Source organism: Pseudophryne corroboree, chromosome 2, assembly GCF_028390025.1.
Source record: "Pseudophryne corroboree isolate aPseCor3 chromosome 2, aPseCor3.hap2, whole genome shotgun sequence".
Taxonomy (NCBI): Eukaryota; Metazoa; Chordata; class Amphibia; order Anura; family Myobatrachidae; genus Pseudophryne; species Pseudophryne corroboree.
The window spans coordinates 13,724,779-14,013,136 of NC_086445.1; the positions used below are offsets into that span (position 1 = coordinate 13,724,779).

A 288,358-nucleotide genomic window follows, 5' to 3' on the forward strand; every position below is an offset into this window, starting at 1 on the left:
ACCGACCCTGTAAGGAGTGCTGCTCCAGCGCCCCAACCTCTTAGACTGGCATCTGTCGTCAACGGGACCCAGTTGGATATCCAGAAGGGACGGCCCCTGCACAATTGTTGGTCCTGGAGCCACCAGAGCAGCGACAGACGGACCTCGGGAGTCAATGAGATCATGTGAGACCTGATCCAGTGAGGCAGGCCATCCCACTTGGCTAGAATCAGCTTCTGGAGGGGGCGAGAATGGAATTGAGCATACTCCACCATGTCGAATGCTGACACCATGAGGCCCAGCACCTGCATAGCTGAATGTATCGACACTTGCGGACGAGAAAGGAAGCAACGAATCCTGTCCTGAAGCTTCAGGACTTTCTCCTGAGACAAGAACAACCTCTGGTTGTGAGTGTCTAACAGCGCTCCCAGGTGCACCATGCTCTGAGCAGGGACCAGGGAGGATTTCTTCCAGTTGATGAGCCACCCGTGGGCTTTTAGAAACCAGACCGTCATATCCAGATGACACAGGAGAAGATCTGGGGAGTTTGCCAGGATTAACAAGTCGTCCAGATACGGCAGTATCCTGATCCCTTGACGGCGGAGTACCACCGTCATCACCGCCATAACTTTGGTGAATACTCGTGGAGCCGTTGTTAAACCAAAAAGGTAACGCCCGAAACTGGTAATGGATGTTGCCAATAGCAAACCTCAGGTATTGTTGACTGCTATAGGAATATGCAGGTAAGCATCCTGTATGTCCAAGGAGACCATGTAGTCCCCAGGTTCCAAGGCCAGAACTATAGAGCGAAGGGTTTCCATACCGAACTTGGAAATCTTCACAAACCTGTTCAATGCCTTGAGGTTGAGAATGGGCCGGGAGGACCCATTCGGTTTCGGGACTAAAAACAGCGGAGAATAGTACCCCCGGCCCCTCTGAGCAAGAGGCACCTGTACTACGACTCCTGTATCCAGGAGGGTCTGTACCACCGAGTGTAGAGTTTTTGCCTTTGTCCGGTCCAAAGGGACGTCTGTCTGGCAAAATCGATGAGGGGGTCGGTTTTTGAAGGCAATGGCGTGACCTCGAGTGACGACTTCCCGTACCCAGGCATCTGAAGTGGTCTTCAACCATTCCTGGGTATACCCTAGAAGCCGGTCTCCCACCCTGGGATCCCCCAGGGGGAGGCCCGCCCCGTCATGCGGCAGGCTTATCGTCTTGGCAGCTGGCTGACGGGCAGCCCAGGCTCTTTTGGGCTTTGGCTTACCAGGTTTGGAAGTGCGGGCCTGCTTATGGTATGCCTGACCTTTTTGCTTTACCTGAAGGACGAAAGGGTCGAAAGGACGTACCTTTAGCCTTCGACACAGAAGGAGCGGTATTAGGTAGACAGGCAGCTTTGGCAGTAGCCAAGTCAGCCACTATCTTATTTAAGTCCTCCCCAAACAGAATATCTCCCTTAAAAGGGAGTACCTCCAGGGTTTTTCTAGAGTCCAGATCCACAGACCAGGATCTCAGCCACAATATCCGGCGAGCCAGGACTGACGTAGTAGAGGCCTTGGCTGCTAGGATACCGGCATCAGAAGCCGCCTCTTTAATATATCGAGAAGCTGTGACAATATCTGACAAGCATTGTCTAGCATGGTCAGAGGAGATTTCAGCTTCTAACTCCAAGGCCCATGCTTCTATAGCCTCAGCAGCCCATAAAGCTGCAATAGTAGGCCTTTGTGCAGCACCCGTGAAGGTGTAAATCGCTTTTAGACAACCCTCCACATGTTTATCCGTAGGCTCTTTCAGAGACGTGACGGTAGTGACAGGTAGAGCTGAGGCAACCACCATCCTAGCCACATGTGAGTCCACTGGAGGAGGCGTTTCCCAATTCTTAGACAGCTCTGGCGTGAGGGGATAGCGAGCCAGCATCTTCTTTTGAGGCACAAACTTCGTACCCGGGTTTTCCCAGGGTTCCTGACGTATATCCACTAGGTGATCAGAGTGAGGTAAAACTTGTTTAACCACCTTCTGACACTTGAACCTATCTGGTTTCTTAGGAGGGACGGATGGCTCGGGATCATCCGTAATCTGTAGAATCAACTTAATAGCCTCCAAAAGATCAGGAACATCCACATGTGAACCACCCTCCCCATCAGCCGTATCTGAGTCAGAACCTGTGGGGTCAGTGTAAGTGCCGTCTTCATCAGACGAGGTGTCAGTGACAGCAGTGGATTGTGAGGAGACAAGCGCTCGCTTAGAGGACCCCTTGGACTTAGGCGAGCGATGGTCAGACTTTTTAGTAGTCAAGGACTGGTTAAACTTCTTTAATTGAGCAGATAAATAATCCGCCCATGGCGGGTTAGCTGCAGGGACCACATACGGTTGTACCGGCATTGGGGTTCCCATAGGGGGTGTTAGTTTATGAACTAGCTTATACAGAAGCGTGGAAAAAACGGCCCACGGTGGTCAGTATGTGCCTCCATTGCCAGAGTCCCACTGGGGGGTAAGGAGCCCCCAGAACCAAAACCCACAGCTGCTATATTCTCCTCATAGGTATCTGCGGCTTCAGCAACACCAGCAGTGTGTTCCGCCCCAGAACTGTTACCCGTAGAAGCAGACATGATATAACTTGCAGTATGAGGTAACACAGTACAATTATCAGCAGCACTATACCTCTAAACCCAAACCCCTGCGCAGTGTAGTCAGCACCAGCAGAGATAAAAGAGAGATATGGTGACTAAGTCACAGAGAAAAAATAAGAATTTACTTACCGATAATTCTATTTCTCATAGTCCGTAGTGGATGCTGGGGACTCCGTAAGGACCATGGGGAATAGCGGCTCCGCAGGAGACTGGGCACAAAAGTAAAAGCTTTAGGACTACCTGGTGTGCACTGGCTCCTCCCCCTATGACCCTCCTCCAAGCCTCAGTTAGGATACTGTGCCCGGACGAGCGTACACAATAAGGAAGGATATTGAATCCCGGGTAAGACTCATACCAGCCACACCAATCACACCGTACAACCTGTGATCTGAACCCAGTTAACAGCATGATAACAGAGGAGCCTCTGAAAAGATGGCTCACAACAATAATAATAACCCGATTTTTGTAACAATAACTATGTACAAGTATAGCAGACAATCCGCACTTGGGATGGGCGCCCAGCATCCACTACGGACTACGAGAAATAGATTTATCGGTAAGTAAAATCTTATTTTCTCTAACGTCCTAAGTGGATGCTGGGGACTCCGTAAGGACCATGGGGATTATACCAAAGCTCCCAAACGGGCGGGAGAGTGCGGATGACTCTGCAGCACCGAATGAGAGAACTCCAGGTCCTCCTCAGCCAGGGTATCAAATTTGTAGAATTTAGCAAACGTGTTTGCCCCTGACCAAGTAGCTGCTCGGCAAAGTTGTAAAGCCGAGACCCCTTGAGCAGCCGCCCAAGATGAGCCCACCTTCCTTGTGGAATGGGCATTTACAGATTTTGGCTGTGGCAGGCCTGCCACAGAATGTGCAAGCTGAATTGTACTACAAATCCAGCGAGCAATAGTCTGCTTAGAAGCAGGAGCACCCAGCTTGTTGGGTGCATACAGGATAAACAGCGAGTCAGATTTTCTGACTCCAGCCGTCCTGGAAACATATATTTTCAGGGTCCTGACAACGTCTAGCAACTTGGAGTCCTCCAAGTCCCTAGTAGCCGCAGGCACCACCATAGGTTGGTTCAGGTGAAACGCTGAAACCACCTTAGGGAGAAACTGAGGACGAGTCCTCAATTCCGCCCTGTCCGAATGGAAAATCAGATAAGGGCTTTTACAGGATAAAGCCGCCAATTCTGACGCGCGCCTGGCACAGGCCAGGGCCAACAGCATGACCACTTTCCATGTGAGATATTTTAACTCCACAGATTTAAGTGGTTCAAACCAATGTGACTTTTGGAACCCAAAAAACTACATTGAGATCCCAAGGTGCCACTGGAGGCACAAAAGGAGGCTGTATATGCAGTACCCCTTTTACAAACGTCTGAACTTCAGGGACTGAAGCTAGTTCTTTTTGGAAGAAAATTGACAGGGCCGAAATTTGAACCTTAATGGACCCCAATTTCAGGCCCATAGACACTCCTGTTTGCAGGAAATGTAGTAATCGACCCATTTGAATTTCCTTCGTTGGGCCTTACTGGCCTTGCACCACGCAACATATTTTCGCCAAATGCGGTGATAATGTTTTTCGGTTACATCCTTCCTGGCTTTGATCAGGATAGGGATGACTTCATCCGGAATGCCTTTCCTTCAGGATCCGGCGTTCAACCGCCATGCCGTCAAACGCAGTCGCGGTAAGTCTTGGAACAGACAGGGTCCTTGCTGGAGCAGGTCCCTTCTTAGAGGTAGAGGCCACGGATCCTCCGTGAGCATCTCTTGAAGTTCCGGTTACCAAGTCCTTCTTGGCCAATCCGGAGCCACTAATACAGTGCTTACTCCTCTCCATCTTATAATTCTCAGTACCTTGGGTATGAGATGGCAGAGGAGGGAACACATACACTGACTGGTACACCCATGGTGTTACCAGAGCGTCTACAGCTATTGCCTGAGGGTCCCTTGACCTGGCGCAATACCTGTCGAGTTTTTCCCAACGGTTTATAATCATGTGGAAGACTTCTGGGTGAAGTCCCCACTCTCCCGGGTGGAGGTCGTATCTGCTGAGGAAGTCTGCTTCCCAGTTGTCCACTCCCGGAATGAATACTGCTGACAGTGCTATCACATGATTTTCCGCCCAGCGAAGAATCCTTGCAGCTTCTGCCATTGCCCTCCTGCTTCTTGTGCCACCCTGTCTGTTTACGTGGGTGACTGCCGTGATGTTGTCCGACTGGATCAACCCCGGCTGACCTTGAAGCAGAGGTCTTGCTAAGCTTAGAGCATTGTAAATGGCCCTTAGCTTCAGGATATTTATGTGAAGTGATGTCTCCAGGCTTGACCATAAGCCCTGGAAATTCCTTCCCTGTGTGACTGCCCCCCCAGCCTCGCAGGCTGGCATCCGTGGTCACCAGGACCCAGTCCTGAATGCCGAATCTGCGGCCCTCTAGAAGATGAGCACTCTGCAACCACCACAGGAGAGACACCCTTGTCCTTGGTGACAGGGTTATCCGCTGATGCATCTGAAGATGCGACCCGGACCATTTGTCCAGCAGGTCCCACTGGAAAGTTCTTGCGTGGAATCTGCCGAATGGGATTGCTTCGTAGGAAGCCACCATTTTTCCCAGAACCCTTTCATTGATGTACTGAGACTTGGCTCGGTTATAGGAGGTTCCCGACTAGCTCGGATAACTCCCTGACTTTCTCCTCCGGGAGAAACACCTTTTTCTGGACTGTGTCCAGGATCATCCCCTAGGAACAGAAGACGAGTCGTCGGAATCAGCTGCGATTTTGGAATATTGAGAATCCAATCGTGCTGCCGCAACACTACCTGAGATAGTGCTACACCGACCTCCAACTGTTCCCTGGATCTTACCCTTATCAGGGAATCGTCCAAGTAAGGGATAACTAAAATTCCCTTCCTTCGAAGGAGTATCATCATTTCGGCCATTACCTTGGTAAAGACCCTGGGTGCCGTGGACCATCCATACGGCAGCGTCTGAACTGATAGTGACAGTTCTGTACCACAAACCTGAGGTACCCTTGGTGAGAAAGGTAAATTGGGACATGAAGGTAAGCATCCTTGATGTCCCGAGACCCTTCTTCCAGGTTCGCAATCACTGCTCTGAGTGACTGAATCTTGAATTTGAACCTCCGTATGTAAGTGTTCAAGATTTTAGATTTAGAATCGGTCTCACCGAGCCGTCCGGCTTCGGTACCACCACAGTGTGAAATAATACCCCGTTCCCTGTTGCAGGAGGGGTACCTTGATTATCACCTGCTGGGAATACAGCTTGTGAATGGCTTCCAAAACTGCCTCCCTGTCAGAGGGAGACATCGGTAAAGCCGACTTTAGGAAACGGCGAGGGGGAGACGTCTCGAATTCCAATTTGTACCCCTGAGATATCCCTTGAAGGATCCAGGGGTCTACTTGCGAGTGAGCCCACTGCGCGCTGAAATTCATTGAGACGGGCCCCCACCGTGCCTGATTCTGCTTGTAAAGCCCCAGTGTCATACTGAGGGCTTGGCAGAGGCGGGAGAGGGCTTCTGTTCCTGGGAACTGGCTGATTTCTGCAGCCTTTTTCCTCTCCCTCTGTCACGGGGCAGAAATGAGGAACCTTTTGCCCGCTTGCCCACGAAAAGACTGCGCCTGATAATACGGCGTCTTCTTATGTTGAGAGGCGACCTGGGGTACAAACGTGGATTTCCCAGCTGTTGCCGTGGCCACCAGGTCTGAAAGACCGACCCCAAATAACTCCTCCCTTTAATAAGGCAATACTTCCAAATGCCGTTTGGAATCCGCATCACCTGACCACTGTCGTGTCCATAACCCTCTACTGGCAGAAATGGACAACGCACTTAGACTTGATGCCAGTCGGCAAATATTCCGCTGTGCATCACGCATATATAGAAATGCATCTTTTAAATGTTCTATAGGCAATAATTTCAGTCAGGGAATCCGACCACACCAACCCAGCACTGCACATCCAGGCTGAGGCGATTGCTGGTCGCAGTATAACACCAGTATGTGTGTAAATACATTTTAGGATACCCTCCTGCTTTCTATCAGCAGGATCCTTAAGGGCGGCCATCTCAGGAGGGTAGAGCCCTTGTTCTTACAAGCGTGTGAGCGCTTTATCCACCCTAGATGGTGTTTCCCAACGCACCCTAACCTCTGGCGGGAAAGGATATAATGACAATAACATTTTTGAAATTATCAGTTGTTATCGGGGGAAACCCACGCATCATCACACACCTCATTTAATTTCTCAGATTCAGGAAAACTACAGGTAGTTTTTCCTCACCGAAAATAATACCCCTTTTTGGTGGTACTCGTATTATCAGAAATGTGTAAAACATTTTTCATTGCCTCAATCATGTAACGTGTGGCCCTACTGGAAGTCACATTTGTCTCTTCACCGTCGACACTGGAGTCAGTATCCGTGTCGGCGTCTATATCTGCCATCTGAGGTAACGGGCGCTTTAGAGCCCCTGACGGCCTATGAGACGTCTGGACAGGCACAAGCTGAGTAGCCGGCTGTCTCATGTCAACCACTGTCTTTTATACAGAGCTGACACTGTCACGTAATTCCTTCCAACAGTTCCTCCACTCAGGTGTCGACCCCCTAGGGGGTGACATCACTATTACAGGCAATCTGCTCCGTCTCCACATCATTTTTCTCCTCATACATGTCGACACAAACGTACCGACACACAGCACACACACAGGGAATGCTCTGATAGAGGACAGGACCCCACTAGCCCTTTGGGGAGACAGAGGGAGAGTTTGCCAGCACACACCAGAGCGCTATATATATACAGGGATAACCTTATATAAGTGTTTTTCCCCTTATAGCTGCTGTATCTTTAATACTGCGCCTAATTAGTGCCCCCCTCTCTTTTTTAACCCTTTCTGTAGTGTAGTGACTGCAGGGGAGAGCCAGGGAGCTTCCCTCCAACGGAGCTGTGAGGGAAAATGGCGCCAGTGTGCTGAGGAGATAGGCTCCGCCCCCTTCTCGGCGGCCTTATCTCCCGTTTTTCTGTGAATTCTGGCAGGGGTTAAATGCATCCATATAGCCCAGGAGCTATATGTGATGTATTTTTAGCCATCTAAGGTGTTTTTATTGCGTCTCAGGGCGCCCCCCCCCCCAGCGCCCTGCACCCTCAGTGACCGGAGTGTGAAGTGTGCTGAGAGCAATGGCGCACAGCTGCGGTGCTGTGCGCTACCTTATTGAAGACAGGACGTCTTCTGCCGCCGATTTTCCGGACCTCTTCAGTCTTCTGGCTCTGTAAGGGGGCCGGGGGCGCGGCTCTGGGACCCATCCATGGCTGGGCCTGTGATCGTCCCTCTGGAGCTAATGTCCAGTAGCCTAAGAAGCCCAATCCACTCTGCACGCAGGTGAGTTCGCTTCTTCTCCCCTTAGTCCCTCGGTGCAGTGAGCCTGTTGCCAGCAGGTCTCACTGAAAATAAAAAACCTAAAACTAAACTTTTCACTAAGCAGCTCAGGAGAGCCACCTAGTGTGCACCCTTCTCGTTCGGGCACAAAAATCTAACTGAGGCTTGGAGGAGGGTCATTGGGGGAGGAGCCAGTGCACACCAGGTAGTCCTAAAGCTTTTACTTTTGTGCCCAGTCTCCTGCGGAGCCGCTATTCCCCATGGTCCTTACGGAGTCCCCAGCATCCACTTAGGACGTTAGAGAAATACGTAATACAGTATATCTTTGTGAAAATCCTATATTAGATAAAACCTGACGCACCAAGCCCCCTCAGGTTATAGAATATAGGGATAGCAGGTTGAGTGAAAGACACGAGATGGACACCACTCAGCTATGAAATGCACACACAAATAGTCACAGTCTGTACAATGCAGAGGTTATTACTAACAATAATACTGCACTGGACTAGCTTACACAGCTATATAACAATAGATATAACACTACACAGTAAGAACTGGATGTATATCACAGGGTAATTGTACTAGAAAACCCTGACTAAATGCACTCTTTCTTACTAACACTGACTAAAAAGGCAGGTAGAATACTTAAGTGTCATGTAAAGTCACAGCGCTGACAACCAGGCGGCTTTACATAGGAGGATTTGCCCAAGCATTCCCAGGAACAGTGAGCTGAGGGATAATGGCGCCGCAGACACTGCCAGGGAGTGAAGAAAAGACAGAAATGCAGCTCCAGGGCGGGAACACTTGCTGGAAATGGCGCCCTGGGGCTGGGGGAGGGGCTTCAGGTCTAAGCCTTATCCCTTCTGCTGGCAAAACCACCGGGTACTGTGGGCGATATAAAAAGCGGTTTAGAGAGAGAACCTGACCTGCGCCCATGCCCTGGTGATCTAGTGGGATCGCCTGTACTGCCACAGTGTCCACCGCCAGCGCACGCGGCCCGCCTCCCACTGACCGCGCCGGATCGCAATAAAGACCGGGTCCCGCAAGCGGGATCTACTTACCACCTCCCGAAGCGCGGCCACGCGATCCCGGAGAGCCCCAGCCATGTGTGACTAACTTGGAAGAAAACCGGAGCCTCCTGCTGTAGTTACCCGGCAACCAGGGCTCGGGAGTGTACAGCGCCGCTGGGGAGAGATGGAGCTGCAGCAGGCAATGTCTACTGACATCCAGCACAATCTGTACCGCTGCTGCAGCCCCTGTAGTCGTCTTTTTTCCTCAGAAAAAGCTTTTATAGAGCTGCTGTGAGCAGCTCTTCCTGTCACATGCTTGCACTGCAAGCACCAACTACAAACTGAGCTCCTGTGCACGGAGGCGGGGTGATATAGGAGGCGGCGCTATGCATCTTGGGAAGAAGGTCAAAGCTTTTGAGCCTGTTGGTGCTTCGGATCAAGATCCTACTCTACACCCCAATGTCTATCCTTGTGGAACCCAGTGTACCCCGCAGCAGAAATTGGGTCTATTCCTGGCGTTCATACTTTCACTCAGTGTTTTACGGATTCAGCCTCCCTATGTCCCTCCTGTGGCTCCATGGGATCTGTCTGTTGTTCTAAATGCCCTGCAAGAGTCTCCTTTTGAACCTCTTGAGTCTGTGGACCCTAAATGGCTCACGGTCAAGGTCCTGTTCCTACTGACTATTGCCTCTGCTAGAAGGGTGTCGACCTAAGCCTTTGTCCCGTCGTCCACCCTTCCTGATATTTCACCATGACCGGGCAGTTCTTAGAACTCGCCCTGGTTATTTACCTAAGGTGGTGTCATCTTTTCACCTTAACCAAGAGATTGTGGTTCCGGCTTTCATCTGTTCTGGTTTGTCATTCAAAGAGCGGTCTTTGGATGTGGTACGGGCTCTCCGTGTTTACGTAGAGAAGACTGCCTCTATTAGGAGTTCAGATTCCCTTTTTGTACGTTTTGGTTTTAGCAAACGTGGCTGGCCTGCGAACAAGCAAACCTTGGCCAGATGGATTAGAATGGTGATTGCACAAGCTTATGCGCAGGCTGGGCTCCCAGTTCCTGCTGCTATTAAGGCCCATTCTACTCTGTCTATTGGACCTTCTTGGGCGGCCCGCCGAGGTGCGTCCGCTGAACAATTGTGCAAGGCGGCTACATGGTCCTGAGTGAACACGTTCATTAGGTTCTATGCCTTTGATACTTCCACCTCCCAGGATGCTTCCTTTGGATGCCGGGTTCTTATACCCGCTACGGCACGTCCCCTCCCATGAGGAACTGCTTTAGGACATCCCCGATGTTTCCCTGTGGAAACCAATGTACCCCGCTGCAGAAAAAGAAGATTTATGGTAGACTTACCATTGTTAAATCTCTTTCTGCCCGCCCTGACGCTCCTAGCTTCTATGGGTTTGTATGGCATTAGCGCTAGTCCCTTCTCCTGTCGTGAGAACGTGGTTCTATGTGACTAACATCTGCCATCTCTCTCTCCTGCATTGGACTGGTTAATGAAACTGAGCTCACAGTGCCTGCAGGCGGGGTTATAGAGAAGGCTCCAATGCATCCTGGGACAATCTAAAGCTTTAGCCTGTTGGTGCCTGGATCAAGATCTATCTCTACACCCCGATGTTTCTCTGTGGAACCAATGTACCTCGCAGAAAGAGATTTAACAATGGTAAATCTACCATAAATCTCCTTTTTTGATTACTTACCGGTAAATCCTTTTCTCATAGTCCATAAGGGATATTGGGCGCCCGCCTCAGTGCGGTGACTTTTCTGCAGGTTCTCTTTTCTGTGGTTACCTGTTCAGCTGTTGCTGGTTGTTTTATGTTAGTGGTGTGCTGGTGTGTGAATCTCACCACTCTATGTTGTCATATTTCCTTCTCTCATGTCCTTTCTCCTTCGGGCACGTTTTTACCTATGACTACCTGTGGGAGGGGGCATAGAGGGGAGGAGCCAGCACACCCAGTGAAGAATATTTAAAGTGCACTGGCTCCTTTGAACCCTGTCTATACCCCATCGTACTAAGTCTCCCCAATATCCTTATGGACAACGAGAAAAGGATTTACCGGTAGGTAATTAAAATCCTATTTTTTATATGACGTGCAATTATATCAAGTTTTATGATCACCAATTCAATTGTGTTTTTATGTATTCTGTTATTGTGTATTATTTGCCCATTTGTGCAGTTTTCCCTTTTATGTATTTATCTTTGCCAGGTTCCCCCAACTGCTTGCTGTTAAGTGCCCGCCTGTACCAAACCACCCGTCTTTTCCTCAATGTGTGGTCTTTCATCTGCCTTACTGTCTTCTGGGAGATTCAGAGCCACTCTCTCACAGAGGTTTCCCCGAATCCCCCGGTCAGATGTTGTTGCTCGTGTGCAGCGTGGGAAATAATTTATGTCCATGAAACAAATGGTCTTATGAGCCCCACGCCACCTGCCTGCCGGGCAAATGTCCTTACAGTAACACTACTAGACTCCGGTGGAAGTGGTTTATTTATCTGAGGTGATTTGTCACATCAGTCCCTTCCTGTGGCGTACTCATACCGGCACTATACACGGTCCGCAGTAGGTTGTCAGCGAAGGCAGGAAAAGCTTCAGTAGTAAGTCCTGAATTATGTCCATGGTTTGTGTAGAGCAGACTCTGCGTATGACCCACCTCAGGAAGTCGGGGTTCTGCGCTTGGATGAATTGCATCAGATGGCAGAAGAAGAGGAGCAGGAAGCCAGAGAAGAAAAAGACCTTGCAGTAACACCACAACAGTCGCAGCAGCATATTACACAGCGACCTGAAAAACAATTCCTGTTACAGTGATGGACAGGAGGAATAGTATGGCAGGGAATGGCTGTTACAGTGATGTACAGGAGGAATAGTATGGCAGGGAATGGCTGTTACAGTGATAGACAGGAGGAATAGTATGGCAGGGAATGGCTGTTACAGTGATGTACAGGAGGAATAGTATGGCAGGTAATGGCTGTTACAGGGATGGACAGGGGAATAGTATGGCAGGGAATGGCTGTTACAGGGATGGACAGGGGGAATAGTATGGCAGGGAATGGCTGTTACAGGGATGGACAGGGGGAATAGTATGGCAGGGAATGGCTGTTACAGTGATTGACCTGGGGAATAGTATTGTAGGGAATGGCTGTTACAGGGATGGACAGGGGGAATAGTATGGCAGGGAATGGCTGTTACAGTGATGGACTGGGAGAATAGTATGGCAGGGAATGGCTGTTACAGGGATGGACAGGGGGAATAGTATGGCAGGGAATGGCTGTTACAGTGATGGACTGGGAGAATAGTATTACAGGGAATGGCTGTTACAGGGATGGACAGGGGAATAGTATGACAGGGAATGCTGTTACAGTGATGTACAGGAGGAATAGTATGGCAGGTAATGGCTGTTACAGGGATGGACAGGGGAATAGTATGGCAGGGAATGGCTGTTACAGGGATGGACAGGGGGAATAGTATGGCAGGGAATGGCTGTTACAGTGATTGACCTGGGGAATAGTATTGCAGGGAATGGCTGTTACAGGGATGGACAGGGGGAATAGTATGGCAGGGAATGGCTGTTACAGTGATGGACTGGGAGAATAGTATGGCAGGGAATGGCTGTTACAGTGATGGACAGAGGGAATAGTATGGTAGGGAATGGCTGTTACAGTGATGGACAGGAGGAATAGTATGGTAGGGAATGGCTGTTACAGTGATGGACAGGAGGAATAGTATGTCAGGGAATGGCTGTTACAGGGATGGACAGGGGGAATAGTATGACAGGGAATGTCTGTTACAGGGATGGACAGGGGGAATAGTATGGCAGGGAATGGCTGTTACAGTGATTGACCTGGGGAATAGTATTGCAGGGAATGGCTGTTACAGGGATGGACAGGGGGAATAGTATGGCAGGGAATGGCTGTTACAGTGATGGACTGGGAGAATAGTATGGCAGGGAATGGCTGTTACAGTGATGGACAGAGGGAATAGTATGGTAGGGAATGGCTGTTACAGTGATGGACAGGAGGAATAGTATGGTAGGGAATGGCTGTTACAGTGATGGACAGGAGGAATAGTATGTCAGGGAATGGCTGTTACAGGGATGGACAGGGGGAATAGTATGACAGGGAATGTCTGTTACAGGGATGGACAGAGGGAATAGTATGACAGGGAATGGCTGTTACAGGGATGGACAGGGGGAATAGTATGACAGGGAATGTCTGTTACAGGGATGGACAGAGGGAATAGTATGACAGGGAATGGCTGTTACAGGGATGGACAGGAGGAATAGTATGGCAGGGAATGGCTGTTACAGGGATGGACAGGAGGAATAGTATGGCAGGGAATGGCTGTTACAGCGCTGGACAGGAGGAATAGTATGGCAGGGAATGGCTGTTACAGGGATGGACAGGGGGAATAGTATGGCAGGGAATGTCTGTTACAGGGATGGACAGAGGGAATAGTATGACAGGGAATGGCTGTTACAGGGATGGACAGGAGGAATAGTATGGCAGGGAATGGCTGTTACAGGGATGGACAGGAGGAATAGTATGGCAGGGAATGGCTGTTACAGCGCTGGACAGGAGGAATAGTATGGCAGGGAATGGCTGTTACAGGGATGGACAGGGGGAATAGTATGGCAGGGAATGGCTGTTACAGGGATGGACAGGAGGAATAGTATGTCAGGGAATGGCTGTTACAGTGATGGACAGGAGGAACAGTATGGCAGGGAATGGCTGTTACAGGGATGGACAGGGGGAATAGTATGGCAGGGAATGGCTGTTACAGTGATGGACAGGGGGAATAGTATGGCAGGGAATGGCTGTTACAGTGATGGACAGGGGGAATAGTATGGCAGGGAATGGCTGTTACAGCGCTGGACAGGAGGAATAGTATGGCAGGGAATGGCTGTTACAGGGATGGACAGGGGGAATAGTATGGCAGGGAATGGCTGTTACAGCGCTGGACAGGAGGAATAGTATGGCAGGGAATGGCTGTTACAGGGATGGACAGGGGGAATAGTATGGCAGGGAATGGCTGTTACAGTGATGGACAGGAGGAACAGTATGGCAGGGAATGGCTGTTACAGGGATGGACAGGGGGAAAAGTATGGCAGGGAATGGCTGTTACAGTGATGGACAGGGGGAATAGTATGGCAGGGAATGGCTGTTACAGTGATGGACAGGGGGAATAGTATGGCAGGGAATGGCTGTTACAGCGCTGGACAGGAGGAATAGTATGGCAGGGAATGGCTGTTACAGGGATGGACAGGGGGAATAGTATGGCAGGGAATGGCTGTTACAGTGATGGACAGGGGGAATAGTATGGCAGGGAATGGCTGTTACAGTGATGGACAGGGGGAATAGTATGGCAGGGAATGGCTGTTACAGTGATGGACAGGAGGAATAGTATGGCAGGGAATGGCTGTTACAGGGATGGACAGGGGGAATAGTATGACAGGGAATGGCTGTTACAGTGATGGACAGGAGGAATAGTATGGCAGGGAATGGCTGTTACAGTGATGTAAGGGGGAATAGTATGGCAGGGAATGGCTGTTACAGTGATGGACAGAGGGAATAGTATGGTAGGGAATGGCTGTTACAGTGATGGACAGGGGGAATAGTATTGCAGGGAATGGCTGTTACAGTGATGGACGGAGGGAATAGTATGGCAGGGAATGGCTGTTACAGGGATGGACAGGGGAAATAGTATGGCAGGGAATGGCTGTTACAGGGATGGACAGCGGGAATAGTATGGCAGGGAATGGCTGTTACAGTGATGGACAGGGGGAATAGTATGGCAGGGAATGGCTGTTACAGTGATGGACGGAGGGAATAGTATGGCAGGGAATGGCTGTTACAGTGATGGACAGGGGAAATAGTATGGCAGGGAATGGCTGTTACAGTGATGGACAGGGGGAATAGTATGGTAGGAAATGGCTGTTACAGGGATGGACAGGGGGAATAGTATGGCAGGGAATGTCTGTTACAGTGATGGGCAGAGGGAATAGTATGGCAGGGAATGGCTGTTACAGTGATGGACAGGGGAAATAGTATGGCAGGGAATGGCTGTTACAGTGATGGATAGGGGGAATAGTATGGCAGGGAATGGCTGTTACAGAGATGGACAGGGTGAATAGTATGGCAGGGAATGTCTGTTACAGGGATGGACAGGGGGAATAGTATGGCAGGGAATGTCTGTTACAGGGATGGGCAGGGGGAATAGTATGGTAGGGAATGGCTGTTACAGGGATGGACAAGGGGAATAGTATGGCAGGGAATAGCTGTTACAGGGATGGACAGGGGGAAAAGTATGGCAGGGAATGGCTGTTACAGCGATGTACAGGAGGAATAGTATGGCAGGGAATGGCTGTTACAGGGATGGACAGGGGGAATAGTATTGCAGGGAATGGCTGTTACAGGGATGGACAGGGGGAATAGTATGGCAGGGAATAGCTGTTACAGGGATGGACAGGGGGAAAAGTATGGCAGGGAATGGCTGTTACAGCGATGTACAGGAGGAATAGTATTGCAGGGAATGGCTGTTACAGGGATGGACAGGGGGAATAGTATGGTAGGGAATGGCTGTTACAGGGATGGACAGGGAATAGTATGGCAGGAAATGGCTGTTACAGTGTTGGACAGGGGGAATAGTATGGCAGGGAATAGCTGTTACAGTGATAGACAGGGAGAATAGTATTTCAGGGAATGGCTGTTACAGGGATGGACAGGAGGAATAGTATGGCGTGGAATGGCTGTTACAGTGATGGGCAGGGGAAATAGTATGGCAGGGAATGGCTGTTACAGTTATGGACAGGGGGAATAATAAGATTTTAAACCTACCGGTAAATCTTTTTCTCGTAGTCCGTAGAGGATGCTGGGGACTCCGTAAGGACCATGGGGAATAGACGGGCTCCGCAGGAGACATGGGCACTAAAAAGAACTTTAGGTATGGGTGTGCACTGGCTCCTCCCTCTATGCCCCTCCTCCAGACCTCAGTTAGAGAAACTGTGCCCAGAGGAGACGGACAGTACGAGGAAAGGATTTTATAAATCCAAGGGCAAGATTCATACCAGCCACACCATTCACACCGTAAAACATGGGAGATACGAACCAGTCAACAGTATGAAACAAAACCAGTATCAGTCCAAAACTGATCCAACTGAAAAACATAACCCTTATGTAAGCAACAACTACATACAAGTCTTGCAGGATGTTGTCCGCACTGGGACGGGCGCCCAGCATCCTCTACAGACTACGAGAAAAAGATTTACCGGTAGGTTTAAAATCTTATTTTCTCTTACGTCCTAGAGGATGCTGGGGACTCTGTAAGGACCATGGGGATTATACCAAAGCTCCCAAACGGGCGGGAGAGTGCGGATGACTCTGCAGCACCGAATGAGCAAACATTAGGTCCTCATCAGCCAGGGTATCAAACTTGTAGAATTTTGCAAAAGTGTTTGAACCCGACCAAGTTGCTGCTCGGCAAAGTTGTAATGCTGAGACGCCCCGGGCAGCCACCCAAGAAGAGCCCACCTTCCTAGTGGAATGGGCCTTAACCGAATTCGGTAACGGCAATCCAGCCGTAGAATGAGCCTGCTGAATCGTGTTACAGATCCAGCGAGCAATAGTCTGCTTAGACGCAGGAGCGCCAACCTTGTTGGCTGCATACAGGATAAACAGAGCCTCTGTTTTCCTAACCCGAGCCGTTCTGGCCACATAAATTTTCAATGCCCTGACCACATCCAGGGACTCGGAATCCTCCACGTCCCTTGTAGCCACAGGCACCACAATAGGTTGGTTCATATGAAAAGAAGAAACCACCTTAGGCAAAAATTTAGGACGAGTCCGCAACTCAGCTCTATCCACATGGAAAATCAGATAAGGGCTTTTGTGAGACAAAGCCGCCAACTCCGACACTCGCCGCGCCGAAGCCAAGGCCAATAACATGACCACTTTCCAAGTGAGATACTTCAACTCAACTGTTTGAAGCGGTTCAAACCAGTGAGACTTAAGAAACCGCAACACCACGTTAAGGTCCCATGGTGCCACCGGAGGCACAAAAGGAGGCTGGATATGCAGCACCCCCTTCACGAAAGTCTGGACTTCCGGAAGAGAAGCCAATTCCTTTTGAAAGAAAATGGATAGGGCCGAAATCTGAACCTTAATGGAGCCTAACTTTAGGCCCAAATTCACTCCAGTTTGCAGGATATGGAGAAAACGGCCCAGATGGAATTCTTCCGGAGGAGCAGTCTTGGCTTCACACCAAGACACATACTTCCTCCAGATACGATGATAATGTTTCGATGTCACCTCCTTCCTAGCCTTAATCAGAGTAGGAATGACCTCCTCCGGAATGCCCTTCTCCGCTAGGATCCTGCGTTCAACCGGTATGCCGTCAAACGCAGTCGCGGTAAGTCCTGGAACAAACAGGGCCCTTGTTGTAACAGGTCTTCCCTGACAGGAAGAGGCCACGGATCTTCTGTGAGCATTTCCTGCAGATCCGGATACCAGGCCCTTCGAGGCCAATCTGGAACAATGAGAATTGCCCTCTTCGTCTTATGATTCTCAGTATTTTTGAGATGAGAGGAAGAGGAGGGAACACATAGACCGACTGAAACACCCACGGTGTCACCAGTGCGTCCATTGCAACCGCCTGAGGGTCCCTTGACCTGGCACAATATCTCGGTAGTTTCTTGTTGAGGCGTGAAGCCATCATGTCTATTTGAGGCAGTCCCCACTGACTTGCAATCTCTGCGAAGACTTCCCGATGAAGTCCCCACTCTCCTGGATGCAGATCGTGTCTGCTGAGGAAGTCTGCTTCCCAGTTGTCCACTCCCGGAATGAAGACTCCCGGAATGAAGCGCTTATAGACTCTCCACCCATCGAAGAATCTTTGAGGCTTCTGCCATTGCCACTCTGCTCCTTGTGCCGCCTTGGCGGTTTACATGAGCCACTGCTGTGATGTTGTCTGACTGAATCAGAACCGGTAGACCTTGAAGTAAGTTCTGTGCCTTACGAAGGCTGTTGTATATGGCCCTTAATTCCAGAATGTTGATGTGTAGACAAGCCTCCTGGCTTGACCACAGACCTTGGAAGTTTCTTCCCTGTGTGACTGCTCCCCATCCTCGGAGGCTCGCGTCCGTAATCACCAGAACCCAGTCCTGGATGCCGAACCTGCGACCCTCTAGAAGGTGAGCACTCTGCAGCCACCACAGGAGAGACACCCTGGCCCTGGGGGACAGGCGGTTCATCTGATGAATCTGTAGATGTGACCCGGACCACTTGTCCAGAAGGTCCCACTGAAAAGTCATGGCATGGAACCTGCCGAATGGAATGGCCTCGTAAGACGCCACCATTTTTCCCAGCACTCGAGTGCAGTGATGTACCGACACCCTGTCCGGCCTCAACAGGTGCCCTGACCAAGCTCTGAAGTTCCTGTGCCTTTTCCATCGGGAGAAAGACCCTCCTTTGTTCCGTGTCCAGAATCATGCCTAAGAAAGGCAATCGGGTCATTGGAACTAACTGTGACTTTGGTAGATTAAGAATCCAACCGTGTTGTTGTAACACCCTCAGGGAGAGTGATACGCTGTCTAGCAATCCTTCTCTCGATCTCGCTTTTATCAGGAGATCGTCCAAGTATGGGATAATTGTGACCCCCTGCTTGCGCAGGAGCACCATCATCTCTGCCATTAATTTGGTAAAAATCCTCGGGGCCGTGGAAAGCCCAAATGGCAATGTCTGAAATTGGTAATGACAATCCTGCACTACAAATCTCAGGAACGCCTGATGAGGTTGATAAATGGGGACATGAAGGTATGCATCCTTTATGTCTAGGGACACCATATAATCTCCCTCTTCCAGACTTGCGATGACCGCCCTGAGCGATTCCATCTTGAACTTGAACCTCTTTAAGTATAGGTTTAAAGATTTTCAATTCAGAATTGGTCTGACCGAACCGTCCGGTTTCGGGACCACAAACAGGGTTGAATAATAGCCCATCCCCTGCTGAAGCAGGGGAACTTTGACCACCACTTGTTGAAGGCACAACTTTTGAATTGCTGCCAAAACTACCTCCCTCTCTGGGGAAGAAGTCGGCAGTGCCGATTTGAAAAACCGGCGAGGAGGCACCTCTTTGAATTCCAGCTTGTACCCCTGGGAAACAATGTCTATTGCCCAGGGGTCCACCTGAGAATGAACCCAGACCTGGCTGAAAAGACGAAGATGTGCCCCCACAGGAGCGGACTCCACCCGCGGAGCCCCAGCGTCATGCGGTGGATTTAGTAGCAGCCGGGTAGGACTTTTGTTCCTGGGAACTGGCTGTAGCTGGCAGCTTTTTCCCCTTGCCCTTACCTCTGGCAAGAAAGGAAGATCCCCGAGCTCTCTTGGATTTATGCGTCCGAAAGGACTGCATCTGATAATGTGGCGCTTTCTTAGGCTGTGAGGAAACATAAGGTAAAAAAGTTGATTTACCAGCAGTAGCTGTGGAGACTAGGTCCGCGAGACCTTCCCCAAACAACTCCTCACCCTTGTAAGGTAAAACCTCCATATGCCGTTTCGAGTCGGCATCACCCATCCACTGTCGGGTCCACAGTGCTCGCCTGTCAGAAATCGCCATAGTGTTCGCTCTGGACCCCAGTATGCCTATATCCCTCTGAGCCTCTCTCATATAAAGGACCGCATCCTTAATATGGCCCAGGGTAAATAAAATAGTTTCTTTATCCATCGTATCCATATCAGCAGATAAGGTATCGGTCCACGCTAGTACAGCGCTACAAACCCAAGCCGACGCTATTGCCGGTCTGAGTAATGTACCAGTATGTGTGTAAAGTGACTTCAAGGTAGTTTCCTGCATGCGGTCAGCAGGATCCCTGAGGGCAGCGATATCCTGAGACGGCAGCGCCACCTTTTTGGAAAGGCGCGTCAACGCCTTGTCCACCCGTGGGGAGGATTCCCACCGTATCCTGTCCTTGATCGGGAAAGGATACGCCATAAGAATCCTTTTGGGAATCTGCAGTTTCTTATCTGGAGTTTTCCAAGCACTTTCAAATAACTCATTTAAGTAACCTCAGGCTTCTTTTCTTTAAACATGTGTATCTTTGGATTAGACACCGCGGGGTCATCTATAATATGCAGCACATCCTTTATAGCAGTAATTATATAATGAATACTCTTTACCAACTTTGGCTGCAACCTCGCATCATAACAATCGACACTAGAGTCAGAATCTGTGTCAGTATCTGTGTCAACTATCTGAGAAAGTGGGCGCTTTTGAGACCCCGAAAGCCCCTGTGACATAGGGAAAGGCAGGGTCTGACCCACCGTACCGTCCCTGGACTCTGCTTTGTCCAAACGTTTGTGCAATAAATTCACATTTGCATTTAATATATTCCACATATCCATCCAGTCATGTGTCGGCGTTGCCGACGGCGACACCACACTCATGCGCTCCACCTCATCCCTAGGAGAGCCTTCCGCTTCAGACATGCCGACACGCACGTACTGACACACCACACACTCAGGGAAAGCTCTATCTGGAGACAGTTTCCCCACGAGGCCCTTTGGAGAGACAGAGAGAGAGTATGCCACCACACACCCAGCGCCAATAACCCTGGAAAACAAAAATTTACCCAGCTATAGCGCTTTTATATATATATTCACTGCGCCAAATTATGTGCCCCTCCCCCTTCTTTAAAACCCTCTGTCATCGGTGATCAGCAGGGGAGAGTCCGGGGAGCCAGCTTCTCAGCGTGTGCTGTGGAGAAAATGGCGCTGGCGAGTGCTGAGGAAGAAGCCCCACCCCCTCAGTGGCGGGCTTCGGTCCCGCTTTTTTTTAAAAACAAACTGGTGGGGATACTCTGAAATACCACTAAATAGTGTAAATCAAATCATAGCCAGTCCTAGAGGTATACATTGCGGCCCAGGACACCCCCCCCCCCCCGCGCCCTGCACCTTAGTGTGCGCTGTGTGTGTGTTCTGTGTGGGAGCAATGGCGCGCAGCGTTACCTCATCGAAGATCTGAAGTCTTCTGCCGCCTCTGAAGTCTACTTACCCGGCTTCTATCTTCCGGCTCTGCGAGGAGGACGGCGGCACGGCTCCGGGACGAACCGCTAGGGAAGACCTGCGTTCTGACTCCCTCTGGAGCTAATGGTGTCCAGTAGCCTAAGAAGCAGAGCCTAGCATTTAAGTAGGTCTGCTTCTCTCTCCTCAGTCCCACGATGCAGGGAGCCTGTTGCCAGCAGAGCTCCCTGAAAATAAAAAACCTAACAAAATACTTTCTTTCAGGAAGCTCAGGAGAGCTCCCTGCAGTGCACCCATCTCCTCTGGGCACAGTATTAAACTGAGGTCTGGAGGAGGGGCATAGAGGGAGGAGCCAGTGCACACCCATACCTAAAGTTCTTTTTAGTGCCCATGTCTCCTGCGGAGCCAGTCTATTCCCCATGGTCCTTACGGAGTCCCCAGCATCCTCTAGGACGTAAGAGAAAGTATGGCAGGGAATGGCTGTTACAGGGATGGACAGGGGAAATGGTATGGCAGGGAATGGCTGTTACAGGGATGGACAGGGGGAATAGTATGGCACAGAATGGCTGTTACAGGGATGAAAAGGGGGAATAGTATGGCAAGGAATGGCTGTTACAGGGATGAACAGGGGGAATAGTATGGCAGGGAATGGCTGTTACAGCGATGTAAGGGGGAATAGTATGGCAGGGAATGGCTGTTATAGGGACGGACAGGGGGAATAGTATGGCAGGGAATGGCTGTTACAGGGATGTAAGGGGGAATAGTATGGCAGGGAATGGCTGTTACAGCGATAAACAGGGGGAATAGTATGTCAGGGAATAGCTGTTACAGTGATGGACAGGGGGAATAGTATGGCAGGGAATGGCTGTTACAGGGATGGACAGCGGGAATAGTATGGCAGGGAATGGCTGTTACAGGGATGGACAGGGGGAATAGTATGGCAGGGAATGGCTGTTACAGCGTTGGACAGGTGGAATAGTATGGCAGGAAATGGCTGTTCCAGGGTTGTACGGGGGAATAGTATGGCAGGGAATGGCTGTTACAGGGATGTACGGGGGAATAGTATGGCAGGGAATGGCTGTTACAGGGATGGACAGGGAGAATAGTATGGCAGGGGATGGCTGTTACAGGGATGTATGGGGGAATAGTATGGCAGGGAATGGCTGTTACAGGGATGGACAGGGGAAATGGTATGGCAGGGAATGGCTGTTACAGGGATGGACAGGGGGAATAGTATGGCAGGGAATGGCTGTTACAGTGATGGACAGGGGGAATAGTATGGCAGGGAATGGCTGTTACAGGGATAGACAGGGGTACTAGTATGGCAGGGAATGGCTGTTACAGTGATGGACAGCGGGAACAGTATGGCAGGGAATGGCTGTTACAGGGATGGACAGGGGGAATAGTATGGCACGGAATGGCTGTTACAGTGATGGACAGGGGGAATAGTATGGCAGAGAATGGCTGTTACAGGGATGGACAGGGGGAATAGTATGGCAGGGAATGGCTGTTACAGGGATGGACAGGGGGAATAGTATGGCACGGAATGGCTGTTACAGGGATGAAAAGGGGGAATAGTATGGCAAGGAATGACTGTTACAGGGATGAACAGGGGGAATAGTATGGCAGGGAATGGCTGTTACAGGGATGGACAGGAGGAATAGTATGGCAGGGAATGGCTGAAACAGGTATGGACAGGGGGAATAGTATGGTAGGGAATGGCTTTTACAGTGATGGACAGGGGGAATAGTATGGCAGGGAATGTCTGTTACAGGGATGGACAGGAGGAATAGTATGGCAGGGAATGGCTGTTACAGTGATGGACAGGGGGAATAGTATGGCAGGGAATGGCTGTTACAGGGATAGACAGGGAGAATAGTATGGCACGGAATGGCTGTTACAGTGATGGACAGGGGGAATAGTATGGCAGAGAATGGCTGTTACAGGGATGGACAGGGGGAATAGTATGGCAGGGAATGGCTGTTACAGGGATGTACGGGGGAATAGTATGGCAGGGAATGGCTGTTACAGGGATGGACAGGGGAAATGGTATGGCAGGGAATGGCTGTTACAGGGATGGACAGGGGGAATAGTATGGCACAGAATGGCTGTTACAGGGATGAAAAGGGGGAATAGTATGGCAAGGAATGGCTGTTACAGGGATGAACATCACTGTAACAGCTATTCCCTGACATACTATTCCCCCTGTTTATCGCTGTAACAGCCATTCCCTGCCATACTATTCCCCCTTACATCCCTGTAACAGCCATTCCCTGCCATACTATTCCCCCTGTCCGTCCCTATAACAGCCATTCCCTGCCATACTATTCCCCCTTACATCGCTGTAACAGCCATTCCCTGCCATACTATTCCCCCTGTTCATCCCTGTAACAGCCATTCCTTGCCATACTATTCCCCCTTTTCATCCCTGTATGGCAGGGAATGGCTGTTACAGGGATGGACAGGAGGAATAGTATGGCAGGGATTGGCTGAAACAGGTATGGACAGGGGGAATAGTATGGTAGGGAATGGCTTTTACAGTGATGGACAGGGGGAATAGTATGGCAGGGAATGTCTGTTACATTGATGGACAGCGGGAATAGTATGGCAGGGAATGGCAGTTACAGTGATGGACCTGGGGAATAGTGTGGCAGGGAATGGCTGTTACAGTGATGGACAGGGGGAATAGTATGGCACGGAATGGCTGTTACAGGGATGAAAAGGGGGAATAGTATGGCAAGGAATGGCTGTTACAGGGATGAACAGGGGGAATAGTATGGCAGGGAATGGCTGTTACAGGGATGGACAGGAGGAATAGTATGGCAGGGATTGGCTGAAACAGGTATGGACAGGGGGAATAGTATGGTAGGGAATGGCTTTTACAGTGATGGACAGGGGGAATAGTATGGCAGGGAATGTCTGTTACAGGCATGGACAGGAGGAATAGTATGGCAGGGAATGGCTGTTACAGTGATGGACGGGGGGAATAGTATGGCAGAGAATGGCTGTTACAAGGATGGACAGGGGGAATAGTATGGCAGGGAATGGCTGTTACAACAGGGATGGACAGGGGGAATAGTATTTCACGGAATGGCTGTTACAGGGATGAAAAGGGGGAATAGTATGGCAAGGAATGGCTGTTACAGGGATGAACAGGGGGAATAGTATGGCAGGGAATGGCTGTTACAGGGATGGACAGGAGGAATAGTATGGCAGGGAATGGCTGTAACAGGTATGGACAGGGGGAATAGTATGGTAGGGAATGGCTTTTACAGTGATGGACAGGGGGAATAGTATGGCAGGGAATGTCTGTTTCAGGGATGGACAGGAGGAAAAGTATGGCCGGGAATGGCTGTTACAGTGATGGACAGGGGGAATAGTATTACAGGGAATGGCTGTTACAGTGATGGACAGGGGAAATAGTATGGCAGGGAATGGCTGTTACAGTGATGGATAGGGGGAATAGTAAAGCAGGGAATGGCTGTAACAGTGATAGACAGGGGGAATAGTATTGCAGGGAATGGCTGTTACAGGGATGGACAGGGGGAATAGTATGGCAGGGAACGTCTGTTACAGTGATGGACATTGGGAATAGTATTACAGGGAATGGCTGTTACAGTGATGGACAGGGGGAATAGAATGGCAGGGAATGGCTGTTACAGGAATGGACAGGGGGAATAGAATGGCAGGGAATGTCTGTTACAGTGACGGATAAGGGGGAATAGTATGGCAGGGAATGGCTTTTACAGGGATGGACAGGGGGAATAGTATTGCAGGGAAAGGCTGTTAGAAAAATGGACAGGGGGAATGGCTGTTACAGGGATGGACGGGGGGATAGTATTGCAGGGAATGGCTGTTACAGCGATGGACAGGGGGAATGGCTGTTACAGGGATGAACAGGGGGAATAGTATTGCAGGGAATGGCTGTTACAGTGATGGTCAAGGGGAATAGTATGGCAGGGAATGGCTGTTACAGGGATGGACAGGGGGAATAGTATGGCAGGGAATGTCTGTTACAGTGATGGACAGCGGGAATAGTATGGCAGGGAATGGCTGTTACAGTGACGGACAGGGGAATAGTATGACAGGGAATGGCTGTTACATTGATGGACAGCGGGAATAGTATGGCAGGGAATGGCAGTTACAGTGATGGACCTGGGGAATAGTGTGGCAGGGAATGGCTGTTACAGTGATGGACAGGAGAAATAGTATGGCAGAGAATGGCTGTTACAGTGATGGACAGGAGGAACAGTATGGCAGGGAATGTCTGTTACAGTGATGGACAGGAGGAATAGTATGGCAGGGAATGGCTGTTACAGTGATGGACAGTGAATAGTATGGCAGGGAATGGCTGTTACAGTGATGGACAGGAGGAATAGTATGGCAGGGAATGGCTGTTACAGCGATGGACAGGGGGGACAGTATGGCAGGGAATGGCTGTTACAGTGATGGGCAGGAGGAATAGTATGGCAGGGAATGGCTGTTACAGCGGTGGACAGGAGGAATAGTATGGTAGGGAATGGCTGTTACAGGGATGGACAGGGGGAATAGTATGTCAGGAAATGTCTGTTACAGGGATGGACAGGAGGAATAGTATGGCAGGGAATGGCTGTTCCAGTGATGGACAGGGGGAATAGTATGGCAGGGAATGGCTGTTACAGTGATGGACAGCGGGAATAGTATGGCAGGGAATGGCTGTTACAGTGATGGACAGAGGGAATAGTATGGTAGGGAATGGCTGTTACAGTGATGGACAGGGGGAATAGTATGACAGGGAATGGCTGTTACAGTGATGGACAGGGGGAATAGTATGGCAGGGAATGGCTGTTACAGTGATGGACAGGGGGAATAGTATGGTAGGGAATGGCTGTTACAGAGATGGACAGGGGGAATAGTATGACGGAATGGCTGTTACAGTGATGGACAGCTGGAATAGTATGGCAGGGAATGGCTGTTACAGGGATGGACAGGTGGAATAGTATGGCAGGGAATGGCTGTTACAGAGATGGACAGGGGGAATAGTATGGCAGGGAATGGCTGTTACAGGGATGGACAGGTGGAATAGTATGGCAGGGAATGGCTGTTACAGAGATGGACAGGGGGAATAGTATGACAGGGAATGGCTGTTACAGTGATGGACAGCTGGAATAGTATGGCAGGGAATGGCTGTTACAGTGATTGACCTGGGGAATAGTATTGCAGGGAATGGCTGTTACAGGGATGGACAGGGGGAATAGTATGGCAGGGAATTGCTGTTACAGTGATGGACTGGGAGAATAGTATGGCAGGGAATGGCTGTTACAGTGATGGACAAGGGGAATAGTATGGTAGGGAATGGGTGTTATGGTTATTGACCTGGGGAATAGTATGGCAGGGAATGGCTGTTACAGGGATGGACAGGAGGAATAGTATGGCAGGGAATGGCTGTTACAGTGATGGACAGGGGGAATAGTATGGCACGGAATGGCTGTTACAGTGATGGACAGGGGGAAAAGTATGGCAGAGAATGGCTGTTACAGGGATGGACAGGGGGAATAGTATGGCAGGGAATGGCTGTTACAGGGATGTACGGGGGAATAGTATGGCAGGGAATGGCTGTTACAGGGATGGACAGGGGAAATGGTATGGCAGGGAATGGCTGTTACAGGGATGGACAGGGGGAATAGTATGGCAGGGAATGGCTGTTACAGTAATGGACAGGGGGAATAGTATGGCAGGGAATGGCTGTTACAGGTATAGACAGGGGGACTAGTATGGCAGGGAATGGCTGTTACAGTGATGGACAGCGGGAACAGTATGGTAGGGAATGGCTGTTACAGGGATGGACAGGGGGAATAGTATGGCACGGAATGGCTGTTACAGAGATGGACAGGGGGAATAGTATGGCAGAGAATGGCTGTTACAGGGATGGACAGGGGGAATAGTATGGCAGGGAATGGCTGTTACAGGGATGGACAGGGGGAATAGTATGGCACGGAATGGCTGTTACAGGGATGAAAAGGGGGAATAGTATGGCAAGGAATGGCTGTTACAGGGATGAACAGGGGGAATAGTATGGCACGGAATGGCTGTTACAGGGATGGACAGGAGGAATAGTATGGCAGGGAATGGCTGAAACAGGTATGGACAGGGGGAATAGTATGGTAAGGAATGGCTTTTACAGTGATGGACAGGGGGAATAGTATGGCAGGGAATGTCTGTTACAGGGATGGACAGGAGGAATAGTATGGCAGGGAATGGCTGTTACAGTGATGGACAGGGGGAATAGTATGGCAGGGAATGGCTGTTACAGGGATGGACAGGGAGAATAGTATGGCACGGAATGGCTGTTACAGTGATGGACAGGGGGAATAGTATGGCAGAGAATGGCTGTTACAAGGATGGACAGGGGGAATAGTATGGCAGGGAATGGCTGTTACAGGGATGGACAGGGGGAATAGTATGGCACGGAATGGCTGTTACAGGGATGAAAAGGGGGAATAGTATGGCAAGGAATGGCTGTTACAGGGATGAACAGGGGGAATAGTATGGCAAGGAATGGCTGTTACAGGGATGGACAGGAGGAATAGTATGGCCGGGAATGGCTGTTACAGTGATGGACAGGGGGAATAGTATTACAGGGAATGGCTGTTACAGTGATGGACAGGGGAAATAGTATGGCAGGGAATGGCTGTTACAGTGATGGATAGGGGGAATAGTAAAGCAGGGAATGGCTGTAACAGTGATAGACAGGGGGAATAGTATTGCAGGGAAAGGCTGTTACAGGGATGGATAGGGGGAATAGTATGGCAGGGTACGTCTCTTACAGTGATGGACATTGGGAATAGTATTACAGGGAATGGCTGTTACAGTGATGGACCGGGGGAATATTATGACAGGGAATGTCTGTCACAGAGATGGACAGGGGGAATAGAATGGCAAGGAATGGCTGTTACAGGAATGGACAGGGGGAATAGAATAGCAGGGAATGGCTGTTACAGTGACGGATAAGGGGGAATAGTATGGCAGGGAATGGCTTTTACAGGGATGGACAGGGGGAATAGTATTGCAGGGAAAGGCTGTTAGAGTAATGGACAGGGGGAATGGCTGTTACAGGGATAGACGGGGGGATAGTATTGCAGGGAATGGCTGTTACAGCAATGGACAGGGGGAATGGATGTTACAGGGATGGACAGGGGAATAGTATTGCAGGGAATGGCTGTTACAGTGATGGTCAGGGGGAATAGTATGGAAGGGAATAGCTGTTACAGGGATGGACAGGGGGAATAGTATGGCAGGGAATGTCTGTTACAGTGATGGACAGCGGGAATAGTATGACAGGGAATGGCTGTTACATTGATGGACAGCGGGAATAGTATGGCAGGGAATGGCTGTTACGTTGATGGACAGCGGGAATAGTATGGCAGGGAATGGCAGTTACAGTGATGGACCTGGGGAATAGTGTGACAGGGAATGGCTGTTACAGTGATGGACAGGAGAAATAGTATGGCAGGGAATGGCTGTTACAGTGATGGACAGGAGGAACAGTATGGCAGGGAATGTCTGTTACAGTGATGGACAGGAGGAATAGTATGGCAGGGAATGGCTGTTACAGTGATGGACAGTGAATAGTATGGCAGGGAATGGCTGTTACAGTGATGGACAGGAGGAATAGTATGGCAGGGAATGGCTGTTACAGCGATGGACAGTGGGGACAGTATGGCAAGGAATGGCTGTTACAGTGATGGGCAGGAGGAATAGTATGGCAGGGAATGGCTGTTACAGTGATGGACAGCGAATAGTATGGCAGAGAATGGCTGTTACAGTGATGGACATGGGGAACAGTATGGCAGGGAATGGCTGTTATAGTGGTGGACAGGGGGAATAGTGTGGCAGGGAATGGCTGTTACAGGGATGGACAGGGGGAATAGTATGGCAGGGAATGGCTGCTACAGTGGTGGACAGGAGGAATAGTATGGTAGGGAATGGCTGTTACAGTGATGGACAGGGGGAATAATATGGCAGGGAATGGCTGTTACAGTGATGGACAGCGGGAATAGTATGGCAGGGAATGGCTGTTACAGTGATGGACAGAGGGAATAGTATGGTAGGGAATGGCTGTTACGGTGATGGACAGGGGGAATAGTATGACAGGGAATGGCTGTTACAGTGATGGACAGGGGGAATAGTATGGCAGGGAATGGCTGTTACAGTGATTGACCTGGGGAATAGTATTTCAGGGAATAGCTGTTACAGGGATGGACAGGGGGAATAGTATGGCAGGGAATGGCTGTTACAGTGATGGACTGGGAGAATAGTATGGCAGGGAATGGCTGTTACAGTGATGGACAGGGGGAATAGTATGACAGGGAATGTCTGTTACAGTGATGGACAGCTGGAATAGTATGTCTGGGAATGGCTGTTACAGTGATTGACCTGGGGAATAGTATTGCAGGGAATGGCTGTTACAGAGATGGACAGGGGGAATAGTATGACAGGGAATGGCTGTTACAGTGATGGACAGCTGGAATAGTATGGCAGGGAATGGCTGTTACAGTGATTGACCTGGGGAATAGTATTGCAGGGAATGGCTGTTACAGGGATGGACAGGGTAAATGGTATGGCAGGGAATGGCTGTTACAGGGATGGACAGGGGGAATAGTATGGCAGGGAATGGGTGTTACAGTGATGGACAGGGGGAATAGCATGGCAGGGAATGGCTGTTACAGGGATAGACAGGGGGACTAGTATGGCAGGGAATGGCTGTTACAGTGATGGACAGCGGGAACAGTATGGTAGGGAATGGCTGTTACAGGGATGGACAGGGGGAATAGTATGGCACGGAATGGCTGTTACAGTGATGGACAGGGGGAATAGTATGGCAGAGAATGGCTGTTACAGGGATGGACAGGGGGAATAGTATGGTAGGGAATGGCTGTTACAGGGATGGACAGGGGGAATAGTATGACAGGGAATGGCTGTTACAGTGATGGACAGCTGGAATAGTATGGCAGGGAATGGCTGTTACAGTGATTGACCTGGGGAATAGTATTGCAGGGAATGGCGGTTACAGGGATGGACAGAGGGAATAGTATGGTAGGGAATGGGTGTTACGGTTATTGACCTTGGGAATAGTATGGCAGGGAATGGCTGTTACAGGGATGGACAGGGGGAATAGTATGACAGGGAATGGCTGTTACAGTGATGGACAGCTGGAATAGTATGTCAGGGAATGGCTGTTACAGTGATTGACCTGGGGAATAGTATTGCAGGGAATGGCTGTTACAGAGATGGACAGGGGGAATAGTATGACAGGGAATGGCTGTTACAGTGATGGACAACTGGAATAGTATGGCAGGGAATGGCTGTTACAGTGATTGACCTGGGGAATAGTATTGCAGGGAATGGCTGTTACAGGGATGGACAGGGTAAATGGTATGGCAGGGAATGGCTGTTACAGGGATGGACAGGGGGAATAGTATGGCAGGGAATGGCTGTTACAGTGATGGACAGGGGGAATAGCATGGCAGGGAATGGCTGTTACAGGGATAGACAGGGGGACTAGTATGGCAGGGAATGGCTGTTACAGTGATGGACAGCGGGAACAGTATGGTAGGGAATGGCTGTTACAGGGATGGACAGGGGGAATAGTATGGCACGGAATGGCTGTTACAGTGATGGACAGGGGGAATAGTATGGCAGAGAATGGCTGTTACAGGGATGGACAGGGGGAATAGTATGGCACAGAATGGCTGTTACAGGGATGAAAAGGGGGAATAGTATGGCAAGGAATGGCTGTTACAGGGATGAACAGGGGGAATAGTATGGCAGGGAATGGCTGTTACAGCGATGTAAGGGGGAATAGTATGGCAGGGAATGGCTGTTATAGGGACGGACAGGGGGAATAGTATGGCAGGGAATGGCTGTTACAGGGATGTAAGGGGGAATAGTATGGCAGGGAATGGCTGTTACAGCGATAAACAGGGGGAATAGTATGTCAGGGAATAGCTGTTACAGTGATGGACAGGGGGAATAGTATGGCAGGGAATGGCTGTTACAGGGATGGACAGCGGGAATAGTATGGCAGGGAATGGCTGTTACAGGGATGGACAGGGGGAATAGTATGGCAGGGAATGGCTGTTACAGCGTTGGACAGGTGGAATAGTATGGCAGGAAATGGCTGTTCCAGGGTTGTACGGGGGAATAGTATGGCAGGGAATGGCTGTTACAGGGATGTACGGGGGAATAGTATGGCAGGGAATGGCTGTTACAGGGATGGACAGGGAGAATAGTATGGCAGGGGATGGCTGTTACAGGGATGTATGGGGGAATAGTATGGCAGGGAATGGCTGTTACAGGGATGGACAGGGGAAATGGTATGGCAGGGAATGGCTGTTACAGGGATGGACAGGGGGAATAGTATGGCAGGGAATGGCTGTTACAGTGATGGACAGGGGGAATAGTATGGCAGGGAATGGCTGTTACAGGGATAGACAGGGGTACTAGTATGGCAGGGAATGGCTGTTACAGTGATGGACAGCGGGAACAGTATGGCAGGGAATGGCTGTTACAGGGATGGACAGGGGGAATAGTATGGCACGGAATGGCTGTTACAGTGATGGACAGGGGGAATAGTATCGCAGAGAATGGCTGTTACAGGGATGGACAGGGGGAATAGTATGGCAGGGAATGGCTGTTACAGGGATGGACAGGGGGAATAGTATGGCACGGAATGGCTGTTACAGGGATGAAAAGGGGGAATAGTATGGCAAGGAATGACTGTTACAGGGATGAACAGGGGGAATAGTATGGCAGGGAATGGCTGTTACAGGGATGGACAGGAGGAATAGTATGGCAGGGAATGGCTGAAACAGGTATGGACAGGGGGAATAGTATGGTAGGGAATGGCTTTTACAGTGATGGACAGGGGGAATAGTATGGCAGGGAATGTCTGTTACAGGGATGGACAGGAGGAATAGTATGGCAGGGAATGGCTGTTACAGTGATGGACAGGGGGAATAGTATGGCAGGGAATGGCTGTTACAGGGATAGACAGGGAGAATAGTATGGCACGGAATGGCTGTTACAGTGATGGACAGGGGGAATAGTATGGCAGAGAATGGCTGTTACAGGGATGGACAGGGGGAATAGTATGGCAGGGAATGGCTGTTACAGGGATGTACGGGGGAATAGTATGGCAGGGAATGGCTGTTACAGGGATGGACAGGGGAAATGGTATGGCAGGGAATGGCTGTTACAGGGATGGACAGGGGGAATAGTATGGCACAGAATGGCTGTTACAGGGATGAAAAGGGGGAATAGTATGGCAAGGAATGGCTGTTACAGGGATGAACATCACTGTAACAGCTATTCCCTGACATACTATTCCCCCTGTTTATCGCTGTAACAGCCATTCCCTGCCATACTATTCCCCCTTACATCCCTGTAACAGCCATTCCCTGCCATACTATTCCCCCTGTCCGTCCCTATAACAGCCATTCCCTGCCATACTATTCCCCCTTACATCGCTGTAACAGCCATTCCCTGCCATACTATTCCCCCTGTTCATCCCTGTAACAGCCATTCCTTGCCATACTATTCCCCCTTTTCATCCCTGTATGGCAGGGAATGGCTGTTACAGGGATGGACAGGAGGAATAGTATGGCAGGGATTGGCTGAAACAGGTATGGACAGGGGGAATAGTATGGTAGGGAATGGCTTTTACAGTGATGGACAGGGGGAATAGTATGGCAGGGAATGTCTGTTACATTGATGGACAGCGGGAATAGTATGGCAGGGAATGGCAGTTACAGTGATGGACCTGGGGAATAGTGTGGCAGGGAATGGCTGTTACAGTGATGGACAGGGGGAATAGTATGGCACGGAATGGCTGTTACAGGGATGAAAAGGGGGAATAGTATGGCAAGGAATGGCTGTTACAGGGATGAACAGGGGGAATAGTATGGCAGGGAATGGCTGTTACAGGGATGGACAGGAGGAATAGTATGGCAGGGATTGGCTGAAACAGGTATGGACAGGGGGAATAGTATGGTAGGGAATGGCTTTTACAGTGATGGACAGGGGGAATAGTATGGCAGGGAATGTCTGTTACAGGCATGGACAGGAGGAATAGTATGGCAGGGAATGGCTGTTACAGTGATGGACGGGGGGAATAGTATGGCAGAGAATGGCTGTTACAAGGATGGACAGGGGGAATAGTATGGCAGGGAATGGCTGTTACAACAGGGATGGACAGGGGGAATAGTATTTCACGGAATGGCTGTTACAGGGATGAAAAGGGGGAATAGTATGGCAAGGAATGGCTGTTACAGGGATGAACAGGGGGAATAGTATGGCAGGGAATGGCTGTTACAGGGATGGACAGGAGGAATAGTATGGCAGGGAATGGCTGTAACAGGTATGGACAGGGGGAATAGTATGGTAGGGAATGGCTTTTACAGTGATGGACAGGGGGAATAGTATGGCAGGGAATGTCTGTTTCAGGGATGGACAGGAGGAAAAGTATGGCCGGGAATGGCTGTTACAGTGATGGACAGGGGGAATAGTATTACAGGGAATGGCTGTTACAGTGATGGACAGGGGAAATAGTATGGCAGGGAATGGCTGTTACAGTGATGGATAGGGGGAATAGTAAAGCAGGGAATGGCTGTAACAGTGATAGACAGGGGGAATAGTATTGCAGGGAATGGCTGTTACAGGGATGGACAGGGGGAATAGTATGGCAGGGAACGTCTGTTACAGTGATGGACATTGGGAATAGTATTACAGGGAATGGCTGTTACAGTGATGGACAGGGGGAATAGAATGGCAGGGAATGGCTGTTACAGGAATGGACAGGGGGAATAGAATGGCAGGGAATGTCTGTTACAGTGACGGATAAGGGGGAATAGTATGGCAGGGAATGGCTTTTACAGGGATGGACAGGGGGAATAGTATTGCAGGGAAAGGCTGTTAGAAAAATGGACAGGGGGAATGGCTGTTACAGGGATGGACGGGGGGATAGTATTGCAGGGAATGGCTGTTACAGCGATGGACAGGGGGAATGGCTGTTACAGGGATGAACAGGGGGAATAGTATTGCAGGGAATGGCTGTTACAGTGATGGTCAAGGGGAATAGTATGGCAGGGAATGGCTGTTACAGGGATGGACAGGGGGAATAGTATGGCAGGGAATGTCTGTTACAGTGATGGACAGCGGGAATAGTATGGCAGGGAATGGCTGTTACAGTGACGGACAGGGGAATAGTATGACAGGGAATGGCTGTTACATTGATGGACAGCGGGAATAGTATGGCAGGGAATGGCAGTTACAGTGATGGACCTGGGGAATAGTGTGGCAGGGAATGGCTGTTACAGTGATGGACAGGAGAAATAGTATGGCAGAGAATGGCTGTTACAGTGATGGACAGGAGGAACAGTATGGCAGGGAATGTCTGTTACAGTGATGGACAGGAGGAATAGTATGGCAGGGAATGGCTGTTACAGTGATGGACAGTGAATAGTATGGCAGGGAATGGCTGTTACAGTGATGGACAGGAGGAATAGTATGGCAGGGAATGGCTGTTACAGCGATGGACAGGGGGGACAGTATGGCAGGGAATGGCTGTTACAGTGATGGGCAGGAGGAATAGTATGGCAGGGAATGGCTGTTACAGCGGTGGACAGGAGGAATAGTATGGTAGGGAATGGCTGTTACAGGGATGGACAGGGGGAATAGTATGTCAGGAAATGTCTGTTACAGGGATGGACAGGAGGAATAGTATGGCAGGGAATGGCTGTTCCAGTGATGGACAGGGGGAATAGTATGGCAGGGAATGGCTGTTACAGTGATGGACAGCGGGAATAGTATGGCAGGGAATGGCTGTTACAGTGATGGACAGAGGGAATAGTATGGTAGGGAATGGCTGTTACAGTGATGGACAGGGGGAATAGTATGACAGGGAATGGCTGTTACAGTGATGGACAGGGGGAATAGTATGGCAGGGAATGGCTGTTACAGTGATGGACAGGGGGAATAGTATGGTAGGGAATGGCTGTTACAGAGATGGACAGGGGGAATAGTATGACGGAATGGCTGTTACAGTGATGGACAGCTGGAATAGTATGGCAGGGAATGGCTGTTACAGGGATGGACAGGTGGAATAGTATGGCAGGGAATGGCTGTTACAGAGATGGACAGGGGGAATAGTATGGCAGGGAATGGCTGTTACAGGGATGGACAGGTGGAATAGTATGGCAGGGAATGGCTGTTACAGAGATGGACAGGGGGAATAGTATGACAGGGAATGGCTGTTACAGTGATGGACAGCTGGAATAGTATGGCAGGGAATGGCTGTTACAGTGATTGACCTGGGGAATAGTATTGCAGGGAATGGCTGTTACAGGGATGGACAGGGGGAATAGTATGGCAGGGAATTGCTGTTACAGTGATGGACTGGGAGAATAGTATGGCAGGGAATGGCTGTTACAGTGATGGACAAGGGGAATAGTATGGTAGGGAATGGGTGTTATGGTTATTGACCTGGGGAATAGTATGGCAGGGAATGGCTGTTACAGGGATGGACAGGAGGAATAGTATGGCAGGGAATGGCTGTTACAGTGATGGACAGGGGGAATAGTATGGCACGGAATGGCTGTTACAGTGATGGACAGGGGGAAAAGTATGGCAGAGAATGGCTGTTACAGGGATGGACAGGGGGAATAGTATGGCAGGGAATGGCTGTTACAGGGATGTACGGGGGAATAGTATGGCAGGGAATGGCTGTTACAGGGATGGACAGGGGAAATGGTATGGCAGGGAATGGCTGTTACAGGGATGGACAGGGGGAATAGTATGGCAGGGAATGGCTGTTACAGTAATGGACAGGGGGAATAGTATGGCAGGGAATGGCTGTTACAGGTATAGACAGGGGGACTAGTATGGCAGGGAATGGCTGTTACAGTGATGGGCAGCGGGAACAGTATGGTAGGGAATGGCTGTTACAGGGATGGACAGGGGGAATAGTATGGCACGGAATGGCTGTTACAGAGATGGACAGGGGGAATAGTATGGCAGAGAATGGCTGTTACAGGGATGGACAGGGGGAATAGTATGGCAGGGAATGGCTGTTACAGGGATGGACAGGGGGAATAGTATGGCACGGAATGGCTGTTACAGGGATGAAAAGGGGGAATAGTATGGCAAGGAATGGCTGTTACAGGGATGAACAGGGGGAATAGTATGGCACGGAATGGCTGTTACAGGGATGGACAGGAGGAATAGTATGGCAGGGAATGGCTGAAACAGGTATGGACAGGGGGAATAGTATGGTAAGGAATGGCTTTTACAGTGATGGACAGGGGGAATAGTATGGCAGGGAATGTCTGTTACAGGGATGGACAGGAGGAATAGTATGGCAGGGAATGGCTGTTACAGTGATGGACAGGGGGAATAGTATGGCAGGGAATGGCTGTTACAGGGATGGACAGGGAGAATAGTATGGCACGGAATGGCTGTTACAGTGATGGACAGGGGGAATAGTATGGCAGAGAATGGCTGTTACAAGGATGGACAGGGGGAATAGTATGGCAGGGAATGGCTGTTACAGGGATGGACAGGGGGAATAGTATGGCACGGAATGGCTGTTACAGGGATGAAAAGGGGGAATAGTATGGCAAGGAATGGCTGTTACAGGGATGAACAGGGGGAATAGTATGGCAAGGAATGGCTGTTACAGGGATGGACAGGAGGAATAGTATGGCCGGGAATAGCTGTTACAGTGATGGACAGGGGGAATAGTATTACAGGGAATGGCTGTTACAGTGATGGACAGGGGAAATAGTATGGCAGGGAATGGCTGTTACAGTGATGGATAGGGGGAATAGTAAAGCAGGGAATGGCTGTAACAGTGATAGACAGGGGGAATAGTATTGCAGGGAAAGGCTGTTACAGGGATGGATAGGGGGAATAGTATGGCAGGGTACGTCTCTTACAGTGATGGACATTGGGAATAGTATTACAGGGAATGGCTGTTACAGTGATGGACCGGGGGAATATTATGACAGGGAATGTCTGTCACAGAGATGGACAGGGGGAATAGAATGGCAAGGAATGGCTGTTACAGGAATGGACAGGGGGAATAGAATAGCAGGGAATGGCTGTTACAGTGACGGATAAGGGGGAATAGTATGGCAGGGAATGGCTTTTACAGGGATGGACAGGGGGAATAGTATTGCAGGGAAAGGCTGTTAGAGTAATGGACAGGGGGAATGGCTGTTACAGGGATAGACGGGGGGATAGTATTGCAGGGAATGGCTGTTACAGCAATGGACAGGGGGAATGGATGTTACAGGGATGGACAGGGGAATAGTATTGCAGGGAATGGCTGTTACAGTGATGGTCAGGGGGAATAGTATGGAAGGGAATAGCTGTTACAGGGATGGACAGGGGGAATAGTATGGCAGGGAATGTCTGTTACAGTGATGGACAGCGGGAATAGTATGACAGGGAATGGCTGTTACATTGATGGACAGCGGGAATAGTATGGCAGGGAATGGCTGTTACGTTGATGGACAGCGGGAATAGTATGGCAGGGAATGGCAGTTACAGTGATGGACCTGGGGAATAGTGTGACAGGGAATGGCTGTTACAGTGATGGACAGGAGAAATAGTATGGCAGGGAATGGCTGTTACAGTGATGGACAGGAGGAACAGTATGGCAGGGAATGTCTGTTACAGTGATGGACAGGAGGAATAGTATGGCAGGGAATGGCTGTTACAGTGATGGACAGTGAATAGTATGGCAGGGAATGGCTGTTACAGTGATGGACAGGAGGAATAGTATGGCAGGGAATGGCTGTTACAGCGATGGACAGTGGGGACAGTATGGCAAGGAATGGCTGTTACAGTGATGGGCAGGAGGAATAGTATGGCAGGGAATGGCTGTTACAGTGATGGACAGCGAATAGTATGGCAGAGAATGGCTGTTACAGTGATGGACATGGGGAACAGTATGGCAGGGAATGGCTGTTATAGTGGTGGACAGGGGGAATAGTGTGGCAGGGAATGGCTGTTACAGGGATGGACAGGGGGAATAGTATGGCAGGGAATGGCTGCTACAGTGGTGGACAGGAGGAATAGTATGGTAGGGAATGGCTGTTACAGTGATGGACAGGGGGAATAATATGGCAGGGAATGGCTGTTACAGTGATGGACAGCGGGAATAGTATGGCAGGGAATGGCTGTTACAGTGATGGACAGAGGGAATAGTATGGTAGGGAATGGCTGTTACGGTGATGGACAGGGGGAATAGTATGACAGGGAATGGCTGTTACAGTGATGGACAGGGGGAATAGTATGGCAGGGAATGGCTGTTACAGTGATTGACCTGGGGAATAGTATTTCAGGGAATAGCTGTTACAGGGATGGACAGGGGGAATAGTATGGCAGGGAATGGCTGTTACAGTGATGGACTGGGAGAATAGTATGGCAGGGAATGGCTGTTACAGTGATGGACAGGGGGAATAGTATGACAGGGAATGTCTGTTACAGTGATGGACAGCTGGAATAGTATGTCTGGGAATGGCTGTTACAGTGATTGACCTGGGGAATAGTATTGCAGGGAATGGCTGTTACAGAGATGGACAGGGGGAATAGTATGACAGGGAATGGCTGTTACAGTGATGGACAGCTGGAATAGTATGGCAGGGAATGGCTGTTACAGTGATTGACCTGGGGAATAGTATTGCAGGGAATGGCTGTTACAGGGATGGACAGGGTAAATGGTATGGCAGGGAATGGCTGTTACAGGGATGGACAGGGGGAATAGTATGGCAGGGAATGGGTGTTACAGTGATGGACAGGGGGAATAGCATGGCAGGGAATGGCTGTTACAGGGATAGACAGGGGGACTAGTATGGCAGGGAATGGCTGTTACAGTGATGGACAGCGGGAACAGTATGGTAGGGAATGGCTGTTACAGGGATGGACAGGGGGAATAGTATGGCACGGAATGGCTGTTACAGTGATGGACAGGGGGAATAGTATGGCAGAGAATGGCTGTTACAGGGATGGACAGGGGGAATAGTATGGTAGGGAATGGCTGTTACAGGGATGGACAGGGGGAATAGTATGACAGGGAATGGCTGTTACAGTGATGGACAGCTGGAATAGTATGGCAGGGAATGGCTGTTACAGTGATTGACCTGGGGAATAGTATTGCAGGGAATGGCGGTTACAGGGATGGACAGAGGGAATAGTATGGTAGGGAATGGGTGTTACGGTTATTGACCTTGGGAATAGTATGGCAGGGAATGGCTGTTACAGGGATGGACAGGGGGAATAGTATGACAGGGAATGGCTGTTACAGTGATGGACAGCTGGAATAGTATGTCAGGGAATGGCTGTTACAGTGATTGACCTGGGGAATAGTATTGCAGGGAATGGCTGTTACAGAGATGGACAGGGGGAATAGTATGACAGGGAATGGCTGTTACAGTGATGGACAACTGGAATAGTATGGCAGGGAATGGCTGTTACAGTGATTGACCTGGGGAATAGTATTGCAGGGAATGGCTGTTACAGGGATGGACAGGGTAAATGGTATGGCAGGGAATGGCTGTTACAGGGATGGACAGGGGGAATAGTATGGCAGGGAATGGCTGTTACAGTGATGGACAGGGGGAATAGCATGGCAGGGAATGGCTGTTACAGGGATAGACAGGGGGACTAGTATGGCAGGGAATGGCTGTTACAGTGATGGACAGCGGGAACAGTATGGTAGGGAATGGCTGTTACAGGGATGGACAGGGGGAATAGTATGGCACGGAATGGCTGTTACAGTGATGGACAGGGGGAATAGTATGGCAGAGAATGGCTGTTACAGGGATGGACAGGGGGAATAGTATGGCAGGGAATGGCTGTTACAGGGATGGACAGGGGGAATAGTATGGCACAGAATGGCTGTTACAGGGATTAAAAGGGGGAATAGTATGGCAAGGAATGGCTGTTACAGGGATGAACAGGGGGAATAGTATGGCAGGGAATGGCTGTTACAGGGATGGACAGGAGGAATAGTATGGCAGGGAATGGCTGAAACAGGTATGGACAGGGGGAATAGTATGGTAAGGAATGGCTTTTACAGTGATGGACAGGGGGAATAGTATGGCAGGGAATGTCTGTTACAGGGATGGACAGGAGGAATAGTATGGCAGGGAATGGATGTTACAGTGATGGACAGGGGGAATAGTATGGCAGGGAATGGCTGTTACAGGGATGGACAGGGAGAATAGTATGGCACGGAATGGCTGTTACAGTGATGGACAGGGGGAATAGTATGGCAGAGAATGGCTGTTACAGGGATGAACAGGGGGAATAGTATGGCAGGGAATGGCTGTTACAGGGATGGACAGGAGGAATAGTATGGCAGGGAATGGCTGTTACAGGTATGGACAGGGGGAATAGTATGGTAGGGAATGGCTTTTACAGTGATGGACAGGGGGAATAGTATGGCAGGGAATGTCTGTTTCAGGGATGGACAGGAGGAATAGTATGGCCGGGAATGGCTGTTACAGTGATGGACAGGGGGAATAGTATTACAGGGAATGGCTGTTACAGTGATGGACAGGGGAAATAGTATGGCAGGGAATGGCTGTTACAGTGATGGATAGGGGGAATAGTAAAGCAGGGAATGGCTGTAACAGTGATAGACAGGGGGAATAGTATTGCAGGGAAAGGCTGTTACAGGGATGGACAGGGGGAATAGTATGGCAGGGTACGTCTGTTACAGTGATGGACATTGGGAATAGTATTACAGGGAATGGCTGTTACAGTGATGGACCGGGGGAATATTATGACAGGGAATGTCTGTCACAGAGATGGACAGGGGGAATAGAATGGCAGGGAATGTCTGTTACAGTGACGGATAAGGGGGAATAGTATGGCAGGGAATGGCTTTTACAGGGATTGACAGGGGGAATATTATTGCAGGGAAAGGCTGTTAGAGTAATGGACAGGGGGAATGGCTGTTACAGGGATAGACGGGATAGTATTGCAGGGAATGGCTGTTACAGCAATGGACAGGGGGAATGGCTGTTACAGGGATGGACAGGGGGAATAGTATTGCAGGGAATGGCTGTTACAGTGATGGTCAGGGGGAATAGTATGGAAGGGAATGGCTGTTACAGGGATGGACAGGGGGAATAGTATGGCAGGGAATGTCTGTTACAGTGATGGACAGCGGGAATAGTATGGCAGGGAATGGCTGTTACAGTGATGGACAGGGGAATAATATGACAGGGAATGGCTGTTACATTGATGGACAGCGGGAATAGTATGGCAGGGAATGGCTGTTACGTTGATAGACAGCGGGAATAGTATGGCAGGGAATGGCAGTTACAGTGATGGACCTGGGGAATAGTGTGGCAGGGAATGGCTGTTACAGTGATGGACAGGAGAAATAGTATGGCAGGGAATGGCTGTTACAGTGATGGACAGGAGGAACAGTATGGCAGGGAATTTCTGTTACAGTGATGGACAGGAGGAATAGTATGGCAGGGAATGGTTGTTACAGTGATGGACAGGAGGAATAGTATGGCAGGGAATGGCTGTTACAGCGATGCACAGTGGGGACAGTATGGCAGGGAATGGCTGTTACAGTGATGGGCAGGAGGAATAGTATGGCAGGGAATGGCTGTTACAGTGATGGACAGGGGGAACAGTATGGCAGGGAATGGCTGTTATAGTGGTGGACAGGGGGAATAGTGTGGCAGGGAATGGCTGTTACAGGGATGGACAGGGGGAATAGTATGGCAGGGAATGGCTGTTACAGCGGTGGACAGGAGGAATAGTATGGTAGGGAATGGCTGTTACAGGGATGGACAGGGGGAATAGTATGACAGGGAATGGCTGTTACAGTGATGGACAGGGGGAATAGTATGGCAGGGAATGGCTGTTACAGTGATGGACAGGGGGAATAGTATGGTAGGGAATGGCTGTTACAGGGATGGACAGGGAGAATAGTATGGCACGGAATGGCTGTTACAGTGATGGACAGGGGGAATAGTATGGCAGAGAATGGCTGTTACAGGGATGAACAGGGGGAATAGTATGGCAGGGAATGGCTGTTACAGGGATGGACAGGAGGAATAGTATGGCAGGGAATGGCTGTTACAGGTATGGACAGGGGGAATAGTATGGTAGGGAATGGCTGTTACAGTGATGGACAGGGGGAATAGTATGGTAGGGAATGGCTGTTACAGGGATGGACAGGGAGAATAGTATGGTAGGGAATGGCTGTTACAGTGATGGACAGGGGGAATAGTATGACAGGGAATGGCTGTTACAGTGATGGACAGGGGGAATAGTATGGCAGGGAATGGCTGATACAGTGATGGACAGCTGGAATAGTATGGCAGGGAATGGCTGTTACAGTGATTGACCTGGGGAATAGTATTGCAGGGAATGGCTGTTACAGGGATGGACAGGGGGAATAGTATGGCAGGGAATGGCTGTTACAGTGATGGACTGGGAGAATAGTATGGCAGGGAATGGCTGTTACAGTAATGGACAAGGGGAATAGTATGGTAGGGGATGGGTGTTACGGTTATTGACCTGGGGAATAGTATGGCAGGGAATGGCTGTTACAGTGATGGACAGGGAGAATAGTATGGCACGGAATGGCTGTTACAGTGATGGACAGGGGGAATAGTATGGCAGAGAATGGCTGTTACAGGGATGAACAGGGGGAATAGTATGGCAGGGAATGGCTGTTACAGGGATGGACAGGAGGAATAGTATGGCAGGGAATGGCTGTTACAGGTATGGACAGGGGGAATAGTATGGTAGGGAATGGCTTTTACAGTGATGGACAGGGGGAATAGTATGGCAGGGAATGTCTGTTTCAGGGATGGACAGGAGGAATAGTATGGCCGGGAATGGCTGTTACAGTGATGGACAGGGGGAATAGTATTACAGGGAATGGCTGTTACAGTGATGGACAGGGGAAATAGTATGGCAGGGAATGGCTGTTACAGTGATGGATAGGGGGAATAGTAAAGCAGGGAATGGCTGTAACAGTGATAGACAGGGGGAATAGTATTGCAGGGAAAGGCTGTTACAGGGATGGACAGGGGGAATAGTATGGCAGGGTACGTCTGTTACAGTGATGGACATTGGGAATAGTATTACAGGGAATGGCTGTTACAGTGATGGACCGGGGGAATATTATGACAGGGAATGTCTGTCACAGAGATGGACAGGGGGAATAGAATGGCAGGGAATGTCTGTTACAGTGACGGATAAGGGGGAATAGTATGGCAGGGAATGGCTTTTACAGGGATTGACAGGGGGAATAGTATTGCAGGGAAAGGCTGTTAGAGTAATGGACAGGGGGAATGGCTGTTACAGGGATAGACGGGGGGATAGTATTGCAGGGAATGGCTGTTACAGCAATGGACAGGGGGAATGGCTGTTACAGGGATGGACAGGGGGAATAGTATTGCAGGGAATGGCTGTTACAGTGATGGTCAGGGGGAATAGTATGGAAGGGAATGGCTGTTACAGGGATGGACAGGGGGAATAGTATGGCAGGGAATGTCTGTTACAGTGATGGACAGCGGGAATAGTATGGCAGGGAATGGCTGTTACAGTGATGGACAGGGGAATAATATGACAGGGAATGGCTGTTACATTGATGGACAGCGGGAATAGTATGGCAGGGAATGGCTGTTACGTTGATAGACAGCGGGAATAGTATGGCAGGGAATGGCAGTTACAGTGATGGACCTGGGGAATAGTGTGGCAGGGAATGGCTGTTACAGTGATGGACAGGAGAAATAGTATGGCAGGGAATGGCTGTTACAGTGATGGACAGGAGGAACAGTATGGCAGGGAATTTCTGTTACAGTGATGGACAGGAGGAATAGTATGGCAGGGAATGGTTGTTACAGTGATGGACAGGAGGAATAGTATGGCAGGGAATGGCTGAAACAGGTATGGACAGGGGGAATAGTATGGTAAGGAATGGCTTTTACAGTGATGGACAGGGGGAATAGTATGGCAGGGAATGTCTGTTACAGGGATGGACAGGAGGAATAGTATGGCAGGGAATGGCTGTTACAGTGATGGACTGGGAGAATAGTATGGCAGGGAATGGCTGTTACAGTGATGGACAGAGGGAATAGTATGGTAGGGAATGGGTGTTACGGTTATTGACCTGGGGAATAGTATGGCAGGGAATGGCTGTTACAGGGATGGACAGGGGGAATAGTATGACAGGGAATGGCTGTTACAGTGATGGACAGCTGGAATAGTATGTCAGGGAATGGCTGTTACAGTGATTGACCTGGGGAATAGTATTGCAGGGAATGGCTGTTACAGAGATGGACAGGGGGAATAGTATGACAGGGAATGGCTGTTACAGTGATGGACAGCTGGAATAGTATGGCAGGGAATGGCTGTTACAGTGATTGACCTGGGGAATAGTATTGCAGGGAATGGCTGTTACAGGGATGGACAGGGGAAATGGTATGGCAGGGAATGGCTGTTACAGGGATGGACAGGGGGAATAGTATGGCCGGGAATGGCTGTTACAGTGATGGACAGGGGGAATAGTATGGCAGGGAATGGCTGTTACAGGGATATACAGGGGGACTAGTATGGCAGGGAATGGCTGTTACAGTGATGGACAGCGGGAACAGTATGGTAGGGAATGGCTGTTACAGGGATGGACAGGGGGAATAGTATGGCACGGAATGGCTGTTACAGTGATGGACAGGGGGAATAGTATGGCAGAGAATGGCTGTTACAGGGATGGACAGGGGGAATAGTATGGCAGGGAATGGCTGTTACAGGGATGGACAGGGGGAATAGTATGACAGGGAATGGCTGTTACAGTGATGGACAGCTGGAATAGTATGTCAGGGAATGGCTGTTACAGTGATTGACCTGGGGAATAGTATTGCAGGGAATGGCTGTTACAGAGATGGACAGGGGGAATAGTATGACAGGGAATGGCTGTTACAGTGATTGACAGCTGGAATAGTATGGCAGGGAATGGCTGTTACAGTGATTGACCTGGGGAATAGTATTGCAGGGAATGGCTGTTACAGGGATGGACAGGGGAAATGGTATGGCAGGGAATGGCTGTTACAGGGATGGACAGGGGGAATAGTATGGCAGGGAATGGCTGTTACAGTGATGGACAGGGGGAATAGTATGGCAGGGAATGGCTGTTACAGGGATATACAGGGGGACTAGTATGGCAGGGAATGGCTGTTACAGTGATGGACAGCGGGAACAGTATGGTAGGGAATGGCTGTTACAGGGATGGACAGGGGGAATAGTATGGCACGGAATGGCTGTTACAGTGATGGACAGGGGGAATAGTATGGCAGAGAATGGCTGTTACAGGGATGGACAGGGGGAATAGTATGGCAGGGAAAGGCTGTTACAGGGATGGACAGGAGGAATAGTATGGCAGGGAATGGCTGAAACAGGTATGGACAGGGGGAATAGTATGGTAAGGAATGTCTTTTACAGTGATGGACAGGGGGAATAGTATGGCAGTGAATGTCTGTTACAGGGATGGACAGGCGGAATAGTATGGCAGGGAATGGCTGTTACAGTGATGGACAGGGGGACTAGTATGGCAGGGAATGGCTGTTACAGGGATGGACAGGGAGAATAGCATGGCACGGAATGGCTGTTACAGTGATGGACAGGGGGAATAGTATGGCAGAGAATGGCTGTTACAGGGATGAACAGGGGGAATAGTATGGCAGGGAATGGCTGTTACAGGGATGGACAGGAGGAATAGTATGGCAGGGAATGGCTGTTACAGGTATGGACAGGGGAAATAGTATGGTAGGGAATGGCTTTTACAGTGATGGACAGGGGGAATAGTATGGCAGGGAATGTCTGTTTCAGGGATGGACAGGAGGAATAGTATGGCCGGGAATGGCTGTTACAGTGATGGACAGGGGGAATAGTATTACAGGGAATGGCTGTTACAGTGATGGACAGGGGAAATAGTATGGCAGGGAATGGCTGTTACAGTGATGGATAGGGGGAATAGTAAAGCAGGGAATGGCTGTAACAGTGATAGACAGGGGGAATAGTATTGCAGGGAAAGGCTGTTACAGGGATGGACAGGGGGAATAGTATGGCAGGGTACGTCTGTTACAGTGATGGACATTGGGAATAGTATTACAGGGAATGGCTGTTACAGTGATGGACCATGGGAATATTATGACAGGGATTGTCTGTCACAGAGATGGACAGGGGGAATAGAATGGCAGGGAATGTCTGTTACAGTGACGGATAAGGGGGAATAGTATGGCAGGGAATGGCTTTTACAGGGATGGACAGGGGGAATAGTATTGCAGGGAATGGCTGTTACAGCAATGGACAGGGGGAATGGCTGTTACAGGGATGGACAGGGGGAATAGGATTGCAGGGAATGGCTGTTACAGTGATGGTCAGGGGGAATAGTATGGAAGGGAATGGCTGTTACAGGGATGGACAGGGGGAATAGTATGGCAGGGAATGGCTGTTACAGGGATATACAGGGGGACTAGTATGGCAGGGAATGGCTGTTACAGTGATGGACAGCGGGAACAGTATGGTAGGGAATGGCTGTTACAGGGATGGACAGGGGGAATAGTATGGCACGGAATGGCTGTTACAGTGATGGACAGGGGGAATAGTATGGCAGAGAATGGCTGTTACAGGGATGGACAGGGGGAATAGTATGGCAGGGAATGGCTGTTACAGGGATGGACAGGGGGAATAGTATGACAGGGAATGGCTGTTACAGTGATGGACAGCTGGAATAGTATGTCAGGGAATGGCTGTTACAGTGATTGACCTGGGGAATAGTATTGCAGGGAATGGCTGTTACAGAGATGGACAGGGGGAATAGTATGACAGGGAATGGCTGTTACAGTGATTGACAGCTGGAATAGTATGGCAGGGAATGGCTGTTACAGTGATTGACCTGGGGAATAGTATTGCAGGGAATGGCTGTTACAGGGATGGACAGGGGAAATGGTATGGCAGGGAATGGCTGTTACAGGGATGGACAGGGGGAATAGTATGGCAGGGAATGGCTGTTACAGTGATGGACAGGGGGAATAGTATGGCAGGGAATGGCTGTTACAGGGATATACAGGGGGACTAGTATGGCAGGGAATGGCTGTTACAGTGATGGACAGCGGGAACAGTATGGTAGGGAATGGCTGTTACAGGGATGGACAGGGGGAATAGTATGGCACGGAATGGCTGTTACAGTGATGGACAGGGGGAATAGTATGGCAGAGAATGGCTGTTACAGGGATGGACAGGGGGAATAGTATGGCAGGGAATGGCTGTTACAGGGATGGACAGGGGGAATAGTATGGCACGGAATGGCTGTTACAGGGATTAAAAGGGGGAATAGTATGGCAAGGAATGGCTGTTACAGGGATGAACAGGGGGAATAGTATGGCAGGGAATGGCTGTTACAGGGATGGACAGGAGGAATAGTATGGCAGGGAATGGCTGAAACAGGTATGGACAGGGGGAATAGTATGGTAAGGAATGGCTTTTACAGTGATGGACAGGGGGAATAGTATGGCAGTGAATGTCTGTTACAGGGATGGACAGGAGGAATAGTATGGCAGGGAATGGCTGTTACAGTGATGGACAGGGGGACTAGTATGGCAGGGAATGGCTGTTACAGGGATGGACAGGGAGAATAGCATGGCACGGAATGGCTGTTACAGTGATGGACAGGGGGAATAGTATGGCAGAGAATGGCTGTTACAGGGATGAACAGGGGGAATAGTATGGCAGGGAATGGCTGTTACAGGGATGGACAGGAGGAATAGTATGGCAGGGAATGGCTGTTACAGGTATGGACAGGGGGAATAGTATGGTAGGGAATGGCTTTTACAGTGATGGACAGGGGGAATAGTATGGCAGGGAATGTCTGTTTCAGGGATGGACAGGAGGAATAGTATGGCCGGGAATGGCTGTTACAGTGATGGACAGCGGGAATAGTATGGCAGGGAATGGCTGTTACATTGATGGACAGCGGGAATAGTATGGCAGGGAATGGCTGTTACAGGGATGGACAGGGGGAATATTATTGCACGGAATGGCTGTTACAGGGATGAAAAGGGGGAATAGTATGGCAAGGAATGGCTGTTACAGGGATGAACAGGGGGAATAGTATGGCAGGGAATGGCTGTTACAGGGATGGACAGGAGGAATAGTATGGCAGGGAATGGCTGTTACAGGTATGGACAGGGGGAATAGTATGGCAGGGAATGTCTGTTTCAGGGATGGACAGGAGGAATAGTATGGCCGGGAATGGCTGTTACAGTGATGGACAGGGGGAATAGTATTACAGGGAATGGCTGTTACAGTGATGGACAGGGGAAATAGTATGGCAGGGAATGGCTGTTACAATGATGGATAGGGGGAATAGTAAAGCAGGGAATGGCTGTAACAGTGATAGACAGGGGGAATAGTATTGCAGGGTACGTCTGTTACAGTGATGGACATTGGGAATAGTATTACAGGGAATGGCTGTTACAGTGATGGACCGGGGGAATATTATGACAGGGAATGTCTGTCACAGAGATGGACAGGGGGAATAGAATGGCAAGGAATGGCTGTTACAGGAATGGACAGGGGGAATAGAATGGCAGGGAATGTCTGTTACAGTGACGGATAAGGGGGAATAGTATGGCAGGGAATGGCTTTTACAGGGATGGACAGGGGGAATAGTATTGCAGGGAAAGGCTGTTAGAGTAATGGACAGGGGGAATGGCTGTTACAGGGATAGACGGGGGGATAGTATTGCAGGGAATGGCTGTTACAGCAATGGACAGGGGGAATGGCTGTTACAGGGATGGACAGGGGAATAGTATTGGAGGGAATGGCTGTTACAGTGATGGTCAGGGGGAATAGTATGGAAGGGAATAGCTGTTACAGGGATGGACAGGGGGAATAGTATGGCAGGGAATGTCTGTTACAGTGATAGACAGCGGGAATAGTATGGCAGGGAATGGCTGTTACAGTGACGGACAGGGGAATAGTATGACAGGGAATGGCTGTTACATTGACGGACAGCGGGAATAGTATGGCAGGGAATGGCTGTTACGTTGATGGACAGCGGGAATAGTATGGCAGGGAATGGCAGTTACAGTGATGGACCTGGGGAATAGTGTGGCAGGGAATGGCTGTTACAGTGATGGACAGGAGAAAAAGTATGGCAGGGAATGGCTGTTACAGTGATGGACAGAAGGAACAGTATGGCAGGGAATGTCTGTTAAAGTGATGGACAGGTGGAATAGTATGGCAGGGAATGGCTGTTACAGTGATGGACAGTGAATAGTATGGCAGGGAATGGCTGTTACAGTGATGGACAGGAGGAATAGTATGGCAGGGAATGTCTGTTACAGCGATGGACAGTGGGGACAGTATGGCAGGGAATGGCTGTTACAGTGATGGGCAGGAGGAATAGTATGGCAGGGAATGGCTGTTACAGTGATGGACAGCGAATAGTATGGCAGGGAATGGCTGTTACAGTGATGGACAGGGGGAACAGTATGGCAGGGAATGGCTGTTATTGTGGTGGACAGGGGGAATAGTGTGGCAGGGAATGGCTGTTACAGGGATGGACAGGGGGAATAGTATGGCAGGGAATGGCTGCTACAGTGGTGGACAGGAGGAATAGTATGGTAGGGAATGGCTGTTACAGTGATGGACAGGGGGAATAGTATGGCAGGGAATGGCTGTTACAGTGATGGACAGCGGGAATAGTATGGCAGGGAATGGCTGTTACAGTGATGGACAGAGGGAATAGTATGGTAGGGAATGGCTGTTACGGTGATGGACAGGGGGAATAGTATGACAGGGAATGGCTGCTACAGTGATGGACAGGGGGAATAGTATGGCAGGGAATGGCTGTTACAGTGATGGACAGGGGGAATAGTATGGTAGGGAATGGCTGTTACAGGGATGGACAGGGGGAATAGTATGACAGGGAATGGCTGTTACAGTGATGGACAGCTGGAATAGTATGGCAGGGAATGGCTGTTACAGTGATTGACCTGGGGAATAGTATTGCAGGGAATGGCTGTTACAGGGATGGACAGGGGGAATAGTATGGCAGGGAATGGCTGTTACAGTGATGGACTGGGAGAATAGTATGGCAGGGAATGGCTGTTACAGTGATGGACAGAGGGAATAGTATGGTAGGGAATGGGTGTTACGGTTATTGACCTGGGGAATAGTATGGCAGGGAATGGCTGTTACAGGGATGGACAGGGGGAATAGTATGACAGGGAATGGCTGTTACAGTGATGGACAGCTGGAATAGTATGTCAGGGAATGGCTGTTACAGTGATTGACCTGGGGAATAGTATGGCAGGGAATGGCTGTTACAGAGATGGACAGGGGGAATAGTATGACAGGGAATGGCTGTTACAGTGATGGACAGGAGGAATAGTATGGCAGGGAATGGCTGTTACAGTGATTGACCTGGGGAATAGTATTGCAGGGAATGGCTGTTACAGGGATGGACAGGGGAAATGGTATGGCAGGGAATGGCTGTTACAGGGATGGACAGGGGGAATAGTATGGCAGGGAATGGCTGTTACAGTGATGGACAGGGGGAATAGTATGGCAGGGAATGGCTGTTACAGGGATAGACAGGGGGACTAATATGGCAGGGAATGGCTGTTACAGTGATGGACAGCGGGAACAGTATGGTAGGGAATGGCTGTTACAGGGATGGACAGGGGGAATAGTATGGCACGGAATGGCTGTTACAGTGATGGACAGGGGGAATAGTATGGCAGAGAATGGCTGTTACAGGGATGGACAGGGGGAATAGTATGGCAGGGAATGGCTGTTACAGGGATGGACAGGGGGAATAGTATGGCACGGAATGGCTGTTACAGTGATGGACAGGGGGAATAGTATGGCAGAGAATGGCTGTTACAGGGATGGACAGGGGGAATAGTATGGCAGGGAATGGCTGTTACAGAGATGGACAGGGGGAATAGTATGACAGGGAATGGCTGTTACAGTGATGGACAGCTGGAATAGTATGGCAGGGAATGGCTGTTACAGTGATTGACCTGGGGAATAGTATTGCAGGGAATGGCTGTTACAGGGATGGACAGGGGAAATGGTATGGCAGGGAATGGCTGTTACAGGGATGGACAGGGGGAATAGTATGGCAGGGAATGGCTGTTACAGTGATGGACAGGGGGAATAGTATGGCAGGGAATGGCTGTTACAGTGATGGGCAGGAGGAATAGTATGGCAGGGAATGGCTGTTACAGTGATGGACAGGGGGAACAGTATGGCAGGGAATGGCTGTTATAGTGGTGGACAGGGGGAATAGTGTGGCAGGGAATGGCTGTTACAGGGATGGACAGGGGGAATAGTATGGCAGGGAATGGCTGTTACAGCGGTGGACAGGAGGAATAGTATGGTAGGGAATGGCTGTTACAGGGATGGACAGGGGGAATAGTATGACAGGGAATGGCTGTTACAGTGATGGACTGGGGGAATAGTATGGCAGGGAATGGCTGTTACAGTGATGGACAGGAGGAACAGTATGGCAGGGAATGTCTGTTACAGTGATGGACAGGAGGAATAGTATGGCAGGGAATGGTTGTTACAGCGATGAACAGTGAATAGTATGGCAGGGAATGGCTGTTACAGTGATGGACAGGAGGAATAGTATGGCAGGGAATGGCTGTTACAGCGATGCACAGTGGGGACAGTATGGCAGGGAATGGCTGTTACAGTGATGGGCAGGAGGAATAGTATGGCAGGGAATGGCTGTTACAGTGATGGACAGGGGGAACAGTATGGCAGGGAATGGCTGTTATAGTGGTGGACAGGGGGAATAGTGTGGCAGGGAATGGCTGTTACAGGGATGGACAGGGGGAATAGTATGGCAGGGAATGGCTGTTACAGCGGTGGACAGGAGGAATAGTATGGTAGGGAATGGCTGTTACAGGGATGGACAGGGGGAATAGTATGACAGGGAATGGCTGTTACAGTGATGGACTGGGGGAATAGTATGGCAGGGAATGGCTGTTACAGTGATGGACAGGGGGAATAGTATGGTAGGGAATGGCTGTTACAGGGATGGACAGGGGGAATAGTATGGTAGGGAATGGCTGTTACAGTGATGGACAGGGGGAATAGTATGGCAGGGAATGGCTGTTACAGTGATGGACAGGGGGAATAGTATGGTAGGGAATGGCTGTTACAGGGATGGACAGGTGGAATAGTATGGCAGGGAAAGGCTGTTACAGAGATGGACAGGGGGAATAGTATGACAGGGAATGGCTGATACAGTGATGGACAGCTGGAATAGTATGGCAGGGAATGGCTGTTACAGTGATTGACCTGGGGAATAGTATTGCAGGGAATGGCTGTTACAGGGATGGACAGGGGGAATAGTATGGTAGGGAATGGCTGTTACAGTGATGGACAGGGGGAATAGTATGGCAGGGAATGGCTGTTACAGTGATGGACAGGGGGAATAGTATGGTAGGGAATGGCTGTTACAGGGATGGACAGGTGGAATAGTATGGCAGGGAATGGCTGTTACAGAGATGGACTGGGAGAATAGTATGGCAGGGAATGGCTGTTACAGTGATGGACAAGGGGAATAGTATGGTAGGGAATGGGTGTTACGGTTATTGACCTGGGGAATAGTATGGCAGGGAATGGCTGTTACAGGGATGGACAGGGGGAATAGTATGACAGGGAATGGCAGTTACAGTGATGGACAGCTGGAATAGTATGTCAGGGAATGGCTGTTACAGTGATTGACCTGGGGAATAGTATTGCAGGGAATGGCTGTTACAGAGATGGACAGTGGGAATAGTATGACAGGGAATGGCTGTTACAGTGATGGACAGCTGGAATAGTATGGCAGGGAATGGCTGTTACAGTGATTGACCTGGGGAATAGTATTGCAGGGAATGGCTGTTACAGGGATGGACAGGGGAAATGGTATGGCATGGAATGGCTGTTACAGGGATGGACAGGGGGAATAGTATGGCAGGGAATGGCTGTTACAGTGATGGACAGGGGGAATAGTATGGTAAGGAATGGCTTTTACAGTGATGGACAGGGGGAATAGTATGGCAGGGAATGTCTGTTACAGGGATGGACAGGAGGAATAGTATGGCAGGGAATGGCTGTTACAGTGATGGACAGGGGGACTAGTATGGCAGGGAATGGCTGTTACAGGGATGAACAGGGGGAATAGTATGGCAGGGAATGGCTGTTACAGGGATGGACAGGAGGAATAGTATGGCAGGGAATGGCTGTTACAGGGATTAAAAGGGGGAATAGTATGGCAAGGAATGGCTGTTACAGGGATGAACAGGGGGAATAGTATGGCAGGGAATGGCTGTTACAGGGATGGACAGGAGGAATAGTATGGCAGGGAATGGCTGAAACAGGTATGGACAGGGGGAATAGTATGGTAAGGAATGGCTTTTACAGTGATGGACAGGGGGAATAGTATGGCAGGGAATGTCTGTTACAGGGATGGACAGGAGGAATAGTATGGCAGGGAATGGCTGTTACAGTGATGGACAGGGGGACTAGTATGGCAGGGAATGGCTGTTACAGGGATGGACAGGAGGAATAGTATGGCAGGGAATGGCTGTTACAGGTATGGACAGGGGGAATAGTATGGCAGGGAATGTCTGTTTCAGGGATGGACAGGAGGAATAGTATGGCCGGGAATGGCTTTTACAGGGATGGACAGGGGGAATAGTATTGCAGGGAATGGCTGTTACAGTGATGGACAGGGGAAATAGTATGGCAGGGAATGGCTGTTACAATGATGGATAGGGGGAATAGTAAATCAGGGAATGGCTGTAACAGTGATAGACAGGGGGAATAGTATTGCAGGGAAAGGCTGTTACAGGGATGGATAGGGGGAATAGTATGGCAGGGTACGTCTGTTACAGTGATGGACATTGGGAATAGTATAACAGGGAATGGCTGTTACAGTGATGGACCGGGGGAATATTATGACAGGGAATGTCTGTCACAGAGATGGACAGGGGGAATAGAATGGCAAGGAATGGCTGTTACAGGAATGGACAGGGGGAATAGAATGGCAGGGAATGTCTGTTACAGTGACGGATAAGGGGGAATAGTATGGCAGGGAATGGCTTTTACAGGGATGGACAGGGGGAATAGTATTGCAGGGAAAGGCTGTTAGAGTAATGGACAGGGGGAATGGCTGTTACAGGGATAGACGGGGGGATAGTATTGCAGGGAATGGCTGTTACAGCAATGGACAGGGGGAATGGCTGTTACAGGGATGGACAGGGGAATAGTATTGGAGGGAATGGCTGTTACAGTGATGGTCAGGGGGAATAGTATGGAAGGGAATAGCTGTTACAGGGATGGACAGGGGGAATAGTATGGCAGGGAATGTCTGTTACAGTGATGGACAGGAGGAACAGTATGGCAGGGAATGTCTGTTAAAGTGATGGACAGGTGGAATAGTATGGCAGGGAATGGCTGTTACAGTGATGGACAGTGAATAGTATGGCAGGGAATGGCTGTTACAGTGATGGACAGGAGGAATAGTATGGCAGGGAATGTCTGTTACAGCGATGGACAGCGAATAGTATGGCAGGGAATGGCTGTTACAGTGATGGACAGGGGGAACAGTATGGCAGGGAATGGCTGTTATTGTGGTGGACAGGGGGAATAGTGTGGCAGGGAATGGCTGTTACAGGGATGGACAGGGGGAATAGTATGGCAGGGAATGGCTGCTACAGTGGTGGACAGGAGGAATAGTATGGTAGGGAATGGCTGTTACAGTGATGGACAGGGGGAATAGTATGGCAGGGAATGGCTGTTACAGTGATGGACAGCGGGAATAGTATGGCAGGGAATGGCTGTTACAGTGATGGACAGAGGGAATAGTATGGTAGGGAATGGCTGTTACGGTGATGGACAGGGGGAATAGTATGACAGGGAATGGCTGCTACAGTGATGGACAGGGGGAATAGTATGGCAGGGAATGGCTGTTACAGTGATGGACAGGGGGAATAGTATGGTAGGGAATGGCTGTTACAGGGATGGACAGGGGGAATAGTATGACAGGGAATGGCTGTTACAGTGATGGACAGCTGGAATAGTATGGCAGGGAATGGCTGTTACAGTGATTGACCTGGGGAATAGTATTGCAGTGAATGGCTGTTACAGGGATGGACAGGGGGAATAGTATGGCAGGGAATGGCTGTTACAGTGATGGCCTGGGAGAATAGTATGGCAGGGAATGGCTGTTACAGTGATGGACAGAGGGAATAGTATGGTAGGGAATGGGTGTTACGGTTATTGACCTGGGGAATAGTATGGCAGGGAATGGCTGTTACAGGGATGGACAGGGGGAATAGTATGACAGGGAATGGCTGTTACAGTGATGGACAGCTGGAGTAGTATGTCAGGGAATGGCTGTTACAGTGATTGACCTGGGGAATAGTATGGCAGGGAATGGCTGTTACAGAGATGGACAGGGGGAATAGTATGACAGGGAATGTCTGTTACAGTGACGGATAAGGGGGAATAGTATGGCAGGGAATGGCTTTTACAGGGATGGACAGGGGGAATAGTATTGCAGGGAAAGGCTGTTAGAGTAATGGACAGGGGGAATGGCTGTTACAGGGATAGACGGGGGGATAGTATTGCAGGGAATGGCTGTTACAGCAATGGACAGGGGGAATGGCTGTTACAGGGATGGACAGGGGAATAGTATTGGAGGGAATGGCTGTTACAGTGATGGTCAGGGGGAATAGTATGGAAGGGAATAGCTGTTACAGGGATGGACAGGGGGAATAGTATGGCAGGGAATGTCTGTTACAGTGATGGACAGGAGGAACAGTATGGCAGGGAATGTCTGTTAAAGTGATGGACAGGTGGAATAGTATGGCAGGGAATGGCTGTTACAGTGATGGACAGTGAATAGTATGGCAGGGAATGGCTGTTACAGTGATGGACAGGAGGAATAGTATGGCAGGGAATGTCTGTTACAGCGATGGACAGCGAATAGTATGGCAGGGAATGGCTGTTACAGTGATGGACAGGGGGAACAGTATGGCAGGGAATGGCTGTTATTGTGGTGGACAGGGGGAATAGTGTGGCAGGGAATGGCTGTTACAGGGATGGACAGGGGGAATAGTATGGCAGGGAATGGCTGCTACAGTGGTGGACAGGAGGAATAGTATGGTAGGGAATGGCTGTTACAGTGATGGACAGGGGGAATAGTATGGCAGGGAATGGCTGTTACAGTGATGGACAGCGGGAATAGTATGGCAGGGAATGGCTGTTACAGTGATGGACAGAGGGAATAGTATGGTAGGGAATGGCTGTTATGGTGATGGACAGGGGGAATAGTATGACAGGGAATGGCTGCTACAGTGATGGACAGGGGGAATAGTATGGCAGGGAATGGCTGTTACAGTGATGGACAGGGGGAATAGTATGGTAGGGAATGGCTGTTACAGGGATGGACAGGGGGAATAGTATGACAGGGAATGGCTGTTACAGTGATGGACAGCTGGAATAGTATGGCAGGGAATGGCTGTTACAGTGATTGACCTGGGGAATAGTATTGCAGGGAATGGCTGTTACAGGGATGGACAGGGGGAATAGTATGGCAGGGAATGGCTGTTACAGTGATGGCCTGGGAGAATAGTATGGCAGGGAATGGCTGTTACAGTGATGGACAGAGGGAATAGTATGGTAGGGAATGGGTGTTACGGTTATTGACCTGGGGAATAGTATGGCAGGGAATGGCTGTTACAGGGATGGACAGGGGGAATAGTATGACAGGGAATGGCTGTTACAGTGATGGACAGCTGGAGTAGTATGTCAGGGAATGGCTGTTACAGTGATTGACCTGGGGAATAGTATGGCAGGGAATGGCTGTTACAGAGATGGACAGGGGGAATAGTATGACAGGGAATGGCTGTTACAGTGATGGACAGCTGGAATAGTATGGCAGGGAATGGCTGTTACAGTGATTGACCTGGGGAATAGTATTGCAGGGAATGGCTGTTACAGGGATGGACAGGGGAAATGGTATGGCAGGGAATGGCTGTTACAGGGATGGACAGGGGGAATAGTATGGCAGGGAATGGCTGTTACAGTGATGGACAGGGGGAATAGTATGGCAGGGAATGGCTGTTACAGGGATAGACAGGGGGACTAATATGGCAGGGAATGGCTGTTACAGTGATGGACAGCGGGAACAGTATGGTAGGGAATGGCTGTTACAGGGATGGACAGGGGGAATAGTATGGCACGGAATGGCTGTTACAGTGATGGACAGGGGGAATAGTATGGCAGAGAATGGCTGTTACAGGGATGGACAGGGGGAATAGTATGGCAGGGAATGGCTGTTACAGGGATAGACGGGGGGATAGTATTGCAGGGAATGGCTGTTACAGCAATGGACAGGGGGAATGGCTGTTACAGGGATGGACAGGGGGAATAGTATTGCAGGGAATGGCTGTTACAGTGATGGCCAGGGGGAATAGTATGGAAGGGAATGGCTGTTACAGGGATGGACAGGGGGAATAGTATGGCAGGGAATGTCTGTTACAGTGATGGACAGCGGGAATAGTATGGCAGGGAATGGCTATTACAGTGATGGACAGGGGAATAGTATGACAGGGAATGGCTGTTACATTGATGGACAGCGGGAATAGTATGGCAGGGAATGGCTGTTACAGGGATGGACAGGGGGAATAGTATTGCACGGAATGGCTGTTACAGGGATGAAAAGGGGGAATAGTATGGCAAGGAATGGCTGTTACAGGGATGAACAGGGGGAATAGTATGGCAGGGAATGGCTGTTACAGGGATGGACAGGAGGAATAGTATGGCAGGGAATGGCTGTTACAGGTATGGACAGGGGGAATAGTATGGCAGGGAATGTCTGTTTCAGGGATGGACAGGAGGAATAGTATGGCCGGGAATGGCTGTTACAGTGATGGACAGGGGTAATAGTATTACAGGGAATGGCTGTTACAGTGATGGACAGGGGAAATAGTATGGCAGGGAATGGCTGTTACAGTGATGGATAGGGGGAATAGTAAAGCAGGGAATGGCTGTAACAGTGATAGACAGGGGGAATAGTATTGCAGGGAAAGGCTGTTACAGGGATGGATAGGGGGAATAGTATGGCAGGGTACGTCTGTTACAGTGATGGACATTGGGAATAGTATTACAGGGAATGGCTGTTACAGTGATGGACCGGGGGAATATTATGACAGGGAATGTCTGTCACAGAGATGGACAGGGGGAATAGAATGGCAAGGAATGGCTGTTACAGGAATGGACAGGGGGAATAGAATGGCAGGGAATGTCTGTTACAGTGACGGATAAGGGGGAATAGTATGGCAGGGAATGGCTTTTACAGGGATGGACAGGGGGAATAGTATTGCAGGGAAAGGCTGTTAGAGTAATGGACAGGGGGAATGGCTGTTACAGGGATAGACGGGGGGATAGTATTGCAGGGAATGGCTGTTACAGCAATGGACAGGGGTAATGGCTGTTACAGGGATGGACAGGGGAATAGTATTGGAGGGAATGGCTGTTACAGTGATGGTCAGGGGGAATAGTATGGAAGGGAATAGCTGTTACAGGGATGGACAGGGGGAATAGTATGGCAGGGAATGTCTGTTACAGTGATGGACAGCGGGAATAGTATGGCAGGGAATGGCTGTTACAGTGACGGACAGGGGAATAGTATGACAGGGAATGGCTGTTACATTGATGGACAGCGGGAATAGTATGGCAGGGAATGGCTGTTACGTTGATGGACAGCGGGAATAGTATGGCAGGGAATGGCAGTTACAGTGATGGACCTGGGGAATAGTGTGGCAGGGAATGGCTGTTACAGTGATGGACAGGAGAAATAGTATGGCAGGGAATGGCTGTTACAGTGATGGACAGGAGGAACAGTATGGCAGGGAATGTCTGTTAAAGTGATGGACAGGTGGAATAGTATGGCAGGGAATGGCTGTTACAGTGATGGACAGTGAATAGTATGGCAGGGAATGGCTGTTACAGTGATGGACAGGTGGAATAGTATGGCAGGGAATGGCTGTTACAGCGATGGACAGTGGGGACAGTATGGCAGGGAATGGCTGTTACAGTGATGGGCAGTAGGAATAGTATGGCAGGGAATGGCTGTTACAGTGATGGACAGCTAATAGTATGGCAGGGAATGGCTGTTACAGTGATGGAAAGGGGGAACAGTATGGCAGGGAATGGCTGTTATTGTGGTGGACAGGGGGAATAGTGTGGCAGGGAATGGCTGTTACAGGGATGGACAGGGGGAATAGTATGGCAGGGAATGGCTGCTACAGTGGTGGACAGGAGGAATAGTATGGTAGGGAATGGCTGTTACAGTGATGGACAGGGGGAATAGTATGGCAGGGAATGGCTGTTACAGTGATGGACAGCGGGAATAGTATGGCAGGGAATGGCTGTTACAGTGATGGACAGAGGGAATAGTATGGTAGGGAATGGCTGTTACGGTGATGGACAGGGGGAATAGTATGACAGGGAATGGCTGCTACAGTGATGGACAGGGGGAATAGTATGGCAGGGAATGGCTGTTACAGTGATGGACAGGGGGAATAGTATGGTAGGGAATGGCTGTTACAGGGATGGACAGGGGGAATAGTATGACAGGGAATGGCTGTTACAGTGATGGACAGCTGGAATAGTATGGCAGGGAATGGCTGTTACAGTGATTGACCTGGGGAATAGTATTGCAGGGAATGGCTGTTACAGGGATGGACAGGGGGAATAGTATGGCATGGAATGGCTGTTACAGTGATGGACTGGGAGAATAGTATGGCAGGGAATGGCTGTTACAGTGATGGACAGAGGGAATAGTATGGTAGGGAATGGGTGTTACGGTTATTGACCTGGGGAATAGTATGGCAGGGAATGGCTGTTACAGGGATGGACAGGGGGAATAATATGACAGGGAATGGCTGTTACAGTGATGGACAGCTGGAATAGTATCTCAGGGAATGGCTGTTACAGTGATTGACCTGGGGAATAGTATGGCAGGGAATGGCTGTTACAGAGATGGACAGGGGGAATAGTATGACAGGGAATGGCTGTTACAGTGATGGACAGCTGGAATAGTATGGCAGGGAATGGCTGTTACAGTGATTGACCTGGGGAATAGTATTGCAGGGAATGGCTGTTACAGGGATGGACAGGGGAAATGGTATGGCAGGGAATGGCTGTTACAGGGATGGACAGGGGGAATAGTATGGCAGGGAATGGCTGTTACAGTGATGGACAGGGGGAATAGTATGGCAGGGAATGGCTGTTACAGGGATAGACAGGGGGACTAATATGGCAGGGAATGGCTGTTACAGTGATGGACAGCGGGAACAGTATGGTAGGGAATGGCTGTTACAGGGATGGACAGGGGGAATAGTATGGCACGGAATGGCTGTTACAGTGATGGACAGGGGGAATAGTATGGCAGAGAATGGCTGTTACAGGGATGGACAGGGGGAATAGTATGGCACGGAATGGCTGTTACAGGGATTAAAAGGGGGAATAGTATGGCAAGGAATGGCTGTTACAGGGATGAACAGGGGGAATAGTATGGCAGGGAATGGCTGTTACAGGGATGGACAGGAGGAATAGTATGGCAGGGAATGGCTGAAACAGGTATGGACAGGGGGAATAGTATGGTAAGGAATGGCTTTTACAGTGATGGACAGGGGGAATAGTATGGCAGGCAATGTCTGTTACAGGGATGGACAGGAGGAATAGTATGGCAGGGAATGGCAGTTACAGTGATGTACAGGGGGAATAGTATGGCAGGGAATGGCTGTTACAGGGATGGACAGGGAGAATAGCATGGCACGGAATGGCTGTTACAGGGATAGACAGGGGGACTAATATGGCAGGGAATGGCTGTTACAGTGATGGACAGCGGGAACAGTATGGTAGGGAATGGCTGTTACAGGGATGGACAGGGGGAATAGTATGGCACGGAATGGCTGTTACAGTGATGGACAGGGGGAATAGTATGGCAGGCAATGTCTGTTACAGGGATGGACAGGAGGAATAGTATGGCAGGGAATGGCAGTTACAGTGATGTACAGGGGGAATAGTATGGCAGGGAATGGCTGTTACAGTGATGGACAGGGGGAATAGTATGGCAGGGAATGGCTGTTACAGGGATAGACAGGGGGACTAATATGGCAGGGAATGGCTGTTACAGTGATGGACAGCGGGAACAGTATGGTAGGGAATGGCTGTTACAGGGATGGACAGGGGGAATAGTATGGCACGGAATGGCTGTTACAGTGATGGACAGGGGGAATAGTATGGCAGAGAATGGCTGTTACAGGGATGGACAGGGGGAATAGTATGGCACGGAATGGCTGTTACAGGGATTAAAAGGGGGAATAGTATGGCAAGGAATGGCTGTTACAGGGATGAACAGGGGGAATAGTATGGCAGGGAATGGCTGTTACAGGGATGGACAGGAGGAATAGTATGGCAGGGAATTGCTGAAACAGGTATGGACAGGGGGAATAGTATGGTAAGGAATGGCTTTTACAGTGATGGACAGGGGGAATAGTATGGCAGGCAATGTCTGTTACAGGGATGGACAGGAGGAATAGTATGGCAGGGAATGGCAGTTACAGTGATGTACAGGGGGAATAGTATGGCAGGGAATGGCTGTTACAGGGATGGACAGGGAGAATAGCATGGCACGGAATGGCTGTTACAGTGATGGACAGGGGGAATAGTATGGCAGAGAATGGCTGTTACAGGGATGAACAGGGGGAATAGTATGGCAGGGAATGGCTGTTACAGGGATGGACAGGAGGAATAGTATGGCAGGGAATGGCTGTTACAGGTATGGACAGGGGGAATAGTATGGTAGGGAATGGCTTTTACAGTGATGGACAGGGGGAATAGTATGGCAGGGAATGTCTGTTTCAGGGATGGACAGGAGGAATAGTATGGCCGGGAATGGCTGTTACAGTGATGGACAGGGGGAATAGTATTACAGGGAATGGCTGTTACAGTGATGGACAGGGGGAATAGTAAAGCAGGGAATGGCTGTAACAGTGATAGACAGGGGGAATAGTATTGCAGGGAAAGGCTGTTACAGGGATGGACAGGGGGAATAGTATGGCAGGGTACGTCTGTTACAGTGATGGACATTGGGAATAGTATTACAGGGAATGGCTGTTACAGTGATGGACCGGGGGAATAGTATGGCAGAGAATGGCTGTTACAGGGATGGACAGGGGGAATAGTATGGCAGAGAATGGCTGTTACAGGGATGGACAGGGGGAATAGTATGGCAGGGAATGGCTGTTACAGGGATGGACAGGGGGAATAGTATGACAGGGAATGGCTGTTACAGTGATGGACAGCTGGAATAGTATGTCAGGGAATGGCTGTTACAGTGATTGACCTGGGGAATAGTATTGCAGGGAATGGCTGTTACAGAGATGGACAGGGGGATAGTATGACAGGGAATGGCTGTTACAGTGATGGACAGCTGGAATAGTATGGCAGGGAATGGCTGTTACAGTGATTGACCTGGGGAATAGTATTGCAGGGAATGGCTGTTACAGGGATGGACAGGGGAAATGGTATGGCAGGGAATGGCTGTTACAGGGATGGACAGGGGGAATAGTATGGCAGGGAATGGCTGTTACAGTGACGGACAGGGGGAATAGTATGGCAGGGAATGGCTGTTACAGGGATATACAGGGGGACTAGTATGGCAGGGAATGGCTGTTACAGTGATGGACAGCGGGAACAGTATGGTAGGGAATGGCTGTTACAGGGATGGACAGGGGGAATAGTATGGCACGGAATGGCTGTTACAGTGATGGACAGGGGGAATAGTATGGCAGAGAATGGCTGTTACAGGGATGGACAGGGGGAATAGTATGGCAGGGAATGGCTGTTACAGGGATGGACAGGGGGAATAGTATGGCACGGAATGGCTGTTACAGGGATTAAAAGGGGGAATAGTATGGCAAGGAATGGCTGTTACAGGGATGAACAGGGGGAATAGTATGGCAGGGAATGGCTGTTACAGGGATGGACAGGAGGAATAGTATGGCAGGGAATGGCTGAAACAGGTATGGACAGGGGGAATAGTATGGTAAGGAATGGCTTTTACAGTGATGGACAGGGGGAATAGTATGGCAGGGAATGTCTGTTTCAGGGATGGACAGGAGGAATAGTATGGCCGGGAATGGCTGTTACAGTGATGGACAGGGGGAATAGTATTACAGGGAATGGCTGTTACAGTGATGGACAGGGGAAATAGTATGGCAGGGAATGGCTGTTACAGTGATGGATAGGGGGAATAGTAAAGCAGGGAATGGCTGTAACAGTGATAGACAGGGGAAATAGTATTGCAGGGAAAGGCTGTTACAGGGATGGACAGGGGGAATAGTATGGCAGGGTACGTCTGTTACAGTGATGGACATTGGGAATAGTATTACAGGGAATGGCTGTTACAGTGATGGACCGGGGGAATATTATGACAGGGATTGTCTGTCACAGAGATGGACAGGGGGAATAGAATGGCAGGGAATGTCTGTTACAGTAACGGATAAGGGGGAATAGTATGGCAGGGAATGGCTTTTACAGGGATGGACAGGGGGAATAGTATTGCAGGGAAAGGCTGTTAGAGTAATGGACAGGGGGAATGGCTGTTACAGGGATAGACGGGGGGATAGTATTGCAGGGAATGGCTGTTACAGCAATGGACAGGGGGAATGGCTGTTACAGGGATGGACAGGGGGAATAGTATTGCAGGGAATGGCTGTTACAGTGATGGTCAGGGGGAATAGTATGGAAGGGAATGGCTGTTACATGGATGGACAGGGGGAATAGTATGGCAGGGAATGTCTGTTACAGTGATGGACAGCGGGAATAGTATGGCAGGGAATGGCTGTTACAGTGATGGACAGGGGAATAGTATGACAGGGAATGGCTGTTACATTGATGGACAGCGGGAATAGTATGGCAGGGAATGGATGTTACAGGGATGGACAGGGGGAATAGTATTGCACGGAATGGCTGTTACAGGGATGAAAAGGGGAAATAGTATGGCAAGGAATGGCTGTTACAGGGATGAACAGGGGGAATAGTATGGCAGGGAATGGCTGTTACAGGGATGGACAGGAGGAATAGTATGGCAGGGAATGTCTGTTACAGGTATGGACAGGGGGAATAGTATGGCAGGGAATGTCTGTTTCAGGGATGGACAGGAGGAATAGTATGGCCGGGAATGGCTGTTACAGTGATGGACAGGGGGAATAGTATTACAGGGAATGGCTGTTACAGTGATGGACAGGGGAAATAGTATGGCAGGGAATGGCTGTTACAGTGATGGATAGGGGGAATAGTAAAGCAGGGAATGGCTGTAACAGTGATAGACAGGGGGAATAGTATTGCAGGGAAAGGCTGTTACAGGGATGGATAGGGGGAATAGTATGGCAGGGTACGTCTGTTACAGTGATGGACATTGGGAATAGTATTACAGGGAATGGCTGTTACAGTGATGGACCGGGGGAATATTATGACAGGGAATGTCTGTCACAGAGATGGACAGGGGGAATAGAATGGCAAGGAATGGCTGTTACAGGAATGGACAGGGGGAATAGAATGGCAGGGAATGTCTGTTACAGTGACGGATAAGGGGGAATAGTATGGCAGGGAATGGCTTTTACAGGGATGGACAGGGGGAATAGTATTGCAGGGAAAGGCTGTTAGAGTAATGGACAGGGGGAATGGCTGTTACAGGGATAGACGGGGGGATAGTATTGCAGGAAATGGCTGTTACAGCAATGGACAGGGGGAATGGCTGTTACAGGGATGGACAGGGGAATAGTATTGGAGGGAATGGCTGTTACAGTGATGGTCAGGGGGAATAGTATGGAAGGGAATAGCTGTTACAGGGATGGACAGGGGGAATAGTATGGCAGGGAATGTCTGTTACAGTGATGGACAGCGGGAATAGTATGGCAGGGAATGGCTGTTACAGTGACGGACATGGGAATAGTATGACAGGGAATGGCTGTTACATTGATGGACAGCGGGAATAGTATGGCAGGGAATGGCTGTTACGTTGATGGACAGCGGGAATAGTATGGCAGGGAATGGCAGTTACAGTGATGGACCTGGGGAATAGTGTGGCAGGGAATGGCTGTTACAGTGATGGACAGGAGAAATAGTATGGCAGGGAATGGCTGTTACAGTGATGGACAGGTGGAATAGTATGGCAGGGAATGGCTGTTACAGTGATGGACAGTGAATAGTATGGCAGGGAATGGCTGTTACAGTGATGGACAGGAGGAATAGTATGGCAGGGAATGGCTGTTACAGCGATGGACAGTGGGGACAGTATGGCAGGGAATGGCTGTTACAGTGATGGGCAGGAGGAATAGTATGGCAGGGAATGGCTGTTACAGTGATGGACAGCGAATAGTATGGCAGGGAATGGCTGTTACAGTGATGGAAAAGGGGAACAGTATGGCAGGGAATGGCTGTTATTGTGGTGGACAGGGGGAATAGTGTGGCAGGGAATGGCTGTTACAGGGATGGACAGGGGGAATAGTATGGCAGGGAATGGCTGCTACAGTGGTGGACAGGAGGAATAGTATGGTAGGGAATGGCTGTTACAGTGATGGACAGGGGGAATAGTATGGCAGGGAATGGCTGTTAGTGATGGACAGCGGGAATAGTATGGCAGGGAATGGCTGTTACAGTGATGGACAGAGGGAATAGTATGGTAGGGAATGGCTGTTACGGTGATGGACAGGGGGAATAGTATGACAGGGAATGGCTGCTACAGTGATGGACAGGGGGAATAGTATGGCAGGGAATGGCTGTTACAGTGATGGACAGGGGGAATAGTATGGTAGGGAATGGCTGTTACAGGGATGGACAGGGGGAATAGTATGACAGGGAATGGCTGTTACAGTGATGGACAGCTGGAATAGTATGGCAGGGAATGGCTGTTACAGTGATTGACCTGGGGAATAGTATTGCAGGGAATGGCTGTTACAGGGATGGACAGGGGGAATAGTATGGCAGGGAATGGCTGTTACAGTGATGGACTGGGAGAATAGTATGGCAGGGAATGGCTGTTACAGTGATGGACAGAGGGAATAGTATGGTAGGGAATGGGTGTTATGGTTATTGACCTGGGGAATAGTATGGCAGGGAATGGCTGTTACAGGGATGGACAGGGGGAATAGTATGACAGGGAATGGCTGTTACAGTGATGGACAGCTGGAATAGTATGTCAGGGAATGGCTGTTACAGTGATTGACCTGGGGAATAGTATGGCAGGGAATGGCTGTTACAGAGATGGACAGGGGGAATAGTATGACAGGGAATGGCTGTTACAGTGATGGACAGCTGAAATAGTATGGCAGGGAATGGCTGTTACAGTGATTGACCTGGGGAATAGTATTGCAGGGAATGGCTGTTACAGGGATGGACAGGGGAAATGGTATGGCAGGGAATGGCTGTTACAGGGATGGACAGGGGGAATAGTATGGCAGGGAATGGCTGTTACAGTGATGGACAGGGAGAATAGTATGGCAGGGAATGGCTGTTACAGGGATAGACAGGGGGACTAATATGGCAGGGAATGGCTGTTACAGTGATGGACAGCGGGAACAGTATGGTAGGGAATGGCTGTTACAGGGATGGACAGGGGGAATAGTATGGCACGGAATGGCTGTTACAGTGATGGACAGGGGGAATAGTATGGCAGAGAATGGCTGTTACAGGGATGGACAGGGGGAATAGTATGGCAGGGAATGGCTGTTACAGGGATGGACAGGGGGAATAGTATGGCACGGAATGGCTGTTACAGGGATTAAAAGGGAATAGTATGGCAAGGAATGGCTGTTACAGGGATGAACAGGGGGAATAGTATGGCAGGGAATGGCTGAAACAGGTATGGACAGGGGGAATAGTATGGTAAGGAATGGCTTTTACAGTGATGGACAGGGGGAATAGTATGGCAGGCAATGTCTGTTACAGGGATGGACAGGAGGAATAGTATGGCAGGGAATGGCTGTTACAGTGATGTACAGGGGGAATAGTATGGCAGGGAATGGCTGTTACAGGGATGGACAGGGAGAATAGCATGGCACGGAATGGCTGTTACAGTGATGGACAGGGGGAATAGTATGGCAGAGAATGGCTGTTACAGGGATGAACAGGGGGAATAGTATGGCAGGGAATGGCTGTTACAGGGATGGACAGGAGGAATAGTATGGCAGGGAATGGCTGTTACAGGTATGGACAGGGGGAATAGTATGGTAGGGAATGGCTTTTACAGTGATGGACAGGGGGAATAGTATTGCAGGGAATGTCTGTTTCAGGGATGGACAGGAGGAATAGTATGGCCGGGAATGGCTGTTACAGTGATGGACAGGGGGAATAGTATTACAGGGAATGGCTGTTACAGTGATGGACAGGGGAAATAGTATGGCAGGGAATGGCTGTTACAGTGATGGATAGGGGGAATAGTAAAGCAGGGAATGGCTGTAACAGTGATAGACAGGGGGAATAGTATTGCAGGGAAAGGCTGTTACAGGGATGGATAGGGGGAATAGTATGGCAGGGTACGTCTGTTACAGTGATGGACATTGGGAATAGTATTACAGGGAATGGCTGTTACAGTGATGGACCGGGGGAATATTATGACAGGGAATGTCTGTCACAGAGATGGACAGGGGGAATAGAATGGCAAGGAATGGCTGTTACAGGAATGGACAGGGGGAATAGAATGGCAGGAAAAGTCTGTTACAGTGACGGATAAGTGGGAATAGTATGGCAGGGAATGGCTTTTACAGGGATGGACAGGGGGAATAGTATTGCAGGGAAAGGCTGTTACAGCAATGGACAGGGGGAATGGCTGTTACAGGGATAGACGGGGGGATAGTATTGCAGGGAATGGCTGTTACAGCAATGGACAGGGGGAATGGCTGTTACAGGGATGGACAGGGGAATAGTATTGCAGGGAATGGCTGTTACAGTGATGGTCAGGGGGAATAGTATGGAAGGGAATAGCTGTTACAGGGATGGACAGGGGGAATAGTATGGCAGGGAATGTCTGTTACAGTGATGGGCAGCGGGAATAGTATGGCAGGGAATAGCTGTTACAGTGACGGACAGGGGAATAGTATGACAGGGAATGGCTGTTACATTGATGGACAGCGGGAATAGTATGGCAGGGAATGGCTGTTACGTTGATGGACAGCGGGAATAGTATGGCAGGGAATGGCAGTTACAGTGATGGACCTGGGGAATAGTGTGGCAGGGAATGGCTGTTACAGTGATGGACAGGGGAAATAGTATGGCAGGGAATGGCTGTTACAGTGATGGACAGGAGGAACAGTATGGCAGGGAATGTCTGTTAAAGTGATGGACAGGAGGAATAGTATGGCAGGGAATGGCTGTTACAGTGATGGACAGTGAATAGTATGGCAGGGAATGGCTGTTACAGTGATGGACAGGAGGAATAGTATGGCAGGGAATGGCTGTTACAGCGATGGACAGTGGGGACAGTATGGCAGGGAATGGTTGTTACAATGATGGGCAGGAGGAATAGTATGGCAGGGAATGGCTGTTACAGTGATGGACAGCGAATAGTATGGCAGGGAATGGCTGTTACAGTGATGGACAGGGGGAACAGTATGGCAGGGAATGGCTGTTATAGTGGTGGACAGGGGGAATAGTGTGGCAGGGAATGGCTGTTACAGGGATGGACAGGGGGAATAGTATGGCAGGGAATGGCTGCTACAGTGGTGGACAGGAAGAATAGTATGGTAGGGAATGGCTGTTACAGTGATGGACAGGGGGAATAGTATGGCAGGGAATGGCTGTTACAGTGATGGACAGCGGGAATAGTATGGCAGGGAATGGCTGTTACAGTGATGGACAGAGGGAATAGTATGGTAGGGAATGGCTGTTACGGTGATGGACAGGGGGAATAGTATGCCAGGGAATGGCTGTTACAATGATGGACAGGGGGAATAGTATGGCAGGGAATGGCTGTTACAGTGATGGACAGGGGGAATAGTATGGTAGGGAATGGCTGTAACAGGGATGGACAGGGGGAATAGTATGACAGGGAATGGCTGTTACAGTGATGGACAGCTGGAATAGTATGGCAGGGAATGGCTGTTACAGTGATTGACCTGGGGAATAGTATTGCAGGGAATGGCTGTTACAGGGATGGACAGGGGGAATAGTATGGCAGGGAATGGCTGTTACAGTGATGGACTGGGAGAATAGTATGGCAGGGAATGGCTGTTACAGTGATGGACAGAGGGAATAGTATGGTAGGGAATGGGTGTTACGGTTATTGACCTGGGGAATAGTATGGCAGGGAATGGCTGTTACAGGGATGGACAGGGGGAATAGTATGACAGGGAATGGCTGTTACAGTGATGGACAGCTGGAATAGTATGTCAGGGAATGGCTGTTACAGTGATTGACCTGGGGAATAGTATTGCAGGGAATGGCTGTTACAGAGATGGACAGGGGGAATAGTATGACAGGGAATGGCTGTTACAGTGATGGACAGCTGGAATAGTATGGCAGGGAATGGCTGTTACAGTGATTGACCTGGGGAATAGTATTGCAGGGAATGGCTGTTACAGGGATGGACAGGGGAAATGGTATGGCAGGGAATGGCTGTTACAGGGATGGACAGGGGGAATAGTATGGCAGGGAATGGCTGTTACAGTGATGGACAGGGGGAATAGTATGACAGGGAATGGCTGTTACAGGGATAGACAGGGGGACTAGTATGGCAGGGAATGGCTGTTACAGCGATGGACAGCGGGAACAGTATGGTAGGGAATGGCTGTTACAGGGATGGACAGGGGGAATAGTATGGCACGGAATGGCTGTTACAGTGATGGACAGGGGGAATAGTATGGCAGAGAATGGCTGTTACAGGGATGGACAGGGGGAATAGTATGGCAGGGAATGGCTGTTACAGGGATGGACAGGGGGAATAGTATGGCACGGAATGGCTGTTACAGGGATTAAAAGGGGGAATAGTATGGCAAGGAATGGCTGTTACTGGGATGAACAGGGGGAATAGTATGGCAGGGAATGGCTGTTACAGGGATGGACAGGAGGAATAGTATGGCAGGGAATGGCTGAAACAGGTATGGACAGGGGGAATAGTATGGTAAGGAATGGTTTTTACAGTGATGGACAGGGGGAATAGTATGGCAGGGAATTTCTGTTACAGGGATGGACAGGAGGAATAGTATGGCAGGGAATGGCTGTTACAGTGATGGACAGGGGGAATAGTATGGCAGGGAATGGCTGTTACAGGGATGGACAGGGAGAATAGCATGGCACGGAATGGCTGTTACAGTGATGGACAGGGGGAATAGTATGGCAGAGAATGGCTGTTACAGGGATGAACAGGGGGAATAGTATGGCAGGGAATGGCTGTTACAGGGATGGACAGGAGGAATAGTATGGCAGGGAATGGCTGTTACAGGTATGGACAGGGGGAATAGTATGGTAGGGAATGGCTTTTACAGTGATGGACAGGGGGAATAGTATGGCAGGGAATGTCTGTTTCAGGGATGGACAGGAGGAATAGTATGGACGGGAATGGCTGTTACAGTGATGGACAGGGGGAATAGTATTACAGGGAATGGCTGTTACAGTGATGGACAGGGGAAATAGTATGGCAGGGAATGGCTGTTACAGTGATGGATAGGGGGAATAGTAAAGCAGGGAATGGCTGTAACAGTGATAGACAGGGGGAATAGTATTGCAGGGAAAGGCTGTTACAGGGATGGACAGGGGGAATAGTATGGCAGGGTACGTCTGTTACAGTGATGGACATTGGGAATAGTATTACAGGGAATGGCTGTTACAGTGATGGACCGGGGGAATAGTATGGCAGAGAATGGCTGTTACAGGGATGGACAGGGGGAATAGTATGGCAGGGAATGGCTGTTACAGTGATGGACAGTGAATAGTATGGCAGGGAATAGCTGTTACAGTGATGGACAGGAGGAATAGTATGGCAGGGAATGGCTGTTACAGCGATGGACAGTGGGGACAGTATGGCAGGGAATGGCTGTTACAGTGATGGGCAGGAGGAATAGTATGGCAGGGAATGGCTGTTACAGTGATGGACAGCGAATAGTATGGCAGGGAATGGCTGTTACAGTGATGGACAGGGGGAACAGTATGGCAGGGAATGGCTGTTATAGTGGTGGACAGGGGGAATAGTGTGGCAGGGAATGGCTGTTACAGGGATGGACAGGGGGAATAGTATGGCAGGGAATGGCTGCTACAGTGGTGGACAGGAGGAATAGTATGGTAGGGAATGGCTGTTACAGTGATGGACAGGGGGAATAGTATGCCAGGGAATGGCTGTTACAATGATGGACAGGGGGAATAGTATGGCAGGGAATGGCTGTTACAGTGATGGACAGGGGGAATAGTATGGTAGGGAATGGCTGTTACAGGGATGGACAGGGGGAATAGTATGACAGGGAATGGCTGTTACAGTGATGGACAGCTGGAATAGTATGTCAGGGAATGGCTGTTACAGTGATTGACCTGGGGAATAGTATTGCAGGGAATGGCTGTTACAGAGATGGACAGGGGGAATAGTATGACAGGGAATGGCTGTTACAGTGATGGACAGCTGGAATAGTATGGCAGGGAATGGCTGTTACAGTGATTGACCTGGGGAATAGTATTGCAGGGAATGGCTGTTACAGAGATGGACAGGGGGAATAGTATGACAGGGAATGGCTGTTACAGTGATGGACAGCTGGAATAGTATGGCAGGGAATGGCTGTTACAGTGATTGACCTGGGGAATAGTATTGCAGGGAATGGCTGTTACAGGGATGGATAGGGGAAATGGTATGGCAGGGAATGGCTGTTACAGGGATGGACAGGGGGAATAGTATGGCAGGGAATGGCTGTTACAGTGATGGACAGGGGGAATAGTATGACAGGGAATGGCTGTTACAGTGATTGACCTGGGGAATAGTATTGCAGGGAATGGCTGTTACAGAGATGGACAGGGGGAATAGTATGACAGGGAATGGCTGTTACAGTGATGGACAGCTGGAATAGTATGGCAGGGAATGGCTGTTACAGTGATTGACCTGGGGAATAGTATTGCAGGGAATGGCTGTTACAGAGATGGACAGGGGGAATAGTATGACAGGGAATGGCTGTTACAGTGATGGACAGCTGGAATAGTATGGCAGGGAATGGCTGTTACAGTGATTGACCTGGGGAATAGTATTGCAGGGAATGGCTGTTACAGGGATGGATAGGGGAAATGGTATGGCAGGGAATGGCTGTTACAGGGATGGACAGGGGGAATAGTATGGCAGGGAATGGCTGTTACAGTGATGGACAGGGGGAATAGTATGACAGGGAATGGCTGTTACAGGGATAGACAGGGGGACTAGTATGGCAGGGAATGGCTGTTACAGCGATGGACAGCGGGAACAGTATGGTAGGGAATGGCTGTTACAGGGATGGACAGGGGGAATAGTATAGCACGGAATGGCTGTTACAGTGATGGACAGGGGGAATAGTATGGCAGAGAATGGCTGTTACAGGGATGGACAGGGGGAATAGTATGGCAGGGAATGGCTGTTACAGGGATGGACAGGGGGAATAGTATGGCACGGAATGGCTGTTACAGGGATTAAAAGGGGGAATAGTATGGCAAGGAATGGCTGTTACAGGGATGAACAGGGGGAATAGTATGGCAGGGAATGGCTGTTACAGGGATGGACAGGAGGAATAGTATGGCAGGGAATGGCTGAAACAGGTATGGACAGGGGGAATAGTATGGTAAGGAATGGCTTTTACAGTGATGGACAGGGGGAATAGTATGGCAGGGAATTTCTGTTACAGGGATGGACAGGAGGAATAGTATGGCAGGGAATGGCTGTTACAGTGATGGACAGGGGGAATAGTATGGCAGGGAATGGCTGTTACAGGGATGGACAGGGAGAATAGCATGGCACGGAATGGCTGTTACAGTGATGGACAGGGGGAATAGTATGGCAGAGAATGGCTGTTACAGGGATGAACAGGGGGAATAGTATGGCAGGGAATGGCTGTTACAGGGATGGACAGGAGGAATAGTATGGCAGGGAATGGCTGTTACAGGTATGGACAGGGGGAATAGTATGGTAGGGAATGGCTTTTACAGTGATGGACAGGGGGAATAGTATGGCAGGGAATGTCTGTTTCAGGGATGGACAGGAGGAATAGTATGGACGGGGATGGCTGTTACAGTGATGGACAGTGGGAATAGTATTACAGGGAATGGCTGTTACAGTGATGGACAGGGGAAATAGTATGGCAGGGAATGGCTGTTACAGTGATGGATAGGGGGAATAGTAAAGCAGGGAATGGCTGTAACAGTGATAGACAGGGGGAATAGTATTGCAGGGAAAGGCTGTTACAGGGATGGACAGGGGGAATAGTATGGCAGGGTACGTCTGTTACAGTGATGGACATTGGGAATAGTATTACAGGGAATGGCTGTTACAGTGATGGACCGGGGGAATATTATGACAGGGAATGTCTGTCACAGAGATGGACAGGGGGAATAGAATGGCAGGGAATGTCTGTTACAGTGACGGATAAGGGGGAATAGTATGGCAGGGAATGGCTTTTACCGGGATGGACAGGAGGAATAGTATTGCAGGGAAAGGCTGTTAGAGTAATGGACAGGGGGAATGGCTGTTACAGGGATAGACGGGGGGATAGTATTGCAGGGAATGGCTGTTACAGCAATGGACAGGGGGAATGGCTGTTACAGGGATGGACAGGGGGAATAGTATTGCAGGGAATGGCTGTTACAGTGATGGTCAGGGGGAATAGTATGGAAGGGAATGGCTGTTACAGTGATGGACAGGGGGAATAGTATAGCAGGGAATGTCTGTTACAGTGATGGACAGCGGGAATAGTATGGCAGGGAATGGCTGTTACAGTGATGGACAGGGGAATAGTATGACAGGGAATGGCTGTTACATTGATGGACAGCGGGAATAGTATGGCAGGGAATGGCTGTTACGTTGATGGACAGCGGGAATAGTATGGCAGGGAATGGCAGTTACAGTGATGGACCTGGGGAATAGTGTGGCAGGGAATGGCTGTTACAGTGATGGACAGGAGAAATAGTATGGCAGGGAATGGCTGTTACAGTGATGGACAGGAGGAACAGTATGGCAGGGAATGTCTGTTACAGTGATGGACAGGAGGAATAGTATGGCAGGGAATGGCTGAAACAGGTATGGACAGGGGGAATAGTATGGTAAGGAATGGCTTTTACAGTGATGGACAGGGGGAATAGTATGGCAGGCAATGTCTGTTACAGGGATGGACAGGAGGAATAGTATGGCAGGGAATGGCTGTTACAGTGATGTACAGGGGGAATAGTATGGCAGGGAATGGCTGTTACAGGGATGGACAGGGAGAATAGCATGGCACGGAATGGCTGTTACAGTGATGGACAGGGGGAATAGTATGGCAGAGAATGGCTGTTACAGGGATGAACAGGGGGAATAGTATGGCAGGGAATGGCTGTTACAGGGATGGACAGGAGGAATAGTATGGCAGGGAATGGCTGTTACAGGTATGGACAGGGGGAATAGTATGGTAGGGAATGGCTTTTACAGTGATGGACAGGGGGAATAGTATTGCAGGGAATGTCTGTTTCAGGGATGGACAGGAGGAATAGTATGGCCGGGAATGGCTGTTACAGTGATGGACAGGGGGAATAGTATTACAGGGAATGGCTGTTACAGTGATGGACAGGGGAAATAGTATGGCAGGGAATGGCTGTTACAGTGATGGATAGGGGGAATAGTAAAGCAGGGAATGGCTGTAACAGTGATAGACAGGGGGAATAGTATTGCAGGGAAAGGCTGTTACAGGGATGGATAGGGGGAATAGTATGGCAGGGTACGTCTGTTACAGTGATGGACATTGGGAATAGTATTACAGGGAATGGCTGTTACAGTGATGGACCGGGGGAATATTATGACAGGGAATGTCTGTCACAGAGATGGACAGGGGGAATAGAATGGCAAGGAATGGCTGTTACAGGAATGGACAGGGGGAATAGAATGGCAGGGAATGTCTGTTACAGTGACGGATAAGGGGGAATAGTATGGCAGGGAATGGCTTTTACAGGGATGGACAGGGGGAATAGTATTGCAGGGAAAGGCTGTTAGAGTAATGGACAGGGGGAATTGCTGTTACAGGGATAGACGGGGGGATAGTATTGCAGGGAATGGCTGTTACAGCAATGGACAGGGGGTATGGCTGTTACAGGGATGGACAGGGGAATAGTATTGCAGCGAATGGCTGTTACAGTGATGGTCAGGGGGAATAGTATGGAAGGGAATAGCTGTTACAGGGATGGACAGAAGGAATAGTATGGCAGGGAATGTCTGTTACAGTGATGGGCAGCGGGAATAGTATGGCAGGGAATAGCTGTTACAGTGACGGACAGGGGAATAGTATGACAGGGAATGGCTGTTACATTGATGGACAGCGGGAATAGTATGGCAGGGAATGGCTGTTACGTTGATGGACAGCGGGAATAGTATGGCAGGGAATGGCAGTTACAGTGATGGACCTGGGGAATAGTGTGGCAGGGAATGGCTGTTACAGTGATGGACAGGGGAAATAGTATGGCAGGGAATGGCTGTTACAGTGATGGACAGGAGGAACAGTATGGCAGGGAATGTCTGTTAAAGTGATGGACAGGAGGAATAGTATGGCAGGGAATGGCTGTTACAGTGATGGACAGTGAATAGTATGGCAGGGAATGGCTGTTACAGTGATGGACAGGAGGAATAGTATGGCAGGGAATGGCTGTTACAGCGATGGACAGTGGGGACAGTATGGCAGGGAATGGCTGTTACAGTGATGGGCAGGAGGAATAGTATGGCAGGGAATGGCTGTTACAGTGATGGACAGCGAATAGTATGGCAGGGAATGGCTGTTACAGTGATGGACAGGGGGAACAGTATGGCAGGGAATGGCTGTTATAGTGGTGGACAGGGGGAATAGTGTGGCAGGGAATGGCTGTTACAGGGATGGACAGGGGGAATAGTATGGCAGGGAATGGCTGCTACAGTGGTGGACAGGAGGAATAGTATGGTAGGGAATGGCTGTTAGAGTGATGGACAGGGGGAATAGTATGGCAGGGAATGGCTGTTACAGTGATGGACAGCGGGAATAGTATGGCAGGGAATGGCTGTTACAGTGATGGACAGAGGGAATAGTATGGTAGGGAATGGCTGTTACGGTGATGGACAGGGGGAATAGTATGCCAGGGAATGGCTGTTACAATGATGGACAGGGGGAATAGTATGGCAGGGAATGGCTGTTACAGTGATGGACAGGGGGAATAGTATGGTAGGGAATGGCTGTTACAGGGATGGACAGGGGGAATAGTATGGCAGGGAATGGCTGTTACAGTGATGGACAGCTGGAATAGTATGGCAGGGAATGGCTGTTACAGTGATTGACCTGGGGAATAGTATTGCAGGGAATGGCTGTTACAGGGATGGACAGGGGGAATAGTATGGCAGGGAATGGCTGTTACAGTGATGGACTGGGAGAATAGTATGGCAGGGAATGGCTGTTACAGTGATGGACAGAGGGAATAGTATGGTAGGGAATGGGTGTTACGGTTATTGACCTGGGGAATAGTATGGCAGGGAATGGCTGTTACAGGGATGGACAGGGGGAATAGTATGACAGGGAATGGCTGTTACAGTGATGGACAGCTGGAATAGTATGTCAGGGAATGGCTGTTACAGTGATTGACCTGGGGAATAGTATTGCAGGGAATGGCTGTTACAGAGATGGACAGGGGGAATAGTATGACAGGGAATGGCTGTTACAGTGATGGACAGCTGGAATAGTATGGCAGGGAATGGCTGTTACAGTGATTGACCTGGGGAATAGTATTGCAGGGAATGGCTGTTACAGGGATGGACAGGGGAAATGGTATGGCAGGGAATGGCTGTTACAGGGATGGACAGGGGGAATAGTATGGCAGGGAATGGCTGTTACAGTGATGGACAGGGGGAATAGTATGACAGGGAATGGCTGTTACAGGGATAGACAGGGGGACTAGTATGGCAGGGAATGGCTGTTACAGCGATGGACAGCGGGAACAGTATGGTAGGGAATGGCTGTTACAGGGATGGACAGGGGGAATAGTATGGCACGGAATGGCTGTTACAGTGATGGACAGGGGGAATAGTATGGCAGAGAATGGCTGTTACAGGGATGGACAGGGGGAATAGTATGGCAGGGAATGGCTGTTACAGGGATGGACAGGGGGAATAGTATGGCACGGAATGGCTGTTACAGGGATTAAAAGGGGGAATAGTATGGCAAGGAATGGCTGTTACAGGGATGAACAGGGGGAATAGTATGGCAGGGAATGGCTGTTACAGCGATGGACAGGAGGAATAGTATGGCAGGGAATGGCTGAAACAGGTATGGACAGGGGGAATAGTATGGTAAGGAATGGCTTTTACAGTGATGGACAGGGGGAATAGTATGGCAGGGAATTTCTGTTACAGGGATGGACAGGAGGAATAGTATGGCAGGGAATGGCTGTTACAGTGATGGACAGGGGGAATAGTATGGCAGGGAATGGCTGTTACAGGGATGGACAGGGAGAATAGCATGGCACGGAATGGCTGTTACAGTGATGGACAGGGGGAATAGTATGGCAGAGAATGGCTGTTACAGGGATGAACAGGGGGAATAGTATGGCAGGGAATGGCTGTTACAGGGATGGACAGGAGGAATAGTATGGCAGGGAATGGCTGTTACAGGTATGGACAGGGGGAATAGTATGGTAGGGAATGGCTTTTACAGTGATGGACAGGGGGAATAGTATGGCAGGGAATGTCTGTTTCAGGGATGGACAGGAGGAATAGTATGGACGGGAATGGCTGTTACAGTGATGGACAGGGGGAATAGTATTACAGGGAATGGCTGTTACAGTGATGGACAGGGGAAATAGTATGGCAGGGAATGGCTGTTACAGTGATGGATAGGGGGAATAGTAAAGCAGGGAATGGCTGTAATAGTGATAGACAGGGGGAATAGTATTGCAGGGAAAGGCTGTTACAGGGATGGACAGGGGGAATAGTATGGCAGGGTACGTCTGTTACAGTGATGGACATTGGGAATAGTATTACAGGGAATGGCTGTTACAGTGATGGACCGGGGGAATATTATGACAGGGAATGTCTGTCACAGAGATGGACAGGGGGAATAGAATGGCAGGGAATGTCTGTTACAGTGACGGATAAGGGGGAATAGTATGGCAGGGAATGGCTTTTACCGGGATGGACAGGGGGAATAGTATTGCAGGGAAAGGCTGTTAGAGTAATGGACAGGGGGAATGGCTGTTACAGGGATAGACGGGGGGATAGTATTGCAGGGAATGGCTGTTACAGCAATGGACAGGGGGAATGGCTGTTACAGGGATGGACAGGGGGAATAGTATTGCAGGGAATGGCTGTTACAGTGATGGTCAGGGGGAATAGTATGGAAGGGAATGGCTGTTACAGTGATGGACAGGGGGAATAGTATAGCAGGGAATGTCTGTTACAGTGATGGACAGCGGGAATAGTATGGCAGGGAATGGCTGTTACAGTGATGGACAGGGGAATAGTATGACAGGGAATGGCTGTTACATTGATGGACAGCGGGAATAGTATGGCAGGGAATGGCTGTTACGTTGATGGACAGCGGGAATAGTATGGCAGGGAATGGCAGTTACAGTGATGGACCTGGGGAATAGTGTGGCAGGGAATGGCTGTTACAGTGATGGACAGGAGAAATAGTATGGCAGGGAATGGCTGTTACAGTGATGGACAGGAGGAACAGTATGGCAGGGAATGTCTGTTACAGTGATGGACAGGAGGAATAGTATGGCAGGGAATGGTTGTTACAGTGATGGACAGTGAATAGTATGGCAGGGAATGGCTGTTACAGCGATGGACAGGAGGAATAGTATGGCAGGGAATGGCTGTTACAGCGAGGCACAGTGGGGACAGTATGGCAGGGAATGGCTGTTACAGTGATGGGCCAGAGGAATAGTATGGCAGGGAATGGCTGTTACAGTGATGAACAGGGGGAACAGTATGGCAGGGAATGGCTGTTATAGTGGTGGACAGGGGGAATAGTGTGGCAGGGAATGGCTGTTACAGGGATGGACAGGGGGAATAGTATGGCAGGGAATGGCTGTTACATCGGTGGACAGGAGGAATAGTATGGTAGGGAATGGCTGTTACAGGGATGGACAGGGGGAATAGAATGACAGGGAATGGCTGTTACAGTGATGGACAGGGGGAATAGTATGGCAGGGAATGGCTGTTACAGTGATGGACAGGGGGAATAGTATGGTAGGGAATGGCTGTTACAGGGATGGACAGGGGGAATAGTATGGCAGGGAATGGCTGTTACAGTGGTGGACAGGAGGAACAGTATGGCAGGGAATGTCTGTTACAGTGATCGACAGGAGGAATAGTATGGCAGGGAATGGTTGTTACAGTGATGGACAGTGAATAGTATGGCAGGGAATGGCTGTTACAGTGATGGACAGGAGGAATAGTATGGCAGGGAATGGCTGTTACAGCGATGGACAGTGGGGACAGTATGGCAGGGAATGGCTGTTACAGTGATGGACAGGAGGAATAGTATGTTAGGGAATGTCTGTTACAGGGATGGACAGGGGGAATAGTATGGCAGGGAATGGCTGTTACAGTGATGGACAGGGGGAATAGTATGGCAGGGAATGGCTGTTACAGTGATGGACAGCGGGAATAGTATGGCAGGGAATGGCTGTTACAGTGATGGACAGAGGGAATAGTATGGTAGGGAATGGCTGTTACGGTGATGGACAGGAGGAATAGTATGACAGGGAATGGCTGTTACAGTGATGGACAGGGGGAATAGTATGGCAAGGAATGGCTGTTACAGTGATGGACAGGGGGAATAGTATGGTAGGGAATGGCTGTTACAGGGATGGACAGGGGGAATAGTATGACAGGGAATGGCTGTTACAGTGATGGACAGCTGGAATAGTATGGCAGGGAATGGCTGTTAGTTATTGACCTGGGGAATAGTATTGCAGGGAATGGCTGTTACAGGGATGGACAGGGGGAATAGTATGGCAGGGAATGGCTGTTACAGTGATGGACAGAGGGAATAGTATGGTAGGGAATAGGTGTTACGGTTATTGACCTGGGGAATAGTATGGCAGGGAATGGCTGTTACAGGGATGGACAGGGGGAATAGTATGACAGGGAATGGCTGTTACAGTGATGGACAGCTGGAATAGTATGTCAGGGAATGGCTGTTACCATGATTGACCTGGGGAATAGTATTGCAGGGAATGGCTGTTACAGAGATGGACAGGGGGAATAGTATGACAGGGAATGGCTGTTACAGTGATGGACAGCTGGAATAGTATGGCAGGGAATGGCTGTTACAGTGATTGACCTGGGGAATAGTATTGCATGGAATGGCTGTTACAGGGATGGACAGGGGGAATAGTATGGCAGGGAATGGCTGCTACAGTGATGGACTGGGAGAATAGTATGGCAGGGAATGGCTGTTACAGTGATGGACAAGGGGAATAGTATGGTAGGGAATGGGTGTTACGGTTATTGACCTGGGGAATAGTATGGCAGGGAATGGCTGTTACAGGGATGGACAGGGGGAATAGTATGGCAGGGAATGGCTGTTACAGTGATGGACAGGGGGAATAGTATGGTAGGGAATGGCTGTTACAGTGATGGACAGGGGGAATAGTATGGCAGGGAATGGCTGTTACAGTGATAGACAGGGGGAATAGTATGGCAGGGAATGGCTGTTACAGGGATGGACAGGGGGAATAGTATGGCGGGGAATGGCTGTTACAGTGATTGAGAGGGGGAATAGTATGGCAGGGAATGTCTGTTACAGTGATGGACAGCTGGAATAGTATGGCAGGGAATGGCTGTTACAGTGATTGACTTGGGGAATAGTATTGTAGGGAATGGCTGTTACAGGGATGGACAGGTGGAATAGTATGGCAGGGAATGGCTGTTACAGGGATGGACAGGGGGAATAGTATGGCAGGGAATGGCTGTTACAGTGATAGACAGGGGGAATAGTATGGCAGGGAATGGCTGTTACAGTGATAGACAGGGGGAATAGTATGGCAGGGAATGGCTGTTACAGGGATGGACAGGGGGAATAGTATGGCAGGGAATGGCTGTTACAGCGCTGGACAGGAGGAATAGTATGGTAGGGAATGGCTGTTACAGGGATGGACAGCTGGAATAGTATGGCAGGGAATGGCTGTTACAGTGATTGACCTGTGGAATAGTATTGCAGGGAATGGCTGTTACAGGGATGGACAGGGGGAATAGTATGGCAGGGAAAGGCTGTTTCAGTGATGGACAGTGAATAGTATGGCAGGGAATGGCTGTTACAGTGATGGACAGGAGGAATAGTATGGCAGGGAATGGCTTTTACAGTGATGGACAGGGGGAATAGTATGGCAGGGAATGGCTGTTATAGTGGTGGACAGGGGGAATAGTGTGGCAGGGAATGGCTGTTACAGGGATGGACAGGGGGAATAGTATGGCAGGGAATGGCTGTTACAGCGCTGGACAGGAGGAATAGTATGGTAGGGAATGGCTGTTACAGGGATGGACAGGGGGAATAGTATGTCAGGGAATGGCTGTTACAGGGATGGACAGGGGGAATAGTATGGCAGGGAATGGCTGTTACAGTGATGGACAGGGGGAATAGTATGGCAGGGAATGGCTGTTACAGTGATGGACAGCGGGAATAGTATGGCAGGGAATGGCTGTTACAGTGATGGACAGAGGGAATAGTATGGAAGGGAATGGCTGTTACAGTGATGGACAGGGGGAATAGTATGACAGGGAATGTCTGTTACAATGATGGACAGGGGGAATAGTATGGCAGGGAATGGCTGTTACAGTGATGGACAGGGGGAATAGTATGGTAGGGAATGGCTGTTACAGGGATGGACAGGGGGAATAGTATGGTAGGGAATGGCTGTTACAGTGATTGAAAGGGGGAATAGTATGGCAGGGAATGGCTGTTACAGTGATGGACAGGGGGAATAGTATGGCGGGAAATGGCTGTTACAGTGATGGACAGGGGGAATAGTATGGCAGGGAAAGGATTATAAATCACCTTATAATGCTGCTTCTCTTCTGTTGTTCCTTTTTCCAGTGACCTAGCAGCAGCTGCTTCTCCTGAGGGGAAATCACACAGCATGTGGGTTAGCGGAATTCCGGGGGTGTTTACACATTTGGTTTGGAAGAGTTTGTATGAGTGGATTTGGTATGTTATTACGGTCGTGGGGATGTCGGCACTGGGATCCCGATGTTGGAGGGGGAAAGTTAGGGAAAGCTAAGGCTAAACCCCCTTGGGGTGGTGCTGACAAGATGGGGATGGATCAGAGGATAAGGGCAGATGCCCCCTCTTTTTTTTTTTTTTTAAGTGCCCCGGGCCCCACGATGGTCTTATCTGGCCCTGCTTTCAGCCCATGTATGGCAGACATAAATAGGACAGTGACACGTCCACCTTTGTTAAATGCAGGTTTGGGACAGCCTATAGCAGAGGAGCTTAGTCCTAGCGTACTCTGTGGCTCCAATCATGGCTCAGGGGCAGGGTTCCATCTCACCACCTGTGCACAAGCTAGGAGGGCCCTGGAGTGTGCCTCATGCCACCTTAGCGCAAGGCCTCAGGGTAATCGGCCCACAGCCCTATTACTACCAGAATAAGTGTCACGCCTGGGCAGATATGATACCAGGAAGTATAGACTACGTATAATCTGCTCATAGAACATTTCCCTGCATGACACAGAAAGGCAGCGACACAAGTATGGACTAAGACTGCCGGCTGATGGAGCTACTCCGGTACTGTGCAGGGAGAGCATGCCAGAGCTAGCGGCCTCGTGCCACCTTACCTGAGAGGGATGGATGTGGCGGCTTCCACCATTCCTATACTTCCTGACCTTACCTCTCTCTATTCTACCTCTCTCCAGGGCTTAGTAAACAGACCCCAAAGTCTTTGCGGCTGGACAGGAGATCGTCCAAGAGCTCCCAGTCATCTCACACTATGCCTCCCACCCGCTGAGCGCTGTTATACAGTACACCCGATTCTGGCTCCGTCCCGTGGGCACTTCCCTTTAGCCAGTTGGTGCCATCTTGGATTATCCCTGGAGCCTCCTCTTACCCAGTATGGGGAGCTGACCGGTACCCTTGCCCGGTATCCGTTTGGATGGTCGACCATGTTATGGTCGACAGTCATTAGGTCGACCACTATTGTTCGACATTGACATGGTTGACATGGACACATTGTCGACACATGAAAATGGTCAATGCATGAAATGTCGACACGTGAAAAGGTCGACACATGAAATAGCCGACATGAGTTTTTCAAAAATTTTCTCTTTTGTGGAACTTTTCCATACTTTAGGATCCATGTGGACTACGATTGGGAACGGTAATCTGTGCGGAGTGAGGCACCTTGCCTGAAGCATGGCGAGTGAGGCACCCATGCGAGGGGACGCGGTGCACTAATTGGGGTTCCCCGTCACTTTATGCAGAAAACGACACCAAAAAAGTAAAAAAACTCATGTCGACCTTTTCATGTGTCAACCTTTCATGTGACCATTTTCATGTGTCGACCATTTGTCCATGCCGACCATGCCAATGTCGACCAATAGTGGTCGACCTAATGACTGTCGACCATAACATGGTCGCTCATTCATACTGGAACCCCCCCCCCCCTTCCCGGCCCCATCTTGTAGGAGCTCCTGTCACGTTACAGGCCCTGATTCCTAGCCTTACATGGTGCTGTCCAATAAAAGGGAGGGGGTAGTGGGTGGCTGCACTACTGCTTCCAGCATGCCCTAGAACACACTACCTGTAAGCATTACAGAGGATTCACAGCACAGAGAGTCAGATATATCACAGCCTGTCAGGGGGTCGGAGGGCAGGAGGGGGTCATCTGATGGGAACAGACGGGAGGAGACTCACCAGATTGGCCTGGACCATCTCGTACATCAAAGTGCCGCCCGCCGCCGGATCAGATGACAGCGCCATTGTCTGCTCCATTGATTTCCTGCTGAGGGACAGGAGGATACATACGTGGTCACCGTGCCTCTCACGAGGCTTCTCCTATACATTTATATAAGTGTCGTATAGGGTTAATACCCAAATCATATAGATTATGGGGTTAAGTTGTGAAGACCAATGTTCCGTAAGGGGGTAACGCAGCAGATATCGGAGATATACTCCCCCCCCCCCCCCTCCCCTTCCCCCTCAAAAGTTCTCCCCATAATGTTATATGGATATTATGGAAATGCCCCATGTACCAGCTCTGAGTGGCTACACTGTTCCCTGTTGGCGAGGGGTAACGTTAGGTGGCGTTACTCTCTACAGTCTATAGGCCATATTGCTGCTGTCTGTGCATGGAGTGATGGCGTGTGACGGGCTGAGGAGAGGAGCTGCTGCAGGTAACAGGAGAGGGGGGTGGCAGAGCAGCCCCTGGCCACACTGCAGCACAGCACACAGCAGCATGTGACGGGCTGAGGAGAGGAGCTGCTGCTGCAGGTAACAGGAGAGGAGGGTGACGGAGCAGCCCCTGGCCACACTGCAGCACAGCACACAGCAGGGTGTGACGGGCTGAGGAGAGGAGCTGCTGCTGCAGGTAACAGGAGAGGAGGGTGGTGGAGCAGCCCCTGGCCACACTGCAGCACAGCACACAGCAGCATGTGACGGGCTGAGGAGAGGAGCTGCTGCTGCAGGTAACAGGAGAGGAGGGTGGTGGAGCAGCCCCTGGCCACACTGCAGCACAGCACACAGCAGCATGTGACGGGCTGAGGAGAGGAGCTGCTGCTGCAGGTAACAGGAGAGGAGGGTGACGGAGCAGCCCCTGGCCACACTACAGCACAGCACACAGCAGTGTGTGACGGGCTGAGGAGAGGAACTGCTGCTGCAGGTAACAGGAGAGGAGGGTGACGGAGCAGTCCTCTGGCCACACTGCAGCACAGCACACAGCAGCGTGTGACGGGCTGAGGAGAGGAGCTGCTGCTGCAGGTAACAGGAGAGGAGGGTGACGGAGCAGCCCCTGGCCACAATACAGCACAGCACACAGTAGTGTGTGACGGGCTGAGGAGAGGAGCTGCTGCTGCAGGTAACAGAAGAGGAGGGTGACGTAGCAGCCCCTGGCCACACTGCAGCACAGCACACAGCAGCATGTGACGGGCTGAGGAGAGGAGCTGCTGCTGTAGGTAACAGGAGAGGGGAGTGGTAGAGCAGCCCCTGGCCACACTGCAGCACAGCACACAGCAGCGTGACGGGCTGAGGAGAGGAGCTGCTGCTGCAGGTAACAGCAGAGGAGGGTGACGTAGCAGCCCCTGGCCACACTGCAGCACAGCACACAGCAGCATGTGACGGGCTGAGGAGAGGAGCTGCTACTGTAGGTAACAGGAGAGGAGGGTGGTGGAGCAGCCCCTGGCCACACTGCAGCACAGCACACAGCAGCATGTGACGGGCTGAGGAGAGGAGCTGCTACTGTAGGTAACAGGAGAGGAGGGTGGCGGAGCAGCCCCTGGCCACACTGCAGCGCAGCACACAGCAGGGTGTGACAGGCTGAGGAGAGGTGAGAAGGGAGGGGGGGCTGTCAGAACACTCCGCCAGGCCTCGGTAATTACTACCTGCTTACCCCCCCTCTCTTGGCACCACTGTGCACATTATATCATCCAGGTCTGAACCCATAAGTACAGGGATTGCGTAAGTGACGCCATTACTTTTCAGCATTCACCCCCACAGGCTCTTATAGGAGCCTCTGACTAACAATAGTATTCCCAGAAAAAAATCAATGTCTAAGTTAAGAGCAGAAGCCACTGGCGCCCATTCTGGTGGTCTGCGCACATTACCTATAGAGAGCAGATTGCACTCACAGCCTAGCATTGGGTAGGAAATGCCGGCGGTCAGAAGACTGACTGCGGCATCCTGATGATTAGAATCCCAACACAGGTAAGGTAAGTATAACTACCTTACCCCAATGCCCCCCTAACCCTCCCTCCCCGCAACCAAACCCTAACCCCCCTGCCTACAGCCTAACCCTCCCCAGGCGTGTCTAAACATACCCCACCCCTGCCTACAGCCTAACCCTAACCCTCCCTCCCTGCAACCAAACCCTAACCCCCTACCAGCAGCCTAACCCTAACCCTCCCCCCCAAAGTCTAAACCTATACTGCGGCTTAGCTACCTGACGTTCTGGTGCACACTTGTTTGGGTATTTCTGGAGATAATAGACTAGTATAGACAGAACCGGTTACAGTATAGATGGGGTATATCTGGAGATAATAGACTACTAGAGGCAGAACCGGTTACAGTATAGATGGGGTATATATGGAGGTATAGACTAGTATAGACAGAACTGGTTACATTATAGATGGGGGTATATCTGGAGGTAATAGACTAGTATAGACAGAACCGGTAACAGTATGGATGGGGTATATCTGGAGGTAATAGACTAGTATAGGAAGAACCGGTTACAGTATAGATGGGGTATATTTGGAGGTATAGACTAGTATAGGCAGAACCGGTTACAGTATAGATGGGGTATATATGGAGGTATAGACTAGTATAGACAGAAACGGTTACATTATAGATGGGGGTATATCTGGAGGTATAGACTAGTATAGACAGAACCGGTTACAGTGTAGATTGGGTATATCTGGAGGTAATAGACTAGTATAGACAGAACCGGTTACAGTATAGATGGGGTATATCTGGAGGTAACAGACTAGTATAGACAGAACCGGTTACAGTATAGATGGGGTATATTTGGAGGTATAGACTAGTATAGACAGAACCGGTTACAGTATAGCTGGGGTATATCTGGAGATAATAGACTAGTATAGGCAGAACTGGTTACAGTATAGATGGGGTATATCTGGAGGTAATAGACTAGTATAGACAGAACCGGTTACAGTATAGATGGGGTATATCTGGAGGTAATAGACTAGTATAGACAGAATCGATTACAGTATAGATGGGGTATATTTGGAGGTATAGACTAGTATAGACAGAACCGGTTACAGTATAGCTGGGGTATATCTGGAGATAATAGACTAGTATAGGCAGAACTGGTTACAGTATAGATGGGGTATATCTGGAGGTAATAGACTAGTATAGACAGAACCGGTTACAGTATAGATGGGGTATATCTGGAGGTAATAGAGCAGTACAGACAGAAAAGGTTACAGTATAGATGGGGTATATCTGGAGATAATAGACTAGTATAGGCAGAACCGGTTACAGTATAGATGGGGTATATATGGAGGTATAGACAAGTATAGACAGAACCGGTTACAGTATAGATGGGGTATATCTGGAGGTAATAGACTAGTATAGACAGAACTGGTTACAGTATAGATGGGGTATATCTGGAGATAATAGACTAGTATAGGCAGAACCGGTTACAGTATAGATGGGGTATATATGGAGGTATAGACTAGTATAGACAGAACCGATACAGTATAGATGGGATATATTTGGAGGTATAGATAGAACCGGTTACATTATAGATGGGGGTATACCTGGAGGTAACAGACTAGTATAGACACAACCGGTTACAGTATAGATGTGGTATATTTGGAGGTATAGACTAGTAAAGACAGAACTGGTTACAGTATAGATGGGGTATATCGGGAGGTAATAGACTAGTATAGACAGAACCAGTTACAGTATAGATGGGGTATATTTGGAGGTATAGACTAGTATAGACAGAACCGGTTACAGTGTAGATGGGGTATATTTGGAGGTATAGACTAGTATAGACAGAACCGGTTACAGTATAGATGGGGTATATCTGGAGGTAATAGACTAGTATAGACAGAACTGGTTACAGTATAGATGGGGTATATCTGGAGATAATAGACTAGTATAGGCAGAACCGGTTACAGTATAGATGGGGTATATATGGAGGTATAGACTAGTATAGACAGAACCGGTTAAAGTATAGATGGGGTATATTTGGAGGTATAGACTAGTATAGACAGAACCGGTTACAGTATAGATGGGGTATATCTGGAGGTAATAGACTAGTATAGACAGAACTGGTTACAGTATAGATGGGGTATATCTGGAGGTAACAGACTAGTATAGACAGAACTAGTTACAGTATAGATGGGGTATATCTGGAGATAATAGACTAGTATAGACAGAACCGGTTACAGTATAGATGGGGTATATCTGGAGGTAATAGACTAGTATAGACAGAACCGGTTACAGTATAGATGGGATATATTTGGAGGTATAGACTAGTATAGACAGATCCGGTTACAGTATAGATGGGGTATATCTGGAGGTAATAGTGCTTTATAGACAGAACCGGTTACAGTATAGATGGGGTATATCTGGAGGTAATAGACTAGTATAGACAGAATCGGTTACAGTATAGATGGGGTATATCTGGAGGTAATAGAGCAGTATAGACAGAACCGGTTACAGTATAGATGGGGTATATCTGGAGATAATAGACTAGTATAGGCAGAACCGGTTACAGTATAGATGGGGTATATATGAAGGTATAGACAAGTATAGACAGAACCGGTTACAGTATAGATGGGGTATATTTGGAGGTATAGACTAGTATAGACAGAACCGGTTACAGTATAGATGGGGTATATCTGGAGATAATAGACTAGTATAGGCAGAACCGGTTACAGTATAGATGGGGTATATCTGGAGGTAATAGACTAGTATAGACAGAACCGGTTACAGTATAGATGGGGTATATTTGGAGGTATAGACTAGTATAGACAGAACCGGTTACATTATAGATGGGGGTATATCTGGAGGTAATAGACTAGTATAGACAGAACCGGTTACAGTTTAGATGTGGTATATTTGGAGGTATAGACTAGTATAGACAGAACCGGTTACAGTATAGATGGGGTATATCTGGAGGTAATAGACTAGTATAGACAGAACCGGTTACAGTATAGATGGGGTATATTTGGAGGTATAGACTAGTATCGACAGAACCGGTTACAGTATAGATGGGGTATATCTGGAGGTAATAGACTAGTATAGACAGAACTGGTTACAGTATAGATGGGGTATACATGGAGGTAATAGACTAGTATAGACAGAACTGGTTACAGTATAGATGGGGTATATTTGGAGGTATAGACTAGTATCGACAGAACCGGTTACAGTATAGATGGGGTATATCTGGAGGTAATAGACTAGTATAGACAGAACTGGTTACAGTATAGATGGGGTATACATGGAGGTAATAGACTAGTATAGACAGAACTGGTTACAGTATAGATGGGGTATATTTGGAGGTATAGACTAGTATAGACAGAACCGGTTACATTATAGATGGGGGTATATCTGGAGGTAATAGACTAGTATAGACAGAACAGGTTACAGTATAGATGGGGTATACATGGAGGTAATAGACTAGTAAAGACAGAACTGGTTACAGTATAGATGGGGTATATCTGGAGATAATAGACTAATATAGGCAGAACCGGTTACAGTATAGATAGGGTATATATGGAGGTATAGACTAGTATAGACAGATCCGGTTACAGTATAGATGGGGTATATATGGATGTATAGACTAGTATAAACAGAACCGGTTACAGTATAGATGGGGTATATCTCAGTGACGTGCGGTGAGGTCACTGGTTGGGGAGGCCCTGGCAGCTAACAAGCCTTCCCCCCCCCCCCCCCCCCCGAAAAAAAATAAATAGTGTGGTCCCCCAACACATCAGTAAAACCAGCACTAGGCAGAACCAGCCAGGGGGAGTAATGCCATAGCAGGGGAGACACTCAGTGTGGGGTCCCCCTGCCATAACAATTATCTGCCCCCCAGCCAGTCAGCCCAGGGTTGGAATTCCTCGGAAAGTGGGAACCCCAAAAAATAAAAATGGGGTCCCCCCTGCCGAGCAATAACCAGCACTGGGCTGATAGCCCAGTGCTATGCCCCGCACCCCTGGTGGCGGTGGGTGCGGGGTTCATTGTGTGTTAATATTGTTCTTTACAGGTGGCCTACAGGTCCCAGCAAGCCTGCCCCAGCATGCTGGTACTTGGAGAACCACAAGTGCCAGCATGCCCGGACATAAAGAGCCCGCTGGCACCTGGAGTCCACCTGTAAAGAAAATATTATAATAAAACACCACACAAAAATAAGCTTAATTAAACTGGGTCTTCACCTGGGGGCGGCGGCCTTTAAGCTCTTTTGCGTGGCCGCCGCCTTCCCAGGGCTTCCGGCGTCTTCACCTGGGGGGCGCCACCCCCCCCCCCCCCCCAGGGCTTCCAGCGTCTTCACCTGGTGGGCGGCGGCTGCTAAGCTCTTTTGCATAGCCGCCGCCCAGCCAGGACTTCCGGCGTCTTCTTTCTTCAGGAGCTCTTCACTGCTCCTCCTCCGCCGTCGGACTGACTCTCCTCCGCCTCGCGCTGACTTATATAAGTCAGCCGGAGGGGGCGGGGCGATGACGCGGCGAGCCGTGATTGGCTCGCGGCGGCCATCTTGAATTTCAAAAATGACGCTGAGGCGCCATTTTTGAAACTGGAACCGCTCCGCTGCCAAACTCTGCAGATAAAGGTACATTTCCGCCGCCGCACCGCCGCCGCAACCCGCCACCCGCACCGCCGCCGCCCGCACCATCGCCGCATCCAGCCGCCCGCACCTCCTCCGCCAGCGTCGCCGACACAGTGATTGACAGCGGATCCAGTGACGGATCCGCTGGCCAATCACTGTGGCCTCACTGACAGGGACGTGCTTTCATAGGTTGAAAGCACGTCCCTGTAGGAAAGCGGCACCTCTAATGGTGCCGCTTTCCCATATATTTTCAATGGGCTTTTACAGCCCATGGCTAGTCCCCGCCCGTGCCCGCCCCCCGCTCCCCATACTTTCCCCAGTGACAACGGGAGGCACCACGATCGGTGCCTCCCAAACACATACAGAGGGGAGCAATGTAAAGAATAATATTAAGAAGATACATATGACACAGAATATGTGTCATATGCATCTTCTTTGTATTAACTTAATCATTAATGACAGGGGAGGCACTGCCTCCCCTGCCTGCACGTCCCTGGTATATCTGGAGGTAATAGACTAGTATAGACAGAACCGGTTACAGTATAGATGGGGTATATCTGGAGATAATAGACTAATATAGACAGAATCGGTTACAGTATAGATGGGGTATATCTGGAGATAATAGACTAATATAGACAGAATCGGTTACAGTATAGATGGGGTATATCTGGAGATAATAGACTAGTATAGACAGAACCGGTTACAGTATAGATGGGGTATATCTGGAGGTAATAGACTAGTATAGACAGAACCGGTTACAGTATAGATGGGTATATCTGGAGATAATAGACCAGTATAGACAGAACCGGTTACAGTATAGATGGGGTATATCTGGAGATAATAGACTAATATAGACAGAATCGGTTACAGTATAGATGGGGTATATCTGGAGATAATAGACTAGTATAGACAGAACCGGTTACAGTATAGATGGGGTATATCTGGAGGTAATAGACTAGTAAAGACAGAACCGGTTACAGTATAGATGGGGGTATATCTGGAGGTAATAGACCAGTATAGACAGAACTGGTTACAGTATAGATGGGGTATATCTGGAGATAATAGACTAGTATAGACAGAACCGGTTACAGTATAGATGGGGTATATATGGAGGTATACGCTAGTATAGACAGAACCGGTTACAGTATAGATGGGGTATATCTGGAGGTAATAGACTAGTATAGACAGAACCGGTTACAGTATAGATGGGGTATATCTTGAGGTAATAGACTAGTATAGACAGAACCGGTTACAGTATAGATGGGGTATATCTGGAGGTAATAGAGCAGTATAGACAGATCCGGTTACAGTATAGATGGGGTATATCTGGAGGTATAGACTAGTATAGACAGAACCGGTTACAGTATAGATGGGGTATATCTGGATGTAATAGAGCAGTATAGGCAGAACCGGTTACAGTATAGATGGGGTATATTTGGAGGTATAGACTAGTATAGACAGATCCGGTTACAGTATAGATGGGGTATATTTGAAGGTATAGACTAGTATAGACAGATTCGGTTACAGTATAGATGGGGTATATTTGGAGGTATAGACTAGTATAGACAGATACGGTTACAGTATAGATGGGGTATATCTGGAGGTAATAGAGCAGTATAGACAGAACCGGTTACAGTATAGATGGGGATATTTGGAGGTATAGACTAGTGTAGACAGATCCGGTTACAGTATACAGTAGATGGAGTATATCTGGAGGTAAAAGAGCAGTATTGACAGAACCGGTTACAGTATAGATGGGGTATATTTGGAGGTATAGACTAGTATAGACAGAACCGGTTGCAATATAGATAGGGTATATTTGAAGGTATAGACTAGTATAGACAGAACCGGTTACAGTATAGATGGGTATATCTGGAGGTAATAGAGCAGTATAGACAGAACCGGTTACAGTATAGATGGGGTATATTTGGAGGTATAGACTAGTATAGACAGAATCGGTTACAGTATAGATGGGGTATATCTGGAGGTAATAGACTAGTATAGACAGAACTGGTTACAGTATAGATGGGGTATATCTGGAGGTAATAGACTAGTATTGACAGAACCGGTTACAGTATAGATGGGGTATATTTGGAGGTATAGACAGAACCGGTTGCAATATAGATAGGGTATATTTGAAGGTATAGACTAGTATAGACAGAACCGGTTACAGTATAGATGGGTATATCTGGAGGTAATAGAGCAGTATAGACAGAACCGGTTACAGTATAGATGGGGTATATTTGGAGGTATAGACTAGCATAGACAGATCCGGTTACAGTATAGATGGGGTATATCTCGAGGTAATAGAGCAGTATAGACAGAACCGGTTACAGTATAGATGGGGTATATTTGGAGGTATAAACTAGTATAGACAGATTCGGTTACAGTATAGATGGGGTATATTTGGAGGTATAGACTAGTATAGACAGATCCGGTTACAGTATAGATGGGGTATATCTCGAGGTAACAGAGCCGTATAGACAGAACCGGTTACAGTATAGATGGGAATATTTGGAGGTATAGACTAGTATAGACAGATCCGGTTACAGTATACAGTAGATAGGGTATATCTGGAGGTAAAAGAGCAGTATAGACAGAACCGGTTACAGTATAGATGGGGTATATTTGGAGGTATAGACTAGTATAGACAGAACCGGTTACAGTTGAGATGGGGTATATCTGGAGGTAATAGACTAGTATAGACAGAAAAGGTTACAGTATAGATGGGTATATCTGGAGGTAATAGAGCAGTATAGACAGAACCATTTACAGTATAGATGGGAATATTTGGAGGTATAGACTAGTATAGACAGAACCGGTTACAGTATAGATGGGGTATATTTGGAGGTAATACAGCAGTATAGACAGAACCGGTTACAGTATAGATGGGGTATATTTGGAGGTAATACAGCAGTATAGACAGAACCAGTTACAGTATAGATGGGGTATATCTGGAGATAATAGACTAGTATAGACAGAACTGGTTACAGTATAGATGGGGTATATCTGGAGATAATAGACTAGTATAGGCAGAACCGGTTACAGTATAGATGGGGTATATATGGAGGTATAGGCTAGTATAGACAGAACCGGTTACAGTATAGATGTGGTATATTTGGAGGTATAGACTAGTATAGACAGAACCAGTTACAGTATAGATGGGGTATATCTGGAGGTAATAGAGCAGTATAGGCAGAACCGGTTACAGTATATATGGGGTATATTTGGAGGTATAGACTAGTATAGACAGAACCAGTTACAGTATAGATGGGGTATATCTGGAGGTAATAGAGCAGTATAGGCAGAACCGGTTACAGTATATATGGGGTATATTTGGAGGTATAGACTAGTATAGACAGAACCAGTTACAGTATAGATGGGGTATATCTGGAGGTAATAGAGCAGTATAGGCAGAACCGGTTACAGTATATATGGGGTATATTTGGAGGTATAGACTAGTATAGACAGCTGCTGTAGGAAGTTATTAGAATAGGACAGGTAAAAGCTGTCTGTAACATTTCCTGACTTAGCAGCGTAAAGTCACAGTATAGAAAGCACAGTATAGAAATATTCCTGGTTGTCCCATATAGAAATGTATATAACACTGGTTCCCAAAATTGTTTGAATCACGGCGCCCTAGAGTATCACAATTCTTTTCACTGCCCCCCAAAGTCAAAAAAATGTTATTGAGAAATTTAGGAAGTAATATTAAATGAAGTAAATTGTGTTTATATGTCATCCTTAGGGTCAGTTATGTGGTGAGGGACCAGATCTGCTTCTGTTTGGCCACATAGTTTATGATTGGCAGCCACCAGCACTGGCTTTGCTTATTACATTGACCATAAATTATTTTTAATGGTACTGGACCACCAATCTAAGGCACCCCTGCCAGTGTCCTGAGGCACCCCTGCCAGTGTCTTGAGGCACCCCTGCCAGTGTCCTGAGGCACTCCAGGGAGCCACGGCACACAAGAACCACTGGTATATGACATGAGTGTGGTATGTTAGGTAGATTAGACTTAGGTCGACAGTGTTTAGGTCGACCACTATTGGTCGACAGTAAGTAGGTCGACAGGGTTTCTAGGTCGACATGTTCTAGGTCGAAAAGATATCATAATAGTTTTCTGCGCTTGTAGTGAGCTGCTCAGTTTATGGATTGAGATATCAATATTTGAAAAAAGTGTAACTGAGCGCTATGTTCATGTGTGCAATATGGAGGAAAAAGGAGGAAATATAGTAGAAGTGAAGAGAGAAGCTGGAGAGTGCAGTAAAAGAAATGAGAGAAAGGGTTTAAGAATGGACACTAGGAATGGTTAAAAAAATTTTTGAAAACGTGAAACACATGTATGACATAAAAAGACAATGGTCTAGTGACCCAATGTTTACAGCCCCTTCTGGGTGTTTGGTGTGGAGCTGGTTGGAGAAACAAAACAAGTTTTATGGTAAGAACTTACCTTTGTTAAAACTCTTTCTGCGAGGTACACTGGGCTCCACAAGGATTGGGCAATGGGGGGTGTAGAGTAGGATCTTGATCCGAGGCACCAACAGGCTCAAAGCTTTGACTGTTCCCAGAATGCACAGCGCCGCCTCCTATATCACCCCGCACAGGAGCTCAGTTTTTAGTTAACCAGCCCAATGCAGTAGCCGGAAAAGAAACGACAACGGTTAGTAGCCACATACACCACACTCTCACGACAGGAGAAGTGTCAGCGGCTAATGCCATACCAACCCGAAGAAGCTAAGTGCGTCAGGGTGGGCGCCTTGTGGAGCCCAGTGTTCCTCGCAGAAAGAGTTTTAACAAAGGTAAGTCCTTACCATAAAACTTGTTTTCTGCTGCGGGGTACACTGGGCTCCACAAGGATTGGACAATGGGGATGTCCTAAAGCAGTTCCTTATGGGAGGGGACGCACTGTAGCGGGCACAAGAACCCGGCGTCCAAAGGAAAAGGAAGCATCATGGGAAGCGGCAGTATCGAAGGCATAGAACCTTATGAATGTGTTCCCTGAGGACCACGTAGCCGCCTTGCACAATTGATCAAGGGTCGCACCACGTTGGGCCGCCCAAGAAGGTCCAACAGACCGAGTAGAATGGGCCGTAATGTGAGCAGGAGCCGACAGACCAGCCCTCACATAAGCATGTGCAATCACCATTCTAATCCATCTGGCCAACGTCTGCTTGTGAGCAGGCCAGCCACGTTTGTGAAATCCAAACAAAACAAAGAGAGAATCAGATTTCCTAATAGAAGCAGTTCTCTTCACATAGATATGGAGAGCCCGTACCACATCCAAAGACCGCTCTTTGGGAGACAAATCAGGAGAGACAAAGGCCTGAACCACAATCTCCTGATTAAGGTGGAACGAAGAAACCACCTTAGGTAAATATCCGGGACGGGTCCTAAGAACCGCCCTGTCACAATGAAAAATCAGATATGGGGAACTACAAGACAAGGCACCCAGATCCGACACTCTTCTAGCAGAGGCAATAGCCAGCAAGAACACCACCTTAAGGGAAAGCCACTTAAGGTCAGCTGAACCAAGAGGTTCAAATGGAGGCTCCTGCAGCGCCCCCAAAACCACCGACAAGTCCCAAGGAGCCACAGGCGGGACATAGGGAGGTTGGATACGCAACACACCCTGAGTGAAAGTATGAACATCAGGTAAAGTCGCAATTTTTCTCTGAAACCACACCGACAAGGCAGAAATATGAACCTTGAGGGAGGCCAGACGCAGGCCTAAAGCTAGGCCCTGCTGCAGAAAAGCCAAAAGTTTGGCTGTACTAAACTTGTAAGCGTCATAAATGTTAGATGCGCAACAAAGTAGGAATGCCAGACCCTATGATAAATCAGAGCAGAAGCCGGTTTCCGGGCCCGCAACATAGTTTTAATGACCCCTACAGAAAACCCTTTAGCCCTCAAGACGGAAGCTTCAAGAGCCACGCCGTCAAAGATAGCCGGGCTTGGTCCTGGTAGACACAGGGGCCCTGAACGAGGAGGTCTGGGCGTTGTGGAAGTAGAATTGGACGCTCCGACGACAGGCCCTGCAGGTCTGAGAACCAGTGCCGTCTGGGCCACGCTTGAGCTATGAGAAGCAGATTTCCTTTTTCTTGCTTGAACTTCCGAATTACCCTGGGCAGGAGTGACACCGGAGGGAACACATACGGCAGCCGAAACCTCCACGGCACCGCCAGCGCATCCAAAAATGCTGCTTGATGATCCCTTGTCTTTGCTCCGAAGACCGGAACCTTGTGATTGTGTCGAGACGCCATCAGATCCACGTCTGGAAGACCCCACTTTTCCACGAGGAGTTGAAACACTTCTGGATGGAGGCCCCACTCGCGGGCATGCACGTCCTGACGACTGAGAAAGTCCGCTTGCCAATTCAGGACTCCCGGAATGAATATTGCCGATATGGCCGGTAGATGGCGTTCCGCCCAACGTAGAATCCGTGAGACTTCCTTCATTGCCAAACGGCTTTGAGTACCGCCTTGAGGATTTATGTAAGCCACTGTGGTGGCGTTGTCCGACTGTACTTGAACAGGATGGTTCTGAATTAAATGCTGGACATTGAAGACCGCCCTCAATTCCAGAATGTTGATCGAGAGGAGAGATTCCTCCTTGGTCCACCGACCCTGAAGGGAGTGTTGCTCCAGCACTGCGCTCCAACCTCTTAGACTGGCATCTGTCGTCAACAGGACCCAGTTGAATATACAGAAGGGACGACCCCTGCACAATTGTTGGTCCAGGAGCCACCAGTGTAGCGACAGACGGACCTCCAGAGTCAAGAAGATCATTTGAGACCTGATCCGGTGAGGCAGACCATCCCACTTGGCTAGAATCAGCCTCTGGAGGGGGCGAGAATGGAATTGAGCATACTCCACCATGTCGAATGCTGATACCATTAGGCCCAGCACCTGCATTGCCGAATGTATCGACACTTGCGGACGAGAAAGGAAGCAACGAATCCTGTCCTGAATCTTCAGGACTTTCTTCTGAGACAAGAACAACCTCTGGTTGTGAGTGTCCAACAACGCTACCAGGTGCACCGTGCTCTGAGCAGGGACCAGGGAGGATTTCTTCCAGTTGATGAGCCACCCGTGGGCTTGTAGAAACCGGACCGTCATATCCAGATGACGCAGGAGAAGATCTTGGGAATTTGCCAGGATTAGCAAGTCGTCCAGATACAGCAGTATCCTGACCCCTTGACGGCGGAGTACCACCGTCATCACCGCCATAACTTTGGTGAAGACTCGCGGAGCCGTTGTTAAACCAAAAGGTAATACCCGAAACTGGTAATGTAGGTTGCCAATAGCGAACCTCAGGTATTGTTGATGTGACACTGCTATAGGAATATGCAGGTAAGCATCCTGTATGTCCAGGGAGACCATGTAGTCCCCAGGTTCCAAGGCCAGAACTATAGAGCGAAGGGTTTCCATACAGAACTTAGAAACCTTCACAAACCTGTTCAATGCCTTGAGGTTGAGAATGGGCCGGGAGGACCCATTCGGTTTCGGGACTAGAAACAGCGGAGAATAGTACCCCCGACCCCTCTGAGCAAGAGGCACCTGTACTACGACTCCTGTATCCAGGAGGGTCTGTACCACCGAGTGTAGAGTTTTTGCCTTTGTCTGGTCCAAAGGGACGTCTGTCTGGCAAAATCGATGAGGGGGTCGGTTTTTGAAGGCTATGGCGTAACCTCGAGTGACGACTTCCCGTACCCAGGCATCTGAAGTGGTCTTCAACCATTCCTGGGTATACCCTAGAAGCCGGCCCCCCACCCTGGGATCCCCCAGGGGGAGGCCAGCCCCGTCATGCAGCAGGCTTATCGGTCTTGGCAGCTGGCTGACGGGCAGCCCAGGCTCTTTTGGGCTTCTAGTTCTATAGTTTTGCTGAGGTGCGCTCCCTGGGTCACTATGGGTAGTGTCTCTTTGTTCAGAAAGGGGAAATTCTCATCTACAGATGGCTTATCAGCAGTACTTCCTTGTTCCAATATTACACGATGTCCTCAAAAAGAGAATTTGTTTATAGTGAAGTACCGTAGGGATCAAATGGGTTTGCAGAAATTTCAATCACATATAAGATGTAGTATAAAGCAGAAAAACTTCAATCCACCTTAATGTGGCGGACCTACGTACCAGACTTAGTGGGGTGTCAGTAGTGCCCACCCAATCACGCTTGTAATATTCCTTCCTTTGTTCCTGCAGACTCCGATATCAGTTCTTTTCTAACACTCCTTCACCTCTCCGTCCAGATATAATATGTCCGTAAATAGGAGGAAATAGCAATATATAGTGAAGTACTGCTTGTTGTAAGGTGCAAAATAAGATGTAATATAAAGCAGAAAAACTTCAATCCACCTTAATGTGGCGGACCTACGTACCAGACTTAGTGGGGTGTCAGTAGTGCACACCCAATCACGCTTGTAATATCCCTTCCTTTGTTCCTGCAGACTCCGATATCAGTTCGTTTCTAATACTCCTTCACCTCTCCGTCCAGATATAATATGTCTCTGCCATCTGTCCTCAGGACACCCCACTAAGTCTGGTACGTAGGTCCGCCACATTAAGGTGGATTGAAGTTTTTCTGCTTTATATTACATCTTATATGTGATTGAAATTTCTGCAAACCCATTTGATCCATACGGTACTTCACTATATACAAATTCTCTTTTTGAGGACATCGTGTAATATTGGAACAAGGAAGTACTGCTGATAAGCCATCTGTAGATGAGAATTTCCCCTTTCTGAACAAAGAGACACTACCCATAGTGACCCAGGGAGCGCACCTCAGCAAAACTATAGAACTAGGACTGAACTTTTTGGGAAATTGATGACCTTCCCGGCTGGGGGATTGCAGCACCTTTGAACTGAAGCGCCATCTGTACATATTTTTTTCTCTTTTGGGCTTCGGCTTACCAGGTTTGGAAGTGCGGGCCTGCTTATGGTATGCCTGACCTTTTGCTTTACCTGAAGGACGAAAGGGGCGAAAGGACGTACCTTTAGCCTTCGACACAGAAAGAGCGGTACTTGGCAGACAGGCAGTTTTGGCAGTAGCCAAGTCAGCCACTATCTTGTTTAAGTCCTCCCCAAACAGAATATCTCCCTTGAAAGGGAGTACCTCCAGGGTTTTTCTAGAGTCCAGATCCACAGACCGGGATCTCAGCCACAATATCCGGCGAGCCAGGACTGACGTAGTAGAGGCCTTGGCTGCTAGGATACTGGCATCAGAAGCCGCCTCTTTAATATAGCGAGAAGCTGTGACAATATATGACAAGCATTGTCTAGCATGGTCAGAAGAGATTTCAGCTTCTAACTCCAAGGCCCATGTTTCAATGGCCTCAGCAGCCCATGTAGCTGCAATAGTGGGCCTTTGTGCAGCACCCGTGAGGGTGTAAATCGCTTTCAGACAACCCTCCACACGTTTATCCGTAGGCTCTTTTAGAGACGTGACAGTAGTGACAGGTAGAGCTGAGGAAACCACCATCCTAGCCACATGTGAGTCCACTGGAGGAGGCGTTTCCCAATTTTTAGACAGCTCTGGCGCGAGGGGATAGCGAGCCAGCATCTTCTTTTGAGGGACAAACTTCGTACCCGGTTTTTCCCAGGGTTCCTCCCTGATGTATATCCACTAGGTGGTCAGAGTGAGGTAAAACTTGCTTAACCACCTTCTGACGCTTGAACCTATCTGGTTTCTTAGGAGGGACGGATGGCTCGGGATCATCCGTAATCTGCAGAATTAACTTAAAAGCCTCCAAAAGATCAGGAACATCCACATGTGAACCACCCTCCCCATCAGCCGTATCTGAGTCAGAATGTACATAAAGTTTGTATAATCCCGCACCAGTTTTCTTACTATAATTTTCTTGTGTATACAGTTTAAATGTATTGTGGTAACTTCTGTGTTACTGAAAATATCTTGGGTTTTTTCAACCCTATATGACTCTGTACGCAGGTGCCCTCCAAATGCTTTTGAGTCCTAGACCCACATGAAACTACCAAGGAAAAGAGAAGAAAGAAGCATTTTCTTGGACGCACTCAACCACTATTTGTTTACTTAAAATGTCTATTCTTTATTAGATATTCATTAAAAATTCAAGGAATTGGTGAAATATTAAAATATAGTGTGAATAAGAAAAACAGAATGTGATAATAAAAACTACTAATTTCCGACTGGTGATCCCTCAAAGTATCAACTGAATAAAGGCTATATTGCCTATTACACAGTATCCGTGTCTTTTATTGATATTGGGGGTAATTCCAAGTTGATCGCAGCAGGAAATTTTTTAGCAGTTGGGCAAAACCATGTGCACTGCAGGAGAGGCAGATATAACATGTGCAGAGAGAGTTAAAGGCCCTACACACTGGCCGATTTTCTGAAAGATATGAACGATCTCGTTCATATCTTTCAGTGTGGAGACTCCAGCGATGAACGATGCGCGGCCCCGCGCTCGTTCATCGCTGGTCTCCCGTCGGCTGTGCATGCAGGCCAATATGGACGATCTCGTCCATATTTGCCTGCACTTCAATGCAGCCGCGTGACGGGGGGAGTGAAGAAACTTCACTCCCCCCGTCACTGCCCCCCCGCCGCCGGGTCGCTCGGGAAATGTGTAGGGCCCCTTAGATTTGGGTGTTGTGAGTTCAATCTGCAATCTAATTTGCAGTGTAAAATAAAGCAGCCAGTATTTACCCTGCACAGAAACAATATAACCCACCCAAATCTAACTCTTTCTGCACATGTTATATCTGCCTCCCCTGCAGTGCACATGGGCCCTCATTCCGAGTCGTTCGCTCGGTAATTTTCTTCGCATCGCAGCGTTTTTCTGCTTAGTACGCATGCGCAATGTTCGCACTGCGACTGCGCCAAGTAATTTTGCTATGAAGATAGTTTTTTTACTCACGGCTTTTTCTTCGCTCCGGCGATCGTAGTGTGATTGACAGGAAATGGGTGTTACTGGGCGGAAACACGGCGTTTTATGGGCGTGTGGATAAAAACGCTACCGTTTCCGGAAAAAACGCGGGAGTGGCTGGAGAAACGGGGGAGTGTCTGGGCGAACGCTGGGTGTGTTTATGATGTCAAACCAGGAACGACAAGCACTGAAATGATCGCAGATGCCGAGTAAGTCTGAAGCTACTCTGAAACTGCTAAGTAGTTTGTAATCGCAATATTGCGAATACATCGTTCGCAATTTTAAGAAGCTAAGATTCACTCCCAGTAGACGGCGGCTTAGCGTGTGTAACTCTGCTAAAATCGCCTTGCGAGCGAACAACTCGGAATGAGGGCAATGGTTTTGCCCAACTGCTAAAAAATTTCCTGCTGCGATCAACTTGGAATTACCCCCATTGGCCCTCATTCCGAGTTGTTCGCTCGCAAGCTGTTTTTAGCAGCTTTGCACACGCTAAGCCGCCGTCTACTGGGAGTGAATCTTAGCTTATCAAAATTGCGAACGAAAGATTCGCAATATTGCGAAAAGACTTCTCTGTGCAGTTTCTGAGTAGCTCAAGACTTACTCTTCCAGTGCGATCAGTTCAGTGCTTGTCGTTCCTGGTTTGACGTCACAAACACACCCAGCGTTCGCTCAGACACTCCTCCGTTTCTCCAGCCACTCCCGCGTTTTTCCCAGAAACGGTAGCGTTTTTTCACACACTCCCATAAAATGGCCAGTTTCCGCCCAGAAACACCCACTTCCTGTCAATCACATTACGATCACCAGAACGAAGAAAAAAACCTTGTAATGCCGTGAGTAAAATTCCTAACTGCATAGCAAATTTACTTGGCGCAGTCGCACTGCGGACATTGCGCATGCGTATTAGCGACTAATCGCTCCGTTGCGAGAAAAAAATAACGAGCGAACAACTCGGAATGACCCCCATTGTCCTATAAACTGCTTTTTAATGGGTATAACAGGCTAGCAGTGTTATTGCTTGTCCTTTTGCAAGTATGCTCGGAAATTAGTAGTTTTTATTATCACATTCTGTTTTTCTTATTCACACTATGGCCCTCATTCCGAGTTGATCGCTCGCAAGGCGAATTTAGCAGAGTTACACACGCTAAGCCGCCGCCTACTGGGAGTGAATCTTAGCTTCTTAAAATTGCGACCGATGTATTCGCAATATTGCGATTACTAACTACTTAGCAGTTTCAGAGTAGCTCCAGACTTACTCTGCCTGTGCGATCATTTCAGTGCTTGTCGTTCCTGGTTGACGTCACAAACACACCCAGCGTTCGCCCAGGCACTCCCACCGTTTCCCCGGCCACTCCTGCGTTTTTTCCGGAAACGGTAGCGTTTTCAGCCACACGCCCCTGAAACGCCGTGTTTCCGCCCAGTAACACCCATTTCCTGTCAATCACATTACGATCGCCGGAGCGATGAAAAAGCCGTGAGTAAAAATACTTTCTTCATAGTAAAGTTACTTGGCGCAGTCGCAGTGCGAACATTGCGCATGCGTACTAAGCGGATTTTCACTGCGATGCGATGAAAAATACCGAGCGAACAACTCGGAATGAGGGCCCATATTTTAATATTTCACCAATTCCTTGAAATTTTAATGTCTATCTAATAAAGAATAGACATTTTAAGTAAACAAATAGTGGTTGAGTGCGTCCAAGAAAATGCTTCTTTCTTCTCTTTTCCTTGGTAGTATCTGAGTCAGAACCTGAGGGGTCAGTATAAGTGCCGTCTTCACCAGACGAGGTGTCAGTGACAGCAGTGGATTGTGAGGAGACAAGCGCTCGCTTAGAGGACCTCTTGGACTTAGGCGAGCGTTGGTCAGACTGTTTAGTAGTCAAGGACTGGTTCAACTTCTTTAATTGAGCAGATAAATCGTCCGCCCATGGCGGGTTAGCTGCAGGGACCACATACGGTTGTACCGGCATTGGGGGTCCATAGGGGGAGTTAGCTTATGAACTAGCGTATGCAGAAGCGTGGAAAAAACGGCCCACGGTGGGTCATTATTTGCCTCCGTTGCCACAGTCCCACTGGGGGGGCAAGGAGCCCCCAGAACCAGAGCCCACAGCTGCTATATTCTCCTCATATGGCCCTGTGGCGTCAGCAACACCGGCAGTGTGTTCAGCCCCAGAACCGTTACCCTCAGAAGCAGACATGATATAACTTGCAGTATGAGGTTAACACAGTACAATTATCAGCAGCACTATACCTCTGAACCCAAACCCCTGCGCAGTGTAGTCAGCACCAGCAGAGATAAAGGAGAGATATGGTGACTAAATCACAGAGAAAAAATAAGATTTTACTCACCGGTAAATCTATTTCTCGTAGTCCGTAGTGGATGCTGGGAACTCCGTAAGGACCATGGGGAATAGCGGCTCCGCAGGAGACTGGGCACAACTAAAGAAAGCTTTAGGACTACCTGGTGTGCACTGGCTCCTCCCTCTATGACCCTCCTCCAGACCTCAGTTAGGATACTGTGCCCGGAAGAGCTGACACAATAAGGAAAGGATTTGGAATCCCGGGTAAGACTCATACCAGCCACACCAATCACACCGTATAACTCGTGATACTATACCCAGTTAACAGTATGAAATATAACTGAGCCTCTCAACAGATGGCTCAACAATAACCCTTTAGTTAACCAATAACTATATACAAGTATTGCAGACAATCCGCACTTGGGACGGGCGCCCAGCACCCACTACGGACTACGAGAAATAGATTTACCGGTGAGTAAAATCTTATTTTCTCTAACGTCCTAAGTGGATGCTGGGAACTCCGTAAGGACCATGGGGATTATACCAAAGCTCCCAAACGGGCGGGAGAGTGCGGATGACTCTGCAGCACCGAATGAGCGAACTCTAGGTCCTCCTCAGCCAGGGTATCAAACTTGTAGAATTTAGCAAATGTGTTTGACCCCGACCAAGTAGCTGCTCGGCAAAGTTGTAAAGCCGAGACCCCTCGGGCAGCCGCCCAAGAAGAGCCCACCTTCCTCGTGGAATGGGCTTTTACAGATTTAGGATGCGGCAGTCCAGCCGCAGAATGTGCAAGTTGAATCGTGCTACAGATCCAGCGAGCAATAGTCTGCTTTGAAGCAGGCGCACCCAACTTGTTGGGTGCATGCAGGATAAATAGCGAGTCAGTCTTTCTGACTCCAACTGTCCTGGAAACATAGATTTTTAGGGCCTGGACTACGTCCAGCAACTTGGAATCCTCCAAGTCACGAGTAGCCACAGGCACCACAATAGGCTGGTTCAAATGAAAAGCTGAAACCACCTTTGGGAGAAATTGTTAGGCGCCGAGGGTCCGTCCGTCAGTGCGGCCCGGCGCCTAGCAACTAGGGACGCCGCATGCGGACAGCCGCCGGCTCCCTAGCAACGCTAGACGCCGGGCGCACGGAGCCGCTCAGACCCTAGCAACGGGGACGCCACTGTCGGACCGCGTTCCCCGTTGCTGGGTCTAGATTAATCACCTCATTGGTATCCTGGCCGTGCAGCATGCAGCTGCACGGCATGATTGTTAATTACCCTGTCTGGCTCCTGATTGGAGAGCTCCCAGTTAAAAGCACTCTCTGGACTTCTCACAGACGCCGGTAATAGCTTCCTGTTTGCTGTGTCTGTTGCAGAGAGTTTTCCAGTCCTGTCTATCCGGTCGTTCCTGTCCTCAGTGGTCCAATACTCGGAAGTTGTCATCTTTTCCTGGAGTCCTGACCGAGCACCTTTAACATCCTGTGGTGTTCGTGAGTCGCGGCGTAGCCGTGTGTTGCGGCTTGACCGCTTACTATTTATTATTTGGTTATATTGTGTTTCGGAGCTTTTGCGGAGGATTCCGCTCCCACAAATCCACTCTGGTATCCAGCGGTGCTGGATAGGAGTAACGGATTCGTGGATTTTTGGTTGTCCTTTTCCCTGGCGGTTTGTCCGCACATACTTCTGGTTTAAGTTAGTTAGCTTGTAGCCCCTGGCCTGGTTGCTTAGTCAGAGGGCCCCTTGTTATCACCCTGTCTCGGATTTCCCTTTGTCTCCCATTAAGACCTGAGGGGGCATCGGAGTTGGGCAGACATAATCCGCCCTTCAAACGCGGCTGCCATGGGCTCAAGCAACCATAGTCTCGCAGGGGATTTCTGATAACACGGGCGAGACAACGGAGTTAGGGCGCCAGGGGTTACTAGGCTTTCCTGCTCCCGTAACCAGCATTCCATTCCAGTACTCTGACCTCCGTCATAAGATCACCTCTGGTCAGACGTACTGGTATCATAACATTATTACCGGCCCAACTAAAATTTAAAATTAAACAGGGTTTGATTTTTTCCCTTATTTCAGTTTGGAAGATTTGTCGGCCTCATGAATCCCACTGGTGTAGGGCCAAATCCTGGCCAGCTTCTAGTTAGTCAGATTCAAGAACTTACTCAGATGGTTCAGGATCTATCCCTTCGGGTGAGGTCACAGGAAGATCTGTTACGGACTTCCCCGAGGGTCGTTCCTGAACCAAAAATGCATTTGCCTGACCGTTTTTCTGGGGATAGAAAGCAGTTTTTTAATTTTAAAGAGTCTTGTAAACTTTATTTTCGTTTAAGACCAGTCTCCTCAGGTACGGAATCTCAGCGGGTCGGAATTATTATTTCTTTACTTCAGGGGGATCCCCAGACCTGGGCTTTTGGTTTAAGAACTGACGATCCGGCATTGTTGTCTGTAGACGCCTTTCTGGGGTCTTTAGGGCTATTGTATGATGACCCTGATAGAGAGGCATCCGCCGAGAGTCATTTGCGTGCTCTCAGACAGGGTAAGGATCCCGCAGAGATTTATTGTACGGAGTTTCGCCGTTGGTCGAACGACTGTGGATGGAATGACCCAGCCCTGCGCAGTCAGTTTCGCCTCGGCTTATCTGAGTCTATAAAAGACAGTCTCCTTCAGTATCCCGCTCCTGAGACTCTTGATAAACTCATGGAGCTTTCTATTAAGATTGATCGTCGTCTCAGAGAGCGGAGGGCTGAAAAAGGAGCATCTGTCGGGTCTACTCCTGGTGTTTTTTCCATTCCTGTGGACATAGAGGAGCCCATGCAGATAGGTCTCTCCAAGCTGTCTCCTGAAGAAAGAACCAGAAGGCAAAATTCTGGTCTTTGTTTGTACTGTGGGAGTAAGGGACATTTTGCCCGTAATTGTCCGAACAAGTCGGGAAACGCCTCGACCAAGTGAATTGTGAGGGGGTTCACTTTGGTCTGCAGCTTATCTCCTCAAATAATTCACTGTTAGTCCCAGCTAAAGTTTCCTTTGGCAGCCTCTGTTCCTCGGTGTCGGCTTTTGTTGACAGTGGAGCTGCAGGGAACTTTATGGACTTAACGTGGGCCAAGGCCTTAGGTATTCCTCAGTTAGCCTTGGGTAGGTGTATCACCATGCATGGTTTAGATGGGAGTCCCTTGTCCAATGGGGTTATTTCTCTCTGTACACCTCCTGTACTATTTTCGGTAGGAGCTCTTCATTCCGAAAAAATTGAATTTTTCCTTACCCATTGCCCAGCAGTTCCAGTGGTTCTGGGTCACCCTTGGCTGGCCTTTCATAATCCCATCATTGATTGGCAGTCGGGGGAGATCTCACAGTGGGGTACCATCTGTAATAAGGAATGTATTACGCTTCCCATCAGAATAGCTGCTGTCATTCCCGCACCCATTCCTGTGGAATACCAGGATTTTGTTGATGTATTTTCCAAGGGCAATGCAGACATTCTGCCTCCCCATCGGCCTTATGATTGTGCTATTGAGCTAATTCCTGGTGCCACTTTGCCTAAGGGAAGGTTATATGCATTGTCCGGACCAGAAACTGTGGCCATGAATGAATATGTTAAAGAAAGCCTAGGGAAAGGATTTATCAGGCCGTCTAAATCCCCTTTAAGTGCAGGCTTCTTCTTTGTGGAGAAGAAGGATGGATCACTCAGACCTTGCATTGACTTTAGAGCCTTGAATAAAATCTCAGTAAAAAATACTTACCCTTTGCCGCTGATTTCTGTCCTCTTTGATCAGCTACGTTCGGCTGTGATTTTTTCTAAGATTGACCTGAGAGGAGCATATAACCTCATCCGAATCAAGTCAGGGGATGAGTGGAAAACGGCATTCAGTACTCAGTCGGGTCACTATGAGTATCTGGTTATGCCATTCGGCCTGTCTAACGCTCCGGCAGTTTTCCAGGATCTCATTAACGATGTGCTCCGTGATTTTCTTGGAAGATTCGTAGTAGTCTATTTAGACGATATCTTGATATATTCTGACTCTATTGAACAACACGTTACCCAGGTGCGTCAGGTTCTAAAAAAATTACGTGAAAATCACCTATATGCCAAGCTGGAGAAGTGTGAATTTCATGTCACGGAGGTATCCTTTTTAGGGTACATTATTTCCCCTCAGGGATTCTGTATGGAACCGAAGAAGCTCCAAGCCATCCTTAGTTGGGCGCAACCCACCAACTTAAAAGCAATTCAGCGCTTTTTAGGGTTTGCGAATTATTATAGAAGATTTATTCACTCTTTCTCCGACCTAGTTGCTCCCATTGTGGCACTGACTAAGAAGGGAGCGGATCCAACCAACTGGTCACGTGAAGCTGAGTTATCTTTTCAGGCCTTGAAACAAGCCTTTGTCTCAGCCCCGGTCCTCAGACATCCCAACCCAGAATTGCCTTTCATTGTTGAGGTTGATGCCTCGGAGGTTGGAGTAGGGGCTATCCTATCTCAGAAGGATCCGGATTCTCTAGAATTACATCCTTGTGCCTTTATGTCCAGGAAATTCTCATCTGCTGAATCCAACTACGATGTTGGTAACCGGGAATTACTGGCTATTAAATGGGCTTTCGAGGAGTGGAGGCATTGGCTTGAGGGAGCAACACATACCATTTCAGTTTTGACTGATCACAAAAATCTTCAGTAAATTGAATCAGCTAAACGGCTGAATGCCCGGCAAGCTCGTTGGGCTTTATTTTTTACTCGTTTCAAGTTTATTATCACCTTCAGGCCAGGTTCCAAGAATGCCAAGGCGGATGCCCTGTCACGCAGTTTTCTTCCAGTTCATGATAACAGTCCTGTTACTCCCATACTTCCGTCTTCAGTCATTCGGGCAGGCCTCACACAAGATTTATTTACCCAGTTAAAGCAGCTTCAACATCAAGCTCCTGGAAATACTCCTGCTGGTCGTCTTTATGTCCCTGAGTTTTTGAGAGCAACTGTTTTGACGGAGTTTCATGATAGCAAAGTTGCCGGGCATCCGGGGATCGCTAAGACTTTGGAATTAGTCTCCCGCTCAGTATGGTGGCCTGGTCTTTCCAAAGACATTAAGGAGTTTGTTTTTTCGTGTCAGGTCTGTGCACAGCATAAAGTTCCCCGCTCCTTGCCTATCGGTCAACTTATGCCCTTGAATGTTCCTCTCAGGCCATGGTCTCATATTTCCATGGATTTTGTGGTGGACCTCCCTCTGTCAGCCGGATGCCGAGTCATATGGGTGGTAGTTGACCGTTTTAGCAAGATGGCCCATTTCATTGCTCTTCCCCGATTGCCATCTGCCCAGGGATTGGCAGTTTTGTTCCTCCGCCATGTTTTCAGACTCCATGGGTTACCCACTGATATTGTTTCTGATCGGGGTCCACAATTCATTGCACAATTTTGGAAGTCTTTTTGTGCCTCTTTAAAGATGAAATTGTCTTTAACGTCTGGCTACCATCCCCAATCCAACGGGCAGACTGAGCGAGTTAATCAATCATTAAAACAATATTTGCGTTTGTACTCGGCCAAACTCCAAAATGACTGGTCCGAGTTTCTTCCGTTGGCGGAGTTTGCTTACAACAATGCCTGTCATTCCTCCACCAATGTGTCTCCATTTTTTACAGTTTTTGGTTTTCACCCCAGAGCTAATTCCTTTTTTCAACATTCCTCTGTCTCCTCACTGACCTTGACCGCTCATCTCAGACTCATTTGGAGAAAAGTGCACCTTGCTCTCAGAAAAGCGGCATTTCGGGAGAAAAAAATTTCTGACAGGCTCCGGCGGCCGTGCACTTTTAAAGTTGGAGATAGGGTGTGGTTGTCGACTCGCAACATTAGACTTCGACAAACCTCAGCCAGATTGGGCCCTAAATTTATTGGACCATTTCATATTATAAAAAAAATCAATCCAGTTGCTTTCCGGTTACGTTTACCAAGAACTCTCCGGATCGGAAATACTTTCCATTGCTCCCTGTTGAAACCATACGTTTCTTCCAGTAGATTTCCTCGGAAGATCTCTCAGGGGAAATCACCAATAGATGTACAGGGTCAGCAGGAGTTCTTGGTGGAGAAGGTTCTCGATTCCAAGTTGTCCTGGGGTCGGCTTTATTTTTTGGTACATTGGAGAGGTTATGGTCCAGAAGAAAGGTCTTGGGTCCTGGATGAGGATCTCCATGCCCCGAGGCTCAAAAAGGCATTTTTTCGAGAATTTCCTCAGAAACCTGGCCTTAGGGGTTCCTTGACCCCTCCTCAAGGGGGGGGTACTGTTAGGCGCTGAGGGTCCGCCCGTCAGTGCGGCCCGGCGCCTAGCAACTAGGGACGCCGCATGCGGACAGCCGCCGGCTCCCTAGCAACGCTAGACGCCGGGCGCACGGAGCCGCTCAGACCCTAGCAACGGGGACGCCACTGTCGGACCGCGTTCCCCGTTGCTGGGTCTAGATTAATCACCTCATTGGTATCCTGGCCGTGCAGCATGCAGCTGCACGGCATGATTGTTAATTACCCTGTCTGGCTCCTGATTGGAGAGCTCCCAGTTAAAAGCACTCTCTGGACTTCTCACAGACGCCGGTAATAGCTTCCTGTTTGCTGTGTCTGTTGCAGAGAGTTTTCCAGTCCTGTCTATCCGGTCGTTCCTGTCCTCAGTGGTCCAATACTCGGAAGTTGTCATCTTTTCCTGGAGTCCTGACCGAGCACCTTTAACATCCTGTGGTGTTCGTGAGTCGCGGCGTAGCCGTGTGTTGCGGCTTGACCGCTTACTATTTATTATTTGGTTATATTGTGTTTCGGAGCTTTTGCGGAGGATTCCGCTCCCACAAATCCACTCTGGTATCCAGCGGTGCTGGATAGGAGTAACGGATTCGTGGATTTTTGGTTGTCCTTTTCCCTGGCGGTTTGTCCGCACATACTTCTGGTTTAAGTTAGTTAGCTTGTAGCCCCTGGCCTGGTTGCTTAGTCAGAGGGCCCCTTGTTATCACCCTGTCTCGGATTTCCCTTTGTCTCCCATTAAGACCTGAGGGGGCATCGGAGTTGGGCAGACATAATCCGCCCTTCAAACGCGGCTGCCATGGGCTCAAGCAACCATAGTCTCGCAGGGGATTTCTGATAACACGGGCGAGACAACGGAGTTAGGGCGCCAGGGGTTACTAGGCTTTCCTGCTCCCGTAACCAGCATTCCATTCCAGTACTCTGACCTCCGTCATAAGATCACCTCTGGTCAGACGTACTGGTATCATAACAGAAATTGGGGACGAGTCCTCAATTCCGCCCTATCCATATGGAAAATCAGATAAGGGCTTTTACATGATAAAGCCGCCAATTCTGACACACGCCTGGCCGAAGCCAAGGCCAACAGCATGACCACTTTCCACGTGAGATATTTTAAATCCACGGTTTTAAGTGGTTCAAACCAATGTGACTTTAGGAAATTCAACACCACGTTGAGATCCCAAGGTGCCACTGGGGGCACAAAAGGGGGCTGAATATGCAGCACTCCCTTAACAAATGTCTGAACTTCAGGTAGTGAAGCCAGTTCTTTCTGGAAGAAAATCGATAGAGCCGAAATCTGGACCTTAATGGAACCCAATTTTAGGCCCATAGTCACCCCTGACTGTAGGAAGTGCAGAAAACGGCCCAGCTGAAATTCCTCCGTTGGGGCCTTCCTGGCCTCACACCACGCAACATATTTTCGCCATATGCGGTGATAATGGTTTGCGGTCACTTCTTTCCTAGCTTTAATCAGCGTAGGGATGACTTCCTCCAGAATGCCCTTTTCCTTCAGGATCCGGCGTTCAACCGCCATGCCGTCAAACGCAGCCGCGGTAAGTCTTGGAACAGACAGGGCCCCTGCTGCAGCAGGTCCTGTCTGAGCGGCAGAGGCCATGGGTCCTCTGAGATCACCTCTTGAAGTTCTGGGTACCAAGCTCTTCTTGGCCAATCCGGAACAATGAGTATAGTTCTTACTCCTCTTCGTCTTATTATCCTCAGTACCTTGGGTATGAGAGGAAGAGGAGGGAACACATAAACCGACTGGTACACCCACGGTGTCACTAGAGCGTCCACAGCTATTGCCTGAGGGTCTCTCGACCTGGCGCAATATCTTTCTAGCTTTTTGTTGAGGCGGGACGCCATCATGTCCACCTGTGGCCGTTCTCAGCGATTTACAATCAGCTGAAAGACTTCTGGATGAAGTCCCCACTCTCCCGGGTGGAGGTCGTGCCTGCTGAGGAAGTCTGCTTCCCAGTTGTCCACTCCCGGAATGAACACTGCTGACAGTGCTAACACGTGATTTTCCGCCCATCGGAGAATCCTTGTGGCTTCTGCCATCGCCGTCCTGCTTCTCGTGCCGCCCTGTCGGTTTACATGGGCGACCGCCGTGATGTTGTCTGACTGGATCAGTCCCGGCTGGTTTTGAAGCAGGGGTCTTGCCTGACTTAGGGCATTGTAGATGGCCCTTAGTTCCAGAAAATTTATGTGTAGGGAAATCTCCTGGCTTGACCATAGCCCTTGGTGTCACAACTGAGGGCCTGAGCTGACGGGAGGCAGCCTCAGTTGTAGGGGCTGAGATGTACCGGAACCTGGGAGGTTGTATCAGACCCCTGGACATGTAAGTAACATGAATAATAACTGCCCGAAGGCGTGACCACGACAACTTGGATAAAAGTCAATGATGTTTATTATGACAACTCCGCAACACAGCAGCAGTAAAAGAAAACATAAAAGTCAGCAAAGAATAAATACAGTTCCTGGGTACTACAGGGTGGCAGGAGCCACAGGGCACTGGTAGTATGAGATAGTTCTTATAATCTTCTAGATGGAAAGTCCTTACCAGGCCCGACTGTAGCAATGGAGATAACCCAGGATTGTACCAGCTGGTGTTCCAGGAAAAGCTGGGTTGCTGAAGATAAAACGGCTGCTGTGGATACTGGCTGGAACCAGACTGTTGTTAGCACGGAGTGGATACTGGCTGGAACCAGTTAAATAATAAATGAAGCTTGAGAGCGATGCAATATGAATGAAATGTAGAACTTGAGAGCGGAGAAATAATAATACCGGTGGAGAGTGGTAAAGTGTAGAAAGGACACCGGCCCTTTAAGAGAAGCTGTACTCTGCTGGAAGCTGGGCTGGAAGCAGGTAATGTTGTAGCTGGAAACAGATGAATCCACAATGGATCGGAGAGTCAGGCTACACCGCAGATGGAATGCTGGTGCGGGTCTCTATGGTGGAAGTCTTGAGACAGGAGCTGGAACCTGGAAGACAATCACAGGAGAGAGACAAACAGGAACTAGGTTTGACAACCAAAGCACTGACGCTTTCCTTGCTCAGGCACAGTGTATTTATACCTGCAGCAAGGAAGGGATTGGCTAGGCAATTATGCAGATTAACAATACTGACAACAGATTGGAGGAAATGATCAGCTGACAGAATCCAAGATGGCTGCGCCCATGCAGACACTTGGAGGGAAGTTTGGTTTGTAATCCATGTGGTAATGAAAACAGTAATGGCGGCGCCGGCCACTGGAGATAGGAGACGCCCGGCTGACAAGTGCACATCCAACCACGCGGACACAGCGGAGGCCGCGGCTGACGTAATCGCCACTCTGACACTCTGCATGCAGAAGCTCAGGGACGGCCGCGGAGGCCGCTGGAGACGCCATGCCAGATGTAATAAGGCGTTACTGTGACAGCGTCTCAGAGAGACAGGAGAGGATGCAGGAATGTGAACATTAGGATAACAGATGGGATCCGGTCCTGGAGCGCTGAGCCAGCCTTAGGAGGCATCTGATGGGTAAGAAATGGCGTCCAGATACCCGGATCGTGACACTTGGAAGTTTCTTCCCTGTGTGACTGCCCCCCAGCCTCGAAGGCTGGCATCCGTGGTCACCAGGACCAAGTCCTGTATGCCGAATCTGCGGCCCTCTAGAAGATGAGCACTCTGCAGCCACCACAGCAGAGACACCCTGGTCCTTGGAGACAGGGTTATCAGCCGATGCATCTGAAGATGGGATCCGGACCACTTGTCCAACAGATCCCACTGAAAGATTCTTGCATGGAACCTGCCGAATGGAATTGCTTCGTAGGAAGCTACCATTTTTCCCAGGACTCGCGTGCAGTGATGCACCGAGACCTGTTTTGGTTTCAGGAGATCTCTGACTAGAGACGACAACTCCTTGGCTTTCTCCTCCGGGAGAAACACCCTTTTCTGGTCTGTGTCCAGAACCATCCCCAGAAACAGTAGACGTGTCGTAGGAACCAGCTGTGACTTTGGAATATTCAGAATCCAACCGTGCTGTTGTAGCACCTACCGAGATAGTGCTACCCCGACCAACAACTGCTCCCTGGACCTCGCCTTTATAAGGAGATCATCCAAGTATGGGATAATTAAAACTCCCTTTTTTCGAAGGAGTATCATCATTTCGGCCATTACCTTGGTAAATACCCTCGCTGCCGTGGACAGACCAAACGGCAACATCTGGAATTGGTAATGACAGTCCTGTACCACAAATCTGAGGTACTCCTGGTGAGGAAGGTAAATGGGGACATGTAGGTAAGCATCCTTGATGTCCAGTGATACCATGTAATCCCCTTCCTCCAGGCTTGAAATAACCACCCTGAGCGATTCCATCTTGAACTTGAACCTTTTTATATAGGTGTTCAAGGATTTAAAATTTAAAATGGGTCTCACCGAACCGTCCGGTTTCGGTACCACAAACATTGTGGAATAGTAACCCCTTCCTTGTTGAAGGAGGGGTACCTTGACTATCACCTGCTGCGAATACAGCTTGTGAATTGCCTCCAGCACTGCCTCCCTGTCCGGGGGAGCTGTTGGCAAGGCAGATTTGAGGAAACAGCGAGGGGGAGACGTCTCGAATTCCAGCTTGTACCCCTGAGATACTACTTGTAGAATCCAGGGATCCACCCGTGAGCGAGCCCACTGGTCGCTAAAGTTCTTGAGACGGGCCCCCACCGTACCTGGCTCCGCCTGTGGAGCCCCAGCGTCATGCGGTGGATTTAGAGGAAGCGGGGGAGGGCTTTTGTTCCTGGGAACTGGCTGCATGCTGCAGCTTTTTTCCTCTACCTCTGCCTCTGGGCAGAAAGGACACGCCTTTAACCCGCTTGCCTTTCTGGGGCCGAAAGGACTGTACCTGATAATACGGTGCTTTCTTTGGCTGTGAGGGAACATGGGGTAAAAATGCTGACTTCCCAGCTGTCGCTGTGGAAACGAGGTCCGAGAGACCATCCCCAAACAACTCCTCACCCTTGTAAGGCAAAACTTCCATGTGCCTTTTAGAATCTGCATCCCCTGTCCACTGCCGAGTCCATAAACCCCTCCTGGCAGAAATGGACATTGCACTTATTTTAGATGCCAGCCGGCAAATATCCCTCTGTGCATCTCTCATGTATAAGACTGCGTCTTTAATATGCTCTATGGTTAGCAATCTGATATGTCGTCAAACCTTTTATGTAAGGAGTTGACACTGTCGCGTAATTCCTTCCACATATCCATCCACTCAGGTGTCGACCCCGCAGGGGGTGACATCACATTTATCGGCACCGGCTCCGCCTCCACATAAGCCTCCTCATCAAACATGTCGACACAGCCATACCGACACACCGCACACACACAGGGAATGCTCTGACTGAGGACAGGACCCCACAAAGCCCTTTGGGGAGACAGAGAGAGAGAGTATGCCAGCACACACCAGAGCGCTATATAAAACAGGGATACACACTACACAGTGATTTTACCCCTTATAGCTGCTTATATATCACAGATTGCACCTAAATTTAGTGCCCCCCCCCCCTCTCTTTTTTACCCTATGTAGTCTGGAACTGCAGGGGAGAGCCTGGGGAGCGATCCTTCCAGCGGAGCTGTGAGGGAAAATGGCGCCAGTGTGCTGAGGGAGATAGCCCCGCCCCTTATCCGGCGGGCTTCTCCCGCTTTTTTTATACAGTTATGGCAGGGGATTTTACACATATATAGTCTTAAAGGCTATATTATGTGTTAATTTGCAAAGTAAGGTACTTATATTGCAGCCCAGGGCGCCCCCCCACCCAGCGCCCTGCACCCATCAGTGACCTGAGTATGTGGTGTGCCTGGGGAGCAATGGCGCACAGCTGCAGTGCTGTGCGCTACCTTAATGAAGACCGAAGTCTTCTGCCGCCGATTTCCAGGAACGTCTTCTTGCTTCTGGCTCTGCTAGGGGGACGGCGGCGCGGCTCCGGACGACCGAGGCTGGGCCTGTGTTCGATCCCTCTGGAGCTAATGGTGTCCAGTAGCCTAGAAGCCCAAGCTAGCTGCAAGCAGGTAGGTTCGCTTCTCTCCCCTAGGTCCCTCGTAGCAGTGAGTCTGTTGCCAGCAGATCTCACTGAAAATAAAAAACCTAAATATTACTTTCTTTCTAAGAGCTCAGGAGAGCCCCTAGTGTGCATCCAGCTCGGCCGGGCACAAAATTCTAACTGAGGTCTGGAGGAGGGTCATAGAGGTAGGAGCCAGTGCACACTAGGTAGTCCTAAAGCTTTCTTTAGTTGTGCCCAGTCTCCTGCGGAGCTGCTATTCCCCATGGTCCTTACGGAGTTCCCAGCCTCCACTTAGGACGTTAGAGAAATACGTAATACAGTATATCTTTGTGAAAATCCTATATTAGATAAAACCTGACGCACCAAGCCCCCTCAGGTTATAGAATATAGGGATAGCAAGTTGAGTGAAAGACACGAAATGGACACCACTCAGCTATGAAATGCACACACAGATAGTCACAGTCTGTACAATGCAGAGGTTATTACTAACAATAATACTGCACTGGACTAGCTTACACACTATATAGTCAATAGATATAACACTACACAGTAAGAACTGGATGTATATCACAGGGTAATTGTACTATAAAACCCTGACTAAGTGCACTCTTTCTTAACTAACACTGACTAATAGGCAGGTAGAATACTTAAGTGTCATGTAAAGTCACAGCGCTGACAACCAGGCGGCTTTACATAGGAGGATTTGACCAAGCATTCCCAGGAACAGTGAGCTGAGGAGTAATGGCGCCGCAGACACTGACAGGGAGTGAGGAAAAGACAGATATGCAGCTCCAGGGTGGGAACACTTGCTAGAAATGGCGCCCTGGGGCTGGGGGAGGGGCTTCAGGTCTAAGCCTTATCCCCTCTGCTGGCAAAACCACCGGGTACTGTGGGCGATATAAGAAATGGTTTATAGAGAAAACCTGACCTGCGCCCATGCCCTGGTGATCTAGTGGGATCGCCTGTACTGCCACAGTGTCCACCGCCAGCGCGCGCGGCCCGCCTCCCACTGACCGCGCCGGATCGCGATAAAGACCGGGTCCCGCAAGCGGAACCCACTTACCACCTCCCGAAGCGCGGCCACGTGATCCTGGAGAGCCCCAGCCGTGTGTGTTTAATGTGAAGAAAACCGGAGCCTCCGCTGTAGGTACCCAGCAACCAGGGCACGGGAGTGTACAGCGCCGCTGGGGGAGAGCTGGAGCTGCAGCAGTGATGTCACAAGACATTTACCACCGCTGCTGCCCTTGAAGTCTTCACTTTTTACCTCATAAAAAGCTTTTCTCAGGGCTGCTTGGAGCAGCCCCTCTGTTCAGTGCCTGCTTACTGCAGCACCAACTTACAAAACTGAGCTCCTGTGCTGGGAGGCGGGGTGATATAGGAGGCGGCGCTGTGCATTCTGGGAACAGTCAAAGCTTTGAGCCTGTTGGTGCCTCGGATCGAGATCCTACTTTACACCCCCCATTGTCCAATCCTTGTGGAGCCCAGTGTACCCCGCAGCAGAAATAGTTTCGCTTCAAGTGCTGTCCCTGGCTTACCCTAAGACAGGTCCTGCTGTGTGCGCTATGCGCTCTGGCCGGAAGTTCATGGCTTTGGCTTCCGGTGACGTCAGACGCTGGCGGCGGCGGTGGCAGTGAATCCGGGATACAGTGTGGGAGCAGACACAAGAGAAGGAGAAAGCGCTGCCACCGCCGCCGCCAGCGTCTGACGTCACCGAAAGCCAAAGACATGAACTTCCGGCCAGAGCGCATAGCGCACACAGCAGGACCTGTCTTAGGGTAAGCCAGGGACAGCACTTGAAGCGGGACTATTTGTTTCTCCAACCAGCTCCACACCAAACACCCAGAAGGGGCTGTAAACATTGGGTCACTAGACCATTGTCTTTTTATGTCATACATGTGTTTCACGTTTTCAAAAACATTTTTTAACCATTCCTAGTGTCCATTCTTAAACCCTTTCTCTCATTTCTTTTACTGCACCCACTGCACTCTCCAGCTTCTCTCTTCACTTCTACTATATTTCCTCCTTTTTCCTCCATATTGCACACATGAACATAGCGCTCAGTTACACTTTTTCCTGCATATTGCACACATGAACATAGCGCTCAGTTACACTTTTTCCTGCATATTGCACACATGAACATAGCGCTCAGTTACACTTTTTCCTCCATATTGCACACATGAACATAGCGCTCAGTTACACTTTTTCCTCCATATTGCACACATGAACATAGCGCTCAGTTACACTTTTTCCTGCATATTGCACACATGAACATAGCGCTCAGTTACACTTTTTCCTGCATATTGCACACATGAACATAGCGCTCAGTTACACTTTTCCTTCATATTGCACACATGAACATAGCGCTCAGTTACACTTTTTCCTGCATATTGCACACATGAACATAGCGCTCAGTTACACTTTTTCCTCCATATTGCACACATGAACATAGCGCTCAGTTACACTTTTTCCTCCATATTGCACACATGAACATAGCGCTCAGTAACACTTTTTCCTTCATATTGCACACATGAACATAGCGCTCAGTTACACTTTTTCCTGCATATTGCACACATGAACATAGCGCTCAGTTACACTTTTTCCTGCATATTGCACACATGAACATAGCGCTCAGTTACACTTTTTCCTGCATATTGCACACATGAACATAGCGCTCAGTTACACTTTTTCCTCCATATTGCACACATGAACATAGCGCTCAGTTACACTTTTTCCTGCATATTGCACACATGAACATAGCGCTCAGTTACACTTTTTCCTGCATATTGCACACATGAACATAGCGCTCAGTTACACTTTTTCCTCCATATTGCACACATGAACATAGCGCTCAGTTACACTTTTTCCTGCATATTGCACACATGAACATAGCGCTCAGTTACACTTTTTCCTCCATATTGCACACATGAACATAGTGCTCAGTTACACTTTTTCCTTCATATTGCACACATGAACATAGCGCTCAGTTACACTTTTTCCTGCATATTGCACACATGAACATAGCGCTCAGTTACACTTTTTCCTCCATATTGCACACATGAACATAGCGCTCAGTTACACTTTTTCCTCCATATTGCACACATGAACATAGCGCTCAGTTACACTTTTTCCTTCATATTGCACACATGAACATAGCGCTCAGTTACACTTTTCCCTGCATATTGCACACATGAACATAGCGCTCAGTTACACTTTTTCCTGCATATTGCACACATGAACATAGCGCTCAGTTACACTTTTTCCTGCATATTGCACACATGAACATAGCGCTCAGTTACACTTTTTCCTCCATATTGCACACATGAACATAGCGCTCAGTTACACTTTTTCCTCCATATTGCACACATGAACATAGCGCTCAGTTACACTTTTTCCTGCATATTGCACACATGAACATAGCGCTCAGTTACACTTTTTCCTGCATATTGCACACATGAACATAGCGCTCAGTTACACTTTTTCCTGCATATTGCACACATGAACATAGCGCTCAGTTACACTTTTTCCTCCATATTGCACACATGAACATAGCGCTCAGTTACACTTTTTCCTGCATATTGCACACATGAACATAGCGCTCAGTTACACTTTTTCCTGCATATTGCACACATGAACATAGCGCTCAGTTACACTTTTTCCTCCATATTGCACACATGAACATAGCGCTCAGTTACACTTTTTCCTGCATATTGCACACATGAACATAGCGCTCAGTTACACTTTTTCCTCCATATTGCACACATGAACATAGCGCTCAGTTACACTTTTTCCTGCATATTGCACACATGAGCATAGCGCTCAGTTACACTTTTTCCTGCATATTGCACACATGAACATAGCGCTCAGTTACACTTTTTCCTCCATATTGCACACATGAACATAGCGCTCAGTTACACTTTTTCCTTCATATTGCACACATGAACATAGCGCTCAGTTACACTTTTTCCTGCATATTGCACACATGAACATAGCGCTCAGTTACACTTTTTCCTCCATATTGCACACATGAACATAGCGCTCAGTTACACTTTTTCCTCCATATTGCACACATGAACATAGCGCTCAGTTACACTTTTTCCTTCATATTGCACACATGAACATAGCGCTCAGTTACACTTTTTCCTGCATATTGCACACATGAACATAGCGCTCAGTTACACTTTTTCCTTCATATTGCACACATGAACATAGCGCTCAGTTACACTTTTTCCTTCATATTGCACACATGAACATAGCGCTCAGTTACACTTTTTCCTGCATATTGCACACATGAACATAGCGCTCAGTTACACTTTTTCCTCCATATTGCACACATGAACATAGCGCTCAGTTACACTTTCCCCTTCATATTGCACACATGAACATAGCGCTCAGTTACACTTTTTCCTGCATATTGCACACATGAACATAGCGCTCAGTTACACTTTTTCCTGCATATTGCACACATGAACATAGCGCTCAGTTACACTTTTTCCTCCATATTGCACACATGAACATAGCGCTCAGTTACACTTTTTCCTGCATATTGCACACATGAACATAGCGCTCAGTTACACTTTTTCCTGCATATTGCACACATGAACATAGCGCTCAGTTACACTTTTTCCTGCATATTGCACACATGAACATAGCGCTCAGTTACACTTTTTCCTGCATATTGCACACATGAACATAGCGCTCAGTTACACTTTTTCCTGCATATTGCACACATGAACATAGCGCTCAGTTACACTTTTTCCTGCATATTGCACACATGAACATAGCGCTCAGTTACACTTTTTCCTTCATATTGCACACATGAACATAGCGCTCAGTTACACTTTTTCCTCCATATTGCACACATGAACATAGCGCTCAGTTACACTTTTTCCTGCATATTGCACACATGAACATAGCGCTCAGTTACACTTTTTCCTGCATATTGCACACATGAACATAGCGCTCAGTTACACTTTTTCCTCCATATTGCACACATGAACATAGCGCTCAGTTACACTTTTTCCTTCATATTGCACACATGAACATAGCGCTCAGTTACACTTTTTCCTTCATATTGCACACATGAACATAGCGCTCAGTTACACTTTTTCCTCCATATTGCACACATGAACATAGCGCTCAGTTACACTTTTTCCTCCATATTGCACACATGAACATAGCGCTCAGTTACACTTTTTCCTGCATATTGCACACATGAACATAGCGCTCAGTTACACTTTTTCCTCCATATTGCACACATGAACATAGCGCTCAGTTACACTTTTTCCTTCATATTGCACACATGAACATAGCGCTCAGTTACACTTTTTCCTCCATATTGCACACATGAACATAGCGCTCAGTTACACTTTTTCCTCCATATTGCACACATGAACATAGCGCTCAGTTACACTTTTTCCTCCATATTGCACACATGAACATAGCGCTCAGTTACACTTTTTCCTCCATATTGCACACATGAACATAGCGCTCAGTTACACTTTTTCCTCCATATTGCACACATGAACATAGCGCTCAGTTACACTTTTTCCTCCATATTGCACACATGAACATAGCGCTCAGTTACACTTTTTCCTTCATATTGCACACATGAACATAGCGCTCAGTTACACTTTTTCCTCCATATTGCACACATGAACATAGCGCTCAGTTACACTTTTTCCTCCATATTGCACACATGAACATAGCGCTCAGTTACACTTTTTCCTTCATATTGCACACATGAACATAGCGCTCAGTTACACTTTTTCCTTCATATTGCACACATGAACATAGCGCTCAGTTACACTTTTTCCTGCATATTGCACACATGAACATAGCGCTCAGTTACACTTTTTCCTTCATATTGCACACATGAACATAGCGCTCAGTTACACTTTTTCCTTCATATTGCACACATGAACATAGCGCTCAGTTACACTTTTTCCTGCATATTGCACACATGAACATAGCGCTCAGTTACACTTTTTCCTGCATATTGCACACATGAACATAGCGCTCAGTTACACTTTTTCCTGCATATTGCACACATGAACATAGCGCTCAGTTACACTTTTTCCTGCATATTGCACACATGAACATAGCGCTCAGTTACACTTTTTTCAAATATTGATCTCTCGATCCATCAACTGAGCAGCTCACTACAAGCGCAGAAAACTATTATTATATCTTTTTGACCTAGAACATCTCGATCTCGAGTCCCTGTCGACCTAGAAACCCTGTCGACCTACTTTCCGTCGGCCTAACGATCCCATATGACATAACCGCTATAGGTACTGACAGTGCGATCTCCTGGCTGGTCAGCTCCTGCTGAGACTGCAACGCTCGGATCCTGCCTTTCAGAACCTGGTGGAAGAGACACGGGGTGACACACATTATAACCACGGGACTCAGGTGAGCCGACCACACCTGTCCCCCCCCAGGTGTACAGTACCTCTATAATAGTGGAGTATTCATTCACTGTCAGTGTCATCTCCTCCATGGCTGAGTCTTTCTAAGAGAGATGAAGAAGTTCCTGTCAGATCCAGAGGTTTCCACTATGTTCCCCTTCCCGCACCGCTGGGACCCCATAACGCATCACATCGGGGTAACTGCCCCACGTCACCCTGTGATCCGCCCATTTCCTGGGCCACGTGCTACCCCCCGCTTCCTATATTCATATTGCCCCCACTTTTCCTTTGTGCTTTGTCCCCAATGTACATGTGGCCCTAACAACTGCGCTTCTGCCGCGCCGCTCACCTACCTTCAGCGACGTCTCCTCCGTCTCTTTCAGCTCCAGGGCTTTGCTGTGCAGATTTGTCTACAACAGGGAGAGCGTCATGTTATAGCAGGAAGAGAAAAATCATTTATGCAAATGTTTATATATATTGTGGCAGGAGAGGTACTTTGCCACCTGTAAGCTACACACAGGGTCCTGGGGGTGGATGGGAAGTGTGGATGGACCAGGTTCCCATCCATTTGGCCCAGACCAGGTCTTTTAGGCTTCTTAGCCCAAGAAGCTCCATCATCAGCCAGCACATGGCTGCTGGGTTTAAAGCAGAGTCTCTCCCATGAGTCAGGGCTCCTGAAGGCAGTTAGTGTCCAGGTGATAGGCCTGCTAGGGATAGTGGGATCCGGAGGGCTGGGCAAGTAGTGTCAGGATGCCGGGACCTGAACGGTTCCTTATTAAGTAAGAGGGAGTGAGGCAGGACCTAACCTCCCTGGTAGTTTATACTAAAGACAGTGATCTTTCTTTTATGTATATCTTTGTTTTTGAGCTACCTGAATAAAAGGTATTTGTTGTTTTTGCACAAGCCTGGAGTCGGTCGCTGGTGGAATTTTTGTAGCAGAGCACATTCTAGCAAGTCTCCTGTTACAATATATATATATGAAAATTGACCTTTAGTAAATAAACATCCAGTGGTGGGACGTCCCTACTGTGTACCCTGTCAACACCCTGGCAGAAGATCAGTAAGATATGGGTGCCACAGTGGTTAGCATTGGTGTTCAGGGAGCTGAGCTCATGGCTTTCATTCTGACTGATATCTCTGTGTGCAGTTTATATGTTCTCTCCATATTTCTGTGTGACCTCCAGCACCCTCAGTAAACAATCACACCGTGCAGATAATTTAGTTTGTGATCTCTAATGAGGTAAGAACTGATATGACCCATGGAAGATTCTCTGTAATAGCGCGCAGTAATATGTAGGCTCTATATCAATAACGCATAATAAACCATGTGTCCTGACCGCCCACAAACCACCTGTACCGCCTGGCCACCGGTAGGTACATAGACGAGGACCATTCATTTATATATTAACAGTTTCTTTCATATATAGCGCGGCATATTCCGTTGCGCTTTACAATTGGGGCATTTATTGCTCAGATATTGGGCCCCTTCGTATCCTGTTTGCATCTATGGCCTGAGAGCCGCCATCAATTCCCCCGCGCAGTCTGGTAACATAATCCAGGTGGCCACCTAAGCGCCACCTCTTTATAGTAACTGTTATACGGCACCTCCAGCTCTGTGATCAGCTGCCTCAGTCTGGTGACCTCATCGCGCAGTGACTTGTTCTCATGTCCGCAGTCGCTGATCTGTAATAGAGGGAGTACAGGGCTGTATACATGAATAGAGAGACTGCATCACTGTTTAAACTGCGAGGTACACTGGGCTCCACAGGGATTGACATTGGGGTGTAGAGTAGGATCTTGATCCGAGGCACCAACAGACTAAAAGCTTTGACTGTTCCCAGAATGCATAGCGCCACCTCCTCTATAACCCCGCCTCTGTGCACAGGAGCTCAGTTTTGTAGTTGGTGCCATGCAGTAAGCAGGCATACAACAGGCAGGGCTGCTCAGGTAGCCCTCAGAAGAGCTTTTCTAAGTGAAAAATGAAGACTTCAAGGGCTGCAGCAGAGACACTGTGAGTGTTGGTTGCTGGGTACTTACAGCGGAGGCTTCGGTTTACTCACCGTTAGTCACACACTCGCCGCAGTTCTCCTGGATCGCGTGGCCGCACTCAGGGAGGAGGTAAGTGGGTCCCCTAGGCAGGTCCCGCTGAAACCGCGTTCCGGCGCGGCCGGTTGGAGGCGGGCCGCCCACGCTGGCGTTGACACTGTGGCAGTACAGGGACCCCACTAGACCACCAGGGCAGGGGCACAGGTCGGATTCTCTCAAAAATCCATTTGCTAAGGCCCACAGTACCAGGTGGTGAAGTCCAGCAGGGGGATAAAACTGTGACCTGTAGCCCCTCCCCCAGCCCCAGGGCGCCATTTAAAGTAAATGTTCCTGCCCTGGAGCTGCATATCTCTTTCTCCATCACTCCCTGTCAGCGTTTGGGTGCCATTATAGCAAGCAGAGCTGATCCTGGGACTGCTTGGGCAAATCCTCCTCTGTAAAGCCGCCTGCATGTCAGCGCTGTGCATTTTACAGGTCACTTAAGTATTCTACATGTCTGCTGACAGTGTTAGTTAAGAAAAAGTGCATTTTGTCAGGGTTATATAGTAAAAGTACCCTGTGATATACATCCAGTCTTTACTGTGCATTGTTATATCTATTCAGTGTATAGTTATACTTAGTATTACTCTGTATTGCTAGTCCAGTGCAGTTTTATTGCATGTCATAATTTCTGCATTGTACAATGTGACTATGTGTGTGTGCATATAGCTGCTGTGTGACCTCCATTTCGTGTATCTCACTCAGATTGCTATCCCTATATTCTGTAACCTGAGGGGGCTAAGTGCATCAGGTTTATCATAATATAGGTAGTTCACAGGATATACTTATTGTGTATTTTTCTCTGTGATTTTTAGTCACCATATACCCCTTGAATTCTCTGTTTGTGCTAATACACCATACCCGCCAACATTTTAGAAGAAGAAGAAGTCAGAAGAAGAAGTAGTCTTGGACCCCTGCATTTACTATTGGTCATATACCTTGCCACTGCTGTTCGCAAATCACATCAGCTAATTAAAGATCGGAGTGGAGAGAGCTCGTGCTACGGTGCCTGCACGAGGCACACAGAGGTGAGGTCTCACAGAGCCTGGAGATCGGGTGTTTCCAAACAGGTGCCAGCATTGGTGCCGGGTCCCGCAGCCAGAGACCGCCTCATGGGATACCGGGACTCTCCGTGCCGTCATCGCTGATAAAAGCCGCATGTAAGGCTCCGCTGTGGAGCGCTGTCACTCATTACAAATAATATTAATAGTGGCAAGATAAACTGGAACTCTAGACACTTAGTAACTTTTCAGGAATCTTGAGTGTTACACAAGTTCTCACTACAGCTGGGATTGATTTTATCAGCAGACCTGTGTTTGTGGACTAAGTTACAACTATTGGGGGTCATTCCGAGTTGTTCGCTCGCAAGTGAATTTTAGCAGATTTGCTCATGCTAAGCCGCCGCCTACTGGGAGTGAATCTTAGCATCTTAAAATTGCGAACGATGTATTCGCAATATTGCGATTACACACCTCGTAGCAGTTTCTGAGTAGCTTCAGACTTACTCGGCATCTGCGATCATTTCACTGCTTGTCGTTCCTGGTTTGACGTCACAAACACACCCAGCGTTCGCCCAGACACTCCCCCGTTTCTCCAGCCACTCCTGCGTTTTTTCCGGAAACGGTAGCGTTTTTTTCCCACACGCCCATAAAACGGCCTGTTTCCGCCCAGTAACACCCATTTCCTGTCAATCACATTACGATCGCCAGAACGATGAAAATGCCGTGAGTAAAATTCCTAAGTGCATAGCAAATTTACTTGGCGCAGTCGCAGTGCGGACATTGCGCATGCGCATTAAGCGGAAAATCGCTGCGATGCGAAGATTTTTACCGAGCGAACAACTCGGAATGACCCCCATTATATCATTCTGTGCACAGAAACACTTTAGGATCCACCTCCTTTGAATGTTTAATATATTTCATTTGTTTTTATGTTGTTATATATAAGACCGGTTTAGTCATTTTTGTGAAATATTGATTTTCTATATATTAAATTATTATATATAAAAAATTAAGTTTGATTTGTTGAACATTCAGCCATATTATATTTTATTGTAGCGCAAGAGGGATTTGTTTAAGTGTGTTAGATTTTTACACTTGGTATTCCAGTGTAAAAAATTTTTTTGACTTGTTAACCCCAAGTGAATAGCTCTCCTGCAGCTTATATAATCATTATAGGTATATATCTAATACCCTGGATATTTGATGAATTGAATTTGTAGTTTTTATTAGCGCCTGGTGTGGAGGTTTTTTTCGCTTTTGGAAAGAAATTCACGCCTCACAAGGAGATGCTGGCTCGCTATCCCCTCGCGGCGGAGCTAAGTAAAAATTGGGAGACACCCCCGCCAGTGGATTCGCAAGTGGCGCGGCTGGTGGTATCCTGTTACTACCGTCACGTCTCTGAAAGAACCGTCAGATAAGCGTGTGGAGGGTTGTTTAAAGGCGATTTACACCCTAGCAGGTGCTGCGCATCGACCCACTATTGCAGCAACATGGGCTGCAGAGGCTGATGAAGCGTGGGCTCAGGAGCTGGAGGCGGAGTTGCCTTCCAACGCTTCTGATCATGCTAGACAATGTCTGTCTTATATTGTCACAGCTTCTCATTACATTAAGGAGGCGGCTTCTGATGCCGGTATTCTGGCGGCCAAGGCTTCTACTATTGTACGTCCATTTTGGCTCGCCGGATTCTCTGGTTTCGGTCCTGGTCTGTAGAGATGGACTTTAAGAAAACCCTGGAGGTGCTCCCTTTTAAGGGAGACATTCTTTTTGGAGAAGACCACAATAAGATAGTGGCTGACTTAGCCACTGCTAAAACACCATGTCTTCCTAGTACTGCTCCTTCGGCGCCGAAGGCTAAAAGTACTTCCTTTCGCTCCTTTGTCCTTCAGGGATAAGCAAAGGGTCAGGCGTACCCGAAACAGGCTCGCACTTCCAAAACCACTGAGACCAAACCTAAAAGGGCCTGCTGCATAGCAGGGTGGGCCTCCCTCTAGGGGATCCCAGGGTGGGAGGCCGACTTCTAGGGTTTACCCAGGAATGGTTGAAGACCACTTTTCCGATGCCTGGGTACGGGAAGTCATCACTCGAGGTTACGCCGTATCCTTCAAGAATCGTCCCTCTCATCGATTTTGCCTGACAGACGTCCCTTCGGATCAGGTGAAGGCAAAAACTCTTCGTTTGGTGGTACAGTCCCTCCTGGACACAGGAGTGGTAGTACAGGTGCCTCTGGCTCAGAGGGGCAGGGGGTACTATTCATCGCTGTTCTTAGTCCCGAAACCGAATGGGTCCTCTCGGCCCATTCTCAACCTCAAGTCCTTGAACAAATTTGTGAAGGTCTCCAAGTTTCGTATGGAAACTCTTCGCTCTATTGTTCTAGCCTAGGAACCTGGGGATTATATGGTCTCCCTGGACATACAGGATGCTTACCTGCATATTCCCATTGCAGTGTCGCATCAGCAGTACCTGAGGTTTGCGGTTGGAAACCTCCATTACCGATTTCGGGCGTTACCTTTTGGTTTGACCACGGCTCTGCGAGTCTTCACCAAGGTCATGGCGGTAATGACGGCTGTACTCCGCCGTCAAGGGGTCAGGATCCTGCCGTATCTGGACGACTTGTTGATCCTGGCGAATTCCCCAGAAATTCTCTTACGCCATCTGGATCTGGCACTCCAGTTTCTGCAAGCCCATGGGTGGCTCTTCAACTGGAAGAAATCTTCCCTGGTCCCTGCTCAGGGCATGGTGCACCTGGGGGCGTTGTTAGACACTCACAACTAGCGGTTGTTCTTGTCTCAGGAGAAGGTCTTGAAACTTCAGGACAGGATTCGATACTTCCTATCTCGTCCGCAAGTATCGATATATTCGGCGATGCAAGTGCTAGGTCTTATGGTGTCAGCTTTCAACATGATGGAGTACACTCAATTCCATTCCCGCCCTCTACAGAATTTGATTCTTGCCAAGTGGGACGGCCTGCCTCACCGGATCAGGTCTCACATGATCTCCTGGTCTCCGGAGGTCCGTCTGTCACTGAGCTGGTGGCTTCAGGACCAACAATTGAGCAGGGGTCGTCCCTTCTGGATCTCCAACTGGGTTCTTCTGAAGACGGATGCCAGTCTGAGAGGTTGGGGAGCGGTGTTGGAGCAACACTCCCTTCAGGGTCGGTGGACCAAGGAGGAGTCTCTACTCCCGATAACTATTCTGGAACTGTGGGCAATGTTCAATGCTCTGAACTTGGCCCAGCATTTAATACAGAACAGATCTGTTCAAGTACAATCGGACAATGCCACCACGGTGGCATACATAATTCATCAAGGCGGCACTCGCAGCCGCATGGCAATGAGGGAAGTATCAAGAATTCTTCAGTGGGCAGAACGCCATCTGCCAGCCATATCGGCAGTGTTCACTCCGGGGGTCCTAAACTGGGAAGCGGACTTCCTCAGTCGTCAGGACGTACACGCCGGAGAGTGGAGCCTCCATACAGAAGTATTTCAACTCCTAGTGGACAAGTGGGGCCTACCAGATGGGGACCTGATGGCGTCTCGACACAATCAAAAGGTTCCGATCTACGGAGCAAGGACAAGGGATCCTCAAGCAGCATTCGTGGATGCACTGGCAATTCCATGGAACTTTCAGCTGCCCTACGTGTTCCCTCCGGTGTCACTCCTGCCCAGAGTATTAAGGAAATTCAAGCAAGAAGGAGGAATCCTACTTCTGATCGCTCCAGCGTGGCCCAGATGGCACTGGTTCTCAGACCTTCAGGGTCTGTCGTTCGAGCGTCCTCTTCTGCTTCCACAATGACCAGAACTCCTCGTTCAGGGCCCTTGTGTCTACCAGGATCTGGCCCGACTGGCTTTGATGGCGTTGGCTTTTGAAGCTTCCGTCTTGAGGGCCAAAGGATTTTCTGAGCCGGTCATTCAAACTATGTTGAAGGCCCGGAAACCGGCTTCTGCTCGGATTTATCATAGGGTCTGGAATTCTTACTTTGCTTGGTGCGTCACTAATAATCATGACGCTTACAAGTTTAGTATGGCCAAACTTTTGGTTTTCTTCGTCTGGCCTCCCTCAAGGTTCATATTTCTGCCTCGTCGGTTTGGTTCCAGAGAAAAATTGCGACTTTACCTGATGTTCATACATTCACCCAGGGTGTGTTGCGGATACAACCTCCTTATGTCCCGCCTGCGGCTCCTTGGGACTTGTCGGTGGTTCTAGAGGCGTTGCAAGAGTCTCCGTTTGAGCCCCTTGAATCTGCAGACCTTAAGTGGCTTTCCCTTAAGGTATTGTTTCTGCTGGCTATTGACTCTGCTAGACGGGTGTCGGATCTGGGTGCCTTGTCTTGTAGGTCCCCCTATCTGATTTTTCACCGTGACCGGGCGGTTCTTAGAACATGTCCCGGGTAATTTACCTAAGGTGGTGTCTTCTTTCCACCTTAATCAGGAGATCGTGGTTCCGACCTTTACCTCTCCTGACTTGTCTTCCAAAGAGCAGTCTTTGGATGTGGTACAGGCTCTCCGTATCTACGTGAAGAGAACTGCATCCCTTCGGAAGTCTGATTCTAACTTTGTACAGTTTGGTTTTCACAAACATGGCTGGCCTGCTCACAAGCAGACCCTGGCCAGATGGATTAGAATGGTGATTGCACATGCTTATATACAGGCTGGTCTTCCAGCTCCTGCTACCAGCAAGGCCCATTTTACTCGGTCTGTTGAACCTTCTTAAGCGGCCTGCCGTGGTGTGACCCTTGAACAATTGTGCAAGGCAGCTACGTGGTCCTCAGCGAACACGTTCGTAAGGTTCTATGCCTTCGATACTTCCGCCTCCCAGGATGCTTCCTTTGGACGCCAGGTTCTTGTGCCCGCTACAGTGCGTCCCCTTCCATGAGGAACTGCTTTAGGACATCCCCGATGTTATTCCCTTTGGAGCCCAGTGTACCCTGCAGCAGAAAACGAGATTTATGGTAAGAACTTACCGTTGTTAAATCTCTTTCTGCGAGGTACACTGGGCTCCACAGGGCGCCCACCCTGATGCACTTAGCTTCTTTGGGTTTGTATGGCATTAGCCGCTGACACTTTCTCCTGTCGTGAGAGTGTGGTGTATGTGGCTACTAACCGTTGTCGTCTCTCTTACCTGCTACTGCATTGGACTGGTTAACAAAACTGAGCTCCTGTGAATGGAGGCGGGGTTATAGAGGAGGCGGCGCTATGCATTCTGGGAACAGTCAAAGCTTTTAACCTGTTGGTGCCTCGGATCAAGATCCTGCTCTACATCCCAATGTCATTCCCTGTGGAGCCCAGTGTACCTCGCAGAAAGAGATTTAACAACGGTAAGTTCTTACCATAAATCTCGTTATATTGCTGTCATACATCTTACAGGGCCGCATTATACACACAGCATCTTTCATAACAAGACCTGTCCCAGCGATCTATTTGTGTGAGGTCAGAGGTCAAAGTATTCTGCTCTTACAGTAGATTCCTGATTGGAATAAGTGTGACGACAATGATGGACACGATGGGGTTGTTTTAGATCAATTTAAAATCTGTCTAAAATCGTCCAACATTGACAGCGCGTTTTAGGGACTGCATTCCATATTCACTAACAGTTGATTTACGAAAAAACCTGATGTTTACCGATTTTTAATAGTCTGAAGTCAGTCTTTTTTTTGTTTTTTAGGTTTAGGTTTTGGGAAGGCTGGGTTAGGGTTAGATGCCACCAGGGAGGGTTACGCTATGTGGGGGGGGGGGGGGGGGAGGGTTAGGTTTAGCCTGTGGGAAGGCTGGGTTAGGGTTAGATGCCACCAGGGAGGGTTAGGCTGTGGTGGGGAGGGTTAGGTTTAGGCTGTGGGAAGGCGGGGTTAGGGTTAGATGCCACCAGGGAGGGTTACGCTGTGAGGGGGAGGGTTAGGTTTAGGCTGTGGGAAGGCTGGGTTAGATGCCACGAGGGAGGGTTAGGCTGTGGTGGGGAGGGTTAGGTTTAGGCTGTGGGAAGGCTGGGTTAGGGTTAGATGCCACCAGGGAGGGTTAGGCTGTGGTGGGGAGGGTTAGGTTTAGGCTGTGGTAAGGCGGGGTTAGGGTTAGATGCCACCAGGGAGGGTTAGGCTGTGGTGGGGAGGGTTAGGTTTAGGCTGTGGGAAGGCTGGGTTAGGGTTAGATGCCACCAGGGAGGGTTAGGCTGTGGTGGGGAGGGTTAGGTTTAGGCTGTGGTAAGGCGGGGTTAGGGTTAGATGCCACCAGGGAGGGTTAGGCTGTGGTGGGGAGGGTTAGGTTTAGGCTGTGGTAAGGCGGGGTTAGGGTTAGATGCCACCAGGGAGGGTTAGGCTGTGGTGGGGAGGGTTAGGTTTAGGCTGTGGGAAGGCGGGGTTAGGGTTAGGTGCCACCAGGGAGGGTTAGAGGGTTAGGCTGCGGGGGTGGTGGAGGGTTAGGGTTAGCCTGTAGGTAGGCAGGGTTGGGGCTAGGTGCCACCATGGAGGGTGATGGTTAGGCTGTGGGGGGGGTTAGGTTTAGGATGTGGGTAGGGATGGTTAGGGTTAGGGGGGCATTGGGAAAAGGTAAGTATACTTGCCTTTCCCTTGACGAGATTCCCACCACCACAATGCGGTGTTTGATATTCTGACCGGCATCCCGAATGCTGCCATATCATACTAAACGACATGCAAGAAGCTGCTGTGGTTCCTAATTCTGGTTTGCGTACATCTGCGATGGTGGGACGCCTGCGCAGGACAGGTCCGGCGATGTTGCGTGCAGTGCCCCCTGATCCACTGTGTGCACTACGACAAGCTCTGAATGAGGCCCATAATTGCTACAGCCGCAGCGCGCCACATGTTTGGGACCCTTCTTATTAGAGATTTGCGCAGACCCTCACGGATTTCTTGATTTCTTTAAAAATGTATAAAAAGATGTAAAACCGGTAATTTGGAGCGGTCACACAGAGCAGTGATATTACTATACGGCCTGATTCACTGACGGACGCTATGGCGATTGTAGCTGCGACTATGCGCGCTGAGGATGTGCGACATGGGGCAAAGAACCCAGCAGCCCTGACAGTACAAAGACGCCCAGCGGAGACATTGCAGCAACTGCGCACACATTCCCAGCGCACATCCCTCCATAATCCACAGCTCCAGTAAATCAACGGCCACGCAGCGTGATAGAGACGCTGGAGCCACGCTCGGATTTGCAGGAGCAGCTGTGACACGCCTGTGATTTTACCATCCTTCCCCGATCAATGCCCAAAAACGGTGGCGGGCTGTCAATCACTCTGCGTTAGGGTAAGCGCTGCGAGCGGCATGATGTACCCGTGGCTGGATATAGCGTCACAGTATAACAGCGAGGGAGCTTCTGCTGGACTGACCTGGTGCGACAGCTGCTCTGCGCTCTCCTCCATCTGCTGACAACGCCGCTCCTGTCCGGGCGACAATGCAGGGACATGTCAGGGCAGGATAGATAGATAGATAGATAGATAGATAGATAGATAGATAGATAGATAGATAGATAGATAGATAGATAGTGTCTCACAGGGTAATGCGACAATGCAGGGACATGTCAGGGCAGGGATAGATAGATAGATAGATAGATAGATAGATAGATAGATAGATGGATGATAGACAGAGGGATAGATAGATAGATAGATAGATAGATAGATAGATAGATAGATAGATAGTGTCTCACAGGGTAATGCGACAATGCAGGGACATGTCAGGGCAGGGATAGATAGATAGATAGATAGTGTCTCACAGGGTAATGCGACAATGCAGGGACATGTCAGGGCAGGGATAGATAGATAGATAGATAGATGGATGATAGACAGAGGGATAGATAGATAGATAGATAGATAGATAGATAGATAGTGTCTCACAGGGTAATGCGACAATGCAGGGACATGTCAGGGCAGGGATAGATAGATAGATAGATAGATAGATAGATAGATAGATAGATAGTGTCTCACAGGGTAATGCGACAATGCAGGGACATGTCAGGGCAGGGATAGATAGATAGATAGATAGATAGATAGATAGTGTCTCACAGGGTAATGCGACAATGCAGGGACATGTCAGGGCAGAGATAGATAGATAGATAGATAGATAGATAGATAATAGACAGAGGGATAGATAGATAGATAAATAGATAGATGATAGACAAAGGGATAGATAGATAGATGGATAGATAGATAGATAGATAGATAGATAGATAGATAGTGTCTCACAGGGTAATGCGACAATGCAGGGACATGTCAGGGCAGGGATAGATAGATAGATAGATAGATAGATAGATAGTGTCTCACAGGGTAATGCGACAATGCAGGGACATGTCAGGGCAGGGATAGATAGATAGATAGATAGATAATAGACAGAGGGATAGATAGATAAATAGATAGATAGATAGATAGATAGATGATAGACAAAGGGATAGATAGATAGATAGATAGATAGTGTCTCACAGGGTAATGCGACAATGCAGGGACATGTCAGGGCAGGGATAGATAGATAGATAGATAGATAGATAGATAGATAGATAGATAGATAGATAGATAGATAGATAGATAGTGTCTCACAGGGTAATGCGACAATGCAGGGACATGTCAGGGCAGGGATAGATAGATAGATAGATAGATAGTGTCTCACAGAGTAATGCGACAATGCAGGGACATGTCAGGGCAGGGATAGATAGATAGATAGATAGTGTCTCACAGGGTAATGCGACAATGCAGGGACATGTCAGGGCAGGGATAGATAGATAGATAGATAGATAGATAGATAGATAGATTGATTTGTGTCATTATCTCAGTAGGGGAACCAAAAATGTGTGATTTTGATTTTTGGGTAAGGAATACTCAACCTTCAACCTGTATATATATATATATATATATATATATATATATATATGGCGCAATGACATTTATTTTGTGCATTAGCCTACAAGTTATGGGGTCTTCTTGGATGAACGCTAATCTTACTGAAGCCCTCACTGCAATCGCCCAAGAGATGGAATTGTTGTTGTAGAATGAGCCCCAATAACAAAGGGCTGTTGAGTTATGATCCATATCTGCCCTGATGGAAAAGGTAATAACCCAATGAGCTACGATTGTCCACTGAAGCCAGATGCCCTAACCTTGGACCTCCATACTCAAGCAAGGAATTTGCTTTCTTAATTACGTTTTCTATTTGATCCTACTATTAAAGCTTAAAGAATATCCATCAATTCTTCCTCAATTCTTACTGGCCCTGTGCCTTGCCATAGAATTCTCCTGGAGCAATATAATGATTATGGCGAAACTCTGACTATTCTGTCCTGATACTGAAATGCCTGTCCTGATAGGTCCTGATAGGGCTTCCAGAACTGGTGCTAGATACCAGGAGGATCACATGGAGTCACTGGTTCTTTGGTCGGAGGTTTCATATGTTTATCATCTTGCACAGATTTTATTACCCGCAGATGATGGGCATCTGATAGGAGACACAGAGACGTAACCTGGGGGTAATTCAGACCTGATCGCAGCAGCAAATTTGTTAGCAGTTGGGCAAAACCATGTGCACTGCAGGGGGGCAGATGTAACATGTGCAGAGAGACTTAGATTTGGGTGGGTTATATTGTTTCTGTGCAGGGTAAATACTGGCTGCTCTATTTTTATACTGCAATTTAGATTTCAGTTTGAACACACCCCACCCAAATCTAACTCTCTCTGCACATGTTACATCTGCCCCCCCCCCCTGCAGTGCACATGGTTTTGCCCAACTGCTAACAAATTTGCTGCTGCAATCAACTCAGAATTACCCCCATGACCACAGCCTAACCCTATCCAAAAGCCTAACCACAGCCTAACTCTAACCCTCACTGCAGCCTAACCCTAATCCTAAACGCAGCCTGACTTTAACCCTAATTTCAGCCTAATCCTTACTGCAACCACAAGGGCAGCCTAACCCTATTTGCAACCTAACCCTAATCCTAACTGCAGCCTAACTCTAAATGCAGTTTAACCCTAACAGCAGCCTAACCTTAACTATAGCCTACCCCTGACAACAGCCTAACCCTGACAGCAGCCTAACCTTAACTATAGCCTACCCCTGACAACAGCCTAACCCTGACAGCAGCCTAACCTTAACTATAGCCTACCCCTGACAACAGCTTAACCCTGACAGCAGCCTAACCTTAACTATAGCCTACCCCTGACAACAGCCTAACCCTGACAGCAGCCTAACCTTAACTATAGCCTACCCCTGACAACAGCCTAACCCTGACAGCAGCCTAACCTTAACTATAGCCTACCCCTGACAACAGCCTAACCCTGACAGCAGCCTAACCTTAACTATAGCCTACCCCTGACAACAGCCTAACCCTGACAGCAGCCTAACCTTAACTATAGCCTACCCCTGACAACAGCCTAACCCTGACAGCAGCCTAACCTTAACTATAGCCTACCCCTGACAACAGCCTAACCCTGACAGCAGCCTAACCTTAACTATAGCCTACCCCTGACAACAGCCTAACCCTGACAGCAGCCTAACCTTAACTATAGCCTACCCCTGACAACAGCCTAACCCTGACAGCAGCCTAACCTTAACTATAGCCTACCCCTGACAACAGCTTAACCCTAACAGCAGCCTAACCCTGACCACAGCCTTACCCTAGTCCTAACTGCATCCTAACTCTAACCCTAACCACAGCCTAACCTTAACAGCAGCCTAACCCTGACCACAGCCTTACCCTATCTGCAGCCTAGCCCTAACCCTATCCGCAGCCTAGCCCTATCCCTAACTGCAGCCTAACACTGACCACAGCCTAACCCTATCCACAGCCTAGCCCTAACCCTAACCGCAGCCTAACTCTCATCCTAACTGCCGCCTAACCCTGACAGCAGCATAACCCTAACTAAAGCCTAGCCCTAAGCCTAACTGCAGCCTAACTCTGACCTCATCCTAACCCTAACTGCAGCCTTACCCTGAAAGCGGACTAACCCAAACTCTATCCACAGCCTAGCCCTAACCGCAGCCTAACTCTAACCCTAACTGCAGCCTAAACCTGACCGCAGCATAACTCTAACTGCAGCCTAGCCCTAGCCCTAACTGCAGCCTAACCCTGACCGCAGCCTAACCCTAACTGCAGCCTAACCCTGAAAGCGGACTAACCCTAACCCTATCCACAGCCTAGCCCTAACCGCAGCCTAACTCTAACCCTAACTGCAGCCTAACCCTGACCGCAGCATAACTCTAACTGCAGCCTAACCCTGAAAGCGGACTAACCCTATCCACAGCCTATCCCTAACTGCAGCCTAACTCTAACCCTAACTGCAGCCTAACCCTGACCGCAGCATAACTCTAACTGCAGCCTAGCCCTAGCCCTACCTGCAGCCTAACCCTGACCGCAGCCTAACCCTAACTGCAGCCTAACCCTGACCGCAGCCTAACCCTAACTGCAGCCTAACCCTAACCCTATCCACAGCCTAGCCCTAACCGCAGCCTAACTCTAACCCTAACTGCAGCCTAACCCTGACCGCAGCATAACTCTAACTGCAGCCTAACCCTGAAAGCGGACTAACCCTATCCACAGCCTATCCCTAACTGCAGCCTTAAAGCCCCCATCCACTAGTCAGATTTGGGCAGTTTTCTTCAGATTTCGATGCATCTGACCGTCATATCTGAAGAAAAGTGTCACATTGGATGGCTCTTCAGATCCAATGCTCACTCCCGTGTCAGATATGTCTGAACTACAGATCTCTGAGGCTGCCCCAACTATTTATCTGAATCTGAAGAAAACAGGTGCACATCGGAGTGTTTTTTTAACTTCAGATGTATCTGATCAGATTCATCTGAAGCGTCACTTGCCTTGCATCTCCCTGGCCACTCCCATCCACCAAGAGGGGGAATAGCGGCAGCAGCAGCATCAGATCAATCACATGTAGCATGTGTGCATCAGATATATCTGATGCGATCTGGCACATGATATATTGCATCAGATATATCTGAAGTGAATGTAATGAAAATTAAAGCCAGGGTCTGATCCGATTCCCGGGACGCTCCCGGGAGAGTTCAAGAGAAATCTGATGCTATCTGCAGTTCAGACAAGTCTGAGTAGTGGATGGCCACCTTAACTCTAACCCTAACTGCAGCCTAACCCTGACCGCAGCATAACTCTAACTGCAGCCTAGCCCTAGCCCTAACTGCAGCCTAACCCTAACCGCAGCCTAACCATAACTGCAGCCTAACCCTGAAAGCGGACTAACCCTAACCCTATCCACAGCCTAGCCCTAACCGCAGCCTAACTCTAACCCTAACTGCAGCCTAACCCTGACCGCAGCATAACTCTAACTGCAGCCTAACCCTGAAAGCGGACTAACCCTAACCCTATCCACAGCCTATCCCTAACTGCAGCCTAACTCTAACCCTAACTGCAACCTAACTCTAACTGCAGCCTAAACCTGACCGCAGCATAACTCTAACTGCAGCCTAGCCCTAGCCCTAACTGCAGCCTAACCCTGACCGCAGCCTAACCCTAACTGCAGCCTAACCCTGACCGCAGCCTAACCCTAACTGCAGCCTAACCCTGAAAGACGACTAACCACAACCTAACCCTATCCGCAGCCTAGCCCTAACCCTTACCGCAGCCTAACACTAACCCTAACTGCAGCCTAACACTGACCGCAGCATAACCCTAACTGCAGCCTAGAACGACGACTAACCACAGCCTAACCGTGGGGGTCATTCTGAGTTGTTCGCTCGCTAGCAGATTTTAGCAGCATTGCACGCGCTAGGCCGCCGCCCTCTGGGAGTGTATCTTAGCATAGCAGAATTGTGAATAGAAATTTCTTAGCAGTTTCTGAGTAGCTCGAGACTTACTCCTACACTGCGATCAGCTCAACCCGTTTCGTTCCTGGTTTGACCTCACAAACACGCCCTGCGTTCGGTCAGCCACTCCCCCGTTTCTCCAGACACTCCCGCGTTTTATCCTGGCACGCCTGCGTTTTTCTGCACACTCCCAGAAAACGGTCAGTTTCCGCCCAGAAACACCCACTTCCTGTCAATCACACTCCGATCACTTCAACGATGAAAATTCTTTGTTCGGACGTGAGTAAATCTACCAAGTTTTGTGCTAAAATACTTACCGCATGCGCACTGCGTACCATGCGCATTTTTGCCTTACTCGCTCCGTTGCAAAAATCGGCAACGAGCGAACAACTCGGAATGACCACCCTGTCCGCACCCTAGCCCTAATCCTTACCGCAGCCTAACACTAACCCCACCTGCACGCTCTCTGTGATTACCGCGGGGACGTTACTGGTAGATATAGATGTCAGCCATACCATCGCCACCTTCTGTTGCTCCGCGGTGCATGCCGCCTCCTTATTCTGCTCCACAAGTATCTTCAGGTCATCCGCCTCCTTCAGAAGCTCCTTGAGCTGGGCGTTCTCTTTCTGCAAGCTGAAGAGACAGACGGGTCACTGGTAGAGAAGGTGTTCCTAATGTGCGCCAGGCGGGGTCCCTATGTCAGGCCGCCATTCATCATGTGGCCCTGGTCTTTATGTCAACAGTGACCATGTTGAAACCATGGTCACAGAGCCCCTGCTGTAAGCCTAACGATAACCCTATCGTTAAGACAAAACCTAAGTCCAGCCAATCAGCTCCAAGCTGTCATTTTTCAAACACATAACAGTTAAGAGCTGATTGGTTGGAGCACCATATAAGACTAGTAATGAGAATATCACTTGTTATTAAATCTGCCCTTGCTAGGAATCTCCTGTGTTCGGCGCTGATGACGATGCGCTCACCTGTTGTTCTGGTCTCGCACTGATGCCGCTTCCTCCAGCAATCTCTGCATCTCCATGTCCGCTGCCTCCAGGGCATCATACAGCTGTGTGCTCTCCTGCTTCAGCCTCTGGCACCTCCCCTCCAGTGCCAGGCGGTGTGCCATCTCCCTGTGCAGAAGAAAAGTGCGTGCAGGAACAGAGCAATGCCTTACTGTATGCAGGAACAGAGCTGAGAGTGTGCAGGGACAGATCAATGCCTCACTGTATGCAGGAACACAGCTGAGAGTGTGCAGGAACAGATCAATGCCTCACTGTATGCAGGAACAGAGCTGAGAGTGTGCAGGAACAGATCAATGCTGCACTGTATGCAGGAACAGAGCTGAGAGTGTGCAGGGACAGATCAATGCCTTACTGTATGCAGGAACAGAGCTGAGAGTGTGCAGGGACAGATCAATGCCTTACTGTATGCAGGAACAGAGCTGAGAGTGTGCAGGAACAGATCAATGCCTTACTGTATGCAGGAACAGAGCTGAGCGTGTGCAGGAACAGATCAATGCTGCACTGTATGCAGGAACAGAGCTGAGCGTGTGCAGGAACAGATCAATGCCTTACTGTATGCAGGAACAGAGCTGAGAGTGTGCAGGAACAGATCGATGCCTTACTGTATGCAGGAACAGAGCTGAGCGTGTGCAGGAACAGATCAATGCCTTACTGTATGCAGGAACAGAGCTGAGAGTGTGCAGGAACAGATCAATGCTGCACTGTATGCAGGAACAGAGCTGAGAGTGTGCAGGAACAGATCAATGCCTCTCTGTATGCAGGTACAGAGCTGAGTGTGTGCAGGAACAGATCAATGACTTACTGTATGCAGGAACAGAGCTGAGAGTGTGCAGGGACAGATCAATGCCTCACTGTATGCAGGAACAGAGCTGAGAGTGTGCAGGAACAGATCAATGCCTCACTGTATGCAGGAACAGAGCTGAGCGTGTGCAGGAACAGATCAATGCTGCACTGTATGCAGGAACAGAGCTGAGAGTGTGCAGGGACAGATCAATGCCTTACTGTATGCAGGAACAGAGCTGAGAGTGTGCAGGAACAGATCAATGCCTTACTGTATGCAGGAACAGAGCTGAGCGTGTGCAGGAACAGATCAATGCCTTACTGTATGCAGGAACAGAGCTGAGAGTGTGCAGGAACAGATCAATGCCTTACTGTATGCAGGAACAGAGCTGAGCGTGTGCAGGAACAGATCAATGCCTTACTGTATGCAGGAACAGAGCTGAGAGTGTGCAGGAACAGATCAATGCCTTACTGTATGCAGGAACAGAGCTGAGCGTGTGCAGGAACAGATCAATGCTGCACTGTATGCAGGAACAGAGCTGAGAGTGTGCAGGAACAGATCAATGCTGCACTGTATGCAGGAACAGAGCTGAGAGTGTGCAGGGACAGATCAATGCCTTACTGTATGCAGGAACAGAGCTGAGAGTGTGCAGGAACAGATCAATGCCTTACTGTATGCAGGAACAGAGCTGAGAGTGTGCAGGAACAGATCAATGCCTTACTGTATGCAGGAACAGAGCTGAGTGTGTGCAGGAACAGATCAATGCCTTACTGTATGCAGGAACAGAGCTGAGAGTGTGCAGGAACAGATCAATGCCTTACTGTATGCAGGAACAGAGCTGAGCGTGTGCAGGAACAGATCAATGCTGCACTGTATGCAGGAACAGAGCTGAGCGTGTGCAGGAACAGATCAATGCTGCACTGTATGCAGGAATAGAGCTGAGCGTGTGCAGGAACAGATCAATGCCTCACTGTATGCAGGAACAGAGCTGAGCGTGTGTAGGAACAGATAAATGCCTCACTGTATGCAGGAACAGAGCTGAGCGTGTGCAGGAACAGATCAATGCTGCACTGTATGCAGGAACAGAGCTGAGCGTGTGCAGGAACAGATCAATGCCTCACTGTATGCAGGAACAGAGCTGAGTGTGTGCAGGAACAGATCAATGCCTCACTGTATGCAGGAACAGAGCTGAGAGTGTATAGGAACAGATCAATGACTCACTGTATGCTGGAACAGAGCTGAGAGTGTATAGGAACAGATCAATGACTCACTGTATGCTGGAACAGAGCTGAGAGTGTGCAGGAACAGATCAATGCTGCACTGTATGCAGGAACAGAGCTGAGCGTGTGCAGGAACAGATCAATGCCTCACTGTATGCAGGAACAGAGCTGAGAGTGTATAGGAACAGATCAATGACTCACTGTATGCTGGAACAGAGCTGAGAGTGTGCAGGAACAGATCAATGCCTCACTGTATGCAGGAACAGAGCTGAGTGTGTGCAGGAACAGATCAATGCCTCACTGTGTGCAGGAACAGAGCTGAGTGTGTGTAGGAACAGATCAATGCTGCACTGTATGCAGGAACAGAGCTGAGTGTGTGTAGGAACAGATCAATGCCTCACTGTATGCAGGAACAGAGCTGAGTGTGTGCAGGAACAGATCAATGCTGCACTGTATGCAGGAACAGAGCTGAGCGTGTGCAGGAACAGATCAATGCTGCACTGTATGCAGGAACAGAGCTGAGTGTGTGCAGGAACAGATCAATGTCTCACTGTATGCAGGAACAGAGCTGAGTGTGTGCAGGAACAGATCAGTGCTGCACTGTATGCAAGAACAGAGCTGAGTGTGTGCAGGAACAGATCAGTGCTGCACTGTATGCAGGAACAGAGCTGAGCGTGTGCAGGAACAGAACAATGCTGCACTGTATGCAGGAGCAGAGCTGAGTGTGTGCAGGAAGTGGAACAGATCAGTGCTGCACTGTATGCAGGAACAGAGCTGAGCGTGTGCAGGAACAGAACAATGCTGCACTGTATGCAGGAACAGAGCTGAGAGTGTATAGGAACAGATTAATGCTGCACTGTATGCAGGAACAGAGCTGAGCGTGTGCAGGAACAGATCAATGCTGCACTGTATGCAGGAACAGAGCTGAGTGTGTGTAGGAACAGATCAATGCCTCACTGTATGCAGGAACAGAGCTGAGTGTGTGCAGGAACAGATCAATGCTGCACTGTATGCAGGAACAGAGCTGAGTGTGTGCAGGAACAGATCAATGCCTCACTGTATGCAGGAACAGAGCTGAGTGTGTGCAGGAACAGATCAATGCTGCACTGTATGCAGGAACAGAGCAGAGTGTGTGCAGGAACAGATCAATGCTGCACTGTATGCAGGAACAGAGCTGAGTGTGTGCAGGAACAGATCAATGCTGCACTGTATGCAGGAACAGAGCTGAGTGTGTGCAGGAACAGATCAATGCCTCACTGTATGCAGGAGCAGAGCTGAGTGTGTGCAGGAACAGATCAATGCTGCACTGTATGCAGGAACAGATCAGGGTGAGTGTTATATACAGGCTGAGGACAGACGCTACAGTATATAGACCTTTGGGATAACTCACACAAAGAGGTAAATTGACTACGGTGGGATGTTGCTAATAGCAACCAATCAGATTCTACTGAACATTTACCTAGGAGATACACTGTCATTTATTAGGTTGCTATGGGCAACATCACCAGTTCAAAAAGACCACCCACCTTAGTAAATTTGCCCCAATGTGTGTGACTTACATGGCATCTCCATAGGAATCCTCACAGTGTTCTGCAGGAGCGGAGTCCGCGGTCTCCTATCAGAGGCAGAACACACAATTATTCAGTATCTAACAGAGTATTATATAATATACCCAACCATCTAACAGTATTATACTATACCCATACCCAGCCATCTAACAGAGTATTATACTATACCCAGCCATCTAACAAAGTTTTATATACCCAGCCATCTAACAGAGTATTATACTATACCCAGCTATCTAACAGTATTATACTATACCCAGCCATCTAACAGAGTATAATATACCCAGCCATCTAACAGTATTATACTATACCCAGCCATCTAACAGAGTATTGTACTATACCCAGCCATCTAACAGAGTATTATATAATATACCCAACCATCTAACAGAGTATTATACTATACCCAGCTATCTAACAGAGTATTATATACCAAGCCATCTAATAGAGTATTATACTATACCCAGCCATCTAACAGAGTATTATACTACTCCCAGCTATCTAACAGAGTATTATATACCCAGCCATCTAACAGAGTATTATAGTATACCCAGCTATCTAACAGAGTATTATACTATACCCAGCCATCTAACAGAGTATTATACTATACCCAGCTATCTAACAGAGTATTATACTATACCCAGCCATCTAACAGAGTATTATACTATACCCAGCTATCTAACAGAGTATTATATACCCAGCCATCTAACAGAGTATTATACTATACCCAGCCATCTAACAGAGTATTATACTATACCCAGCTATCTAACAGAGTATTATATACCCAGCCATCTAACAGAGTATTATACTATACCCAGCCATCTAACAGAGTATTATACTATACCCAGCCATCTAACAGAGTATTATATACCCAGCCATCTAACAGAGTATTATACTATACCCAGCCATCTAACAGAGTATTATATTATACCCAGCTATCTAACAGAGTATTATATACCCAGCCATCTAACAGAGTATTATACTATACCCAGCCATCTAACAGTATTATACTATACCCAGCCATCTAACAGAGTATAATATACCCAGCCATCTAACAGTATTATACTATACCCAGCCATCTAACAGAGTATTGTACTATACCCAGCCATCTAACAGAGTATTATACTATACCCAGCCATCTAACAGAGTATTATACTATACCCAGCCATCTAACAGAGTATTATATAATATACCCAACCATCTAACAGAGTATTATACTATACCCAGCTATCTAACAGAGTATTATATACCCAGCCATCTAATAGAGTATTATACTATACCCAGCCATCTAACAGAGTATTATACTATACCCAGCCATCTAACAGAGTATTATACTATACCCAGCCATCTAACAGTATTATACTATACCCAGCCATCTAACAGAGTATTATACTATACCCAGCAATCTAACAGTATTATACTATACCCAGCCATCTAACAGAGTATTATACTATACCCAGCCATCTAACAGAGTATTATACTATACCCAGCCATCTAACAGAGTATTATACTATACCCAGCCATCTAACAGAGTATTATACTATACCCAGCAATCTAACAGTATTATACTATACCCAGCCATCTAACAGAGTATTATACTATACCCAGCAATCTAACAGTATTATACTATACCCAGCCATCTAACAGAATATTATACTATACCCAGCCATCTAACAGAGTATTATACTATACCCAGCCATCTAACAGAGTATTATACTATACCCAGCCATCTAACAGAGTATTATACTATACCCAGCAATCTAACAGTATTATACTATACCCAGCCATCTAACAGAGTATTATACTATACCCAGCCATCTAACAGAGTATTATACTATACCCAGCTATCTAACAGTATTATACTATACCCAGCCATCTAACAGAGTATAATATACCCAGCCATCTAACAGTATTATACTATACCCAGCCATCTAACAGAGTATTGTACTATACCCAGCCATCTAACAGAGTATTATACTATACCCAGCCATCTAACAGAGTATTATACTATACCCAGCCATCTAACAGAGTATTATATAATATACCCAACCATCTAACAGAGTATTATACTATACCCAGCTATCTAACAGAGTATTATATACCCAGCCATCTAATAGAGTATTATACTATACCCAGCCATCTAACAGAGTATTATACTATACCCAGCCATCTAACAGAGTATTATACTATACCCAGCCATCTAACAGTATTATACTATACCCAGCCATCTAACAGAGTATTATACTATACCCAGCAATCTAACAGTATTATACTATACCCAGCCATCTAACAGAGTATTATACTATACCCAGCCATCTAACAGAGTATTATACTATACCCAGCCATCTAACAGAGTATTATACTATACCCAGCCATCTAACAGAGTATTATACTATACCCAGCAATCTAACAGTATTATACTATACCCAGCCATCTAACAGAGTATTATACTATACCCAGCAATCTAACAGTATTATACTATACCCAGCCATCTAACAGAATATTATACTATACCCAGCCATCTAACAGAGTATTATACTATACCCAGCCATCTAACAGAGTATTATACTATACCCAGCCATCTAACAGAGTATTATACTATACCCAGCAATCTAACAGTATTATACTATACCCAGCCATCTAACAGAGTATTATACTATACCCAGCCATCTAACAGAGTATTATACTATACCCAGCTATCTAACAGTATTATACTATACCCAGCCATCTAACAGAGTATAATATACCCAGCCATCTAACAGTATTATACTATACCCAGCCATCTAACAGAGTATTATACTATACCCAGCCATCTAACAGAGTATAATATACCCAGCCATCTAACAGTATTATACTATACCCAGCCATCTAACAGAGTATTGTACTATACCCAACCATCTAACAGAGTATTATACTATACCCAGCCATCTAACAGAGTATTATACTATACCCAGCCATCTAACAGAGTATTATACTATACCCAGCCATCTAACAGAATATTATACTATACCCAGCCATCTAACAGCCATCTAACATATTATATAGTATACCCAGCTATCTAACAGAGTATTATACTATACCAAGCCATCTAACAGAATATTATACTATACCCAGATATCTAACAGAGTATTATACTATACCCAGCTATCTAACAGAGTATTATACTATACCCAGCCATCTAACAGAGTATTATACTATACCCAGCCATCTAACAGAGTATTATACTATACCCAGCCATCTAACAGAGTATTATACTATACCCAGCAATCTAACAGTATTATACTATACCCAGCCATCTAACAGAGTATTATACTATACCCAGCCATCTAACAGAGTATTATACTATACCCAGCCATCTAACAGAGTATAATATACCCAGCCATCTAACAGTATTATACTATACCCAGCCATCTAACAGAGTATTGTACTATACCCAGCCATCTAACAGAGTATTATACTATACACAGCCATCTAACAGAGTATTATACTATACCCAGCCATCTAACAGAGTATTATACTATACCCAGCCATCTAACAGAGTATTATACTATACCCAGCCATCTAACAGAATATTATACTATACCCAGATATCTAACAGAGTATTATACTATACCCAGCTATCTAACAGAGTATTATGTACCCAGCCATCTACCAGAGTATTATACTATAACCAGCCATCTAACAGAGTATTATACTATACCTAGCTATCTAACAGAGTATTATACTATACCCAGCCATCTAACAGAGTATTATACTATACCCAGACAACTAACAGAGTATTATACTATACCCAGCCATCTAACAGAGTATTATACTATACCCAGCCATCTAACAGAGTATTATACTATACCCAGCCATCTAACAGAGTATTATATACCCAGCCATCTGAGTATTATACTATACCCAGCCATCTAACAGAGTATTATACTATACCCACCTAACAGAGTATTATACTATACCCAGCCATCTAAGAGAGTATTATACTATACCCAGCCATCTACCAGAGTATTATACTATACCCAGCCATCTAACAGAGTATTATACTATACCTAGCCATCTACCAAAGTATTATATTTTAAATTGCAGTGTAAAAATAAAGCAGCTAGTATTTACCCTGCACAGAAACAATATAACCCACCCAAATCTAACTCTCTCTGCACATGTTACATCTGCCCCACCTCCAGTGCACATGGTTTTACTTAAATGCAAACAAATTTGCTGCTGCGATCAGATCTGAATTACCCTCTATATACCAATGTGATGTAATATACTGTACTCAGCTATCTATCAGTGTGATATAATGTACTACCTACCACTATTATAATGTAATATACCCGGCTACCTACCAGTGTGATATAATATATTCTACCCGGCTACCTACCACTATAATGTAATATACCCGGCTACCTACCAGTGTGATATAATATGCTGTACCCGGCTATCTACCAGTGTGATATAATATGCTGTACCGGGCTACCTACCAGTGTGATATAATATGCTGTACCCGGCTATCTACCAGTGTGATATAATATACTGTACCCGGCTACCTACCAGTGTGATATAATATGCTGTACCCGGCTACCTACCAGTGTGATATAATATGCTGTACCCGGCTATCTACCAGTGTGATATAATATGCTGTACCCGGCTACCTACCAGTGTGATATAATATACTGTACCCAGCTATCTACCAGTGTGATATAATATACTGTATTCGGCTACCTACCAGTGTGATATAATATGCTGTACCCGGCTATCTACCAGTGTGATATAATATACTGTACCCGGCTACCTACCAGTGTGATATAATATACTGTACCCAGCTATCTACCAGTGTGATATAATATACTGTATTCGGCTACCTACCAGTGTGATATAATATGCTGTACCCGGCTATCTACCAGTGTGATATAATATACTGTACCCGGCTAACTACCAGTGTGATATAATACACTGTACCCAGCTATCTACCAGTGTGATATAATATGCTGTACCCGGCTATCTATCTACCAGTGTGATATAATATGCTGTACCCGGCTACCTACCAGTGTGATATAATATGCTGTACCCAGCTATCTACCAGTGTGATATAATACCCTGTACCCGGCTACCTACCAGTGTGATATAATATGCTGTACCCGGCTATCTACCAGTGTGATATAATATGCTGTACCCAGCTCTCTACCAGTGTGATATAATATGCTGTACCTGGCTATCTACCAGTGCGATATAATATGCTGTACCCGGCTACCTACCAGTGTGATATAATATGCTGTACCCAGCTCTCTACCAGTGTGATATAATATGCTGTACCCGGCTATCTACCAGTGTGATATAATATGCTGTACCCGGCTATCTACCAGTGTGATATAATATGCTGTACCCGGCTATCTACCAGTGTGATATAATATACTGTACCCGGCTACCTACCAGTGTGATATAATATGCTGTACCCAGCTATCTACCAGTGTGATATAATATACTGTACCCGGCTACCTACCAGTGTGATATAATATACTGTACCCGGCTACCTACCAGTGTGATATAATATACTGTACCCGGCTATCTACCAGTGTGATATAATATGCTGTACCCGGCTACCTACCAGTATGATATAATATGCTGTACCCAGCTATCTACCAGTGTGATATAATATACTGTACCCAGCTATCTACCAGTGTGACATAATATACTGTATTCGGCTACCTACCAGTGTGATATAATATGCTGTACCCGGCTATCTACCAGTGTGATATAATATACTGTACCCGGCTACCTACCAGTGTGATATAATATGCTGTACCCGGCTATCTACCAGTGTGATATAATATGCTGTACCCGGCTATCTACCAGTGTGATATAATATACTGTACCCGGCTACCTACCAGTGTGATATAATATGCTGTACCCGGCTACCTACCAGTGTGATATAATATACTGTACCCGGCTATCTACCAGTGTGATATAATATGCTGTACCCAGCTATCTACCAGTGTGATATAATATACTGTACCCGGCTACCTACCAGTGTGATATAATATGCTATACCCGGCTACCTACCAGTGTGATATAATATACTGTACCCGGCTACCTACCAGTGTGATATAATATGCTGTACCCGGCTACCTACCAGTGTGATATAATATACTGTACCCGGCTACCTACCAGTGTGATATAATATGCTGTACCCGGCTACCTACCAGTGTGATATAATATACTGTACCCGGCTACCTACCAGTGTGATATAATATGCTGTACCCGGCTACCTACCAGTGTGATATAATATACTGTACCCGGCTACCTACCAGTGTGATATAATATACTGTACCCAGCTATCTACCAGTGTGATATAATATACTGTACCCGGCTATCTACCAGTGTGATATAATATACTGTACCCGGCTACCTACCAGTGTGATATAATATGCTGTACCCGGCTACCTACCAGTGTGATATAATATGCTGTACCCGGCTACCTACCAGTGTGATATAATATACTGTACTCGGCTACCTACCAGTGTGATATAATATACTGTACCCGGCTACCTACCAGTGTGATATAATATGCTGTACCCGGCTATCTACCAGTGTGATATAATATGCTGTACCCGGCTACCTACCAGTGTGATATAATATGCTGTACCCGGCTATCTACCAGTGTGATATAATATGCTGTACCCAGCTATCTACCAGTGTGATATAATATACTGTACCCGGCTACCTACCAGTGTGATATAATATGCTGTACCCGGCTATCTACCAGTGTGATATAATATACTGTACCCGGCTACCTACCAGTGTGATATAATATGCTGTACCCGGCTATCTACCAGTGTGATATAATATACTGTACCCGGCTACCTACCAGTGTGATATAATATACTGTACCCGGCTATCTACCAGTGTGATATAATATGCTGTACCCGGCTACCTACCAGTGTGATATAATATGCTGTACCCGGCTACCTACCAGTGTGATATAATATACTGTACCCGGCTACCTACCAGTGTGATATAATATACTGTACCCAGCTATCTACCAGTGTGATATAATATACTGTACCCGGCTATCTACCAGTGTGATATAATATACTGTACCCGGCTACCTACCAGTGTGATATAATATGCTGTACCCGGCTACCTACCAGTGTGATATAATATGCTGTACCCGGCTACCTACCAGTGTGATATAATATACTGTACTCGGCTACCTACCAGTGTGATATAATATACTGTACCCGGCTACCTACCAGTGTGATATAATATGCTGTACCCGGCTATCTACCAGTGTGATATAATATGCTGTACCCGGCTACCTACCAGTGTGATATAATATGCTGTACCCGGCTATCTACCAGTGTGATATAATATGCTGTACCCAGCTATCTACCAGTGTGATATAATATACTGTACCCGGCTACCTACCAGTGTGATATAATATGCTGTACCCGGCTATCTACCAGTGTGATATAATATACTGTACCCGGCTACCTACCAGTGTGATATAATATGCTGTACCCGGCTATCTACCAGTGTGATATAATATACTGTACCCGGCTACCTACCAGTGTGATATAATATACTGTACCCGGCTATCTACCAGTGTGATATAATATGCTGTACCCGGCTACCTACCAGTGTGATATAATATACTGTACTCGGCTACCTACCAGTGTGATATAATATACTGTACCCGGCTACCTACCAGTGTGATATAATATGCTGTACCCGGCTATCTACCAGTGTGATATAATATGCTGTACCCGGCTACCTACCAGTGTGATATAATATACTGTACCCGGCTACCTACCAGTGTGATATAATATACTGTACCCGGCTACCTACCAGTGTGATATAATATGCTGTACCCGGCTATCTACCAGTGTGATATAATATGCTGTACCCGGCTACCTACCAGTGTGATATAATATACTGTACCCGGCTACCTACCAGTGTGATATAATATACTGTACCCGGCTACCTACCAGTGTGATATAATATGCTGTACCCGGCTACCTACCAGTGTGATATAATATGCTGTACCCGGCTACCTACCAGTGTGATATAATATACTGTACCCGGCTATCTACCACTGTGATATAATATGCTGTACCCGGCTATCTACCAGTGTGATATAATATGCTGTACCCGGCTACCTACCAGTGTGATATAATATACTGTACCCGGCTACCTACCAGTGTGATATAATATACTGTACCCGGCTACTATACTTACCAGTGTAATAAAATTGATGTATAGTCTGCTGAAAATAAATGTTCATACAGGAGTGAGAGAGATGTGAGGATGGGTCACCATGGTGAGCTATACCACTAACATCATTGGACACACCTCATCACATGACCATGCATTATACCCAATGACAGCACACTTGAACTTCTTCCAACTGTCAACAAAACCTCATCACAGCTCCCGGTAATATCACTCCACAGGTGTAACCGCTATCACCAGTCACAGAGCCCCGGCTGTATCACTTCACAGGTGTAACCGCTATCACCTCTCACAGAGCCCCGGCTGTATCACTCCACAGGTGTAACCGCTATCACCGCTCACAGAGCCCCGGCTGTATCACTCCACAGGTGTAACCGCTATCACCAGTCACAGAGCCCCGGCTGTATCACTGCACAGGTGTAACCGCTATCACCAGTCACAGAGCCCCGGCTGTATCACTCCACAGGTGTAACCGCTATCACCAGTCACAGAGCCCCGGCTGTATCACTGCACAGGTGTAACCGCTATCACCAGTCACAGAGCCCCGGCTGTATCACTCCACAGGTGTAACCGCTATCACCAGTCACAGAGCCCCGGCTGTATCACTCCACAGGTGTAACCGCTATCACCTCTCACAGCTCCCGGCTGTATCACTCCACAGGTGTAACCACTATCACCAGTCACAGAGCCCCGGCTGTATCACTCCACAGGTGTAACCGATATCACCAGTCACAGAGCCCCGGCTGTATCACTCCACAGGTGTAACCGCTATCACCTCTCACAGAGCCCCGGCTGTGTCACTCCACAGGTGTAACCGCTATCACCAGTCACAAAGCCCCGGCTGTATCACTCCACAGGTGTAACCACTATCACCAGTCACAGAGCCCCGGCTGTATCACTCCACAGGTGTAACCGCTATCACCTCTCACAGAGCCCCGGCTGTATCACTCCACAGGTGTAACCGCTATCACCTCTCACAGAGACCCGGCTGTATCACTCCACAGGTGTAACCTCTATCACCTCTCACAGAGCCCCGGCTGTGTCACTCCACAGGTGTAACCGCTATCACCAGTCACAGAGCCCCGGCTGTATCACTCCACAGGTGTAACCGCTATCACCAGTCACAGAGCCCCGGCTGTATCACTCCACAGGTGTAACCGCTATCACCAGTCACAGAGCCCCGGCTGTATCACTCCACAGGTGTAACCGCTATCACCAGTCACAGAGCCCCGGCTGTATCACTCCACAGGTGTAACCGCTATCACCAGTCACAGAGCCCCGGCTGTATCACTCCACAGGTGTAACCGCTATCACCAGTCACAGAGCCCCGGCTGTATCACTCCACAGGTGTAACCGGTATCATCAGTCACAGAGCCCCGGCTGTATCACTCCACAGGTGTAACCGCTATCACCAGTCACAGAGCCCCGGCTGTATCACTCCACAGGTGTAACCGGTATCATCAGTCACAGAGCCCCGGCTGTATCACTCCACAGGTATAACCGCTATCACCTCTCACAGAGCCCCGGCTGTGTCACTCCACAGGTGTAACCGCTATCACATCTCACAGAGCCCCGGCTGTATCACTCCACAGGTGTAACCGCTATCACCTGTCACAGAGCCCCGGCTGTATGACTCCACAGGTGTAACCGCTATCACCTGTCACAGAGCCCCGGCTGTATCACTCCAGAGGTGTAACCGCTATCACCAGTCACAGAGCCCCGGCTGTATCACTCCACAGGTGTAAGCGCTATCACCAGTCACAGAGCCCCGGCTGTATCACTTCACAGGTGTAACCGCTATCACCTCTCACAGAGCCCCGGCTGTATCACTCCACAGGTGTAACCGCTATCACCAGTCACAGAGCCCCGGCTGTATCACTCCACAGGTGTAACCTCTATCACCTCTCACAGAGCCCCGGCTGTATCACTCCACAGGTGTAACCGCTATCACCAGTCACAGAGCCCCGGCTGTATCACTCCACAGGTGTAACCGCTATCACCTCTCACAGAGCCCCGGCTGTATCACTTCACAGGTGTAACCGCTATCACCTGTCACAGCTCCCGACTGTATCATTCCACAGGTGTAACCGCTATCACCTCTCACAGAGCCCCGGCTGTATCACTCCACAGGTGTAACCACTATCACCTCTCACAGAGCCCCGGCTGTATCACTCCACAGGTGTAACCGCTATCACCAGTCACAGAGCCCCGGCTGTATCACTCCACAGGTGTAACCGCTATCACCCGTCACAGAGCCCCGGCTGTGTCTCTCCACAGGTGTAACCGCTATCACCTCTCACAGAGCCCCGGCTGTATCACTCCACAGGTGTAACCGCTATCACCTCTCACAGAGCCCCGGCTGTATCACTCCACAGGTATAACCGCTATCACCTCTCACAGAGCCCCGGCTGTATCACTCCACAGGTGTAACCGCTATCACCTCTCACAGAGCCCCGGCTGTATCACTCCACAGGTATAACCGCTATCACCTCTCACAGAGCCCCGGCTGTATCACTCCACAGGTGTAACCGCTATCACCAGTCACAGAGCCCCGGCTGTATCACTCCACAGGTGTAACCGCTATCACCAGTCACAGAGCCCCGGCTGTATCACTACACAGGTATAACCGCTATCACCTCTCACAGAGCCCCGGCTGTATCACTCCACAGGTATAACCGCTATCACCTCTCACAGAGCCCCGGCTGTATCACTCCACAGGTGTAACCGCTATCACCTCTCACAGATCCCCGGCTGTATCACTCCACAGGTGTAACCGCTATCACCTCTCACAGAGCCCCGGCTGTATCACTACACAGGTATAACCGCTATCACCTCTCACAGAGCCCCGGCTGTATCACTCCACAGGTGTAACCGCTATCACCTCTCACAGAGCCCCGGCTGTATCACTCCACAGGTGTAACCGCTATCACCTCTCACAGATCCCCGGCTGTATCACTCCACAGGTGTAACCGCTATCACCAGTCACAGAGTCCCGGCTGTATCACTCCACAGGTATAACCGCTATCACCAGTCACAGAGCCCCGGCTGTATCTCTCCACAGGTGTAACCTCTATCACCAGTCACAGAGCCCCGGCTGTTTCACTCCACAGGTGTAACCGCTATCACCTCTCACAGAGCCCCGGCTGTATCACTCCACAGGTGTAACCGCTATCACCAGTCACAGAGCCCCGGCTGTATCACTCCACAGGTGTAACCTCTATCACCAGTCACAGAGCCCCGGCTGTATCACTCCACAGGTGTAACCGCTATCACCAGTCACAGAGCCCCGGCTGTATCACTCCACAGGTGTAACCGCTATCACCTCTCACAGAGCCCCGGCTGTATCACTCCACAGGTGTAACCGCTATCACCAGTCACAGAGCCCCGGCTGTATCACTGCACAGGTGTAACCGCTATCACCAGTCACAGAGCCCCGGCTGTATCACTCCACAGGTGTAACCGCTATCACCAGTCACAGAGCCCCGGCTGTATCATTCCACAGGTGTAACCGCTATCACCTCTCACAGAGCCCCGGCTGTATCACTGCACAGGTGTAACCGCTATCACCTCTCACAGAGCCCGGCTGTATCACTCCACAGGTGTAACCGCTATCACCTCTCACAGAGCCCCGGCTGTATCACTCCACAGGTGTAACCGCTATCACCAGTCACAGAATCCCAGCTGTATCACTCCACAGGTGTAACCGCTATCACCAGTCACAGAGCCATGGCTGTATCACTCCACAGGTGTAACCGCTATCACCGCTCACAGAGCCCCGGCTGTATCACTCCACAGGTGTAACCGCTATCACCTCTCACAGAGCCCCGGCTGTATCACTCCACAGGTGTAACCTCTATCACCTCTCACAGAGCCCCGGCTGTATCACTCCACAGGTGTAACCGCTATCACCTCTCACAGAGCCCCGGCTGTATCACTCCACAGGTATAACCGCTATCACCTCTCACAGAGCCCCGGCTGTATCACTCCACAGGTATAACCGCTATCACCAGTCACAGAGCCCCGGCTGTATCACTCCACAGGTGTAACCGCTATCACCTCTCACAGAGCCCCGGCTGTATCACTCCACAGGTATAACCGCTATCACCTCTCACAGAGCCCCGGCTGTATCACTCCACAGGTGTAACCGCTATCACCTCTCACAGAGCCCCGGCTGTATCACTCCACAGGTATAACCGCTATCACCTCTCACAGAGCCCCGGCTGTATCACTCCACAGGTGTAACCGCTATCACCAGTCACAGAGCCCCGGCTGTATCACTCCACAGGTGTAACCGCTATCACCAGTCACAGAGCCCCGGCTGTATCACTACACAGGTATAACCGCTATCACCTCTCACAGAGCCCCGGCTGTATCACTCCACAGGTGTAACCGCTATCACCTCTCACAGAGCCCCGGCTGTATCACTCCACAGGTGTAACCGCTATCACCTCTCACAGATCCCCGGCTGTATCACTCCACAGGTGTAACCGCTATCACCTCTCACAGAGCCCCGGCTGTATCACTACACAGGTATAACCGCTATCACCTCTCACAGAGCCCCGGCTGTATCACTCCACAGGTGTAACCGCTATCACCTCTCACAGAGCCCCGGCTGTATCACTCCACAGGTGTAACCGCTATCACCTCTCACAGATCCCCGGCTGTATCACTCCACAGGTGTAACCGCTATCACCAGTCACAGAGTCCCGGCTGTATCACTCCACAGGTATAACCGCTATCACCAGTCACAGAGCCCCGGCTGTATCTCTCCACAGGTGTAACCTCTATCACCAGTCACAGAGCCCCGGCTGTTTCACTCCACAGGTGTAACCGCTATCACCTCTCACAGAGCCCCGGCTGTATCACTCCACAGGTGTAACCGCTATCACCAGTCACAGAGCCCCGGCTGTATCACTCCACAGGTGTAACCTCTATCACCAGTCACAGAGCCCCGGCTGTATCACTCCACAGGTGTAACCGCTATCACCAGTCACAGAGCCCCGGCTGTATCACTCCACAGGTGTAACCGCTATCACCTCTCACAGAGCCCCGGCTGTATCACTCCACAGGTGTAACCGCTATCACCAGTCACAGAGCCCCGGCTGTATCACTGCACAGGTGTAACCGCTATCACCAGTCACAGAGCCCCGGCTGTATCACTCCACAGGTGTAACCGCTATCACCAGTCACAGAGCCCCGGCTGTATCATTCCACAGGTGTAACCGCTATCACCTCTCACAGAGCCCCGGCTGTATCACTGCACAGGTGTAACCGCTATCACCTCTCACAGAGCCCGGCTGTATCACTCCACAGGTGTAACCGCTATCACCTCTCACAGAGCCCCGGCTGTATCACTCCACAGGTGTAACCGCTATCACCAGTCACAGAATCCCAGCTGTATCACTCCACAGGTGTAACCGCTATCACCAGTCACAGAGCCATGGCTGTATCACTCCACAGGTGTAACCGCTATCACCGCTCACAGAGCCCCGGCTGTATCACTCCACAGGTGTAACCGCTATCACCTCTCACAGAGCCCCGGCTGTATCACTCCACAGGTGTAACCTCTATCACCTCTCACAGAGCCCCGGCTGTATCACTCCACAGGTGTAACCGCTATCACCTCTCACAGAGCCCCGGCTGTATCACTCCACAGGTATAACCGCTATCACCTCTCACAGAGCCCCGGCTGTATCACTCCACAGGTATAACCGCTATCACCAGTCACAGAGCCCCGGCTGTATCACTCCACAGGTGTAACCGCTATCACCTCTCACAGAGCCCCGGCTGTATCACTCCACAGGTGTAACCGCTATCGCCTCTCACAGAGCCCCGACTGTATCACTCCACAGGTGTAACCGCTATCACCAGTCACAGAGCCCCGGCTGCATCACTCCACAGGTGTAACCGCTATCACCTCTCACAGAGCCCCGGCTGTATCACTCCACAGGTGTAACCGCTATCACCAGTCACAGAGCCCCGGCTGTATCACTCCACAGGTGTAACCGCTATCACCTCTCACAGAGCCCCGGCTGTATCACTCCACAGGTGTAACCGCTATAACCAGTCACAGAGCCCCGGCTGTATCACTCCACAGGTGTAACCGCTATCACCAGTCACAGAGCCCCGGCTGTATCACTCCACAGGTGTAACCGCTATCACCTCTCACAGAGCCCCGGCTGTATCACTCCACAGGTGTAACCGCTATCACCAGTCACAGAGCCCCGGCTGTATCACTCCACAGGTGTAACCGCTATCACCAGTCACAGAGCCCCGGCTGTATCACTCCACAGGTGTAACCGCTATCACCAGTCACAGAGCCCCGGCTGTATCACTCCACAGGTGTAACCGATATCACCAGTCACAGAACCCCGGCTGTATCACTCCACAGGTGTAACCGCAATCACCAGTCACAGAGCCCCGGCTGTATCACTCCACAGGTGTAACCGCTATCACCAGTCACAGAGCCCCGGCTGTATCACTCCACAGGTGTAACCGCTATCACCAGTCACAGAGCCCCGGCTGTATCACTCCACAGGTGTAACCGCAATCACCAGTCACAGAGCCCCGGCTGTATCACTCCACAGGTGTAACCACTATCACCTCTCACAGAGCCCCGGCTGTATTACTCCACAGGTGTAACAGCTATCACCAGTCACAGAGCCCCGGCTGTATCACTCCACAGGTGTAACCGCTATCACCAGTCACAGAGCCCCGGCTGTATCACTCCACAGGTGTAACTGCGATCACCAGTCACAGAGCCCCGGCTGTATCACTCCACAGGTGTAACCGCAATCACCTCTCACAGAGCCCCGGCTGTATCACTCCACAGGTGTAACCGCTATCACCAGTCACAGAGCCCCGGCTGTATCACTCCACAGGTGTAACCGCTATCACCAGTCACAGAGCCCCGGCTGTATCACTCCACAGGTGTAACCGCTATCACCAGTCACAGAGCCCCGGCTGTATCACTCCACAGGTGTAACCGCTATCACCTCTCACAGAGCCCCGGCTGTATCACTCCACAGGTGTAACCGCTATCACCTCTCACAGAGCCCCGGCTGTATCACTCCACAGGTGTAACCGCTATCACCTCTCACAGAGCCCCGGCTGTATCACTCCACAGGTGTAACCGCTATCACCAGTCACAGAGCCCCGGCTGTATCACTCCACAGGTGTAACCGCTATCACCAGTCACAGAGCCCCGGCTGTATCACTCCACAGGTGTAACCGCTATCACCAGTCACAGAGCCCCGGCTGTATCACTCCACAGGTGTAACCGCTATCACCAGTCACAGAGCCCCGGCTGTATCACTCCACAGGTGTAACCGCTATCACCAGTCACAGAGCCCCGGCTGTATCACTACACAGGTGTAACCGCTATCACCAGTCACAGAGCCCCGGCTGTATCACTCCACAGGTGTAACCTCTATCACCTCTCACAGAGCCCCGGCTGTATCACTCCACAGGTGTAACCGCTATCACCTCTCACAGAGCCCCGGCTGTATCACTCCACAGGTGTAACCGCTATCACCAGTCACAGAGCCCCGGTTGTATCACTCCACAGGTGTAACCGGTATCACCTCTCATAGAGCCCCGGCTGTATCACTCCACAGGTGTAACCGCTATCACCTCTCACAGAGCCCCGGCTGTATCACTCCACAGGTGTAACCGCTATCACCAGTCACAGAGCCCCGGTTGTATCACTCCACAGGTGTAACCGCTATCACCTCTCACAGAGCCCCGGCTGTATCACTCCACAGGTGTAACCGCATTCACCTCTCACAGAGCCCCGGCTGTATCACTCCACAGGTGTAACCGCTATCACCAGTCACAGAGCCCCGGCTGTATCACTCCACAGGTGTAACCGCTATCACCAGTCACAGAGCCCCGGCTGTATCACTCCACAGGTGTAACCGCTATCACCAGTCACAGAGCCCCGGCTGTATCACTCCACAGGTGTAACCGATATCACCAGTCACAGAACCCCGGCTGTATCACTCCACAGGTGTAACCGCTATCACCAGTCACAGAGCCCCGGCTGTATCACTCCACAGGTGTAACCGCTATCACCAGTCACAGAGCCCCGGCTGTATCACTCCACAGGTGTAACCGCTATCACCAGTCACAGAGCCCCGGCTGTATCACTCCACAGGTGTAACCGCAATCACCAGTCACAGAACCCCGGCTGTATCACTCCACAGGTGTAACCGCTATCACCAGTCACAGAGCCCCGGCTGTATCACTCCACAGGTGTAACCGCTATCACCAGTCACAGAGCCCCGGCAGTATCACTCCACAGGTGTAACCGCTATCACCTCTCACAGAGCCCCGGCTGTATTACTCCACAGGTGTAACCGCTATCACCAGTCACAGAGCCCCGGCTGTATCACTCCACAGGTGTAACCGCTATCACCAGTCACAGAGCCCCGGCTGTATCACTCCACAGGTGTAACCGCTATCACCAGTCACAGAGCCCCGGCTGTATCACTCCACAGGTGTAACCGCTATCACCTCTCACAGAGCCCCGGCTGTATCACTCCACAGGTGTAACCGCTATCACCAGTCACAGAGCCCCGGCTGTATCACTCCACAGGTGTAACCGCTATCACCAGTCACAGAGCCCCGGCTGTATCACTCCACAGGTGTAACCGCTATCACCAGTCACAGAGCCCCGGCTGTATCACTCCACAGGTGTAACCGCTATCACCTCTCACAGAGCCCCGGCTGTATCACTCCACAGGTGTAACCGCTATCACCTCTCACAGAGCCCCGGCTGTATCACTCCACAGGTGTAACCGCTATCACCTCTCACAGAGCCCCGGCTGTATCACTCCACAGGTGTAACCGCTATCACCAGTCACAGAGCCCCGGCTGTATCACTCCACAGGTGTAACCGCTATCACCAGTCACAGAGCCCCGGCTGTATCACTCCACAGGTGTAACCGCTATCACCAGTCACAGAGCCCCGGCTGTATCACTCCACAGGTGTAACCGCTATCACCAGTCACAGAGCCCCGGCTGTATCACTCCACAGGTGTAACCGCTATCACCTCTCACAGAGCCCCGGCTGTATCACTCCACAGGTGTAACCGCTATCACCTCTCACAGAGCCCCGGCTGTATCACTCCATAGGTGTAACCACTATCACCAGTCACAGAGCCCCAGCTGTATCACTCCACAGGTGTAACCGCTATCACCAGTCACAGAGCCCCGGCTGTATCACTACACAGGTGTAACCGCTATCACCAGTCACAGAGCCCCGGCTGTATCACTCCACAGGTGTAACCGCTATCACCTCTCACAGAGCCCCGGCTGTATCACTCCACAGGTGTAACCGCTCTCACCTCTCACAGAGCCCCGGCTGTATCACTCCACAGGTGTAACCGCTATCACCAGTCACAGAGCCCCGGTTGTATCACTCCACAGGTGTAACCGCTATCACCTCTCACAGAGCCCCGGCTGTATCACTCCACAGGTGTAACCGCTATCACCTCTCACAGAGCCCCGGCTGTATCACTCCACAGGTGTAACCGCTATCACCAGTCACAGAGCCCCGGTTGTATCACTCCACAGGTGTAACCGCTATCACCTCTCACAGAGCCCCGGCTGTATCACTCCACAGGTGTAACCGCTATCACCAGTCACAGAGCCCCGGCTGTATCACTCCACAGGTGTAACCACTATCACCAGTCACAGAGCCCCGGCTGTATCACTCCACAGGTGTAACCGCTATCTCCAGTCACAGAGCCCCGGCTGTATCACTCCACAGGTGTAACCGCTATCACCTCTCACAGAGCCCCGGCTGTATCACTCCACAGGTGTAACCGCTATCACCAGTCACAGAGCCCCGGCTATATCACTCCACAGGTGTAACCGCTATCACCAGTCACAGAGCCCCGGCTGTATCACTCCACAGGTGTAACCGCTATCACCAGTCACAGAGCCCCGGCTGTATCACTCCACAGGTATAACCGCTATCACCTCTCACAGAGCCCCGGCTGTATCACTCCACAGGTGTAACCTCTATCACCGGTCACAGAGCCCCGGCTGTATCACTCCACAGGTGTAACCTCTATCACCTCTCACAGAGCCCCGGCTGTATCACTCCACAGGTGTAACCGCTATCACCAGTCACAGAGCCCCGGCTGTATCACTCCACAGGTATAACCGCTATCACCTCTCACAGAGCCCCGGCTGTATCACTCCACAGGTATAACCGCTATCACCAGTCACAGAGCCCCGGCTGTATCACTCCACAGGTGTAACCGCTATCACCAGTCACAGAGCCCCGGCTGTATCACTCCACAGGTGTAACCGCTATCACCAGTCACAGAGCCCCGGCTGTATCACTCCACAGGTGTAACCTCTATCACCAGTCACAGAGCCCCGGCTGTATCACTCCACAGGTGTAACCGCTATCACCAGTCACAGAGCCCCGGCTGTATCACTCCACAGGTGTAACCGCTATCACCTCTCACAGAGCCCCGGCTGTATCACTCCACAGGTGTAACCGCTATCACCAGTCACAGAGCCCCGGCTGTATCACTCCACAGGTGTAACCGCTATCACCAGTCACAGAGCCCCGGCTGTATCACTCCACAGGTGTAACCGCTATCACCAGTCACAGAACCCCGGCTGTATCACTCCACAGGTGTAACCGCTATCACCTCTCACAGAGCCCCGGCTGTATCACTCCACAGGTGTAACCGCTATCACCTCTCACAGAGCCCCGGCTGTATCACTCCACAGGTGTAACCGCTATCACCAGTCACAGAGCCCCGGCTGTATCACTCCACAGGTGTAACCGCTATCACCAGTCACAGAGCCCCGGCTGTATCACTCCACAGGTGTAACCGCTATCACCTCTCACAGAGCCCCGGCTGTATCACTCCACAGGTGTAACCGCTATCACCTCTCACAGAGCCCCGGCTGTATCACTCCACAGGTGTAACCGCTATCACCAGTCACAGAGCCCCGGTTGTATCACTCCACAGGTGTAACCGCTATCACCTCTCACAGAGCCCCGGCTGTATCACTCCACAGGTTTAATCGCTATCGCCAGTCACAGAGCCCCGGCTGTATCACTCCACAGGTGTAACCGCTATCACCTGTCACAGAGCCCCGGCTCTATCACTCCACAGGTGTAACCGCTATCACCTCTCACAGAGTCCCGGCTGTATCACTGCACAGGTGTAACCGCTATCACCAGTCACAGAGCCCCGGCTGTATCACTCCACAGGTGTAACCGCTATCACCTCTCACAGAGCCCCGGCTGTATTACTCCACAGGTGTAACCACTATCACCAGTCACAGAGCCCCGGCTGTATCACTCCACAGGTGTAACCGCTATCACCAGTCACAGAGCCCCGGCTGTATCACTCCACAGGTGTAACCGCTATCACCTCTCACAGAGCCCCGGCTGTATCACTCCACAGGTGTAACCGCTATCACCAGTCACAGAGCCCCGGTTGTATCACTCCACAGGTGTAACCGGTATCACCTCTCATAGAGCCCCGGCTGTATCACTCCACAGGTGTAATCGCTATCACCTCTCACAGAGCCCCGGCTGTATCACTCCACAGGTGTAACCGCTATCACCAGTCACAGAGCCCCGGTTGTATCACTCCACAGGTGTAACCGGTATCACCTCTCATAGAGCCCCGGCTGTATCACTCCACAGGTGTAATCGCTATCACCTCTCACAGAGCCCCGGCTGTATCACTCCACAGGTGTAACCGCTATCACCTCTCACAGAGCCCCGGCTGTATCACTCCACAGGTGTAACCGCTATCACCAGTCACAGAGCCCCGGTTGTATCACTCCACAGGTGTAACCGCTATCACCTCTCACAGAGCCCCGGCTGTATCACTCCACAGGTGTAACCGCATTCACCTCTCACAGAGCCCCGGCTGTATCACTCCACAGGTGTAACCGCTATCACCAGTCACAGAGCCCCGGCTGTATCACTCCACAGGTGTAACCGCTATCACCAGTCACAGAGCCCCGGCTGTATCACTCCACAGGTGTAACCGCTATCACCAGTCACAGAGCCCCGGCTGTATCACTCCACAGGTGTAACCGATATCACCAGTCACAGAACCCCGGCTGTATCACTCCACAGGTGTAACCGCTATCACCAGTCACAGAGCCCCGGCTGTATCACTCCACAGGTGTAACCGCTATCACCAGTCACAGAGCCCCGGCTGTATCACTCCACAGGTGTAACCGCTATCACCAGTCACAGAGCCCCGGCTGTATCACTCCACAGGTGTAACCGCAATCACCAGTCACAGAACCCCGGCTGTATCACTCCACAGGTGTAACCGCTATCACCAGTCACAGAGCCCCGGCTGTATCACTCCACAGGTGTAACCGCTATCACCAGTCACAGAGCCCCGGCAGTATCACTCCACAGGTGTAACCACTATCACCTCTCACAGAGCCCCGGCTGTATTACTCCACAGGTGTAACCGCTATCACCAGTCACAGAGCCCCGGCTGTATCACTCCACAGGTGTAACCGCTATCACCAGTCACAGAGCCCCGGCTGTATCACTCCACAGGTGTAACCGCTATCACCTCTCACAGAGCCCCGGCTGTATCACTCCACAGGTGTAACCGCTATCACCAGTCACAGAGCCCCGGCTGTATCACTCCACAGGTGTAACCGCTATCACCAGTCACAGAGCCCCGGCTGTATCACTCCACAGGTGTAACCGCTATCACCAGTCACAGAGCCCCGGCTGTATCACTCCACAGGTGTAACCGCTATCACCTCTCACAGAGCCCCGGCTGTATCACTCCACAGGTGTAACCGCTATCACCAGTCACAGAGCCCCGGCTGTATCACTCCACAGGTGTAACCGCTATCACCAGTCACAGAGCCCCGGCTGTATCACTCCACAGGTGTAACCGCTATCACCAGTCACAGAGCCCCGGCTGTATCACTCCACAGGTGTAACCGCTATCACCTCTCACAGAGCCCCGGCTGTATCACTCCACAGGTGTAACCGCTATCACCTCTCACAGAGCCCCGGCTGTATCACTCCACAGGTGTAACCGCTATCACCTCTCACAGAGCCCCGGCTGTATCACTCCACAGGTGTAACCGCTATCACCAGTCACAGAGCCCCGGCTGTATCACTCCACAGGTGTAACCGCTATCACCAGTCACAGAGCCCCGGCTGTATCACTCCACAGGTGTAACCGCTATCACCAGTCACAGAGCCCCGGCTGTATCACTCCACAGGTGTAACCGCTATCACCAGTCACAGAGCCCCGGCTGTATCACTCCACAGGTGTAACCGCTATCACCTCTCACAGAGCCCCGGCTGTATCACTCCACAGGTGTAACCGCTATCACCTCTCACAGAGCCCCGGCTGTATCACTCCATAGGTGTAACCACTATCACCAGTCACAGAGCCCCAGCTGTATCACTCCACAGGTGTAACCGCTATCACCAGTCACAGAGCCCCGGCTGTATCACTACACAGGTGTAACCGCTATCACCAGTCACAGAGCCCCGGCTGTATCACTCCACAGGTGTAACCGCTATCACCTCTCACAGAGCCCCGGCTGTATCACTCCACAGGTGTAACCGCTCTCACCTCTCACAGAGCCCCGGCTGTATCACTCCACAGGTGTAACCGCTATCACCAGTCACAGAGCCCCGGTTGTATCACTCCACAGGTGTAACCGCTATCACCTCTCACAGAGCCCCGGCTGTATCACTCCACAGGTGTAACCGCTATCACCTCTCACAGAGCCCCGGCTGTATCACTCCACAGGTGTAACCGCTATCACCAGTCACAGAGCCCCGGTTGTATCACTCCACAGGTGTAACCGCTATCACCTCTCACAGAGCCCCGGCTGTATCACTCCACAGGTGTAACCGCTATCACCAGTCACAGAGCCCCGGCTGTATCACTCCACAGGTGTAACCACTATCACCAGTCACAGAGCCCCGGCTGTATCACTCCACAGGTGTAACCGCTATCTCCAGTCACAGAGCCCCGGCTGTATCACTCCACAGGTGTAACCGCTATCACCTCTCACAGAGCCCCGGCTGTATCACTCCACAGGTGTAACCGCTATCACCAGTCACAGAGCCCCGGCTATATCACTCCACAGGTGTAACCGCTATCACCAGTCACAGAGCCCCGGCTGTATCACTCCACAGGTGTAACCGCTATCACCAGTCACAGAGCCCCGGCTGTATCACTCCACAGGTATAACCGCTATCACCTCTCACAGAGCCCCGGCTGTATCACTCCACAGGTGTAACCTCTATCACCGGTCACAGAGCCCCGGCTGTATCACTCCACAGGTGTAACCTCTATCACCTCTCACAGAGCCCCGGCTGTATCACTCCACAGGTGTAACCGCTATCACCAGTCACAGAGCCCCGGCTGTATCACTCCACAGGTATAACCGCTATCACCTCTCACAGAGCCCCGGCTGTATCACTCCACAGGTATAACCGCTATCACCAGTCACAGAGCCCAGGCTGTATCACTCCACAGGTGTAACCGCTATCACCAGTCACAGAGCCCCGGCTGTATCACTCCACAGGTGTAACCGCTATCACCAGTCACAGAGCCCCGGCTGTATCACTCCACAGGTGTAACCGCTATCACCAGTCACAGAGCCCCGGCTGTATCACTCCACAGGTGTAACCTCTATCACCAGTCACAGAGCCCCGGCTGTATCACTCCACAGGTGTAACCGCTATCACCAGTCACAGAGCCCCGGCTGTATCACTCCACAGGTGTAACCGCTATCACCTCTCACAGAGCCCCGGCTGTATCACTCCACAGGTGTAACCGCTATCACCAGTCACAGAGCCCCGGCTGTATCACTCCACAGGTGTAACCGCTATCACCAGTCACAGAGCCCCGGCTGTATCACTCCACAGGTGTAACCGCTATCACCAGTCACAGAACCCCGGCTGTATCACTCCACAGGTGTAACCGCTATCACCTCTCACAGAGCCCCGGCTGTATCACTCCACAGGTGTAACCGCTATCACCTCTCACAGAGCCCCGGCTGTATCACTCCACAGGTGTAACCGCTATCACCAGTCACAGAGCCCCGGCTGTATCACTACACAGGTGTAACCGCTATCACCAGTCACAGAGCCCCGGCTGTATCACTCCACAGGTGTAACCGCTATCACCTCTCACAGAGCCCCGGCTGTATCACTCCACAGGTGTAACCGCTATCACCTCTCACAGAGCCCCGGCTGTATCACTCCACAGGTGTAACCGCTATCACCAGTCACAGAGCCCCGGTTGTATCACTCCACAGGTGTAACCGCTATCACCTCTCACAGAGCCCCGGCTGTATCACTCCACAGGTTTAATCGCTATCGCCAGTCACAGAGCCCCGGCTGTATCACTCCACAGGTGTAACCGCTATCACCTGTCACAGAGCCCCGGCTCTATCACTCCACAGGTGTAACCGCTATCACCTCTCACAGAGTCCCGGCTGTATCACTGCACAGGTGTAACCGCTATCACCAGTCACAGAGCCCCGGCTGTATCACTCCACAGGTGTAACCGCTATCACCTCTCACAGAGCCCCGGCTGTATTACTCCACAGGTGTAACCACTATCACCAGTCACAGAGCCCCGGCTGTATCACTCCACAGGTGTAACCGCTATCACCAGTCACAGAGCCCCGGCTGTATCACTCCACAGGTGTAACCGCTATCACCTCTCACAGAGCCCCGGCTGTATCACTCCACAGGTGTAACCGCTATCACCAGTCACAGAGCCCCGGCTGTATCACTCCACAGGTGTAACCGCTATCACCAGTCACAGAGCCCCGGCTGTATCACTCCACAGGTATAACCGCTATCACCTCTCACAGAGCCCCGGCTGTATCACTCCACAGGTGTAACCTCTATCACCGGTCACAGAGCCCCGGCTGTATCACTCCACAGGTGTAACCTCTATCACCTCTCACAGAGCCCCGGCTGTATCACTCCACAGGTGTAACCGCTATCACCAGTCACAGAGCCCCGGCTGTATCACTCCACAGGTATAACCGCTATCACCTCTCACAGAGCCCCGGCTGTATCACTCCACAGGTGTAACCGCTATCACCAGTCACAGAGCCCCGGCTGTATCACTCCACAGGTATAACCGCTATCACCAGTCACAGAGCCCCGGCTGTATCACTCCACAGGTGTAACCGCTATCACCTCTCACAGAGCCCCGGCTGTATCACTCCACAGATGTAACCGCTATCACCAGTCACAGAGCCCCGGCTGTATCACTCCACAGGTGTAACCGCTATCACCAGTCACAGAGCCCCGGCTGTATCACTCCACAGGTGTAACCGCTATCACCAGTCACAGAGCCCCGGCTGTATCACTCCACAGGTGTAACCTCTATCACCAGTCACAGAGCCCCGGCTGTATCACTCCACAGGTGTAACCGCTATCACCAGTCACAGAGCCCCGGCTGTATCACTCCACAGGTGTAACCGCTATCACCTCTCTCAGCTCTCGTTCAATCTGTAATCTAAATTGCAGCGTAAAATAAAGCAGCCAGTATTTACCCTGCACAGAAACAAAATAACCCACCCAAATCTAACTCTCTCTGCACATGTTATATCTGCCCCCCCTGCACTGTACATGGGCCCTCATTCCGAGTTGATCGCTCGCAAGGCGATTTTAGCAGAGTTACACACGCTAAGCCGCCGCCTACTGGGAGTGAATCTTAGCTTCTTAAAATTGTGACCGATGTATTCGCAATATTGCGATTACACACCTCGTAGCAGTTTCAGAGTAGCTTCAGACTTACTCGGCATCTGCGATCAGTTCAGTGCTTGTCGTTCCTGGTTTGACGTCACAAACACACCCAGCGTTCGCTCAGACACTCCCCCGTTTCTCCGGCCACTCTTGCGTTTTTTCCGGAAACGGTAGCGTTTTTATCCACACGCCCATAAAACGCCGTGTTTCCGCCCAGTAACACCCATTTCCTGTCAATCACACTACGATCGCCGGAGCGAAGAAAAAGCCGCGATGCGATGAAAATTACAGAGTGAACGACTTGGAATGAGGGCCATGGTTTTCCCCAACTGCTAAAAAATTTCCTGCTGCGATCAACTTGGAAATACCCCCAATGTCCTGTCTGATGTACAGTGCTGTACTTAGTGGTGTCCTATAGATGGCGCCCTGACTCTACAGAGAAAACAATAATACTCAGAATCACAGTGCAATGATTTGTGCAGCCACCAGGTGGCACCCTTTGTAGCGTCACAGTTACTATCGTTGACATCAATGCGTCCTGAAGAGTTCCTGTAATGAGATGCAGATCAGGGTATTAGGCACAAGCTGAGACCATCCTCAGTCCTGGCGAGAACGCAATGGAAACAAAAAAGAGCTGGGACATAGAGGGCGCCCTGGAGGAATGCGGCGTCAGCGACCTGTGCTGACGCAGTGTGGCCAGCCGACACAGAGCAGGCAGACATCATGGCTACTACGGTGCAGTGTGCCTGATTCAGACCTGATCCCTGCTGTGCGGTTTATGCAGAGCTCTGCGATCAGATAGCCGACGCCCATAGATAGTGAAAACCCGCCCCGTGCACGTGTGCGAATGCATGTATACGCCGTGCGAAAATTCCGCCAGGCAGCGGACATCTGCAAATCCGCTCACACCACACTCACCGTGGAATGATGTTTCCAGTGTGTGCAGTGTGTGCGCAGCCCAGGACTTACTCCTACACTGCGATACAAACAGGCTGATCGGGGCCGGAGCTGACGTCACACACCCGCCCTGACAACGCTTGGGAACGCCTGCGTTATTCCTGACACTCCCAGAAAACGGCCAGTTACCACCCACAAACGTTCTCTTCCTGTCAATCACCTTGCATACATATAGCGATCTAAATTTTTGCACCATTCTGTTGCTGTTTGGGCTCGCGCCTGCGCATTGCGGTGCATACACATGCGCAGTCATTCGATAATCGGCCACTGTGTGATTCCGCACATCAGCGATCAGGTCTGAATTAGGCCCAACATACACTGCCACAGTGTCGGACTGGGGCATGAAGGGCCCACCGGGGGGAATGCAGTGATAGGGGCCCATACGTAGGGGTGTGGCCAGCCTACAAAGGGGGTGTGACCAGCCTCTACAGAGGCTTGAAATACACAATAGTCTAAATGTAATGCAACATATCTACCATGTATAATACAAGTGCACAGTCTGGAACCTGATCCCTAGAGGAAGGAGTGGGCCCTCAGGCAGTGGAGCCCACCGGTGGTTTCCCTGGTACCCCTGTGGGCCAGTCCCACCCTGCACTGCCAGATTATGCATTGTAGGGAATACACCATTTTCCTGGGAATGCAAAATAATATAACACATCCTCATACCTCCCAACTTTTGCCTTCTTGAAAGAGGGACACCCGCGCGGCGAAGCCGCGCGCGCCCCCGAAAAGAAGCGTGGCCTACGAAAAGGGGGCGTGGCTTCGCGGGAGGACCCGCGATCGCGAGCCACGCCCCCGTTTCCGTCACTGAAGGGGCATGCCCAGCGCTCTGTGAGCTGCTGGCATGCCCCGTCTCCCTCTGTCTCCAATGAATAGACGCTGTGCACATGCGCACAGCGTCTATTCACCGCTGCTCTGCTAAGCAGGGCAGCGAGAGACAGAGCCTCCCAACTGCCCCCCCACCGCGGGACACTGCGGCCCGCGGGTGGGACAGCGGGACAGTCCCCAAAAAACGGGACTGTCCCGCGAAAATCGGGACAGTTGGGAGGTATGCATCCTATATGTATCATTTCCTTTTTTTATTTACATTCTTAGTTGTTGTATATGCAGATGGAGCCCTGCTCATCTATCCCTTTGATCGCTCACTAGCTATTTTTTGTAGCGCTGCGATCATATAGTCGCCGCCTATAGGGGAGTGTATTTTCGCTGTGCAAGTGTGCGATCGCATGTGCAGCCGAGCGCTACAAAAACATTTTGTGCAGTTTCTGAGTAGCCCAGAACTTACTCAGCCGCTGCGATCACTTCAGCCTGTCCGGGCCCGGAATTGACATCAGACACCCGCCCTGCAAACGCCTGGACACGCATGTGTTTTTCCAACCACTCCCAGAAAATCGTCAGTTGACACCCACATACACCCTCTTCCTGTCAATCTCCTTGCACATGGGGGGTCATTCCGAGTTGTTCGCTCGCAAGCGGATTTTAGCAGATTTGCTCATGCTAAGCCGCCGCCTACTGGGAGTGAATCTTAGCATCTTAAAATTGCGAACGATGTATTCGCAATATTGCGATTACACACCTCGTAGCAGTTTCTGAGTAGCTCCAGACTTACTCGGCATCTGCGATCAGTTCAGTGCTTGTCGTTCCTGGTTTGATGTCACAAACACACCCTGCGTTCGCCCAGACACTCCCCCGTTTCTCCAGCCACTCCCGCGTTTTTTCCGGAAACAGTAGCGTTTTTCCCCACATGCCCATAAAACGGCCTGTTTCCGCCCAGAAACACCCATTTCCTGTCAATCACATTACGATCGCCAGAACGTTGAAAAATCCGTGAGTAAAAATCCTAACTGCATAGCAAATTTACTTGGCACAGTCGCAGTGCGGACATTGCGCATGCGCATTAAGCGAAAAATCGCTGCGATGCGAAGATTTTTACCGAGCGAACAACTCGGAATGACCCCCATGGTTTTGCCCAACTGCTAAAAAATTTCCTGCTGCGATCAACTTGGAATTACCCCCCATGTGCACTGCAGGGGGGGCAGATATAACATGTGCAGAGAGAGTTAGATTTGGGTGGGTTATTTTGTTTCTGTGCAGGGTAAATACTGGCTGCTTTATTTTTACACTGCAAATCAGATTGCAGATTGAACACACCCCACCCAAATCTAACTCTCTCTGCACATGTTACATCGGCCTCCCCTGCAGTGCACATGGTTTTGCCCAACTGCTAAAAAAAATCCTGATGCGATCAACTTGGAATTACCCCCTTAGTGCCTTATTCCCCACTTCTACAGGAGTAATAAAGTGGTAGACATCCCTTCTCCAGTTACCTCAGGAACATGTAAAGTAAGGAGGCATCTCCTCTCTTGTGCCCTTGTTAACCCCTTCCGCTGCAGAACTCTGCCTAATTGTGATACGGAAAGCGGGTTGGCACCCCTCACGTTTTACCCCGCGCCAGAACAGGATTATACGGGGTATGCTCCCCTTAATCTAACTTGCCCCCAGCTTTTAAATGATTTAAACCCTACTGATAGTCTTCAAGTTCATGACAAGTAACAGGAATAGGTTTTCTTGTTTCTCGGGCTGAATGTGAGCAGGAGCCACCGTCTCACAGAAGCAGCTCCCGCTCCCGGAACTGACAACAGCACCAACGGGAATCCCTCATTGCAACCGGAGGCTGACCCGGGAGACTTGGAACCGTGTCACCCAGCAATACTGTGAGAGGACATGTGTAGGCGCAGCGCGGTACAGAGAGCCCAGCCCCATAGCATTTACACTGGAAGCTCTTACCCCATACTGAGCTGTCACAGTACACATGCTGTAGGGCCTGATTCAGCTGCGGCTATTGCAGGCACATCGGTCGATATTATCTAACTGCGCATGCGTCTGAGTGCACTGGTGCCTTTAAAGTGGGTGTGGTATGGAAGGTAGATAGTAACTAAGTCGACAGTGTCTAGGTCGACAGTAACTAGGTTGACAGGGTCTCTAGGTCGACAGGGTCTTTAGGTCGACATGGTCTGGATGGACAGGTCAAAAGGTCGACATGAGTGTTTTTTTTGGTGTCGTTTTCTTCGTAGAGTGACCGGGAACCCCAATTAGTGCACCATGTCTCGGCACAGGTTACCGTTCCCAATTGTAGTCCACGTGGATCGTTAAGTATGAAAAGGTTCAAAAAAAGAAAAAAATTGTGAAAAACTCATGTCAACCTTTTTACCTGTCAACCTAGAACATGTCGACCTAGAGACTCTGTCGACCTAGATACCCTGTCAACCTACAGTAGTTACTGTCGACCTAGAGACCGGATCCCCTTTAAAGTGCAGAGATCACGTTTATTGCAGTCTATATATAAACCAAGACTAGGGATGAGCGGGTTCAGTTCCCTGACAACCGAACCCCCTCGAGCTTCACGTCCCGAGCCCGGCTCGGGACTTCACGCCAGACTCGGAAACCAGCACGAGGCAAAACGTCATCATCCTGCTGTCAGATTCTCCCGGGTTTTGAATACCATATAAGGACCCGCGCATTGCCGCCATTTTCACTCCAGTTCTGCAGAGTGTAGCGAGAGGACGTGTCTCCTCAGTGTCTGTGCGGGAAAGTGGTGTGGCGCGTGGGGTGGCGACCTGCTCTTAGGTGCCATTCCAGTGCTGTCTTGTGCTGCATCAGTCCAGTCACATAAGTCCAGTGCTGCTTTATAAATCCAGTCCAGTGCAGTGGTGCTGTGTTGTGCTGCATCAGTCCAGTGGTGGTGTCATCCTGTGCTGCTGCTGTATAAGTCCTGTGCTGCTGCTGTATAAGTCCAGTCCAGTGGTGCTGCCGTATAAGTCCAGGAGGACTGCCTTATAAGTCCAGGGGTACTGCCTTATAAGTCCAGTGGTGCTGCCGTATAAGTCCAGGGGTACTGCCTTATAAGTCCAGGGGTACTGCCTTATAAGTCCAGTGGTGCTGCCATATAAGTCCAGTGGTGCTGCCGTATAAGTCCAGGGGTACTGCCTTATAAGTCCAGGGGTACTGCCTTATAAGTCCAGTGGTGCTGCCATATAAGTCTAGGGGTACTGCCTTATAAGTCCAGGGGTACTGCCTTATAAGTCTAGGGGTACTGCCTTATAAGTCCAGTGGTACTGCCGTATAAGTCCATGGGTACTGCCGTATAAGTCCAGGGGTACTGCCATATAAGTCCAGGGGTACTACCGTATAAGTCCAGGGGTACTGCCGTATAAGTCCAGGGGTACTGCCATATAAGTCCAGGGGTACTGCCATATAAGTCCAGTGGTGCTGCCGTATAAGTCCAGGGGTACTGCCTTATAAGTCCAGGGGTACTGCCTTATAAGTCCAGTGGTGCTGCCATATAAGTCCAGTGGTGCTGCCGTATAAGTCCAGGGGTACTGCCTTATAAGTCCAGGGGTACTGCCTTATAAGTCCAGTGGTGCTGCCATATAAGTCCAGGGGTACTGCCTTATAAGTCCAGGGGTACTGCCGTATAAGTCCAGGGGTACTGCCGTATAAGTCCAGGGGTACTGCCGTATAAGTCCAGGGGTACTGCCATATAAGTCCAGGGGTACTACCGTATAAGTCCAGGGGTACTGCCGTATAAGTCAAGGGGTACTGCCATATAAGTCCAGGGGTACTGCCTTATAAGTCCAGTGGTACTGCCGTATAAGTCATGGGTTACTGCCTTATAAGTCCAGGGGTACTGTCGTATAAGTCCAGGGGTACTGCCGTATAAGTCCAGGGGTACTGCCGTATAAGTCATGGGGTACTGCCATATAAGTCATGGGGTACTGCCTTATAAGTCCAGTGGTACTGCCGTATAAGTCATGGGGTACTGCCGTATAAGTCCAGGGGTACTGTCATATAAGTCCAGGGGTACTGCCGTATAAGTCCAGGGGTACTGCCATATAAGTCCAGGGGTACTGCCATATAAGTCATGGGGTACTACCGTATAAGTCCAGTGGTACTGCCGTATAAGTCTAATGGTACTGCCGTATAATTCCAGTGGTACTGCCGTATAAGTCTAATGGTACTGCCGTATAAGTCCAGTGGTGCTGCCGTATAAGTCTAATGGTACTGCCATATAAGTCTAATGGTACTGCCGTATAAGTCTAATGGTACTGCCGTATAAGTCCAGTGGTGCTGCCATATAAGTCCAGTGGTGCTGTCCTGTGCTGTATATTATTTACGCCAAATAAACGGGTTATTAATATTTAATCCAAATAATTTTTACAAGGTTTGCCCTGTGAGGTGTAGGGGTACGCTCTCCTGTGCCGCATATTGTTATATTTCTCCAGAAAAATTATGGAGAACAAAAATTTGGAGGATAAAATAGGGAAAGATCAAGAACCACTTCCTCCTAGTGCTGAAGCTGCTGCCACTAGTCATGACATAGACGATGAAATGCCATCAACGTCGTCTGCCAAGGCTGATGCCCAATGTGATAGTAGAGGGCATGTTAAATCCAAAAAACAAAAGTTCAGTAAAATGACCCAAATTTTTTTTTTTAAATGGTCTGAGGCAAAACGTAAACTTGCCAATATGCCATTTACGACACGGAGTGGCAAGGAACGGCTGAGGACCTGGCCTATGTTCATGGCTAGTGGTTCAGCTTCACATGAGGATGGAAGCACTCATCCTCCCGCTAGAAAAATGAAAAGACTTAAGCTGGCAAAAGCACCGCAAAGAACTGTGCGTTCTTCTAAATCACAAATCCCCAAGGAGAGTCCAATTGTGTCGGCTGCGATGCCTGACCTTTCCAACACTGGACGGGAAGAGGTGGCGCCTTCCACCATTTGCACGCCCCCTGCAAGTGCTGGAAGGAGCACCCACAGTCCAGTTCCTGATAGTCAAATTGAAGAAGATGTTGTTAGGTGCCACGGTCCGCGGCGCCGCTCGGTCTGCTTTCGAGCGACGCTCACGGCCGCCGCACCTTCCTCCCTGCCCGGCCGGCACCTAGCAACGCCAGGACGCCGTGCGTACTGTAGCCGCCGGGTCCCTGGCAATGCTAGGACACCGGGCGTCCTCAGCCGCTGGGTCCATAGCAACGGGGACGCCTTTGGCGGACCGCGTTCCCCGTTGCCAGATAGGATTGATTAGTTGCTCTTGCAGCAGGGCAGCTGCACGGTAACTAGTAATTAGGGGCTGGGGGCTGGTCTTGCTGGCCCTCCTGTCATTGGCCAGCAGGGTCTTTTTATGGGAGCCAGCACACTGTAGCCTCGCCGGTGATAGCTTCCTGTATGCTGTTCCTGCCTTGCAAACGTCTGTTCCTGGTCAGCTGTATCTGGTCGATCCTGCTCCCTGTGCTCCGGAGTTCTGAAGCCGGTCCTGGGAATCCTTCCTGTCCAAGTGAACCTGTTGCAGTCATCTGGGGGTTCTCGCTCGTTGGGGTTCTCTCCCGGTTTCGTGAGTAGCGGCTTCTGCTGCGTGTTGCGGCCTAGGCCGCTTAGTCCTTGTGTTAATTTTGTATTGGTGGTTTTTGCGGAGGTTTCCGCTTTTCACTGTCCTCCCCGGATCTCGGCGGTGCCGTGTGGGGGAGTGGACAGTGGTATCTTTTGTTGTTCTTTTCCTTTGGCGGCGTGCCACACATATATTTAGTTTTAGGGTAGTTAGTAGCCCCTAGCTTTCTGTTTGCTTTAGTTAGAGGTCCCCTTGTTATTTGCCTTGTCTCACTCTAAGACCTGGGGGCATCGGAGTTGGGAAGACCTAATCCGCCCTTCAAACGCGGCTGCCGTGGGCCCAAGAAACCATAGTCACTCAGGCGTGAACTGACCACATGGGTAAAACAATGGAGGTAGGGTGCTAGGGGCTATTCCCGTACCACCCCTTATTTCAGCGTCACGTCCTGGTGCTCTGGACTCACTACGCAACATCTCTCTAGTTCTGAGCATCAGGAACGTAACATTATCACCGGCCCAAAAACAAAGAAAAAAAAAATATATATATAGAGTTATTTGTTTTTTGGTGGGCCTTGAAATTCGGCCTCATGAATCCGGCAGTATTAGGACCGAATCCCAGCCAGCTTTTGGCCAACCAGATTCAGGAACTAACTCAGATGGTTCAGGATCTTACTCTTCGGGTGAGATCGCAGGAAGATCTTTTGCGAGCCTCCCCGAGTATGATTCCAGAACCAAAGATGCATCTACGTGACCGTTTTTCAGGTAACCGAAAGGATTTTTTTTAATTTCAAGGAAGCTTGTAAGCTTTATTTTCGTTTAAGGCCCCGATCCTCTGGTACTAAGTCTCAACGGGTCGGGATTGTAATGTCTTTGCTACAAGGCGATCCGCAAACCTGGGCTTTTGGGCTAAAAGCCGATGATGTTGCCTTGCTTTCTGTAGATGCCTTTTTTAAGTCTCTAGGCCTTCTGTACGATGACCCTGATAGAGAAGCATCGGCTGAGAGCCACCTGCGTGCACTTAAGCAAGGGAAAAATCCAGCAGAGGCGTATTGTACCGAGTTTCGCCGTTGGTCGAACGACTGTGGCTGGAATGACCCGGCCCTGCGCAGTCAGTTTCGCCTCGGTTTGTCTGAAGTTATTAAAGACAGTCTCCTTCAGTACCCCACTCCAGAGACTTTAGACAAACTCATGGAGCTTGCTATTAAAATTGATCGTCGTCTCCGGGAGCGGAGGGCTGAAAGAGGAGCTAGTTTCAGGCCTAGTCCATGTGTGTATACTTTCCCTGAGGACGTCGAGGAGCCCATGCAAATGGGTCTCTCCCGGCTGTCCCCAGAGGAAAGAACCAGAAGGCTAAACTCTGGTCTTTGCTTGTATTGTGGTGGCAAGGGACATATCGCACGTAATTGCCCGAATAAGCAGGGAAACGCTCTGACCAAGTGAATTGTGAGGGGGTTCACTTGGGTCTGCAATTGATCTCCTCTACTGATTCCTTATTAGTTCCTGTAAAAATTTCCTTTGGTAGTCTCAGTTCGTTGGTGTCGGCCTTCGTCGACAGTGGAGCTGCGGGAAATTTCATGGATCTTGGTTGGGCTCAGGCTTTGGGCGTTCCACAGATACCTTTGGATAAACGTATCACCATGCATGGCTTGGATGGTGGTCCGCTTTCTAATTGGGTAATCACTCACCGCACACCTCCAGTACAACTGACAGTGGGGGCCCTATATTCGGAGAAAATCGAATTTTACCTTACCCATTGTCCGGCTGTCCCCGTAGTTTTGGGTCACCCCTGGCTTGCCTTTCATAATCCCACCATAGATTGGCGGTCTGGGGAGATTTCCCGATGGGGTCCCTTTTGTGTTAAGGAATGTATTTCCCATCCAGTCCGGGTTGCGGCAGTCACCCCAGAACTTATTCCTTTGGAATATCTGGACTTTGCCGATGTTTTCTCCAAGGGTAATGCGGATATTCTGCCCCCTCATCGGTCCTATGACTGCGCTATTGACTTAGTTCCCGGTGCCTCTTTGCATAAAGGGAGACTGTAGGCCCTGTCTGGGCCGGAAACTACGGCAATGAATGATTATGTACAGGAGAGCCTAAAAAAAGGCTTCATTAGGCCCTCGAAATCTCCATTGAGTGCAGGGTTCTTTTTTGTTGAGAAAAAAGATGGGTCGCTCAGACCATGTATTGATTATCGGGCTCTGAATAAAATTTCTGTTAAAAACACCTACCCCTTGCCATTGATTTCAGTACTATTTGATCAGCTCCGGACTGCCGTTATCTTTTCCAAGATCGATCTTAGAGGGGCTTACAATCTCATCCGAATAAAATCTGGGGATGAGTGGAAGACGGCTTTCAGCACACAGTCGGGACATTATGAATACTTGGTGATGCCGTTTGGGCTGTCTAATGCTCCTGTATTTCAAGATCTCATTAACGACGTCCTTCGCGACTTTCTAGGAAAGTTCGTAGTCGTTTATTTAGACAACATTTTGATTTACTCTGAGTCTTTTGAACAACATATTACCCATGTGCGATTGGTCCTACAGAAGTTACGGGAAAATCATTTATACGCCAAACTGGAGAAATGTGATTTCCACATCACAGAAGTGTCCTTCCTGGGGTACATTATTTCTCCTAAGGGGTTTTTCATGGAACCAAAAAAACTCCAGGCCATCCTAAATTGGGCACAACCCACAAACTTAAAAGCAATTCAGCGCTTTTTAGGGTTTGCAAATTATTATAGGCGTTTTATTCATACCTTCTCAGATTTGGTTGCTCCTATTGTGGCATTGACTAAAAAAGGAGCGGACCCTTCCAATTGGTCGCCTGAAGCCAAGTCTGCCTTCCTGGCCTTAAAGCAGGCCTTTGTCTCAGCTCCAGTACTCATATACTCTAACCCGGATCTCCCCTTTATTGTCTAGGTAGATGCCTCAGAGGTTGGAGTGGGGGCTATCCTTTCTCAGGAAGACCCGGAGTCTCAGTAATTACACCCATGTGCCTTCATGTCCAGAAAATTCTCCTCCGCAGAATCCAACTATGATGTTGGTAATCGAGAATTGTTGGCAGTTAAATGGGCTTTCGAGGAGTGGAGGCACTGGCTGGAAGGAGCAAGGCATACCATTACGGTGTTTACTGTCCACAAGAACCTGCAGTATATTGAGTCAGCTAAACGGCTTAATGCTCGACAGGCACGTTGTGCGCTGTTTTTTACTCGTTTCAGGTTTATTATCACCTTCAGGCCCGGTTCCAAGAATACAAAAGCCGATGCCCTGTCACGTTGTTTTCTTCCGGTTCACAATAACCACCCGGCTACTACCCCCATAGTCCCATCGTCTGTCATCCGGGCTGGCCTCACACAGGATTTATTTACACAGCTAGTCCAGCTTCAGCAGCAGGCTCCCAAAGTCACTCCTGCAGATCGTCTCTTCGTCTCTGAATTTCTGAGAGGCACTGCTCTAGCTGAGTTTCATGATAATAAGGTTTCTGGTCATCCGGGTATCACTCTAAGACCTTGAAGTTAATCTCTCGCTCAGTGTGGTGGCCTAATCTTTCTAAAGATGTAAGGGAATTTGTCCGTTCCTGTCAGGTTTGTGGTCAGTACAAGGTATCTCGATAGTTGCCGGTCGGGCAACTCATGCCTCTAGCCGTTCCTCTCAGGCCATGGTCACATATATCCATGGATTTCGTGGTGGACCTTCCTCTTTCAGCTGGATTTCGAGTCATTTGGGTGGTAGTAGACCGTTTTAGTAAGATGGCCCACTTCATTGCTCTCCCCCGATTACCCTCTGCTCAAGGGTTGGCAGTTTTGTTTCTCCGTCATGTGTTCAGGCTCCATGGTTTACCCAGGGATATTGTCTCTGATCGGGGACCGCAATTCATCGCCCGTTTCTGGAAACGTTTTTGTGCCTCATTAAATATGAAACTCTCTTTAACATCTGGGTACCATCCACAGTCTAACGGACAAACTGAACGTGTTAATCAGTCGTTAAAACAGTATTTACGGCTATATTTGGCCAAACTTCAGAATGATTGGTTTGAATTTCTTCCTTTGGCCGAGTTTGCCTATAATAACTCTTGTCATTCTTCCACCAAGGAGTCCCCATTCTATTCGGTCTTGGGCTTTCATCCTAGAGCCAATTCTTTTTACCCTCATTTTCCAGTCTCCTCGTTGACCTTAACTTCCCATCTCAGAATGATTTTGAAAAAGGTGCACCTTGCCCTTAAGAAGGCTGCCTTCCGAGAAATTTTTTTTTTCTGATAGGTTCCGACGCCCATGCACTTTTAAGGTGGAGATAAGGTGTGGTTGTCAACCCGCAACATCAAGCTTCGACAACCCTCGGCTAGATTGGGACCCAAATTTATTGGACCGTTCCTTATCGTTAAGAAGGTCAACCCAGTTGCTTTTCGGCTACGCTTGCCTAAATCACTCAAAATTGGCAATACTTTTCACTGTTCCCTTCTGAAGCAGTATTTTTCTTCCAGGAGATTCCCTCGGAAGACTTCCCAGGGTAGACCTCCGGTGGATGTTCAGGGGCAACAAGAGTTCTTGGTGGAGAAGGTTTTAGATTCCAAAGTTTCTCGGGGCCGGCTTTATTTTTTGGTTCACTGGAAAGGCTATGGCCCGGAAGAAAGGTCTTGGGTCCTGGATAACAATTTACATGTCCCTAAGCTTAAGAGATTATTCTTTCAGGAATTTCCTCAGAAACCCGGCTTTAGGGGTGCTTTAACCCCTCCTCAAGGGGGGTTACTGTTAGGTGCCGCGGTCCGCGGCGCCGCTCGGTCTGCTTCCGAGCGACTCTCACGGCCACCGCACCTTCCTCCCTGCCCGCCCGGCGCCTAGCAATGCCAGGACGCCGTGCGTACTGTAGCCGCCGGGTCCCTGGCAATGCTAGGACGCCGGGCGTCCTCAGCCGCTGGGTCCATAGCAACGGGGAAGCCTTTGGCGGACCGCGTTCCCCGTTGCCAGATAGGATTGATTAGTTGCTCTTGCAGCAGGGCAGCTGCACGGTAACTAGTAATTAGGGGCTGGGGGCTGGTCTTGCTGGCCCTCCTGTCATTGGCCAGCAGGGTCTTTTTATGGGAGCCAGCACACTGTAGCCTCGCCAGTGATAGCTTCCTGTATGCTGTTCCTGCCTTGCAAACGTCTGTTCCTGGTCAGCTGTATCTGGTCGATCCTGCTCCCTGTGCTCCGGAGTTCTGAAGCCGGTCCTGGGAATCCTTCCTGTCCAAGTGAACCTGTTGCAGTCATCTGGGGGTTCTCGCTCGTTGGGGTTCTCTCCCGGTTTCGTGAGTAGCGGCTTCTGCTGCGTGTTGCGGCCTAGGCCGCTTAGTCCTTGTGTTAATTTTGTATTGGTGGTTTTTGCGGAGGTTTCCGCTTTTCACTGTCCTCCCCGGATCTCGGCGGTGCCGTGTGGGGGAGTGGACAGTGGTATCTTTTGTTGTTCTTTTCCTTTGGCGGCGTGCCACACATATATTTAGTTTTAGGGTAGTTAGTAGCCCCTAGCTTTCTGTTTGCTTTAGTTAGAGGTCCCCTTGTTATTTGCCTTGTCTCACTCTAAGACCTGGGGGCATCTGAGTTGGGAAGACCTAATCCGCCCTTCAAACGCGGCTGCCGTGGGCCCAAGAAACCATAGTCACTCAGGCGTGAACTGACCACATGGGTAAAACAATGGAGGTAGGGTGCTAGGGGCTATTCCCGTACCACCCCTTATTTCAGCATCACGTCCTGGTGCTCTGGACTCACTACGCAACATCTCTCTAGTTCTGAGCATCAGGAACGTAACATTATCACCGGCCCAAAAACAAAGAAAAAAAAAATATATATATAGAGTTATTTGTTTTTTGGTGGGCCTTGAAATTCGGCCTCATGAATCCGGCAGTATTAGGACCGAATCCCAGCCAGCTTTTGGCCAACCAGATTCAGGAACTAACTCAGATGGTTCAGGATCTTACTCTTCGGGTGAGATCGCAGGAAGATCTTTTGCGAGCCTCCCCGAGTATGATTCCAGAACCAAAGATGCATCTACGTGACCGTTTTTCAGGTAACCGAAAGGATTTTTTTTAATTTCAAGGAAGCTTGTAAGCTTTATTTTCGTTTAAGGCCCCGATCCTCTGGTACTAAGTCTCAACGGGTCGGGATTGTAATGTCTTTGCTACAAGGCGATCCGCAAACCTGGGCTTTTGGGCTAAAAGCCGATGATGTTGCCTTGCTTTCTGTAGATGCCTTTTTTAAGTCTCTAGGCCTTCTGTACGATGACCCTGATAGAGAAGCATCGGCTGAGAGCCACCTGCGTGCACTTAAGCAAGGGAAAAATCCAGCAGAGGCGTATTGTACCGAGTTTCGCCGTTGGTCGAACGACTGTGGCTGGAATGACCCGGCCCTGCGCAGTCAGTTTCGCCTCGGTTTGTCTGAAGTTATTAAAGACAGTCTCCTTCAGTACCCCGCTCCAGAGACTTTAGACAAACTCATGGAGCTTGCTATTAAAATTGATCGTCGTCTCCGGGAGCGGAGGGCTGAAAGAGGAGCTAGTTTCAGGCCTAGTCCATGTGTGTATACTTTCCCTGAGGACGTCGAGGAGCCCATGCAAATGGGTCTCTCCCGGCTGTCCCCAGAGGAAAGAACCAGAAGGCTAAACTCTGGTCTTTGCTTGTATTGTGGTGGCAAGGGACATATCGCACGTAATTGCCCGAATAAGCAGGGAAACGCTCTGACCAAGTGAATTGTGAGGGGGTTCACTTGGGTCTGCAATTGATCTCCTCTACTGATTCCTTATTAGTTCCTGTAAAAATTTCCTTTGGTAGTCTCAGTTCGTTGGTGTCGGCCTTCGTCGACAGTGGAGCTGCGGGAAATTTCATGGATCTTGGTTGGGCTCAGGCTTTGGGCGTTCCACAGATACCTTTGGATAAACGTATCACCATGCACGGCTTGGATGGTGGTCCGCTTTCTAATGGGGTAATCACTCACCGCACACCTCCAGTACAACTGACAGTGGGGGCCCTATATTCGGAGAAAATCGAATTTTACCTTACCCATTGTCCGGCTGTCCCCGTAGTTTTGGGTCACCCCTGGCTTGCCTTTCATAATCCCACCATAGATTGGCGGTCTGGGGAGATTTCCCGATGGGGTCCCTTTTGTGTTAAGGAATGTATTTCCCGTCCAGTCCGGGTTGCGGCAGTCACCCCAGAACTTATTCCTTTGGAATATCTGGACTTTGCCGATGTTTTCTCCAAGGGTAATGCGGATATTCTGCCCCCTCATCGGTCCTATGACTGCGCTATTGACTTAGTTCCCGGTGCCTCTTTGCATAAAGGGAGACTATAGGCCCTGTCTGGGCCGGAAACTACGGTAATGAATGATTATGTACAGGAGAGCCTAAAAAAAGGCTTCATTAGGCCCTCGAAATCTCCATTGAGTGCAGGGTTCTTTTTTGTTGAGAAAAAAGATGGGTCGCTCAGACCATGTATTGATTATCGGGCTCTGAATAAAATTTCTGTTAAAAACACCTACCCCTTGCCATTGATTTCAGTACTATTTGATCAGCTCCGGACTGCCGTTATCTTTTCCAAGATCGATCTTAGAGGGGCTTACAATCTCATCCGAATAAAATCTGGGGATGAGTGGAAGACGGCTTTCAGCACACAGTCGGGACATTATGAATACTTGGTGATGCCGTTTGGGCTGTCTAATGCTCCTGTATTTCAAGATCTCATTAACGACGTCCTTCGCGACTTTCTAGGAAAGTTCGTAGTCGTTTATTTAGACAACATTTTGATTTACTCTGAGTCTTTTGAACAACATATTACCCATGTGCGATTGGTCCTACAGAAGTTACGGGAAAATCATTTATACGCCAAACTGGAGAAATGTGATTTCCACATCACAGAAGTGTCCTTCCTGGGGTACATTATTTCTCCTAAGGGGTTTTTCATGGAACCAAAAAAACTCCAGGCCATCCTAAATTGGGCACAACCCACAAACTTAAAAGCAATTCAGCGCTTTTTAGGGTTTGCAAATTATTATAGGCGTTTTATTCATACCTTCTCAGATTTGGTTGCTCCTATTGTGGCATTGACTAAAAAAGGAGCGGACCCTTCCAATTGGTCGCCTGAAGCCAAGTCTGCCTTCCTGGCCTTAAAGCAGGCCTTTGTCTCAGCTCCAGTACTCATATACTCTAACCCGGATCTCCCCTTTATTGTCTAGGTAGATGCCTCAGAGGTTGGAGTGGGGGCTATCCTTTCTCAGGAAGACCCGGAGTCTCAGTAATTACACCCATGTGCCTTCATGTCCAGAAAATTCTCCTCCGCAGAATCCAACTATGATGTTGGTAATCGAGAATTGTTGGCAGTTAAATGGGCTTTCGAGGAGTGGAGGCACTGGCTGGAAGGAGCAAGGCATACCATTACGGTGTTTACTGTCCACAAGAACCTGCAGTATATTGAGTCAGCTAAACGGCTTAATGCTCGACAGGCACGTTGTGCGCTGTTTTTTACTCGTTTCAGGTTTATTATCACCTTCAGGCCCGGTTCCAAGAATACAAAAGCCGATGCCCTGTCACGTTGTTTTCTTCCGGTTCACAATAACCACCCGGCTACTACCCCCATAGTCCCATCGTCTGTCATCCGGGCTGGCCTCACACAGGATTTATTTACACAGCTAGTCCAGCTTCAGCAGCAGGCTCCCAAAGTCACTCCTGCAGATCGTCTCTTCGTCTCTGAATTTCTGAGAGGCACTGCTCTAGCTGAGTTTCATGATAATAAGGTTTCTGGTCATCCGGGTATCACTCTAAGACCTTGGAGTTAATCTCTCGCTCAGTGTGGTGGCCTAATCTTTCTAAAGATGTAAGGGAATTTGTCCGTTCCTGTCAGGTTTGTGGTCAGTACAAGGTATCTCGATAGTTGCCGGTCGGGCAACTCATGCCTCTAGCCGTTCCTCTCAGGCCATGGTCACATATATCCATGGATTTCGTGGTGGACCTTCCTCTTTCAGCTGGATTTCGAGTCATTTGGGTGGTAGTAGACCGTTTTAGTAAGATGGCCCACTTCATTGCTCTCCCCCGATTACCCTCTGCTCAAGGGTTGGCAGTTTTGTTTCTCCGTCATGTGTTCAGGCTCCATGGTTTACCCAGGGATATTGTCTCTGATCGGGGACCGCAATTCATCGCCCGTTTCTGGAAACGTTTTTGTGCCTCATTAAATATGAAACTCTCTTTAACATCTGGGTACCATCCACAGTCTAACGGACAAACTGAACGTGTTAATCAGTCGTTAAAACAGTATTTACGGCTATATTTGGCCAAACTTCAGAATGATTGGTTTGAATTTCTTCCTTTGGCCGAGTTTGCCTATAATAACTCTTGTCATTCTTCCACCAAGGAGTCCCCATTCTTTTCGGTCTTGGGCTTTCATCCTAGAGCCAATTCTTTTTACCCTCATTTTCCAGTCTCCTCGTTGACCTTAACTTCCCATCTCAGAATGATTTTGAAAAAGGTGCACCTTGCCCTTAAGAAGGCTGCCTTCCGAGAAATTTTTTTTTTCTGATAGGTTCCGACGCCCATGCACTTTTAAGGTGGGAGATAAGGTGTGGTTGTCAACCCGCAACATCAAGCTTCGACAACCCTCGGCTAGATTGGGACCCAAATTTATTGGACCGTTCCTTATCGTTAAGAAGGTCAACCCAGTTGCTTTTCGGCTACGCTTGCCTAAATCACTCAAAATTGGCAATACTTTTCACTGTTCCCTTCTGAAGCAGTATTTTTCTTCCAGGAGATTCCCTCGGAAGACTTCCCAGGGTAGACCTCCGGTGGATGTTCAGGGGCAACAAGAGTTCTTGGTGGAGAAGGTTTTAGATTCCAAAGTTTCTCGGGGCCGGCTTTATTTTTTGGTTCACTGGAAAGGCTATGGCCCGGAAGAAAGGTCTTGGGTCCTGGATAACAATTTACATGTCCCTAAGCTTAAGAGATTATTCTTTCAGGAATTTCCTCAGAAACCCGGCTTTAGGGGTTCTTTAACCCCTCCTCAAGGGGGGTTACTGTTAGGTGCCGCGGTCCGCGGCGCCGCTCGGTCTGCTTCTGAGCGACTCTCACGGCCACCGCACCTTCCTCCCTGCCCGCCCGGCGCCTAGCAATGCCAGGACGCCGTGCGTACTGTAGCCGCCGGGTCCCTGGCAATGCTAGGACGCCGGGCGTCCTCAGCCGCTGGGTCCATAGCAACGGGGACGCCTTTGGCGGACCGCGTTCCCCGTTGCCAGATAGGATTGATTAGTTGCTCGTGCAGCAGGGCAGCTGCACGGCAGGTAGTAATTAGGGTCTGGGGGCTGGTTTTGCTGGCCCTCCTGTCATTGGCCAGCAGGGTCTTTTTATGGGAGCCAGCACACTGCAGCCTCGCCGGTGATAGCTTCCTGTATGCTGTTCCTGCCTTGCAAACGTCTGTTTCTGGTCAGCTGTATCTGGTCGATCCTGCTCCCTGTGCTCCGGAGTTCTGGAGTTCTGAAGCCGGTCCTGGGAATCCTTCCTGTCCAAGTGAACCTGTTGCAGTCATCTGGGGGTTCTCGCTCATTGGGGTTCTCTCCCGGTTTCGTGAGTAGCGGCTTCTGCCGCGTGTTGCGGCCTAGGCCGCTTAGTCCTTGTGTTAATTTTGTATTGGTGGTTTTTGCGGAGGTTTCCGCTTTTCACTGTCCTCCCCGGAACTCGGCGGTGCCGTGTGGGGGAGTGGACAGTGGTATCTTTTGTTGTTCTTTTCCTTTGGCGGCGTGCCGCACACATATTTAGTTTTAGGGTAGTTAGTAGCCCCTAGCTTTCTGTTTGCTTTAGTTAGAGGTCCCCTTGTTATTTTCCTGTCTCGGTACACGCCTTGTCTCACTCTAAGACCTGGGGGCATCGGAGTTGGGCAGACCTAATCCGCCCTTCAAACGCGGCTGCCGTGGGCCCAAGAATCCATAGTCACTCAGGCGTGAACTGACCACACGGGTAAAACAATGGAGGTAGGGTGCTAGGGGCTATTCCCGTACCACCCCTTATTTCAGCGTCACGTCCTGGTGCTCTGGACTCACTACGCAACATCTCTCTAGTTCTGAGCATCAGGAACGTAACAGATGTCACTGTTGAAGTACACCAGGATGAGGATATGGGTGTTGCTGGCGCTGGGGAGGAAATTGACAAGGAGGATTCTGATAGTGAGGTGGTTTGTTTAAATCAGGCACTGGGGGAGACAGTTGTTGTCTGTGGGATGAGAAAGCCCATTGTCATGCCTGGAAAATACCAAAAAAGCCACCTCTTTGGTGTGGAATTATTTCTATACAAATCTGGACAACAGGTGTCAAGCCGTGTGTTGCCTTGGTCAATCTGTAATAAGTAGGAGTAAGGACGTTAACCACCTAGGAACATCTTCCCTTATACGTCACCTGGACCGCATTCATCAGAAATCATTTTCAAGTTGTTAAACTTTGGGTAAGAGCGTAAGCAGTTCACTGACACCTAAATCCCTTCTTCCTCTTGTACCCAAGCTCCTGCAAGCCACACCACCAACTCCCTCAACGTTAACTTCCTCCTCAGTCAGGATGCCAATAGTCCTGCAGGTCATGTCACTGGCAAGACTGAGGAGTCCTCTCCTAACCGGGATTCCTCCGGAGGATCCTTGAGTGGTACGCCTACTGCCGTTGTTGCCGCTGCTATTGTTGCTGCTAGGAGTCGATCGTCATCCCAGGGGGGAAGTTGGAAGACCACTTGTACTACTTCAACTAAGCAATTGTCTGTCCAACAGTCCTTTGTGAGGAAGATGAAATATGACAGCAGTCACCCTGTTGCAAAGCGGATAACTGAGGCCATAACAACTATGTGTTAGTCGTGCATCCGGTATCCACCATTAGTGCAGTAGGATTTAGACAGTTGATGGACATATTGTGTCCACTGTACCAAATCCCGTCTAGATTCCACTTCACTAGGAAAGCGATTCCTGGACTGTACAGGGACATTAAGAAAAGTGTCCTCAGTGTCCTGAAAAATGCGGTTGTACCCAGTGTCCACTTAACCATGGACATGTGGAGAAGTGGAGCAGGGCAAACTAAGGACTACATAACTGTGACAGCCTACTGGGTAGGTGTATTGCCTCCCGCAACAACAACAGCAGTGGCGGCACCAGTAGCAGCAACTCACAAACGCCAACTCATTCCTAGGCAGTCTACGCTGTGTATCACCGGTTTCAGTAAGAGGCACACCACTGACACCTCTTACGGAAACTGAGGGACATCATCACACAATGGCTTACCCCACTTAGACTCTCCTGGGGATTTGTGATATCGGACAACGCCACCAATATTGTGTGTGCATTACATCTGGGCAAATTCCAGCACGTCCCATGTTTTTGCACATACAATTAATTTGGTGGTGCAGAATTTTTTTTTTTTAAATGACAGGGGCGTGCAGGATATGCAGTTGGTGGCCTGAAAAATTGCGGGCCACTTTCGGCATTCAGCCACTGCGTGCTGAAGACCGGAGCGCCAGCAAACTCTCCTGAACCTGCCCTGCCATCACCTGAAGCAAGAGGTGGTAACGAGGTGGAATTCAACATTCCATATGCTTCAGAGGATGGAGGAGCAGCAAAAGGCCTTTCAAGCCTATATATCCACCTACGATATAAGCAAAGGAGGGGGAATGCACCTGACTCAAGCGCAGTGGAGAATGATTTCCGTGTTGTGCAAGGTTCTCCAACCCTTCGAACTTGCCACACGTGAAGTCAGTTCAGACACTGCCAGCCTAAGTCAGGTCATTCCCCTCATCAGGCTTTTGCAGAAGCAGCTGGAGAATTTGAAGGAGGAGCTAAGACGGAGCGATTCCGCTAGGCATGTGGGACTTGTGGATGGAGCCCTTCATTCGCTTTGCCAGGATTCAAGGGTGGTCAATCTGTTGAAATCTGAGCACTACATTTTGTCCATCATGCTCATTTCTAGGTTTAAAGCCTACGTTGTATCTCCCTTTCCGGCAGACACAAGTCTGCAGAGGTTCAAAGACCTGCTGGTGAGAAAATTGTCAAGTCAAGCGGAACGTGACCCGTCACCATCTCCTCCTTCACATTCTCCCGCCACTGGGGCTGCAAGGAAAAGGATAAGATTTCCTAGCCCACCCGCTGGCGGTGATGCAGGGCAGTCTGGAGCGAGTGCTGACATCTGGTCCAGACTGAAGGACCTGCCAACGATTACTGATATGTCTACTGTCACTGCATATGATTCTCTCACCATTGAAAGAATGGTGGAGGATTATATGAGTGACCGCATCCAAGTAGGCACGTCAGACAGTCCGAACGTATACTGGCAGGAAAAAGAAGCAATTTGGAGGCCCTTGCACAAACTGGCTTTATTCTACCTAAGTTGCCCTCCCTCCAGTGTGTACTCCGAAAGAGTGTTTAGAGCCGCCGCTCACCTTGTCAGCAATCGGCGTACGAGGTTACATCCAGAAAATGTGGAGAAGATGATGTTCATTAAAATGAATTATAATCAATTCCTCCGTGGAGACATTCACCAGCAATTGTCTCCAGAAAGTACACAGGGACCTGAGATGGTGGATTCCAGTGGGGACGAATTAATAATCTGTGAGGAGGGGGATGTACACAGTGAAAGGGGTGAGGAATCGGACGATGAGGAGGAGGTGGACATCTTGCCTCTGTAGAGCCAGTTTGTGCAAGGAGAGATTGATTGCTTCTTTTTTGGTGGGGGCCCAAACAAATCAGTCATTTCAGCCACAGGGATACTGCCATTTAAGTCCAGTCCAGTGGTGGTGTCCTGTGCTGTATATTATTTACTCCAAATACAAGGGTTATATACATTACCTATACTATTATCCAAATAATTGTTACAGGGTTTGCCCTGTGTGGTGTAGGGGTACGCTCGTCTGTGCTGCATATTATTATAATATTATAATAGCTCCAAATAAAAGGGTTATTATTATCCAAATAAATTTTACAGGCTTTGCCGTGTGTGTGTGTGTGTGTTTGGTTTAGGGGTACGCTCACCTGTGCCACCAATATTGTGTGTGTATTACATCTGGGCAAATTCCAGCACGTCCCATGTTGTTTGTACCGCACACTTGTGTCGCTTAGCTTAGTCATACAGCTACCTCATTGCACCTCTTTTTTTCTTTGCATCATGTGCTGTTTGGGGCCTAGTTTTTTTAAGTGCCATCCTGTCTGACACTGCAGTGCCACTCCTAGATGGGCCAGGTGTTTGTGTCGGCCACTTGTGTCGCTTAGCTTAGTCACACAGCGACCTTGGTGCAAATTTTAGGACTAAAAACAATATTGTGAGGTGTGAGGTGTTCAGAATAGACTGGAAATGAGTGGAAATGAATGTTATTGAGGTTAATATTACCGTAGGATCAAAATTACCCCCAAATTCTGTGATTTTAGCTGTTTTAATGTTTTTTTTCAGAAATCATTCAGATCCAAAACCAAAACACAAAACATGAAAAGTGCCCGCCGCACATCTCTAACCAAGACACATATATACGTTATCCTAATGTGCAGGGATCATGTTCATTGCAGTTTATATAGACACCAAGACACATATACAATGTTCCGCACATACATGGGAATAAGCGCAGGTACAGAATAGGGAGGGAATATCTGGAGTTTGCGCTTTATGGAAACGTTTTAGTTTAAAGTTGCAGTTTCTAAAACTGAATTGCACTAAAGGAAGATGTTCCTGTGTGTGAGAATTACTGTCCTGTCGCCCTACTAATGCCGGAGGGAGGGAGGGGTGGGGGGGTTGGCTCTGAGGATTAATTATGTCCTATATGACAGCATCCTCCAGGCCTGTGGAACTTAGGTCCACTCTGAGGATGTGATAGATTCCATAGGGGAGACCTGTCCCTGGCTCATTACACCGCAGCCGCCCGTACCAGGTATATATCTCCCAGTAACAGGAGGACACAGACCAGCTCGGAGACGGCAGGTGTGTATGTGTCGCTGCTGCCAGTAGTGGCAGAAGGTAAGTTATATCAGCTCTGTGACTGGTCACTCACTGCCTGCGAGCCGTGCGTCTTATTCCCAGGCCTGTTACTACCGTGTCCCATCCTATCCCAGTGCGTGCCAGACACCAGTATATACAGTGTAATGGATCATCACTTTCTCCCAGTGACAAGTCAGAATTTACAGCCGATGGGTGACACACGGTATGGATGCGTGACACATTGTATAGATATGCGTGACATGCGGTATACATGCGTGACATATGTATTAGAGGTATGACACATGGTATAGATATATGACACACTGTATAGATGTATGACACACAGTATATATGCGTGACACGCGGTATACATGCGTGACATATGTTATAGAGGTATAACACATTGTATAGATGTCTGACACACAGTATATATGCGTGACATGCGGTATACATGCGTGACATATTTTATAGAGGTATAACACATTGTATAGATGTCTGACACACAGTATATATGCGTGACACACGGTATACATGCGTGACACATGTTATAGAGGTATGACACATAGGGGTAAATTTACTAAGATTCGTATTTTCCCGTTTGAGGTCAAAGTTCAATCACGAATGACATCGAAAGTGTAAATATGCAACTTTTTGAATTGATTACGACTAATTTACTAAGCTGCCGTATTCTGCATTTTCGGGTTTTCCGATGTCGATGTCATTCGTTTTTTTTGGCAGTGTTTTACGTGAGTAACTTGTAAAACACTGCCGACTTTAATACAATGAACCTCGGCCGGATCTGAGAGATCCGTGCTGGGCTTCATTGTGCACCTTGTAAAAAAATAAATAAATGTTTAAATGTAAAAAAAAAAATTGCGTGGGGTCCCCCCTCCTAAGGCAAACCAGCCTCGGGCTCTTTGAGCCGATCCTGGTTGCAGAAATATGGGGAAAAAATGGACAGGGGTTCCCCCATATTTAAACAACCAGCATCGGGCTCTGCGCCTGGTCCTGGTTCCAAAAATACGGGGGACAAAAAGCGTAGGGGTCCCCCGTATTTTTGAAACCAGCACCGGGCTCCACTAGCTGGACAGATAATGCCACAGCCGGGGGTCACTTTTATACAGTGCCTTGCGGCCGTGGCATCAAATATCCAACTAGTCACCCCTGGCCGTGGTACCCTGGGGGAGTGGGGACCCCTTCAATCAAGGGGTCCCCCCCCAGCCACCCAAGGGCCAGGGGTGAAGCCCGAGGCTGTCCCCCCCATCCAATGGGCTGCGGATGGGGGGCTGATAGCTTTGTTCAAAGTGAATGATATTGTTTTTAGTAGCAGTACTACAAGTCCCAGCAAGCCTCCCCCGCAAGCTGGTGCTTGGAGAACCACAAGTACCAGAATGCGGCGGAAAAATGGGCCCGCTGGTACCTCACCGCTGACCTGAAATTTCCCACCATTGGTTACAATGGAGCGCATAGGCACTACATTGTAACACTGCCGTGTGCCGCCTGTCAGACAGTACAGGAGCACACAGCCGATCAGGAGGGTGCCACAACGTGGCGCTCCCTGATTGGCTGAAGAAACCCACTTAGACATCAGTCAGAGGGGGTTTCTGGCATTCGGGGAAAGGGGACCCATGTGAAAACATGGGTCCCCTTTCAGTGCGAGGTCGGGTGTCCGTTTTTTTATTTTTACAAGTAAGTGGATTACAAAAGGATTTACCGAGGAGCCCTCTACACTGGATTTGGTGAGTAGGATTTTTTCAACAGGTACACCATGGATTCTACTGGAGAAGAGGACTGACCCTCGTGGGAACATAAGGTAAGTATGTGTATATGGTGGTGTGTATGTATGTATTAAAGTTATACTTTCAAGGTGTGTGTGTATTGTCTTTATTGGGGTATTTTTTTAGTAGTAGTACTACAGGTACCAGCGGGCCCATTTTTCCGCCGCATGCTGGTACTTGTGGTTCTCCAAGTACCAGCTTGCGGGGGAGGCTTGCTGGGACTTGTAGTACTTCTACTAAAAACAAAATCATTCACTTTGAACAAAGGCTATCATCCCCCCATCCGCAGCCCATTGGATGGGGGGGACAGCCTCGGGCTTCACCCCTGGCCCTTGGGTGGCTGGGGGGGGACCCCTTGATTGAAGGGGTCCCCACTCCCCCAGGGTACACCGGCCAGGGGTGACTAGTTGGATATTTGATGCCACGGCCGCAAGGCACTGTATAAAAGTGACCCCCGGCTGTGGCATTATCTGTCCAGCTAGTGGAGCCCCTACGCTTTTTGTCCCCCGTATTTTTGGAACCAGGACCAGGCGCAGAGCCCGGTGCTGGTTGCTTAAATATGGGGGAACCCCTGTCAATTTTTCCCCCATATTTTTGCAACCAGGGCCGGCTCAAAGAGTCCGAGGCTGGTTTGGTTAAGGAGGGGGGACCCCACGCAAATTTTTTGGGAAAAATTATAACATTTCCCACCCCTTCCCACTGATAAACATGCATGGATCTCATGGATCCGTGCATGCCTATACAAACACGGGATAAAAAAGCAAGTCTGTTTTTTTTTAGCACTTTTTCACGATTTGTATTTTAGCACGGCAGTGTTTGGCTATTGTCGGCAGTGTTTGTGTTTTGCACTTTTTAGTAAATGACTGATTTCTAGCAGATTGCAGGCGTATTTGACCGATGGTGTATTGATTCGTGATTTTTTCCTATGACTTCCAAAATATTACGAATGCCCTCATCACTGCCGTGATTTTTGCTTAGTAAATTACCGAGATGACACTTTGAAGAAAAAACGGCATCTCGGTCAAAATCGGGACCTTAGTAAATATACCCCATAGTATAGATTTATGGCACACTGTATAGATGTATGACACACTGTAGATGTTTGACATATGGTATAGATGTGTAATACACAGTATATATGTACAGTATGACATGACACACGGTATATATGCATTGGCCCATAACATAGATATGTGACATGATATAGATGCATGACACAGAGTATATATATATATATATATATATATACTAGGTGCTTCATCGCGCCCTACGGGCGCTCTTCACACCGTCGCAAGGGGCTACGCCCCCTTAACCCTTGCATGCCTTTCTGGGGTTTAATATTTGTATTATATGGAGTATTACCTGCATTCCTTTGTTAGTGGTTAAATATTGCACAATGAAAGGGCGTGCGATGGTGAAGGAGGCGCAGCCCCTTGCGACGGCGTGAACAGCACCTGCAGGGCACGATGTACAGAATGTAGCGGGTGCGGGGGGGACTGCGGATGGTGTCTGTAGATGCTGCGGGTGGAGGGGAGGCAGAAGTGGGGGTGGGGCCCGGATGGGGAAGGTTCGGGAGGTGCTGCGCTTGGGGGAGGGGCAGAGGAGTGGGGGATGCAGATGGGGGAGGGGTCCGGACGCACCGCAGGTGGGGGAGGGGCAGGGGTGCCAAGGGTGGGAGAGGGGCAGGTGTGGGGATGTTGTGGATGGGTGAAGGGTTCCGGAGGTGCTGTGGGATGTGAAGGGACGGGTGTGCCGGGGGTTGGGTAGGGGACCGCAGGCACCATGGGTAGGGTAGGGGCAGGTACGGGTGTTGCGGCGGATGGGAAAGGAGGTCCGGAGGTGCTGCAGGTGGTGGAGGGGCAGGTGCAGGGGTGCCATTGGTGGGGGAGGGGTGGGTGAGGGGGGGACCGCTGATGGAGGAGGGTGTCTGCAGATGCTGCGGGTGGAGGGGGGCAGGTGTGGGGGGAGACGTATAAGGGGGGTGAATGGTGGAAGGGGCCTGGAGGTGCTGTGGGTGGTGAAGGGGTGGAGGAGTGGGAGCCACGGGTGGTTTAGGGGGTCTGGAGGCACAGCATGTGGGGGAGGGGTGGAGTGCCGCATGTGGTGGAGGGGAAGGTGCGGAGGTGTGGTGCATTGGGGAGAGGTCTGGAGGCGCTGCGGGTACTGTACATGCCATAAAAGGTAGTTGGAGGGTATGCAGTAACAGGGCCAGGACAGGGGTGACAGGGTCAGTACAGGGTTGACGGGGCCAGGACAGGGGTGACGGTGCCAGGATAGGGGTGACGGGGCCAGGACAGGGGTGACGGGGCCAGGACAGGGGTGACAGGGCCAGGACAGAAATGATAGGGACAGGATAGGGGTGACAGGGCCAGGGTAGGGGCGGCAGGACCAGGACAGGGGTGACGGGGCCAGTATAGGGTTCACAGGGCAAGCACAGGGGTGACAGGGCCAGGATAGGGGTAACAGGGCCAGCATAAGGGTGACAGGGCCAGGATAAGGGTGAAAGGGCCAGAATAAGGGTGGCAGGGCAAGGCCAGGGACATGACAGAACACAGGGCACGGGAGAGATTGGTATTAGGGACAAAACAGTGGTGACAGACAGATGTGTCTTACCGGAGTCACTGCTGCTGGCTGCTGCTGTTCCATTCCAACCTGTTGGGATCTGCTGCTGCTGGAGACTTGGCATGGCTGACTCTCTCAGGCTGGAGTTCTGCTTTCTCTGCCAGTCCGCATCCCTCCCCCCCTTCTCAGTCACACACCGCAGACCTCGCGCAGCTGCCGGGCACTGTGGTAAGGTGAGACTGGAAATGACTGGTTAGCTCCCAGGAGATGCTGCGGCTGGAGGGAGGAGGGGGTCATAGCATGCACGTGGCGCGGACCTCACGGCTTCCGGGCACTGTGGTAAGGGGAGACTGGGAGTGACTGGTTAGCTCCCAGGAGACGCTGCGGCTGGAGGGAGGAGTGGGTCAGAGCCTGCAAGCAGCTCGAATTTCTGCAGCGCTACCCGCCAGCTAAAGTGTGTGAATGAGCTGGGCGCACTCCACTGCGGGCGGCAGCGCTACAGCTAGCGGTGGGGTTGCTGGGGCTGGAGATAACAGAGGCAGTATGGAACCTGCACAGCGGCAGGTGCCCCACTAAACTGCAGCTAAGAAGCGTTGAGTGTGTCAGAAAGTGACGCTCCTCCGCACCAGAGAGACCCTGCTGAGTATGCCGATGTGGGGGGTCAAGCACACAGTGAGCAGGTGCCCGTCTGTCTGTACAGCATACCCCTCACACACCCCCATACCTCCCAAATGTCCCAATTTTCGCGGGACAGTCCCATTTTTTGGGGTCTGTCCCGCTGTCCCACCCGCGGGTCGCAGTGTCCTGCGGTGGGGGGGGGGGGGGGGGCAGTTGGAAAGCTCCTGTACTCGCTGTTCTGCTTAGCAGAGCAGCGGTGAATAGTGGAGACAGAGGGAGAGGGGGCATCAGGGGGTACGGATTAATGGGGGGGGTTCCAGCAGCAGAGCCGGATTAAGGGGGGGGGGGGGCGGGGGATACGTACCGTTGGCCCCACAGTTTTAGAGGGCCCCCCCGGCTGGAGTAGCTCTGTCCCAGCTCAGAAGCTCCCCCCCCCGTCCTGCCAGCAACAGTGGCAGCATTGTGCTACAGTCAGCACACGCTGCTGCATATTGGCAGGTCTGTGGTGTTGCAGGGAGGCAGCAGTCTCCCTGCTTTCTTCTCCCTGTGCGGGTGTGTAGGGGGGAGCGACCACCTCCTCTGGATTTAGCCCTAGCTGAGGGGCCAAAATCCCATAAAAACAAAAATCGGAATTTGCATAAGGGGGCGTGGCCGCGCGGTCCGCGATTAGGCCACGCCCCCAACCCCCAGCAGGCACAGCAATGAGATAGGGCTCCCCTGTCTCAAGTGCCCTGGGCCCCCCGGACTCATAATCAGCCCCTGGGGGCATGCCAGCAGCTCACAGAGCGCTGGGCATGCCCCCTCACTGACGAAAACGGGGACCCTCCCGTGAAGCCACGTCCCCTTTTCGCCAAGTGTTTCCCTCCTTCTGCCTGGAGAAAGCTCCTGCAGAAAGCTGGGAGGTCTGCTGCACCCCTGCCTGTGACATGCCCAATGCCCATGCTATCTGCTTCTGCTCCTAGTCTCCTGTAGATTTGGCCAGATCTCTGTGACTCATTTGAATAACTCCGCCCACTGTTGTGACTCCGCCCAGCGTTAGCTAATGAATCACAAGGTCACAGAATAGGGCTATTATATAGGAGATGTATGACACACGGTATAGATGAGTGACAAATGGTATAGATGCGTGACACACGGTACAGATGTATGACACATGGTATAGATGTATGACACATGGGTTAGCTGTATGACACACGGTAAAGATGTGTAACACACGGTATAGATGTACGACTCACGGTATAGATGTATGATATATGGTATAGATGTATGACATATGGTATAGATGTATGACACACGGTATAGATGTATGACACATGGTTTAGATGTATGACATATGGTATAGATGTATGACACATGGTACAGATGTATGACACACGATATAGATGTACGACATATGGTATAGATGTATGACACATGGTATAGATGTATGACACACGGTATAGATGTATGACACACGGTATAGATGTATGCCATATGATATAGATGTATGACACACGGTATAGATGTATGACATATGGTATAGATGTATGACATATGGTCTAGCTATATACACTCGGTATAGATGCATGACACATGGTATAGATGTATGACACACGGATTAGATGAGTGACACATGGAATAGGTGAGTCACACACGGTATAGATGTATGACACACGGAATAGATGAGTGACATGCGGAATAGATGAGTGACACACGGTATAGATGTATGGCACACGGTATAGATGTATGACACACGGTGTAGATGTATGACACATGGAATAGAGGAATGACACACGGAATAGATGAGTGACACACGGTATAGATGTATGGCACACAGTATAGATGTATGACACACGGTGTAGATGTATGACACATGGAATTGATGAATGACACACGGAATAGATGATTGACACACGGTATAGATGTATGATACATGGTATAGATGTATTACACATGGTATAGATGTATGACACATGGTATAGATGTATGACACACGGATTAGACGAGTGACACACGGTATAGATGTATGACACACAGACTAGATGAGTGACACGCGGAATAGATGAGTGACACACAGTATAGATGTATGACACATGGTATAGATGTATGACACACGGTATAGATGAGTGACAAATGTTATAGATGCGTGACACACGGTACAGATGTACGACACATGGTATAGATGTATGACACACGGATTAGCTGTATGACACACGGTATAGATATATAACACACGGTATAGATGTATGACACACGGAATAGATGAGTGACACATGGTATAGATGTATGACACATGGTATAGATGTATGACACACGGTATAGATGAGTGACAAATGGTATAGATGCGTGACACACGGTGCAGATGTATGACACATGGTATAGATGTATGACACACGGGTTAGCTGTATGACACACGGTATAGATATATAACACACGGTATAGATGTATGACACACGGAATAGATGAGTGACACATGGTATAGATGTATGACACACAGTATAGATGTATGACACATGGTATAGATATATGACACATGGTATAGATGTATGACACACGGTATAGATGTATCACACATGGTATAACATGTACGACACACGGTATAGATGAGTGACACATGGTATAGATGTATGACACACGGTGTAGATGTATGACACATGGTATAGATGCATGACACACGGTGTAGATGCATGACACACGGTGTAGATGTATGACACACGGTGTAGATGTATGACACACGGTGTAGATGTATGACACACGGTGTAGATGTATGACACACGGTATAGATGTATGACACATGGTATAGATGCATGACACATGGTATAGATGCATAACATATGGTATAGATATATGACACACGGTATAGATGTATGACATGGTATAGATGTATGACACATGGTATTGATGTATGACAAATGGTATAGATGTATGACACACTGGTTATCTGTATCACACACGGTAGAGATGTATGACACACGGTATAGATGCGTGACACACAGTATAGATGAGGACACACGGTATAGATGAGTGACACACAGGTTAGACGTATGACACATGGTATAGCTGAGTGACACACAGGTTAGACGTATGACACATGGTATAGATGAGGACACACGGTATAGATGTATGACACATGGTATAGATGAGGAAACACGGTATAGATGTTTGACACACAGTATAGATGTATCACACATGGTATAGATGTATGACACACGGTATAAATGTGTGACACATGGTATAGATGTATGGTACATGGTATAAATAAGTGACACACTGTGACACATGGTATAGATGTATGACACATGATATAGATGTATGACACACAGTATAGATGTGTGACACACGGTATAGATGTATAACACACGGTATAGATGTATGACACATGGTATAGATGTATGACACACTAAATATATGAGTGACACATGGAATAGATGAGTGACACACAGTATAGATGTATGACACATGGTATAGATGTATGACACACGGTATAGATGTATGACACACGGAATAGATGAGTGACACGCGGAATAGATGAGTGACACACAGTATAGATGTATGACACATGTTATAGATGTATGACACACGGTATAGATGAGTGACAAATGGTATAGATGCGTGACACACGGTACAGATGTATGACACATGGTATAGAGGTATGACACACGGGTTAGCTGTATGACACACGGTATAGATGTGTCACACACGGTATAGATGTATGACTGACTCACGGTATAGATGTATGACATATGGTATAGATGTATGACATATGGTATAGATGTATGACACACGGCATAGATGTATGACATATGGTATAGATGTATGACATATGGTATAGATGTATGACACATGGTACAGATGTATGACACATGATATAGATGTACGACATATGGTATAGATGTATGACACATGGTATAGATGTATGAGACACGGTATAGATGTATGACACAGGTTAGATGTATGACACATGGTATAGATGAGTGACACACGGTATAGATGAGGACACACGGTATAGCTGTGTGACACATGGTATAGATGAGGAAACACGGTATAGATGTTTGACACACAGTATAGATGTATCACACATGGTATAGATGTATGACACATGGTATAAATGTGTGACACATGGTATAGATGTATGGCACATGGTATAAATACGTGACACACTGTGACACATGGTATAGATGTATGGCACATGGTATAAATACGTGACACACTGTGACACATGGTATAGATGTATGACACATGATATAGATGTATGACACACGGTATAGATGTATAACACACGGTATAGATGTATGACACATGGTATAGATGTATGACACACAAAATATATGAGTGACACATGGAATAGATGAGTGACACACAGTATAGATGTATGACACACGGTGTAGATGTATGACACATGGTGTAGATGTATGACACATGGTATAGATGTATGACACACGGTATAGATGTATGACATATGGTATAGATGTATGACATATGGTATAGATGTATGACATATGGTATAGATGTATGAAAAACGGTATAGATGTATGACATATGGTATAGATGTATGACATATGGTATAGATGTATGACACATGGTACAGATGTATGACACACGATATAGATGTATGACATATGGTATAGATGTATGACCCATGGTATAGATGTATGACACACGGTATAGATGTATGACACACGGTATAGATGTATGATATATGATATAGATGTATGACACACGGTATAGGTGAGTGACAAATGGTATAGATGCATGACACACGGTACAGATGTATGACACATGGTATAGATGTATGACACACGGGTTAGCTGTATGACACACGGTATAGATATATAACACACGGTATATATGTATGACACATGGAATAGATGAGTGACACATGGTATAGATGTATGACACACAGTATAGATGTATGACACATGGTATAGATGTATGACACACGTTATAGATGAGTGACACATGGTATAGATGTATGACACACGGTATATATGTATGACACACAGTACAGATGTATGACACACGTTCATAGGCGTGCACAGCACATTTTATTAGGGGGTGCACCATTGGAGGGGTGTGTCTATCACCGCCTTTTGGGCGTGTCTAGCACCATCTATTGATGGTCAACGTAATATAAAATATCCACCCTTGTACCAATCCTAATAAAGCAGATACATTGTCAGATGTTGTGGTGTGCACCAAACAAACACCCCTGATGGCACTCACTGCAATTACACTGCTCCTCCTCAGCCTGGTCTGGCTCTCCCTCTCTTTCCCCTGCAAGCTGCAGCAGCTTACTTACAAGTCAGTCTCTCACTGACAGTCACAGACGTGTCAATGTTGCTGCCGACCGCCTGCCAGTATTGAATTCGTCTTCCTAAGAGGAACGCTGGCTGCATGCTGCTCCTCATCAGTGGCTGGCGTTGGCATAGCATAGAAGGAGAGAGGTGGGCATGTGGCGGGTGTGACGGGTGGGCATGGAAGCAGCATGACGTAATCACGTTACATCACGCTGTTTTTTTACATGGAGGTGGAGCTGGGAGTTTGAAAGCCGGTGGCAGTGGCACCCTTGATTAACCCAGGTGTTCGGTCAGTAATGCAGTCCTGATAGGGTGCAGCGCAAAGGGGACAGTAATCAGCCTGCTCGGCTATCGCTGCATCAGGCATGTGAGATCGGGGTGCCAGACATTAGGGGGTGCCTGTGCGCACCAGGCACCCCCCCTGCGCACACTTATGCACACGTTATAGATGTATTGCACACAGTATAGATGTATGACACACGGTATAGATGTATGACACACAGTATAGATGTATGACACATGGAATAGATGTATGACACACGGTATAGATGTATGACACATGGTATAGATGTATTGCACACTTATAGATGTATGACACACAGTATAGATGTATGACACATGGTATAGATGTATGACACACGGTATAGATGTATGACACACAGTATAGATGTATGACACATGGAATAGATGTATGACACATGGTATAGATGTATTGCACACTTATAGATGTATGACACACAGTATAGATGTATGACACATGGTATAGATGTATGACACACGGTATAGATGTATGACACACAGTATAGATGTATGACACATGGTATAGATGTATGACACACGGTATAGATGTATGACACACAGTATAGATGTGACAGATGGTATAGATGTATGAAACATGGTATAGATGTATGACACATGATATATATGTGTGACACACGGTATAGATGTGACACACGGTATAGATGTGACACACGGTATAGATGTGACACATGGTATAGATGTATGACACATGATATAGATGTATGACACACAGTATAGATGTGTGGCACACGGTATAGATGTATGACACACGTTATAATGAGTGACACATGGTATAGATGTATGACACATGGTATAAATACGTGACACAGACCGGGCCATCTGGCCAACATCCCTTCTGGCACTTACCGGAAGTACCATATGGCCTGTCCGGCCCTGTTAGTGTGTCACAGATAGACATAAAGGGGGAGATTCAAATGTTTGAAAAGTCAGCTGGGAGTCTGTTTTTTCCTTTCTAATAGACAGGACACCCAACCGACTTTTCAAACATTTGAATCTCCCCCAAAGAGAGAGAGATGGTGAGAGAGAGAGAAAGTGCAGTGCGTCCTGGGGCTTTCATTTGGCCTGGGCATTCCCTTTGTAGATTTATTCACTGGACTGTGACCATGCCTCACTGCGGTGTAACCATGCCTCACTGGGGGGTGACCTTGCCTCACTGGGGTGTGACCATGCCTCACTGGGGTGTGACCATGCCTCACTGGGGGGTGACCATGCCTCACTGGGGGGTGACCATGCCTTACTGGGGGGTGACCATGCCTCACTGGGGCGTGTCATAAGTCATGGGGCGTGGCCTCGCAGCTTGCCCCTGTGTAAGTGTGCCGGCCAAGCAGAGCACCGGGAGGTTAAGCTGCTCAGCTAGGCCTTCTCTTGGCCAGTTTGGCCCTGATAACACATGTAATTCAGCTTCTACAAGCTTCCAGTCTAGAAAAAGGTCAACCAATGAGCGGAAGAACTGAAACGTGTGCATCGGATATTGGATCCCTCGACAGACACATTGTTTATAAACATGGCCGCAACTGGGGGTGGGTCCGAGCCTGTCACACAGATAACACCCAGCCCTGTCAGTAACTCTTACTGTGGATTAGTATATGGACAGGTTACCTCTGGGTCTCCGCTGTAGAGTATAAGACAACAGAGACATCTGGAATTACATTTTCTGGCTGCTGTTCCTCTTTAGGTGTTGGTCTCTGAGAACTGAGATGCCTTCTGGAAGGAATACCTGGATATATATAACTCTGTGCTGCCTCATAGGACTCTGTATCGCATGTTGTGGCATCTGCTGTAATGGAGTAACATGAACATAACAAAGAATGACAAATCACGGCCTGGCCCTGGGTGACAAAAATCCTAGTTTCGGCCCTGTTATAAAGACTATGAGGTTATTTACTAAGGTGGGAGTTTTATTTAGAAGTGGAGGTGTTGCCCATAGCAACCAATCACATTCCTGCTGATTAATTGCTATGGGCAACATCACGAGATCTCAAAAAACTCACACCTTAGTAAATGTACCCCAATATCTTTATATCAGTTTGACATGAAATGTACTGTATATCATATCACACTGATAGTGGGATCTATTCATGAAGCAGTGATAAGTGTGGAGAAGTGAGCCTGTGGAGAAGTTGCCCATGGCAACCAATCAGATTTGAAGTAACATTTATCATTTGCATACTATACAATTGTACAGAGCAGCTAATTGGTTGCCATGGGCAACTTCTCCACAGGCTCACTTCTCCATTCTTTTCACTGCTTCATGAATAGACCTCAGTATCATCAATCTTTGGACCACAAGATTCAAGACACTTAACAAATACAATGAACATGGGCCCTCATTCCGAGTCGTTCGCTCGGTAATTTTCATCGCATCGCAGTGAAATTCCGCTTAGTACGCATGCGCAATAATCGCACTGCGACTGCGCCAAGTAATTTTACAATGAAGATAGTATTTTTACTCACGGCTTTTTCTTCGCTCCGGCGATCGTAGTGTGATTGACAGGAAATGGGTGTTACTGGGCGGAAACACAGCGTTTTCGGGGCGTGTGGATAAAAACGCTACCGTTTCCGGAAAAAACGCAGGAGTGGCCGGAGAAACGGGGGAGTGTCTGGGCGAACGCTGGGTGTGTTTATGACGTCAAACCAGGAACGACAAGCACTGAACTGATCGCAGATGCCGAGTAAGTCTGAAGCTACTCTGAAACTGCTAAGTAGTTTGTAATCGCAATATTGCGAATACATCGGTCGCAATTTTAAGAAGCTAAGATACACTCCCAGTAGGCGTAGGCTTAGCCTGAGCAACTCTGCTAAATTCACCTTGCGAGCGATCAACTCGGAATGAGGGCCATAGGCCCTCATAGGCCCTCATTCCGAGTTGATCGCTCGCAAGGCGAATTTAGCAGAGTTGCTCAGGCTAAGCCTACGCCTACTGGGAGTGTATCTTAGCTTCTTAAAATTGCGACCGATGTATTCGCAATATTGCGATTACAAACTACTTAGCAGTTTCAGAGTAGCTTCAGACTTACTCGGCATCTGCGATCAGTTCAGTGCTTGTCGTTCCTGGTTTGACGTCATAAACACACCCAGCGTTCGCCCAGACACTCCCCCGTTTCTCCGGCCACTCCTGCGTTTTTTCCGGAAACGGTAGCGTTTTTATCCACACGCCCCGAAAACGCTGTGTTTCCGCCCAGTAACACCCATTTCCTGTCAATCACACTACGATCGCCGGAGCGAGGAAAAAGCCGTGAGTAAAAATACTATCTTCATTGTAAAATTACTTGGCGCAGTCGCAGTGCGATTATTGCGCAAGCGTACTAAGCGGAATTTCACTGCGATGCGATGAAAATTACCGAGCGAACGACTCGGAATGAGGGCCATAGGGCCTTATGTTATGCAGTTTGCCGATTTTATGACTTTGATGCGAATGCCTCCACCTGATTGACAGGTAGAGGTGTTCGCGAGGCTGTCGGGGGCCTGTCAGCAAAAATGGGGGCAGGCCCAGGCTGTTTTCAGGGGAGCTGCATGACATTACACACGCGGCCTCACCGACAGGTAAGATGTTCGCCCTGCACCTGCCTTTGCAGCCAGTCTGCGCAGGAAGGGGACGTCACTTATTTTGCGATGCCAGCGATGCAATCTCAAATGAATTGCGACCGTATCGCTGGCGGACATTAGCATGCGATCGCCAGCAGTTTCAGTTTTGCTAAATTATCAAAACTGCAGCTGAAGCTGATAAGGTCCATAATACAGTACAGAGCAATGAAAAAAGCCTGGAAGCATGGAACCTTCTGCCAGACTGATAAAGCCTCAAGCCACGTATGACACATGTATGTGGAGAAAAGGGCCAGATTAAGCATTTGGGGGGCCCGATACACCTAAGACAGGGAAGCCCTCCTTCTCGTGTCTGCACCGCTTCCCTTGCTGTGCCCGCTCTGTGTGTGCCTCCTCTCCCTGAGCTCCATGAGTCAGCAGCGCAGGCCCTTCATGCACTCCCGCAGCAGGGGGCAGCATGGAAACCGATTCTGCTCATTTGCAGCCTCCGTCGCCAGCAGCCGTGGTGCTGCCGAGTGCAGGGTGCGCCAGTCAGTGCGGCGCGGGGCCTCTCTCCTGAGCACTGCCGGGTGTAGGGAGTGAGAGCCTTAATCCAATCAGCCGGGTGCGGGCCACGGTGGTCGGTGTGGGGGCCTCTCTTCTGGGGGTGGATGGAAGGCTGGACCCTAGAAGAGAGCCCCAGGCACGTCTGCCCAGGTCAGCATCCAATCTGTGGCAGCTGATGGGGGGCCCTCTTAGAAAGGGGGGCCCAGGGTACTACCTCCCCCCCCTTCTTAATGCAGCTCTGGTGCAGAACATTCCCTGAACGCATGATGTGGATGTTTTATTACATATTTCATTTTTATTTTGCATTTTTTAAACAAGATATAATGACAATGAGACAGTTATGTGGGTGACAGATATAAAGGCAGATATAGTTTCTGCTTTCATCATGAGGGCCGTACATACAGGCTCAGGAATAGTAATGAATACTTAAGAGCAAATAAATATGAAAAATTTGAAATCAATTTAATTAAGTAAATATATATACTGACTAGAGATGAGCGCCTGAAATTTTTCGGGTTTTGTGTTTTGGTTTTGGGTTCGGTTCCGCGGCCGTGTTTTGGGTTCGAACGCGTTTTGGCAAAACCTCACCGAATTATTTTTGTCGGATTCGGGTGTGTTTTGGATTCGGGTGTTTTTTTCCAAAAACACTAAAAAACAGCTTAAATCATAGAATTTGGGGGTCATTTTGATCCCAAAGTATTATTAACCTCAAAAACCATAATTTACACTCATTTTCAGTCTATTCTGAATACCTCACACCTCACAATATTATTTTTAGTCCTAAAATTTGCACCGAGGTCGCTGTGTGAGTAAGATAAGCGACCCTAGTGGCCGACACAAACACCGGGCCCATCTAGGAGTGGCACTGCAGTGTCACGCAGGATGTCCCTTCCAAAAAACCCTCCCCAAACAGCACATGACGCAAAGAAAAAAAGAGGCGCAATGAGGTAGCTGTGTGAGTAAGATTAGCGACCCTAGTGGCCGACACAAACACCGGGCCCATCTAGGAGTGGCACTGCAGTGTCACGCAGGATGGCCCTTCCAAAAAACCCTCCCCAAACAGCACAAGACGCAAAGAAAAAAAGAGGCGCAATGAGGTAGCTGACTGTGTGAGTAAGATTAGCGACCCTAGTGGCCGACACAAACACCGGGCCCATCTAGGAGTGGCACTGCAGTGTCACGCAGGATGGCCCTTCCAAAAAACCCTCCCCAAACAGCACATGACGCAAAGAAAAAAAGAGGCGCAATGAGGTAGCTGACTGTGTGAGTAAGATTAGCGACCCTAGTGGCCGACACAAACACCGGGCCCATCTAGGAGTGGCACTGCAGTGTCACGCAGGATGTCCCTTCCAAAAAACCCTCCCCAAACAGCACATGACGCAAAGAAAAAAAGAGGCGCAATGAGGTAGCTGTGTGAGTAAGATTAGCGACCCTAGTGGCCGACACAAACACCGGGCCCATCTAGGAGTGGCACTGCAGTGTCACGCAGGATGTCCCTTCCAAAAAACCCTCCCCAAACAGCACATGACGCAAAGAAAAAAAGAGGCGCAATGAGGTAGCTGACTGTGTGAGTAAGATTAGCGACCCTAGTGGCCGACACAAACACCGGGCCCATTTAGGAGTGGCACTGCAGTGTCACGCAGGATGTCCCTTCCAAAAAACCCTCCCCAATCAGCACATGATGCAAAGAAAAAGAAAAGAAAAAAGAGGTGCAAGATGGAATTATCCTTGGGCCCTCCCACCCACCCTTATGTTGTATAAACAAAACAGGACATGCACACTTTAACCAACCCATCATTTCAGTGACAGGGTCTGCCACACGACTGTGACTGATATGACGGGTTGGTTTGGACCCCCCCCAAAAAAGAAGCAATTAATCTCTCCTTGCACAAACTGGCTCTACAGAGGCAAGATGTCCACCTCATCTTCACCCTCCGATATATCACCGTGTACATCCCCCTCCTCACAGATTATCAATTCGTCCCCACTGGAATCCACCATCTCAGCTCCCTGTGTACTTTGTGGAGGCAATTGCTGCTGGTCAATGTCTCCGCGGAGGAATTGATTATAATTCATTTTAATGAACATCATCTTCTCCACATTTTCTGGATGTAACCTCGTACGCCGATTGCTGACAAGGTGAGCGGCGGCACTAAACACTCTTTCGGAGTACACACTTGTGGGAGGGCAACTTAGGTAGAATAAAGCCAGTTTGTGCAAGGGCCTCCAAATTGCCTCTTTTTCCTGCCAGTATAAGTACGGACTGTGTGACGTGCCTACTTGGATGCGGTCACTCATATAATCCTCCACCATTCTATCAATGTTGAGAGAATCATATGCAGTGACAGTAGACGACATGTCCGTAATCGTTGTCAGGTCCTTCAGTCCGGACCAGATGTCAGCATCAGCAGTCGCTCCAGACTGCCCTGCATCACCGCCAGCGGGTGGGCTCGGAATTCTGAGCCTTTTCCTCGCACCCCCAGTTGCGGGAGAATGTGAAGGAGGAGATGTTGACAGGTCGCGTTCCGCTTGACTTGACAATTTTGTCACCAGCAGGTCTTTCAACCCCAGCAGACCTGTGTCTGCCGGAAAGAGAGATCCAAGGTAGGCTTTAAATCTAGGATCGAGCACGGTGGCCAAAATGTAGTGCTCTGATTTCAACACATTGACTACCCGTGAATCCTTGTTAAGCGAATTAAGGGCTGCATCCACAAGTCCCACATGCCTAGCGGAATCGCTCCCTTTTAGCTCCTTCTTCAATGCCTCCAGCTTCTTCTGCAAAAGCCTGATGAGGGGAATGACCTGACTCAGGCTGGCAGTGTCTGAACTGACTTCACGTGTGGCAAGTTCAAAGGGCATCAGAACCTTGCACAACGTTGAAATCATTCTCCACTGCACTTGAGACAGGTGCATTCCATCTCCTATATCGTGCTCAATTGTATAGGCTTGAATGGCCTTTTGCTGCTCCTCCAACCTCTGAAGCATATAGAGGGTTGAATTCCACCTCGTTACCACTTCTTGCTTCAGATGATGGCAGGGCAGGTTCAGTAGTTTTTGGTGGTGCTCCAGTCTTCTGTACGTGGTGCCTGTACGCCGAAAGTGTCCCGCAATTTTTCTGGCCACCGACAGCATCTCTTGCACGCCCCTGTCGTTTTTTAAAAAATTCTGCACCACCAAATTCAAGGTATGTGCAAAACATGGGACGTGCTGGAATTTGCCCATATTTAATGCACACACAATATTGCTGGCGTTGTCCGATGCCACAAATCCACAGGAGAGTCCAATTGGGGTAAGCCATTCCGCGATGATCTTCCTCAGTTGCCGTAAGAGGTTTTCAGCTGTGTGCGTATTCTGGAAAGCGGTGATACAAAGCGTAGCCTGCCTAGGAAAGAGTTGGCGTTTGCGAGATGCTGCTACTGGTGCCGCCGCTGCTGTTCTTGCGGCGGGAGTCCATACATCTACCCAGTGGGCTGTCACAGTCATATAGTCCTGACCCTGCCCTGCTCCACTTGTCCACATGTCCGTGGTTAAGTGGACATTGGGTACAACTGCATTTTTTAGGAGACTGGTGAGTCTTTTTCTGACGTCCGTGTACATTCTCGGTATCGCCTGCCTAGAGAAGTGGAACCTAGATGGTATTTGGTAACGGGGGCACACTGCCTCAATAAATTGTCTAGTTCCCTGTGAACTAACGGCGGATACCGGACGCACGTCTAACACCAACATAGTTGTCAAGGACTCAGTTATCCGCTTTGCAGTAGGATGACTGCTGTGATATTTCATCTTCCTCGCAAAGGACTGTTGAACAGTCAATTGCTTACTGGAAGTAGTACAAGTGGGCTTACGACTTCCCCTCTGGGATGACCATCGACTCCCAGCGGCAACAACAGCAGCGCCAGCAGCAGTAGGCGTTACACGCAAGGATGCATCGGAGGAATCCCAGGCAGGAGAGGACTCGTCAGACTTGCCAGTGACATGGCCTGCAGGACTATTGGCATTCCTGGGGAAGGAGGAAATTGACACTGAGGGAGTTGGTGGGGTGGTTTGCGTGAGCTTGGTTACAAGAGGAAGGGATTTACTGGTCAGTGGACTGCTTCCGCTGTCACCCAAAGTTTTTGAACTTGTCACTGACTTATTATGAATGCGCTGCAGGTGACGTATAAGGGAGGATGTTCCGAGGTGGTTAACGTCCTTACCCCTACTTATTACAGCTTGACAAAGGGAACACACGGCTTGACACCTGTTGTCCGCATTTCTGGTGAAATACCTCCACACGAAGAGCTGATTTTTTTGGTATTTTCACCTGGCATGTCAACGGCCATATTCCTCCCACGGACAACAGGTGTCTCCCCGGGTGCCTGACTTAAACAAACCACCTCACCATCAGAATCCTCCTGGTCAATTTCCTCCCCAGCGCCAGCAACACCCATATCCTCCTCATCCTGGTGTACTTCAACACTGACATCTTCAATCTGACTATCAGGAACTGGACTGCGGGTGCTCCTTCCAGCACTTGCAGGGGGCGTGCAAATGGTGGAAGGCGCATGCTCTTAACGTCCAGTGTTGGGAAGGTCAGGCATCGCAACCGACACAATTGGACTCTCCTTGTGGATTTGGGATTTCAAAGAACGCACAGTTCTTTGCGGTGCTTTTGCCAGCTTGAGTCTTTTCAGTTTTCTAGCGAGAGGCTGAGTGCTTCCATCCTCATGTGAAGCTGAACCACTAGCCATGAACATAGGCCAGGGCCTCAGCCGTTCCTTGCCACTCCGTGTGGTAAATGGCATATTGGCAAGTTTACGCTTCTCCTCCGACAATTTTATTTTAGGTTTTGGAGTCCTTTTTTTACTGATATTTGGTGTTTTGGTTTTGACATGCTCTGTACTATGCCATTGGGCATCGGCCTTGGCAGACGACGTTGCTGGCATTTCATCGTCTCGGCCATGACTAGTGGCAGCAGCTTCAGCACGAGGTGGAAGTGGATCTTGATCTTTCCCTAATTTTGGAACCTCAACATTTTTGTTCTCCATATTTTAATAGGCACAACTAAAAGGCACCTCAGGTAAACAATGCAGATGGATGGATTGGATACTAGTATACAATTATGGACGGGCTGCCGAGTGCCGACACAGAGGTAGCCACAGCCGTGAACTACCGCACTGTACTGTGTCTGCTGCTAATATATAGACTGGTTGATAAAGAGATAGTATACTCGTAACTAGTATGTATGTATAAAGAAAGAAAAAAAAACCACGGTTAGGTCACTGGTATATACAATTATGGACGGGCTGCCGAGTGCCGACACAGAGGTAGCCACAGCCGTGAACTACCGCACTGTACTGTGTCTGCTGCTAATATATAGACTGGTTGATAAAGAGATAGTATACTCGTAACTAGTATGTATGTATAAAGAAAGAAAAAAAAACCACGGTTAGGTCACTGGTATATACAATTATGGACGGGCTGCGGAGTGCCGACACAGAGGTAGCCACAGCCGTGAACTACCGCACTGTACTGTGTCTGCTGCTAATATATAGACTGGTTGATAAAGAGATAGTATACTCGTAACTAGTATGTATGTATAAAGAAAGAAAAAAAAACCACGGTTAGGTGGTATATACAATTATGGACGGGCTGCCGAGTGCCGACACAGAGGTAGCCACAGCCGTGAACTACCGCACTGTACTGTGTCTGCTGCTAATATATAGACTGGTTGATAAAGAGATAGTATACTCGTAACTAGTATGTATGTATAAAGAAAGAAAAAAAAACCACGGTTAGGTGGTATATACAATTATGGACGGGCTGCCGAGTGCCGACACAGAGGTAGCCACAGCCGTGAACTACCGCACTGTACTGTGTCTGCTGCTAATATATAGACTGGTTGATAAAGAGATAGTATACTCGTAACTAGTATGTATGTATAAAGAAAGAAAAAAAAACCACGGTTAGGTCACTGGTATATACAATTATGGACGGGCTGCCGAGTGCCGACACAGAGGTAGCCACAGCCGTGAACTACCGCACTGTACACTGGTTGATAAAGAGATAGTAGTATACTCGTAACAACTAGTATGACGACGGTATAAAGAATGAAAAAAAAACCACGGTTAGGTGGTATATAATACAATTATGGTTGGACGGACTGCCTGCCGAGTGCCGACACAGAGGTAGCCACAGCCGTGAACTACCGCACTGTACACTGGTTGATAAAGAGATAGTAGTATACTCGTAACAACTAGTATGACGACGGTATAAAGAATGAAAAAAAAACCACGGTTAGGTGGTATATAATACAATTATGGTTGGACGGACTGCCTGCCGAGTGCCGACACAGAGGTAGCCACAGCCGTGAACTACCGCACTGTACACTGGTTGATAAAGAGATAGTAGTATACTCGTAACAACTAGTATGACGACGGTATAAAGAACGAAAAAAAAACCACGGTTAGGTGGTATATATTATAATACAATTATGGATGGACGGACTGCCTGCCGAGTTCCGACACAGAGGTAGCCACAGCCGTGAACTACCGCACTGTACACTGGTTGATAAAGAGATAGTAGTATACTCGTAACAACTAGTATGACGACGGTATAAAGAACGAAAAAAAAAACACGGTTAGGTGGTATATATTATAATACAATTATGGATGGACGGACTGCCTGCCGAGTTCCGACACAGAGGTAGCCACAGCCGTGAACTACCGCACTGTACACTGGTTGATAAAGAGATAGTAGTATACTCGTAACAACTAGTATGACTATGACGACGGTATAAAGAAAGAAAAAAAAAACCACGGTTAGGTGGTATATAATACAATTATGGATGGACGGACTGCCTGCCGAGTGCCGACACAGAGGTAGCCACAGCCGTGAACTACCGCACTGTACTGTGTCTGCTGCTAATATAGACTGGTTGATAAAGAGATAGTATACAATACTACTAATATACTGGTGGTCAGGCACTGGTCACCACTAGTCACACTGGCAGTGGCACTCCTGCAGCAAAAGTGTGCACTGTTTAATTTTAATATAATATTATTTATCATGTACTCCTGGCTCCTGCTATAACAACCTGCAGTGCTCCCCAGTCTCCCCCACAATTATAAGCTTTATATACAATACATTGATGTGCAGCACACTGGGCTGAGCAGTGCACACAGACTGAGTCACTGTGTGACTGTGTATCGTTTTTTTCAGGCAGAGAACGGATATATTAAATAAAACAAACAACTGCACTGTCTCTGGTGGTCACTGGTCACTGTGGTCGTCAGTCACTAAACTCTGTCTGCACTCTGCACTCTCTTCTAATCTACAGTATCACAGCAATCTCTCTCTCTCTCTCTCTTCTAAATCTAATCTAAATGGAGAGGACGCCAGCCACGTCCTCTCCCTATCAATCTCAATGCACGTGTGAAAATGGCGGCGACGCGCGGCTCCTTATATAGAATCCGAGTCTCGCGAGAATCCGACAGCGTCATGATGACGTTCGGGCGCGCTCGGGTTAACCGAGCAAGGCGGGAAGATCCGAGTCGCTCGGACCCGTGAAAAAAAAAGTGAAGTTCGTGCGGGTTCGGATTCAAAGAAACCGAACCCGCTCATCTCTAATACTGACTAGGTGCTTCATCGCGCCCTACGGGCGCTCTTCACACCGTCGCAAGGGGCTACGCCCCCTTAACCCTTGCATGCCTATCTGGGGTTCAATATTTGTATTATATGGAGTATTACCTGCATTCCTTTGTTAGTGGTTAAATATTGCACAATGAAAGGGCGTGCGATGGTGAAGGAGACGCAGCCCCTTGCGACGGTGTGAACAGCACCTGCAGGGCACAATGTACAGAATGTAGCGGGTGCGGGGGGACTGCGGATGGGGGAGGGTGTCTGTAGATGCTGCGGGTGGAGGGGGGGGGGGGCGGGTGCGGGGGGGGGCCTGAATGAGGAATGGTTGGGAGGTGCTGCGGGTGGGGGAGGGGCAGAGGAGTGGGGGCTGCAGGTGGGGGAGGGATCCGGAGGCACTGCAGGTGGGGGAGGGGCAGGGGTGCCACGGGTGGGGGAGGGGCAGGTGCGGTGATGTTGTGGATGGGTGAAGGGTTCTGGAGGTGCTGTGGGATGGGAAGGGGCGGGGGTGCTGGGGGAGACATATGTGGGGGGTGGATGGTGGAGGGGGTCTGGAGGTGCTGTGGGTGGTGGAGGGGCGGGGGAGTGGGAGCCGCGGGTGGTGTAGGGGGTCTGGAGGCACAGCGTGTGGGGGAGGGGTGGAGTGCCGCATGTGGTGGAGGGGAAGGTGCGGAGGTGTGGTGCATTGGGGAGGGGTCTGGAGGCACTGTGGGTACTGTACCTGCCAAAAAGGTAGTTGGAGGGTATGCAGAAACAGGGCCAGGACAAGGGTGACAGGGTCAGAACAGGGGTGACGGGGCCAGGACAGGGGTGACGGGTCCAGGACAGGGGTGACGGGGCCAGGACAGGGGTGACGGGTCCAGGACAGTGGTGACGGGGCCAGGACAGGGGTGACGGGTCCAGGACAGGGGTGACGGGGCCAGGACAGGGGCGATGGGGACAGGATAGGGGTGACAGGGCCAGGGTATGGGCGGCAGGACCAGGACAGGGGTGACAGGGCCAGGATAGGGTTGACAGGGCAAGGCCAGGGGTGACAGGGCCAGGATAGGGGTAACAGGGCCAGGATAAGGGTGAAAGGGCCAGGATAAGGATGACAAGGCAAGGCCAGGGGTGACAGGGCAAGACCAGGGGTGACAAGGACATGACAGAACACAGGGCACGGGAGAGATTGTTATTAGGGACAGAACAGTGGTGACAGACAGATGTGTATTACCGGAGTCACTGCTGCTGGTTAAGACTTGGCATGGCTGACTCTCTCAGGCTGGAGTCCTGCTTCCTCTGCCCGTCCGCATCCCCCCCCCCCCCCACACACTCCTCAGTCACACACCGCGGACCTCGCGCGGCTGCCGGGCACTGTGGTAAGGGGAGAGTGGGAGTGAATGGTTAGCCCCCAGGAGACGCTGTGGCTGGAGGGAGGAGGGGGTCGGAGCATGGACTTCTACAGCGCTGCCCGCCGGCTAAAGTGTATGAAGGAGCTGGGCGCACCTCACTATGGGCGGCAGCGCTGCAGCTAGCGGTGGGGTTGCCGGGGCTGGAGATAACAGAGGCAGCACGGAACCTGCACAGCGGCAGGTGCCCCACAAAACTGCAGCTAAGAAGCGTGGAGTGTGCCAGAAAGTGACGCTCCTCCGCATCAGAGAGCCCCTGCTGAGTATGCTGATGTGGGGGGTCAAGTACACAGTGAGCCGGTGCCCGTCTGTCTGTACGGCATACCCCCTCACACCCCCCCATACCTCCCCACTGTCTTGATTTTCACGGGACTGTCCCATTTTTTGGGGTCTGTCCCACTGTCCCACCCGCGGGCCGCAGTGGGGGTGGGGGGCAGTTGGGAAGCTTAACAGAGCAGCGGTGAATAGACGCTGTGCACATGCGCACAGCGTCTATTTAGTGGAGACAGGAGGAGAGGGGGCATCAGGGGGTACAGATTAAACGGGGGTCCGGCAGCAGAGCCAGATTAAGGGGGGGGGGGGCAGGGGGTATGTACTGTGGGCTCCACAGTTTTAGGGCCCCCCCGGCTGGAGTAGCTCTGTCCCAGCTCAGAAGCTCCCTCGTCCTGCCAGTAACAGCAGCAGCATTGTGCTACAGTCAGCACACGCTGCTGCGTGTTGGCAGGTCTGTGGTGTTGCTGCTTTCTTCTGCCTGTGCGGGTGTGTAGGGGGGAGCGACCACCCCCTCTGGATTTACCCCTAGCTGAGGGGCCAAAATCCCATAAAAAAATTATAATAATTCCCAGAGTTTGCATAAGGGGGCGTGGCCACCATGGGCGCGATTAGGCCACGCCCCCAAACCCACAGCAGGCACAGCAATGAGATAGGGCCCCCCTGTCTCAAGTGCCCTGGGCCCCCGGACTCATAATCCGCCCCTGGGGGCATGCCAGCAGCTCACAGAGTGCTGGGCATGCCCCCTCACTGACGAAAATGGGGGCGTGACTAGCGATTGCTGTCCTCCCGCGAATCCACGCCCCCTTTTCGTTGGCCACACCCCCTTTTCACCACGCATGTGTCCCTCCTTCTGCCTGAAGAAAGCTGGGAGGTATGCACAAGTGTCTGCCTGAAGAAAGCTGGGAGATATGCACCCCTGCCTGTGCCATGCCCATACTATCTGCTTCTGCTCCTAGTCTCCTATAGATTTGCCCAGATTTGACTAACTCCGCCCAGTGTTGTGACTCCGCCCAGCGTTAGCAAATGAGGCACAAAGTCACAGATCTGGGCTATTATATAGGAGATGGGTCCTTGTTTATCTTGACCTTTAAAAGGAATAACAGACTGGCCAGTCGGACTTAATCCCCTGCTGTATTATTCTCTGTATTGTATTGCAGCTGAGAACAATGGATGAAGGGTTTATGCTAATAAATCATGTTGTGCCTAGGCGCAGAAAACTAGTCAAGATAACCGTGAACCTATCTGTATATGTCATAGATACATGTGTGCTCACCCAGCATTGCTCAGCCCCAGTGATATTTCATTGATAAATTGCAGAAACAGGTATTTTGCCCCGTGGTAAGTGGTGCAGTGGTATAAGTGTATTATAGAAAACATCTGTATCCCCGCTAAAGGGGCTACTGATACACTGGCCAATGAGAGACAGAGGACACATTCCCTCTAGGTATTTTGGATAAATTAACTATTATCTCATTTTTATTTACAGAAACAATTCATGCGATGGTTGATCACAATGAGACTTTCTACCGACCTGAGAATTTCATTTTGATTGGGGTCCCCGGCCTGGAGGATATCCAGTTCTGGTTCGCCATCCCTATGTTTGCCATGTATGCCCTCACGATCCTGGGGAACAGCGTTGTGCTCTGCATCATTATGCCCCAGGAGACCTTTCACAAGCCAATGTATCTCTTCCTCGCCATGATGTCAATGATTGACTTTGTGGCATCAGCAACCACCACCCCTAAAATCCTCTGCATCTTCTGGTTCAGCTCCAGGGAGATCAACTTCAATGCCTGCCTGGCCCAGCTCTTCTTCATCCATGCCCTCTCCATGATGGAGTCTACGGTTCTCTTGGCTATGGCGTTTGACCGCTATGTTGCCATTTGCCACCCTCTCAGATACACCTCTATCCTAACTAATCCCACTATAGCCAGGATTGGGGTTCTAGCAATCATTAGAGGCTCGTTCCTCATGGCGCCAGCGCCGTTACTGATACGGAGGTTGTCCTACTGCAGGACCAACATCATCTCTCACACCTACTGTGAGCATATGGCTGTGGTGAAGATAGCCTGCACCGACACCACCATAAATCAGATATATGGTATAACTGTGGCTCTGCTGGTGATAGCCGTAGATATTATATGTGTAACTGTGTCCTACTGCGCCATCGTTAGGGCGGTCTTTAGACTTTCCTCCAGGGCCGCTCGTCATAAGGCACTAGGTACCTGTGGACCCCACATCTGTGTCATCCTGATCTCCTACATCCCGGCTCTCTTCTCCTTCTTCGCACACAGGTTTGGGCACAACATCCCCCTCCACATCCACATCATCCTCGCCAACCTGTATATCCTCATTCCACCCATGTGCAATCCCATCATCTATGGGGCAAGAACCAAGGAGATCCGGGACAGGGTAGTCATCATATTCCAAGAGCTGCTTTAAGATTTAGATCTTCTATGCAACAGAAATAATTTTGGGGCCACATTTCTAATAAATGTTCCCTCTATGCTGTAGCAGCATTTGTGCGATGAGCAGAACTATGGATTGTCCTGGTAATGTCACCCCTATCTGTCACTGACTATATAGTGTAATATGGATTTGGACTGAGAAGGGAGCAGCGCCCTGAGCATTGAGGAGATCCTGTTATGTTGTCAGAAAGATGTTTAGTATGTACCACCAGATATAGCCCAAATAACCCAACAATGGCAGCTGCTCAATCATTCCTGGAGATAGAATTTCAGAGAAATTGGTCACGTGCGTTTGCAAAGTCATGTTTAGCTGCTGAGCCGCATCAAGGCTTCTCCGATATCAGCAGTCCTAACAGTACATAATAGCAGTGCCCACATAGGGCCATGTGATTTGTCTACAGTAAGGCCTCATGATAAAGGCTCATACTAAACCGCATCCAGACTGAGAACTAGCTTACCTGAGAGCCACCCCTAAGATCTCCCATTAGCACTACAAGGACCAGCATGCCTTCCAAATGCAGCTCCCATTCAATGCCTTCTCACACATACAAACAAACAATGGTAGCTGCTCAATCATTCCTGGAGATAATTATATATCAGGTGCTAGAATAGGGGAGGGGTCCCAAACAAACAGCAGACAGAGAGGAGGGGTGCTTCCCAGCCCCCCCCCCCCCCCCCCCCCAGTATCCCCCCAGTACACTAAAAATTACCTGTAACAATACCTGAACCTATCTGGTAATAGAATAACAGAGAATTGGTCACACGTGTTTGCAAAGACATGTTTAGCTGCTGAGTCGCACCAAGGCTTCTCTGATATCAGCAGTCCTAACACTACATAATAGCAGTGCCCACACAGGGCCATGTGATTTGTCTACAGTAAGGCCTCATGATAAAGGCTCATGCTAAAACGCATCCAGAGGGCTAGCTTACCTGAGAGCCACCCCCAGGATTTCCCATTGTAACAACTGCAATATTTCTCTGCCAAATCACTAGCAAACAGCACAAAAAATAAACAGACCATAAGCAAAAAACACTCAAATATACCCGCAAGCATTGGAAATAGATACCATTTTCATTTGCTTAATAATTATACCCCTGTAACCCCTGCTCATCGGCCTTTGGAAATATCGATTGGTACCTCCACCCAAGACTCATAAGGTTCCTGTATTCAACAAGGCAGTTTGCAAAACCTTTAGAAATTTGGTTAGTCAGCGACCCCCCTAATATCCTAGAAATGAGTCTCAATTCAAACAGGTCTCGTGGATTTCAGACAGAGATGTACGGTGGACACTTTTTGGGTTTTGGTTTTGGATCTGGATGTTTTAAAAAAAAATATTTTTATTATTGACTCTGAGGCAGAATACATAAGAAATACAAGCAACTGTTGTTGAGTAGAGTATACAATGACAAAATAATGTTGAAAGTATCACTCTAATAGTGCACATATTGCGTTTGTAAACATTCGGCGTATTTCTGAGTACCCTTAATTCCGTGGAAAAACATATAAGAAATGCAAGTAACCTTTGAGTACGGTATATAAGGCGCCCATCATTTTATTGTGATCACTTACACTTTAACTTTAAGCTAGCTTAGCACTATAAATAAAGACACGGACACCAATAGATAGATTTAAAAGGTCAGACGGTATTTATTGATGACTGACCAGAACTTTAAACTAGATTTTATGTTGGAGGATGGCAAAGAAAAAGGCGCTACCAAACGCCAGCTCCAGTCATCTGATTATACCACCGAAACTGAGGAGGGCACCACCATAACAACCACCTCCTACATGCCTAACCCACATTGTGCAGGACCCACCACTCTTTCCTCTGGCAAATATGGATGCTCCCCTAGGGGAGCGTCCGATTGTCCAACCGCAGGGTAAGGACACACTCGCCATCTATTCCGAAAGAAGGTGCCCCACAATGACCACTTAGGCCTATATGACCGCTGGCTGGTAGCGACTTTCCCGCCTCTCTGGCTTTTAATAGCCGACAAAAGAGAAAACCAGAACAGAAAATTGACATCAGAGAAAAACCATGAGGGAGGGCGGGAGGGGCTGTCCAAATGGCAAGAGGAAGTATGAAGCACATTACCCAAGCTTTTATATGCACTGAAGCCTACACCCACAAGTACTGATGGACAAGGAAAACAACCTATGGAAAATTCCCTAGGTCCCTTAGAAAAACTACCTAGCAACAGCTTTGTTATAAACAACCAATCACAAAAAATGGGGCTCTTATATGGTCTCGTGCTTATTCAGCCCTCATCTAATCTAGTGACAAACCAATGTTGAAGTTGTCACTTTAAAGTTTCACATGCTGCGTTTGTAAACAATCAGCATATAATTGAGAACCTGGTTACATCAAAATGACTTTATAAATGAGACATGCTGCGCGACACCCCACCACGTAGCCACATTAAACTGGCGGATCATTGACCACCAACCTTGTTAGATAGTGATACCATGACGTTGTTGAGAAACATTTATTAGTAAGTAAGTGATTAGTTTGGGCGGGGAGTATTGAAACGTAACTTTCCCAGAGTTCAAAAAAATGTTCTACTCGAGATTCTTTAGCTAAGGACGCTTCAATCCAGTCCATCTGGATGGTTTTTATAACAAAACAAAACATTAAAACAGCTAAAATCACAAAATTTGGGGATAATTTTGATCCTACAGTATTATAAACCTCAACAACATTCCGCTCGTTTCCAGTCTATTCTGAACACCTCACAATATTGTTTTTAGGCCAACAGGTTGCACCAAGGTGGCTGTATGACCAAGCTAAGTGACCCAAGTGGCCAACACAAACACCTGGCCCATCTAGGAGTGGCACTGCAGTGGCAGACAGGATGGCAGATATAAAACTAGTCCCCAAACAGCACATGATGCAAAGAAGAAAAAAAGGTGCAAGATGGAATTGTCCTTGGGCCCTCCCACCCACCCTTATGTTGTATAAACAGGACATTCACACTTTAACAAACCCATCATTTCAGCGACAGTGTCTGCCACACGACAGTGGCTGAAATGACTGGTTGGTTTGGGCCCCCACCAAAAAAGAAGCAATCAATCTCTCCTTGCACAAACTGGCTCTAAAGAGGCAAGATGTCCACCTCATCATCATCCCCCGATTCCTCACCCCTTTCACTGTGTACATCCCCCTCTTCACAGAGTATTAATTCATCCCCACTGGAATCCACCATCACAGGTCCCTGTGTACTTTCTGGGGGCAATTGCTGGTAAATGTCTTCATGGAGAAATGTATCATTCATTTTGATGAACATCATCTTCTCCACATTTTGTGGAAGTAACCTCCTATGCTGATCGCTGACAAGATTACTGACTGCACTAAACACTCTATCAGAGTACACACTGGAGGGGGAACAACCTAGGTAAAATAAAGCTAGTTTGTGGAAGGGCATCCAAATTGCCTCTTTTTCCTGCCAGTTTACATACGTACTGTCTGACGTGCCTACTTGGATGCGGTCACTCATATAATCCTCCACCATTCTTTCAATGGTGACAGAATCATATGCAGTGACAGTAGACATGTCAGTAATCGTTGGCAGGTCCTTCAGTCTGGACGAGATGTCAACACTTGCTCCTGACTGCCCTGCATCACCGCCAGCGGGTGGGCTAGGAAATGTTATTCTTTTCCTCGCAGCCCCAGTTGCGAGAGAAAATGAAGGAGGAACTGTTGACGGGTCACATTCCGCTTGAATTAACAATTTTCTCACCAGCAGGTCTTTGCACCTCGGCACACTTGTGTCTGCCGGAAAGAGAGATACAATGTAGGCTTTAAACCTAGGATCGAGCACAGTGGCCAAAATGTAGTGCTCTGATTTCAAAAGATTGACCACCCCTGAATCCTGGCAAAGCGAATGAAGGGCTCCATCCACAAGTCCCACATACTTAGCGGAATCACTCCATCTTAGCTCCTCCTTAAATTTCTCCAGCTGCTTCTGCAAAAGCCTGATGAGGGGAATGATCTGACTCAAGCTGGCAGTGTCTGAGCTGACTCCACGTCTGGCAAGTTCAAAGGGTTGGAGAACCTTGCACAAGACAGAAATTATTCTCCACTGCGCTTGAGTCAGGTGCATTCCCCCTCCTTTGCCTATATCGTGGGTGGATGTATAGGCTTGAATGGCCTTTTGCTGCTCCTCCATCCTCTGAAGCATATAGAGGGTTGAATTCCACCTTGTTACCACCTCTTGCTTCAGGTGATGGCAGGGCAGGTTCAAGAGTGTTTGCTGGTCCTCCAGTCTTTGGCACGCAGTCACTAAATGTTGAAAGTGGCCTGCAATTTTTAGGGCCACCGACAGCATCTCCTGCACATCCCTGTCGTTTGAAAAAAAAATTCTGCACCACCAAATTAATTGTATGTGCAAAACATGGGACGTGCTGGAATTTGCCCAGATGTAACGCACGCAGAATATTGGTGGCGTTGTCCGATGTCACAAATCCCCAGGAGAGTCTAAGTGGGGTAAGCCAGTGGGCCTAATTGAGAACTGACTGTAGCAGCAAATTTGTTAGCAGATGGGCAAAACCATGTGCACTGCAGGTGGGGCAGATGTAACATATGCAGAGAGAGTTAGATTTGGATGGGTTATATTGTTTCTGTGCAGGGTAAATACTGGCTGCTTTATATTTACACTGCAATTTAGATTTCAGTTTAAACACGCCCCACCCAAATCTAACTCTCTCTCAGAGCCGGCCATAGGCATAGGCAAACTAGGCAATTGTCTAGGGCATTTGATATGCCTAGGGGCATCAGCAGCTTCTGCTTATTAAAATAATATGCAGCATGCCTATATTCTGTGTGTAGCATTTCATATGCAGATACAGCTACAGTCTCACACAGTATATAGGCATGCTGCATATCATTTTAATCAGCAGAAGCTGCTTGTGTATCCTAGCCACATAGCAATGCAAATAAGATGCATTTTAATAAAAAAAAAAGGTGCCCGACATTAGCATTGAGGCAAGATTTATGAGGACACATCTGTATCCAAGCAGAGGCAGAGGTCACAGTGTTAGTGGCAGTGTGAGTGCTGTGTGCATGTGAGTGGGTTGGTTGTACAGTAGTGTTCAGAATATGTGTAAGGAGCATTATGTGTGTCATGTAAAAATGCATTAATAATGTGCAACATCTGTGTAAGGGGCACTATGTGTGTCATTATGTGTATAAGGGCACCAATAATGTGCGGCATATGTGTAACAGGGTACTACTGTATGTGTGTCATTATGTGTATAGGGGCACTAATAATGTGCAGCAAATGTGTAGGGGGCACTATGTGTGTCATTATGTGTATAAGGGCATTACTAATGTGCGGCATATGTGTAACAAGGTACTACTGTATGTGTGTCATTATGTGTATGGGGCACTAATAATGTGCAGCAAATGTGTAGGGGCACTATGCGTGTCATTATGTGTATAAGGGCATTAATAATGTGTGGCATATGTGTAAGGCTATTAGAAAAAATTAGAACTCAAGTGCGCAATTAAGACCAAAGTGCAGCCCAAATGAGTGTAATAAAAGTGTACATCGAAAACACTGAAATCAAACAGTATAAAACTATAATCAAGGTGTTACACACACATGTGGCGCTCAGAGGACAAATTATACCACCATAGATTATGAATAAAATGACAATAATCACCTTAATTGGTAATGGTCCACCGTTCTTGTATTGGACCTAGAACAGAGTGACCACCTCCACAAAGTAATTAGTGGTGGTTAGGGCACAGAACAGACGAAGGACTTGTATAGTCAGAAACGCGTTAAGTGCTTGTTCTCCCAAAAACTTCGACCCACAAGGGAACCTGACAGCTCTACGACAACCATCTGGACAATCTGTTTGATTATCTACATCTACTTCCAGTGGGACCTATGAGTCTGTGTGCTGTTTGCTGAGCTGCTGTGCCCCTTTTGGAGTATTGTACCATGCCTATGAATCCTTTATGTTTGTAAGTGCATCTTGTATTAAATGTGTTTTATTACAAAGACTATTGCACTATATTTCTTTACTTGCGCTCCTGCATATACTATGAGGAGGCAAGTATATTCTGTCTTGCAGACTCAAGTATTCTGATTCATCTGAAAGTTAACATCTTACACCAGTGGAATCATCTGTGAAATGCTGATATATATTCGTACATTTGTAAGTGCATTAATTGATTAAATCTAACCAACTTAAAAAGTCTACTGCACTATCTATTTTCTTTCTGTTCTGTGCCCTAACCACCACTAATTACTTTGTGGAGGTGGTCACTCTCTTCTAGGTCCAATACAAGAACGGTGGACCATTACCAATTAGGGTGATTATTGTCATTTTATTCATAATCTATGGTGGTATAATTTGTCCTCTGAGCGCCACATGTGTGTGTAACACCTTGTTTATACTATAGCATATGTGTAAGGGACATTATGTGTAAAAGGGCATTAATAAAGGTTGTCATAATGTTTAAGACGCATTATGTTTATAAGGACATTAATGATGTGTCTCATATGTGTAAGGGGCATTACTGTGTGGAATAATGTGTATAAATGCATTACTAATATGTGGCATTATGTGTATAAGGTGCTCTACTATGTGGCGTTGCGTATAGAAAGATCATTACTGTGTCGTCTAATATGAATAAAGAGCAATAGGGTGTGGTGTAATGTAAATAAGGAGCAATTCAGTGTGATGTAATGTGAATAAGGAACTCTACTGTGAGGAGTAAAGTGAATTATGGACACTATCGCATGATCAAATGTGAATAAAGTTGCAGTACTGTGTGGCGTAATTAGAATTGGGGGTACTATTGTGTGGCCATGCCCCTTGCCAGCAAAAACACACCCCTTTTTGGGCTGTGCGCCTGTTATGCACACCAGTGCCTGCAGGAAAGTACTGGTGTCAGAACTGTTATGCACTCCAGTGTCTGCAGGAATGTACTGGTGTTTGAACTGTTATGCAAAACAAATGGACTCACAGACAAACTGGGGAATATGACATAACGTACACAGAAGGTGATAGGGTAACAAAATACACACAAAGTGAACAGAGAAGCCCAGAGGCTAAGGAACTGGGTATCTCCCTTGTATTAGAACTGCTCAGATGGAAAAGCAAGATGTTGTGTTTTAATACGTAGAGAACCCGAAATGCTGTTGCTAAGGGCAACAGCAAAACCCTAAAGGGTTACCAACGGGTGTGGCAGTAAACTCCTTGGTCAGAGATGGAATGATAGACACAAGGAGAGTCTCCACAATCCTGATTCTCACTGGCAGTGCACAGGTTTTAGCTTACTGCCACTAAACAGACCCCTGACACCTAGCACAGTGAGACAGGATTAGACAGGCAAGTCTTAGAATACAGCCGCAAACTTGCTAAGTTCACAGAGTAGTAACAGAACCCCAGCAAGCTAAACGACTGACTCCAGTCTTACTGCTAGGTCTGGATTGGCAGAGTGTAATACCAAATCCCCAGGCCTATTTGCAGTAAGCAACAAACAAATACAAAGCTACACAGTACTGGCTAACTTTCATGAACTGACTAACCAACAAAGATTCAGCAGCATCTGCTTACCCTGAAAAGAGGCCTTATAAAGCAGGTGCTGTCCACGCCCCACTCAGAACTCACAGACTGTGAGCACAAAAACCAGCACCGGATCCCCTGCCGTGCACAGAGCCTATAACCACTGCACAGCAAAAGACCCGAACCGGAGTATCAGCTGCGCTCAGGTTACTCCGCTAGCACTTGTCTCCCGGTTGCCATGACGACGTGGCAGCACAGGGCAGGAGACCCTAACAGTACCCCCCCTCTGACGAGGGGTCAAAGAACCCCTACCACCGGGTTTATCGGGGAACTGCGAGAAGAAAGAGCGTATCAGTCTGGGGGCATGAAGATCACAACTGCGCACCCACGACCGCTCCTCCGGGCCATACCCCTTCCAGTGCACCAAAAATGACAGCCGACCCCGAACCACCTTGGAGTTAAGAATCCTTTCAACAACAAACTCCCTCTGGCCACGTATCAGAAGAGGGGAAGGTCTTCCACTGGAAGAAGGATTACTAATCGCCCGTTTTAAAAGGGAACAATGAAATGTTTTATTGATACCCAAAGAACGGGGCAGATCTAACTGAAATGCCACCGGATTGATAACCCTGGTGATCTTATAAGGGCCGATGAACCGGGGGCCTAACTTATGAGATGGCTGTCTCAACTTCAAATTCTTGGTAGACAACCAGACAAAGTCTCCTAATTTGAAGCTGCAGGGTCTTTTCCGCTTATCAAAAACCCTTTTGGTCACTAATGACACAGACACAAGGGCTTTCTTCACTTTCCGCCAAATACCTCTAAGGACCGAAACCACAGAGGAACCACCAGGCGTGGAGTCCAGGGGGTCAAAAGAATTGGCCTTAGGATGATGCCCATACACACAAAGGAAGGGAGAGATCCCTGTAGCAGAGTGAGCCGCGTTGTTATAGGCAAACTCCGCCATGGACAGATGAGCAACCCAGTCAGTCTGACACTTGGAGACATAACACCTGAGGAACTGCTCCAAGGACTGGTTCACCCTTTCAGTCTGCCCATTAGACTGCGGATGGTAGCCTGACGACAAGCTGACAGAAATCTGGAGATCGGAACAAAATGCCCTCCAGAATTTGGCCACAAACTGGGATCCGCGGTCAGAGACCACATCAAGTGGCAACCCGTGGAGACGCACAACATGCAGCATAAATAATTCAGACAGGCGTCTGGCTGATGGCAGCCCAACCAGTGGAACGAAGTGCGCCATCTTCGAAAACCTGTCAACGACAACCCAGATGGCTGTCATCCCCGAGGATTTGGGCAAGTCCACCACAAAATCCATTGAAATGTGGGTCCATGGCTTAGATGGGATAGAGAGTGGATGTAATGGGCCAACAGGAACCCCTCTAGGAGTCTTATTTCGGGCACAGATGTCACATGCCCGAACCCACTGATCCACATCCTTAGCCACCGAGGGCCACCACACCGCCCTAGATAGCAACTCCCGAGTTCTGGCAATACCCGGGTGACCTGCCGACTTCTTGGCATGGAATTCCAGGAACACTCGCTGTCTTAACCTAGGAGGCACAAACAAAAGATCTACCGGAAGGTCTGGAGGAGCCTGCTCCTGTGCTCTAAGGACTAATGATAAGAGGTCCTGGGTAATGCCCACTTTAATACATGATGGGGAAACAATGGGCAACGGCTCCTCGGTGGTCTCCTGGATTGGAGCAAAACTCCGCGAGAGCGCATCAGCCTTGATGTTTTTTGACCCAGGGCGATATGTTATCAAAAAATTAAAGCGAGCAAAAAACAAAGCCCATCGTGCCTGCCTGGCATTGAGACGCTTCGCTGACTCTAAATATGCCAGATTCTTATGGTCAGTGAGAATTGAGACCACAAACTTAGCCCCCTCAAGCCAGTGTCTCCACTCCTCGAGTGCATCCTTAATAGCCAACAATTCCCGGTTACCCACGTCATAATTCATCTCGGCAGGCGAAAATTTACGGGAAAAGTAAGCACAGGGATGAAGGCGATTATCAGACACTCCCATCTGAGAAAGCACTGCCCCAATACCCATCTCAGAGGCATCCACCTCCACCACAAAAGGACGCTCTGGATCTGGGTGTCGCAGCACCTTGGCCGAAACAAATGCCCTTTTGAGACGGGCAAAAGCCGCTTTAGCCTCACAAGACCAGTGAGCAACATCCGCCCCTTTCTTAGTGAGTGCCACCAAGGGCGCCACTATAGACGAAAATCCAGCGATAAATCGTCTATAAAAATTCGCAAAGCCCAGGAAACGCTGAAGCGCCTTCAAACTAGTGGGCTGCACCCAATCCAGAACTGCCTGTACCTTGGAACCCTCCATTTGGAAACCTTCTGGGGAGATAATATATCCTAGAAATGCGATTTGCTGAACTTCAAATTCGCACTTCTCCAGCTTCGCCCCAAGCCGGTGGTCTCTGAGTTTCTGGAGGACTAAGCGTACATGCTTCCGATGTTCCTCCAGGGAATGGGAGAAGATTAGGATGTCATCTAAGTATACAACTAAGAATCTATCCAAATATTCCCTGAGCACATCATTCATGAAATCCTGGAAGACTGCCGGGGCATTACAGAGCCCAAAAGGCATCACCAAATATTCATAATGCCCTGAGTGGGTATTAAAGGCAGTCTTCCATTCATCCCCCTCTCTTATTCGGATTAGATTGTACGCACCGCGTAGGTCAATCTTAGAAAAAATGGTGGCAGTACGAAGCTGGTCAAACAAGACCGAAATGAGAGGCAGTGGGTATGAGTTTTTAATCGTGATACGGTTCAATTCCCTGAAGTCGATGCAGGGTCGCAACGAACCGTCCTTTTTACCCACGAAGAAGAACCCCGACCCAACTGGAGACTGTGAAGGTCTGATAAATCCCTTAGCCAAGTTCTCCTGAATGTACTCTGCCATAGCCTGAGTCTCAGGACGTGACAGGGAGTACAACCTGCTCTTGGGAAGCTTAGCATTTGGCAACAAATCAATGGCACAGTCATAGGGGCGATGGGGAGGTAGTACCTCTGCAACTTTTTTGGAGAACACGTCCGCAAAATCTGCATAACACCCTGGCAATCCTGGCAAACTTAGCTGCGAGAGCCTGACTGGAAGGCTCAAGCAACTCCTGAAACAATCAGTACCCCAACTAAGAATCTCCCCAGAGACCCAGTCAAATTGAGGATTGTGGGCCCTTAACCAGGGTAACCCCAACACCAATGGGGCAAAAGTACAGACAGTCACATAAAAGGACAATTTTTCAGAGTGTGTGGCTCCAATAAACAAAGAAATCTGGCTAGTGCAAGAGGTAATTTTACCTTGGGATAATGGTTCCCCGTTTAACCCACAAATCTCAATTTCCGATGCCAAGGGTACTAAGGGAACAGAGTGTTTCAGGGCGAATTGGCGGTCCATAAAAACCCCGTCGGCCCCACTGTCCACAAAGGCCTCAGTCTTGACAGTTTGACCGAGGATCTTCAAGGTCACCGGAATGATAAAAGTCTTCTTGGGAAATTCTGACTTCTGGCCTGACAGGATATTTCCCATCACCCTCAGGCCCTGAAGTTTTCCGGCTTTTCTGGGCATGATACTGTCTACCACATGACCTTTATTCCCACAGTACAAACACAACCCCTGCTGTCTCCTCCGCGTCTTCTCACGCGAGGAGAGGCGGGTAGCCCCAATCTGCATAGGCTCCTCAGAAAATTCCTCAGAGTCTGAGGTTCCCTTGGGAAGGAAGGAAATCTCAGTCTCCCTTTCAAGCCTACGCTCTCTCAGCCGTCTATCCACCCGGATGAATAACTGCATGAGCTGATCCAAGCTATCAGGCAAGGGATATTGTACCAGTTGGTCCTTTATCTGGTTAGAAAGACCTCTTCGGTACTGGTGTCTCAGGGCTGGGTCATTCCACTGGGTATCATGGGCCAACCTCCGAAACTCCGTACAGTAAACCTCAACTGGCCTTCGCCCTTGCTTAAGGATCGAAATCTGAGCCTCGGCTAAGGCCGTCTTGTCAGGGTCATCATACAACATGCCCAGTGCCGTAAAAAAAGCATCAACACTTTTAAGCGACGGACAGTCAGGCTGCAACCCATATGCCCAGACCTGTGGGTCTCCTTGTAGCAAGGAAATCACTATGCCCACCCGCTGAATCTCCGACCCAGAAGACTGAGGCCTAAGCCGGAAGTATAGCTTGCAGCTCTCCTTGAAACAAAAGAACTGCGAGCGATCTCCAGAAAAACGATCCGGGAGATTTACTTTCGGCTCCTTAACCCCTGCAGGTGCTGCTGCTGCGGGAGCTCCGCCAGCAGCCTGGGAGGTGTGCATTTTAATGGACAAATCATTAAATTGTCGAGTCAGGACCTGCACCTGATCGACCACCTGTTGCAATGTATTTTGAGGGGTATGCTCCATATTCCCACAAAATTTCAACAGGAGTATTAGGCTGCTGAATATGTTATGCACACCAGTGCCTGCAGGAAAGTACTGGTGTCAGAACTGTTATGCACTCCAGTGTCTGCAGGAATGTACTGGTGTTTGAACTGTTATGCAAAACAAATGGACTCACAGACAAACTGGGGAATATGACATAACGTACACAGAAGGTGATAGGGTAACAAAATACACACAAAGTGAACAGAGAAGCCCAGAGGCTAAGGAACTGGGTATCTCCCTTGTATTAGAACTGCTCAGATGGAAAAGCAAGATGTTGTGTTTTAATACGTAGAGAACCCGAAATGCTGTTGCTAAGGGCAACAGCAAAACCCTAAAGGGTTACCAACGGGTGTGGCAGTAAACTCCTTGGTCAGAGATGGAATGATAGACACAAGGAGAGTCTCCACAATCCTGATTCTCACTGGCAGTGCACAGGTTTTAGCTTACTGCCACTAAACTGACCCCTGACACCTAGCACAGTGAGACAGGATTAGACAGGCAAGTCTTAGAATACAGCCGCAAACTTGCTAAGTTCACAGAGTAGTAACAGAACCCCAGCAAGCTAAACGACTGACTCCAGTCTTACTGCTAGGTCTGGATTGGCAGAGTGTAATACCAAATCCCCAGGCCTATTTGCAGTAAGCAACAAACAAATACAAAGCTACACAGTACTGGCTAACTTTCATGAACTGACTAACCAACAAAGATTCAGCAGCATCTGCTTACCCTGAAAAGAGGCCTTATAAAGCAGGTGCTGTCCACGCCCCACTCAGAACTCACAGACTGTGAGCACAAAAACCAGCACCGGATCCCCTGCCGTGCACAGAGCCTATAACCACTGCACAGCAAAAGACCCGAACCGGAGTATCAGCTGCGCTCAGGTTACTCCGCTAGCACTTGTCTCCCGGTTGCCATGACGACGTGGCAGCACAGGGCAGGAGACCCTAACAGCGCCAAATGTGCGAACTGCTCCTATTTAAAATATAGGGGGTACAAACACCAAAATAAGGACCGTTATGGGTGAGGGGTGAAGGTGCTGGGAAAGAGGTGCAAGGTCAGAGGCGGAACCAGCGGTGGTGCTAGGGGGCACCAGCCAAAATCTTGCCTAGGGCATCATATTGGCTAGGGCCTGCTCTAGTCTCTCTGAACATGTTACATCTGCCCCCCCCCCTTGCAATGCACATGGTTTTGCCCAAATGCTAACAAATTTGCTGATTTGACCTGATCGCTAGCAGGCTATTTTTTGCACTGCTGCGACCAGTTAATCGCTGCCTACAGGGGAGGGGGGGTAATCACTGTGCAGAGGTGCGATCGGCTGTGCAGCGAACTGCACAAACAAAAGTTTGTGCAGTTTCTGCACAGCTCAAGATTTACTCAGCCGCTATGATGATCCTTGCTGGAGCTTAGGTCAGGAACCCTTCCTTCAAAACGGCCTGCCACGCCTGCGTTATCCTGGACACTCCCAGAAAACAGTCAGTTGACACCCCCGGACGGCCTCTTCCTGTCAATCTTCTTGCGTTCACCGCTGCGAACGCTTTCTTTGTTATCTTCATCGCTGCCTGGCCGACACGCCTGCGAATTGCGGACCTTACACATGCGCTGTTCAGACCCGATCGCACGGCTGCGAAAAAGGCAGCGTGCTATCGGGTCTGAATCACCCCCATTGTGCAAAGATGTTCCTCAGTTTCCATAAGAAGTTGTCAGCTGTGTAGAAAAAGAAAAATGACCCGAAGGTAATTCTCTCCAGGCGCTGATTGGGGAGGTTCAACACAGCAGCTATATAAAGAGGCTGGTCAGACCTCGTACACACACAGCAAGCAAATAGATTAATAGCGCCATATGGTCAAAGATGAGATGAGCAGGTCAATATATACACATGTTTAATTCATAATAAAATTCAATAAAACATCAATAAGAAAATAAATAAAATAAATATAGAAACCCTTGAGAGGGGTCTATAGGCGTTACTCCCAATCACATTTATCTGAGAATGAAGGAGATGGTAGGACCTGTTGCTATAATACAGTCCCCTTCTAAGTCCAGGACGGACCCAATTAATAGTCAGACGTGAACAATAACTACCGCAGATGTATCCAAGGGTTGTTAAGCGGCTCAGCACTCCGCAATATTGCAGTTCCTTGGTAAAGTGGTAAAGAAACAATGTCCTCAGTTCAAATAGTGTACCTCCTCCAGCAAAGGTCCATGAGGTTCAATGGCGGGTGCTTGGTTCAGGTCCTCAGATCTCCAAGTGTTGTATGTCCAGGGAGTGATGCAAGGGAGCAGCTCAATTCAAGATAAAGATACCTTGATAGGAGTCATCCATTTATTATCGAGTGAGTTGGGGTACGCATATGATTGTCTGCTGAAAAGATACCTTTGTATGAACGTTCTATCTCTGTTTTTTGTAAGTTAGGGTATGCATTGAGTTTGTTATAAAGATACCTTTATATTACTTTCTATCCCACTTTCAGTGTGAGTTTTGGGTACGCCTAGTCATCTGAATTTCTGGTTCTAATCTAAAAGAAATACAGTCGTTAATAAAGATACCTTTATGGGTTTCCACTCACTTGTTTCTGTATGAGTGGGGTACGCCCTTTTTCTAATTTTTGTGGAAGTTATCCGATTCACGTGAATTTGCTCTACACATGTGTCTTTTTTGTTGTTTTTTATAATTATGCATGAATTGAGAGAAATTAACGACAGATTGGGAGAAGATTATTCTGAATAGAGACATCCCTAATCTCCATTAGACATTCCCATCTTCATCGAGTTTGTTGCAAAGATACCTTTACGGGACTTTCCATTTCACTCCCAGCGTGAGTTTCTGGTACGCCCAACTATTTGAAAATCTGGTTCTAATTCAAAAGAAATACAGACGTTTATAAAGATACCTTTATGGCTTTTCACTCACTTGCTTCTGTGTGAGTGGGGTACGCCCTTTCTTTGTAATTCTTGTGGAAATAATCTGATTCATGTGAAACTGTTCTACACATGTATTCTTTTGTTGTTTTATATCCTTCTGCATGAATTGGGAGAAATCTACGACACATTAGGAGAAGAATATTATGAACAGAGCTATTCCTAATCTTCATTTGAAGGAAATTATTCATCTTCAATAATAAGGGATGTATTTCTTATGTTGAATGTTTTGTATGCGCCCTGGACATAGATTAATATCACCTCCCTCTTTGTTGCATATTGTTTTTCATCCCATGGACAACAACTGTCTCCACTGGTGCCTTATTCAAACAAACCACATCACCATCAGAATCCTCATTGTCAGGTTCCTCGCAGTGCCAGCTACACCCATATTATCCTCATCCTGGTGTACTTCTACAGTGACATCCTCAATCTCAATATCAGCAACTGGACTGGCAGTGCTCCTTCCAGCAATTGCAGGGGGCATGCAAATGGTGGTAGGAGCCTCCTCTTCCCATACAGTCTTGTGAAGGTCAGGCCTAGACATCGCAACCATGAACATACTTGGACTTTCCTTGGGAATTTATGATATCTCTGAATGCACAGTTGTTTTTTTCCTGTGCTTTAACAAGCTTAATTTTTTAAATTTTTCGAGAGGGAGGAGGGCTTCCATCTTCATGAAAAGCTGAGCCACCAGTCATGAACATAGGCCAAGGCCTTAGCCTTTCCTTGCCACTTCGTGTTGTGAATGGCATATTGCCAATTTTACATTTCTCATCAGATCATTTCTTTTTTTCTGATTATTAATTTTTGCTTCTTGGATTTTACATGCCCTCTATGACATTGGGCATCAGCCTTAGCAGGCGACGTTGATGGAATTGCATCGTCAATGTCATGACTGGTGGCAGCAGCAGCTTCAGCACTAGTACTAGGAAGTGGTTCCTGATCTTTCACTATTTTTTCCTCCAAATTTGTGTTCTCCATTTCACAGGACAGCACCCCTTTATTATTACAGCACACAGAACAGTACTCCTTTATTTTCACAGCAACCCTGTTTTTTTTTACAGCAAACAGAACCAGTGTACTTTTATTTTGACAACAGCATTCCTGTATTTTTACAGCATACAGGACCAGTGTACTTTTATTTTAACAACAGCACCCCTGTATTTGAACAACACCCCTGTATTTTTACATCATACAAGACAGGGCCAGTGTACTTTTATTTTAACAACAGCACCCCTATATTTTTACAGCATACAGAACAGGGCCAGTGTACTTTTATTTTAACAACAGCACCCCTGTATTTGAACAACACCCCTGTATTTTTACAGCATACAGGACAGGGCCAGTGTACTTTTATTTTAACAACAGCACCCCTGTATTTTTGCAGTATACAAGACAGGGCCAGTGTATTTTTATTTTAATATCTGCACCCCTGTATTTATATAGCATACAAGACAGGGCCAGTGTACATTTATTTTAACAACAGCACCCCTGTATTATTACATATGCAGGACAGGGCCAGCACCCCTGTATTTGAACAACACCCCTGTAATTTTACAGCATACAGGACAGTGCCCCTGTACAGCACAGTGACAACCAGGACAACAACACCCATGCACAGCTGCAGCACCCCTAACAGCACATGACACCAGTGACAGGACAGTACCCCTAACAGCACAGGGAAACCACAGTGACAGGACAGCACCCCTAGAGAGCACACACTGACCCACCTGATGCCACCACCCACAGAGAGAGACGGAAGTCTGTCTCCCTCAATCTCCAAGTCCGGAGTGAAAATGGCGGTGATGCGCAGCTGTTTATATGGGATCCAAAACCCACAAGAATCCGACAGCGGGATGATGACGTTTTGCCTCGTTCAGGTTTCTGAGTCTGGTGGGAAGTCCCGAGCCAGGCTCAGTTCTCAGCTCGGAACGTGAAGTTCAGGGGGGTTTGGTTCTCTGGGAACCCAACACGCTCATCTCTAATTTCAGCATACAGCACCTGTGCCGAAGACAGAAATAGTCTATTGCCGATTTGTATGCATCCAATCAGATATCCCCACACAGATGGAATATGCTACTGCTTACAGGTTGGTTCAACCATCAATGGACCGCACTACCCATGAAATGAGCATTTTTGGGTGGTGTCTTACAGCGCTCACACAGAACTCTTCTGGGGCACGTGTCGTGGGCCCATCAGGTGATTTCGATGCTCATTCGCAGAATGCGGACAACATGGGGCTGTTATAAGGCCAAATACTAATCTGTGCCCCCTCTTAAACTAGAAATGTGCGCTGACCACCGTGTTGTGGGTTTTAAAAAACAAATGCTAAAAATCATGTAATTTGGGGGTGTTTTTGTTACTACAGTATTGTTATTAACCTCAATAACATTAATTTCCTGTCATTTCCAGTCAATGTTGACCACCTCACAGCTCAAAATAATGTTTTCACTAATATTGGCTAAAGTCTGCAGAGAGCTGACTGGTTACTAAGCAACAGAGCAGCGGCACAAACACACAACAGTTTATAGCACATCTATGAAGTTGTGACACACAGCAGTGACAGAAAAGAAAAGTGGTGCTAGATTGAATTGTCTGTGGGTTCTCCCACCCACTCTCATGTTGGATATTAAAAGGACATGCACAATTTAACAAAACCAAGCATTTTAAATCTAATTCCCAGGTATAATAATGGCTTTATTTTGATCATAGGCAAGAACTGCAGCCACTGGAGGTTGATTTACACATAAAACATCATCAACATCCTCACCCTAAGTGTCAGTAAATAGTAGTACACACATATCTCCCTCATCCCGTTCCATTTCCACATAAGCATCCTCAATTTCTATTATGTCCTCATCACCATCTTTACTTGTACTGCTCCCCACATGTGAAATAGTGGAAGGAGGTGAAAGTGGCATCTCTGAATACAGTATGAGAAATGCAAAACAGAATGTAAGTTGCCCATATCAGTTTGACAATATAGTTCAGGTGCTTGAAAGGGAGAGGTAATTCTAAGCAAGAGACAGAGTGGGGATAAACCCCCAGTGTCCCCCAGCACACCAAACTATATACAAAACGTGATACATTCTGTCTCTTGGACAGTATGAGAAATGTCAGACTCACACATAGCTAACGGGGACACCCCTGGACTCTCTAACGGGATGTGTGAATGAAAGCACATTCATTCACACATCCCGTTAGAGAGTCCAGGGGTGTCCACTACTACTGCCTTAGTGGTTTTCAGTTTTTTTACACCTCTTCTAGATTCTCAACGGAAAGATCTTGCATCATCATGAGAGGCAAAAGAAGAGGCCTCACAGACAGTTTTAGAACCACCACTCATAAATAAAAACTAAGGCCTGAGTCTTTCCTTGTAAACACATGTGGTGAATGGCATGTTGCCAATTTTATGTTTTTCTGCACTAAACATTCCTTTTAATAGAGATGTTTTTGTTTTTAACCCAGTAAAATATAGTTATTCGTTTTTATTTCAGAAGCCCTGACTTAAACCCTCTTTGCCATTGAGCATCAGCTTTCGATGATGTTGAAGGACTAGTATTGTCATCATGATTGGTTGCAGCAGCTGCAGCGATAGTACTTGGTTACTGCTTCTGCTCTTCTCTAAACTGATCGTTATCCCTGTTTTAACTGGCAGCTCAGCTCATACTGCGTGGAGTCAGACTGCTTTTATATGTACGTGAAGTGAGCAAAGTGCACTGGCGTACAGCAGACATAGCTTCAACAAACTTTAGAAAAAACTATTTTTTGCCATTTTAATTTTTTTTTTACTTTTCAACTTTTTTTTACTTTTTTGGCAATGGACAATACAGAGTCACACTGCTTATATATGAACTCAGCGGGGTGGTGTTTGACCTGTGGAGTCAGTGCAGCACCACTGTGTGACAGAATTAGACTAATGGGACTGGGCACAGCTTGTAGATGGACACAGCAGAGTACAGCACAGCGTACAGCAGCATTACTGGGGCGAAATGGCGCCTGTTCATTGCTGTCAGGTTATTATATAGAGTCTAAAACCTGCGAGAAATGCCAGGAGGATTACATTTTGCCTCGATATGGAATCTGAACCTGGTGGGAATACCCAAGCCAGGTCTCGGATTCATTCAGAAACCGTAAATTGGGGTGGGGCTCAGATTCCAGGTAATCCAAACCGCTCATATCTTATTACAATTAACGTGTATATTACAGTATATAACAGTGTGTCCCATATTCAGTCTTCAAGGCACACTGGTAGTCCAGGTTTTTAGGATAGCCATTGATTCAAGCACATGTGCACAAGCATGGATTTCCTTATAAACTGGACTGTTGCTGTGCTTTGAGGACCAAGAATGGGAACTGCTGGTACTGTACATACAAATGCTGCTGTTTGAACATGGGGCACCTGAAACCAATGACTCCTCCGTACCTGCAGGGACTTTTTCATGACTTCTACAATCTAAATTGCTACATATCTTGGATATTTGGAATGTGCAGTATGTTTAGATCTATTCTATTATTGGAGATTGGCCAGGGCACACCAGCAAAATACGCTAAAAAGTCCCCTGAGTGGCAATAGATATGACCATAGGTGGAGCTAGGTATGTCCTTTTGGTGGACCATGACATGCCCCTCAGTGACGCACCACGCTTTGTGTGGCGCATTCTACTACCAACCTTTCTGCAACTAGTTTTCAAAACTAGGCACAAAAATGTTGTCAGTACTGTCACAGGTCCTGCTATCCACCAATCAGCCTGCTGAAAGCCATTCACTGTCTGGCTGCAGGCTGGGAGGCAGGTAGTGAACGCTGCTTTCTGATTGGGTGTAATTCACAATCACAGTGACCGGGCAGCATTCTATTCTTACCTCTCAAGAATCTCCAGAGACACCAGCCTGCCCCTGCTCAAAGGCACATACAATGGTGGGGCCCTGGGCACCTGCCCAGTGTGTCTATACATTGAAATGGCTCCACATGGGACAACGATCACCACAGCCACTGAGAGAGAAGGTGGACAATGGTCCGCAGCCACCAGCAAAGACATGCGGCTGCATCACTCTGGAACGGGAGAGGTGAGAGCGCGCCCAGCAGGGCAGTGTTGTGCATGCTTATTTTGTGACACACTGACAGTGCTAGGTATAACAGGAACTGTGTCATCATTGCACACCATGGTATTCTCTCCAAAGCAAATACATCATTTATTCTCCCTGCAACCCACCCCTCTGTACATATTGCTGCCTCAAATTTCCACTCACCTCTTATTAACACTCATGAGCTTTATACTTATCTTTTACCATTGATAGTCACATCCACATCCTGTCACCATTAAACTATATTTATTTCTCTCTCTTACTTCTATTAGCTGGTGAAATTTCACAGAATCCAGGCCCCAAACACTTGCCCCACTGACATTCACCTGATTCACAGCAATATAGAAATACAGATAACCTCATAAACATCACGTCTCCCTGCACCCTCCAAATCACTAAAATGTGGATTATAGAATGCATGCTCCGTTTGTAACAAAATAACATCCATCCACGACCTCTTCATATCTAACAACTTCAACCTGCTAGCTATCATAGAAACATGGCTCACACAACCAGACATGGCCTCCCCTGCGGCACTATCACTTGGTGGTCTCCACTCCCCCCCCCCTTCCCCCCAGGCCTGGTAAGAGTAAAGGAGGTGGGGATGGATTATAACTATCCCAATCTTTCACATACACAGTTCTGCAATAGGTTTCATCACTCACATTTACATAATTTGAAGTACATTCTCTCAGAATTTACACTCTTTTATCTCTGCGTGTTGCAGTTATCTATTGTCCACCTGGGCAACCCAATCAATTACTGGAAGATTTTTCTGCCTGGCTCCCTCACTTCTTATACTCTGACATCTCCACCATCTTTACGGGTGATTTCAATATTGTTATTGATAGTCCAAAATCTGCTGCTCATGCCTCCAAACTACTCTCTCTAACCTCCTCTCTTGGCCTCTCCCAATGGACTGACTCCTCTACTCATCAGGAGGGCCACTGCCTTAATCTAGTATTCACCAGACTATGCTCAGTTTCACCAACACTCCTTTCCCTCTCTCAGATCACAACCTTATCACCAGCATGCTCTCCTCCATTACTTCAAGCTCAGTGTCACTGAAGTCCTCCAATCCTCCTCAAACCTTCAGAAATATTAATGCAATTCATTTTCAAGAACTTTCCACCTCACTCCAACTGCTATCACCTATTACTGTATTCACTTCTCCTGAGATGGCTATATCGCACCTAAACCAGACTCTAGAAATAGCCGTTGATGAAGTGGCACCAGCTACCCATCACACTACACGTAGGCCTAGATATCAACTGTGGTACTATATAATTAACAAGACACCTACAAAGACACTCACATAAAGTTGAACGCCAGTGGCGTAAGTCTCATATTACAAATGACTTCCTCACATATAAGACTGTCTACCACTCTTATCGTAATGCCCTGGACTGCCAAACAAACATATTTCCAAACTCTCATCTCTGCTCAAGCTACTAACTACAATGACTTTTTAATACATTTAAATTACTTCTCAACCCTCCATCACCCAACCCACTGCTACAAGCCGCTAGTGGCGCTTCTGTTTTACTACACTCCAGCAGTTGGATTCCTGCATGTATTCCTGTGTTCAGCCTCAGCTGCTGCATAATTAGTAGTTTGCTTCTGTGTGTCTAGCTGTCCAGCTGCACGTCCTTTACTTTCATCATCATATGGATTCCTGGTTCTGATTGGAGTAGCCACATATAAATTCCCTTCCTGGTCACTCCCAATCTGCTGGTGATAGTTCCTGCTACATGTGAGAACCAGTCAGCCCTGTGAACTCCTGAGATTCAAATACCCTATCTAGATCGTTTTCCTGGTTGGAAGCAAACTGGGCCTAGAATTCAGATTTCATGTGGAACTTCCACACAGGCTCTTGCCTTTCGCATTTATTTCATTATTGTTTCCACCTTGTGTATTGTTGCATTTATATATGGTTTGGTTGCTTATATCAACTTGTGCATTGTTGCATTTATATACGGTTTGATTGCTTAAATCAACCTGTGCATTGTGCATTTACATACAGTCTGTAGAGTTGATCGCAGCAGCAAATTTGTTAGCAGTTGGTCAAAACCATCTGCACTGCAGGGGGGGGGGCAGATATAACATGTGCAGAGAGAGTTAGATTTGGGTGGGGTGTGTTCAAACTGAAATGTAAATTGCAGTGTAAACATAAAGCAGCCAGTATTTACCCTGCACAGAAACAAAATAACCCACCCAAATCTAACTCTCTCTGGAAATGTTATATCTGCCCCCCTGCAGTGCACATGGTTTTGACTAACTTCTAACAAATTTTTTGCTGCGATCAACTCTGAATTACCCCCTGTGTTCTATACCACCCTGTGCATTGTTGCATTTACATACAGTTTGTGTTAATTATCATTCCAACCTGTGCATTGTTGCACTCACGTGCATTTGTTTATAATCTCGGTGAACGTCTCACCATACTGCATTTACTGTTGCCCAGCCTCCAATAATTGCTTTGTCCTTACATTAGTCCTGGGGGCATCGGAGTACGGGGTGGACCTAATTCACCCTCGAAAGGCGGCTGCTAAAGGTGAAGCCTAGCATCGCAGGAGGCTAAAAGACTGCTAATTGCGTGAGCATCACCAAAAATCACCTGGTAGTAAGGGCTGATAAGAACACCGTAGTCCACGTAACACCCACCAGCCACTATCAAGGCACAAGATCTTGCTTCCTACTTCAAGGACAAGATTGATAAGCTCCAAGATGAAATGGTATGCTCTTCCTCAGTCAGTGACCTGCTCAATTCCCTACCTGAACCCTCTGGCACTTTCTCTTCATTTGATCCCACAAATGAAGATGACGTACAGTACCAACACTCTTCTCATCCTGCTACTCCACTACCTCTCCTATTGATCATATTCCCTCACAAATAAGTAAAAATCTGTCTCCTGTGCTCATCCCAACCTTAACTAACATCTGTAATCTCTCTATTACTCCCATAAAAAACATAAAATATTGACCCTAACTCTCTCTCAAACTACCACCCTATCTCTCAGTTCCCATGCCCCTCCAAGCTACTTGAGAGACTTGCCTACACTCGCCTCACACACTTTCTTAACTCACACAACTTATTGGACCCACTTCAGTTTGGCTTCCATTCCCAACACTCCACAGAGACAGCACTGACTAATGTAGTGAATGATCTGGTCACTGCTAAATCCAAAGGACATTACTCACTACTTATTCTTCTAGATCTCTCTGCTGCATGTGATACTGTGACCACTTTCTTCTCATACAGACACTACAATCCCCAGGTCTTCAGGACACAGCCCTTTCTTGGTTCCTATCCAATCTATCTAATAGTTCCTTCAGTTTCCACTTCTCTGAATCCAGTTCCTGTTCGCTACCTCTCTCAGCTGGAGTACTGCAAGGCTCAGTCTTGGGTCCTCTGCTTTTCTCAATCTATACCTCATGTCTTGGTAAACTAATCAGCTCTTTTGGATTTCAGTATCATCTGTACGCAGATTTGTCTCTATCTGCATTGGGCCGTGTCACTGAATGCCTTCCTGCCATTTCATCTTGGATGACATCTCACCACCTCAAACTTAATATTTTCAAAACAGAGTTACTTATATTTCCACCGGCCAATAGTAGTTTCCAACCTGATGTCTCTATCACTGGTGAGAACTCAGCAATCTTCCCTACCCCACAAGCTCGCTGCCTAGGTGTCATCCTGACTCTGATCTGTCCTTTATCCCCACATTCAGTCTGTCTCAAGATCATGTTACATATATCTAAGAAACATATCCAAAATATGACCATACCTTACACAAGACACAGCAAAAACTCTAATCCATGCTCTCATTATCGCCCACATTATTTATTGTAATAGTCTTCTTACTGGTCTTACCAGCTTGCGAGCAGGGCCCTCCTACCTCTACGACTGTTTGTTATTACCCAGTTTTGTTTTATCATTGTGTCCAATTATAAAGCAAAATGGAATTTGCAGCACTATATAAGAAACTGTTAATAATAAATACAAAATCATCACATGCCCTGAATCATGGGATAAAATGGGGTGAACCTTTATCAGGTGGGTCCCTACATCCATAATACTGACACATTATATAAATTTATCCAGTGCTTACCTTTCATAGTGCCTGTGGCTGGAGAGAGCCCCCCAGTCCGCGTGGAGAATGGCAGCTGCAGCACTGAAGGGGTTAACCCTCAGTGCCCAGCGCCATATTAAGGGACACTTGGCGGTTGGCGCCAATTTTAAATGTAATGGGCGCTAGGCGCCGTGTGTTTTAAGAAATGTAGTGCTCTCTGTGGGTGCCTCCGCTGGGGGCCGGGAGTTCTGCTCCCGGCGTCTCAGCACCAGCGGAGGTGGCTAGCCGCGGCATCCGGGACGAACGTCCCGGGCTGCTGGGCGGCAGGGGGGGTGTGCCACAGCCCGGATCCCTGCCGGACGCTGCGGTGAGGACACACAATTCAGCGCTCCACACAGGGAACTGGGCTAGCCGGCTCCCTGCGCGGCGAGGTCACCTGAGTGCGCCGCTCAGGGGGTCTGGGCTAGCCAGCTCCCTAGCGGCAAGGGGTGTGTGTAGGGCAACGGACACTGTGCTCCAGCGCTCCATAAAAACACAGAGCCCAAAGTGGCATTGGAAGAGAGAGGAAAAGCTCAGCTTTGAAACAAGCTGAGTGGTATTCCGGAGCTCCATGGAGATCACTCATAATGGCCAGGAGACACTGACCGGGGATCTAGGCTGCCCAGTTATGGAGCCCGAATCCAGGCTGCAGACAGTGGGCTAGGTCCCGGGCAGGTTTCTGGAAGTCAGTTTAGGTGGGAAAACTTCCCCCAACCTAGACTGAACGGCATCGGGGCGTATCCTGATCCTCCAGGATGGGACGGTCAAAGGAGAGTGACCAATCCCCACTGTCCATAGAGGACAATGTTAGCTGCGCATGTGACCAAGGCATGGACAGCCCAGGGGTAAACATTGATTGGTTGTAATTTAAACCACAGGGCGGACTTACCCCCTGTGGTATTGTGTATTGGAGTAGGATAAAAGGAGGGCAGTTGCCCCATGAAAGGTGTATTATACCATTTTCTTTCTGCTGTTACATCTTGCTGAGTTCTTTTCAGAACTATTTGTTGGCATTAAAACATCATCTGCCTCAAGAAGATTGCGTCATCTTGTGACCTACAGGGCTATGCGAAACATAGCCCCGTTCATGGGCTGTCCAGGGTGAACCAGCGTCTCCAAGTTCCGCCTTCCACCAGCTACCGGTAGAGGCCTAGTCAGGTGACTAGTGGGGATTCGTCAACACCACACAGGTGTGGTAAGGCAGTGTGTCGGCACATACAGAGCAGAACCGTGGTTCCAAACGCCATGGCAGGTTAGGAGTTTGGTGGTGGCAGCATAAACCCACCCACTGCACAGTGGGTGGAGTCAGTAACAGCCGGTTACTGACGGTAAGCGGGAATCCCCTATGTGGCCAGGTCCCGTGTGACCTAAACTTCCATTCTGTGCACTGGGGACGGGACGCGAAAGCGGGGAGGGCTTTTCGTATGGTACCGTCCGGTCACAGTGCCCATTCTAATGTGTAGACAGCTATGCAAGGATCATACACTACATAAAATCACCTAAGGGCAGGGGGATGAGGTGCTAGTCCTAACAGTCTCACCTGTGTACGATATATGCACAATTACAGAGGAAAAAAAGGGTGGTGGGGCGAGGGTTGGACTGCACGCACTAATTCTAAACATAATAAGAGGTGCTGCCATGCTGAGACTAGTAGTGCAACGCAACAAAAATTCAGGCGCACGCTTCAAACACTAACTGTACTGATAGATACTAACAATAATTATAATAAACTCTACAATTTAACATGGAGTAATAATGTTTCTTATCACATGTCTGCCCAAAAATGCGTGCCCTGTATCATGGTGACCAGAAAGCGGCAGAGTTTCCCCAATCACGGAATCACCGATTATGCAGAAGTGTTTGATTGCTTACATTACTGTAATCAGAAAGCACCTAAAGCGTCATCTCCTATTGCAAGGGGCACCTGCCAGACACATTGTAAGAATAGACTGGTGTCTGGTTTCCATCATCTCAGAGGATGTGCCATGTTCCTTCTGCAGAGAGAATCATGTTCTGTGGCTCTCCACCAAACAGAGGGACGCCCCTCCCCATTAATGCACCTTCATTGGACATGTGTAGTTGATGCAGTAATAATTTAGTGCTCTGTTTATGATATGGAGAAGATCCTCAAATCTGACAAAAACTTTCCTGGTGCGGAACCTGGAAATACAGGGATGGTATATGTGATCACTTTACTGCTTTACAATACTGTCAATGTGGACATTGTAAAGCGGGGGGCAGTACCACGATGATGCAATCGCATCTCCACGCCCCCTGACTGCCCCCTTTTCCGTAGCCACGCCCCCATTCAGCCCACCTGGCTGCTCCCTTCTGGAGAGAGCAGGCATTAAGTCAGTAAGTTATCTTTACTTCTAGTGATCACCTGGACAGTCTGATAGCGGAGTCCATGGGGGTCATTCCGAGATGATCGTAGCTGTGCTAAATTTAGCCCAGCTACGATCATTCACACTGACATGCGGGGGGACGCCCAGCACAGGGTTATCGCGCCCCGCATGTCAGTGCCGCCCCCCCCCCCCCCACAGAAGTGCAAAGGCAACGCACAGCGGCGAAGCCTTTGCACTTCAAGAGTAGCTCCCGGGCAGCGCAGCTTTAGCGTGCTGCCCGGGAGCTACTCGTTGCTCCCCTGCCAGCAGTGGCTGCATGTCACGTCACGCAACTGCTGCGGGCCACTCCCCACACGGTCCAGCCACACCTGCGTTGGCCGGATTGCGCCAACGAAATGGCGACCAAACGCCGCCGTTTTGCCCCCTCCCGCCCATCGACCACCTCTGCCTGTCAATCAGGCAGAGGCGATCGCAGCGACGGGCGGCCATGCGCCGGCGGACTGCGGCGCCGGGCATGCACAGTTCTTACCCGATTGCTAGGCTGCGAAAAACTGCACCGTGCGATCGGGTCAGAATGACCCCCCATGTCCCATAAATATCAATTGGTACCAACCCCTGAAAACAAAGTCCTTATTGCGGTGATATGTGGTGATAGGGATTGCTCATTTCCGTTTGAATAAATCTGTCCCTCTGTCTAGATTGAAAGAAGAAGAGAGAGACTTTGTTTTGCTCTAGAGCTGGATATGGGCCTGAATTCTGAAGAGATTTATGGTGCACAATTGTCATTTTTACAATCTAATGGCAGATAGATCACTCAGACTTCCAGATTTTATAACTCAGACTTCCAGATTTTATAACTCAGACTTCCAGATTTTATAACTCAGACTTCCAGATTTTAGTGATGCAAAATGAAAATGTTATATACTGTAATATACAATGTAAAAACCCTTTAAGAATGTTGGACGTTACATTACAGCAACTTCATGGAAAGTCCTTCCCAAATCACACGGGACTTTGCAGATTGCAGACCATCAGTCTCCGATATGAATTATAATTAAACCTAAGAGATGTACAATAATATCTTCCCTCCTTTGCCCAGATACCCCAGAGAGTGTGCCGCAGCTTTATAATGAGGCCTGACCTCCCGTGATGCAGACTGAAGGCTGAATGTTCTCCGGTCTCTGACGGATCGGAACAAGGGTGAGTGTTACTGGGCTGATAGTGCTGGATTTCCTGGCCTGGTGTAGCGGTACTAGTTAGCTGGACCTGTAGATATATAACATACAGTATCATATACCAGCCAGCGGCGTGTGTTACTGGAGAGAGTGCCCACTGGGCAGCTTGTGCCATTGTCATATCAGGGGGCACAATCTCATGCATTACATGCTACAGTAAGTATATACACACAATACGCTCAGATGTACTTTACTATTTATATAATTGTTTATTTAGGTTTCAATTTTGTTAAAAAAGGGAGAGAAAAAAATTCCCAATATCAGTGTGTAAGTTGTGCTTCACAATATGTAATCAATTGTTGTAATTTATAATGGTAATAGGGGATAGAAGCAATGTCCGCCATCCTTATATTGACTTACAGACAAAACCCAACCAGGCTTAGAACACAGAGGGATAATCAGGGATTTACCGGCACTAATGGTAAATATCACACGTTGTATAATGAGTATAATCTGCTGAATAATACTTTATAATAACCTGAAGCCCAAGGACACGTCTAACGTTTTACAGCATCAGCTCATTTACTACATAACGTCCTCTGGGATATCTCATGTCTTTCAGTCTTCTAAAGGTACAGCTAGTTCTTACCTCTGGGACTCCATTACCCGACAGTGTATTTCCCTGAAGACACAACTCATCTATGGGAAGTAATTAGCCGACATGAGACTGTAGAAATGATTGGCAGCGTCCAGCCAGATAAAGGAAACAGGAGACATTTATATAGTGATTTGTACGGAGATCCCGATTTCTACTTAGAACAAAGGATTTTTCTTTTTCTTTAAAGTGGGATCATTAAATAATTAGTGAAAGCCATAAAAGTAAAAGAGGAAGAAAGTCAGAGAGAATAATACTAGGGGTTTTATATGATATAAAGTCCAATAATTTCTATGATGTCTTTTTCAGATGGTTTTTTTTTGTGACCTACTGTAACTCTGAATCTCATCTGGCTGGAGAAGACAATCGCTTCATCAGTGATGTTACCTTGCTCCTGGTTACAATAATATTCGCTAATTGGAGCCACACTCAGATATTTGGAGCCATTCTCTCATGTTAGGATAATTATATCTAACATAATGTATTAATGATCCAAAAATAAGGATGGGCAGTATGAGTAGCTCTAACATTAGTGACTCCACTTTCATCCTGGTTGGAATTCCGGGACTGGAAGGTCTACATGGGTGGATTTCATTGCCCATTTGTTCCATATATGTGATCACCGTCTTGGCGAATGTTTGTGTCCTGCTCATCATAAAGACAGAGAAAAGTCTCCACCAGCCCATGTACCTCTTTCTTTCAATGTTATTGTTCACAGACCTTGTCTCGTGCAATGCTGTCCTACCTAAGATGCTGCTTATTTTCTGGTTCAATCATCAGGAGATCTCTTTTGATGGCTGCTTGGTCCAGATGTTCTTTGTAACTTTTTTTTCCATCATGGGTTCTTCTATGCTCTTGGTCATGGCTTATGACCGTTATGTGGCGATATGCCACCCACTTAGATATTCAACCATCTTCACAAGTCCATTCATCATGAAAATTGGATTGTTGGTGGCCTTGAGGGGATTACTTTTGGTGTTCCCCATCCCGTTTCTTGTGAAGAGGCTGCCATTTTGTCAGAGTCACATCATTGAAAACATATATTGTGACCACATGACTGTGGCAAAGCTTTCCTGTGCAGACATTAGATTTAATGTTGTGTATGGGTTGGCAGTAGTTGTGATGGTAGTGGGAGTAGATTTTGTTTCCGTCTCAGTGTCCTACTACATCATTGTGAGGACTGTTATGAGACTTCCATTCCGAGAGGCCAGACACAAAGTATGGAGCACCTGTGTTAGTCACATCTGTGTCATCCTAGTGGCCTACATCTCAGCTTTCTTCTCTTCTGTATATCAGAGGTTTGGGGAACACACAACTACTTCAACCCAAATCATTCTCTCTAACTTGTACCTGATCCTTCCAGCCATGTTAAATCCAATAATATATGGCATAAAGACAAAAGGTATTCAGAGATATGTGATTAGACTTTTGTATCCTCAAAGAACAAATAAACAGAATATTTGACATATATTTGATATATTTATTTACGGCTGTTGGACTGAGAGGATGTGTGCTGGGAGCTTGAATCCTCCATCATCTGGATACTGTAACATCTTAGTAGCCCAGGATATGCTCTGCAGTCTACCTGAGCACCAACACTGTTTTGGGTTTACTGGTGTGGGTGATGGCATGCGACTTTACATTGGCTTGGCTGTAGTTTGCTGATCTTTTGTCTCATTACTGTACCTGAGACTCCAGAGGAAGCAACCTCTTCTTAACATATCTAGATTTTATTTCCAGCAAGTGTCCATGCTGAAGCTGGAGGACACTCCACTACTGCTACATGGTGAAGTGACCATAAATGTGACTCAGGAAGACTCACAGATCAGTTGTAGACTATGAGAGACCGTCCCTTAGCTCTGTAGCTCCTACTTGGAATCTCTATATATTAACTTGTACTGAGCCACCTCTTTGTTTATATACAGGTCCACAAGTTACCAATCCAACAAAGCATTCTTGCAAAATGAAGATAGGTACCAAAGTATACAGTACTGTAGCTACACTAGCAGAGACAGCACAAGGACAACAAAGCCACATTGCAGAAAAGATCTACAGAAAGCTTCTTTTTTCTGCAGAGTCTCTTGGGCTTCCAGTCATATTGTAGAATATAATTGATGTTTATGTTAAACACTTTGCCTTTCATGTGACTTCAAAATACAAAATAAAAGATATTTCTAGATTATTAATGATTATAACATTATGTTCATTTTAGTAGAAGCCCCCTAACACCAGTTATTGTCTGGGTGCATTCACTGATGGCCATGCATCTCCTCCGTCATCCTCCTTTCCTCTGTTGCCCCTGCTGGGTGTGAGCATATGTTACGGGGGTGGTTTTGGGCGTGGTCGCATGAGGGTATAATAACAGATACATTCAGTTTGCAAATACAGGAGAGGGAGGGGGTACAGTCCAAACACAAATATCATTAATGATTGGTTGATAGACCATCTGTGATTGCATTAATAAAATATTTTATATATACTACTAATAACTCCTGCTCCTGACGTAAACTGCTGCAATTACGTAGTATTACATCTCCTACACTTTTTTGTAAATAGACAATGGCATTAACAAGGATGCCGCCAGTGCATAGGCAGGACATGAGCCCTGGGGGCACCTGCCCTCCATCTCCCACTATACACAGTACTATACTTAGCATTGCCGTGGGGCATCACAAGATGGCACTCCTGGAAGTAGGTTGAAGTCTGCACTTCCTGCCAGGTGAAAGGAGAGAGAAGAGGTGCCCTGGGAGGTGGGGGTGCACTGAAAAGCTCACCGACGTGGGGCATCAGGGAGAAGGATCAAAAGGGAGCCAGTAGAGTTGGTGTGGATGAGAGCGGGGTGAAAGGTAATTAGGGTTAGTGAAGTGAGCAGCTGGGGTCATTTTATTGTATTGTGGTCACTATAGTGACTTCTGTATTGTATAGCGGACAATCAGATGCTCTTTGTATTGTATAGGGGTCACTAGAATGGTCTCTGTTTTGTAATATGTTCATTAAAAGGCTCTTGGCATTCTATGGCAGACACTAAACTATATTTAAAGAGTAGAGATGTGCGGTTCGATTTCCATGGAAACTGAAACCACCCGAACTTCTGCATTGCGAGTAGATCTGATCCCAGCTCGGGTCTTCCCACCAGACTCGGACCCGTAAACGAGGCAAAACACCTTCTTCCTGGCGTCGGATCGCATGTGTTTTGGATTGCATAAAGTCCCTCCATCGTGGTTTTGTCGCCATTTCACACACGATTCTGGATGGAGAGGGTGTGGGAGTGTGGGCTCTGAACAGGGGCTGATTGGGATGCCGCTCCAGTTCCTCCTGGGCTAGTCTTGCTGCTCCCTCAGTAGCCTGACTAACCCCTCCACGGGGCTGTTGTAATCGGAGCTCAGTTCAGATTGGGTAGCATTTGGAAATAGCCACCTGCAGCCCAGTTTGTACAGATACTAGTAGCCACTGCTACACTCCCCTTCCATGAGAGTAAGGACTTGGAGTTTCAGGGAGTATGCGGTGGCTGTCAACCATATTTACCAACCCTCCCGCTGAGTCCGGATGTGATTGCTGCCGCGGCTCGCGAGCCGCATGAGGCCCCTACCCCATCCTATTGCGTCTCGCAGGCAGGGTACCTTTTGCAGCCACATTGGCAGGGCTTTACTTGGGTTGGAACTATATTCCCGGCATTCTACCTCCATCCACCCATGTTGTCCCAGTGTCTGCACCACCCACTGGTGCATTGCAGAGGAGCCAGCTCCCTGCACCCCCAGCACTGGAAAAGGAAGCAAGGCCTGCAGCCATAACGGAGTCCCCATGGTGCTCAAACAGCAATGTATAGAGCGGCTCCGAGGGAGAGCCCCAGTAGTCCCAGCCTGCAAGGGAGCCCAGTGAAAAATCAAATGTATTAAAATGTACTGTAGGATAAGGCGCTTGGGTTGCCCCAGTGTCTGCACTGCCCACCAGCACCCATGAGTCAGGGCCAGCGGCAGAGTGAAGCAGCCATCAGGCAGCTGTGGAGCCCTCACAGTCAGCTACAGCCCTTCAAGCCACAGCTCTTTCAGCTGGAGCCCTGTCCCCTGCAGCAGCAAACCCATGAAGAAGCATCCTACAAATGTAAGTCTCAGGGGCATGTTGCACAGGGAATGGGGGTGCAATGTGGGAATTATGTATATCAGGCACTATACTGGTGGACATCATGTGTAACTGGCGGTATAGTGGGAGACATTATGTGTAACTGGCCCTATACTGGAGGTATTATGTGTAACTGGCACTATACTGGTGGACATTATGTGTAACTGACACTATACTGGGAGACATTATGTGTAACTTGCACTATACTGGGGGACATTATGTGTAACTGGCACTGTACTGGGAGACTTTGTGTATCTGGCACTATACTGGGGGCATTATGTGTAACTGGCCCTATAGTGGGAGACATTATGTGTAACTGGCACTATACTGGGAGACATTATGTGTAACTGACACTATATTGGGGGCATTATGTGTAACTTGCACTATACTGGGGGCATTATGTGTAACTGGCTGTGGCCGGAGAGACCAACCAGCCACACGTGTAATGGCGGCTGCAGCACTGAAGGTGTTAACCCTCGTGCCCGGCGCCATATTAAGGGACAATGGGCGCTGGGCGTCACTGTTAAACGTACTTACGGCGCTGGGCACGGACTGTTTAAAAGTTTGTTTAATGATGTGTTTTAACATGTCATATGTAGTGCTCTATGCACAATTGCAGGAATGCATGTTTAACTGTATTTTATATTCAAGATGTGGTCATCTGTATATTTAAAGAGGAAAATGCACTTACTATTATAGATGTCTGAATAATCATGTCTTATCCTCTGGGAATGGAACAGGGCCCTTAGCATGCCACTTCCTATCAGAGAGGTGTGAAGGACAATACCTTTTGATGTGTAAGTTCCTTAGAGAGAGATGCTAATCACTGGGTTTATGGGCTTGGAACTTGTTTCATGTACCTGATTTAATTGACATACGAACGACAGATACAGGAAGGAAGACTGTTTGTTTGTATTGTAGCCTTCCTGTTGTAATCTCAGACACTGGGTTTGCCTGGAGATGTGAATGAGACAGAAACATTGTGTTTTGAAGCTATGTGATAAATTTATCAATAGTGAATGTTAATCTGATACCAAACGTCTGTGTCACAGGAAGGAGGATATTGTTTTATTGCACTTATATCCGTGTAAAATGTGATTTATTGGTATTTTGTAAAATAACCTGATTGGTTGGAGAAGACAGGGAGGGCTTACCCCCCCTGTGATACTGTGTGGAAAACTGACATAAAAAGGAGACCTGCGTGCCTCCGGAGTTGTAGTTGTACCATCTTTATTCTGCTGGAACATCTTGCTGTATGCTGTTGCCCCTAGCAATAGGGAAGGGTTCTCTTTAGAACTATTGAGCAAATAAACATCTTTGCCTCAAGAAGACTGCTTCATCTTGTGACCAACAGGGTTAGGCCAAACCTAGCCCCGTCCTCCGGCTGTCCAGGGAAGCACCTAGCGTCTCCAAGCTCCGCCTTCCGCCAGCTACCGGTAGAGGCCTAGCAAGTGGCTAGAGGGGATTCGTCAACACCACACAGGTGTGGTAAGGCAGTGCGTCGGCACATACAGAGCAGAACCGTGGTTCCAAACGCCACGGCAGGTTAGGAGTTTGGTGGTGGCAGCGAGAACCCGCCCACAGCGCAGTGGGTGGAGTCAGTAACAGGCGGTTACTGACGGTAAGCGGGAATCCCCTATGTGGTCAGGCCTCGTGCGGCTTGACCTTCCATTCTGTGCGCAGTCAACGGGACGCGGCAAGCGGCGAGTGCTTCCGTACGGTACCGTCCTGTCACAGAAATTGGTGGCATAGTGGTGGGATAATCCCAGGCGGCTTTTCATCACCTGATTGGAGAAGCCGAGTTACTCAGGAGAGGAGTAACTGCAGCGCAGGAGGACGCACAAGATGGCGGAATTCAGCGGAATGTCCAAGGATGATCTGGAGATCGTATGCCAGGAGAAGGGTGTGGATATCCCTTCCAACGCGTCCAGAAGCGTCATGAAGGCGGCGCTCAGGAGCATGGAGGAGTCTCATCGGGCGGAGGTGGAAAGCACTGACGGCGTCAGCATCGCAGAGGACGGCCCAACAGTGGACCTTCGTAAGGAACCGGTGAGAACCACAAGCCCCGCCCTCTCTCACAGCAGCAATGTTTCCCAGCAATCCCTAGCAGGGCCAGGATCCCAACGTCCCAGGGGGGGCAGTACGGATAGCCTAGCAGATCGGCTAGCGGAATTGGGGGAAAGGGCAACGGAGCAAGAGCGCTTGATCATCATCCAGATGTGGCGTGATGAGCGGGCACCACAGGCCGTGGTACCCCGGGAGCCGTTGTCAGCTGTTGTACACAGATCAGGACGTATTCAGTTTGCCAAGTTTGCAGACAGTGATGGGGACATTGATGGACATTTACAAGTTTTTGAAAGGACTTGCAAACTACACGATCTACCCAAGTCGGAGTGGGTGAGACACCTTGTGCCCACTCTGCATGGAGAGGCCTTGGAGGCCTATCGAGGAGTGGCGACGGAGGACTGTGGGAACTACGACGAAGTCGAGAAGGCCCTCCTCCAGCGATTCTTCATCACTCCCGAGTCTTACAGGAAGAAATTCAGAGACTTGCCTAAGAATCCTAGCAGCACCCATGAGCAGTTCGCCACCCAGCTGCGGCAGTACGTGGTGAAGTGGGTGAAGGATTCGGAAGCCACTACATGGGACACACTGATCGACCTGATCTGCAGGGAGCAGTTCTACCGCAGGTGCGCCCAAGAAGTGAAGGAGTGGGTGCTAGATCGGGAGCCACCCAGCTTAAAAATGGCTGCCCAATTAGCCGACAAATATGTGGCAATTCGGCCACGGGGCCAGAAGCGCCCAGCGAGCAGTCAGCTCCAAAAGACTGCACCACCAAGGGGACCCCCCTCTTCAACTCATCACCCCCAAAGACAAGCATCTTCCAACCCGGGTGCTCTTGGCCAGCAACCGCACCGCAGCGTCCCTGCAACTGATCGGAGATCATCGGTGCCACGACTGGAGAAGAAGTGCTACGGCTGTGGGAAAATCGGACATCTGAGGATGAACTGTCCTGCATCCCAAGCACCCCAGACTCGTGCCCCAAATCCGAGTGCTGGAGCCCGGATCGTTTGTTTGACGAGAGGAGATGAGCCTACAGAGACTGTTCCCCCTCCAGTCAGTCCGATGGAGTGTGGCGAGAGACAGGTGCACTCTGCGGAGAGAGTCACCTGCATGGCCAAACAGCCCCTACACAACATGTGGAGGCACCTGCAGCCAGTCCACGTGGGACCCCTGCAGGGAGAAGGCCTAAGAGACTCTGGGGCCTCAATCACTGTGGTGAGCCCCCACCTTATAGATCCTGCTGCAGTATTGCAGGGTCGCACTGCCACGGTCACCCTGGCAGAAGGAACAGAAAAAGCGGTTCCCATGGCAAGAGTCTACCTGGACTGGGGAGCTGGACCGGAGTTGCGAGAAGTTGCCGTCATGGAGGATCTCCCAACTGATGTGGTCCTAGGAAATGATCTGGGTGGTGGGATCGTCACTATGTTTGTTGGCGCCATTCCCCGGAGTCAAGTTCCAAAACCACCGTTGACATCAGCTACTCCAGCACAGCCCAGCCCAGAGGAAAAGACTACAGCTGCTAGACAACTGCCAGCACAGCCAACCACAGCATCAACCAGCCCTGAGGAAAAGATTACAGCGGCTAGATCAGTACATCGACCCCGCATGCCTTTTGCCTCTGGTATGCCTACGTCCCCTAGCAACGCAGAGGATGTCGGTTCCAGCTCGTGTGATCCTGTGGGGGTGCCCAATGATGCTCCTGACCCAAGTGGTTTGCCAACTCCGGCGGTGAGTATGAGAAACCACACTGATTTTTCCATGACTGACCCCTACCAGACTGACCCTAGTAGTCCCCACCTAGATCCCCCTGTAGAGTGTCCCAATTTAGGAGAGATTGAGGGCCACAGGCAGGAGTTTAGGGAGGCTCAACTCTCTGACCCATCCCCGAAAGGCATGAGGCGCCACTCTGGCAGCGGCCTTGACAGGGTTGGGGCGGGGAGGTTGACCTGGCGGGAAGGGTTAAGGTACAGGGTAGCCAGGAAAGTGGGAGGGGATAGACCAGATAGGGAATGTGTCCAACTGGTCCCCTCAGGGAACGTTCCTGTGCAACCGGTGTCGGTTGCCAGCGAAACCCCTTTGGACAGTAACCCGGAGACAGACCGTACCCTGAAGTGCCTGACACAGAGCTTACCCTGGTCTGGAATGTCGGATGACGCCCAGACCAACTGTAAGGCTGGTGCCATGCGTTGGCAGCCGGGGCACTCCAGCGTTTGTGTTGTCTCTGGGCCTCTGCCCATAGGAGAACCCTTGCAGCAAGTTGCTGTGGACATAGCAGGTCCCCTGCCTGTGCGCAGTAGATCGGGGAAGACACGCAGCCTCCCTGTAGTGGATGCCACACAGGATCCAGAGGCTGGTGGTCTGGTCGCCATCCCTGTGGCACAGGTAGCGGACGAGGAGGAAGGAGTAGGCCTAGGTGACAGGGTAGGTTTCCCGAGTCATAGGTCGACGGAGGAGGATTGGAGGGCAGGTCTGACAGTTAGGGCAGACAGTTGCCAGATAGTTATGACGGAGGTGCAGTGCCTGGGGCACCATGTGGGAGGAGACAGGGGTAAGCCCAACACAGAGGGGGTAGAGGCAACCAGAGGCTGTCCCCGGCCCACATCACCCAGACCGGTACTGACCTTAGAACCTGTAAGGCCCTACGGACATGTTGTCATTGACTTTAGTCCTGTAGTGAACCCCTTGACAGAGATGGCTAGGAAGGGCATTCCCAAGTCAGTGGACTTTGCACCCGCTTGCGAGTTGGCATTCCAGTCATTGAAGAAGACTCGGGTACCCGCTCCAGTGCTGATGGCACACATTCTTGACCAGGACTGTGTGTTACGAACTATTGCGCCACTGCACGGACTGGGAGCAGTATCGAGACGGAAAGAGCCATATGGGCAGGAGCACCCTGTGGCCTGTTTGAGCAGGAAACTGCTATGGTGGGAGGTGGGGTATGCCACAATTGGGACACCTTGGGTGGCACTTGTTTGTAACCAGCCCCCCGCCGTGGTGACTTACCACCCACCTGTTAGGTGGCTGCAACCTACCTTGGGGAAATTTGACAGACTTTTGTGGTGGAGCCTTGAACTTGGACTTCAGGTGGCCTATTTGAACATTGTGCACCCACGAAGAGAGGCCCACTACACTATGGATGAACTGTCTAGGCCAGAGCCTACACATCCCAGGTAGCGTCCCCTTCACCCCAACGGACTGCGGGACCAGGACCCAAATCGTTGGGACATGGGTCCCTGGTTGACCCGCTTGAATGGGGGGGGAGGAGTGTGGCCGGAGAGACCAACCAGCCACACGTGTAATGGCGGCTGCAGCACTGAAGGTGTTAAACCTCGTGCCCGGCGCCATATTAAGGGACAATGGGCGCTGGGCGTCACTGTTAAACGTACTTACGGCGCTGGGCACGGACTGTTTAAAAGTTTGTTTAATGATGTGTTTTAACATGTCATATGTAGTGCTCTATGCACAATTGCAGGAATGCATGTTTAACTGTATTTTATATTCAAGATGTGGTCATCTGTATATTTAAAGAGGAAAATGCACTTACTATTATAGATGTCTGAATAATCATGTCTTATCCTCTGGGAATGGAACAGGGCCCTTAGCATGCCACTTCCTATCAGAGAGGTGTGAAGGACAATACCTTTTGATGTGTAAGTTCCTTAGAGAGAGATGCTAATCACTGGGTTTATGGGCTTGGAACTTGTTTCATGTACCTGATTTAATTGACATACGAACGACAGATACAGGAAGGAAGACTGTTTGTTTGTATTGTAGCCTTCCTGTTGTAATCTCAGACACTGGGTTTGCCTGGAGATGTGAATGAGACAGAAACATTGTGTTTTGAAGCTATGTGATAAATTTATCAATAGTGAATGTTAATCTGATACCAAACGTCTGTGTCACAGGAAGGAGGATATTGTTTTATTGCACTTATATCTGTGTAAAATGTGATTTATTGGTATTTTGTAAAATAACCTGATTGGTTGGAGAAGACAGGGAGGGCTTAACCCCCCTGTGATACTGTGTGGAAAACTGACATAAAAAGGAGACCTGCGTGCCTCCAGAGTTGTAGTTGTACCATCTTTATTCTGCTGGAACATCTTGCTGTATGCTGTTGCCCCTAGCAATAGGGAAGGGTTCTCTTTAGAACTATTAAGCAAATAAACATCTTTGCCTCAAGAAGACTGCTTCATCTTGTGACCAACAGGGTTAGGCCAAACCTAGCCCCGTCCTCCGGCTGTCCAGGGAAGCACCTAGCGTCTCCAAGCTCCGCCTTCCGCCAGCTACCGGTAGAGACCTAGCAAGTGGCTAGAGGGGATTCGTCAACACCACACAGGTGTGGTAAGGCAGTGCGTCGGCACATACAGAGCAGAACCGTGGTTCCAAACGCCACGGCAGGTTAGGAGTTTGGTGGTGGCAGCGAGAACCCGCCCACAGTGCAGTGGGTGGAGTCAGTAACAGGCGGTTACTGACGGTAAGCGGGAATCCCCTATGTGGTCAGGCCTCATGCGGCTTGACCTTCCATTCTGTGCGCAGTCAACGGGACGCGGCAAGCGGCGAGTGCTTCCGTACGGTACCGTCCTGTCACACTGGCACTATACTGGGAGACATTATGTGTAACTGACACTATACTGGGAGACATTATGTGTAACTTGCACTATACTGGGGTACATTATGTGTAACTGGACTGTACTGGGAGACTTTGTGTATCTGGCACTATACTGGGGGCATTATGTGTAACTGGCCCTATAGTGGGAGACATTATGTGTAACTGGCACTATACTGGGAGACATTATGTGTAACCGACACTATATTGGGGGCATTATGAGTAACTTGCACTATACTGGGGGCATTATGTGTAACTGGCATTATTGTGGGAGACATTATGTGTATCTGGCACTATACTGGGAGACATTATTTGTAAATGGCACTATATTGGGGGACATTATCTGTAACTAGCACTATACTGGGGACATTATGTGTAACTGGCACTGTACTGGGGGCATTATGTGTATCTGGCACTATACTGGGAGATATTATGTGTAACTGGCACTATATTGGGGGCATTATGTGTAACTGTCACTATACTGGAGGCATTATGTGTAACTGGCACTATACTGAGAGACATTTGTGTAACTGGCACTATAATAGGGGACATTATCTGTAACTAGCACTATACTGGGGACATTATGTGTAACTGGCACTGTATTGGGAGCATTATGTGTATCTGGCACTATACTGGGGGCATTTTGTGTATCTGGCACTATACTGGGGGCATTATGTGTAACTGGCACTATAGTGGGAGCATAAAAATAAATATTTTCAGAAATATGGAATAATCCACTATCCAAAATGCTTCTGGTCCTAATAATTTTGGATAAGGGATACTGGACTTGTATGTATACAGTATATACTGTATATATGACTCTTTCTTTTTCTTGCGACACAAGACTTAGACCTTGATAAGTCAGCCCAGTTGGGATTTTGAGTTTTTCACATTGGGCATTTTTATGACGATTGAAATAAAAGTTACTTTTTGTAGTACTTACTTTTATTCTACTTACCTTTTCCTTGTGCACCATTGAAAGACCAATTCTATTCTTTCCCTCTTTGGATAATCTGTATCTATATTGTCAACAATATTATCTGTGGCAGCACCCCCAACCACGATTGGATTAAACGTGATTTAATGTGGGGCAACCTTAACGAAATATAAGAACAACACTAGTGCAGTAGCTCTTTCCCTTTTTCCCTGAGTATTATGGATTTTGAGTTTGACATACCTGGATTACATGATTTAGAAAAAAGTACATCCACATATAAGTATTTATGTTGAGAAGGGGATTCCAACAAATGACACCTATTTAGTAAGGGTACCACAGTATATATTATGTATGACGAAATACAATAACAAACAATATGGGCCAGACACAAATTGGTTAAACATCCTAAAAATATATGGAAAACATTAGACATATAGGGGGTCATTCCGAGTTGTTCGCTCGCAAGCTGCTTTTAGCAGCTTTGCACACGCTAAGCCGCCGCCTACTGGGAGTGAATCTTAGCTTATCAAAATTGCGAACGAAAGATTAGCAGAATTGCGAATAGACACTTCTTAGCAGTTTCTGAGTAGCTCCAGACTTACTCGGCATCTGCGATCAGTTCAGTCAGTTTCGTTCCTGGTTTGACATCACAAACACACCCAGCGTTCGCCCAGACACTCCTCCGTTTCTCCAGCCACTCCCGCGTTTTTCCCAGAAACGGTAGCGTTTTTTCACACACACCCATAAAACGGCCAGTTTCCGCCCAGAAACACCCACTTCCTGTCAATCACATTACGATCACCAGAACGAAGAAAAAACCTCGTAATGCCGTGAGTAAAATACCTAACTGCATAGCAAATTTACTTGGCGCAGTCGCACTGCGGACATTGCACATGCGCATTAGCGACTAATCACTCCGTTGCGAGAAAAAAAATAACGAGCGAACAACTCGGAATGACCCCAATGATACTGTGATATTGTAATGTTTGACATAAACATACGTAGCAGTTATTATAGAGAGAAATGTGGAACACATATGAGTTTAAACTGTTATGGTGACAATATCAACACAATCCCATAACTATATATTTCCACTACTTACAAAAACATACAAACATAGTGAAAATGTTATATACTGTACAGTGGTGGAAATATACCTACCAGAAAAATGTTAGGCTATTAATTGCTGTCTTAACTGCCTCCCTATATCTGTACTCCAACTGTCGCCAGATGGTACTAACTCCTCTACTTGCTGATTGTCTTCTCTATCAACATGTGGCAGATGTTGTTGCTGTCATGAGCCACCGCTGTGGCTCATTCCTGTTTTCATTTTGTTTATGTTTTTATGTTCGCATTCCAGGCTTTCTCATGTACCTGTTTAGGCCATTATGTGGAGAGTCTATGTAACTGCAGACTGTCGCCTGCTTGTGTGGCCTGTGCAGTCTCACCTGTCAGATAATTAGGCCATTATGTGGTGAGTCTGTGTAATTGCAGCCTGTCTCCTGTATGTGTGGCCTGTGCAGTGTCACCTGTCAGATAATTAGGCCATTACCTTGTGTTTGGCTTCCAGCCATCCTGATTGGGGTTGATTCCTTTATTACCCAGCCTACCCTTCACCTGATGCCAGTGATAGATACATGTTACTGTTTGTACTAGTGTCCAAGCCTTGTCCTATGATGGAATCTTTAACCTGTGCAATCGGTTCTGTAAAACTACTTGTTATATCCTGTCCAGTTGGAATCCTGTGTACCCTGTCCTGCCAGAATCCTGAGTTCATTACTCGACACCTGAGTTCCTTCTTCAATGAGAACCTGTCAGCTCATATTAGATCCTGTCTGCCTGTGATGAACCCATGACCCGGAGACCTTCTCAGATTGGTACTTGACCAGAACCAACTGGAATTGTATTCAGTTTTTTGTGGCGTTTCCACACAGACACTGCTTGCCTGCATTTCGGTATTATAACACCTTTGAGCATTGTTGCTTTCCCAGTTTATAAAGTTGCTTATAACATCTTTGAGAATTGTTGCTTCCATTCATAGTCTTAGTCAGGTTTCCTCTTGTTCACTCTCAGTCTTGGTTGGTGCCTTGTTATCTCGTAAGACTTGGGGGCATCGGAGTCTGGGTGGACCTAATTCGCCCATTCAAACATGGCTGCTATAGGAGAAGACTAGCTTCGCAGGTGCCAACCGACCACTGGGAGAAATAACAGAGTCAGTAGCTAGAGTGGATACCCAGATCATAACATTTGCACACAGATATTGTGGAGAAAACAGCAACAGAACACAATTTGAGTCACCTTTAAGGTACTATATCACTGTTTACCAATACTGCACTATTGTTGACTACCACTTCGGTGTTACAAAGGTTTAGAAGTTTTGACTAAGGGCGGGATGTATTAATATACATCGCCGCCCCTTGCCGCTTACCGCAGCGATGTTGATCGCATATGTACTAACATATGCAATCAATATCGTGATGCGGTGACGGAGGCCCCCCGTGATACCTGTTAGGTGGTCTGCGGGGGGTCTCCGTCATCTCCCCAGGATCTTTACACTGGCTAGACCCTGGGAAGCAGCAGCAGGCTGCCCCCGGTGCCTCCTCCTCCCCCCTGCAGCCAGAAGGACCTCCGGCTGCGTTGCTAGGGGGAGGAGGAGATTACCTTCTGGGTCCAAAGCAGCCTGGAGGAAGGTAAGCCGGGGGGAGGGGGTCGGTGTCTGTGGCGAGGCCGGCGGAGGCGGCGGGTTGCGACTGTTGCCGATAAGAAGCCCATAGACTTCTATAGGGTATCGCCATCCAAAGATGGCGATACCCTGGACGGCGAAACCGTGGCGGTAGGGTCTTAGTAAATTTGAAAATGCAGTAAAACCCCCATTTTCGGGGGTTTTACTGCATTTTTGCTTTAGTACATCCCGCCCTAAATCTTTCTATTTTTAAGCATGGCAGCCTGTCTGCCAGAATGGACCTTTTAGGGAAGTAGTGTTTCTTAGGGAGCACCTAGTTTGTATATTAATGTTGGCCAATTAGTATATAACTGATATTCAAGCTAATGATCAAGATAACAGATAAAGTCCTCACAAAAAGGCAATTGAGAACACCCACTATTGATTTTATTGATTATAAAAGCTATTCATTTATTTTAAAAGTTCATTCAGACATTTTTGACATTTAAAACATTTACACAAATGCATCACACTAAAAGTGGTTGACTAAACACTTGAGGATGCCTTAGCTTGGGCAGAGCTGTTTTTTATCCACTTTATTCTATTATATTTCCAGATTGCGCATCTTCCAACGCGTTTCATCGATAATGACTTCTTTAGGGGTTTTTATTGAATTGAAGCTTTAATGGCTTCAATTAATGTAGAACTCCTCTATTGAAATTGTCTTTTAATGGGCCTATTCATGAAGGCCAATAACTTATTTGATTGAAGCTTTCAATTATCCAATTTATAGATTAAGTGGCTTCAATTAGTGTAGATCTCCTCTATCGGTATCAACTTTTTAAAAGGCCTATTCCATGAGGGGCCATTGGGGATCATTCTGAGTTGATCACTCGCTAGCAGTTTTTAGCAGCCATGCAAACGCATAGTCGATGCCCACGGGAAAGTGTATTTTCATTTTGCAGGAGTGTGAATGCCTGTGCAGCAGAGCACCTGCAAACATATTTTGTGCAAAACAAGACCAGCCCTGTAGTTACTTATCCTGTGCGATGATTGCTGCGATAAGTGACACAGTAATGACGTCAGATACCTGCCCAGCAAATGCCCGGACATGCCTGCGTTTTTCCAAACACTCGCAGAAAACGGTCAGTTGATACCCATAAATGCCCTCTTTCTGTCGATCTCCTTGTGTTCGACTGTGCAATTGGAATCGTCGCTAGAACCAGTGCAAAACCACAATGGAATTCGTACCCGTACGACGCACGTGCGCATTGCGGTGCATACGCATGCACAGATTAGCCATTTTTTCCACTGATCGCTATGCAGCGAACAACGGCAGCTAGCAATCAACTCGGAATGACCCCCATTAACTTATATTCAAGCTTATGTTCCTCACTATCCCTGCTATTGCAAGTAGGTTCTCTCTCTTGATCCGTGCAGTCCTGGAGTCAGATAGACAATTGTCTAGCCACCAAAACAGCTTTCTATCACTGTCCCAGTGACCTTATGTTCATGATTGTATTTGTGTTCTGCAGGGGAATCAGGAAATGACAATGGAGTCAGAAGCCAAAAGAAACAGCCACACCCTGCATCACCTGAAACACGTATATAGTATACTATTTAGTTACTTACCCAACAGCCACCCATCTGGCATAGAGGGATGACTGACTGAGGATGAAGGAGCCAGGGTAATCTGCAAAAACACTAAATATTCTGAGTTTTGCATCACAAACCACCTGCACATTAATAGACTGGTCTAGATGTCTTTATATATATATATATATATATATATCTGCCCCTAGGTGGTTTAAGCTGTACGTGTGTGCAATCTATCACATCAAGCACATTGGGCATGCCAGCAATGCAATAGAAAGCTACCCTGACTGCATGCCACTGTGGCTCCTGGCTAGAGAAGCTGATAGAGGCATCCATATGGGGCTGTAATGCATCCAGCACCTGTGTGAGAAAACGAGAAAAGGTGGAGGGTGAGATTCCAGTAACTGGGGCAGAGACAGCCTGAAAACTGCCACTATTCAGAAAGTGCAAGTATCTATATGTGGCTGTAAGGCATACTGTACAGTACATCACCTGCATTAAATATCTAGAAAAAGTAGCCTATGAGATCCCAATAACTGAGTCAGACACAGCCCGAAAGCTGCCAGTAGCCAGAAAGTGCAACACAGCCAGGAATTTATGCAGGCCTGAGACAGAGCATGAGCGTGCTGTCTCATGGTCTAGATCCAAGGTCATATGATGGAAATATTGTTGCGATTGAGCCAGAACATCTGTATGACCTGGTCTTCGGCCAATGCGTTTAAGTTCAAATCAAAGCAGTTATATTTGTAAGTACTATTTTGGAATGAATCAGGGCATTTTGCAGACGTTTTACAGCTGGTTACATCGGATTTTAAAAATACAAATCCTTGGGACTTAGGAGGTGCATGTGAAAAACCAACCGCTTTTGACCGATGGTGTATTGATTGGTATTTGTGTGGACGGCCAGGAAACTCCATACGAATTGCCCCAACAATGCCATGTTTTAGCGTTTAGTAAATTGCTGAGATGCATTTTTGACGGCAAATGTAATCTCGAATGGAATTGGGAGCTTAGTAAATTACACTATCTGTGAGAAATATCTGCTATTGAAATCCAGTGTGCTGTGCCTGATAAAAACTTTTTGTGTTTTTTTTTTTAGTGAGTTACAAATTATCCTTTGTTTAGTTAGGTAATTATTTTAATATTTATTTTCTGTTTTTCTGCACAATAAAACTAGCTGGGGCCAGTTGCACCAAAACAACTGACTTGTGTGATCTCTCAGCTGCTGCAAACTGCCATCCAAACCAGGAGATGTTCCCCTGACCCTGTTACAATGTGGTGGAGAATTAGCTTGCATTATATTCACATAAGTGAATAGAGCAGCAGTTTTGAGAGACCTGCAAAAAGCAGGTCTTGGTCTGCCTGGACTGAAGATAAAGGTATGGCAGATTAAAACTACATATGCAATACCATACCTGCCTACTTTGTTGCCCCAGGAGGGGGCAGACTGGTTGGAGCATAAAGGGCGTGGTCGGAAGGAAGGTGGGCTGTTTGGGGAGTGTGGTGGCATGAACACGTCATCATGGCTCCGCCCCCTAGCTCTACAGTGCCTAGAAAACCAGCATTGTATAGCAGGGGTGGGGCTACCGTGATGCAATTCACAGCGAATTGTGTCATCAGGTCCCCCTAGAACCACCCACCTGTGTTCTGATGTTGGCTGCTGAGGGGGGCTGCAAGGGCTGGCAGCAGATGCATAAGACTTACCCACCTTTTTGGGAGACTGGGAGAGCCTCACAATTTTCAGGAGCCTCCCGGCCATTCTGGGAGGGTAGGCAAGTACGTGCGATACTCTGCAGAGGCTTTTTCACAGTGTAACATGCTGGGAGCTGTGGTGCTGATTCATGTCCTTGGTGAAAGTGGCTATAAAATAGCTGGAAATACCCAACAACATGGAGGATGTAATTAAGGCCTTGCTACAAGTGACAGCAGCACAGCAGGAAGCCACCACGGTCCAGCAAGAAGCCACCAGGCAACATCAGTTGGAGGTTGAGGAGATATGGAAGCAACAGCACCAGGACAGTGAGATTCTTAAAGAGGCAGTACAGCACGGCCTGGTAATGCTACCCCAAATGTTCCAGCCAGCTCCTTAAGGGCTAGTCATTTCCTGCAAAAATAGACAGAGACTGATGACGTGGAAGCATATCTGACCATGTTTGAGAGGACGGCCGAGCGGGAGAATTGGCCTAAAGGCAAGCCTCAAAAAGCCTATTTTGATTTAAGCATTGGATTCAATTTCACCATATTTGAATATTTACCTTAGGTGAGGTCTGTTAAAGGAACTGCAGGAATAAACAGTCAGTAATACCAGATAATCGCCAAAAAGGCTCTCACCTGTTATTTAGTTATCGGATGGATAGCTCAATTTTGTTTAGTTTGTGCTTAATCAGACCTCTACCTATGGTAAACCTCAAGTATTTAGCCTCTTCCATCGCTAAGCAGCATTTCTTTGGGTTGACTGTTAGCCCAACACTGCTTATACTCTCACTAAGTGAGACTCCCAGTCTGGACTGTGGATCACCACATCATCCAGATAGGCATCTACATACTGTCTGTGGGGCTTCAACATTCTATCCATTGCATGTTGGAAGGTTGCTGGTGCCCTATGTAACCCAAAAGGCAACATTTTATAAGGAAACAGCCCTCCTGGAACACAGAAGGCTGTTTTCTCTTTTGGCTATGATACTGGTCGCACAGGTTGTTTTATGTTAAGTGACTAACCCCCATTTTAATTATCCTAAACACATTGATGTTATTCTTGACCATTTGGGGGGTGCTACCACAGGCAAAGTAAATCTGCACAAGAGAGAAAAGGAGAAAGGGTTCGAAATGCCCTATAGTGGTGCACACAATGAATTTATTAAAATATAACTTTTATTATGATATACAATAAAAACCAGCAAATTTTAAAAGGAAAATAGAATGGTGTGAATAGGAAAAAATCGTGATTAAAAATGAATTGCTACGCACTAGATGTCACGAAATTGGCTCATGTATTGCTATTAAAGTTTCTAGGTAGTGAAGAGTGTATCAAAAGTATATAATTCCTATATATCTGTAGTTAATATTTGCACTACATTTCTGCTATCTGTAACGGGACTTCCTAAAATAAGTATCTAAATGATCTAACCCTTCCCTAACCCTTCCCAGGATACAGATACAGATAGCCAGTGAATACTCACAATACCAGCCCTAATACATTAATATTTCCATCTGATATTTAATTATTTCATAAGGGCTTAGAACACAATAGACCTGATCTAATAGGTGTATAACAGCCTGTAATCACATATTATTTAAAAGATCATTGTCAATGGAGTCATGATGCATGCTACATCCAGACCCATGCAATAGACATGATCTTATTGTGCGTGGAAGATTAGGTAACAGTGTTTACACCAGGGTCTTGTGCCAATGGAATTCCTTTAATAGGAACTATAGACGACACGCTTTTTCCCTGCCAATAATCCCATCCCATAGAATGAATAATTCATACCATGACATCTGGATGCATAATAAGGGACTAATTTTGTCCTAGCACTTTTGATTTCAATACTTACCTTAAGGTCTGTTTCATGCTGGGACTACTTACCTTCACATAATACGTGCAAGTTATGCTGTCTCGATTCATATTTGATGCGTAACAAGTACCAAGAACAGTAAATAATCAAATTAAATAATGTTAATAAATAAATACGTACGAAACCAGTGACATTTATTCAGAACAAGAATTTGAGTGAAGTAATCTTTAGAGCACAGTGAATCAGCTTTTATTCATTATTATTATTATTATTATTATTTTTTTTTTTCAAGCACATAATTTAATCACTTACAGTGCACAATTTATTTACATTTTTGCACCAATATGTTTCTCAATTGCTAGGCAATTTTATTTATTAAATACTAATAAAAGTTACATTTTAAATATATAATTCTTCCTCTCTCTAAGTGCGCCAACGAAGAGACAATCCTTTTTCTGTCCTTTGTCGTTTTCTAAGCGTCTCAGTACGCTGCATACAGTAAATACTCATTACACTGCATTATTTTATACAGTATATATGGTACAGACGCAAATAGAACAGCATGCAGTATATGATCCATCTACAGTACTTTATGAATATGTGAGCGTCCAAGTCCCACAGACAAAACAACATAAAAACCAGTAGTGTACACTGACGCAAATGGACGTGTTAGAAGTTCACTATTGCCTCTTGAGATTAGGAATTTTGTACAGTATGTTAGCGTCCTAATCCCGTAGCCATTACAGCATAATCAAACCAATGGATTTATTAATCTTTCTGCGGCGAAGTGGTGAAGTGTTCCGCTTCCTATACTCAGAGTCCCGAGTTCGATTCCTAAAGTACGAATGCATGTTAGTTTTTTCCAGACACTTTATTATTATTTTTATTCACATAAACCAGGGCAAAGCTGCAGGAGCGGTTCTACTGTTAAGGTTCTATACACCGTACAGTACACATACAATTCTGTAGCAGGGCAGACTCAATAGAAATGGCTACCACCTATGACTCCTTGCCCCACGGAGGCCCTAGGCTACGGAGCAAGTAACAGTCCAGATTTTGCAGGCTATGGGGCAATGCTGAAGGAGCGTCACAATCCCCTAGCTAAAATACACAGGGGCGATAGGAATAAGCGAGGTCTATGCACATTACGGTACACCGGACTCAATCGCATAGCACACTAGCAAAATGGCCGCCGCCCCTGAACCCCCACCACATGGCAGGCAGCGCTCGGATATGGAGTAAGAGATGGCATAAGTTTTGCAGGATACGGGGCAATGCCGAAGGAGCGTCACAATCCCTTAGCCAAAATTCACATGGGCGATAAAGATAAGCGAGGTCTATGCACATTACATTACACCAGGCTCAATCGCATAGCAAACTGACAAAACACAAGTTTTACATAAACCAGGGCAAAGCTGCAGGAGAGTTTCTACTGTCAAGGTTCTATGCACCATACGGTACACATACAATTCTATAGCAGGGCAGACTCAATTGAAATGGCTACCGCCTGTGATTCCTAGCTCCATGGAGGCACTCGGCTATGGAGCAAGTAACAGCACAGATTTTGCAGGCTACGGGGCAATGCTGAAGGAGCGTCAGAATCCCCTAGCTAAAATACACAGGGGCGATAGGGATAAGCGAGGTCTATGCACATAATGATACACCGGACCCCATCGCATCGCAAAGTGACAAAATGTATGAGGCACATGAACCCCTGCCTTGTGGCAGCACTCAGCTATGGAGCGAGCAATGGCATAGGTTTTGCAGGCTAAGGGGTAATGCTGAAGGAGCGTCAGAATCCCCTAGCTAAAATACACAGGGGTGATCGGGATAAGCGAGGTCTATGCACTTAACGATACACCGCAAAGTTCCTTATGATTTTGATTATGCCTTTTCTTTGAACACGGTATTTTCCACATTACCTCGCCCTACCCCCATCCCACTTTCCCCTTCCCCCCTGGGAGCCTGCAAAGTACATGCAGTAGACAGGGAGGGAGTTCCGATCAGGTTACAAGACATGTGCAACAGTATACTACTGTATGTAGGAAAATCCCCCACCCACTCTGATTTATGTGAAACCTGTGTGCACCCTTCCATTGAATGTATAACAAAGAAAAAAAATAAAATAAAGTGAATGTAACGGGAACATATATATAAAAAAAAGGTTGGCACTTTGGGACTCAAAACTGGGACTCTCAGCATAGAAGGTGGGAGCCTTCATCGCTAGGTTGGTTTGGAAGGGGAGACAATTAGCTACCAGAGGGTACCAACCCCAAGTTTCTGTGACCCCCACAAGGCTCATGGCAAGCGTCGGAACCCATGGTGGGTCTGAATTAACGGGCCCATTATGGTCTATGGGAAAATGGGTCCACTTTGCGTACTGATATCTCTGGTTCTGGGTGTCCCAGAGACTCGGGACTGGTACCAAACAAAAGAGGAGACTCTTGGCTTTCGGGGCAGATCAACCACTAGTTTATGTGATACTGGAAAGGGAAACGGGAAGCAACCATGTTTCGGGACCCCTCCTGTTGTCCGCCTAGCTCGCACAGGATGCAGGGTTTCTGGCTAGATAGGAAATACTGTACAGAAATGCTAAGCATGGTAATTTGACATCCAGGAACATAGGGAGGAGTTTTTATCTCTCTCCATTATACTTAGAAAAATTACACTTGCCACTGTACGTTACAAGCTGTTCGTGCTAATTAGTACACTAGTAGAACATACTGTACAGAGATACTAAGGACAGTGATTTGTCATCCACGAAGTTAGGGAGGAGCTTTAATCTCTCTCCATTAGCACGAACAGCTAATTAGTACCCTAATAGAATATACTGTACAGAGATACTAAGTACAGTGATTTGGCATCCAGGAACTTACTGAGGTGCTTTTATCTCTCTCCATTATACTGTACATAGAAAGATTAAACTTGCCGCTGTACGTTACAAGCTGTTCTTGCTAATTAGTACCCTAATAGAACATACTGTACAGAGATACTAAGTATGGTGATTTGGCAACCAGTTAAAAGCTGTTCGTGCTAATTAGTACACTAGTAGAACATACTGTACAGAGATACTAAGGACGGTGATTTGGCATCTAGGAACTTAGGGAGGAGCTTTTATCTCTCCATTATACATAGAAAGATTAAACTTGCCACTCTACGTTACAAGCTGTCCGTGCTAATTAGTACACTAGAAGAACATACTGGGGACTCGGACTCGTATAGTACTTGCATTTCAAAAGCACGGTATTTTCCACCGCCTCCCGCTAGCCCATCGCCCTTCCCCCCTGGGAGCCTGCACAGGTCATACAGTAGACAGGGAGGAAGTTATTCACATAAACCAGGGCAAAGCTGCAGGAGCGGTTGTACTGTTAAGGTTCTATGCACCATACGGTACACATACAATTCTGTAGCAGGGCAGACTCAATTGAAATGGCTACCGCCTGTGACTCCTTGCCCCATGGAGACCCTCGGCTATGGAGCAAGTAACAGCACAGATTTTGTAGGTCACGGGGCAATTCTGAAGGAGCGTCAGAATCCCCTAGCTAAAATACACAGGGTCGATAGGGATAAGCGAGGTCTATGCACTTAACAATACCCCAGACCTCATCGCATCACAAAGTGACAAAATGTCCAAGGCATATGAACATCCACCTTGTGTCAGCACTCAGCTATGGAGCGAGGTTTTGCAGGCTTCGGGGCAGTGCTGAAGGAGCGTCGGAATCCCCTAGCTAAAATACACAGGGGTGATAGGGTTAAGTGAGGTCTATGCACATAATGCTACAAGGAGGGGGTTCATGTGCCTCGGACATTTTGTCACTTTGTGATGTGATGGGGTCCGGTGTATCGTTATGTGCATAGACCTCGCTTATCCCTATCGACCCTGTGTATTTTAGCTAGGGGATTCTGACTCTCCTTCAGCATTGGCCCGTTCTTAGAACACGGTATTTTCCACTGCCTCGCCCTACCCCCATTCCACTTTCCCCTTCCCCCCTGGGAGCCTGCACAGTCCATGCAGTAGACAGGTAGGGAGTTCCGATCAGGTTACAAGACAAGATTTATGTGAAACCTGTGTGCACCCTTCCATTGAATGTATAACAAAGAAAAGAAAATTATAATAAAGTGAATGTCACGGGAACTCGGAAGCTCATACTGTACATGTATTTCAAAAGCACGGTGTTTATGCATTGTACATACTTCCTTTTACACAATAATTGCGTCTCCATACACAATCTTGCATCTGCATACACAAGTGTTTTAATATGTTCGTTTGTGTCTGTATAAACAATTTATTTATATTGAGAACTCTCACCATCTGACCATTGGTCACCATCTATTAACATTACAGTCGTCACTGACCATTTGCCAGAGCTGTAGATCAATCCGCCGCTATACGATCGAAAGTACTGGATTAGTGGAGCATTAGCCACCCAGTGGTGGAGATGTGTAATGCATGCTGAGTATCTAGAATCGCCTCAACGCGCCTGCCTGTGATTAAACTCAGCAAGCTAAGCTATTGCCTTAGCATGACTAAACGTCCGTCTAGGCGGAGAATCGGTCAAGATAAAGGTGGCTACATCTGTAGGTGATTGACCCTTTCCCCCCCATACCTTGTTCATTGTATTGGGTTCAGAGAAGTAGGATACATTGATATGCAACAGTGATTAAATGACAGCAATCTCAAACAGCAAGTTCTTTTATAAGACTGCAAGGACTTCTGGATTAAAGATGGTGATTCACTTTTTTACATATCCCTGATATTCAAGAAATGTCCCAATCTTCACCGGCAATTTACGTTTGGAGCTCATGGATCCTACACTGCCACAGTGTTGCAATGGGGGGACTGTAGTATAACTGGACTTGCTGCACAAGGGATGGAGATCCGACAGTGCCACAGTGTTGCAATGGGGCTGTGGTATAACTGCCCTTTTAAAAGAAAGATTATTCCTGGGTTTAGTTAGTAAATGTTAAAATGTTATAATAGGATGCAGGTTACGAAAGGTGTAGAATCATTATCATACAACTCTCTCTGTAGTAATTATCTCTTGGTATGAATAGCTCAGTCCTTTATTCTCTAAAATAGCTCAATGTCTCTACAATGTTCTTCTTACAAGTAGTGTCTCTGTACTGGGTTTTACTGTGATTAAACAGGGGTCACTGCGTGATTCTTATTTAAGTGTTTGGTAGCACCCTTTATTCCATGCTGTCGTGAGTATTATGTGCATGACAATGGACAATAGGGTTTAACACTAACCCTCCTGCAGTCCACAACAACAAAGTCTCTGTTTCTCACTATGAAACATTTACAGTTAATTTAATTTCAGTCTCTCCTGGAATCTGGCTCCGTGGTTTTAGCATCTTACAAAATGGCCACGGCGTCCACACCTCTGCTTCGGCCTGGCAGTGTCTGGTCCCCAGCTGCGGCGTCTCACACCCACTCTCCTGGTTCTCCACACTCACGGAAGCACCCCGCTGCCTTAACTCTACCGCCTCACATGATCAGCTCCTCAGCTCCGCAACTCTCAATACATCCAGCTTCTTCAACGGCTACTGTACAAACTCATGCATCACCTCCCTCTTCTTCCCACAAGGCTCCGCTTGCTCTCTTAGTCTCTGTCCAATCAGGACCAGCCACCTCACAAACGGGACCCGTGACCAGACTCTGGTCTGTCTCTTAACCCCTGCTGTACCAGCCAAATGAGTTATCAGGTTGCACGCTGTCATTTACACATTAAAGGGGTATGCACAACTGTTTCTGGGGTGCCACATATGAACCCATGGGTACATGTGGGCATTATACAAAAGTGCAGCAGTATATACATGTGGGCATTATACACAGGTGCAGCAGTATATACATGTGGGCATTAAGCAAAAGTACAGCAGTATATACTGCTGGAAATTCGGTGAGTCTTGATCAGAGGTAGCCAAGGGTGGCAGAGCCTCAGCTGTCATAGACCAGTATATGCCAGAGTTTATAAAGCCCTCTATAATGGGGGTGAAACCGGTCAGAGATTGCCCATGTTGGTGGACACTTACCCATTTTACTGTCTACAGTTGGAGATATGTGACTGAGGAACTGCATCGTAGTGGTGAGTGCTACAGAAGGATTGGCGCAGAGTTACTACTAGAGATGAGCGCCGGAAATTTTTCGGGTTTTGTGTTTTGGTTTTGGGTTCGGTTCCGCGGCCGTGTTTTGGGTTCGACCGCGTTTTGGCAAAACCTCACCGAATTTTTTTTGTCGGATTCGGGTGTGTTTTGGATTCGGGTGTTTTTTTATAAAAACACTAAAAAACAACTTAAATCATAGAATTTGGGGGTCATTTTGATCCCAAAGTATTATTAACCTCAAAAACCATAATTTACACTCATTTTCAGTCTATTCTGAATACCTCACACCTCACAATATTATTTTTAGTCCTAAAATTTGCACCTAGGTCGCTGGATGACTAAGCTAAGCGACCCTAGTGGCCGACACAAACACCGGGCCCATCTAGGAGTGTCACTGCAGTGTCACGCAGGATGTCCCTTCCAAAAAACCCTCCCCAAACAGCACATGACACAAAGAAAAAAAGAGGCGCAATGAGGTAGCTGTGTGAGTAAGATAAGCGACCCTAGTGGCCGACACAAACACCGGGCCCATCTAGGAGTGTCACTGCAGTGTCACGCAGGATGTCCCTTCCAAAAAACCCTCCCCAAACAGCACATGACGCAAAGAAAAAAAGAGGCGCAATGAGGTAGCTGTGTGAGTAAGATAAGCGACCCTAGTGGCCGACACAAACACCGGGCCCATCTAGGAGTGTCACTGCAGTGTCACGCAGGATGTCCCTTCCAAAAAACCCTCCCCAAACAGCACATGACGCAAAGAAAAAAAGAGGCGCAATGAGGTAGCTGTGTGAGTAAGATAAGCGACCCTAGTGGCCGACACAAACACCGGGCCCATCTAGGAGTGTCACTGCAGTGTCACGCAGGATGTCCCTTCCAAAAAACCCTCCCCAAACAGCACATGACGCAAAGAAAAAAAGAGGCGCAATGAGGTAGCTGTGTGAGTAAGACAAGCGACCCTAGTGGCCGACACAAACACCGGGCCCATCTAAGAGTGTCACTGCAGTGTCACGCATGATGTCCCTTCCAAAAAACCCTCCCCAAACAGCACATGACGCAAAGAAAAAAAGAGGCGCAATGAGGTAGCTGTGTGAGTAAGATAAGCGACCCTAGTGGCCGACACAAACACCGGGCCCATCTAGGAGTGTCACTGCAGTGTCACGCAGGATGTCCCTTCCAAAAAACCCTCCCCAAACAGCACATGACGCAAAGAAAAAAAGAGGCGCAATGAGGTAGCTGTGTGAGTAAGATAAGCGACCCTAGTGGCCGACACAAACACCGGGCCCATCTAGGAGTGTCACTGCAGTGTCACGCAGGATGTCCCTTCCAAAAAACCCTCCCCAAACAGCACATGACGCAAAGAAAAAAAGAGGCGCAATGAGGTAGCTGTGTGAGTAAGATAAGCGACCCTAGTGGCCGACACAAACACCGGGCCCATCTAAGAGTGTCACTGCAGTGTCACGCATGATGTCCCTTCCAAAAAACCGTCCCCAAACAGCACATGACGCAAAGAAAAAAAGAGGCGCAATGAGGTAGCTGTGTGAGTAAGATAAGCGACCCTAGTGGCCGACACAAACACCGGGCCCATCTAGGAGTGTCACTGCAGTGTCACGCAGGATGTCCCTTCCAAAAAACCCTCCCCAAACAGCACATGACGCAAAGAAAAAAAGAGGCGCAATGAGGTAGCTGTGTGAGTAAGATAAGCGACCCTAGTGGCCGACACAAACACCGGGCCCATCTAGGAGTGTCACTGCAGTGTCACGCAGGATGTCCCTTCCAAAAAACCCTCCCCAAACAGCACATGACGCAAAGAAAAAAAGAGGCGCAATGAGGTAGCTGTGTGAGTAAGATAAGCGACCCTAGTGGCCGACACAAACACCGGGCCCATCTAGGAGTGTCACTGCAGTGTCACGCAGGATGTCCCTTCCAAAAAACCCTCCCCAAACAGCACATGACGCAAAGAAAAAAAGAGGCGCAATGAGGTAGCTGTGTGAGTAAGATAAGCGACCCTAGTGGCCGACACAAACACCGGGCCCATCTAGGAGTGTCACTGCAGTGTCACGCAGGATGTCCCTTCCAAAAAACCCTCCCCAAACAGCACATGACGCAAAGAAAAAAAGAGGCGCAATGAGGTAGCTGTGTGAGTAAGACAAGCGACCCTAGTGGCCGACACAAACACCGGGCCCATCTAAGAGTGTCACTGCAGTGTCACGCATGATGTCCCTTCCAAAAAACCCTCCCCAAACAGCACATGACGCAAAGAAAAAAAGAGGCGCAATGAGGTAGCTGTGTGAGTAAGATAAGCGACCCTAGTGGCCGACACAAACACCGGGCCCATCTAAGAGTGTCACTGCAGTGTCACGCATGATGTCCCTTCCAAAAAACCCTCCCCAAACAGCACATGACGCAAAGAAAAAAAGAGGCGCAATGAGGTAGCTGTGTGAGTAAGACAAGCGACCCTAGTGGCCGACACAAACACCGGGCCCATCTAAGAGTGTCACTGCAGTGTCACGCATGATGTCCCTTCCAAAAAACCCTCCCCAAACAGCACATGACGCAAAGAAAAAAAGAGGCGCAATGAGGTAGCTGTGTGAGTAAGATAAGCGACCCTAGTGGCCGACACAAACACCGGGCCCATCTAGGAGTGTCACTGCAGTGTCACGCAGGATGTCCCTTCCAAAAAACCCTCCCCAAACAGCACATGACGCAAAGAAAAAAAGAGGCGCAATGAGGTAGCTGTGTGAGTAAGATAAGCGACCCTAGTGGCCGACACAAACACCGGGCCCATCTAGGAGTGTCACTGCAGTGTCACGCAGGATGTCCCTTCCAAAAAACCCTCCCCAAACAGCACATGACGCAAAGAAAAAAAGAGGCGCAATGAGGTAGCTGTGTGAGTAAGATAAGCGACCCTAGTGGCCGACACAAACACCGGGCCCATCTAAGAGTGTCACTGCAGTGTCACGCATGATGTCCCTTCCAAAAAACCGTCCCCAAACAGCACATGACGCAAAGAAAAAAAGAGGCGCAATGAGGTAGCTGTGTGAGTAAGATAAGCGACCCTAGTGGCCGACACAAACACCGGGCCCATCTAGGAGTGTCACTGCAGTGTCACGCAGGATGTCCCTTCCAAAAAACCCTCCCCAAACAGCACATGACGCAAAGAAAAAAAGAGGCGCAATGAGGTAGCTGTGTGAGTAAGATAAGCGACCCTAGTGGCCGACACAAACACCGGGCCCATCTAGGAGTGTCACTGCAGTGTCACGCAGGATGTCCCTTCCAAAAAACCCTCCCCAAACAGCACATGACGCAAAGAAAAAAAGAGGTGCAATGAGGTAGCTGTGTGAGTAAGATAAGCGACCCTAGTGGCCGACACAAACACCGGGCCCATCTAGGAGTGTCACTGCAGTGTCACGCAGGATGTCCCTTCCAAAAAACCCTCCCCAAACAGCACATGACGCAAAGAAAAAAAGAGGCGCAATGAGGTAGCTGTGTGAGTAAGATAAGCGACCCTAGTGGCCGACACAAACACCGGGCCCATCTAGGAGTGTCACTGCAGTGTCACGCAGGATGTCCCTTCCAAAAAACCCTCCCCAAACAGCACATGACGCAAAGAAAAATTAAAGAAAAAAGAGGTGCAAGATGGAATTGTCCTTGGGCCCTCCCACCCACCCTTATGTTGTATAAACAGGACATGCACACTTTAACCAACCCATCATTTCAGTGACAGGGTCTGCCACACGACTGTGACTGAAATGACGGGTTGGTTTGGACCCCCACCAAAAAAGAAGCAATTAATCTCTCCGTGCACAAACTGGCTCTACAGAGGCAAGATGTCCACCTCATCATCATCCTCCGATATATCACCGTGTACATCCCCCTCCTCACAGATTATCAATTCGTCCCCACTGGAATCCACCATCTCAGCTCCCTGTGTACTTTGTGGAGGCAATTGCTGCTGGTCAATGTCTCCACGGAGGAATTGATTATAATTCATTTTAATGAACATCATCTTCTCCACATTTTCTGGATGTAACCTCGTACGCCGATTGCTGACAAGGTGAGCGGCGGCACTAAACACTCTTTCGGAGTACACACTTGTGGGAGGGCAACTTAGGTAGAATAAAGCCAGTTTGTGCAAGGGCCTCCAAATTGCCTCTTTTTCCTGCCAGTATAAGTATGGACTGTGTGACGTGCCTACTTGGATGCGGTCACTCATATAATCCTCCACCATTCTTTCAATGGTGAGAGAATCATATGAAGTGACAGTAGACGACATGTCCGTAATCGTTGTCAGGTCCTTCAGTCCGGACCAGATGTCAGCATCAGCAGTCGCTCCAGACTGCCCTGCATCACCGCCAGCGGGTGGGCTCGGAATTCTGAGCCTTTTCCTCGCACCCCCAGTTGCGGGAGAATGTGAAGGAGGAGATGTTGACAGGTCGCGTTCCGCTTGACTTGACAATTTTCTCACCAGCAGGTCTTTCAACCCCAGCAGACTTGTGTCTGCCGGAAAGAGAGATCCAAGGTAGGCTTTAAATCTAGGATCGAGCACGGTGGCCAAAATGTAGTGCTCTGATTTCAACAGATTGACCACCCGTGAATCCTTGTTAAGCGAATTAAGGGCTCCATCCACAAGTCCCACATGCCTAGCGGAATCGCTCCGTGTTAGCTCCTCCTTCAATGTCTCCAGCTTCTTCTGCAAAAGCCTGATGAGGGGAATGACCTGACTCAGGCTGGCAGTGTCTGAACTGACTTCACGTGTGGCAAGTTCAAAGGGCATCAGAACCATGCACAACGTTGAAATCATTCTCCACTGCGCTTGAGACAGGTGCATTCCACCTCCTATATTGTACTCAATTGTATAGGCTTGAATGGCCTTTTGCTGCTCCTCCAACCTCTGAAGCATATAGAGGGTTGAATTCCACCTCGTTACCACTTCTTGCTTCAGATGATGGCAGGGCAGGTTCAGTAGTTTTTGGTGGTGCTCCAGTCTTCTGTACGTGGTGCCTGTACGCCGAAAGTGTCCCGCAATTCTTCTGGCCACCGACAGCATCTCTTGCACGCCCCTGTCGTTTTTAAAAAAATTCTGCACCACCAAATTCAAGGTATGTGCAAAACATGGGACGTGCTGGAATTTGCCCATATTTAATGCACACACAATATTGCTGGCGTTGTCCGATGCCACAAATCCACAGGAGAGTCCAATTGGGGTAAGCCATTCCGCGATGATCTTCCTCAGTTGCCGTAAGAGGTTTTCAGCTGTGTGCGTATTCTGGAAAGCGGTGATACAAAGCGTAGCCTGCCTAGGAAAGAGTTGGCGTTTGCGAGATGCTGCTACTGGTGCCGCCGCTGCTGTTCTTGCGGCGGGAGTCCATACATCTACCCAGTGGGCTGTCACAGTCATATAGTCCTGACCCTGCCCTGCTCCACTTGTCCACATGTCCGTGGTTAAGTGGACATTGGGTACAACTGCATTTTTTAGGAGACTGGTGAGTCTTTTTCTGACGTCCGTGTACATTCTTGGTATCGCCTGCCTAGAGAAGTGGAACCTAGATGGTATTTGGTAACGGGGGCACACTGCCTCAATAAATTGTCTAGTTCCCTGTGAACTAACGGCGGATACCGGACGCACGTCTAACACCAACATAGTTGTCAAGGCCTCTGTTATCCGCTTTGCAGCAGGATGACTGCTGTGATATTTCATCTTCCTCGCAAAGGACTGTTGGACAGTCAATTGCTTACTGGAAGTAGTACAAGTGGGCTTACGACTTCCCCTCTGGGATGACCATCGACTCCCAGCAGCAACAACAGCAGCGCCAGCAGCAGTAGGCGTTACACGCAAGGATGCATCGGAGGAATCCCAGGCAGGAGAGGAATCGTCAGAATTGCCAGTGACATGGCCTGCAGGACTATTGGCATTCCTGGGGAAGGAGGAAATTGACACTGAGGGAGTTGGTGGGGTGGTTTGCGTGAGCTTGGTTACAAGAGGAAGGGATTTACTGGTCAGTGGACTGCTTCCGCTGTCGCCCAAAGTTTTTGAACTTGTCACTGACTTATTATGAATGCGCTGCAGGTGACGTATAAGGGAGGATGTTCCGAGGTGGTTAACGTCCTTACCCCTACTTATTACAGCTTTACAAAGGCAACACACGGCTTGACACCTGTTGTCCGCTTTTCTGTTAAAATACCTCCACACTGAAGAGCTGATTTTTTTGGTATTTTCACCAGGCATGTCAACGGCCATATTCCTCCCACGGACAACAGGTGTCTCCCCGGGTGCCTGACTTAAACAAACCACCTCACCATCAGAATCCTCCTGGTCAATTTCCTCCCCAGCGCCAGCAACACCCATATCCTCCTCATCCTGGTGTACTTCAACACTGACATCTTCAATCTGACTATCAGGAACTGGACTGCGGGTGCTCCTTCCAGCACTTGCAGGGGGCGTGCAAATGGTGGAAGGCGCATGCTCTTCACGTCCAGTGTTGGGAAGGTCAGGCATCGCAACCGACACAATTGGACTCTCCTTGTGGATTTGGGATTTCGAAGAACGCACAGTTCTTTGCGGTGCTTTTGCCAGCTTGAGTCTTTTCAGTTTTCTAGCGAGAGGCTGAGTGCTTCCATCCTCATGTGAAGCTGAACCACTAGCCATGAACATAGGCCAGGGCCTCAGCCGTTCCTTGCCACTCCGTGTGGTAAATGGCATATTGGCAAGTTTACGCTTCTCCTCCGACAATTTTATTTTAGGTTTTGGAATCCTTTTTTTACTGATATTTGGTGTTTTGGATTTGACATGCTCTGTACTATGACATTGGGCATCGGCCTTGGCAGACGACGTTGCTGGCATTTCATCGTCTCGGCCATGACTAGTGGCAGCAGCTTCAGCACGAGGTGGAAGTGGATCTTGATCTTTCCCTAATTTTGGAACCTCAACATTTTTGTTCTCCATATTTTAATAGGCACAACTAAAAGGCACCTCAGGTAAACAATGGAGATGGATGGATACTAGTATACTTATGGATGGACTGCCGAGTGCCGACACAGAGGTAGCTACAGCCGTGGACTAACGTACTGTGTCTGCTGCTAATATAGACTGGATGATTGATAATGAGATGAAATCAATATATATATGTATGTATATATAATATCACTAGTACTGCAGCCGGACAGGTAGATAATATATTTATTAGGTAATGATGACTGATGACGGACCTGCTGGACACTGTCAGCTCAGCAGCACCGCAGACTGCTACAGTAAGCTACTATACTATAGTAGTATGTACAAAGAAGAAAGAAAAAAAAAAACCACGGGTAGGTGGTATACAATTATGGATGGACTGCCGAGTGCCAACACAGAGGTAGCTACAGCCGTGGACTAACGTACTGTGTCTGCTGCTGATATAGACTGGATGATTGATAATGAGATGAAATCAATATATATATGTATGTATATAATATCACTAGTACTGCAGCCGGACAGGTAGATAATATATTTATTAGGTAATGATGACTGATGACGGACCTGCTGGACACTGTCAGCTCAGCAGCACCGCAGACTGCTACAGTAAGCTACTATACTATAGTAGTATGTACAAAGAAGAAAGAAAAAAAAAAAACCACGGGTAGGTGGTATACAATTATGGATGGACTGCCGAGTGCCGACACAGAGGTAGCTACAGCCGTGGACTAACGTACTGTGTCTGCTGCTAATATAGACTGGATGATTGATAATGAGATGAAATCAATATATATATGTATGTATATATAATATCACTAGTACTGCAGCCGGACAGGTAGATAATATATTTATTAGGTAATGATGACTGATGACGGACCAGCTGGACACTGTCAGCTCAGCAGCACCGCAGACTGCTACAGTAAGCTACTATACTATAGTAGTATGTACAAAGAAGAAAAAAAAAAAAAACCACGGGTAGGTGGTATACAATTATGGATGGACTGCCGAGTGCCGACACAGAGGTAGCTACAGCCGTGGACTAACGTACTGTGTCTGCTGCTAATATAGACTGGATGATTGATAATTAGATGAAATCAATATATATATGTATGTATATATAATATCACTAGTACTGCAGCCGGACAGGTAGATAATATATTTATTAGGTAATGATGACTGATGACGGACCTGCTGGACACTGTCAGCTCAGCAGCACCGCAGACTGCTACAGTAAGCTACTATACTATAGTAGTATGTACAAAGAAGAAAGAAAAAAAAAAACCACGGGTAGGTGGTATACAATTATGGATGGACTGCTGAGTGCCGACACAGAGGTAGCTACAGCCGTGGACTAACGTACTGTGTCTGCTGCTAATATAGACTGGATGATTGATAATGAGATGAAATCAATATATATATGTATGTATATATAATATCACTAGTACTGCAGCCGGACAGGTAGATAATATATTTATTAGGTAATGATGACTGATGACGGACCTGCTGGACACTGTCAGCTCAGCAGCACCGCAGACTGCTACAGTAAGCTACTATACTATAGTAGTATGTACAAAGAAGAAAGAAAAGAAAAAAACCACGGGTAGGTGGTATACAATTATGGATGGACTGCTGAGTGCCGACACAGAGGTAGCTACAGCCGTGGACTAACGTACTGTGTCTGCTGCTAATATAGACTGGATGATTGATAATGAGATGAAATCAATATATATATGTATGTATATATAATATCACTAGTACTGCAGCCGGACAGGTAGATAATATATTTATTAGGTAATGATGACTGATGACGGACCTGCTGGACACTGTCAGCTCAGCAGCACCGCAGACTGCTACAGTAAGCTACTATACTCTATAGTAGTATGTACAAAGAAGAAAGAAAAAAAAAAAAACCACGGGTAGGTGGTATACAATTATGGATGGACTGCCGAGTGCCGACACAGAGGTAGCTACAGCCGTGGGCTAACGTAATGTGTCTGCTGCTAATATAGAGTCTAGACTGGATGATAAATTATTGATAATGAGATGAAATCAATATAATATCACTAGTACTGCAGCCGGACAGGTATATAATATATATTTATTATGTAATGACTGATGACGGACCTGCTGGACACTGTCAGCTCAGCAGCACCGCAGACTGCTACAGTAAGCTACTATAGTAGTATGTATAAAGAAGAATGAAAAAAAAAACCACGGGTAGGTGGTATACAATATTATATATATATATATATATATATATATTTCCAAAAGCAAGCTGGCACTCTTGAAGACTGAATGAATGCGCAGACACAGTGATGTGATCAACGTTTCAGGGCTGCTGCCCTTTTATCAAGACAATCTGTATTATACAAATAAAACTTTTATACATTACCAACACCTCGTGCACTTGCTTCCACGGCACCCTCCTCGAGCCGATGACGTCATTGGCGCGCTCCCGCGCCGGCGACCCGGCAACATAGGGGGGGCGTGGAGAATCATAGTGACGTCCCATCACCATAGTAACCCGTTACAACTGTAAGAATGAAAACATGTAGCAAAGATTCAATCATGACCCGCAATGTATGAGGCACTTAAATGCCTTGGGTGTACCACATGCAGTAGTTTGGAACCAGGTGCCGTTTTCCATCATCCACGCTCTGGAAAGGAGTTTAAGATTAAACGATCTTACACCTGTACAAGCCGATATGTGATATACTATATCAAATGCCCGTGTGGGTTATTGTACATTGGCAAGACTATTCGCCAGTTCAAGGAAAGAATAGCGTTACACCGATCCAGTATACGTGCGGCTTTAGAGGGACGGGGCTCTGACCAGCCAGTAGCCCGTCATTTTAAGGAGCTACAACACAGTATGTCATCCATACGGTATAAAATCATTGATGGAGTACCCGAGTCCCCAAGAGGGGGAAACCGAGGTCGAATCCTACTTCAAAAAGAATCCTGGTGGATACATACACTACAGTCTGTGAAGCCCTTTGGACTTAATGACATTCTATCATTCACTAGCTTCTTATAATTTGTTATAATTGCACTGCCCTTTTTTCCACAGGTGTTGCCTAAGATACAAACCATATTATTATGACAGTGTGATAATTACAGTGTGAGGTTCCGTCCATATCTGATATCATAATGCTGTCTCATGCAGATGTTAAACATTAGCTTATAAGCTTTTTAAGATAATAGTATATTTACTTGTGACATTTTACATTAGCAGACTAGACCTATAGTGCCTCATACATTGCGGGTCATGATTGAATCTTTGCTACATGTTTTCATTCTTACAGTTGTAACGGGTTACTATGGTGATGGGACGTCACTATGATTCTCCACGCCCCCCCTATGTTGCCGGGTCGCCGGCGCGGGAGCGCGCCAATGACGTCATCGGCTCGAGGAGGGTGCCGTGGAAGCAAGTGCACGAGGTGTTGGTAATGTATAAAAGTTTTATTTGTATAATACAGATTGTCTTGATAAAAGGGCAGCAGCCCTGAAACGTTGATCACATCACTGTGTCTGCGCATTCATTCAGTCTTCAAGAGTGCCAGCTTGCTTTTGGAAATATTGAATTACTTTTTGAGCAGGGCACCGGAGCATACACTGCTTTAACCACTGGAGTGCTGGACGCAAATTGGACACATACATAGTACTTCTCTGGTCATCACCAGATAAGATTGTCCGGGCACCCAAACTGTTGGTAGACTCATATTCTTCACTTCAAGATCACTTGCACTTTTTAACAGTTTATTGGTTGGAAAAGCATGTCTTCAGCAGATTCAATACCAGGCTACAGCAACATTGCACTCCCGGTGGGAGAAGGACTAAGTCTTACAGACACAGAAGCTGAGGCTATTCTATTCACAGACAAATTGGAGGAAGCTTGTGGAGGAGAGACGCCTGAACAAATTTTCCTGGCTTTAAACAGATTGAAGAAAAGGGAAATAGACTTTTATTTTCACGGAGTAACCTTATCAGACTATTACAGGGAAAAGAAAATTCCCCGCGGTTTCCGTATCCGTAACATTCCCACTATAGGACGGCATAATCCTGATTTCTGCAGACGCTGGGCCGCGGTTTTAAATAAGTGCTCCTACGACTTGATTCTTCTGGTCATAGAGGAATCTCGCAGAGAGCTTCTCCTAGCCAGAGACAACATTGCTAAATTCGAAGCAAGTCATTCTGCAGTCCTAGAGGGGGAAACCTCTCAAGATTTAATAAACAAGTTGACTACAGACATCGATAAATATCGCTTGGACCTCATTCAGTTTAAAAAAACAAAGCGAATCACTGTGGACAAAGATTACCAAGAAAATAAAGTATATTCGTGGGTATACAATCGGGGCACAGAGTCAAACAGGAGGCCCAAATACCGACGCAACAAGAAATTTAATTTGGATACAGACAATTCGAGTGCACAGTCATCAAGTGACACAGAATGTGCAGGGGCAACTTCTTTATCAAAAAACGGGAGGAAACCCCCGACGGGGGTCACTACAAGAGCAGCAAGAGAGCTCAAAAAAGGCCCTACATCCGCCGCGGTGGACAATGGGCAAGGAAAGTCCAAAAGAGCCAAGAACAAGAAAACATAGTTTTCAACTTGTCATCACGCTCCCTTACAACGGATGAATTGTCAGTGTTGAATAAAGGGCTATCCTTTGTTCCTACAAAGAAACCGGATATTTTCAAAAACAAAGTAGACTTATACAAATTCGGTCGGAGGCTAAGACTGAAGGAACATTATGGTGATAGTCCCATAGCATCAACTCAGGACATTCCCCTGCACAAACCATCCACTTTTGACCCAGTATCCTCTAACAGTAACATAAAATGCTTTATTAATTACATGAACACTGTAATTGAGGAGCCACAGTTGAACCAAAAGCTTGATTCCAATAATCTGTCCCAGGAAGAATATACAGCTTTGAAAAATTTAGCTGGTTACAAAGATATTATAATCCGCTCGGCGGATAAGGGCGGAGGTATTGTAGTCCAGGACTTGATGACATACAAAGCTGAAGTATACAAACAGCTGGAGGATGAAACTACTTACCAGGAGTTATCCTCGGATCCAACATCTAAGTTTAAAGCAGAAATAGATGACATCCTGAATAAAGCAGTGGAAGACAACATCATCAATACCAAGATAAAAGAAACATTAATTCAGGACTGGCCGATTGTCCCTGTCCTGTATACGATCCCTAAACTTCATAAAAATCCTGTGAACCCGCCAGGAAGACCTATAATAGCTGCAAGGGATTCCCTCTTCTACAACATCTCTAAATACCTAGATTTTTTCCTGCAGCCGGTTGTACAAGATCAAAAGGTCTGTCTGAAAGATACAACGGCCTTCTTGTTACAATTGGAGAAGCTGTCACCGTTGCCAGAAAATTATCTGATGTGCACCATAGACGTGATCAGCTTATATACCAACATTCCCCATCAAAGAGGTATTGAAGCCATCAGACGCTACATTACAGGCAGCCACAAATATAAAGGTCCAGATATTAATTTCTTCATCAAACTACTGGAGCTTACTCTAACACGAAACTATTTTATTTTTGATGGCAGATTTTTCCGGCAATGCTCAGGGTGTGCAATGGGGTCTTGCGTGGCCCCGAGCTTTGCAAATATTTTCATGCGAGAAGTGGAAAACGACCTTTTTCTATCAAATCCAAATGTAGCAGGGAATATTAAAGCATACTTCCGCTACATAGATGATATCTTTGTATTATGGTCGGGATCGCATGAGAGTTTCCAACAGGCCATGTTTGACATCAACCAGTTGGATGACTCAATTAAATTCACATATTCCACCAGCTATGAAGAAATACACTATCTAGATGTGGCTATCAACCAAGATCATCTACACCACTTGCATACCTCTTTATTTGTCAAAGAAACAGACAGAAATACCACTCTGCATGCTAATAGTCACCATCCATCGACCCTCAAATGGGGACTGCCATATTCCCAATATATGAGGATCAGACGCATCTGCAGCAATCAAGCTGAGACTATCAAACAGATGGACATCATGACAAGAAAATTCATTGAAAGAGGTTATAAACTCAAATTCCTAAAGGAAGCCAAAAGCAGAGCCTTGAAGCAAGATAGAATAAGTTTATTAAACAAAATCCAAAGTACTAAAAAACCGGACTTTATAGTTTGGACTCAAGATTTTTCCACCACCAGTATGAACACCATGCAGAAAGCCAAACAAATTTGGCCCATTATCACCCAAGACAAACAACTACAGTCTCTTAAAGGAGCAAAGATTTTACCCTCTTATCGAAGAGGAAGAAACATCAAAGATTGGGTGGTACATAATGATGTTTCCAATCTTAAAGTATCACCGCCTGGCCACTTCTTGACAAGGAAGCCAGGTAACTTTAAATGCCTTGGGTGTACCACATGCAGTAGTTTGGAACCAGGTGCCGTTTTCCATCATCCACGCTCTGGAAAGGAGTTTAAGATTAAACGATCTTACACCTGTACAAGCCGATATGTGATATACTATATCAAATGCCCGTGTGGGTTATTGTACATTGGCAAGACTATTCGCCAGTTCAAGGAAAGAATAGCGTTACACCGATCCAGTATACGTGCGGCTTTAGAGGGACGGGGCTCTGACCAGCCAGTAGCCCGTCATTTTAAGGAGCTACAACACAGTATGTCATCCATACGGTATAAAATCATTGATGGAGTACCCGAGTCCCCAAGAGGGGGAAACCGAGGTCGAATCCTACTTCAAAAAGAATCCTGGTGGATACATACACTACAGTCTGTGAAGCCCTTTGGACTTAATGACATTCTATCATTCATTAGCTTCTTATAATTTGTTATAATTGCACTGCCCTTTTTTCCACAGGTGTTGCCTAAGATACAAACCATATTATTATGACAGTGTGATAATTACAGTGTGAGGTTCCGTCCATATCTGATATCATAATGCTGTCTCATGCAGATGTTAAACATTAGCTTATAAGCTTTTTAAGATAATAGTATATTTACTTGTGACATTTTACATTAGCAGACTAGACCTATAGTGCCTCATACATTGCGGGTCATCATTGAATCTTTGCTACATGTTTTCATTCTTACAGTTGTAACGGGTTACTATGGTGATGGGACGTCACTATGATTCTCCACGCCCCCCCTATGTTGCCGGGTCGCCGGCGCGGGAGCGCGCCAATGACGTCATCGGCTCGAGGAGGGTGCCGTGGAAGCAAGTGCACGAGGTGTTGGTAATGTATAAAAGTTTTATTTGTATAATACAGATTGTCTTGATAAAAGGGCAGCAGCCCTGAAACGTTGATCACATCACTGTGTCTGCGCATTCATTCAGTCTTCAAGAGTGCCAGCTTGCTTTTGGAAATATTGAATTACTTTTTGAGCAGGGCACCGGAGCATACACTGCTTTAACCACTGGAGTGCTGGACGCAAATTGGACACATATATATATATATATATATATATATATTATATACAATTATATATATATATATATATTAAACTGGTGGTGATTGATTATTAAACTGGTGGTCACTTCAGGACAGGTCACGTTGCAACTTGCAACTAGTACTCCGAGGCCTAAGCAGACAATCACAAAATATATTATTATACTGGTGGTCAGTGTGGTCACAACAATGGCAGTGTGGCACTGACTCTGGCAGCAAAAGTGTGCACTGTACGTTATATGTACTCCTGAGTCCTGCTCTCAGACTCTAACTGCTCCCCACTGTCAGTGTCTCCCCCACAAGTCAGATAATACACTTACAGTCACACTATCTAATCTATAAATATCACTTCAGCAAGTAGTATAGTAGTATACAGTATAGTAGTACTCCTCCTAATAATGCTCCCCAAAATACTGTGTCTCTCTCTTCTCTAAACGGAGAGGACGCCAGCCACGTCCTCTCCCTATGACTCTCAATGCACGTGTGAAAATGGCGGCGACGCGCGGCTCCTTATATAGAATCCGAGTCTCGCGATAGAATCCGAGCCTCGTGAGAATCCGACAGCGTGATGATGACGTTCGGGCGCGCTCGGGTTAGCCGAGCAAGGCGGGAAGATCCGAGCCTGCTCGGACCCGTGTAAAAAACCTGAAGTTCGGGCGGGTTCGGATTCAGAGGAACCGAACCCGCTCATCTCTAGTTACTACACACCCAGCGGCACACTTGCCTACTTTTGAAAAAGCATTTCAGGCAGATTGTAAAAGTGACACCTATCAGTGCGGACGTGTACTGCTACATCTGAGAGGAGTGTCATGAAAATGACTGACATCCACATGTAAAAGAGCCCCAGCGTTAGTAAGATCTACATGTTGAAGAACAGACACTGATATTTTGCAGGATTTGTTTGTGTATTGAGTTTTATAAGAGGTTCCATATACTGTAAGGCCACGAGAAACCTTATTTAAAATGCATGTAGCCATAGGGATCACTGTGCCTTATAACAAATGCTGGGACTGATGATCCCATGTGAATGTATGTAACTCTGATTTCTTTTTCCCCCAAAGAATGTAACAGCTATATAATGGGGATAAGCAGGGCCGGTTGTAGCCCTTTTTGCGCCCTGGGCGGGAAATAGTGGTGTGGCTTAATACAGGGGGCGTGGTCAGTTACACCCCCTGTACAGTAGAGTAGCGCCGCTGAAATGCTGTGCGGTGCGTGATGACGTCATCGCGCACCGCACAGCAAAGGTCCTCTCCACGAAGGGAAACTAGACGCTACGCGTCTAGTTCCCTTCACAACGGGACCAGCGGGGGACACAGTGGGCAGAGGGTGGGGCACAGCAGTAGCGGATCTTGCCATGGTGCGGTGCCCTCCGGAAGGCGGCGCACCGGGCAAAAGTCCTGTTTGCCCGTGGCAAGATCCGCTACTGGGGATAAGGTGCAATGAGGGAGATTGCTGGACTATTCAGGGAGTCAGGGAGATTGCTGCTATTTCAGGGAGTTTCCTGCAGAATGAGGGAGTGTAGGCGACTACAGTATGTCCCAAGCCGGTTGCACCTGGGAAGGAGCCGTGCACAAGTCCCGGGTGCGACCCGCTATTGCAATGTGAAAGCGGTATTATTGCGCCATATCAGTATTTGATATTTTAGTAGTTTGATATAAGCGCCGTCTCCCTTGTTTGGTAAATTTATATATTAGCAGAATTGCTTCTCACCAATTTGACAGAGATTGATGCTTTATATTTATTTATATATCTATATTTATATTTTCTTCCTATATATTTGTATTCACATTATTTATTAGTGCCGAGGAGCTTTTTTTCTTTTTCTGTAAAACTCTGGAATATGACAGGTCAGGTGCCTCCCCTGCCTCCCCTGCCTCTCCTGCCTCCCCTGCCTCCCCTGACCACACGTCACTGATGCAAAATGAATATGTTGTATAATACAGAATGTAAAAACCCTCTAAGAATGTTACATTACAGCAACTTCACGGAAAGTCCTTCCCAAATCACACGGGACTTTTCTGCGCAGAAGAAGTTATACAGGTCCCTGAGTGTTTCCCGAGCTGAGATTGCAGAATGTCAGACTCAGATATGAATGGTAATTACACCTGAGAGATACAGTAACATCTTCCCTCCTGTGCCCGGATCCCCCCAGAGAGGGTGCCGCAGCTTTATAATGAGGCCCGAACTCCACTGACGCAGACTGAAGGCTGAATGATCTCCGTTCTCCGAGGTATAGGAACCAGGGTGAGTGTTCCTGGGCTGATAGTGCTGGATTTCCTGGCCTGGTGTAGCGGTACTAGTTAGTTGGACTTGTAGATATATAACATATAGGGGGAAATGTAATAGGGTGTGAGAACCAGAAAGTCAGACATTTTGGTAACATTCTCCAGTTTTTTTTAAAGTGGCAATCATTTACATGGCAAAACCAGGTTGATTTTGCTATGTAAATGATTGCCTCTTTAAAAAAAACTCGAGAATTTTACCAAAATCTCTCACTTTCTGGTTCTCACACCCTATTACATTTCCCCCCGGGTATCCAGGGCTGGTGCAAGGTTTCTTGGTGCCCTAGGCAACATTTCACCCACTGCCTTTTTCCTTCCAATTCATAATATGCCACCTATCAGTGTCCCAAATTCATAATATATTATATAGAAATGACCTAACTAATATGACATACACACCCTCTGTCAGCACTCGTTAACACACACAATTCCCCCCCCAACAGATATACCTTACCAGGCCCCATTCAGCAGCAGGCAAGCAGGCAGAGCTCCTTATGTGAGTGTCACCAGTGACACATTGGCATGTGGAGGATAGGAGAGGACTGGAGGATAGGAGAGGACTGGAGGATAGGAGAGGACTGGAGCAGAGGAGAGGACTGGAGGATAGGAGAGGACTGGAGGATAGAAGAGGCCTGGAGGGGAGGAGAGGACTGGAGGATAGGAGAGGACTGGAGGATAGGAGAGGACTGGAGGAGAGGAGAGGACTGGAGGAGAGGAGAGGACTGGAGGATAGGAGAGGACTGGAGCAGAGGAGAGGACTGGAGGATAGGAGAGGACTGGAGGATAGGAGAGGACTGGAGGATAGGAGAGGACTGGAGCAGAGGAGAGGACTGGAGGATAGGAGAGGACTGGAGGATAGGAGAGGACTGGAGGATAGAAGAGGCCTGGAGGGGAGGAGAGGACTGGAGGAGAGGAGAGGACTGGAGGATAGGAGAGGACTGGAGGATAGGACTGGAGGATAGGAGAGGACTGGAGCAGAGGAGAGG

At 48.3% G+C, this 288,358-nt stretch overlaps 3 protein-coding genes across 5 annotated transcripts; 2 read left to right on the forward strand and 1 right to left on the reverse strand.

Moving 5' to 3' along the window:
- Positions 1-11,466: 11,466 nt before the first annotated feature.
- Positions 11,467-151,503, reverse strand: LOC135050450 (inositol 1,4,5-triphosphate receptor associated 2-like). 3 transcript variants are annotated; one of them, XM_063956940.1, is made up of 12 exons: positions 151,370-151,503; positions 143,132-143,187; positions 139,533-139,679; positions 139,068-139,185; positions 133,125-133,175; positions 124,306-124,383; positions 123,054-123,110; positions 122,745-122,804; positions 122,592-122,656; positions 84,223-84,310; positions 82,370-82,431; positions 11,467-11,776 (listed from the first exon to the last, which is right to left on the reverse strand). In XM_063956940.1, coding segments are annotated over exons 2-12 (975 nt in total). In that variant the 5' UTR covers positions 143,134-143,187; positions 151,370-151,503; the 3' UTR covers positions 11,467-11,529. The 3 variants fall into 3 exon arrangements, with proteins under 3 accessions (XP_063813010.1, XP_063813011.1, XP_063813012.1); XM_063956941.1 differs by having other exon boundaries at positions 84,223-84,307; positions 151,370-151,502; XM_063956942.1 differs by lacking the exon at positions 133,125-133,175.
- A 64,316-nt stretch (positions 151,504-215,819) lies between these two features.
- LOC135050451 (olfactory receptor 52P1-like) lies at positions 215,820-216,761 on the forward strand. The gene has a single exon (XM_063956943.1). It carries the CDS (start codon positions 215,820-215,822, stop codon positions 216,759-216,761), a length of 942 nt encoding a protein of 313 aa, XP_063813013.1.
- Positions 216,762-245,566: 28,805 nt separating this feature from the next.
- On the forward strand, positions 245,567-246,526 carry LOC134988840 (olfactory receptor 52N4-like). The gene has a single exon (XM_063950577.1). It carries the CDS (start codon positions 245,567-245,569, stop codon positions 246,524-246,526), a length of 960 nt encoding a protein of 319 aa, XP_063806647.1.
- The last annotated feature ends 41,832 nt before the right edge of the window (positions 246,527-288,358 follow it).

Bases quoted from the DNA above. Each gene is read 5' to 3' on its own strand.
- LOC135050451 (XM_063956943.1), top strand. From the start codon at position 215,820: ATGGTTGATCACAATGAGACTTTCTACCGACCTGAGAATTTCATTTTG.
- LOC134988840 (XM_063950577.1), top strand. From the start codon at position 245,567: ATGGGCAGTATGAGTAGCTCTAACATTAGTGACTCCACTTTCATCCTG.
- LOC135050450 (XM_063956940.1), bottom strand. The intron at 133,176-139,067 runs GTATGGCTGACA...TCGCCCGGACAG, and splicing joins AGCAACAGAAGGTGGCGATG to GAGCGGCGTTGTCAGCAGAT. The intron at 11,777-82,369 runs GTGATTTATAAT...ATTGTTTTTCAG, and splicing joins AAGAGAAGCAGCATTATAAG to GTCGCTGTGTAATATGCTGC.